We start from the raw sequence: 266,879 nt of genomic DNA, 5'->3' as shown, positions 1-266,879 counted from the left end.
CCCAGTCCTGATTCCCTCTCCTCCAGCTGATGGAGAGGGCAAAGAAACCCCCAGAGAGGACAAGGCACCCCACTGCACCCAGCAGCACATATTACCGAATTTGGGAAGGTCTCTGGAGACACCCCACCAACCCCCCCCCAGAAGGGAAGCTTTGCTGCCTGATTTGTCGGGATAAGGAGTGGAAAGTTGATGTCCTCATGAAGCTACTCGGGCATAAACTTGCTCCCTGAAGCAGCGCTGTAGTGCCGGAGCCCAAGCAAACGCCAACCTTCACCCATGGCCCCAGTCCTGTTTGCCGGCCCGGGGTGGTGCCTGACTCCCATATGGTACCCAAATCTAGGAAGGAGCTCACTCACAAGAAAAGAGGGACCCTGTTTCCCTAGTAGCCTTCATCCATAGCGAGTCACCTCCAGGAAGGACTGGAGCTCAGTGCCAGCATCCAGACCAGCCGGGATACAATATTTGTCCTGGACTCAGCCCCGGGAGCACTTAGACACGACACTACCTCAGTGAAGTGTCTGAATCAGGTGAAGAACTACCCTGGTTCCTCACCTCCCCCAAACACGCCGATTGTCCCCATTCCTGCTCTCTGCTAAACAAGTTTTCGTGACAACCCTCATCTCCATCCTGGAAGAAGATGTAATATTTGAAGGACTTGAATGTAAAAGAAAAAGGGAAGGGAAAGGAAAGGAAAAAAGGAAAGGAAAGGAAAGAAAAGGAAAGGAAAGGAAAGGAAAGGAAAGGAAAGGAAAGGAAAGGAAAGGAAAGGAAAGGAAAGGAAAGGAAAGGAAAGGAAAGGAAAGGAAAGGAAAGGAAAGGAAAGGAAAGGAAAGGAAAGGAAAGGAAAGGAAAGGAAAGGAAAGGAAAAGGAAAGGAAAGGAAAGGTTTATTTAAATACTTTGGGAATTTGTTTATTGCTTTTGTCGAAATTGTCAGTGAAAATCCATATAGAAACTGACAGAAACAAATTGAAGATTTTATGTGAAAACGTCAGTGTAAAAGGAGATTTGGTGCCAGGTGTATTTACCTGCAGGTAAAAGCAGCGGCCAAACAAATCCTGATGGATTTTAGATTTTAAAACCAGGTTCATGGCTACACCCTAAAGGGAACTAAAGATAAATTTTGGGTGGTAGATCCTTTCCGTTTGCAGCCATGGTCTTGACCAGAGCCCTGTACAAGGAAAGTCTTTCCTTACCCATCTCAAAATAATTCAAAGTTTTTGAGTTTTCACTGCATCTTTATTCTAACATCAGATATACCAGCCGTGGCCTGATACTTCATAGTAAAAGTACCCTAAGTGATACGCCGAAGGACAAAGATTTAATGAATATGCGGTGTGAGAGTGGAAAGTGGGTGAGCATCTCTCTGTGTCCGACAGCATTTTAGGGTCTCTTTGGTGCTTTCAACAGGTATCAGTAACTTAAGCGAGGATACAATCTCACTAATGTCAAGCAGATTACATCTTTAAATGTAACTATTCGTAGGAAGAAAATGAGTGATTGATGGCTGTTATTTTGACAATCATGGCACTCTTAAAAAGAATAAGGTAAGCGTGCGAAACACATCGAAACACGGGTCGTTCTCCTACCGAGCACCCCCCAGCACAGCATCCTGAGCTTGAGGTCCTCCCTCCACCAAAGCTTCTGGATAACTCGGTGGGAAACGCTCCCGAAAACCCCGTCCCCGCTCCCCGGAGGGTTTGACATTTCCAGGAACCTTTTCTATAGGCGACAGCGGGCACTGTCCTCGGGCTGACAATCCCTCCCGCCTGCTCCGGGCGAGCGGGGTAAGAGCCAGCCCCGGGGAGAGCAGGGATCGGCGCCGCTACCCGGTGCCCGCTCCAGCCCTGCCCGTCCCGCAGCGCTCCACGGCACCAGGCCGGGTCCTGCCCAGACACATCCAAGGCCATAAAATCCCAGATTTTCCAGGTACTCCTCCGAGGGACTGCGTGCGCTCCGGCTCTCCCAGCCAGCATCCCTTAATGAACTCCCAAATCTCCGACAATCCTACCGAGACTTTAAAGTGGGGTTTCTCCTTCCCGAGGCTAATTTTTAATGCAATACTTAACGCCAGTCAAATGTTTTAAAAATGCATTCGCACCTCTGCTGCGTTTGGAAGCTCCGTCTAGATAAATATTCCCCGGGGACCTAGATTCTTGGGCCCAAGACAGCTGATAACTGCTGATATGAAGGTGTATAGGTATGTTGGTCAGCATATTTTTGCTTTAGGGAGGGGAGAATATGCCCTGTCCTGAGGCCAGAGAGCACACTGCGTCCATGCAGGCCAGGGGGAGGCTATGGATAACTGGCCGTATTTTTGAGATATATTTTTTTTCGTGCGCAGCTCTCTTCCTTGTTCTCCAGTAGGTTCATCTACGCAGGGTAAACTCTACCTGTAGCAAGGGTCAGAGCCGTGACCTAAATTAAAGTAGTTGTCATTGCCGGCTGTTAATGTCACGAGTAGTGTCTCCATTATATGGGGCAGGGGGGGAAGAATAAACTGGGGGAAAGGGCCGAAACTAAGCAGACACGCCTGAGTGCACCCCCAGGCTCACAGGCAGCTCTAATAAGACACGGGGACTGAGCCAGGAGCTTGGGCGCCACAGGAGACTCGGCTTTCCCGGACACGGCACCGCGTCCCACGGGAATGGGGTCGCTCCTGGGGGTCGCTGCGGGTCGCGCTCCGGAGGGAAATCTCGAGCCGGCCCGGTGGTAGAGCTCCTGAGGAGCAGCGGAGCGGCGGGGAACCTGCCGGGGTCCCGGCCATGGATAAAATTCCCAGAGGGGTGGAAAAGGAATGGAAAGGCCCCGTTGGAGCTGATCACTCTCTCTCTCTGCGCTGATGGCACAGAACAAGGACACCGAGGACCTTCCCCAGACAGGGACAAGCCAGTCCCATCAGACTGTGCCATTTCCCAAATACAAACCCCAGCGTTCCCAGCTGGAGAGGGTGCAAAACCACTGGAGCTGGGATGGCTTCCCCTTTCCCTTTTCGGGTCACCCTTTAAGTGGTTAACACAAGGTTCCTGGTTCCATATCGGTGTCGCCTTTTCTTTCTCTCCCTCTCCCCTCCCGGCATCGCCCCATCCGGGCCGGTTTCTGGGGAACAAAGGCTGGGGAGCTGGGGGGCAGCCCCTCGCCCCTGCGAGCTGCTCTTAATGAGGATTCATTTCTTTAGCCTACAGTCCTGGCTTTCATTGTGGAGCCTGTCTCCCTCTGTTCATGGTCATTAGGCTGCAGCCCAGTAACTCCCTCGCCAGATCATGTGCATTCTTTAAAAAAAGGAGGAAAAAAAAAAAAAGGAAAAAAAAAAAAAAGAAAGACCCCTTCAGTAATATTAGTAACCATCATCATCATCTGGCCGTTCTAAATTAGCTAGGCATTAACACAGGCTTTTCCCTCTCCCACCTCTCCCACAGCAGAGGTTTTCCTGCACCATTCCGGTCCCGGGACGCTGCCGGGGGCTCGGCGGGGCGGGCTGGGGGGCAGCGGGGCAGCTCCTGCCCGCGGGGACGCGCCCGGCGCCGCCGGGGTCGCCGCCTTCTCACCCGCTCGATGGGGAAGCCCGATGCTCATACCGAGGAGATCTGGGGTGCTTTTAAAATTCCTGTCCTAAAAGGTTGTTTGGGATCTTTTCGTTGAACTGATAAAATTCCTGGTTTTCCCTGATGGACTGGACAGTGATGGGACGGAAAGGTGGAAGGGGACTCTACCCAGCAATATTTATAGACGATATTATCCTCTTCTCTACTAAAAAAAAATATTTATTATATTTTTATTTATTTATTTTTCCCTAAGCAGATGGGCAAATCAAACCTGGGTGAAGGTGAAGCCGAAAAGTCTCCCCTTTTATTATTTTTTTTTAAGTTTCTGTGGAGTGTCTCTGAACTCGTGAGTTTTGTGTGTGCTTTTATGTCTCCCCAGCTCTGTCGGGTTTTATGAAAATGAGCAGTATTGAAAGCTTTTCCATCCCGCTAGCTGTGAGCCTCACATAAATGATGTAAATGGCTCGAAGGGTTTTTTTCAAGTGAACTGTGTAGATCTGTGAAAATAATATCAGGGTTTTCCGTCAGAATGAGCTTAGCACTGTACTGAGGCGTACCATAATCTGACCCGACACCTCCGACCATCTGCGCTATCTATCTGCCTTCTGATTTACCAAATCTTCACAAGCAAAAGACAAATTGTACTTGATACTAAAGAAAAGACGGCAAGCCTCAGTCCAGCTCCATTTCTGCGGAGAAATGATTGGAGAAAATGTAAATCTGTTTAATTTCGGTCTACGGGCAACTAGCAAAGGAGCTTTCTTAAAGAAGGGAAGAAAGGAAAACAAAAACAATAAGGAAAAAGAAGAAGGGGGAAAGAGACAATAACAAGATATCAAATTAAGAAGGGATTTTTTTTACAAGCATTCTAGAGAAAAATGCATTGCAAAGAGCAGAGGGGAGAACATATCGAGCTTAATTTAAAATATATGCTGCCTTTCCGAGCATGGTCCCTAATGTTCCCGGGGAGAAATTGCCACTGAGTGGCTATATCTAGAATAAAGTGTGGCTTCTTGATTATTCCCCGATTTTCTATTAAGATGAAACGTATCCTCGCAGGTCAGAAAATGATTTCATCCCACCCCGAGACGACTGGAGCTGGCCCGGCTCCTCCGAAGAGGCGTCCGGGTCTCACCTCGCACCCAGCCCCGCAGTCCCTTTCTCGGGGCTCGGGGAGAAAGAAGCCCGCGAGGAATGATTACTACGAGGTGATCAATATTTCAAAAGATTCCCGAAATCTGCTTTAAGTCGCTTTCCTGACCTACAAATGACTTCTCACTCCTCGCGACTATTCTCGGCATCTATTCAGGACCACTGAGCCGAAAACAATAAGGTTTTAAACGTTAAAAAAATAAATAAATAAAGCTTTAGTTGAACGGGGAAGGGCACTGGGCTCTTTGCAGATAATTCCTCGCCATTACAGAGATGGGAAGTCACTTATAGGGGGAAAGGGGAGAGTTTTTCCCTAAATATTGGCTCTCCCTGGGATCCTCCCGCGGCATCCATTGTCACTGACACTCCCAGAATCACTATCACTGTTGTGCAGCCAATTTTTTTGTCTGATTTCCCAGCTCTGCCTTTATCCCCCTCTCCGCCCGCAGGTGCGCCGAGCTCTGCGCGAGCATCACCGGGCCGGACCCCTCAGCTTTACCGGGGCGGGTGGTGGGGTCCCGGCCGTCCTATCCCTGGACCTGCCGACAGCACCCCGCGGCGGGAGCCCCCTCTCCCGGCCCGCATCCCGCCGCTCCCGGGGCGGCCGTGCCCTGCCCGGGTCGGCGGGGCAGGACGGCGAGGTCGCGGTGTCCGGGGGGAGCGGGGCGGGGAGCGGGGCGGGGAGCGGGGCAGTGCGGGGCGGTGCGGGGCCTCCCGCCGTGATTGGCAGCGGCTGGCAGTGAGTGGCAGCCCCGCCATGGAAACCCGGGAGCCAATCTGCCGAGCCCGCAGCGAATCAGCCGCTCCCGCAGCAGCGCGGCGGCGGCGCGGAGCTGCGCTTGTGCCTTTTCTGGCTTCCTTTTTTTCCCCCTTGCTTCTTCTTCTTTTTTTCCGCCTTTTTTCCCCCCCCATTCCCTCCCTCCCCCCCCCGTGCGCCCTCCCTCCCCCTTCCCACTCCATCCTCCTCCGCCTCGCCCCTGCCCACCGCCCCCAGTCTCCGGAGCCGCCGAGCGCTGCCCATCGCCTCTCCGCCCTCCGCCGTCCCTCCCGCGGCAGCTCCGCCGGCGCCGGCGGAGGCAGCAGCGGAGCGAGGGGCGGCCCCGGGGCCGCTGCCCCCTTCCCCGCCGCGGGGGTGTGCGGGCATCGCCGGGGGTGCGCGGAGCGCGGAGCGGAGCCCGGCGCCGCCTCCATGTTCCAGCTGCCCATCCTCAATTTCAGCCCGCAGCAGGTGGCCGGGGTATGCGAGACCCTGGAGGAAAGCGGGGACATCGAGCGCCTGGGGCGCTTCCTCTGGTCCCTGCCCGTGGCCCCCGCGGCCTGCGAGGCGCTCAACAAGAACGAGTCGGTGCTGAGAGCCCGGGCCATCGTGGCCTTCCACACGGGGAACTACCGGGAACTCTACCACATCCTGGAGAACCACAAGTTCACCAAGGAGTCCCACGCCAAACTGCAAGCCCTCTGGCTGGAAGCGCACTACCAGGAGGCGGAGAAGCTGCGGGGTCGACCCCTGGGGCCGGTGGACAAGTACCGGGTGAGGAAGAAGTTCCCGCTGCCCCGCACCATCTGGGACGGCGAGCAGAAGACACATTGCTTCAAGGAGCGGACGAGGCATTTGCTGCGGGAGTGGTACCTGCAGGACCCTTACCCCAACCCCAGCAAAAAGCGGGAACTGGCTCAGGCCACGGGACTTACTCCCACGCAAGTGGGCAACTGGTTCAAAAACCGCAGGCAAAGGGACAGGGCAGCAGCCGCTAAGAACAGGTAAGGTGCTGCCCGTCCCGTCGGGGCACAGGAACCCCCCTTAGCGAGCCTTCGTGGGGGGGGCGGTGCGAGACTGTCGGCAAAGGATGGATGAAACTAGCCCTGGAGGTTTCTCCCCGGGGAAATGCAGAGAGATAAAGCAGGAGCAGCAGGAAAACCCTAGGGCTTTTAATGACCTGGTTTTAATAGGGGAGGGTCCCCGCCCCGGCTCCCCCTTGGCCACCCTGGAGAGAGCGGGGCGAGGGAGCGTGAGAGGGGCCGTCCGGAACCGCCGTGACCCCGGCAGGAGCTGGAATGTTCAGGGGCTTAGCAGAGAGAAACCCCCTTCAAAGTTTTACCCGGACATATAGACACCTCTTTGAGGTACGTCCATCCTGAGCAGAGCCGGCCATGCCCTCTGCGGGCCCTGCCAGAGCCTCCATGCCCTGTTCCTCTGCTGGAGCCAGCCGCGATCATTCCTCGGGATATTGCTCTTTAAAAATATATTAAAGAACAAAATCGCAGCTCTAAATGGGCAGTGTTATCCCAATACTAGTGACACAAACAGACGCTCCGGGAAGCGTGGAAGGGAGCAGAGTCTCCCCGCTATCTCCTCTCCACGATCCCTGGGAAATTCCCCTTGTCACCCCTCAGCCGGGCTGCCGCAAGTCAGGGACGTGGCTGCCGTCACCTGCAGCCCCTTTTTGTAGGCTGAGGGAAGATGTAAGGCCTGCTGGAGGGGAGCCGCCGCCCGGGAGATGCTGCAAGGAATTGCCGACCGCTCGGATGAGGCCCGGTCTGGGGACAGGCTGCGGAGGAGGGGGTCAGCCTTCCCCCGGGTGTGCAGCCGACGAGCGGGGTTGACCCTGAGGTGGGCACCCAGTTTCTCATCTCAGCTCTGCCTGAGAAACCGGGTGTCCACGCAGCTCCTCCTCTCTCCTGTCGCTGGTGTAACTGGTGTGAGCTGGAGGCTGCGGGCAGCGGCGCGGGGGTGCAAGTCGGGGGAGTCCCCCGTGGGGTCGCAGGGGGCTGCCGGCGGGTCCGGGGGTGCGGAGGGCGGGCGGTGATGCTGTGTGTGCCGGTTCCTTGCAGGCTACAGCAGCAGGTCCTAACGCAGGGCTCGGTGCGCTCGCTGCAAGCGGAGGAGGAGAGCGGCGGGGAGGCGGTGGGGGCCGCCTCCAGCCCCGCAGCCAGCCTCTCCAGCAAAGCGGCCACCTCCGCCATCTCCATCACATCCAGCGACAGTGAATGTGACATCTGACACCACCGCCATGGCAATGCGGGGGCAGCGGCAGGCCCGGCTCACCGGTGCCTGCCCGCACGGCCGGAGCAGCGGGGCTGGCAGAGCCCGGCCGCGGGAGCCAAACCCGCGGTGCGGGGCGCTCCCCCGCCGCCCGCCCGCACCTCCCTCCTAGTCCCAGCAGCAGACTGCATTAAACACGTCATTGAAATCGTTGTCGCCTTTACTTCGAAGGATTTGCAGAATTTATGCCTAAAAAAAAAAAAAAAGTAACTAAATAAAGCCCAGCAAACGAAAAATAATAATCGACAAGAAACCGATGCCAAGTTGGAAAATGTCTGAGCGCCTGCCCCTTATCCCGCGGGGGTGTTTCATGTCGAAAAGACGCTGTTTCTTTTGGTTGGGTTTTGCTTTACTTTAAAGGGGTTTTTTTATATATATATAGTAATGGTTTATTTACTTATTTAAGGATTGCTATGGTAGATTTTTCTATTATTATTATTATTAATTATTATTATTTTTGGCTTGTTCTCTATGTGCACAGGTGACTTGTAGAGCATGTGCAGGACGAAACTGTATGAAGCAGCCTAAAACCATAATAAAATATTTGGTGAACGACCCTCGCATCTGCTTTGAAATGACGGTGTCGGTCTCAAGCCCGCCAGTTTACGCAGAGCAGATCTCCGAGGCCACGGGTATTTCAGCATCAGCTCGGCAGGAACCGAACTAGCGGGTCCCCAGGACCGAGGGTGATGTCTTTGCCAGGCAGGGAGCGGGGGGCAGCCGGGATGAGGGGAAGAGTGAGGGGAAGGGTCTGGCGGGGGATACGGGTGCCCAGGGAAGGGAAGGAGGCGGCATCGCCGCGGCCTCTCCTCTCCCAAGAGCTGAAAGCTTTGCGGATTATCGCGGCGAATGTTCGGACGGGGACGAGGAAAAAAAGGGGGGAAAAAAACCCCAACAAACATTAAAATGGAGAGATATGGTTGGGGCACAGCCCAGCCGGGGAAACTAAACCTCCTCCCTCACCTGGCAAAGGCAAGGAGAAGATGGGGAAATAACCATGACAAGGAAGGGCCGGATTAGGGGTGAAAAAGCCCCAAATCGCGGCCTCTGAGATGTACCAGGGTTTGTCCCCACCACCCGCCTCCGTCGCTTTGTTTTGCGGCGGTTTTGCTGGAGGAAACCAAACGCCAGGTTCAAGGAGCGTGCTAAGCTTTTTCCCCCCAGCAGAAGGATTTTATATTATACAATTTGACATTGATCTTTAAATCGCCTGAGCTGTGCTTTTTTTGTCTTCTCGGTCTCATCGCGTTACTTCCCTGTCCTCAGAGAGATGCCTCCCCGGTAAGCTGATTGCTCAGCTCGTTTTATTTAGCAGCCGAAGCCTGGTACCGGGCAGCGCAGGGAGCGGGAGATGCCCCGGCTCCCTGCAAGGGCAGCTGCCGGGGAGGCACAGGGGCATTTATTTCAGCTCCTTGATAGTTTAATTCAGTCCTGCTGCCTTTTATCGGGAGGTATATCTCCGTCTCGGCGGTGGTTTTTCCCCCTCTGCCTTAAATTGAATTTAAAGGCCGGATTCAAGGCGTTTACGCCGCCGATGCCTGAATCTGCTTTCCATCCCCAAATGCATGTGCCTTGGTTTTCCTTATAGACGGTTTCAGGGAAAGGGCAGGTAATGGGAATTTATTAGCTGTTTTTCAAGCCGATTTACAAGCAGCTATTTCCTTGATGGAGTGTAATTGAAGTGTCGGAGGGGGCAAACGAGCTGTATTTTGGGAGTGCGGGAGGAGCGGATGGCAGGGCGGGGAGCGGGGCAGTGCGGGGGTTTCCACCTGCCTTTAGGGTACCTACCTGCGGGAGCGTCCGGGCCAGCACACCTTGCAACCCCAAACCCTGAGGGGTTTTTGCCTCTTAAACCCCACCGGATTAAAGCCGTTCAAGAGGAGCCCGGCTTTGCTGTTTTAACCTCAGACAAGGTGTGAGTTTACCTTGGGTTTGGGGTTCGCTGGCGAGCAGCGCTTCTCACCCCCGAGGTAGTTTTGAGAGCAAACTCGGTATTCGCTCTCAAACGGAATCTGCTTAAACACGTCGTATTCTTCCTTTCTTTTCTTCCCCGGGAGTCGGTGAAGCGGATTGCAATTTCTCCATCGGCTTCTGCGGGCAGAGTAGTAGCGCTTATTGTGGGGAATTAAAGCTCCCAAAGACATATAAAGAGAGTGGAGAATTATATAGCACATGGGCTCAGCGTCTGGTAACGTGGAATTTCTCTCCAACTAAAAAAAAAAAAGCTGGGGATTTGGACAATAGGCAGCGGGGATAATATTGTCTCTTTCGACAAAGGGTTTAAGTGTCATGAAGGATGCGGGATCTCCCGAGTGGGCTGTGGAGGGGCTTTCCTCGGATGCTCTTGGCGAGACCATGAACCAGCCCCCTTCCGAAACAGCGTCCGGGGCAGGAGCGGAGCACGGAGCCCACCGGGAAGAGCAGCCCCGCTTCCCGGCCTTGCTTACTGTGGGTGAATCGGGAGAACCGAGGGTCCTCCCAGCGCTTATTCCTTCTGTGCTCCGCAGTGGCCGGAATCTTGGCACCGGCGCCTTAGTTCTACCGATAAGACTCAAAAAGAAAAACATTTCCCCCCGCCCCCCTTTTTTTTTTCTATGCCATTTCCCTTCCCTTAGTGAAAGTGCATGCCCTTCTCGTGGCATTTCAACATTTTTTCCCTAAAGATCAGCCCAAGCTGTCGCCCTCCTGAGCCTTTGGTTGTTTTAAAAAATAATATAATTATAAACGGGGGAAGAGTGGAGGAGCTTGTATTTACATTAAACAAAACGCTCCGAAAAGGTCACTAAAAAAGTCTGCTTTGACCCCTCTCTCTCCGGTTTAACAAAGAAGGAAAATATTGTATCAAAAGTGAACTGAATGGATAAGGCTGAGAAGAGAAACCGCTTTTCCTCTCTTCAGCTGGGAAGGGGGGGAGAATGTTTGAATATTTCCGTTTCTTTTGAGAAGCGGGGGCAGCCCCGGCAGGGCTGAATGGGAAAGTCTTGTAAGCGGGCTGGGAGGCTGTCAAACTGCTCAGAGTAATCACTATAATGAAGGGGCTCTCCAGCCTCCCTGGGACAAAGGATGCTTACGAGTGCTCGCCGGGGCTGAATACCTAATAGTTTGCAAGGGGGAAAAACGAGTGAGCTGTCCGTAAATTGATTTTGCAAGAGCAACAAAAAAAAAAAAAAAACACAAACCAACAAACCAAAAACAAGACAAACAAAAAAAACCCCCAACAACACAAAAAAGGAGACCGAAAGGCTCGTAGGTTTGGGAGACCCTGGCCCCGGTGCAGCTGGGGACAGAAGGCCCACTTAATCCGGGGTGCATTGTCCCAGCCCCACAGAGGAAGGCTGCTGCTGTTTGCGGTGGAGACTGGGTTGGAGAGAGGGCTGGGGGTTGCAGGAGCCTTGGAAAAGCCTCTCCCGGCCGGGAGCACTGCCCCAGCTGCTGCCTGCACACGCGGGTGCTCCCCGCACGCCCATCTTCGCGCTCCAGTTTTGCACAAGCCTTGCGGAGTGTTCATCCCGTCCCCATCCCGCAGCCCAGTCCCACAGAAGGGACTGTTCCTATTTGTTCTGCCACTGCCTTTTGTCCCTCCTCTAACTATGGTGTTTTTCCTTGCCGAACAGAAAAAGGGGGGATGTCTGGAAAGCCTGCCAAATATCACAACACCACCAGCACCCTGCTCGCCTGGGAGGGCTCCTGTACGAAGGAGCTCTGGCTCTGGCCTGCTGGCCTGGAGCTGGGTGCTGTCAGAGGTTTGAAAGGGGGCTGGGTTCGTGGGTGAGTGTCCTTGTGTGACAAGAGAGCATGTGTGTGTCGTGGCCTGTGGGAAGCAGGAGAGTGAGCCGCATTTGGACCTTTCACGCATCCAATTAAAGGCTTGGGAGGATCAGACTATCACAGATCAGTTACCCCTGGCCGGTGCAGGGGTAATACCATGAGAGAGAGCGTAATACTCCCCAGGGATGTCTGCACCCACATCTCAGCAATGCCAGGCATTGACTTTTCCTTGCTTGTGTTATTTCTTTTCCAGGAGAAGATCCAAATGTGTTTGCTGGAGGGGAGGATGGAAGTGTGGGAGGGCCAAGGGAAGGGCAATGTGGAATGAAAAAGATGCCAAACTTTGAACTATCCTCTCCTTGTTACTTCCCCAAGGCCATCCCTGCAGCCCCAGCACCCATAAAGGATCCTGAACCCTGGGCTGACCTTGGTGTGCCCCTCCCAAGGGTGGCCCCAGAGGGTGAGACCTAGCTGGGAATACAGGAATGAAAAATTTCATCTTAGTTCCTCTGAGAGTTACAGCACTTTGCACTCCATCAGCTTTTATTCTTGGCATCGGGTGACAGATAAAACCTTTGGATTTTCTGCTCCCTTCTGTTTCAGGACAGGCTGCAAGACCCCCAGTAAAAGGCCAAGAAAGGGCTTCCCTTCTTCCACCAGTTCCTACACCCATTCTAGGTCCCCCATCTCCACCCAAAATGGCAGAAATGCCCTAGAAAGCTCATTTTAACCCTGCTACCTTCCGATCTGTGACTGAGCCTCTCTGCCACACATATTCCCCTTCAAGAAATACAGGTTGGAGGGAAATTCCCAGCTTCAAACTTATAAAAGCAAAGTTTGTTCACCTCTGCCTCTTTGCAGAGGTGGGGGAGAGGCACCGTTGGCCCATAATCCTGTTAATTGCCTCCCTACGCTTAACAGAGCTGGTGTCACTCCATCCCGCTGGAGACAGCCCTGGAGCATCAGCCCTCATCACTGTTTCCACTATTTTTGTCCCAGAAGTCCTAAAAATGGTGGCCAATCACCCAGTGCCCTCCTGTCACAGCTCCTCTCCCACTGTATGGAGTAAAACCCAAGGGACTTGTCCTGTATCTTGGGATTGCCCTGTAATGCTGAACTAAACCCACCCCCGTGGGTGACCCTCACACGCGGCATGGGTGGGATGGGATCCTCACCCTCCCCACTCACTACCAGGGGAAAAGTATCTCCTCTCCAGCAATGCCCAAGGAGGGCCTGGTGGGACCTCCGGGACTCAGTCCCAAGCCAAATAATGGTGTCAGACAAAGCGGGAGCTTGCTATCCTCAAAGTCTGGATTTGCAGCTCATCTTCAGACAACCTGAACAGCCTCGTCGGGAGGGTGGTCCCCGTGGAGACAACATGCATGGGGTGGTCTCCTTGCTCCCCCAGCATGACTTCTCCAGCACCACTCCTGACTGGAAAACACCTGGCAGGGGTTTAGCGTCTTTTTTGTCACAGTAGAGGACCTGCCATGGAGAAGGAAGCTGCTCTGCCATGTCTGGGCTATTAAATGACATGTCCTGCCACTGCTGCCCCCCTGATGGGGGGGCCCTACTCCAGGCTTCTCAGCCCTCTCACCCTCCAAATAAGGTGTCTGTGTCCATGGGAAAGACTCTGCATGCCATGCTAGCTACTGAGCTGTTCCCCAGGGATCATGTGAGACAGCTCTGCCTGGTCTGAGGCAACCCTGAGCCAGGGACTCTTCTAACGTTTAATAGGATAAGTGATGAACCTCAGTGCCCTCATATGCTTTAATGTACAGATACAGCCAGACTAAATCACTTGAGACATCCCAAACAGCCTAAAGGATTTAGACACATCTCTTTATTTCCATTTAAGCTGTTCCTCCTGATACCCTTTTTTTTTTAGTGGTCTAATTTAAAGCAAAGATGTGAGAAGAGAGGTTATTGCAATCTAGAGATAGAAGCAGAACGGAAGCATCCATTCACCCTGAGCACTCACATAGATTCACAAGTTCAATCCCTTAGAAAACTCCATACAAGCTAGATGCATGTTTTGGAGTGGAGCTTCCAAGGGATAAACAGCCACTGTGAGATCTGCATCCATAGACACGGGCATTGATCAGCAGCACAAGCTTCTCAGCCTTTGTTCAACAACTCCATAGTAACCCACAATGACACACTGTTTAGGTCTTCTCTTGGACTAGTAGGAAGTTTTATCCTAGCACTACCTTCTCTTTTTAAGACCAGTTGAGTTCAACAGAGAGCTCTACAACGGGAGAGCAGGACGTGATTTTTTTTCATCTGAAAGTCTCTTGCTGGGTTGAATCTTCTTTTGATGACCATTAGTGGTGCCTTTCAGGGTAAAACCATCCCGTTCCTCCCAATTTTACCTATTGAAATGCATGTGCTTCTTCAGAAAAGATTGTCGGAATGCTTTCGTAACCAGCAGTTGTAATACCAAGATAGCTGAGGACAGAATGACAGCTCTTCTGGAACTTCATATGATAGGCTAATTCCCCTTTAGTGAAGTACAGTGAAGCCATGCATACACAGGGACACACAAGCCCAGAGTTTTTCAGGCACTTCAAAGAAGTACAAGTACACACAATCATTCCTCAGGGAGCAAATTGCTGTGTCTGTAAACCGGGAAAAAAAAGCCTTCTCGTAAACATCCCTATCAGGACATTTGTGTTGGAAACTGCTCTTCAGGCCAGGTTGTTTCTTGTGTCAGTTTGAAGGCTTTGTGGGTTGTTCTTCCGAATCACCTGGGCTTCAAATCCTTTTGTCGTGTGCCTGCTCCCGTGCAGGTCCACAGCCGGTCCCTGGAGCCTCCGGGGGGACAGATGTCCCCAAAGCTGGCATGGGGGAGGTTGATCTGCACAGGCTGCCAGCACGGTCAGTGGGAGAGAGCAGCTCTCAGGTAGGTGACTCAGGGCACCTAATCCCACTCTGGTTACGCTAGTGCAGTAATCCAGCCCTGTCAATCTGGATCTGTTGCCCAGGGAGACGGTCCCACCCTCCTCCCCCTTCATCCTGAGCAGCAAGGAGATCCAGGCAGTTTTAACCAAGATCAGCTCTCTAATCAAGTTCACCGCCCGCGAGAGCTTGTCTCTGCCCATTGACCGCAGAGGGACAGCAGACTCCTGAGGCCAAAGTTGATTTCTGTGAGTATTGTTCCCACTCAGCCGGTGATCCTTTTTATCCCTTGACAGCCCCAAGGGCTGAAGGAGTGGTGATAACCAATTTGGTTGCTAAGCTTAAACTGCTGGAGTGTTTCCTGGCAGACTTTTGTGGCAGGTCACTCGTGGGTCAGGAGGACTTTGGGGCTCTGGTGGTGGGATGTCTTCTGCAGGGAATTGCTCTTGGAGCAGTCCTAGAGCCTCATTGGTGCTTAAGAGCACAAAGTTCATGGCTTCCTGGTGGATCTGCTCATCCTTTTCCGACTTTTTAAAGCTATTTTTTCCCAGTAATATTTCAATTTATCGCTATTCAATGCTAATAAACATTCCTATTACAGTATTTTAGCTGGTCTCTGCCATTTTTTTGGGCTTTGCTTTTGATGGAAAAACACTGTCTCCAGGAGCTGAAAGATCAACAGATTCATTTTTCTATTCCAAAAGCGCTTCGCTTAAGAGATGAACCACAGGAACTCTGCTAAAAAATCTTGCTTGTGGTGGCATCCTTGGTGTGCTTTGGACTTGATGGTATGGTTCTTCACCTGGGCCCCTGTGCCTTTCACCCATCCTTCGTCACCCCTTGGCTTTCAAGTGTCTCACCTCAAAACTAAGTGCTTGTAGGACTGGGGCTTTAAACAGTTAAAATATAAAAAAATTAAGGTTTGTAATGCAGCCTCAGAGTAAAATGAATGATCTGGTCTGCCTGCAGCTTGTTTTTTTAGAGACAAGTATTTGTTCTATTACTTATTGATGTTGCTAATTGCCATCTGAGGGTTTGGAGGAGCAGGCTGCATTACTGGATGTGGAGTCCTTCTGAGATAAATGAGCTCTGAGAAGAAAAGAATTTGCTGTAGCAGTCCCAGAATATGTGTTGTATTTTGCAAAGGCACCCAGTGCTCTGCGTGTCCTTGCAGAGAGAAAGAGCTGCTGGTGCTCAGCTCTTTTGTTTAGGAAGCCACAAAATGCAGTTGCCCCATTTTAAAATCCTGAATTTCAAAATGCTGAGCCAAGAACTTCGGTTTGGGTCATGTTTGAATGCTTGGAGGTTTGCTTTCCTGAATCAAAGACAAACTCTTCTCCCTCTCTCATGCCCACACACGTCACACGCATCTACACACACAGAGGGAGGAGAGAGAGGAGGATGTGACAGAGGGAGCTCTTACTGTTCTGTTGAAACTAAATGTCCATTAGGGAAATGAACACACTCAAGGGAAAAAAAAACAAATCATTGCATCCACATTAGACATTGAAGAGGTTGTTTCTTTACATGCACACTATACATCTTTTCATATAGCAGATCTCTCTTGTATTGAAGCATGAACATTAACCTCCTACAATTCACCTTGGTTTGCAAACTGTAAGAATCAATTCTCCTAAAATGGATGTTCACATCTAGTTAGCCTTCTGCATTATCTCAGCTGGAGAGGTCACTAAAAATAGTTGTATAGCACTTTAAATTTTCAACAGGGAGACTTTATTATCGTTTAGATCCATCATCGTTGCTTTACCTACCACGGTTCTTCCAGCTGAAGTAATGCACAGAGCTGGTAGCAGCTAAGTGTTTTCAGAGTTCATGCACTGATGAGCAGGACGGCTTGGACAATATCTGAATTGCTAGCAACAGCAAACTGAGCAAGCTGCATGGGCAGCGTAACACTGGTTCAGTAAATCCCCACTGCTTCAACTATTTCAACAAAAATGCCTTTTTTTTTTCTGCTCTCCTGCACTGCAGAAGCAGGACTGAGTTGTCACCGTGTGCTGCCCTGATCCTGTGCACAGTTACCTTCATGAACTGCAGTCCTCAGCCTCTCCCCAGTCCCGCTGAAGTCAATGAGATATTTGTACCAGGAAGCATTGAGGGGCTGAGGGGTCCCATCCACATTGTGTGGGACAGGGTCACAGAAGAAAGGCCATTCTCAACGGTGCCGCAGCACAGTTTTCACTTGTTGTCTTTATTACTGCTAACAGTTTCCTGTGCTTTGTCAGGAATAAGTCACCTTGCCAAGGCTCTCACAGCCTTCCAGGCATTACAACTTGCTGCTCACGTGTCACCTCTGTATGTCACTGCATACATGTGGATGTGGGTGTACATTCTGCCTGTTCAGGTTTGTTTGTGTTACAAGACTGACTCAGCCATTATGAGGTTTCTAAGTTTCACCTTCCAAGTGTACACACGTGAGGCCACAGTGCCTTGGCCCAGCCACTCACACTGGCATTGCTGATCTTGTTTGCACTTAGAGAATATTTATTTAGGCAATGAGAGCAAGGCTCAGAGAGGACACGAAATGGCTGGTGGCATTAACAAAGTGTCAGAAGGCACAAAGAGCAATGGAGCATACTGACTCCTTTGTTACATTGTGAAGTAAGTGTAATTAAGGAATTGCTTCTTTGATATTATTTCTTTGATAGAATGGTATTAATTATTTGTTATGTAAATAAATAAACAATCTTTCCTTCAGTCTTAGTTGCTGAGCTCTACATTGCATCTCTCTGTCAATTCGAGCCAGAACCAAACACATCCGAAGATCAGCAGAGAGATTCCCGTTGACTTCAGTGACCATTAGATCAGGTCCTGCTACAGCATCATGAAACTACAATTCTCAGGGCTTTCACTACCTGGGCATGAAAAATTTTGTAATAAACCACACAACAGAACCTGAAAGAAATCTCTTTCCACCCTTGCAATCCTGCATCATAACTCCAGAGGAGGCTGTGCTAACAGGCATTCAGAAAATCCAGAGAGGACCTCACTGTCTTGGAGCTTGGTGAAATGTGTTACAGCTTTCCTATTGGAGCTGCAAGGAAAATCTCTCATGGTGAGTATCAACATGGGTACAAACATAGAATCATAGCACGGCTTGGGTTGGGAGGGACCTTAAAGATCACCTCGTTCCAACCCCCTGCCAAGAGTAGGGACCCCTTCCACTCTCCCAGGTTGCTCCAAGCCCCATCCAACCTGGCATTGAACACTTCCAGGGATGAGGCAGCCACAGCTTGTCTGGGCAACCTGTGCCAGGGCTAAACCACCCTCACAGGGAAGAATTTTTCATAACATCTAATATCCAGTCTAACCCTGCCCTCTGTCAGTTTGAAGTCATTCCCCCTCGTCCTGTCACTCCATGCCCTTTTCAAAGTCCCTCTCCAGCTCTCTTGTAGCCTCCTTTGGACTTCAGCAGTGCCAAACAGTGAAGATATTGATTCAGATTTCTCAGTCCAAGTACAATGTAAATTAAATGAAAATTACCACCATGCAGAGGTCTGGGAATATTTCCAACTGCCAACATCTCTGTGAGAGATGGAAAAAGTACACAGCTTTGGGTGTTGTGTGATCTTACTCCTGTCTCTTATTTCTGCCTCAGAGAAGGTTCAGGAAGTGGCCTTAGAAAAATGAGCTACCTGTATTTTTTATCTTGCAAATGCTTGCTCACAAGGAGAGTCCTTCATTGAACTGTTCATACAAGTCAGACCTGATCATATCCAGCTGGCATCTGCTAACAACACAGGATGAAAGCTCTGGGTTCCAAGGAAGCTGGTGGACCTTTAAGTCAGGGATACACTAGATTAACAAAGCTTTTAGTAAAAGTCAGCAGAGGCAGAAATCTGTGAACTGGGCTATGCTGGCACAGTGGGCTAATAATGGCTCTTATGTCCCACAAGGACAAACCACACAGACATCCTGAGAGTACCCACGCTCACATAACAGCTGTGGCCCTGCCACAGCACCAACTCACACCCTGCCACCCTCAAACTTCCACCCAGTCCAGGGTACTGGGATCCCTGTGGTACCGGGACATTAGAGGTACCAGACCTCACAGCCCACAGGATTTGGGGCAAGGCTGAGACACTTGAAGGAAGCACCTGGGTGTTCTCATGATGGATCCCCTGCCCTGCAGTGTCTGTTTGCTCATATCATACTCTCCCTTGTCCATGTGCTCTTTGCTTTAGAGTAGTTTCAACCCTCATGGTCCCCTTTTTCTTATCCTCCTCTTTCCCAGCCCTCTACCGTTGCCCACGGACAGTGCCTCTCCCCATATCTCTCTGGAGTTTATCTAAACCCCACCTAGGCTCACTAAAAGACCTGACACCAATGTGGGGCTGCCAGATGGACCCTTTTGCTAATGATATGCACCTTCTTCACATCCCCTGCTTGTCCTCACCATAACGAGCCCGAGGTCAGAATGACCTGACCTAAGAAGGAGATGCCAGGGAAGAGCAGAACACTGTGATCCTGCAAGGCTCCACCCCAGAGAGGGACTTTCTGAGCCAGAAGAGGATTTCTCTCCCACAAACCTCCCTTTGAATGGTGAAAACTTTTATCACCCACAACATCTTGTGTCCCAGCACACCTAAATATGGTGCTAATTGTCACAGCATCTCCTGTCTGGAAGCACTGCTGTGATCACCTTTTTTTTTGCATCATGTGTAAGAGGGAAAAGAAGAAAACAAAGCACTGTTTATCTCCTGCTGTAACCATCACCCACTTCTTATAACCATATAAACCCCATGAATTCTTGAGTATTAATTCAAGGTTTTTCCCATTTGATTATTAACCATGAAAGAATTGATTTTTTCAATATGGGTGTCTTCTGGATGCAAAATATACAAGCAATACAGAGGCCACCACACATGGGAGGGATTGAATCTTGGTTAAAATGTGTTATCCACAGAGTTTATGGGCACACTGGGACACTCCATGGATAAGGTATCTTAATTTTATGGGTTATGAGCTGCAGGTGAATGTTTTAGCTAGCTGGAGAAGAGCCCAAGAGCCCTGAAAGAAACAGGGAGGCTTTCAAAGGAAAGGAGACATTCTCCTAATGGATTTTCAGTCTCTCCAGCCTCGCTCTACAGAAAAACTCCAATTTGTGTGTCTTATCTCAGAAGAGTATTTCCACACTGAATTGCCAGCAAAGTGATGGGCAAGTGACCGTGGGACTGCAGGTGTATTTGCACCCCACTTTTCATCTATGGTCACCTGGAAGCCCCTCTGAGTGTGTGCAGTAGGAGAGGCTGGCTCTGACCCCCACGTCTGTGCACCTGATTTCAGAGCCCAAAGCCAGGTGTACCACTTTTCCACTGGCATGGGCAGGCCCTCTCTGGGGTAAAAACGGGTAAATTCAGGCTGAGGAGAGGAGGTGGTGCCAGAGCACACAAAAAACCAGGCACAGGGGACTGTTCCTTTGCCTTTTGGGAAGGGGCAGCAGCCTGGATTAGGGTTAAACGGATTTGTGCATGCAGGACCCTGGGTCTCTAATTGGGTTTTTTTTTTTAATTCCTGTAATCCTGGATGATTTGGAGCAGATGCTTTGAGATTACTGCCAGGGCCCAAAGGTGACTGCAGGAAGAAAACAGTCAGTGCCTGGCTGGTAGCAGTGCGGTGTGCTGGGGGTGTTGCTGTCCCTGGGGAACTTCTCCCCTGCTTAGAGAGGCTGCAGCACCAGCAGGGGTTGGCCTGAGCTGGGTTTTGGCCCTGCATCAGGATTTGGGGTGACTTGAAGTCACCTTTGTCCTCCTAGCAGCCTGCAGGTGGCAAGGGACAAAGCCCATTTCCCAGGAGACGGCTGTTGGGAAAGACAAAACCATACGGAGTTGCCAGAGAGAGTTTATTTTTCCTGCCTGCTCCTGAGCATGTGTGAAAATCCCCTGGGTGTTGGCAGAAACCCTCACACCTGAAACCCCAACGTGAAGCTGTGAAGGTGCCCCACCAGCCAGCCATGGCCTCAGTGGATCCCCTGAGTGAGATCTCTCTGTAAAACCCATCAAAGGATGAGGCTTCAACTGCTGCTGAATATCAGACATCGAATATTGACGGGGACAGACTTTTTTAAAAGGCACTAGGACAAAGGCTGATGGTTTTAAACCATTTTTCATTATGAGGTTGGTGAGGCATGACACAGGTTGCCCTCAGAGGTGGTGGATGCCCCATCCCTGGAAACATTCAAGGGTGGATTGGACAGGACTCTGAGCAACCTGATCCAGTTGAAGGTGTCCCTTGCTCACTGCAGAGGGGTTGGACTTTAAAGGTCACTTCCAACCCAAACCACTCTATGATTCTGTGATTCCATGAAAATCTTTTAAACAAAGGCTTGATCTTGGCTTAGCACCATCTTCCAGCACTTTTCCCAGGCCCTGCTGGAGCTGAGTGGCTCTTGTTCGGCTTTTGCAGGAAAGACCAAGGGACAACATTGACCAGAGAGACAGCAAGAAGCACAGGAGAGGAGGACAATGAGCCTGGCCCAGGGGACAAGTGAAGGGGTTGTTCAGCCTGGAGAAAAGAAGGCTCAAGGGGGACCTTATTGCTCTCTACAACTACCTGAAAGGAGGGTGTAGCCAGGTGGGGGTTTGTCTCTTTCCCAGATTACAAGGGACAGGAAAAGAGGAAATGGCCTCAAGTTGCACCAGAGTAGGTTTAGATTGGATATTTAGAAAAATTTCTTCACTGAAAGGGTGGTCAGATATTGGAACAGGCTGCCCAGGGCGGTGGTGGAGTCACCACCCCTGGAAGCATTCAAAAGGCATGTGGATGTGGCACTTTGGGACGTGGTGCTGGATTATTGGTTGGACTTGATGTTCTTAGGGGTCTTTTCCAACATTAACTGTTCTATGATTCTATGAAGTTTCCCGTATACCAACTCAGGGAATTCTGAGGATATTTAAAAAAAAAACAAACAAACCTGCCTATAACCAGCTTCTACACAATGTAAAAATCCATTTAAGATGATGCATAAGAATATTTGGGTTTTCTTGGCCCAACAGGACTCTTTACTGTCCACTCACCAGTTCTTCCTTCCTCTACCTGTTCACAGTTCCAGGTAGGATGAGCTGTAACCTGTATTCAATCCATGGGAAACTGCCTAACATGATACAAAATACTGGGAGGTTGGATCCAAAAGCAAACCTGTGTTTGTCTGTGGGTTCCAGCAGCAGCTTTGCAAATCTCTAATGCTGCAATTTCAAGCAGCCATTTAGGCTAAAATCTCTTCCCTGATCTTAAATATTTAACAAATACCATACAAAGGCGTGTAATATCTGCAATATTCATAGCCTTGGCGGCAGGCTGAAAACACTTGGATTTGTGTGGGGTTATCTGAGGTTTTCCTTTGAAGACCAGTAGATTTCCGTTGCTCCTTTGTCACTGAACATTGCCATACAACATTAATAGCACATAACTGATTATTCACAGGCCATTTGTGACAATATGATGGCTCAGAGGTGGTGGCAGTAAACAAAAGCATATCTTAAAAAGCTTAAACAAGATGTGTGTACAGGCTGACTTGTACGAGGCACAGATTAACTACGATTATTAGTAAATACAAGCCCCAAGCCAGGAAAGCACTTAAGCACAGTCTTATGCCCCATTGGCTTCCCAGTGCAGCCTCTCCATCAATGCCTGGGAGACTTCAGTGTGTACCAATGCTTGGTGTTGGCCCATGGTGTGCAGGAGCTGGGATATAGAGCCAGGGCTGCAAAGACCCTCTCACATGAAAGCTGTCGTGTAGGTGGTTACCAGCGGTGTCTTCCTCATGGAATAGTCATTGTCTTCCTCCTTCACTGAGAAAGGAAGAGTTTATCTGACAGCACTAACATTAAATGGTTGGATAGAAAAGGTTACAGCCAGTAATTGCTGCTTGGCAGAGCCAGTTGCTTAGAGAGGCACTGGGTTGGGCTATTTAAAGGTGCCGTTGATCCCCAGCCCGCTCGCGGCATCCACGGATCTCCATGCCTGGAAAGGAGTGAGACCTCAGACCTGCTGAGGGTGGCAAGGAGAAAGGGGGTCCAGGACAACCCAATTTGGGAAAGCATGAACATGCGAGTGAGGACTGCAGAAGTGGGTGGTGGTGGTGGCCACAAGAAGGAGACACAGATGAGCAGAGCTGTGTCTGTGTCCCCACGTGCAGTGTAAGGGTCCAGAGCTGTCTCAAGGTGAAGACAAAGCTCACCAATCTTCACTGCATGGATCAGTCATGGAAACACCCTCCTCACCCATCCTGAGCCACATCAGGGTTGGGCCAGGAGAGGTGGCAGCAGGGACGGGCAGCAGGAGCAGTGGGTCACTGTGCTCAGGCAGGGGGGGACCATGGTCAGGGCAACCACCAGTGGAGGAGCTGGAATTGTTTGGGTTTTTCAAATTTAATTTCTCCTGGACAGGTAGAGAAGTATCATAGAATGGTAGAAGGGTTTGGGCTGGAAGGCACCTTAATGACCATCTCGTTTCAACTCCCTGCCATGGGTAGGGACACCTTCCACTAGACCAGGTTGCTCCAAGCCCCATCCAACCTGGCCTTGAACACTTCCAGGGATGGGGCAGCCACAAGTTCTCTGGGCAACCCCTTCCAGGGCCTCACCACCCTCACAGTGAAGAATTCCTTCTTAATAACTAATCTAAACCTGTCCTCTGACAGTTTAAAGCCATTCCTCCTTGTTCTGTCACTCCAGGTCCTTGTCAAAAGCCCCTCTCTAGCTCTCCTGTAGCCCCTTTAGGTGCTAGAAGATCCTCTAAAATCGCCCCAGAATCTTGTGTTCTGCAGGTTGAACAATTCCAGCTCTCTCAGCCTGTCTTCATAGGAGAGGTGTTCCAGCCCTCTGAGTATCTTCGTGACTTCCCCTGGACTCACTCCAACAGCTCCATGTATACCTGTAGTAAAGTTCTGGGTAAGGACCTGGCCTCCAGTTCCCACTTCAGCCTTCCTCTTCCTTATTGAATCTTCTCCCCTTCACTCAGCCCCTGGCTCCTGGCCCAAATCGGGAGCAAAGAAGCCCTGAAATTTGGGTGGGGGGCTGGATGCACCCGTGCTTGGCGCCATGTCCCGCTCAGTCACCACTCAGCCAAACCCCAAGGCTTCGGGAGAAAAGTAAATTCCCATCTGTCCGGGGCCGGTCCCGGCGCTGCTGCGGAGCAACAGCTCCCCCGTGTGAGAGCCGGGAGCCACCGGCCGTCGGGCACCGGCAGGCTCAGCTCCCGACGGCCACAGCTATGGCTATTTTTACTATTTAATTATTATTTATTTATTTATTTAGGTTTAAAAACATTTATACAAAACAAACCAAGACCCCCTTGCTGACCCACGGGGCGGCTTCTTCCCGGATCTCACGGAAGAACACGGTCATTGTGGCAGGACTGGACAACCTGCTGTTCAATACTGCTCTGTATTGCATCTCATCCGAACCTGCAGTAATTCCGCGTGGGCTCCGCAAATTGCTTTACCCCACATCTGACCGCTGGCTGTGGGACACAAATTCCTGCTGATTTCCCTTTCCTGCTTCTTCCAAAAGCACAGGGTCACCAATTCGTCATTCTTTTGGTTTGACTTGTAATTTCTCCAAGGGCTGCAGTCGTTTATCAGTCCCACTGGAATTTGCCTCTTGCCAAAGCAGCCCAAACACAACAAACCACAAAGCCGCGTTTTGTTTTGTGCGCACTCAAATTTGCTTACTCAGGGTCCCATCCCGTCCTTCTGATGGACTTCTCAACCCAGTACCAAGCACAGCCAGGTCAGGGCTCTCCCAGGGCAGCCTCAGAGGAGGCTGGGTGTCTGTGACTGGGTGCCACATCCACAAATCTTGGCAGGAACTTGGACAGATGGTCCAACCAAAGCATGTTCGTATGATACCAGGGTATTGCTCTTGTGAAGGGGCAGCGCTTGATGCCACAGCTCCTGCTTGGGTGGGACTTACTCCAGGCATACCCCAGGGATGATATCCATGAAACAAGGGCTGGCAAACCTCGTCTTCCAGCCTTGTGAATAAAACCATGGGGCTGTGCTGGAGCTTTATAAGAAGAAGGACCTTTGGAGCCACATAGGTCGTGTTCAGTTTTCCCCACTCCCTGAGGTTTTCTCTCTGTCTCTCCGTGAAAGAAAAACTTGCCTCATCTGGATACATCAGTCCTGCTTCAAGCTAGGAGGTTATGCCTTCCTAGTGTTTTTGGTACCTACTGCCATTCCCGCTGCCCACACTCCCTCCCTGCCCTTTGCTGCTGTTGCTTGCATGAAGAGGAGCACATTTATTCCCTTAGTGATCCCCACAAGTGTTTGCTGTCTGTGTCTGCCCTTCTCTGATGAGATTTGGTGCTCAAACACCCCTGCAGCCCCCAGGAAGACAGTGGTGGGTGCCAGGGTTGTCTAACCCTTCCAGGACAAATCCCTGACAAAAATCTCACCTCAGAGTCTTCCATCCTCCCTCTCCCCAGAGATACCTCTGGCCGCAGCTAATGCCAAACCATTTTGCAGAAGCTCTAAACCCCATGGGATCTGAGCTCTGGGAGAGGAAGTCCAGGTCTTTTGATGCCACCTTGTGGAAACTTGCTATCCTGCCATCAGCACTGCCAGTGTCACCTCAGGGACAGGGTTGTGGGAGGCCAGGTTGGAGTGTTGATGGCTGGGGAATTTTGTGGGATGAAAAACAGATCAGCTGTTGGCCACGTAAGTGTGTGCTCTGGAACTGGAAAACTCACAGCACCATCACTGCTTTGTGAGGGGAGTCCCGGGGATGCTGGTCTTCCACTTTACAGGGTTGAAAAAAGGGGATTTATTGAGAGAATGAGGAAATATTTGCTAAATTCTGTACCATGAAACTGCCATTGGATACGAACAAGTGTGAGATTCCAGGGCAGAAGTCATAACCAATGCCAAGCCAAAACCTGTGAAAATGTGACCCTCTGAAAAGTCAGGTTAGGAATTCTTTCTTAGCAGCAGTTTTCAGCTTGATATAAATGTTATCATTTGAACATTCCTTGTTTTGTACCACTGGGATTGCCTTTGAAAAGACACAACACGTTCTCATGTTTTCTTTTCCTTTAAAAACCTTTAGGATTGAACCACAAATGGTATTTTCATGTGAAATCCAGCTCCTCTGCCCGAGAGACCACAGAGATGGGCAGCAGTGTAACATTCCTTCCCAGATCAGATGGAAATGTGTCTGCATCCACAAATTTAAACATCTGGCTCCGCTGCAAAGTAGGTCAGAGCTCATCTGTCAACGAAGGATTTGTCAGAGATACGGGGAATTGCGTTTCCTCCCTCCTGTGTCATTTATACGGCTGCAAAATCAGAGCAGCCATTCCCTCCATAGGTGCTGAGAGGTGGTGGCTGTGCCCTCAGGGTGTAAATATTCCCCTGCAGCGGAATTAAAGTGTGCCTGATTCCCCTCCTGTATCTCCTGTACAGCTCTCTTTCAGGTGAAGCTCCTCAGACTGGTTTGTGATGCCACACCAGTCTGCACCAGTCTGACCCAGCACACAGACCTGCTGCCCTAAGCCTTGGCAGGACAACAGGAAGGAGAGAATGTGGGATGAAGTTTGTGTCTTGGCTGGTGCTGTGGCTGCTGCTGGGTGTTTGCAAACGTGCTGCAGGCAAAGCTGTCACCCCATGGTGTAGGTGCCATCAGGTGTGACTGTGGCCAACTCTGTGCTGATTGTCTCTGGGACTCCTCTCTCTTTAACCTGAGCATCATGCCAGTGTGGAAAAAACCAGGCTTCCCAAAACAGTGTATACCTACTGAAAATCACAAAAGAACAGTTTCTTGAAGCAAAAGAAAGCCTCTCTGCCAGCCTGCTCTGAGGGCAAAACCCCCAGCTGTGGGTGTCACCTCCTCAGTGTGGGCCCTGGCACCTGGTCAGTGCTGTGACATCAGCCTGGCCACATCCAGCCCCGACAGCTCATGCCCTTCCTCCTGCAGTCAGAGGGCAGGAAAGTCCCCTCTCCAGGGCGGTGCCCTTGGGCTCTCCTGCCCAGAAAGCTGCAGAGGGACCACTTTATGCCTGTCATGGGGTGTCTCATCCCAGCTGCACTGCCCTCCCCAGGCAGCCTCCAGCCGCTGGTCCTGCCCTGCACATTTCCACCCATGCCCTGTGCTGGGAACAGGTCCCAGAAACCCTCCAGGCTCGTCCCAGCCTAAGGAAATGCCCGAAGCACATGCTCCAGCCCGGAGGTAGCACAGTGGGGCCGCTGTTGTCCCCTAGGCTTGCCAAAACCCCCGGTAATTAAAATCATTTCCCTGCAGTCAGCAAAGGACGCCGCGGTTCCCGGCACCAGCAGCGGGAGCTGACTCAGGCAGGGGTAGGTGAGTGCATCGGGCTGAGCCCCTCGGGACGGGGGGGCTGCTGACGGAACACGGCAGGGAAAAAGTTCCACTCCCCCAGGGGTGACCGGGCCGGCTGGCAGCTGATCGCTCTGGAAACAGCCGGTCAGGGAAGGGATAATCCCCCTCCCCTTCTGGGAAAGCCGGGGCAGTCCCCACAAGGCCCTCCCAGGATAAGGGTCAATCCAGCTTTGCATCCCTGGGTTGGAGCTGGTGCTGAGTTCGAGCAGGGTGGGCAGTGGAGTTAACGTTGATTTGGACCCAAAGCAAAGCCTGAGCCAGCAGTTTGGCCTTAATTTGCTGCAGAGTTACAGAAAATTGGTGGGAATCAGTTCCAGAGCCAGCTTTCCAGGTAGGGTTATTCAGGTAAAACTTGGAGTAACGGGGTGTGAACGACCCTGGGGAATCTCAGCAAAAAGTTACTGATGGAAGAAGAGATGGGAGAATGTTGAATGGGACAGGGAAAGCATCAACCATGAGGTGGAAGGGGCCGACAAGGAGTAATTTTTCTTTCTCTCTGTCATTAATAGGGATCAAAATGAAAGTGTGGAGCTGAGCCTGGGTGTAACACCATTCATCTCACCTGTGCCAAGAACAAGATGGGCTGCCAGGTCCCCTTCCAGCACCATCACTCCTCCTAGAAACTCATTTGTGTTTTTTCCAGGGAGTCTGGCACTGCCTCCATGCTCCTTGTCAGAGCAGAGCCTCACTGTACCTGCAGGAAGAGAGAGTCCCTGCCCCATTGCTTCCCCAGCCTCCTCAAACATGGCTGGCATAGGGCTCCAGGAATTGCTTCCTTTGGTTTATTTCCATTCAGTGAAACAGCCTGGGAGGAGAACAGCTGGCTCTGCCCTCAGCCCCACACTGGCTCGCTCTCTCCTGAAAGCAGGCTCCAAGAAAAGTCCATGGAGCATCTGTAGGCATGTGTGGGATGGGATACTTATGGATGGGAAATGGCCATGGAAGGGGCTGTGCTGGAGGATGGAGCGGCGTGGAGAGAGGAAAGGCTGCTTCCTCCCCCCACCAGTGCCAGCCTGTTCTGGAAAACTGTCTTTGAAATATTTTAACATAAGCAGTAAAAAAACCCCTGTCTTTGAAATATTTTAACATAAGCAATAAAAAGTGACAGAGGGACCAGGTGTCCTTGCTGTGTCCAGGAGCAGAGATGCTACCAGGTCTGTGGGTGCACAGAGGCACCGGGGCACAGGTGGACACCAGCTCCAGGAGAACAGTGATCCCTGGGAATGGACCTCACCTAAGCTTGCAGAGTAGCTCATGGACCACTCAGGACACCATCAGTTTTCTACAGAAAAGCCAAATTTGTTTGAGCTTGAGTTTCAGCCTGTTTGGAGCAAAGAGAGCTGTGTCCATGGAGCTGCCACACAGGGATGCCCTTTTAGGGACTGAACCCCACAGTGATGGGTTGGAAATCAGATGAGGAACAGGTGAGGCCCAAAACCATAAGAAGGCTTTTGAGAGATGCTCCTGTGTGGCCGTGTCTTTGTAGCCCTCAGCTACCGTGAATTATGGCAATCAATGCCATAATTCCAGGGATAAGGGCAAAGTCACCCCCCCGGTATGTAAATCTGCATATGCACATGTGCCCGTAGGCCACAGAGTCAAAAGGGATGGCAGAGAAACCAGGGAATCAGACAAATGAGCCTTTTTTGTCCTGAGAAAGGTCAGGGAAGGATGTCTGCGAGCCCACTGGAGATGTCCTGCACTGCATGTGATTTTCTGGAGTAGGCTGAGCTCTATTTCTGAATGTAAAAGATCCAAATTTTCCCACATTAAAATATGAATGAAATTTTCCCCATGGTTTTCCAATACTTGCTTTCATCCCAAGCACCCATCAAACTACAAAATATCAGCTCTGCCTGTAGAATGAAAAAATTCAGAAAAAAAATATGCACATAGAAAGCTCAGATTTATTGCCAAGTTCTGATGCAGGAAGGAAGTGACTTAGTGCCTGTGAAGTGAAACATTTACATTTCTTCTGCTGAATCAAATTCAGACTGGAGTGTGACCCTCGGGTGCCCCAGCCCCTGGGGACAGACCCACTGTGGCACACCCTGGCCTTGCCAGTCCTTGGATGGGGCTCCCATCCCTGTGCTTGTTCCAAGAGTAGCTGCTGTGTGAAGAGCTGGGGCCTGGTGTTGGGCCCAACTCATGTGAGGACCTGATGTCCCCAGAACCTGGAACCCAGATCTCACGAAGCCCTGCAGGCAGCTGAACTTTGGCCTCAAGCTGACCAAAAATTGACGTATTTTGGTTCCTTTCAGCAAAGTTTTCATTTTGATTTCTCCCCCTGCAAAGCTAAGGGATCCCGATGGCTCAGGCTATTGTGTCAACTGACTTTTCCATCCAAAAATAACACTGTTTTTGATGCAAAATCCTCAGCCTGCTCTGTTTTAACTCTCCCTAGAGCCTTGTAACTCTGTGTGTGCAGGGATGCCTGTGTGTCCTCTGGCACACTTTTGCACATGGAAAGAAAAAACTTTTCCCTACCTGAATGCTCGTTCCTGTTATTGAGCCTCTTTGAAGTTGAGCAATAAAAAGTCCCTGTACCCATGTGCAGAGCTCCAGACCAGCCTTTTAAATGCAAATTTCACTGTAACCATACCAAAAAATGTGGGGGTTTTGGCTGCTGCAGACTATTGCATTGGTCTCATGACTGAGTGGTTCTTCAAATAAATACCTACAGATCAGAGAATGTCCTCATTCCATCCACAAGGTGTGAGCATTTCCTTGCTGGGATATCCTTGCCCCCTCCCTCCATGAGGCTAGAGGGCTGGGCACTCACTACAAAAAGCTGTGGAATGGGAAGAGGAACAGGATGATCATCAAAAGAATAAAAAAAATTAAAATCTGTGCCCTTACAGTCGAATAAATAATTTAACAAGAGAAGACAGGATGTTTCTGACAGCAAATGTAGCATGTGCTTGTGTTTATCTATCTGCAATTCACCAGCCACGGTGGGGCTGTGAGGTGTGTAAGGGTACAATAAAACACCCAGAGCAACCACAGCTCTCTGGTGTGAGATATGCAATGCCTTTTCACACTGCCTCGTTTTTCCTCACAATTAGACTAAAAATGGAGCAGTAGCCAGGACTGGGGATGGGTTAAAATCCCTGCTGTCAGCACGTGAAAGCAAAGCCTCGTTCCGCAAGGAGTGAACAGTTAGCACCCACCTCTCTGCCCAAATGCACCCTCCAGTCCAACCCTCCAAAATGGGGGGCAGTGATAAACCTCAGTCATGGATGTGTTCTGAGCCTGTAGACACCGAAACAACAGCTCTTCCCACCTGATCTGTGGGGATGTGTCTTAGCTGGAGCTCCAAAAAAAGCTTGAGAATAATTTCTGGATGAGTGGTGAGAAGATGCACAGAGACATCCAGGCACAAGGTGTATAGGAGAATGATGAGTATGGAAAGAAGAGAGACAGATTTGGTTGTATTTATCCTAAAATAAGGCAGAAAGAAAACTTTTTAATTTTTAGTGGGCAGAAGCACTGACTGGTCAAGCCTGATTTTCAAGATACCCTAAAGGCACAACCACACTGGTAACCAGGTCACATGGAGACATGAATAAAGCTGCTCCCAGGGCTGCTGGAGATCCTCTGTGTGACCTTGGGTATGTTATCGTGTTTGTTCCTTTGAGTTCTTCAGAGATGGGCTAAATCCTTTTTCCTCCACCTTCTTCACCCTGTTCCAGCTCTTCTGCTGGAGGAGCTGCCACATTCACATACCGACCACATGGAACAAGCACAGTGCCCAAGTCTTCTCCTCTCCTGGACCAGCCTGGTTTCTCCAGGTGATGGTCTGGTCCCAGCCCAGCTACGTGAGAGAGCCTACCCAGTCCAAACACAGACTCTGCCCAGCTACAACCAGCACCTTGGCTTGGGAAAGTATAAAAACAAGCAATGAGAATAAACATCCGGATGAGGGCTGAGGAGGGAAACCAAAACACTGAGGGAAGCCAGGAATAATAAGAACCAAAAACAAATAGAAAAGAGCTAACGGGAGCAACAGATCTAAAAATAAAATGAAAGAACAGCAGCAGGGTGGAGGGGCTGAGATATTTCGGGGTCTGGCAAAGCATGTAGGACTTGTGGGGCTCAGTTTCACAGTTGTGGGGCTCAGCCCTGGGGCAGAACCAGCTTCTCCTCTCACTACCTTCTCTCCCAGATGTGGGGGAGGATGGAGAGTGTAGCCTGGGACTCCCAGGAGCTGTTTGGGTGGCAGTGATGACAGCAGCCTGCTGCCCACCCTGCCACACCTCCCTTGGGGGCAAATGCGTTTACTACCCAGGACCAGGCTGCAGACACTGTCCCAGGAGCAGGTGCCCCATCTAAAACCCTTCTCAGATCCCAGCAAAAGTTGCTCATTCCTCCAACCTGCCTGTCTGCTGGTCCATGGGTCTCCATGAGGGACCACATCTGCTCAATCCAGGACTGGGGGGAAAAGATGTGTGTTTTGTATATCCCAAATCAGTGATGTCCTTCCTGGCAGGAATTGAACCCTGGTTATCCTGGGAACCACTCCAATATGGCTCTGCAAATCCTGCCAATCCAGAGCCAGCCACTTGCACCAAGTCACCATTTATATGCAGAAATTACACCACTGAAAATCAAACCGCTGAAAGACCACTTGTTGGTTTACATTCCCTGAAGCCCTTTAGCCCCTCAGGCCCAGGTCATATGGAATCAGTAGGGGAAAAGAAATAATTTCTTTCTTCTTTTTTTCCCCAGAGAACTGGCTAGCAGAGGGAAAGCTGTACAGGAGAGACTCTGTACCTGGCTGGCCCACATGAACAGGGAGCATGGGGTGCACAAACCCTCAGTGATTTGGAGGTAGATATGAGGCCATTCAGAGGTGGGGTTAAACCTCCCCCTGGGAAGCCACAGCCAGGCAGGGAATGGCCTCCATTTTCTCCAAGCTGACCATGGGGCTTCTCTGCATAAGCCCCTTCTTTTCGAGGAGGGTTCAAACCCCTCCAGGACAGAGGCCCTACATGGGACATTCAGACATTGGCTTTTTCTTTAGGGTCCTACACATTTTTCCTGTTGCTCAGGGTGGGAAACTTGCCCCCATCACCTTTCTCTAGCAACGTTCCCCTCTCTCTGGTACCAGCACTGGTTCCTCAAGGTGGCATTTCCATGGTGAGACCCAAGAGCTGCAGGGAGTCTGGGAGCATGTTGGAATAAGAGAAAACACTTTGGCCACCTCTTAGCCCCTGACTCAGAGCAGTTCCCCTCTCTCAAGAGCAAGATGAGCAGGGTCACCCCACAGTGGGTTGAGGTACTGCTGCCACCACACCAGAACTCCCCTTTCCTGCTCTTGGAAGCCCAAGGGCTGCAAGTCCACGGCCACCTAATCAAAAACAATGGTGAATTTTAAAGACGGGGAAAAATAAAACCATAAAAATAAAAGAAATCAGTCTGGATGGAAAGCCAAGGAGGCCACGTGCCAGGAAATTGAACCACCTGCCAGCTTGGCATGGAGTGAATGCTTGGCCTGTTGAGATGAAACGCTGGAGCTGGGCATGCTGAAGAGGCACTTACCATCTTCAGGGGAAAGGAGAGGCAGAGAAGAGGACAGGGACAAGGACCAGACAGAGCCTGAATGACAGATGAGCCCCAAGCACACCCCTGAGCATGAAGGTGGGTGTGGGGAAGCATCAAGGCATGTCCCCACCAGGGACTTGGCTGGTGTTTTTCAGCACAGCCTCATAAATTACAATAGTGTAGCTGCTGTGGACAGGCTCCCACTGAAACCAGAGCTGGAGATGCACAGAGCAAGGGACAGTCTTCACCAAGCACATCGAGGGCTCTGGGCTGCAGAGCATCTGGAAAGGGCTTCCAGTGAGACAGGGAGCACATGGCAATGGGGCAAGGAGGAGAGGGATGCGACCAAGAGCAGCACATGATGCACCAGCCTATGAGTCAGAGGTTCAAAGGATGGCAAAGGCCCCAAGCTGCTTTTCTTAAGCAGGAACAGGACATCCAGATCAGCACTGAGTGCCCAAATAGAGGTGCAAGGCACACCCCGGCAAGGCAGCAGCCCACAGGCTCCTCCCAGGCTGCCCCACACCAGCGGCGGAGGAGGTGGAGAGGACAGGCACGACTTTCCCTGCTTCCCACCTCTGGCAGCAAGCGCTGGCAGAGGGCACGGGCTGCTTTCCAGGATCCAGTCTCTCCTTGGCTCCTTTCCCCGGCTCCCCAGGACACGGCACAGCAGACAGTAAACCAGTCCCTCTCCGTGGGCTGGTTTCTTATGACCCAACGGAAGGAGACCGTGAAAGGAGCAGCCGTGGCCAAGTTTCCCCTTGTTTTTACTTTCCCCGTTTCGTTTTGTCTGGGTCCAAGTGGTGGGTTTCGAATCCAGCCTCTCCCTTTTGCGGCTCTCCCCCGCCGGTCCCAGCGGCGCTGTTAAGAAAACGTGGAGTCGGGAGGCAGTCGGCACCTCCCTGGCTCCGAAAGCTGCACCCGGCAGTGTCCCGGCTGGATCCTGGAATGGGCTGGCAGAGGGCTGGTGGAAATGCGCTGCTACTTTGCGTCTTTGCTGGGGAAAAAAAATAATAACAGAAAACGGATCATTCGAATGTGAGTCAAAGCTTTCAAAGATGGTTTTTTTTCCTCCCAAAAGTCCCATGGTTCTGTCCACGCACTTCTGGACATGTGGCCACACCAAGGCTGGTGAGCTTTTCCAACACGTTTCTCCCAAGAACCCCAGCAGGCTCCTCCACTGGCCCCTGTGCATCCCAATCCTCAGTCACACCCTGCTGCAGCTGCACCCTTCACCCCACGGCCTACTCAGGATCAGGCCCTTGCACCCCCCCCTTCCCAAAAGCAAGTTGCCCGGAAGAAATTAATGCGTTTCATACCCTAACCCAGACAGGTAGGAGATAAAAAGGCAAACATGATCCCTATGTTCTCTCCCAGATTTGCTGTGGCTGCGTCCCCTCACCTCCTCTCCTCTGTGCCCAGCTGCACAGCATCCCGGCTCAGGAGCTGGGAGGAAAACTGACGGGTAAACAAAGCTTTTCCATGGAAGCGCTTGTTCAACAAAGAATTGCAAATTTTCACTGCGAGTATCTGGTTTCCTCCAAACTTATTTGTTGTTGTTTCTGAAAGCTGCCCAGCCGGTCTGGATCTGGCTTTCATGAGCAATTTTTTTCCCCCTAATGCTTAATTTTCAGCAGCTAGGATCTCCCTGCTCTTTTTTTTTTTTTTCCGTTAGGTTTCATTTTTCAACACAAATGGAGGCAATGGCAGCTCTTTTGGGTTTTCCTACAGACCACACCTCTGCTCTCTGAAAGGTTAATGATAATGATCATAAAATCACAGAAGGGTTTGGACTGGAAGACCTAAAAGATCATCCAGTTCCAATGCCCCTGACGTGGGCAGGGACACCTTCCACTAGATCAGGTTGCTCAGAGCACCATCCAACCTGGCCTTGAACACTTCCAGGGATGGGACACCCACAGCTTCTGTGGGTAACCTTTCCGGTGCCTCACCACCATCAGAGTCAATAATTCCCTTGTGAGATCTAATCTAAATCTCCTCCCTTTTGAGATGGGTGACCCAGGAATGGACATTCAGATTTTTAGGCTGAGAAGAGCTTGAATTGGAGAGATGGGACTGGTCATCTGCTCTGGGCCACATCAGCACATGGACATAGGGGAAATCCAGGCTTTGTGCAGAGCCAGTGAGGAGTGGTGACAATTTGGGGTAACGCTGACTAGAGCTCCTAAAGGACACCCTTAGGCACAGAAGGAAGCAAGAGACCACGTCCGACCGTTCAGAAGGAGACAGGAGATGTTTCCTGCAGAGTGCTTTAGTCCACCTGGGGTGCTGTGACAGCGTGAAGATGTCCCTGTGTCCAAGGAGCCCCGTGGGCGCATCTCACTCCATGCCTGTGACCCAGCTCTGTCTTTCTCCCCCTGGCTTTTTTTTTTGCTTTATTTTTTCAAGCAATGGGGAGGCAGAGACACGGCGTGTCCCTGGTGTGTCCCTCCCTGCCCGGGATGTGCCCAGGGAGCCGGCGGGGTCCCCGGCACACGGTGGCGGTGACAGCAGGTGGCACTGCAGCTCCAGAAACGAGCTGCGGCCACTCCGGGAGCGGCTGCCCTTCACAGACACACTCCCGCTGCCACTCCCACTCCCTATTCTACACTCACACTCCTACACTCCAACTTCTACACTCCCGCTTTACACTCCCACTCATAGTCCCACTCCCACACTCCCAATCCCACTCCAAATTCCACATTACCACTCTCGCTCCCACTCTCACTCCCACTCTCACTCCCACACTCCCAGCTCAGGGCTCAGGCACAGCAGCCCACCTACACCCCAGAACACATCTCCTACCTGAGACCCCACCAACCCTCGTTATTTCACGCACCCACAAGCAGTAGAGTTTGGGATATTTATTCCTAACCCGTGCCAGAGCAGGGTGTCCAAGGGAAATCCTGTGCACAGTGAGTGTTTGATGCAGGGATAAGACCTGGACCAGGAAAGCCTTGTCCTCGTTCCGGCAGCAATGGGACCTGCCACTGACTTTTTTGGGTGCAGGACACTGAACATGCTTGTTGCTTGAGAACAGGGAAAGCAGGAGGAAGGAAGCAGTCCAAAAAATCAAGGTAGCCTCGATGCGCAATCACAAGCCACTGCAAACATGGGAGATTCAGTGAAGAAACCCAAGTTGCTGTAAAATTGTGAATGTGAACATAGAATTTAAAGAAAACACAGCATCCTTCCATGAACTGTACTGATTTATGCCTGTAAATTTATACCATCTCTCCAGTTGTGCCTGCTAAGAATAAAACCAGGGATGCACCATAGACTCTGCTCCCATCCTATAACCCCTCTGTGAGCTCAGGCTTTATTTTTAGCCTGGCTTCCTCTGTCTGATCTGATTTCTCTGGAGAGATTTTTTTCTGCTAAATGCCACTCTTCTGCTACAAACTCCCATTTTCCCTGGCACTGCAGGAGGGGTTGACATTTTCAAGCAAATTTGAAAGATAATTGAGTCAAATTTGGAAAAAAACTGGCAGTCCAACAGAGAAGAGTGGGATTAAAAGAGGATCCTGGAGTGACAGAGAAGTGGGTTGCAGACATCAGAGTAGCTGGTCAGTGGCTCCAGGAAAGGCAGGATTACTGCAGGGGGAAGGAAAATAGGATATTTTCCTTCTTTCTTTCTTTGATTTGGCTGGTGTATCACTGTCAAGCTCTTGGTGACTCGCTCTCAGGCAGTTTGCTGCGAGTGCTCAGTGTTGGTTTGGTGGTATTTGGTCCTGTGATGTTGTTTCTGGCTGGCAGTGGGTTGAGCTCATGTCTTGTAATTAGTGGGAGGGCTTGAGGAGACCACTGCGGCTTCTGATCTCTCAGGGAAAGAGAGAAAATAAGCAGGATTAAGGAATTTTGGAAAATTATAGGCATTTTCATTTCGCATGAGCCTTGCCAGGAGCACCAAGCCCTGGAGAAGGACGGCCACTGCAGGACGCATTGTCCATGGGCAGGACTAAAGGACTTTGTTTGTCATCATAGTCACCCAAAAAACCCTCTCTGTGTGTGTGTTGTATGTGTGTGTGTGTGTGGTGTGTGCACATACAGCCCTGCCTGGGCTGGCAGTGGCCCTGGGAACATGGCACCTCTGCAAAATCAGAGGGATATATTCCATCTGCAAGCACAATTTTATGCAGATTCCACTTTTAGAGCAGGATTACTGTGACTGGAGAGTTGCAGAGGGATGTCAGAGCAGGAAGAGCACTGGCTCCTGTTCTTTTTAAGCCAAGCCTATCTGCTGAGGTGATAATGCTGCAGGTCCAGACCAGCCCACTCCCACCATTGGACATCACCTGAGCTAATCCCCTTCTCACTCACATGGTCTTCCCTGCAGCAGGGAGAGACAGAAAACCAGCCACAAATTCCCCAGGAAAATACCAATTGTGAAGCTGCAGCAACTGAGGAAGAGCTTTAGGAGTGCACATAGCACTTGAAACTGCTTTTCACTGGGATCTCTCTTTGTCCTTGGTGTAGGGGCCTGGCAGGGAGTTGGGAGCCTGATCCCCAGCTGATCTCATCTACCACCCCAATGGACATTTCCTCCATACATATTAACTCAGAAGCATTTAAAACTCATGAACAGCTGGAACTTGGTGCTAAATGCACAAAAAACCCCACAAATTCTGTTTCAGGTGGACATTTATTGTCCTGCTTCTTCTTCAAGGTGGAGGATACAGGCATCCCATTCCCATCTGAGTGAGAGGAGGTTCCACCTCCAGCATTACCAAGCAATCCCTTGCTGCTATTTTTCCCAGATAACATTTTTTTTCCTGTCAAGATCTGATAGCAACTTTTGTCTTGAGAGAAGGACTGATCCGGTGTTCAAAACAGAGGGGATCTGACCAGCCAGGTAATGAGGCAGATGCCTCAAAACACAACTTTTTGAACTACAGTAGACACAAAAAACCCCCAGTATCTACTTTATAACTGCAAACACAGATCTAATCCTGCACATCTTGCTCCTGGGAATGGCTTATCAGGAGGGTTGTTCTACACAGTGGCTCTGTCAGGTGCATTTATCTCTCTATGTACATGTATATGGAAAGGATATGTTTATGTATTCTGTCTCCCCCTCAGTGTAGGCATTAATCACATGCTGCTCCACCCAAAACCCCTTAAAAGTGGCCTATATCTCGTTGGCAATGTCTGCTTCCACCATCACTCACGTGATCCTTGTTTGAGGGTTTATCGCACCACAGCTGCCACCCTTAAAAAAAAAAGCAGTTCTTACAAAAAAACAGTGAGGTTTGGACAAGAGCCCACTGCTTTTTCTGTTATTGCTTTGGGCAACCATTGTCATCCCATGGGGACATCTCGCCCTTGGGATGGTGCCCTTTGCTGGCACCCCTGCCATTCTGCACAGATCCGGTGCTGGGGCTGCACCCGCCTCCAAAGCAGCCAACAGCCTCTCTCTCCCCCTCTCCTTATTTCAGCAAAATAACCCCGCGATTTTTTTCCACATGAAAGTGCCCCGGTGTTCAGGTGGACAATCTGACTCCAGCTGAGCCGCCTGGAATCCCTGTGGTTTTGATTTTCAGCAGGGAACAATCTTATCAGCCCAGATTGTACACAGAGATAGGGAGCCCTCGGGTAGGGTTGCATAAGCACAGATTGCCTCAGCTGGGATGGGGAGGGCTCCACTCCTGTATTTATTTGTTTTCCCCACCGAGGGTTTCAGGTTCTCCTGGTGATCATCATTTCAGCTTTCTTTGCCCGCTCATTGTTTGAGCAGCCGAGCCTTCCTCATGGATCACTGGGTAGGAGGTTCAATTTAAATCTGGCCTCAGCCCCCGGCCACTTCCATGTTGCCTTGAGAGGTTTCTTGCAAATAGGGCTTTTTTTTCCCCCCCATCTCACTATGGTTCTTCTCTGTGCAAGGATGGGATGGGGCTCAATTTGGGATGGATGTGATTCCCCCCTCCCTTGGCACACCCGTTTTGGCCTCTTCCCCTCCTGCCGGCTCCTCTTTCAAATCTGGCAACCGCGTGGGCACCTGGTCTCCGATTGCAAAGGCAGGATATACGGTTTCCGTGGAGGCCATCAGCAAATAGCTGTGGCTATGTAACCCTGGCAGAAGAGAGGGATGAGGACAGAGAGGCATCCTGAGCAAAGCAAAGCCCCCAAAACGTCATCCAGAGGAGCACGGGAGGGGGGGAGGTGCAGACTGGGGCATCCGAGGACAGCACATGCTGCAGCTGGCACAGATGTGGGGGGCCCATCCCATGCCATACAATGCTCTGCTGCCAGGACAGTCCCCTCGTGTGCTGCCCAAGGGCACAGGGTGGCAGGGGCTGAATACACCCATGAGACATCCGTGCTGGTGATCTGGGGTGTCACTGGGACATGGCATGAGACATCACCATGCAAGTCAGAGTTTGTCTCTTAGAAAACTGTTTAGGTTTGAAGTTAACCCTGCAGCTGCAAGGGAGCCATTGTGTGCACAGTGAGCTCCCCTTTGCTGTGGGAAAACCTTATGTCTTGGTCCTGTTCGCAGCTTTTTCCTCTTGGTTTAGAGGATTTTAAGAAATCCCCCTTGTACTAGTGCCTTTAGATCATATAACACCACTGTTTTTCCTTCTCTTGGGTAGATTATCAAATTTGACATATCCATAAACCAGGAGGGACCACTGTGACAATCGGTCTGCCATGAGCCCAGATCAAGCCTGCTAAACATCTCCCAGAAAGTCATCACCGTGTAGGGTGTTGATTCTCTTCCATACTAAAATCTCCCTTTTAGGCTTGAATTTGCCATGACTGGGTGCAGACCAGAGTGGGGGGAGGGGGGTGACCAGCTGCTGATCATCTTGCTGTCACAGGCTTTGGCCACACCACTGACCCCTACCACCCCAGAACCAAGTTCCCATGGGGTGATGAGAGTCCCACAGGCCACAAGCAGAGCCCCAAAGGCCCTTTTGCTGAAGGTCTCCTCCAGCTCAAACCTTGCCTGATGGGGAGATCAGAAGCAGAGCAGACAGGGATCCTGCAGCTCCCCATCCTCATGCCCTGCTTTTCCTTTGCCCTCCTCAGGGCTTTTTTAATCCAGTCCAAGTCACCCTTGGGACCTGGAGGGCTCAGAAGCAGATCCTGCACACAGAAGTAATAGGTGGGTGTGGTACAGCTCCATGTGGCATCAGCCTCTTGGCCAGCTTGTTGCACTCAGTATGTCTGTCCACTTCATTAGGTACCATGTCTCCTGGGGACAGCACAGCTCCAGCATCCCCACTGCATCCTTTGCCTGCACTCTTCCATCCAAAAAATAATCCCACCTCCCTGACAAGCACCATCCTGGACCTCTGGGAATGTTTTCACAAGGTGCACTTCTGCCAACAGATATTCATAGAATCATAGAATCATAAAATCATAGACTTGTAGAATCACAAAATGGTTTGAGTTGGGAGGGACCTTAAAGACCACCTAGTTCCAAGCCCCTGCCATGGGCTGGGACACCTTCTGCTAAACCAAGTTGCTCCAAACCTCATCCAGCCTGGCCTTGAACACTTCCAGGGATGGGGGATTTCTCCTGGCTCAAGCTCTGGCACCTCCCCCTCCCACAGGGTGGCAGTGATGTGTATCCCAACCTCAACTGTCCCAGCAGTATAAAACCAGCCTGTGCTTCCCTCATCACGCACCCAAAAGATGCCAAACACCCAGGAGAGGATGAAATATGCCAGGGCATCCCCTCCTCAGCTCCACTGCAAAGGGCACATGGCATAAACCACCAGTTGTCTCATGTGCCCACAGGGTTGGAAGCCACCGTGACAGGGGACAGAAGTGTCCCCTGCAGCTGCTCATTGCTGAGCCTGAACAGCACTCCCAGCTCCTTCTCACTGGGGTCCTGTTCCTGCAGAGAAGGGATGCAGCGGGTGGGCAGAAGGCAGCCACTGCCTGTGGAGACAAGCAGCCCCTGGCTGGGTGCTTGGGCAAGTTCTCTGGTTCCTTTGTGCCAGTGCCTCTGCCCAGCCCTGGAGAGCTCCCAGAAAGGGAACAGCAGTTTATAAACTGGTGCTCCTTCCCTCTTGCGCTCTTCTTTCTGTGGTTCCCTGCCAGCTCCGGGAGATTAGGCATACAAGATCTTAATTCCCTAAATACATCTCTGATTTGCTCCAGCATGACACTGCCCTTCTGTTGAGCAAAGCGTGCATCGAGGCTATGCCCATCCCCAGCCACAAAATCCCTTCTGTGCCTGCATGGACAGGGCTACAGATCCCTGTGACACCCACCACCCTGCACAGGGCAGTGGGAGCAGTGGAGGGAGGGACAGGCGCCCTTCGGGGCTCAGGAGATGCGCCCTGATGGTTTGCAGATGTGATTTCATTTTTCAATTGTTTCTAATTTGTTTGGCTTTGGTTTATTTATTTTCTTTTTTTTCAGTTCTAGAAAAGAGACAATTTCTTCAGGGAGTGTTAGCCATGAGTCTCATTTGGCATTGTTTTCTAGTCAATTGGTTTTGTCTTGCATTATTAGGAATATTATATTACATAATGATAAGCCACTTATTTTGGGGACTATAAAGGGAGACAGCGTAGGCAGCACCAGCCACCCTCCCCACTTCGTCATCTGCCCTTGATCTGACCTTCAGCAGGTCTGTCATCTCCCTGGGTCTCAGTTTCCCCTCCTGTAAAACAGGGCTGATCCCTGCTCCAGCTATTAGCTTAGAAGTTTTTCCATCCTTAAGTCACAAAAAGAGGAGTTTTTCCCCTTTTTTCCAGCCTGAGGATCTTCCATACCTTTTCTATCATGGCTGAAAGCCATTGGAGTCTGAGCAGGTACAACACTGTACCAAAGCATCCCTGGTCTCTACAGATGTAAGCTGGGGATGAGAAGCTTAGATGGAGATGGGAAGGAGTTGCTCTGCCCACAGAAGCATTTTCCAAAACCATTTTCCAAAAGCACTGGACATGTGAAAACAGGAAACCGTAATTGAACTAAATCTGCCTCTTTAACCTCATTATTAGGAATTATATGCTTTGGAGAAAGTTCAGCCTCTGTTTAAAATTTGGGGAGCTGGAGCTGAATGCTAGCAACCACAGGGGGAGAGGGAATGTTCCTGTGCTTGGTGAAAAGTCCAGCTGGAAGGAAAGACAGGGTGGCTCAGGATGGGGGTTCAGCCTGGTGCCCTTTCCAGACAGCATCAGGCTGCTGCTGGGGGTAGCGCTGATAATCTCTGGGGAGCCTGGTAATTTGCTCTCTCTGCCTGAAGATTAAAGCAAATTTTCCTTCATTTCCATATTTAAAACTGTGTCCGCATCCAGCTGGGAAAGATGACAGTGTCTCAGGTTACTTTGCACACTTGAGCTGCACTAAAGCTCCCGTAGATCCGGCCTCTGCCACCTCTGCTCTCCCCACACAGCACCTGGTGCCCTCAGAAAACCTGACGGCTTTGGCCACAACAGGAATAGCAAAGTCCATCCTTGGAGATGAACTACCACAGCCAGGATGTCCAAGCACTGTGTTCTGCTCCTGCTAATGACATCCACACACCTCGGGCAGGTTACAACACCTGACCCTGAAGGCAGTTTACACAGACAGCAGCTTCGAGTAGTGTCGCTCCCACACTGAGCTCTTCCTCAGGTGCAAAATTACTGACAGCAAAGCACATTGGGCAGGCAGACAGAGAGATATTCCACCTGTGCAGTGTCCATGAGCTGCTCTCCAGAGAGTAGTAGGAGTAAGGGAGAAGCTCAGAGGTGAAGTGCTATCTCGGGGCATGTGCTGTTTCCTTTACAGAGTCTGCAGAGTCTGAAGCACTTCAAGAACAGTTAAACAATTGTTAAATAGTACTTTATCTTCAGGCTGGATAACAGTGCAAGCAGCTGATGGCTGCCTAGTAACAGGCAGCTCCATAAACCATCTACCCGGGAGAGAGGGAGTTGGGATGCCTTGGCCCAATCCTGCCTATCCTGCACACCCAACCTCATTCCAGCTGCTGACATTCCCAAACCTGTGTGATCAAAATGAAACTCTGGTGTCTGGCTGTTCAGGCCTCATTTGCAAAGACACAGAGTACAAATGTGCCACATCTCAGCTCTGGGCTTCTGGAGTTGCAGCTGGGGATGTGAGAGCTTTAGGGAGCCAGTCCTGGAAATGTTGCACTTACATCCATGGGCTGAGCAAGCATCCACTCCTCATGGCTAGCCTCTGTGGAGGACTTGTCAGCACATCACCCAGGGCTGTGGGGCCAAGAGTGGGACCCTACCTGCCCCTCTGGGAGGCTGGGGGGCCAGCAGGGAAGGGGAGTGGGCAGTGGCTGGCAGTGGGGCAGGGGCAGGGCAGGCGTGTTGTTTGTGCGCGGGACAGCGCTGGCTCAACGTGACATAGGAAATTAACTGAGGAGAGAGAGAGGAGGGGGTTGGCTTTCTTCTTGGGCGTTTGTTTTTATACACTGAATTTCCTGCTTGGGGAATCCAAGCACACCCCCACAACCCCCCAGGCTGCCTCCAAGGTGTAAGAAGGCTGGGGAGCAACGGGCTGCCCGTCTGACACCAATGGAGGAAGAAGCGCTTACGGTAGAGGTGACCTTTCTAAATCCCTGCTTTGGACAGACATTTCCAATAAGTGCTGAAGAAAAGCCTGCCAGTTCCAGCTTTCTCAGCCTGCTCTCCATTTTCCTTCCATCCTCTCCAGGCTGAATTTAATCCGAGAAGGTTCCTTTGAGCTTTTGTGTGCTGCTGGGGGAGATGTGGGCGCACAAGGGATCGCGTTACAACTTTCATTTCCTGAAATGTTTGAGGGAACATCCAGGGTTTTATCCACACATCAGGCAAAGTTGAGGGCTCGGATTTCAGGTCTTGTCACTCAGCTGTCACCAAACAAATGAGCTTCTCAGAGCTGGAGACGGAGAGAGCTACCTGCTATTCATGACCCCGAAAGCAGGTGATCACTCATGGGAAAAGCAGGTAGAATTAATCATTCCGCTGTTCTCCATTTCCTCCTCTTTTTTGGCTGACCTGGACACAGTGTGAAATCTGTCCTGGGGGTGAGCGGGGTGGAGAGGGGCGCGAATTAACTCCTCCTGCCGGTGGAAACACAAAGCAGTGCTAGGTGAGAAAGAGCCCTAGGCTGCCTCCCCAGGCTGGCTCTGCTGTGAGAAGCTTGCTGCGAGGTCAAGCCTAATCGAGAAGAGCTCAGCAACCTGCGCCTGGCTCGGCTCCAGTGCCTTCCTGCTCCTACCTTCCTGTCGGCCGGGGAGTTGTTTCCAGGGAGGTGCCCTCAGCACCCTCCATCCCTCATTGCCGCCGTCCGCCTGTTGGCAACCTCGTCCCTCTCCTTTTTGGGGAAATGGAGGGTCGGGGAGTGGGTAGGGCTCTCCGGCCGGGGGCGGCGGGGCACGGCGTGTGCGGTCCCGCTCCGCTGCCGTCGGGCCTGAGAGCACCCCCGGCCCGGAGATGTGCGCTGGAAAGGGGAACTCAGTCAAGGGGGGCATCCCCTGGCAGATCCCACTCACCCTCCGACAGTCAGCCCTGCCGCTGCCTGTGCTCAGGAAGCGCCTCTGCGTTGTTTGCTTTGAAAATAACCCCTGGATTTTGAGTCCCTGCTTGGCTTTCCCGCCGCGCAGGGCTGGAGCCTCGGGCAATATTTATTCTTCCTCTTCAATGAGCCCGTGGTTTGGGAAGAAAAAACGGAGCTGGGGCACAGAGCCCACAGTTGCTCACCCGGAAAACCTCGTTCGTGTCCAGGGGGTTTCTCCCCTTTCTGCCCTAGGGGTTGGGAGCGGCTGCACTGCTCTGTGACGGATCATGGCGGGGCTGGACGAGTCCCCCGGGAAGAGCGATGAGGGTCCTCGGGAAGGGCGAAGAGGACGATCCTGGACCAGGGGGCAAGGACCCACCCCTCCCGTCCTCTAAGGTCCGGGCGGGGCGCGGAGCGAGATTCGCTCCCGGTCACCCTCCCGACCCGGGTACCCGGAGTCGGGGGCGCTGCACACGAAGAAGGGGGTTCCATGCTCCCTCCACAACGTCTGTTCTTGCCCCTCTCCGCCCGCGGCCGCAGATGCGCGCAGACAAGCAGCTGCGCGTCCACCCGCGCGGTTTGCGCGTCCCTACGCGGGATTTGAGCCCTCCGAGCTGTTCCCACGGAGCCACGCTGTGCCCCGCCCGGGCGAGTGATCCCCCACTGCCCCGGCTATGGCCCCGCAAAGGGTCGTGGGCGCAGGAAGGCAGACGGGATCTGGGCCAGGTTTCCCGAGGGGGCGGCCGGTGCCCATCCAGAGGGAGAAGGGAAACCATCCCAGCAGCCCGGGCACCGCGCCCCGGCTCCCCCGCAGGGCGAGGGGTGGGCACGGATCCGCCACCCCGTCTGGGCGCGGGTGGGAGCCCCACGGGGGGCTCTAAATCGTGTCCTTGTGCCAAGGCCGGCGGATCCACCGGGGATTGAGCGGGAGACACGCGGAGCGCTCCGGCCGGGCAAGACCCTCCTGCAGAGGGTGACATTTCTCCATGGCCCAAGACCCCGAGCACAAACACGGCAGCGACTTAAATAAACACGCACTTAATGATGCAAAACGCTAACGGGGGGACCGGCATCAGCGAGGCCCCGACGGGGCGGGCGGTGGGGGAGAGCCGCTCCCTCCCGGCCGGGAGCCCGACTCCCACGGGATTATTCCAGGCAAGGCGGGCCCCCTCTCCCCGTCCTTCCTCGGTTAGGAAAGAACCGGCTTCCCCGCAGCCCCGAAGCACCTCCGCTGCAGCCCGTGGGGAGGAGCGTAAGGGTGGGCAGAGGGGCACGAGCAAAGAAATCCTGCAAAGAAAAGCGCAGCCTGGATGTTCTGCCATCAGCGTTGTTTAATTTAGACTGTTTAGGTACAATAGAAAATAAACCTGAAAGCACATGCGATTTTTGGTAACAAATACTCGAGACAGGCAGCGTCATCCGCGGGCTCTCTGCAAGCCGGAGGAGGGAAGCGGCGAGCGGGGACAGACGGGAGAAGGCAACGGGGAGCTGGCGGAGCAGCCCGGGGGATACTCGTTTAGGAGGAAACGGCCGTCGACTTTTATTATTACTATCATTCTCCTAATTTTTAGCCACATTGTTGCATTTCACCACCAAGGAGGAAGCTGGGGACGTGGGCCCACAAGAGCCCACTCAGTAACTGCATCGCACGGCCGCACTCAGACACAGGCACTTGGTAAAACTCTAATACTGAAGCTTTTGATTTTTTTCACTCTTTTTTTTTTTTTTTTTTTTTAAACTTAAACTACATCGAAATCTTTCTGGTAAAGCTAAATAAAAAATGTAAACGTAACTTCCCCTTCCTCCTCCCACTCCGACACAGGGCTCAGTACAGCGGTTCGCTCCCTCTGTCCCCCTGTCTCAGCTCCTCGGGGATCCGGCCGGGTAGCAGCAGGGATGTGCTGGCCGCCCCTGCCCCACCGCGCGCTGGGATTTGTTTGGGTGGAATCGGATCCAGCTGGGGTTACGTTTTCTATTTCCTTTTTTTTTCTCTCTCTCTTTTTTCTTTTTTTTTTTTTTTTTTTTTTTTGTAATTACCGTTGGGATCAACTTGTTTGTACTCGAAGGGCTGACGAGGGTTATTTCCGCTCTTTTCGTTTGGCTACGTGGAAAAAAATAATAATAATAAAAAAATCGTGTGGTGATTGTGGGAGATGCTGGGGGAGGGGGGAACTGGAGCAGGAGCCGATGTGGGGTTGTGTGAAAAGAGCCGAGAGTCCCGTTAAGAATCAGCGGGTGAGCTGTAAAACCGGGTGCTGTCCTCTATGTACAACCCAGAGCCTCTGTCCCCGAGCAGAACCTCCTCTCCTGATCCTCCGGCCGTTCACCGAGGGCCTTTAGGATCCCAGATCCACCAGGCTGGACGTGAGGGGTCCCAGCAGCGAGTCCTGGAGCTGGTGGCCTTGGAGGCTGTGAGGGGTCTGGGATGTGGCTAAACCGCTCAGGGAATAGCCGGAGCTCCTGGCGTGGCTGAGGTTCCCCTGCAAGAGCAGGACCGAGTTCTGATCCGGACTTTGGGGAGGAGAAAACTCTTCCTCGGAGCTGGACATGAGGGGTTTGCTCCCATCCAGAGGTGAGAGTTGGTTTGGTTTGTTGGTGGCCGCGTTGTTGTTTTCCGTGTTCTCCCTGCAGAAAGGTAAGAAAAAAAAAAATCCCACAACGGGGATGTCAGGGTGGGCGGGAGACGGCGGGGATGGGCATTGTGCTAATGTCCCCCTTAAATCCTTCGTATTTAATTCCAGCGTGGGAGCACATGCTTCTCCAGCGGGGGGAAAAAAAATCCTAATATTTTCATAACGGATCATCCCCATTTCTTTTACCCCTTCTTTACATAAGCGTACCCCGCACAGCCCGGTAATTTAGGTGAGGAAGAAAAAAACTGGAGGGAGGGGATTTTTTTTGAGAGGAGATTTTTCTTTCTTTTAATTAAAAATGAAAGTGCGGCCGGGAGACGAGCAGGGTGCGAGATTTTCTCCTGGAGGCTCGAGGGGAGGTGCTGAAGGCGATGCCCTCCGTGGCACTCGTTTCTCCGGGCCAAGCTGCCGCCTCACTACGAGGCCACCCCGGCGCCTCCCGAGGTGGCCTCGGTACGGAGCGGCGGCGCGGCCGGGCCAGCGTGTCCCCATCCCGGTCATCCCTCCGATCCACCCCCACCTCTCCATCCCGGAGCTGCATCTCTCTCCTCCTCCGGGCTTCGGAGCTACCCTGACCGATCCCCGGCAATGCCCGACCCGGCATCCCGACCGCTTCCCCGGAGGCTCCGGGACGGCATCGCTCCCGGTTTGCTCGGGGCAGCAGGCGGCAAACAAAGGCGGTGGAGCGGCCTGGAGAGGACGGTGAAAGCCTCGTTTGTTCCCCCCGGGCAGGTGGGGTCGGGTTGATCTCGAGTGGAAAGCCCACTTGGGTTTCCACAGAAGGAGAGACGCAACACGGTTTATGATTTTAAAAAATGGGATTTGGAGGGAACCGTGTGTTTTCGTCGCTCCCATCCCATCCACCGCCGGGTACTCGCCGCGCTCCCGGGGTTCCCAACCGACCCCCGCAGGGTGGAGCAGGGAGAAGAGGGGGAGATGGAGTGGATGGGGGGTGGCACGTACCTTTCCTTCGCCTCCGCCGCTCGGTCCCGTTGCCTCCTGTTCTTGAACCAGTTGCTGACCTGGGTGGTGGTGAGACCGGTGGCTTCCGCCAACTCCCGCTTCTCCCGGGGGGACGGGTAGGGGTTGTGGGCGTACCATTCCCGCAGCACGCCCCGGGATTTCTCCTTGAAGCAGTAACTGGTTTCCTCGCCGTCCCAGATGGTGCGGGGCAGAGGGAATTTTCGGCGGACGCGGTATTTGCCGACGGCGCCCAAGGGTCTGCCCCGCAGCTTCTCGGCTTCCACGTAGTGCGCCTTCAGCCAGAGCTGCTGCAGCTTGGGGTGATTGTGGGGGGAGAACTGGTGGCTCTCCAGGATCTTGTAGAGCTCGCGGAAGTTGCCGCGGTGGAAGGCCACCACCGCCTTGGCCTTGAGGACGCTCTCGTTCTTGTGCAGGTGGTCGCAGGCCGGCAGCGACCAGAGGAACCGGCCCAGCCTCTCCAGGTTCCCCCCTTGCTGCAGCACCTCGCAGACGCAGGCGACCTGCTCCTGCGTGAAGCCAAACGACGGCAGCATCGACATGGCCGAGCGCGGCGGCGGCCGCAGGAGGACGAGGAGGAGGAGGAAGAGGAGGAAGAGGAGGAGGGCACTCCGCGGGAGCGCGACGGCGGAGGGGCGCGGGGGAGGCGCCCGCCGGGCCCGGGCCCGGTGCTGATCCCGATCCCGGTGCCGGTCCCGGTGGCGGTCCCAGAGTGGGGAGGCGCTGCGGCAGCCGGGGGCGGTGTGTTCAGGCTGAGCGGGGATGCTCGTCGCGCCGCCGGGGGGACTTTGTCCCCGCTCCGCCGCCGCCGCGCTTAAAGCGCCCGAGCCCCCGCGCCGCGCTGATTGGGCACCCCCGGCCCGGCCCGGCCCAGCCCGGACAGCCCAGCCCAGCCCAGCCCAGCCCGGCCCGGCGGGCAGAGCCTCGGCACGGGCGGGCGGGGCCTGGCGGCGGGGACACGGCCCCGGACACGGCCCCGGCCGCGGCTGCGCGTCCCGCCGCCGCCTCTGCGCGGGTGCGGCCCCGCCGCCCGCGCCCCCGGGCGCATCCCCGGGGAAACCGCTCCCGCGGGCTCTGCTTCTCTTTCTTTTTTGCTTGCTTTCTTTCTTTCTTGCATCTTTTTTTTTTTCCACCCCAAAACTCCTGTGTGTGTCCCCCCCCGCTCCGCCCCCCCGGTCGCTGGCCGTCCCCTGCCAAGCCAGCCCGTATTTAATTACCTTAGTGCTGAGGATGAATAAATAATGGTTTGGCGAATGGCTAAATAACACGCGGGGACCCGTACGCCCCTTCCTACCCCAGCTTTGCCCAGTTCCCCTCGGGGGGGTCCCGACGGGTCGGGGCAGCCCCGTGCGGGCGGCGGGCAGCGGCGCTGTACCCACCGGCGGCGCTTTAATTAGCCTAATCCTCATTTGCACACCTCACTCAAAAGCAATTATTTGAAAAATTAGAAAACAATTAGGCTCCCTAAGCAAAGATAATCTATTGTCAGCAGGGAGGTGAGGACAATGCGGTGAGATAAGGGCAGGGCGCGGGGGGGCAGGGGGTGCCTTTATGGATGTATTTATCTTTGATTAGATAAGACGAAACCCGTATTTTCAGCACACTCCAGAACGCTTTGGATTCAAGAATGAGTTCGCTCCGCGGGTGCCAAGAGCCATCGCGGGGCTCTTTAAAACTTGTTTGTCCTCACTAAAGACAGTCGGATTTATTTGACCTTCCAAGTCGGATTTATTTGAGTTTAATGCTCCAAGTGAAGAGGAGCCCGTTCACAGCCGGGGAACCGCAGGGCTCGGAGCCGGGGCCGGCGGCTCTCCCGCTGCCCGCTCCCAGTCCGCAGCCTCTGCCCGCGATACGACATGGGAAAGGCCGGTCCCGACATTTTCCTAAATCCAGATTGTTGTTTTTCCCACGTATTTCTCGTCTCGGGGCTGTTTAAATTAAGCCCTTGCCACCCAGTCTGTACAGCGACTGTACTATGTCCGCTGGAGTCAGGGCTCTTCCATATCCCATGACCATGTGTCTGGTAATTTTCCCTTGCCATTTTATTTTAGTACTTATGATGTTGCAGATGAAGTCTTAAAGAGCTGCAATGTCCTCCCAGAAGGAATGTCTGCTTGGAACAGATCCTTATTGACAAGGCAGCTGTGTGGGGACCGGAACGAAGCCTTAAACCCGGCTCTAAAATCAACTAATACCCTAAAGTCTGGAGCAAGTGCGCAGAATTATAAGGCATGGGCTCGCCCGCGGCCGCGTCCTGGAGGAGCAGCGCCCTGCCCAGCCTGGGGGTGGGCACCTCCATCGCTCCTGTCTATTGTTATTAATTTTTTACTTTATTTTCTTCTTTCTAATAAGGTGCTCACTTCGGGAAGAGCACAGATCTGAGGGTTTGTAACGTCTGGATGAGGAGAGAAATGCAACTCGGGGCTGAGAAAGCCCCTGGCCATTTTAACGAGAGCGGCTTTTTCTTGCCCTCACGTTTCTTCTCTTATTTTTTTCTTTCTTTTTTTTTTCTTTTTTTCCCCCCTCCTTTAAAAGGCCGACCAAAACAAACACCGCTCTTACTGGGAATAAGCAAATTATCCTAATGTGGCCGGCGGAACTGCTGATAGGGAAGGGCGAGGGCTGAGCCGAGGCATCCTCGCGATTCCCGAGCGGGACTTTATTCTTCCGTCTCATCAAAATTCACACAAGGAGGGGACTGACCCGCCGGGGTCTACCTGGGAGTTACTGCAGGCGAGAACCGCTCAGCATCAATGTTCGTTGTGGCCCGGGGTTGGTTTTTCGAAAAATTGGGAACCTTTCATTTTAAATCGCGGAAAGAGGTACATGTATTCCCAGAACACCCCATCCCATTTAACCCTTGAAAACCACCCAGAGAAAAAATAGTTTCGAGCCGCTCAAAAAAACAAAAATAAAAATATAAACAAGGCGGATGCAAATGAGGATAAAGCTACCGAACAACACAACGGCACGGAGCTGCCGCCGGCCGCTCTCGGTCCTTCCTTTCCCGGTGGAGCAGGAGCAGCCCGGCAGCATCACCCCGGCAGCATCACCCCGCTCCCCGCTCGGGCAGAGCCCCCCAGAGCTGTCCCCCGCCGTCGGGGCCTGCCCGCTCCGCGCCCGCGGAGAGGCGGCGGTCGGACGAGGGGCCCTCCGCTCCTCGCCCCCCTTGCCCGGGCAACCATCGGCTCTGTTTGTGCGGGAAATTCATCTCTTCCCTTGTTTATTCGATGTGGCGTTATACAGCGCGAAGCGGGGATGAAGATGCAGCCCATGCAACGCTCTGCGGCTTTTCCTCGATTTCGACAGAAAGCCAAAACAAATCAGGAAAAAACAACCCGAATACATCCCCCCTGTAGCCACGAACTTAGAAATAAAGCTCTTCCCCAAGCAAAAATAAATTTTATTTTTTTTTTCTTTAAGTGTGAGGGTCTGAAGGAAACAAATAGAGCAACAAAATAAAACCAGCAATGGTTTTGTTTTTTTTTTTTGTTTTTTTTTTGAAGCCACGTCTCGTCGGGATGAGGAACCGGGGCTGAAGGCTGGAAGCCGGCGGGGCAGAAACACAACGCTGCCGCTTGCCGCTTGCCGAACCTTTCGAAGGCGAAATCCAAAACCGACCCATTAAGTCAATGAGGTTTGTGTTGTAGAGGCTCCTTTCCCATCCACTTGCTGTTCTGAAAAATAGATCGCATTTCGTTATCTCGAGTGAGGATCTGCAACGTGATACCGGATCCGCGCCGCCTTCCCTGCCGAATGCGAGGCACAGGGAGACAGCCAGCTTCCCGGCTTATTCCCCAACAATAAAGGATTTGTATTTTCTTTCTCTCCCTCTCTTCCCCCCCCCCCCCCTTTATTATTCTATTTTTTAATGAGGAAGGACAAACCCCTCTCCATATGCACCGCTCTTCTCTCGCAGGAGCCTCTGGCCCGGCGCGCCTGCAAACCGGTGCGACCTTTAATTACTTGTTAGTAAATTGCCCTCCCGACACCTGTAAAAACAAAGCCGGTGTCCGCGGGGCGGGGGCCGCGTCCCTGCCCGGGCCCCCCGGGCCCCGGGCCCTGCGCCCCGGGGGTGCCCGACGCGGGGGTCCCCCCGCACCCGGCGGGGTCAGGCCCGGCCGGGGCTGCCGGAGGAGGGCAGGGCCGGGCCGGGATGGTGGGGCAGGATGAGGATAAGGATAAGGCCTTCCCGGCGTGGCCGATCCCCAGGGCACAAAGGGCTCTTTCTTCGCGCACTTACCGGGACATTTTTCAAAGGATTAGAGGTGATCACGCGTTGTTGTTTTTTTTTTTTTTTTTCTCTCCGAGGGCCGATACGTCTTTCTGTCCCTGTCCCCCCTCCACCCTTATTTTCTCCTGCTTTTCCCATAGGACCCCCAGTCCCTGTCCCCCTCTATTCTCTTTGCTAATGTACCTCCTGGATGCTGATTCTTTTAAGCTACGAAAAATTTCCTTTTGGGAGGTGAAACCCTCCAGCTCCTCCTGTTCAGAGGAAAGTGCTAGTGATGGTAATACGGGGTGACACTAAATAAACAGTTAAAGCAGGGCTGGAAAGATGGAGTTAATTATCCAGTGAGCTACATTTAAACCGAGACCAGGAGGGGCTGATTTGTTTTGGCGCAGGGAACTGAGAAGGAGACGAGCCATCGAGGTCTCCTTGCCCCTCTCTGGTGGCTCCTTAACTTGTCCTTGCTGTCGCCAGCCCGGGGACCGGCGTCCTTTGGCCTCGGTGGGGGAGCCCCCGGCTGGGACCCCCGAACCGCGGCCCGTCCGGCCCCGAGGCCGCGGAGTTGGGAGTCTCTGTGCGAGCCGTACACGGAGGAGGGCGATTTCAGGGTGCCCAGAGGTGCGGTTTTCCCCCATATTTGTTTGCTTTTTCTTTCCTAGAAGTTAGATAAATTCTCGTCCTTGAGGCTAGCCGGTGCCTGTGCTCTCAGGTAAGTCTGCATCCGAGCAGGAGCCCGGAGATGCGCTTTTGTTTTTTAAATTTTCCCTCATTTTCCCTCCTCCTCCTTCCCTCTTTTCCTCCTTTTTTTTTTCCCTCCCTCCTTTTTTTTTTTTTTTTTTTTTTTTGAGAAGTCTGATATTAATAATCCCCGTATGCCCCGCTTTCCGGGTCATTACGGTACTGCTGGTCTCTAATCAATCCTAATGCGATGGCAATTGGAGTCTCTGATGAATGCATCTCAGGTTTCTTGTAATGGCTCTACCACATTTTCCTGGACCTCCTTCTTTAACCTGAGATGCCAGGGGGACGTCTCCGTTCTCAGCTGCTGATTACTTCAAGATGTTTGGGCTGGTGTGGGGAGAGAGGGAGCGAGCGAGGCAGCCTGCCCCTGAATAATCTGGAACTGAATTGGATGAGCCATTTCCTAAATCAAAGGACAACGGCGGGATTTAACTCCTTTTCAGCACAGAAGCCTGCCGGCTCGTCTTCCAGCCGGCACTGGCTGGGCTGCATCTCCCCCGCGTGTCCGTGTCCGCGACACGACCCCCGAGTGCCCACACGCCCCAGAGTGCGCAGCTCCCCCCGTCAGTGGCAGTCCCCCCACGCAGAGGGGGGGACCCCCACCCGCTGCATCCTCAGCTGCTCACACCTCCTCGAAGCCCCTCAGCGCTGCCGGGCGGGTCTGCACCCCCTCCCCCACGGGGGGTGGCAGTCCCACGGCGGGAGGTGGGATTCCCACTCCAGGAGGGGCTGGGAGCCTCCCGCGGGCGCGCAGGGACCCGCGCGGTATCAGCGCGGCGGTTCGCGTTTGTCGCGACGGTGTTTTCCTCTCGTTTCTCGGCGTAATGGCATCTGCCGGTACCCGAGACAATGGTAGTTGCAACTTCTGCAGCTTTATTTTTTTTATTATTTTATTTATTTTTATTTTTTTTTTTTTTTAAAGTAAGATAGTGCAGCTGGAATTCGGCTGCGGCCAAACCAGGCGCGGGGCTGCCGCGGGTTCGAGCGCTGCTTCCCCGCAACCGGCAGGATGTTCCCCCGAGATGTGCCTCCTCCGTGAAAGAAAAACACGTCCCTGTTGCCCCTCCGCAACCACTCCGCGGCCGGCAGTAGGATATGTCCCAGCGCAAACCGACACGTGTGGGTACCTTCGTCTGCCCCCCTGTGAGAGGAGGGTGTGCTGGAAGGGGGGGGTTGGAATAAGTATTTGAAACGAATAATTTAATTTCTCAGCGCCGGATGCGATGTAAAAATGAATCCCCGGCAGAAAATCAGCGAGGGGTAAAGCCAGCCCCTTCCCCGCGGGGTTTGGCCCTCTGTGGGGAGGCAGGAGCACGGTCGCGGGGGGGATTGGAATATAAGCACTGGGTGCGTGGGTGGGTCCTCACTGCACCTCAGCGGTGCCACATCTGCCAGGAATGAGTCACTTGCGAAAGCGAAAAAAACTACGGGCGCCTTCTCAGCTCCAGGAGGGGCTGCTCCAGCCCCGTCCCGCCGGGGTCCCGGGGCTGGAATGGGGGTGCAGGGCCACCCATGCCAAGCCCGCGCTGTAACACCCACCCTTGTGCACCCAGACACCCCACGGGTAGCACCCCAGCGCCCACAAATACCCATGTGTGCTCACCACCGATGTGCACACACACACCTGTGACCCTCCCCGGGGTGCCGACACCCCAAAATCCACCTGTGTGCACTCCCCTACCCACGTGTGCGGACATTCCCCCCCTCGCCCCCGAATGCACACCCTCCTGCGTGTACAGCTCCTCATGTGGCACAGACATCCCTGCCTGCCCTCACCTGTGGGCAGGCACCCGTGTGAGCACACACCGAGCCATGTGAACGCTCCCACAGCCCTGTGTCCAGGTGTCCACCCGCGTGTCCACCCCCCCCCAACACGCGTGAACCCCACACCCGTGACACCCACCCAGGAGCACATGGATCATCCCCACGTGTGTCCGGGGCAGGAAGAAGGGTGCTCAGGAGTGGAGAGTGGGCGGGTCCCATCTCTCCCTTTTTTAGGTGATGGCTGGGGCAGGGGGGCGCTGGACACCGGGAAAACTGCAAAAAGAACCTAAACCCCCTTACTAAAAAAAGGAAGGAAAAAAAAGGTTGTGGGGGGAAATGAGGTGGTTTTGGATTTTTTTTTTGTGCAAGACACTGCAACAGGTTTAGTGCAAAATGCTGGAAAAGAAAATAAGTTAAATTTCAGGCTCTTCCTGGCTTGAGGAGGGCAGCCCAAGGACCCCCTCCTTTCACATCATCCTCAAGCCCGAATCCTTCTCCCCACCCAGTCAATGCCCAGTCATGATTCATGCTCAGAGCAAGGTGCTGCCCGGTGGCTGGAAGGGTGGCAGCTGGACCAGGGACAGGATTTACATCCAGGGCTCTCTTTGCCTACCTGCTTTGCATTTGGGTACTGAACAAATATTTCCATTGCTGGAGGACTGTGCCAGTTTCGGCTGGGCCAAGGGAAGAGGCACCGTCAACCCCTTGTATGAGTGTGTTTGCCTGTGATGGATGAGTGGGCACCTGCCCAGGGGGATATGGAGCTGGGGGGCAGCAGGCCCCTGCCTGCAGGGATGTGGGGTCAGGGGGACAGTGACTGTCTGCCTGCAGGGCTACAGGGTTGGGGGGCCCGTCCTGCACCCGCCGCCTCGGTGGGTTTCCGAGTGAGCTGCAAGGAGGGGACCTTTCACCTCTCATTAGTGATGCCATCAGTGGCTTGGCAGAGCAGAGCTGAGGTCATGTTACATATGGCACACAGTCTGTTCAGCGCCGGCAACGCCAGCTTTGAAATTTTAGAGAGGGGAAAGGTCACCTTGCGTAAGCCGAGGTCTGGGGGTCCTCCGCTCTGTCTGCGCTCTGGGTGGGTCTCCATATGCCTCTGTCGTCGCCAGCCTTGCTCTGTCTGGCCCTGAGAGATGCTCAGCTCATCATCTCTTCCACCTCCTGAATTTGCAGGGAATCACTTAACTGATGGGAATACTTTCACACTGCCTTTCCTTTTCCCTTCCGGAAAGTCTCTCCCAGCACTGCTTTTTTTTTTTTTTTTTTTGTCCTTTCCCTTCCCAGCATAAACCTGTCTTGAACAGCTGATTATTTTTTCAAACAACGTAGAATGCAGCTTTCCAGAAGAAAATGAGTTGTCTCTGTTTATCGGCAGATCTGCCCAGACAGATAAGTTTACCCTTTCTTCAGACCTGGGTGTATAATTTCATAGACCTTCAAAAGTGTTGTGCTTCCATGGTGATCAAAACTTCTCGCTCCTGAAACTTGCTGGGGCATTTCAGGTTTCATGCCACTGGAACTCAGAAAAGCACATCTGTACAGCCATATTTCTTTCATCTGAAGAGCCAAAAAAAAAAAAAAAAAAAGCTAGCCCAGTATATTTTGTGTTTGGAAAAATATGACATATTGCAATAAATTAATTCCCAGTTTAATTCACTACATTGAATTTTAGTGGGCTCCTGTCCGAGCTTCCTCCGGAATGATTCCAGAGGTGATGACTGTGGGGAAGAAGTTACCAATTTCTCATGTACGATGGGTGACAGGTAAGTTCATGCCCCTTCTCAGCCCTGCTGCAGAACCTTATTTTGCACTTTATTTTTTAAAGACTTGGGGCCTGATCCTTAAGCTCTTCAAGTAACTTGGCCGGGACTCTCTGGCATGCAGCTGTTGCAGGGAGATCTTCAAAAGGACATTTGCTTCTTCACAGGTCATAACTAAAAAGGCTCTAAATGAAATAGATGCTTATCTTGAGAATCCGGGAGAAGCTGGAGCTGAACCAACATGCGGTGTGGATTCGGGATACACCTTTCTGCCTGCTCCAGTGAGGCATCCAAACAGCCACATTAAAGGGAGCTCAGTCTGATTTCCTAATAGGGCTACCCGTATGGATTTTAATTTTTAAACAGTACTCTTCTGCTGCCTATCAAAGAGAGACCTTGGGAGCAGAGGTATGAGATGGCTTATTTTCAGAAATGGAAACAGATCTGTTTATGGTTTTTGTCACAAATGATGCTCTCCCAGCATGGGGTTAAACTCTGCCCTTGGTTATTGAATGCAAATCTGTCGATTTAAATGGAGTTCACTGCAAGTGGGAACAGGATTTAGCGGTCATTTTCTGCTGCTGCCTAATCACTGTAGGCTGAAGAAAAGCAACATATGTATAATGGTAGCTGAGATGCGGGAGGGGTGGAAGCTTTCTACCAACAAGAACCACATTAAATAATTAATTCCCAATTGCCTTTCTACATTAGTGCTTTCAGCTAAAAAAGCCGGTCAGCTTTGTAAGGCCCCAGGCAATGAAACATTTGGTGCATTGTCAGTCCAAAAGTGGAGGTAATAGATATCCAGCGTGGCTGGGAAAGTGCTACTCTCCGTCCTGCCATTTACATATTCCAGCTGCGCAGCCTCATTCCTCATCCCCTCCTTTGCCTTACTTAAGTTTGACAGGACAGCATCTCCTCTGAGGTGGCTGCTGAGGAAGCCAAAAATGTATTTATTTTATCAAAAAAACAGAGGAGCTTATTGTTTGAGCCTAAAAATGGAGTATACAAAGTTGGTCTCTCTTTTATCAGCAGACAAATCTGATGGGTTAATAAGGAAAGGACTGAATTTCCCCCTCCTTTCCCATTTGCCCCTCCTTAACCCATCTGCTGGTCCCCCAAGCTCAGCCTGTCACCTCAGGTCACGATGGGATCTTCTGGGCTCGTACGTCATTCACAAGAAAGATCTTGCCATGAGAAATGAGTTAACAAGCCTTTTGATGTGCAAGTCATCAGAGGCTGCTCCGCTCACCTTCTGAGATAAATATATGTGTGTGTGTGTGTGGAGAAAGCTGAAGAAGAAAAGGAAGCATTGGAATAAATTGCCCCGGGAGGTGGGAGATTCTCTGTTAAAAACATGTCTAGACAAACATCTGTCAGAAAATACCGACGTCTATTTGATCTTGTCTTGGATCTGGGGAAAAGACTGAATGGTGTTGTCAAGTCCTTTTCAGCCCCGAGAGAACACAGTTACATGCTCACATGTAGGTGTATATATACATATATATATATATACACTTTTATATGTATGTGTGTATAAATGTATACATATATATATAAATGTGTATATATATATATATATATATATATATAAATGTATATATATTTCCACACTTTTGGTGACAGGCTCTTGGCCTCTATGATACTCTGTGGCACTGAATCTTGCAAGCTAATTACACACGAGTTTGTGTCTCTCAGCTTCATTAAATTTGAGTTTCAGTTCTGTTTAATGTCCTTTGTACCTTGAGTGGATCAGATGACAGCGTCTAATCTACTGACCGTATTTCTCTCCGCTCCCTTTTTTCTCATCTCTTTAAATATCAAGTGAAGTAATTTCAATTCTGGGAGATTTCCAGCAATTCCACTTATGGAAGAGCTCCCAAAGCACATCTGTGAACGCACGTGGGGTTACACTTAGTGAGGTAAGGTCATGATAGTAGAAACTTACCTTTATTATTAGTTCCAGTAGATGGGTACTTGGAGAGGCTGTTTGGCTGAACATGAGGACAGAATGAAATATTTGGGGGATTTTTATGAAAGGCATTCACTTTCCAAAGCATTCCCCTGCTTTAAAGTCATCATGGTCATGGCCACTGCTGGCACACCTGTATCTTCTTCCCAAGCACATGGACCTCAGCGGGACCAAGGAGCTGCAGGATGCAGCTTTGAGGAGTGTTAGCAGCTTACTTGTGTTTGTTCATGGAGGATGGAGAGATACCAAGGGCCAGGACTTTGATCCTTTACACAGGAGCCAATATTAAATACAAATACTTCTATTAAAATTCATTTGAAAGGGAGTTTTACCACAGTGACACGTGGAGGCTTCCCTAAAGGTGGGGTCCTGTGCAACTCAGCATTGGAGATAGAGGAGAGGCTGCTCTGTGACAGAAAACTTACACTCCAAGTAGGTGTAAAAGAAGTTTGCAGGGCTGTTGTGGACAAAATTGTATAGTAATTCCTCTCTCACTGCTGCCAGAGCACATTTACAACAGGCGATGCAGATATTCCCTTGACACTGTGGCGAGTGCTGGGTGGAAGCAGGAGATGCTGCAGGTGAGTTCGAGGAATCAACACCAAACTTTGCAGCAGAAATTGAACCCTGAATTTCTGAAGCCAAATCTAAGATGAGCCAGGCTGAAAAGTTCTCTGTGATCCAGGCTTTTAGCCCCACTCCTAGCCTTCATGAGATCCCGTCCATCTTATCTTTCCCAAAGATCTGTTCTCCCACAGCTAAAGCATGAGCAACCACTTGATGTTCCAGCTGAAGCCACCTGCTGCTCCAGAGGACATTAGGGCAGTAGGTCGCACTCTGAGATGACTGTGGAAGGGACACACCATTACTTCTGCCAAGACCACAGCAAGGCAGCAACCCTCTCCTGGGGACAGGCAGGGGCAGAAAGTCCTGATACTGCCTGAGAATGAGCAGCTGGAGTTCCTGAGTCCATCCTTGGGCAGGGTTTGAAAAGCAGCTGTGAGTTAAGTTCACCTTTTGGACGAACCCTCCTGGCAGATGGTGAACTGAACTCTCCTGTGTGTTCATTCAAGGACTGTTTGCAACAGGGAGGAGAAGGTGACTTGTGAGCTCCTTGGGTGTACGAAACCAGCAGGGCTCTTCCAGAGTGTGCTGTGCCTCAGCTGATCATGGCACGTGACACAGGTTTTGACATCGGGACAAGGAGCTCAAAGGAGCTCTTTGCAAGCCAACTTCCAGCACAGCTTGGTTAGGCTGTGCAGTAAAGGCAGAGGTGAGAGAAGGGAGTGTGACTGTCCCCTATAATTGTGTCCAAGGGGAAAGAGCTATTTAAGGGGAAGGACAAAACGGGCATGGGACAGATGGGCACAGGCTGGCTGTGAGTACACACGAGCTGGACGTTGGAACAAGGTCTCCAGCCATCGGTACCTGACACTCTGCAGCAAAGGTGATAGAAATCATGGTAATTTTACAAAGGAGCTCAGTGAATGTACAAAGGGTTGAGAAGGGCTGTTCCCCTGCTCTCTTCTCACCCTTAGTATTTTAAGCATCACTTTTCCTGAGGTCTGCCTGCACAGGGTTGGGCAGGCATGACACTGTAGTCAAAATTCCCAGTCAGTGAGCAAGTCCCTGTTTGCCTTTCCCAAGTGGCACATTTGCATGCACTGGAAGTATCAGCCAAGTCAGATAGTCTTTTGGGGGTAAGGCAGAGGAGGAAGGGGGGGGGATCTTCCCCCCATTTTGTTTTCTACATTCCTTTTTCTGGTGAACCATTACCATTGTGGCTGAGGCGGTTCATCTGATGCCTCTCGGGTTTGTACTGCAGCCAGTGCTCCTGATTCTGTCTGGCCACATATTGTATTTGGCCAGTAGGCTCTCTCCAAAAATTCCTCTATTTTTTCATGTTTGGGTTTTTTCTTTCTCTGTGGCATTTTAATATCTCACAGCAGGCACCTTTACCAAGAGATTAAAGGTCTACAAACAAATGGCTGCTTCACAGGCAAGCTTTAACAAAGGTAACAAGTAAGAACCTTTCGTAAAAGAGAATTTGGGGAGAATTTCTTGAGTGTGGGTAATGCTTTTAAAACATTTCTTCCATGATACTGAAGAATTACAAACAATTCCTGAGTTAGTATTCATGTAAACCACCAGGAATTATTCAGATAATAAAAAAATATTAAAACCATTTTAGGGAAAACTAGGTGAGAGGGAAGCTGTATTGACCTTGAAAAGTTTCTACAGTGAGGAGAGAAAATCCACATGCTTTTGGATGGGGAGTAGATGCAGTTCAGCTATGGGGAAGAAAAGAGAAGAGCCACAAATCCTTTGTGCTAATAATTCTTTTAACCCTCTGGTTGAAAAACCATTGGAAATGTATCCAGGGCTGTTCTGTAGCTGACTTGCCACTGCAGGTCCAGCCTTTTTATTGAGGTTAGTGAAAGCACTTCAGAGCCTTGCTTGGCCCTGGGAATTTTGAAGAGCTGGATGATGAGGATCACACAGACAACAGACTTGTGCAAGGAGCAGGGATCCGATGGCAGGGAGATCAGGAGTGGGTTTGTCCTACTGTGGAGTTGTGTAAATGGAGTTTTAACTCAAACCCTTCCCTTTCCACGATCTAGAGAAGATCTTTTCCCTTTGTCACCTGAGAGTTCTCATGTTCTCCTGTTCTCTGTTAAAACTTCCCAGCTGGTAAGTCTGGGGAGCTTTTTGCCTGGCAGGGTTTCTTCTCCCACATCCATCCACTCCTGCCTGGCACGTGGTATGGGATGCACCAGCAGGTGCTGGAAGGCTGCAAGGGCACAGGTCAGGAGTGACAACAGCTCAGAGTCCTTCCCAAGGGCTGGTTTTGGCAAATTCCAGCCAGGTCCAAGGTCATGGAGGACTCTTTACACCAAGGAAACAGCATGGTCCTGGCTCAGCGTGGAGCTGGTGTCCTGTGGGATGGGCTGAGGCTGTGGCCATGATGGAAGGAGCTCAGTTACAAGGACTCTGGGATGGTGGTGAAATGAAGTGCAGGGGACAGCAGTGTGGAGACGGATTAGCTTATTAATGCACAGCTTGATCAGGAAGCTGGAGCCAGGCATGCAAGCCCCACACTCCTCCTCTGCCACTCCTGGTGCTGACCCCTCTCACCACGACTGCAATGTAGGGAGCCACTGGAGTCCGCTATAGGTAAAGTAAATATTGTTGTTTCAAATAGAGAATGGTTCATTCTGTAGCAGAACAGAGGGTGCCTTCTTTGAGAGGCATCACTGAGCTCAGGGGAAATTATTGCAGCCCACCCAGCTGCCAGCAAGGATGCTCTTTCTGACAGTCACAAGCCCTGGTGCTGGGTGTGCCACCTGAAACCCACAGGTGAGAAGGGGATGTGCTTGGGGCTGGTGTGAACACATCCAGTGTCTCCAGAGACTGTCCATTGCCTCCTTCTTTCAAGCAGGTCCTTTGCTGGTGTTTGGGCCTAGTTTTGGGCAAGGTGCCCAGGGCAGGATGGAGTCACTGTGGTGCCAGTGGGAGCTCTGTGGGGCATGGAGCAGTGGGAGCAGGGACAGAAGCCAGTGATGCTTGGGCAAAGGAGGGGCTGTGCCCTTCCCCACTGAAGCTGTGTAATCCTTTGTACAATCCCTTTAGCTTCGATGGCACCATGTTGATTTACAGCACTAATGCTTTGATCCAGAACATGATGGACCATGGGACACGAATTAAAATACAAGAGATGAGTGTAAAGCTCAAGTTTCCATTAGTGGCCAGCTATTTTGTGAAGACGTGACCACAACCAGGTGTGAAGGTCTTGCAGGAGATGAGGGAAAACCAAGCCAGTCCAAACAGATTTGTTAGAATGTGAATGGGAGCGCAGCAGCACAAGTGCTATTAATAGGATTTACACAGATTAGTAAACTAATCTGTGCATTTCAGATTGGATTTCACATTATGGAAAAGAAAATTAAGCCACATACCATGCAGACTTTCCAGGCAGTGATCTGAGAGTGTGATCTATTCACTGGCCACTCAGGAAAGATGTGGCAGCTCCATTTGGTGGGTCAGTGATACCCACTGTGAAACCAGGAGTTGACAAGGAGTGCCGAGCTGTGCTGGTGGATTTGGGAGACAGACAATGAAAGGAGCAGCAGTGCAGTCTCTTTAAGGAATGGCTCTTAAAATGCACTACCAGGAGGTAAAGCAGTGTCCAGCCTTGGCTCCATCACTGCTGGTGCAGAGCTGTCTTCCTGACTTGACTGAAATGAAAAGGGAGGAGAGGTGTGAAGCAGAAAGGCTCATAAACCAATCGTATTCTGGGCTGCATCAAAGGCAGAGTGGGTAGCAGGTCCAGGGAGGGGATTCTCCCCCTCTGGAGAAACTCCACCTGGAGTTCTGAGTCCAGATTTGGAGTGCCCAAACATAAGAAGGATGTGAAGCTGCTGGAGCAAGTCCAAAGGAAGCCACAAAGATCTCAGAAAGCTGGAGCACCTCTTCTGTGGGGAAAAGCTGAGAGTTGGGGCTGTTAAGCCTGGAGAAGAGAAAGCTCCATGGAAATCTTAGAGCTCCTTCCAGTACCTAAAGGGGCCACAAGAGAGCTGGAGAGGGACCTTTCCTAAGGCCTGGAGTGATAGGACAAGGAAAAATGGCTTCAAACTGAAAGAGAGTAGGTTTAGATTAGATATAAGGAAAGAATTCTTTACTGTGAAGATGGTGAGGTGGAACAGGTTGCCCACAGAAGCTGTGCATGTCCCATCCCTGGAAATGTTCAAGGCCAGGTTGGATGGGGTTCTGAGCAACCTGGTCTAGTGGAAGGTGTCCCTGCTCATGGCAGGGGGATTGGAATGAGATGAGCTTTAAAGACCCCTTCCAACTCAAACCAATTTATGATTCTGTGATGAATGACTTTCCCTTCTCTGTATGTGGACTGAAGAGGAGAAGAATTGGCCAAATGTTACTGAAATGGGAGGGAAAAGGCCTCCTCAAAGGTGAAGGGCAGAGTGCTCTTGCTGTGCCCTGCTCACACTCCTCCTGGTGCACAGGAGGTGGATGGTGGGCAGGAACAGGGAGGTGGGAGGCATTAGCACAGCTTAGGGAGAGACCAAGCACTCAGGCCAGTTCTGAACACTTGTCTGTGCAAGGGGTAAGTTTAATAGTATCCTAACAATGCATTTTATATATATTATATATATATATACATTATATATTATATATTATATATTATATATTATATATTATATATTATATATTATATATTATATATTATATGCAATACATAATTTATGTTATATATGAAAATATACTATATATTCAAATATACTTTTTAATATATATTTTCTGTTTCATCAGTGTGGTCTAGCGTCAGTATTTTGACTGTGCCATCCCAGATGGGTGAATCTCAGCCTGGCTATGCCTCTTGCCATGAAGGAGGGAAGTGCTGTACTGTTGTTGTACTGAGGGGGAGATGGAAATCCAGATGTTTAGGAACTGGACTTTTGGTTCCCAAAGTTTAACATCAGCTAGTATTGGACTGATGTTCAAGCTAATATTCAAGCTGTCTCTGAGTAGGGCTTGAAAAATAAAGTATAACTCATCTTTCTCTTTGTGCTCTCAGTTATTTTGCAAAAATGCAAATATTTGGAACATTTCAATGCCCATTATAGTCAGGACTGAAGGAAGAACACCATTACCCTTTTAAATTTCTGTTTTAGGCCAAAGCTTTAGAACTCAGAGTGAGCTGAGCAGTCCACTGATTTCTCTTCTTGCAGCATCTTGTTATGTTGCAGCAAATAAAAAGTCTCAAAGTTGATTTGGTTGACCCGGGAGAACAAACACTTCAGAGTTTTCCTGGACCAGGGCTGAGGATGGTAGTTAATATAAGGCACATCAGGAAGGTTTCTCTCCCTTTTCTGGCTCCTTTTCCACAGCCCTTGAGGTTTGTCTGGTCTTTGCAATGGGTGATAACTCAGCTGAAAACCATTTGTTACACCCGGGAGCCATTTGCGTGTGATAATTATGGACACACGGATATGCAGTTTGTATGCAGACAAGTATTTAGGTTTGGTGTTGAGCTGTGGCCTTGAGTAACCTGGCATGGGATGGCTCATGCTGCCAGTCTCAATGGGGGCTGCCAGGCAGAGGATGATCTGAAAATCCTGCTTGTGTCATATAGGGATGTGGAATGAATTTGCTTGAATTCCTGGAAAACAGAACTGCTTGTACAGGTGCTGATTTTAAGAAATGTATTTGTATGCTATTTTCTGGGGCTTGTGTTTAGGTCAGTGAAATGTCTCTTCATCTTGAGTTATACTGAGGTTTTTAAAAAATCAGCTATTGGCTTTACTGATTAGACCACAATAGTCTAGTAAATTAACTCAGAAATCTAATTTTAAGTTTAGAGAAATTAGGATCCAAAGGCATCTTTGACAAACATTCTCCTGAATTCATAGGCCATTTATTAATTTTATTTCTAAAATGGCACCTTTTTGATACCCTGGTTTATCCTGCTGAAGTGCCTTGCTGTACACAGTGCTATCAGACCCAAAGGCTTGGAGAGTAAGATGCAACACCAGCTTTGAGATAAAATTCTTATATACAGTTAGATAGATAAACGTGATATACCTAGATTTGTATGCATTCTGGTTTGGAGACCTTCAACACCTCCACAATTATTTGTATTTTTTAAAACAAGGAACTTAAGAATGAAGTTGATCAGGAAGCTGTGGCCGTAACCCCCCTGCCTAATTCCGCTCTCTCACCAGCTACTGAACATTGCAAAGCTCATAAATTGTGAAAGTTGGCAAATCAGAGCATTGCTTAAGTATAAGACTGAGACTTGGGGCCAGGAGATTTCAGTCCTGTGTTACCTGGAATATATCATCACTGGCAGACTTGTTGGGATTCGGTTTCTACCAGCTATAAAGTGAGATTCTCAAATTATGTCGTGCCAGCCTAGTTGCCTTTGATGACATGATACGCTGTTTGGAAAGGGAAGAGCCATTAGAAGTGACACAACTTGGCATCCATCAGCCTTTTGATGCTGTTCCATGCCCCGATGAACCGAGGAAATGCGATCTGGGAAAAGTCCCCGTAGGATGGGTGGGAAATTGTTCTGAAACAGTGATTATCTTGTGGTTCCAGGTCAAAATACCATGATCTCTTGATCAAGGGTTTCTGCTCAGCATGGTGTTAGTCAGTGCTTTCAGGAACATCTCGGATGCTGGAAGAGGGTGTGCTTATCAAACACAGATAAGCTGGCGATCCTGCACAAGTTTCACAGGGTGGAGACCTGGATCCTGAAACACTGGCTGTGGTGCCTATAATGGAAGTAGAGCTTGCAGGGCAGGAGGCCCTGCTTCCACTGGACTTGGCTCTGGTAAAACCCAAGTGGGAGTGTTGTCTAGTTTTGGGCTTAGACATGGCTCTGCAATTGCCTTCCAGTGTTGTATGTTAATAGTAGATGATTATTTTCACAGGGATATTTAATTTATTATAGCCTCTAAAAAGATCCTCAGATTTGAGAATAGCTAAGAAATGAACAGGAATAGGCTCTACCCTGTACTTTAATCTGAGGGGCTGGTCCTCAGTCCATCAGCAAATGACTAATCCTTGATTGCTGTGAATGTCATTCGCCTGAACAAGTCTTGCTTTTGTAACCCAAACTGTAAAAATTCAGACCTTTGCAGGGAAATCTGGAAGGAACAGGAGCACTTCTCACCATGTATACGTGAGTAATACTTGCTGCCATTACTGGTTAACAAAGATAAACCAAGAGCAACTGGTCAAGTAGCCTCATTTGCTGGGACTGACTTTTCTGAAGGAATGGGATGAAGCTTTCCTGCCTTGAGGCTCAGGTTAACTCTGCCTTTGGTTTGCACAAAAACCCTCCCACAGCAGCTATAGGAAGCTATTCCTAGAAGCTGAGGCCAGAAGGGATTCACTGAGACCTGCCATGTGTAGCAGGAGGTGCCAAATGTCCCCCTGGCACCGCTCTCCTGGGCCAGTAAATTGTTGTGGAGCCATGGGGGACTGGCTGGCGCGGTCTGATCTGGGATCAGGCATCCTGCAGCGCTGCTGGCCAGTACAAGGCGGCCCTGCCTGGTATGTGCAGCATTCCTCATGCTCTGGGAGCACTTCCAGGCTCTTCCTGATAAAACAATACCTCGAAATAGGCTGCTGTCAGCAGCCTGCTTCTAGGTACTGGTGTTTTTGGAAGTCCTGGGTTCCACCACCCTCATATGACAGAGGTCTGGGGGCTGAGAGGAAGATGGCAAATGAGAGCAGCCCCTAAACATTCCCTTCAGAATTTATCTGTGGGGTCCTGAGAGGTCCTAAACAAAAGGTGCTGTAGGGAAGACACTGTGGGGACTCAGCTGAAGCACCTCAGTGCTTGCTGACTGGGACGATGGACCTGCTGTGGTCTTGCATCCAGCCCTTGTCCTCGTGGGCAGACATGTAAAAGTGGCCTGGTGGCAAATCTCGGGGACACCAAGCCCTGCAGGTGATGTAAGAAGTAAAACCACCTCAATATTTTGAAGCTCTGGGGAGAACAACACTACATTTATAGGGAAGAGGAAGAGAAGGGCTATAGCAGCCTTCAGGAGTTAATTTGACTCCTCACTAAGGGGTGTTATGTGCCTAAATCCCTCCACATGCAGATGATATTACAATCTTAGAGGTTTCAGCTTTTTCTCTTACTGATACTGTTCGAGCCTTCTTCTCCTTCAAGGCCAGCACTAATGGGGCAGTCAGCCCCTGCTGCCTCTGCTGCTCTTCTGCCACAGGCTCCGAGCGAGGGGCCAACACATTTAGCAGCAGCAGGTCAGGAATCTGCACCTGTCTGGGGGTGTTGACCCTCAGCCCAGTTCCCTCATGGAGTTTTGGGACCTGGCTGTATGTTGTCTGCAAGAGGGAGCAGAGGTTGCTCCTCTTACACAAATTCATAGTGAACCTCAAAATAAAGAATTTTCTTTTAGACTTAGTCTGGTCAGTGCTCACTTCTATCTGCATGCATACAGCACAACAGATAATGTTTTTTAACACAGACAACCTTTATATTTTTATGTGCATTGTTAATGTACTTGGGTTGGTACAGAGTGTTGTGTTCCAGATCTGCCTTCTGATCCTGCCTGCCTTCATTTGCTTAAGCAGTAGTAAGCAGCAAAATCCCCAGCATTTGCCTAGGACATGGGTAAGCTGTAAATTCTCACTTGTTGATTTATTATTTTAGGAAACCACTGGTTTAGGACATGCACAGCTCAAGCTCTGAACTAACCCTTCCCCACTCTCCTGAGCATCCCTCCCCCCTCAGCTCCTTGGACTTGGTGGGAGATGACTCGAACGTTTCTCAGATTGCCTTGATGTGGAAGTGGGTGGCTGGGAGTCAGTCCTTCAGGGCCTGTGTGTGTAGGAGCAGTTTCTCTGGAGCCTGAGTGCTTGCAGGCTCAGGGGTGCTGGTCCAGGGCCAGTCTAGTTATCGACAGGGCTATCGGTCAGCACCAGGAGGTGGCTGTAAACACAGCAAATAAATAAAAGAAGTAAACTCAGCTTTGGTGTCAGCAGCAAGTCCTTTTGCTGCTTTCAGGGGACATCACATCCAAGTGGGATTGGGCTCCCATGGAGGCAGCGTGAGCCAGTGGGCAAAGCAACAGGGGGAGTCAGAGACCTGGCTTTGCAACCTGGCTCTGCCACCCACTGCCTGCATCGCCCTGAGCTCATCACATCACCTCCCCTCACTGCCCTCCTCCCCTCTCCCATTCCAGCCTGGGTTGCTTTGATTTCTGTGTACTGTAAGTGCCTCAGGGGAGGGGCTGTGTTTTACAGCTGCAGGCAGTGTAAGGGATACCACCAACACCGAAATCATGGGCTGTCAGCTTGCAGACTGGGAAAGAAAATGATGTGTAACGTTCTGGGAATCCTTTTGGGTAATGTAGGATCTATCACAGAGCACTTTGGCTCCAACAGTGAAGCTTATTGATCAGCCCCAAGTACTACAGACTGTGTCTTTCTGCCCGAGAAGTAGCAGGATGAAGAATTGAAGTACTTACACAGGAGAATATCGTACATGAGTTATTGAGTAACCATCAGCTCTGCTCCAGGGCTGCTCTGTTCCTCTGGACTGTATGCAACTTCTGAGCATTTTATCTCTTTCCTTCAGCTTCTGGAGGCATGTGCCAGCTTCTGTAGCACATAAACTAGGTGCTATTTTTATTGAATCTGGCTTTAATGCAGTAGATTTTTCACACGTGTGTTGGTTTTTTATTGTTGGTCTCATTCCTGAACTTTCTGGCACCTCTTAGCATAAAGTCGGTTATGTGCACATTGTTTGGCAGATGAATTCCCATTTCTGGGAATCATTTTCCTTCTAAAATGTATTTTTATATTAAAAATGTGATCTGTATCCATATACTGGACTAAGACTTCAGCCCAGAGATTTCTGCAGCCAGAGATCACCACAAGAGGGGATGCAGCCCTGTGAGGAGACCTCTGCTTTCCAAGCCTTGAGTATTTATATTAAAATCCTGTTTTACTGACCCAACCTCTGCCTCTTGGAGCAGCGAAATTTCCTTCTGATCAAGCCAGAAATAGGGGATAATAAGTGCTGTCTTCCAACATTGTCTCCCTTCCCAGCTTGTCTCCCTGCTAGATCAAGAGCAACCGCTCATCTCCTTGAGACTTCCCACTATCAGCTCTATCCCAGCTACCGCCTTGGCAGCCCCCCATCCTCCCTCCAGCATCCCCAGGCCCCGTGTGAAAGGCGGGGGCTCCGGGATCCAGCTGCCCACCCTCCCAAAGGTGCTGTCCCCCCTGCACAGACTGCCAGGGAAGAAGGAGCTGTGGCTGTGTGTGGTTTTCTCGCCCAGGGTGACCTGGAACACATCTGCAAAGCCCTCCAAAGTAGCAGGAATGCGCTCAGTTAGGACATGATTCATCCTGCATACCGCATGGGTGGCTGCTCAGGGAGAATTCTGACATTTGCATACGCTGAGACTTTCCGCTTCTCTTGCTCTGCAACCCCTGCACTTCGTCTGCTCGAGAGCATGAAGGTTGCACAGCCAGAAAAGCCTTCCCAGAGGGGATTCCCCCCAGCTGGAGCAAAGCCAGCAGTGGTGGTCCTGGCGGTCTTCCCCCCCCCGGGCTGCATCAGGAGGCAGAAACAAGAGAAGCTGCTCCCAGCCAGGTTGAAGGATGGCTTTAGCTCCTCAGCTCCTGCTCCAAGCAAAGCTGGGACAGCTGCTGCCCAGGGACCAGTTAGGAACTTGGTATCTGCAGGGCAGGAAAATATTACCACAGACCTACTGCTCAGGCAAAAACCAAAGCATGGCACAGGGGAGTGCTACCAACAGGACCGAGCCAAGCGCGCTGCTCCTGGGGAGGAAACAGGAATTGGGCAACGAGGCAATTGGCTCTCTCTACCTTAGGGCTGCTCCCCCTGGATGACTGGATTTACTTTGGCAGCTGCAGAGTGCGAGTTGGATCAGCCTCAAGCAGAGAGGGGACATTTTCCCGGGATTGGGAGGTGACTCCCTGTGCCTTGCCACCATCACTGGAGCTGCGTGGAGTGAGTGGGACATGTGGGAAAGGTGGAGGAATGGTGAATAACAGTAGGGAAAGGTAATGTCTTAGTGACTAATAACATAATGGGTATTACATTTTCACTGGAGCTAATAAAAAAAAATAAATCTCTGACCTCACCTTGCTTCCTGTGGCCTAAACAGAACTTAAGAGGCATGTGCGGGCTGTTAATTACCTCTAATGAATATATAGCTTCAGCAAGTGAAACTGTTTCACCTGTACAGATTAGTCTATTTGAACTTACTGTCGTTCATTTTGGCATCAAAATCTTGACTAGGCAATCCTGGTACTTGGAACACAGATCTAAAGTAATATGGTAATGTGTTTAAATCCTTTAATATCAAGGGAACATAACATTTCAAGCTGTTCTCAAAAGGCTGCCAAAACCAAGTCTGACACTATGGGAAACATTTTTTTTTAAAGAAAAATTTCAACCATCACAAATTTAGCAAATAGGAATTTACCTACCCAAAAAAGAGGCCCTGACATAGAACGCGTGCCAATGTCACAATGGCAGCCACAAGTAAATACTGACTAGTCCTAACTAGCAGGTGGAAATATATTTTAATAGTATCTAATTAATTATGGTATAAATTTGGTTTGAGACACAGATTTAATAGCTAGGTTCAATATGAGATGTAAGATTTATGGGTTTTAATTTAGTATTTTAGAAGCAAAGTTAGGGTCTGACAAAACCCCCTCAAGTCAACAGAAAGTCTCATTCTAGCTTAAGTAGGGTTTAGATCAAATCTGTGGCAAGCACAGGCGCTCCTAGTTGCCATCACCTTCATGGTGAGTCCTTAAAAGCCAACTTACTACTTTAGATTGCTTTTCTAACTCAAAATTCAAAGCCCTCACATGCTATCCACACAGAGATATTTACACAAGATGTGTATAAATATAAAGTTTATTCAGTATAGTGTTTAGAAAAATAAGTTCACATCATCTCAGAATACAAATAAAACACTTAATTGTCCAGGCACAAACCCCTATTACAGTACAACAAACATACATACTTTAGATCTCTTTGGTTGGGTAATTAAGCACAGATATGTCTGATGATACACTCTGGGGCAGCATCACCTAACAGTGCAGTAAAGTCTCCTTGATTATTCCCTCCTCTAACGTGTACATTCCGCTTAAGTTTCGTATTTGTCGTAAGGCACAATAAACCCACATCGGAGAAGTAACTGGTTAGTGTTCTGGACAAACAGTACATGCAGCAAAAAGAACAAACATCCTCTGAATGTGAATCCTGAAAGTCAGAAAATTCACTCCCCCCCTCCCTCCTTGAGTTCAGAAATTTAAGAAGCAAGTTTTAAATTATATGAAACGTACAACTAAGGTATAAAATATCCTTCAAGGTAATAACTGCTAGGAGATACAGGAAGACTTCAGGTATCCTTGCTTGTAAAGTAACACAATTTTTGTTTCCAGAATTATAAAATTACTATTCTTTTGACGATTTGACATACTTCTTGACCACAAGCACAAGGCAATTCATGCCCCCCAGAGTCCTGCACACACATTTCATATGAAACTGGAGAGATGCACCCTCTTGTTCATCTGCCTTTGCTAAGGAAAGTGCACAGGCACTGGAAATCTCTGTGTGTGAAAAGCTCCTGTGCACACAGGGCCAAATTTTGCCCTGCTTAATTTAACTGAAAATAGTTATTGAGGTTATTTTTCAGGATTTGAAGTCAGAACCTGTCCATTATTATCATTGACATCAGATTGATGGTAATAACAATAGAGACAGTCCCAGCCTTACTTCTGGGTAAAGTTGCTTTCTGAATGCGTCTTCCTGAATCCACAGACAGGGAAAAGCAGTAAATGGGAAGAGGTATATGCTTTGATAGACTGTGACTGTTTGGTTTTACCAAAGTGTCAGCCTTGTGCTCTGGTTCATGCTGCCACCATCTACGGGGCCAAATTTGTCCCTGACCTAATACCAGTGAAATGAATGGACCATATTCCCAGCTGGCATGAGAGGACATTAATGGAAATGCGCTAGTTTAGCCCAGCTGAGGGACCTGGCCATTAGATGTCCGTGATATTTACATTGCTGAAATGTCCTTGTAGGTAAGACTACAGGAATAATGCTGCAAATAGTCCAGACAAAGCATTCAATTTAACAAGTTTTCTGCAAAACTCTGGGTGGAAAAGAGGCAGCTTTAATCAAAAGCAGTAAAGAACAGAGGGGTTTTTAACATCGTGCTTTGTAAGAATTTGCTTAAACTTTAAGTGTAGTTTTCAAAGCTGAGTCTGGGACCAAAAAAGTAGTAGAATTTGGCAATGTTTCCTGTAAGATTACCAGTGGACTTACGAGTTACAAACATATGTAAAGTTGAAATGATCCTTTATTCTCATCCATAACAGAGAAAGAGGGAGGGAGGAGAAGGAATGTGTATGCCAGATAGACATACCTTCCATTTAAACAACAGAATGTGATAATAAGGGCTGTCTGTGGGGCTTGGACACTCACTGCCTTCACATGTGTGGGAGACCAGCATCCATACCCCCTAAACACCACGTTAAATCCTGGGTTTGGGAATCAGTGGAGCAATGCCTTATTTACAGCAGCCAAGGATCCGTCCCTGGACACTTTTGGGGGCTTTGATTATTGTCTATTTAGAGCAGTTACCCTGCTTGCTTGAGGGCCACATAATAAAAACTTAACCTTGATAAGGAGTAAAACCACTTATTTAAATTTCTATTTTAAAAACATTGTACCGTGCAATGAGTCTTTATATTGTGCATATGTACCTGCAGAAAACATGAGGTTATAACTACGTTATCTGGAGGGAATGACACTTATTTTCAATGTGAAAAAGAAAGAGTAAAAGATAATAATAAGTTACTTGATATCTGGAAGACTAGAATAGATTAATCTTACTTTGTCCCAAACCACTGCTTTTATGTACATCCTCCACTCCCACTGAAGAGTGGGAAGTCTCCTATTAGAAGTACCAGACACTCCAAGATACATGCCACTGTAACAACATACACAGTTTTCATGTCAACTGTGCTGCAAAGCCATGGAATTCAGAGCCTCAGTAACACAACGAATGCGAAGGAGGAAAAAAAAAAGAGTAACAGGTACTAAGTGTAACACCACAGTCTTTTCAGTTATAAGACCTGATCTCACCAACAGGTGCTCTGAAATATTCCCTAGCTTGCCTCCAAATATAGTCTGAGCTTCACAAACCAAACATTAAGCCTCAGTGAACTCCATCAGAACCAAGCACACATTCTTCATTAAAATGACAATGATATAGGGTATTTCTAATTTTCCAAATGGCCGAACAATTTCATGCAAAGCATTTACAGCTACTATTACTGTTACTGTCATCACCATCTTGGTTTTATGGGTGAAGAAGAGGTGGGAAGCAGATTGCTCATGCTGGGGCCCAGCAAGCAGATAAACAAGCAGAGCAGACAGGAGAACTCCGGCCTATCCGATTCCCTGCTCACGTGGAGCTCCCCTGAACGTCAGGGAAAGTTGTGCCAGGGGAACATACAGCTCCATGTTCTGCTTGTGATAATCTCTGCTCTAAAGCGCTTGCCTCAAGCACCCTGTTTGTTTGGGAGCACGTGGGGACAGCCAACTGCTAATGGGCTGCTTCTGTCTGCAGAGAACCAGCGAGTCTGTACAGCTGCAAAGTGCACCCCTTGCACACTAGCTCTTCCCTTTCCCTGCCCTTTTCCCTGCAGCCCTAGGGACTCCAGCTTGCAGCACGGACTCCAGCCATCACCAACAGGGCTCAGCTTCAAGGTTCCACAGAAAACCTTGGAAAACACACTGTATTCAATATAGGGCAAAACTGCAGCGAGAGCACCGATGCCACGCGCACGGTGCACAGAAGAACCTTCATTCCTCAAAGGCTTTCCACAGAACCAGTTACAGCCAAGACAAACAGACTGGGATGTGCTGCCTCAATCATCCTTCCTTTCCATTTTTTTGTCCTTTACAAGTGACCTTGTTTTGTCCTGAGCCTGATTCGGAGCCCACAGAAGCTTATGAAAAGATTTCCCCTTGCCTTCCAAAGGCTTCAGACCAGGCCCCTGATGAGGATAAACACATGCTTTAGTTACTGTATATATTCACATTAGAGTAAAAAAATAACAAAACAAGACCGCAAGGATTAACAGCATGTCATTTTTGTACATCTGCATTCTTCTTATTATTTTAAAGCTTAAGGACGTGCTTTCCCATGCTACAAAAAAAAACTCCTCTGGAGGAAAGGTAAGATCTGTTCCACCTGCCCAGAGCCCACCTGCTTCTGCTGTCCTTGGGGAGAAAGGTGTGGAGACCCATCCCCAGCCAGGCAGGGACCACGGCTGCTGCCAGGAGCCCTTCAGAGCTGCAGTTCCCACCATCAGCCCTCAGGCTGCTCATCCTGGAAAGATCTATAAATACACACACAAGAACACTCCTGGATGGAGACCTGCTTGCTCAACCAGCAGCTGAATTCCTCCCACACGGGCTATTTGGCCAATGGGCCCATGTAAACATTGGGTTCCCCTCCCTGGCCTGCCCATCCAACCCTTCCTGCTCATCTGCCTGAGGCTGCAGCCAAGACCTTTCCCTCGGTACAACAGCTGTGCCCATGATCCCTCTCCAGACTCCTCCTGCCCTGGTGAGGAAGGACCCACCTTTGGCTCTCTGCACCGCCAGTAAATGTCAGCCACGATGCCCAGAAGACTTAAAATTTCTCTTCTTACTTGTGCAAGTACCCAAGTCAGAGGGTCTACTTGCAGAAGTAAGGCATCAGGATTTGGCCCTGAGGACGGATATTTGCAAATCAGTGTTTTTATGCCTCCTGCCACTGTGCTTTAGTAACAAAGATAAGGCCACTAGGAAGAAAGGCACGTGGAATTCTGTAAAAAATACACAAAAAGGTTCAACTAATTCGCAAATTACTAACAAAACAAACAAAAAACCCCTGAACACAAAGACAGAGGGGGTAGAGACAGTGACCTCCTGGGTTTGTGAGACTGGGAATTCATTTTCTAGTTTCAGTGTGATTAACATTTTACTTTTACAGTCTATTGCTTGAAAAAAACTACAAAAAAGTAAAACCTTGTCAGAAATAACTATGCTTACTTCCTGCTCAAACAATAAAAATAAATTAAACAGCCAGAAAACGTCTTCCTTTTCAATGCATTGTGTCTAAAGTGAAAGGGAACATAAACCATAAATAAAATCCATTGTACTAATTAAAAAAAAAAAAAATCTCCTTTATAAGAACTGAAACAATATTTACATTCATACTGGAGAGAAAGCTTCTGAGTTGCATAATTAGAGTTTCAAATGATGCTTTTTCTGGTGCACTGACAAAATGCTCGCTGTAGCATTTAGAAACCTGTACATGATTGATGTGAGATTTTTGGTTTGAACGCAAGTCTGCTGGATAAAAAGCAAACACACCAGTAACAATATTATTCGTGACTTTGTTTCGTTTCTTAACCTCAAACAACATAGAAGTAGCCGGAGAGGTTTCGTCTAGAGTTCCTTGAAAATTTCTCAATGCCCATGGACTGGAAGTAAACAGCAAAAGTGACTGCATTGTTCCTACAGTTTTGGAGCGAGATTTTTCTATCTGAAGTCAGGAGTGTATACTTACTGTTCAGATTATGTTGTACTATGGAGAGTCTAGTTAAATTTTCAGGGTAGCATCTGGTAGCCAAACCTGTACCCATTCACTCAGTACTTGCCTTGGCATTTCCCTTCTCCTTTAATCTGCTTAAAAGAGAATACTGCATGCAAACCAAGTGTGGCAACCTAATTCCATTGCTGGAAATTCCTCTGTACATCAATTCAGACCATTCAAATGTTCTTCTGGTTTCTTTAAATGAAAAAAAAAAACACCAAACGAACAAAAAAAAAACAACACCAAACACCCCACTCGGTGCTTGTTAGGGCCTCAACAGGAGACTTATCTATTAAAACAGAAAGCAAGGGGAAAAAAAAAAGTTACAAGTCTTGCATATCTTCATCTATCTGAACTGTCTGCAGTTTGGCAAGTTCTTTTTTGTCCGTTTCCAGTTCTTCACAAACTGTGTCAACTATGTTACTCATAACATACTTGGATTTGGAATCCAGCATCATTAAATTGCCAGTTGACTTGCTCTCAGAATTAGGTAAGAAATTCTCTTTGACGTCAGGTACGGCTTGCAGGACTAACCTGTGCTCCCTGCCAAAATCCTGGTGTACTTGTGCAGAGGGGTGGCTGACACGGTCTCCGCTCGTAGAAACTACTTCTCCAAGCACGGGCTGTGCAGTGGAAATGGACAACAGATCTTGACTGGTAATGAGGGAACAGTTCTGAAGGGTTGCATAGTTAGTGTTGCTGATAGATATCACTGTAGAGGTACTGGTCACGGGTGATGACATGGACTGGCTCTCCGAGATACCAGAGTTCAGTTCTGCAGCATTTAAAAGAGTTGGTGGCGTGAGGGAAAAATTATGGGAGGGCGTTACATTCACTAACGAGGAGGCCAGGGACTGGAGTCCTCCGCTGGATATATTTTCAGAAGACATGTTTACGTTTAATTGTGTGTTCTGACTGACTGGCATCAACTGAGAAAACACCAGGCTTCTTTCCAGTCCTTCTTGCTTGACAGAGCCTACTGCCTGGCCCGAATTGGGAACTGTATAAACCACTGCACTCGGAGCGAGGGGGCTGAAGAAAACCTTTCCTTGCTGCACTGTTGAAGAGTCAGTTGTGAAAGTTCCTCCATCAGATGTGCTGGGATTTACTGAAACATTACCTAGGGAAAGGGAAGCAAAAGAAAGGAAAACAGAGATTACAGGTGGCAGAGAGTCATGCAGGCATTTTTGTAAGAAGTTCTGGTCTTTTTTGTGTTTGCAGTAAACACGTATGCTAATATCTCACACAACACTGAACAGTAATTTTTTTGACAGGTGAAAAAGAGGTTGGTATAAAGAAATAAAAGCTGTTAACAAAAACAGCTTCTAGAAAGAAAAACAAACAAAAAAAAGGGTTCTGGTATATGAGGTGTCTTTCAGACTCTCGTTAGGGGCAAACAGTCCCCAGCCATGTGACTAAAATGAACGTGCTTTGGCCTTCACTAGTTGCCACCAGTCCATTTCTAAGAATAGAAGCATGAAAAGCTATTAAAGATAGTTCAGTGACAGACTACAGCTTGTGTGTGGGAACTGGAGACACGTCACATGAAATCCACTCCTGCTGGGCAGAACCTGCCCGAGTTAACCTGCACAGAAAACACGAAAAACCGGTAATTTCTATCAGTTTAATGAGGTAGTCTGTCAAGCAGTCGGATCTATTGCCTTTCACCTTGCTTTATCACATATTTCTAAAATCCTAACCCTGCCACATCCACCACACTGTGTAAAGTCACCTCCCCTTGCTGAAAGCCACAGCACTGCTCGCGTGATGTTGCAGTGAGCCAAAGCAAGGAGAGGTGGCCAGAGATGACCTGAAGTTGTTTTTACTGGACACAGCATGTAAGTTGTCATTATGATACCTCCTAAAATAAGAAATACTGGCTCTTGGCACTGGGTCCCACTCCAAACACCTCTCTTTCTCAAAAGCAGTTTAATTATAGAAAGCTACAGTTGGATGCACCTGAAGTTTTCAGAAGTGCAGCAAAGATGAATTTCTCACACGGGGAATATTTTATCTCCCTCTCAATTTCGGTTTATCAATGATAATTTTTTGGAAGGTGTTACGCATATGTGTAAACCAGAGAATAAAGTGAGGCAATCTGAAGTTACCTGTCAGTATTATTTACTGTGGCTTACTTAAAATAGCCTGCAGCATGCTTCACTTGGAATAGGCAGCCAGCTATCCATCCATCTCATGTTAAAAAAAACCAAAACCTTTCTCTGCACCAGACATATGGTGGACCACTCTCCAGTGAGAATCAGCATTTTTAACAATGGGGAAAATGGTCAGAGAGGAGCTTATTATGAATCTGAGGACTTTCAAGCACAATACTCCCACATTACTTAGGGGACAGAACTTTCTCACCATTGCTGGCTGCCAGTTTATGCCTTGGAGCATGTGGATTAAGTGGCTTTTGTAATTACAGGTGGCATTCAGACTAAATGTCTTCTCTCTTTAATCTTGGTTAAACTATGTACCAGTAACTTCCAGTGCCTGTGAGTGCCACATTTTAGGAGCTTATAATTGTGCACCCATTTAAAATGGGTTCGTACAGCTCCAGTGTTCCTCTCCATGCTCCAGCAAGAATAATTCACTCCCTATACACATTTAATTCAAAGAAGCACATGAGCACAATTTGATTTTCCTTACAGGATTCACAGCTCCCGAAACTAAAGAGATTCATTCCAATTTAATAATTTTCATAACCAAACATACAGTGTCTAGTAAGTAACAAAGCTGCTCAGTTCCGCATTTTAACTGACCTGCTTCAAAACAAGGATACAGAACTAGGTTTGTGCTCCCTGGGATTCTTCCTGGCTGGCTGCAATGTTCAGTCTATGGTATGTTAAGACAAACTCTAAAGCAAACTCGGGGAGGAGCCTGCACACTTGGCACGTGAACCTGTGATGACATATTTCCCTTGGACTGAGGGTAGCTTTATCCAAATACCCTCACATTTTACATCTACGAGCTATTGCTTACTTCGACTGCTTCCCTCAAGTTTAATCTTTCCTAATTATGGAACAGAAAATGTACAAGTGTAACCGCTTGGTCTTGTTGTGTCTACAATAATTTAATATGTATTTTGGTTAAAAAACCAAAAAAACAAAACAACCGCCACAAGGTAACAATTTCCAGCTGCTGCAATTTTCATTTTTATGAACCTTCTCATTGGAAGAATTCAGTGGCAAATGGGGAATATTTTGATTACTGAAACGTGTAAAATTTACAGATATTTGTGAAGATTGGTATCACAGACTTCTGTGAACAGCATGAGATGAAAGCAGTGTAAATTACCAGACCTCCTTCCCTGGTCTTAGCAGAGCTCAGCCTCATCTAACAGTCTGCCCACGAGCATAACCCACTATAAAAGGAAGCAAAAGGTATTATTTGATGTTATTTGATGTTCTGTGTGTGGCCATGGCAGAGATACAACCCTGGTACCTTGGAGAAAAAGGATCACAGCTTCTAAAATGCCAAGTGTGCCTGATTCCAACTTTTTCCTCATACCTCTTACTGCAAGCAACAAAACTTTTACCTTGTGAAGCTGCCACAGAAACAGGAGGCAGCTGCAGAGAAGAAAAACCAATGCTTCCGTTCAGCAGCTGGCCATTTGTTCCTGAATTGGGGATCTGGACAATGCCATACTGGTTTATTTGGACAGGAGCAGTAAAAGTAACTACAGAGCCTCCATCTTGGGAAGCAGCAGTTTCTACGCCTTCCCTTTTCACCTCTGAGCTCGGTATCAATCCTGGGAAAGAGACTGGGATGTTGCTAGGGCTGAATGTGGCTGCTGTGGCGTTGGGGACAGAAGCCTGAAGGAGTTTGAAGTCTTTAACATCTTCTGATGACGATGATATTATGTCAGTAATGGACACCCCGTTGCTCACAATGCTCGACGCAGTTTTGGGCGAATTTAAGGTAACTGTCTGCGAAGTGCCCACGCTGAGTCCATTGAGTATGACACCGTTGGGTCCCTGAAGAAAAGAGCTACCATTGAGGAAGACAGGAGAGGTACTGGCAGGCACAAGGTTTCCATTCAGCAAGACACCAGACGAGCTCAAGGCTATTTTAGTGTTTCCAAGCTGCTGCATGTAGACGGGTTCCATGTGGCCGGGAAGGCTGAGGCTGGTAACGCCATCGGATGAGCTGGAGAGTGGATGGGGAGATAAATCCTCCTGTCCCTTACTGGATTCATCTTCTGTGCTAGGGTTGCCATCTGACTCGCTATGGGAAAAGATGGAGACATGACATTGCATTACCACGGCGTGCCAGGATCTCTGCACCAAGGCTTTAACACAGTTTGCGAGAGTTTCCACGAACGTTTTTTTTCTGTGTTTTGCCTTTACAAGGCACTTTAAATGAATATTGAAGCCAAACTGGGGAGGGGGGGGGGGAGAGGTTTCTTGGAAAAGAACACATCAAGCCAAACACTCGCCGAGGAGAAACTTTACAGACTTGGGTTATGGAGTTGTAAATAAATTCCTCCATCCCGGCGGCCAGAGGGGGCTGCCCGGCGCGGGGTGTCCACACGTGTGAGAGTCGGCCGCGGCCATTTGGCAAAGCGCTGGGAGGTGAGGGAAGGCCGGGAAGGCTCTGCCCGCCGCCCCCGGCCCGGGGGAAGGGGGGGACCCCGGCCCGCGCTGCCCCCGGAGGCACCTCCGGCCGTGCCCGGCGGCCGGGGGAGGGACGGAAGGCTGGGGGGCGGCCTTTGTGCCTCCGCCCGGGGCTGCGTCGGGGTTTTTTCGCTGACTGGTCCGCCCTCGGCTGCATTTTTCGGTCGCTCCCCCTCCTGCCCGCTCCCTCCCCCCTCGCCCTTTGATGTGTCCCGCGGAGAGGGGCCGCGGCGGCACAATCGCGCCCTTGGTTGAGAAATGCCTTGGGGCCCCCTCCGCCGGCCGCTTTCCCTCCTTTCCCTCCCCGCTCCCTTCCTCCCTCCTTCTCCCCGCGCTTTCTCCCCCTTTTCCCGTCCCTTCCCGGGGGGGAAGGCGGGGGGGAGAAGGGGGAAGGTCACCTCCACCTGCCCGCGCCCCCGCGGCGGGGCGGGGGGAGCCGAGCCCGAGCCGCGGGCGGAGCGGGGCCGGGCCGGGGCCGCTCTCCCGCCCGGGAGCCCCGGGAACCGGCCCCGCTCCCCCGCTGAAACCCGAGCCCGGCCCGCTCCCGAGTCAGGTTTCAAAACAGAAGGAGCGCCGGGACCCCGCGCGTCCTCCGGCCGTCAATGATTAACTCTGTCAGGCGCGACAATTGAATAAAAACAAGGAGCCGGGGGGGGGGACACACACACGCAAACACCCCCCGTCCCGTGTCCTCCCGGGAGCCCGCCCGGCGGCTCCCCCGGGCCGGGAGCTGCCCCGGGAGCGCGGGGCAGCGGGTCCGGGAAGTTTCCCCCGCGCCGCCTCGCACGGCCGGGCCGGGTGGGTGTGTTGGGAGCGAGGGAGCGGGGAGGAGGAAGGAGGGGAGGACGAGGCGCACCGAAGGTAAGCGCCATGTTTGCAAGGGAAGAAAGAGCCGGGAGAGGGAAAGGCAGGCGGGAGAGGGGGGCGGGGAGGAAAAAGTTTTCCCTCACCTTTTGGACTGGGTCTCGGAAGGGTTGCGGTCCCGCTGCCTGCGATTCTTGAACCAGTTGCTGACCTGGGTGAGGGACAGCCCGGTGATCTTGGCCAGGTTGCGCTTCTCGGCGGGCGAGGGGTATCGGTTCTGCTTGTAGAGCTCCTTCAGCGCGTTGCGGGACTTCTCCTTGAAGCAGTAGACCGTCTCCTCGCCGTCCCAGATGGTCCTGGGCAGGGGGTATTTCCTCCGGAGCCTGTACTTGTCCACCGCCCCCAAAGGTCTGCCCCGGGCTCGCTCCGCCTCGGTGTAGCGAGCCTTGTACCAGAGCTCCTGCAGCAGCGGGTGGTTGGAGGAGTCGAAGTTGTGGCTCTCCAGGATGCTGTAGAGCTCGGCGTAGATGCCCTGGTGGAAAGCCACCAGCGCCCGGGCTTTCATCAGGCTCTCGTTGCCACGTAGCAGATCGCTCGGGGGCAAAGACCACAGGAACCTGGCCAGGCGGTCCAGGTTCCCACCTTGCTGCAGCGCCTCGCACACGCAGGCGACGTGGTCCGGGGAGAAAGCCAGAGGGGTCTGCGAGGAGGAGGAGGAGGAGGAGGAGGAAGATGAAGAGGAGGGAGAGGAGGCAGCGTGGTGGTTCCTGGCCAGGAGTTCAGTGTGGAGCAGTACCTGTTCCGCGGCTCCCTCCTCACCAGCGGCGGCGGAGCCTGCGTGCTCCATGGGGAACGGGGCAGCGGCGGGAGGGGGCGGCGGCGCGGGCGCCTCGGGGGCTTCCGAGAGCATTTCCATCACATTTTCCTCCTTGATCTCCACCGCGATCACGATGTCGTCCGTGGCAGGGGAGGCAGAAGACATGTTTCGGTTTAGTTTTCCTTTTATTTTTTTTTTTTCCTCCTTTTTCGTTTCTTTTTTTTTTTTCCCCGTCTTCCTTCTCTCTCCCTCCCCCCCCCCCCCGCGGCGTCCCCTTCTCTCCTCCTCTCCCCCCTTTCCCTATCTGTCTCTCCTCCTCCCGCTGCAGCCGATCAGGTTTCCCCGCGGCCCCGCAGTGACCATCCGGGACCGGCGCTGTGTCCCGGCCGCGCTCCCGCCGCTCCCCCCGCCGCGGCTCCCGCACCCGCCGCAAGACTATGTGGCCCCGCCCACCGCTGGCCGGGCCGCGCCCGCCTATTGGGCCGCGCTGCGCCGGGAGGGGCGGGGCCACGCCCGTCTCCATGGCAACCGTCAATCAAACGGGCGCGCGCCCCGTGCCGCTCCCCCCTCACGGCTCCACCTGGAGCCCCCGCGGGCGGGCGGCGGCGGCGGGTCCCGGCACCTGCGGCTCGCCCTGGACGGGGCAGGCGGTGAACTTTCTCCGGTGCTGTGGTTGCCCCAGGGTGGGGCACCTCGGTTGGGATGGGTTGTGGGGTGAAGGGACCCCGCTGTGTCCGGTTCTGGGCTCCCTCGCTTCAATAAAGTCATTGAGGTGCTGGAGCGTGTTCAGAGAAGGAGCAATGGAGTTGGGGAAGGGGCTGGAGCGGCGCTTAGCCCGGAGAAGAGTAGGCTCAGGGTTGACCTTATCGCTCTCTACAACTACCTGAAAGGAGATTGTAGATATCTAGGAGTAGGTCTCTTCTCCCAGGTAACAAGTGACAGGACGAGAAGATGATACACATCGTTAGGCTGTGCCAGGGGAGACTTAGGGTGGACATCTGGGGGAATTTCTTCACAAAAAGGGCGATTAGACATCGAAATGGGCTGCCCAGGGAGGTGGTGGAGCCACAGCCCCTGGAGGTGTTTAAGGAGAGACTGGACGTGGCACTCGGTGCCATGGTCTGGTTGACACGGTGGTGTTGGGGCACAGGTTGGACTCGAGGATCTCGGGGGTCTTTTCCAACCCAATTGACTCTCAGCGATTCCTGTTGGTTACTCGTAGGCGAGTGCCGCCTTCTCCCCCATTACAGCCGGCTCTCTGGGGCCGGCGCAGCCCCAGCTCCAGCCCCGCGGCCGGGCGGGCGCTGCCGGCCCGCTCGCACCCGCTCAGCCCGGCGGGGCCGCGGAACGCGCGGGGCGGCGGCGGGCGGCGCCGGGGCCGTTTGTCGGCGGCACCGGAAGGCGGAAGGCGCGGCGGGCGGAGGGAGCGGGGCTGGGGCGGCCATGGACGACCTGGGCTGCCCGCGCTGCAAGACCACCAAGTACCGCAACCCCTCGCTCAAGCTCATGGTGAACGTCTGCGGGCACACGCTGTGAGTGCGGCCGGGCCGCGGGGGCATCGGGCGGCGGGCCCCGGGGGAGGGGTCGCTGTCCCGGCCGGGCCGGGGGTGGGGGCGGCTCCGGCCCCGAGCGGTGTCTGCGGGGCGGCCCCGGGCCCCTCGTGCCGCCGGTTCCTCCCCCGGCCTCCGTGGTCAGGCCGAGCTGGGTCCGGTGCGGGTCTTCCCTCTGTGCAGCGAAATTCCTGGAGGGAAGCGGGCGGGAGCCCACGGGACCCGGCGTGTGGCTGGGACAGGCTCCTGTCCCGCAGGGCTGCGGGGCTTCGGGGTGCGAGGCCGGTAACGCAGGGGAAAATAAAGTTCTCATCGACTTAAACATTTCTTATTTGTATTTAGCGCTGTGCTCGAATAGTTGAGAAACATAAGAAACATAAAAAAGAGGTGTTTTGTTGTATCCTTTTAACGTGTTCATTCTCCTGAATGAAGAATGCTTTGCTGAAGTTTTGAAAACCCTCCAGTGAACCAGTGCAGATGGTTATGTTCACTCATTTTTTTTTTCCCAAGAAGAATTATGCCTTTTTTTTTTTTCTCTTTCCCCCCAAAGCTCAACCCTTAGATAGTTCCCAGCACTGGCTCTACCTGATTTAAGTTGCAGATAGTCTGGATTCATTTACTTTCAGACCTGGAGATCATCCTTAATGTGGAAGTTTAAAAGGCTGTACTCTACATTCTTTCTGGATGTCCATGATAGAAGCCTCATACTGCAATAGCAGCCCTTTCTGTTTTTTTTTTTTTTTTTTTTTTTATTTTGTTTGTTTGTTTGTTTGTTTGTTTTTTTCCTGATTATTTTTGTTTGGAGTTTTTGTGTCTTTTCATCTTTCCTGTGAGGTAGTTTTATACTTTTTAAGCTACATGTGAATTACATTCAAAAGACCCAGCCTGAAAGCTTTTACTTGATACTGTGTTGGAAGTGAACTTGATACTGTGAATGAAGGAACTGAATTGCAAGAAAGGATTTATCTTACTGTCTTAGGAAAAAGTAGAAAAAGTGTTACCTTCCATTCTGTTCCCTGATCCTGTTCTCTGTGGCCACACAAGCACTTGTGTTGCCATGAAGGTGTGGATCTCCTGGTGGTGGTGGTGGTGCAGGAGAGGTGGCATCAGGAGTGTCCCTTTGGTGACAGGGGTGCTCTCTGTGTCCAAGTGCAGCATTAGCTGAATCTCAACAGGCAACAGCCAAATTTAGGCAAAACAGAGCAGATTTAAAATGATCCCTCGATCTGGTATTCAGTGAAGATCAAAGGACTTGTAGTCTTCATGATCTTCTGCTTTCAGGCTCATCCAGAGCCTCTTCCAGCAGAGGACAGCACGTTTCAGTTTCCTTTCCTGCTTTGGTTCCCTGTGGGTTTTTTTTTTGGTTTGGTTTGGTTTTTTTTGTAGCTGAACTTTACTTGAGAAAATGGTGTTTTGTGCTTTGATGGGTGCAGCTGCTGACACCGTGTTTGGTGTTGATGTCCTTGCCTTGCTTCTTGTTTCTGCACGAGTTCTGCCTCTGCTTCCCCCAGCTCTTGTTGTTTGCACCTCTGTTGTTGCAGAGTAGAATCTCTGCATTTCTTTGGTTTTGTTGTAATTAAGGACTCTCCATCTTGATCTGGTTCAAGTGTGTCACTTTTCCTCTGCATTTTCCTTCCAACAGCTCCTTTAAGGTTGTGGTTTTATTACTATTTCCATACAACATTACAATGATTAATAAATTCTCGCAATAACTAATCCAGAACCTGGATGATCCACCTGTGAATGGAGGGGAAAAAAGGGAGGTAATTGACATTTTTTCTCCCATAAATTCACTGTGTTTCAGGCACAAGGAAGGAATGTTTAACTAGTTCTCAAAACAAATGAGCTGAAGTAAGTTTCTGGTGGAGATTTATCCTTAGGCAATCTATTCTGATAGTTTGCTATTCTTACCATTGAAAATACTTCTTCTAATTTCCAGTCTACATCTACTTGCTATAACTTAAACATTTAAGAATTCTAACATGAAGTATACCTCGTGAACTCTTGATTACACCTCTTCTGTAGGAATGCATTGCATGTTTTGGGGGCTTTCTCTTTGGTGTTTTCCACTCTGAAGAAATCCCATTCCTTCAGTCTCCTCTCTAGAGTGATTTTTTTAGAAATTATTTTTCAATACGTCTGTGGGCTGTTCTCACTGTTTTTCTTGAGGCCTTCTCCACTTGGTTTGCATTTTGCTGGAAGTGGACCTGCTGTTCCCTCTGAGTCCTTAGTACATCAGCCAGAGTCAAAATTATTTCACGTGCTTTTCACACGATTCACATGATTTCACATGCATTTCGTACAGGCAGGATGACGAGTCTTTATTTTTTGCAGTGACATGTTTGATTTATTGTCAGGATAAGCCCAGATTCTTTAGCCCTTTGCCACCCAGCATATCCATGGGCAGAACAGAATTTAACTTTGCCTTCCATGTTGTGTTCTGCAACTTATTATGTTTTTGCTCTGTTAAACAACATGTTACTTCAGGTGACTTTTGCACTTGGTTCAAGTGACTTTAGATTCTGAGTTCCTCCATCCAAGCTTTTGAAACTGTCCCAGATTATCCTCTGTTACTGCCCCGATATTTTCCAGTGTGTAGTTTGTGGACAAAATGTTGTCAGGGAGATCTTTCTTGTTAAAGAAAGAAATCAAACCAAGGCAGAGCAAAATATGGAGTTGCCTGCAGTGAGTTCCTTGCTGAATAACCCTCTTCCACTGGTTACTTTCTGTAGCAGTGGAGAATGAGAAAAGATTAGAGTCATGTGAATGGGCTTGCTATCAATTTTCTCTCTTGACTGAAATAATGGCAGCTTATCTCTGGGTGTGGGGTTCTAATCATCTCCCAGTACTTCAGTGTGTTCTGCATTTGTTTCAGTTATATGACTGTCAGTTTAAGAGTGTCAAAAATCCTGTTAAACCAAAACTATTTTGCCTGTAATTGCTGTTTTGCTACCTACTTTGTTACTGTGTCATTGGATAGAATTATATTCCTTTGATGTGATTTTTTCCTAAGAAACTGTGTGTTGAATCTTATCTGTTTCATTATCTGAAAGAGGTAATTTGTCTGATTATTTCAACATCTTCCCAGGGACTGATGGTGAGCCTGACTCTGGTTTGTGTTTCCCTGTGTGTTTGGTTTCCTGCTCTTTAGAGGCAGGTGCTTTTGTCCTTCTCTAGGTTGTTGGCACTTAATGCAGAGAGCAGAGATGATCTGCCTTTGTCCCTTTTCAAAGGGTAAATATCGCACCTACCAGAACTGAAAACCTTGAAGTACTCTTCATATAACCCCTGGAAATAGTCCACAGGTTTATGGACTACACATCCATGGGTTTATGGAGGCTCATTAAGTTGCCTGCAATTGCATATTGCCTTTACTGTGCTTTCTGTTTGAAGTTTCCCGATAAATCTGCATGGAAAATTCAGAGTCTCGGCTTTGCTGGCTCGGGAGGTTTGGAGCAGTTGCTGTAATGCATTTCCCAGTTCTGGCTCGTGCTTTTGCTCCTTCTGCTGTGATATGAGTTACATTAGCCAGCTAATCCGTCTTACTGAGTGGAGATTGATGCAGAAAATGCCCCAAGTGCTTTGGCATCATCTGTTAAAGATTTTCCTTCCCACTGAATAGCGGGTTAATGTGCTCCTGCTTCAACTGCTCTTTCTTTCGCTGCAGGCATTCTGAAGGAATATTTTCGTGTTGCCTCCTGGTAGTTTCTTTCCTAAAGCTTTAACCTTTCCTGTTCTGTTAACTGTGCTGTTCACTTAATGAGGTGACCTTCAGTGATTTGCTTTGCCCTTGTGCAAAATACCTTGAATTTCGAATTATTGAAGAGCCTGTATTTAGCTGAGATGATTTGTCAGTAAGCTTCATATTTTTTCTCCTGGTTTACTGATAGCTTGTGGTTTTAGCATTTTACCATGAGTTTATTTTCTTTATTTTGTGGCTCCCCGTTTTCCCTTTTCAAGAATTGTGAGAGTTGCCTTCTTATGCCTTCTGTTAGCCAGGTTGTTTCCACTTTCACGTTCTTAGTCAGTTCCTCCCCTTTGTTAGAATGAAACTAGAAGAGCCCTTGTTTTTATCATGGCTTATTTTTTTCCTCCTCTTTTTTTCTTTTCTTCTTACCTCCTATATAAAAAAAAAATCTCAAAGTATCTGAGAACTCATTGGGCAACGTGTGTCCTGTTTTTTTCCTTCTTTTTCTGACAGATGCCTGCAGTGAAGGTTCCTCTTGATATGAAGTCCTGTGCTTTGGAGGTTTGGCTGTTCATTCTTCTCCTCTTCCCCACTTCATTAATTTAAGTCTCTCTCATCTGCGGTAGATACTCTGTGTGAGAGTGCCCCTGTTGGCCTCCCACCTCTCTCTTACTCCGACCTTGGTTCTGCCAGTGTGTTCATTCTGGATTTCAGCAGTAACATATGCAGGGAGCATTTCTCCTCCCCCGTCCTTCCCGTGTCAGTGGGCTTGACCCTACCTTAGAAGAACTCACAGTGGCTTTCTCCTAATGCCACATGTTTGCCATGTTCAGTTCCCCTGTGGTCAGAGGGGCTCTGGAATGTGTCTGCTTGTGGCAGAGCAGGATCATTGTGCTGATAAGCACAGCAGAGCTGTGGTGCAGATAAGGGATAGGCAGGTGGCTGCAAGAGGATGAAATGGGACATTTGGCCTCCGGCTGTAAACAACCTTCAAGTTGGAATTCCACTGGAGTTTATTCCAATGGAACCATGCCAAGGCTTACAATTATGGGAATGGGGTTTTTTGGGGGGTTATTTCTTAGCAGTTTGTTTTCCTTGGTTGTTGCTTCTTGACCAGTATCGCCAAAAGTGTAATACCATGTGTTTTTGGCATCAGAGTAATGTTAAATAAGCCTTTTCCACTATAAATCTTCCCTGTCACTGGGAGGGAGGATGATAAATTAGCAGTTAAAAGTTGTTTTAGGATGGGACTTAGTAGGGAAATGCTTAGTTCAAGAATAATGAATGTCTTTTTAAGTTTATTTTCTTAAGTATAACAGAGGTTCAGGGCATGAGACGCTTGGCTTTAAAAATGCTTTTGTGTGAGGGACAGTGTGTCAAATCATGGAGCAATACTTGATTCAAGTTCTGCAATGCATTGGTTTCTAAGGTGCACTGATGGCTTTACCTTTTAGAAGTTCACTCAAGAATTATATTCAAAATCCTTTGTGCATGCATGACAATTTTTGATTATTCAGACGATTTCTAACGTCTTTTCTGAGCGTGCAGATGCTGGGTGCGTGCTTGCCAATGGAGCTGTGATCCACCTGGCTTCACTTGAGACCATGAATTATCTTTTGCTCTGCCCGCTTGGATTTCATGGCCTGTGTTGGGTTTTAGGAGGGAGGTTAAGTGTATCCCACTGATTTACTTTCATGGAGAGGAAAGGAAATGCATCCATCAAAACCTGCATTACAAGAATGTTAAGGTTGCTGCTGCAAACAGGAGAGGGTAAAGAGATTTATTCTTGGCTGTAAACTTGGACCATATGGTCTCCAACAGTGACACACAAAAATCTTAGGTAAAAAAGGTGGTTAATTTGGGGTGCTGGATCACCATTGTTATCCCACTGCCTGCTACAGGGAGGAGGGAAACTGGTGTGTGAAGTACTTTCTTAAGAGTCAGTCCTGTTGCTCCAGCTACCTGTGACCCACCCTGGCTTGCAGAGGGAGGAGATGTGGGTGTCTGCAGAGCAGCAAAAATGAAGGAACACTTTTCCTTCCCCAGTGTCATGCCAGCTGTTGTGCTGTCTCAGCAAAGTGTCTTTTCCATGCTTGACATCTCTGGGAGACGGGCACAGGGACCAGAGCAGCCTCTGCAGAAAACTGAGAGGCTTGATTTCAGCTGCTGCCTGTGGCGTTTTGGGATTTGTTCATGTGCTGCCACAGTCTTACATGGTAGGTAATGAACAGTTTCTCTGCTCTCTTTCTTGTTCACAAGAACCGTGTGGAAAGGTGTCTGGGCTCCTTATTAAAATGTCATTTTTTTCCTCCTGTTCCCAGAGGGAGATGTATTTATTTCTCATTTAATTTGTTAATAAAGCTTCAAAACTGAGACAGCGTAAAAACGCTCGCTGTCTCTAGGCCCAGCTTTGTGTTGCTCAGGGGAGACATCAATTCACCAAGTTGTGTTGTGGGGATTTCATAATCTGCCCTGCACCCTGTTATGACTGTTCCAGGGATTCATTAGGGGGTAAGTGCATCCTTGGAGAACTCTAATTGCAGTGCCAACGGCTGCTGAAACCAAGAAACAGAGTTTTCATTATTTGTGTATTTATTTTAATGTTAGGAGCTTTTTGGAGTTCTGTGGCTGTCAAATTCCCCGGGAGTTGGAAGTAGGAACATCCCCGGTGAATTCAGGGGAGTGGGGTCTCATGCCAGTGCGTGGGGCTGGAGTCATCTGAAAAGAAGTTTGGAATCTTCTCGTTTAAACTCCTTCCAAGTGAAAGGATGGCTTGGCTTCCTGCTGCATTCTTCTCTGCAGTGTGGTTCAAGAAAATGCCTTTCTTCTAGGATGGGGGGGAAGCCCTGGAGATTTTGGAAAAATAACATAAAACTGTATTTCAGCCAAGTGAGTTTGAGTGAAGAAGTCCAACTGGAGGTAGGCACTGAGGATCTGTCAGAGCTGTAACTTTTAACTTGAGCACGTGGGAATTAGGGGGGCTTAAATACCTATTCAAGTTTTATTTGGCAAGCTTTTTTTCCTTACAAAAATACCTTGAATGCAAGATATACAAGGACAATGATTCAGGGCTGTCATTTGTAATGTAAAGGTTGGCTGTTATGTATATGATTTTTAGGCCAAAAAAAGTGGTGTGTGGGCTTTGGAGTGCAAACAGTAAGGTATGCTGGTTCAACCATGGAAATGTGGATTCAGGACTTGTGAATGGGCAGCAGGCACAAGGAAAAGAGTCACCAGACTCTGGTGCTTAGTGGACCCTTGCAGGAGCTGATCTGGTTTGCTGACCTGGCAGAAGATGAGAAGCTTTTTGGTCAGTTGATGTGGTGGGGTTTATACAGGACTAGTGAGTTGGTTAGTCAGACATCAGAGGTGGTGCAAGGTCATTTGTAGGAATGTGCATCCACAGGAAAGGTGGAATAGGGTAGAATGAAGGACCTTCCTATGGCACAGTGTTAATTTAGCCTTTGTGCATCTTAAAAAGATGGCTTATCTGGGAGAGCAAGTGCTCTGTTTTGTCTCTTAGGCTTGTTTTCTTGCTGCTATTACCATATCACACCTCAAATTAGATTCCTGGATCCCTGCTGGTGTGAAAAGCATAAAGTGGTCTTGGTGGTCTAAAGCAGACTGGGACTACATACAGCTAAAAATCTCAACCAGAGCAGAAAAGTGGTGTGGTCCAAAAAATGCCTACTTTGCTTTTGGGAGATAAGTAATGACAACTATGTAATGCATTTCAATCCCAGTGATTTCCATCTCTGAGAGAATTCTCTTCATTTCTTCTGGGTGGCTTGAGAGTTGCACTGGGGAGGTTTTTATTTGCATTTGTCAGGTCTACTACAGGAATTTAACTAGTTGGTGGTTGAAATAGTTGCACAATCGTAGCCTATCTGCTTCCTCAAAGGAAGAAGCAAAATGACTTTTTTTGTAAAGTGGAATGTATTCCCTCAGAAAGAAATCTTTTTCCTGACTTCTTAGGGAGCAAAAATCTAGGTCATCTTTCTTCTTAGTCTTTTTGGAGTTATTCCTGTTTTTATTAATTGTGATTCAATGCTCTTTGGATCCTGTTCCATCCCGTTAGTCTTCCAAAGTCTCTCCAAGTCAGTCATGGGAGGTGATTAAATCATTGCTGAAATACCAAAGAGGTTATTTCCTTCTGCTATCCAGTTTTGACAGTGAATATTTGCTTTTACATTTGACTCTGAATCATGGTCTTAATACTTCTGATGAAGTGGTGTTAATGCTTCAGTTTATTCTTTTGTTTTAAAGCTGACATACTTAGAAAATCTTCTCTTTTCTCTGCTGAGCTATCAATTGCCATGTCTGCTTGCTAATACTTCTTGTCTGCTCAGCAAAGCTCACAGAGCTCTGCTCTTCATTCCCCGTAAGTACTTTTTGGAAATTTTAAGTTGTGGTTCCACTCTGTGATGTGATCTCAGCAAGAGGAAAGCTGTTGTTTATATCCTGGCTCTCCAGTCAGTAAATGGAAAAATAAATTCTTTTTTCCTTGGTTCTGAAAATTCACTCTGGTTAAATCTGCAGCCTGGGATTGAAGACTGTTTATAAGGATGTGTAGTGACAGGATGGGGGCAATGGCTTCAAACTGAAAGAGAGTATGTATATATTGGATATTAGAAAAAAATTCTTCCTGTGAGAGTGTTGAGGTCCTGGCACAGGTTGCCCAGAGAAGTGGCTGTCTCATCCCTGGAACTGTTCAAGGCCAGGTTGGACAGGGCTTGGAGCAGCAGAAGATGATCTTTAAGGTCCTTTCCAACCCAAACCATTCTATGATTCTATGATCATGAAAATGTGTTTGGGTCCCCAGCTTGAAGAGTCTTGAACATACTGGGCTCTTTTTGGGTTGGGTAAATGTTTACCCTGCTAAGGTTGAGTATTGTAAATGCCCAGCATGGTAATGGCCCAACACAGGTGTGTGTAAATCTCTGTGGTGAAAACAAAGGCTTCTCCAAAAGAAGCCAAACACAACAACCTCTTAAACAATTTCATATTAGGCAGGTTTTTCTTTTCTCTTTCTTTTAATTGCATCTACTGCATTTTAATTGATACCAATAATTCTGCGGGTTTGTGAGGAAGAAGGACATCTGACTTGCTCCTGTTTGGCTGCATTAGCTGCCAAATGTTAGTAAGCCATATGCATAGGTTTACTATTTGTGAAATTAAGTAAATATATTCCTGAGTCATTTTAGGAAAGGTGTCTTGGTAACTGTAAATTCACAGCAGGGCAGATCTGAAAGTGCCCCTTTGGGGTACTCAGAAGTTGCATTTGTGTGCATGTTCTTTGTTTGGGGCTTTGGCTGGTTGTTCTTCCCCCTGGAAACCGAAGGTGAAATTTGAAGAAGAGCTGGGTCAACATTTTGGAAATTGAATTGAGTGTTTCACTGTTCACATATGATTAGGAAATACAAAAAAAAAAATCCCTGATAGTAACAGACTGTAGGACAGGCAACAGGCTGAGCTTGTGTCGGGGACACCTAAGTTTCATATTGCTGGTTCTCTCTGTGGTTTAATAATGTGCAGGAAACAGTGGATATTTCCTCACAGAAATGCCACTCTCACTGTAAAAAAAGTTACAGGTAGTAGTCCTAACTGTGAACTGAATTTTGTAATGGCATTGGCTTGGTTTTCCTTTTTATAAAAAATATTTTGCAGGAATTAATTTGGAAAGGACCAGATCTGAGAACTTACCAGAAACTGCTGCTATATGTGACAAAATTCACCTAAGAACATTTTTTGATGGTCTGAAAATGATATTCTAAGTTGTTTTTTTTTTTGTTTTGAATATAACACATGAAGGGGGAGAGAATGTATTAGGAAACTCTTGCAGGGTTTTTTGTGTGGAATGTGGGTAACTTGGCAAGTGAGGTAAGTGAGAACAAGATGGCTCTGCCACAAAGGAACAATGAGGAAATCATCTGGTCTGATAAATATTTTGGCTTTGAACTGAGAAACAGGTAGGTAATTATTTTTGCTGTGTCCACACAGTTCTGCCTCAATGACTGGCACTAAGGTTGGTTTCTGTGTCTAAGAATTTGCAGAATCCTGGGCTTGATGTGAACACGACAACTTCTTTAATATTATAGAGAAGTGGTTCTGCTGAGTGGGATGGGCAAAGTGAGAAACAGGTTTTTTGTTGGTTTTTTTTTAAGAAGCAGTCTTGAGGTGAAAGTTCCCAAGAAGGTTGCACTCTCCAGTTTTTATTAGTGCCAAACAGTGTGGCCAGGCTGTCACAGTCTCTCTGCCAGGGTGGCAAAGGAGGACTGATGTTCCTAGACAGCAAAAGGCGAGGGAGTGGTTTGGCTGATGCTGACACCTTCAGACTGCTGAGCCAGAATGGGAAGTGTTGGGTCTAACTGGGCAGGAAAGTTTGGCACTGGGGTTAAATGTATCACAAGAGCCGGGGCGAAGGAGGAGGATCTCTGGTCCCAGACAAGTGGAGGCAGACTAATGTTTAATGTCTTTGTCATCCTTACTTGCAGGGTGTCATGTGTTTTCCTGTAAAAAAAAAACCAAAACAAAACAGTGATGTCTTTGTGGGGATTAGGGGCTGAACAATCCCGGTAGGTACAGCTAGTGACTAGATAATCTTTGGTATGAGCATATGAATAGCCTTGAGTAAACAGAGGAGTTCAGATCCTTCTGGGAGTAGCTGTCTGTGGGTTTTAAAAGACTGAAAAAATTGTCCTTACACACCCTGAACGGCGTCAGGAAGGACCATTGGTGGCAGTGGTGGGGTTTGATAAGCCTGTGACTGATGTGCTGTGAACTGGAGATGAGAGGCTGCCCTTAAATCCCCAAGATCCCTTGTTCTAGGAAAAAAAATGAACTTATCTATAGCTTTGGGATGTGGTTGTATTGTATAAAGGGGGACAGGGAGGTTAACAAGACTGAGGGCAATGCCAGGGTGATGGGATGTTTTTGTGAACATCATCAGCTGAGCAGGCTTGGAGGAATTCAGGAGCTGGAGAGATACTTGTCTTTTGAGCTCAGTCTAGAATAGCTGTATTTGTTTGAGCCTTTTTGTTTCTACTCTTGCAGCAAAGGCTGGCCTACAATTTTGCTAAACAAACCCTAGATTTCTATTCTATCTACCTGGTTTTGGGGAAAGATAACACAGGAGATGTGTCCAGAATTAGCTGTCTCTACGTGGGCAATATCTCCATGATGTGTGAATGAAACAGCCCCTTGGAGGTTTGTTTCTTAGGATGAGGCTAAAGAACTCTTAATTGCATGGGATCTGTGTGGGAACCTTTGCTGCCAGCTGACAGATTTTGGAAAGGAGCCTTGTCTTTTGCAAGGAACATGTGACTGGGAAACATCTTATGGCTCTAGGGAGACTTTGAAATGCTGTAGGGGAGTTGGAAGGGGAGGCTGACTCCCAGTCCTGCAACAAAGATCATGAGGGAGACTTGTTCGGAGGAAGAAATATGACTGCATGAGAAGTTGAGAGAAGGAGTGATGGCTGGGCTAGAGAAGGGTTTAGAACTATCTGGGAAGACTGAGGAAAAACTGGAGCTAAAGAACTCTGAGGTTCTAGGAGGATGAAGGCATGGTGGCCACGGGAAGATCAGAGGTGAGGATAATGAGAGTGTGTGTGCTCAGACATTGTGGTGAAGAGATGTAGGTGCCTAAATGGAAATTAGCCCAGCAAGGAGTCTGTGCCTGGATCCAAAGCTCTTGGCCAGGGGAAGAAGGAAGGGTGCAGAAGGAGGTTGGCACTTGGATCTTGTGTTCTGTCCCTGGGCTGGAGCAGCACCTGGGTGTTTGAGCTGCTTTACAGAGCCCTGGGGTGGGTTGGCCGAGTTCCTGGAGCCCAGCATTTCGCAGGGGCTCTGCTGTGCCGGTGGGACGCCCCTGTGGAAGTGCAGGCTGGGCTTTGAGCAGAGGAAATCCTATGGAGCACTAATGCTAATCACTCTTAAATCAGGAATGTGAAATTTGGGCATGCTTCAGGCATTAATTGTAGTGGCTTAATTTCCTTATCTGGTAATGTGGGGATAATGCTGCCTCATGGTGGTTTTGAGAAGGTCAGTTATTTAATGCTGACTCTGCATGCCAAAGAAAACTAGAGGGGGGGGGAACAGTGAACGTGTCGAAGCAGGATTTGAGCAGGGCAGAATAAACAAGGTCTGAGGATAAACCAGCATTGCCTGCATGTGTGTTAGCTGATCCTTGCCTATCCAGAGGGCTGAAAGAGGTGGGAGTCCTAACAAGCTGGGAAGAGCAACCCCACATCCCAGTTCCTGGCAGTTCATGCACATTAACTCTAAGGAAAACATGTAATGCTCGCCCTGTATATGGTGCAGGTTGTTAGAGGAATAACATGACACTGAGGCCTCTACCCTGCTGCCTGACTTAGTTGACATAAGGTAATGGATATAGAGGGGAGGAGCTGAGTAGCAGCCTGGTTGCATAAGCCTTTTTTTTTTTCCAAAGGAAACCGGCTGATGTGATGTGGAGATATAATAAATTTATGTTGTAGTGCACGACCACAAGAGGGATCAGACCACTTGAATTTTCACTTTTGTGTTTTTGATTCTGCGTTCTTTCATGTAGCCTGGGGATGGGTGTTCCACATATGGGGGTTTTAATTGTCTGACTTAAAGATAATATTGGAAATGTAGTTGAATAGTGGGCTTGTGTCTAGTTTTTCTGTCACAGGTCTATTTCCTGGCTTCAGTCTCTGCAGTAAAATTAAGGCTGCATTACTGCATGACTTTGATAGATAGTTTTACATTCCTGCTCGCAAAAAACGTTATCTCTTACTGTTTGCTTGGTAAGGCTTCATTACCAATGCTCGTGATGTCTTTTTAAGTGAATATTTTAAACAGATGACTGTGCCATTGAGTTCAAACCCGTCCAGAGTCTGTGTTTTATACGAGCTTGATCATTCAAACCTCATTTTTCTCTCCGGATTCCTCTCTTTTGGAACATCAGTTGTATAATTGACAAACATATACAAGACAAATGCTGATCTGAAAGTAATCATTCCTTGAATATAATGGACCACAATCCCTTTCTCTTACACCTAATTAGTCCAACATTTTGTTTTAAAATTCATTTGTTTTTTAGGGAGAGTAGAAAGATGCAAAGTTGCTTGAAGGAGAATTGCCCCAACTTACTTGCTCTGTGTCCTTCTCTCACAAATATAGAAGCAGCTCTATCATTGAAAATTTAATGAAGCTTTCATCAATATAATGTGGTGCCTCTGCATTCTCTGAAACGTATTCATATTTAATGAGCTTCTAATTCTAATTTCAGGTAACAGGAACAACTGTATATAATCATAAATCTGATTTGTTTGTGGACGGCGTGTCCCACATCATTTACAATTCCTAAAGTCGTCACTGGTGACTTTTGACTGCTTTTAGTAGTTTGGTAAAAATGTTTTGTTTCAGAACTTTATTATTTTTGTAATAAAATCAGCCTCAGGAGACAGAAGCAATGACCTTAAAGCAATGAGGTGGTTGTCCTAGTATCATATTTGAGTATTTATGTGGAGGTTGTGTTTTTTTTTTTGTTTGTTTGTGTGGGTTTGTTTGTTTGGTTGGTTGGTTGGTTTTTTTTTTAACAAGCCTAAGGTTAGTTGCTTAGTTAAAAAATACAATAGTGGGAAAATATTTTGGATGTGTGGGGGAGCTGGTAATACTGAAAAAATATACAATTGTAGATAATTAATTACAGAAGATGGAAATAGTCTAGGAATAACTGTGAAAATGTCCTACTGCACTCTGGACAGCCTCAAACTGAAGATTTCTATGAAGCATCCAATAATGTTGCTCTGCTGGGTTAGGCTGGAAGAAACAACCAGGCTTGTTTGGCTTTTCCTTACTGGGAGTGAATCATAATGCTGAAAAGATGGTATTGTTTACCAAATTTTATGTGATAACAGCACCTATGAGTACATTTACATTTTCAATTAGAAAAAGAAAACATTAACACTGAAACATTGTTTTGATCATGTGAAAAAACTTTATTGTTCTCTCTGCTTTATTTAATTTACGGTCCTTTTATTGTTTCTCATAATCATAATTGACACTTATCCATAAATATTTAATTTGTGTTTTGGAGGTTAATTGCAGAAAAAGGCCGCATATAATGTGATGCCATTGAATATAGCAACATAAAATTTAATAAGCAGAAACATTCTCTACTACACATAGTATTGCCTTTGTTATTATACAAAGGGTAATGTGCAGAATGGTATTCACTCCGCCCCCTTTCATGGCAGTATGCAATTTTCTGTTTCATCTATTAAGGTTTTTGAAAAGAAATTTTAATTTAGTACCAGGAGAAAGCTGCATTTGCATGGCACATGTATCCTGATTGCTTCTGACAGTTCTTATTTTCTTGCTTTAATTTAGTTGGAGCGTTACACTGGCAGAGCTGGTCAGGATGTTTTCCCACATGTTTTTTTAATCCAACTTCTTATGCACATTTTACCAGCTTTGCCAAGGAAAACAATATGCTGAACATATTATATGGATATTTTTAACTGTTTCAGGTGTGTGAAGCAGCCCCACAATTTTATTCAGTCTTTAACAGGACTTAACACTTGACCTCGGTGGTCTCCTCTTGGAGCAGACCAGGAGAAGGTGTCGGACTGGCACCTCCTGGGAGGGGCAGCTCTGGAGCAGGTTCCTTGGCACTGCCGGCATGGAGCACTCCACATGGCACAGGCTTGGGTGGAGGCCCTGAGAGCACAGCTGCCTTTTGTCCCCTCAGTCAGCTCTGCCCTGCTGCTGTGTGAGCCCTTGCCCAGGGGAAGGAAGCTGTGGGAACAGCAGTGCATCCTGCGGTCCCTGCGGCACCCCCGTTGTAATCCCTGCTCCGGATGGTTCCCGCTCCCTACTGCATGTCCCTGCAAGAACACTGCTTTTTTACCTTCTCAGTTCTTCTCTGCCTGATTTTTAATTCTTGCAGAGTCCCTTGGCTTACTGGAGGAGGTCTGGTGTGGGCGAGTGAATCTGACACCTCCTAAAGTAGGAAAGTGAACGTTTGCTGTGCAGCTCTGTTGTAGGGATCTCATCCTGGGCAACGTCAGCTCTGGATCAGTGACAGACACTTCCACTGTGGACTGATTTCTGTATTTACTGAATTTATGTTGGCTAATTAAAAAAATTCAATTTTCTAATTATAATTCTTGTTTCCTGGCCATTTGGGATGCAGAGCAGTACAACAGAGGAATGGATTAAAAGAGCTCTGCTAACAAGACTGTTGTTTCAAAAGGCTGGCTCAGTTCATCAGGGGCTTGAGTGCCAGTGTAGCCCCACTCATGCCAGTAACCCATCGAAATAGAAAGACTCTCCCTGTGATGATTATTTTTGGGATCAAACCCATATGATTTATTTTCACTGCTAAAAAAATGTACATCAGTTTTTCTGACAGTCAATTTTCTGTTAAATAGTTTACTTAACAGAGACAAACAGTTTATTTAAGATAAGTTGATAGCAGTAGACTTGGAGTTTGTCCTTATGCAGTCACTTTTCATATTTGGTTTGGACTATTTACAGTAGAAGCTGAAGGTGAATGAGACGAGGGAGAGGTGTAGGTTTGTGTTGGAAACCCCCCCCTTTAAATATTGCCAGTTCAAAGGTCTGAAATTTCTGTTCCTCATCTTTCCCTAAATGATATCAGATCTTTTACTTGCCAGTCTTTAGCACTGACCTCTTTTGACTAAGGATTGCAATAAATATACTGGTCAAATTTCATTTCATGGTGAGAGCATTTTTTTTGGTGGAAGTTTGGAGTGACTACATTAATAAAACTCTGTTTATTTTCCTTTCCTAATATCTGCAGATTTATTTTTTTTTCAGATTCACTAAGGATAATTTGAGTACTTTTACCTGGAATCTGTTGAGGAATGTATGAATTGCATATAAAAGCTACATTCCAAGCTTTGCTTTGGAGTTTAGCACCTAGAAATTAGAAAATACTAAAATAAGGACTCTTTGTTCAGTCTTAGTGTGATTCCTCTGTATATAGAGTAGGGTACTATTATTGATGTAGAATGGTATTTTTTATCTTGCAGGACCTGTTTTAGGCCATAATCAGAGAATATTTTAATAAGTTATTATTTGGATGTATCAAGTGTATGTAATGAATAAGAGGATCACTGATTTCTTCCTTTTCTGTAGCACTCTGGATATAAAACTTTTTATGCCTATGTATTTCTCCTGTGATATATGTCACTTACTGATGAGAAAAATTATCATGTTTTTGCAGGGATCTCTATATTTTTAAATGCACTATAAGGGGAATGTAGAGCTTCTTTTCCATCCACCTTTCACCCTCAAACACAGAACATGCTTCCACAGCAAACAAAACCAGCCTTTTGAGAGCTTCATAAAGAAAAATGTTGAACTTAGATTGTGCCAATCCTATAAATAGATGTTGGGCATTCCAGGAAAGGGTATTTGCATTAGTTAAGGTAATTATGCTCTAGCTTTGCTCTGCAGTATAGTTTTGGAGTTTTTAGGAGTTTTATTTTATCATGGATTCATGGAATGTTAAGGGGTTGGAATGGGTTATAAAGATCATCTAGTCTCACCCGCCCCTGCCATGTACAGGTACATCTCCCACTAGACCAGGTTGCTCAAGGCCTTAAATTTTGTGTTACAACATTTAGGTCGTAGACAACTGGTGATTTGTACAACCTGGTGTCTGGGCAGATGATCACTGGATCATCCCAATGCTACTGAGCAAGACTGAAAAGTGAAGTTCTGGTCCTGGGGAAAGGAAGCTGGGTATAGAGAGAGTTTCAAAAGGAGTGGGGTTATAAGTGACGTGCTTTTTTCTCCCCCACTTTGATTAGTTATTCTGTTTGCTTTGTTATCCGTCCTCACACACGGTTGTGTTGTGTGGGCACACCTGAGGGGCAGGAGGCTGCAATGCCAGTGCAGGGGCAGGGAGGAGATGGGGATACACAGCAGCAACAAAGTCTTTTTGCCACCAGACAAAACCTGTTGTCCAGCTGCCCCTCTGTGTGATTTCTGGGACACTTTGGCAGCCCTGTGCCTTCACGTGCAGGTTTTGTCTGTGCATTTTTAAGCTGAATTAGAGCAGAAGGGCTGTGCTTTGCCAAGCATCTGTGGTCGTGCCCTTTCAGTGGTATTGTTGCTTGTGCTCAAAACGTTATGACTCTTCCCACACTCTGCTTCTAGCACAAATGAGCTTTGTGACTGGCCATGCTGGTGTAAAATATTTTTATGCTTTGTACACGATCAGACGTCACTGGTCGTGCCTTTTATGTATAAAGGCAGCAGAAGAGAAGTGGTGTGCTTAAGAGAAAGAATAAAAATTAGTGCCTGCAGGTGTGTGTTGACTTTCACCTGAGTCCCCACGGTTACTCCAGCTAATTGAAATCCAGGTGTTCCCTGTGTCACATGCCTGTCCTCTCCTGTTTCAACACTACTTCTTGGCACTGAATGGTGAACTGGTTCAGGAAGATGATCAATTTTAGCGTTTTAGTTATCGGCTAATTAGCTCCTCGTGCTGCTCTAGAGGTGGCAGGGCTTGAATATGGGGTGGGAAACTATGGCAGCCCAGATCTAAAAGTAGGATAAGCTACTGTAGGACTAGACATGCATTCCTTTGCATTTGTAGTAGCCATATTTGATGCCAGTAAAAATGAATACATAAATCTATTTTAGGTACCTGTATGTGTCTTTGTTGATAACTTCAGTGCTGTGCCAGGACAGTGCTGTCCTGGTAACATTTCTACATAAAGGAGTAGGAGTGTGTCACCCATGCAGAAAAAACTTTGATCTCAGGTGATCCCACACAGTCTCCCCAGTACATGCTGTGGGAGTCAAGATGTTTGTTTTAGTTTACAACCTGAGCTTGCAGAGGCTCTATTTGTCTTTTGCTCAAACACTGTATAGCTTGGATTTGGATTTAGCTTAAACAAATCCCAAGGAACTGCCTCTTCATGTTATGTAAAGTTTGCTCCTGAAAATAAAAGGATCATTTGTGGATTACTGAAAGTGTTGCAATTTGGAAAGAGCTGTGCTGGGGAGGAGACAACTTTCTTCTTGGAGTGGGGAGAGTTTTCAGATCTCATTCAGGTCTTCTCATGGTCCTTTCAAAGCTTGGGCAGGGGGATTTGGTTTACAGTGGATTTCTAAAATTGCCACCAGTGTGAATGAAAAGCTGGTACAAGAGATTACTCAGGAGGGTGCTCAGTATGGTCCTTGATAAGAGTGATGGTTTTTGTTTGGCTTACTTTTCTTCTCTACATAAATGAAAGTGAAGATAATACAAAGCAAAAGTTGTTTGCAAGGTAACAGGAATGACAGTGAAGCACGTTTGATCTTTGCATCGCAACTGTTACCACCAATCTGCTTTTTCTATTTTTTTTTGATTTATTTTTTAACACTGTTTACATTGGTAGCAGCTAGAAGACCTTTCATGAGTCCCAACTTAAGAGTTCTCTGCAGGGAGAGGAAAAATCCTTGAATGAGCTGTAGTCTAAAAAGTAAGTGGATTTGAGCAGGGAAGGTGAAGATACAGTGGCAGTAAGAAAAGCACAGTTTCTTCCTGAGTTAGTTGATACAGAGTGTATCCTGCTGAAGTGCTTGCTCAGTCTCATGGATTAGTTTTCAGTGGAGCTGCAGGATGGGATGGGGAATAACACTGGAGTTAGAGCTTCATGGAGCGTAGGTTTAAGTATTTGTGGCTTTTAACCTCTGTGCTGTTTTTCTCCCTCTCCCCACCGTGAGGCAGAACAGGTGAGCTGGTGTCAGGGGATGTTTGTGCACTGTCAGAGGGATCATGATGCAAGTCATCTTTGTCCCCTGGCTTGGGAAGCCATCCCACAACTTTATGGTGCAGGTGGAGAGAAGGACAGGAAAAGTCATGCTCCCATCAGCCTCCTGAAAGTACTTTGTGTCCCTGCAAGCAAGCACTAAACTTGGGGTCTTTTCAAAGTGTACTAGATGCTGTACAGGTGAGTCAGCCTTTTGTGCTAAGGGCCAGGTGCTTGACTTATTTTCAAGCTGGCATGCTAGGACACACTGGCATTCATCACATTTGTAAACACTCCTCAAAGCTGAGGAAGGCTTTTGTCTTGTAACCGGTTTTCAGTAATGCTCTGGGAGTGACTGGCTTGACGCATTTTCCCCAGGTGGCATCAGCAGCCTGTGAAACACAGAGGAAGCATTTCTGCTCTGTGACCTTTACAGCAAGGTGATCTTCAGGGAGGACAACCAGCAGTGAGTGTGTCTGTATTTTTGGTACTTTGCCCAAATATGTGCGCTTTTGCCTCCAGAACAGGAAGTGAAAGACTCCATGTCTTGGACCAGTCCTTTGGGCAATGCAGTTTTGTCCTTGCTTTTCTGCCTCATGTGAATTTGATGCTTGACAAGTCATTGCTGAAGAGCATGAAGAAATACCTTTTGTTTTTAGTGGTGGAAAGATTGTTGCTGATATTGGGAGTGAAACAGAGCAGAGTTGTGGTCTGTTGTGCTGAGTTTTATGTCAAGTTTAGGCTCTCACTTTTCCGAAAGAGTATTCAGGTTTCCCTTTAATAATCTATTAGTCTTTAAAGCCTTTGTTTCTGAACAAAGACTGGAGAGTATTTGTTTGTAGAAAAGAACAAGTAAAAAGGAGTTCCTGATGAGTTTTCCACAATATTTGGTGTGTAGCCTCACTGCTAGGGCTGCTTGGAGAGGGGAATGTTGGGCAGTCCTGGATCCACACTGTGTTGCTAGGGAAAGCAAAAACTCCAGTTACATGGGAATTATCCAGCGCATGTAGTAAGTGTTTTCTCAAGTCTGTATCTGTCTTTTTTCTTTTCTCCTTTCTGTGTTCTGAGGTTTTTCTGTTTGCTTTCAGTAGGCCGTTGTCTTGAGAGGCCTGGTCTTGCAAACAGTAATGAACAGAGTTTTTATTTACTGTTGATGCCTGTGGGACTGTTCAAATAAGTATATGGAGCTGAATCCAAGACCCCCTTGAAGCCCACCAAATATTGTGGTTTTGTTTCCACTCCTTCCTTGAGACCTCAGTTTCTACAGGACTGTGAAACCACTTCAGCTCTCCCTGTAGTAACTGGCTGAAGGATTAGGTCACCTTTTTTTTTTGTTTTGTTTTTTTTTTTTAAATAGTAAAAAAGACCTGAATATATTCACATTTTGACATGTTATGTCTGAGAATGTACAAGCTAGGAGCTGTTGTTTAACCACACATTTTTAGCTTACTTGTGATGAAGTATCGAGTGTTAACATGCCTGTTAAACTGGTATGTTGGGGATGGGAAAAGTGACTTAATTGTATATTGTCAAAACCAAAGAACCTCTTTTGGCCTGGCCATTTAATGGACCATTGAGCTTCACTTGAATCTGGTTTTGCTAAAAGCTGCTGAGCAGCAATCACTTGGGTTTGTCTTTCACTGTTCACTGCTGTGTAGGTGGGGGTACGAGGCAGGTGCTGGTGACAGTTTGAACTGTCTGACACTGTGCCCAGAGTGACAATTGCTGCAGAACCAAAACATACCATTATCTTATTAGTGCATTCACATCTTCATGCAATTACACCATATTATGTTTAAGCTGCCTCCACTGTCCACGTTCCCACAGTTTTAGCAGTTTATAATTTAAAGCCTGTGAGAATTTGACTGAGATTTACTTCCACCTGTACAGCCTGGGTAGGAGTTGGGTGTCATTGTATCTGTGTGGTTAAGGGCAGCTGCCCTGAGAAGCGAGAGAGTATTGTCAAGGTCTTCAGCAACCAGATAAGAGGGAATGACCAGCAGAAAATATCCCTTTGTGGGGGAGAGCGTCTTTCTTTGTTCCATGAAAGCACTTTCAGATAAAAGGTGAAAATTGATCATCTTGGTATTCTGCTGCGTTTAATTTACATAACAGCAACGAAATTCCCTTCCAGTGTTTAATAATGCTGATTTCTGCAGAAAACCCAGTATTTCACAGGTGCCTCAGTTCTATCACTGGAAAGTTTTGCAAACAAGTACTTGTCAGTTCTGGAAACTATAATATATATTGCTGTTAAGGTGATATTTTGGGGTGGAATACTGAGTAAGCATATATGTCTTAAAACCTTCTGAGTCATGTATTCTATTTTTTAATACAGAATGGTTTTGAAGACTCAGCATGCTGTGGTGGAGATACAGCACTAAGCATAAAGAGACATGGAAAGGTGTCTTAAAAGGAGGAGAAAGGAGGGAGAATCTTATGTACATCCCTAGGATCACCAACCATAGCATGTTTTTTACCGGAGAATTTTGTTAAACTGGTTAACTTTGTACATTGGATTCAGGTCCTGCTGCAGTGGGTGTCACCAAACTCGTTTTACAGGGTTTTCCAAGGAAAACACCCATTATGGTGTTTTGTGCCCTGGGTAGGCTGGTGGGCTGTAAATGGCTTTTTCAGATGAGGCTGCAGTTGCTTTTCAGATACTTGTGTTGCACAATGGTACCGTGAGTCATGAACCACAGCCTGTGTCTGTAACAGCATTCTTTTCAGGGTTTAATTGTTGAGTGCAATAGCCAGGGTACAGACTTCAGGATCTGCAAAAGACCCATCTTTTCTTTATCTTTGGCTACCTTTGTTTTATTTTTGATCAGTAAACTTGGCTTATGTCCTTTTTGTAAGTAGGCAAGGCGATCAACTTCTCTATAGCATCCTAATATTTCTTGGAGAAAATGCTGGTAAACACCTTACATATCTGTCCAAAATGTTGCATGTGGTTTTAGGGGGTAGAAGCAGCTTGGATTGCACTTCAGGTAAGAGCTGGAAAGTTAAGGAAGTACTTGAAGTTCATGGGAGTCTGAGAGCTTTAGAGAACTTTAAAAAAATGATATTATAAATAGCAGGAGCAGATTTATATGAAGTAGACTGCTTGCTAATCGTAGGTGTTGGTGGTGAGTTGAAATTGTCTGTGTGACGGTGTTACAGTCGTGGTCCTCAGCATGAAAGTAATCACCTCCCCAGATGTGTGCCACAGCACTGAGCTTTCAAGCCAGAAAAATTCGGATTTCATATCAACATGGAATCATTGGGTTGGAATGGTTTGGGTTGGAAGGGACCTTAAAGATCATCTCACTCCAACGCCCATGCTGTGGGAAGGGATACCTTCCCATAGACCAGGTTGTTCCAAGCCCCACCCGACCTGGCCTTGAAATTTCACAGAACTGTTCTGAAAAGCCTGGATGGAAGGAGCCTTTTTTGCCCAGGTTATCCCCTGTTGGCCATCAAGGACAGTTTGTGCATTAGGCTTGCAGGATTGAGCCCCCAATAATTCATTGGAGTACATAATTCCATAAAATGATGAGAATATTTTAGTCTGGGATCTCCTTAGACATTCATTTTTGTGTAGAGAGAATTATGTATTTTGCAGACATACAGCTTACTTTGGCCAAGAAGGTTAAAGGTGGTCAGTGGTAGCAGGCATCTCCAAAATGTCAGGAATTGGAGGGGTCATTGCTTCCTGAAAGGCTTATCCTTTGCTTTTTTGGGTTTTTTTCACTGGGTCTCCTGATCTGTTGGTCATTATGGAATTTGTTAGTGCCCATTGCTTTATGAGAGGGTCTGCAGAATCAAAAAGTCATGTGGAAAATAGATGTGTTGGTTTTTATATTTTGAGGGAGCGGTTGTGAAAAAATCCTTTTCATTACAGTGTATAAGCTTATCATTTGGATTAGACTAGGAGCATGTAAAAAGCATGAAATTCTGTGTTCAAAGGCTTTTGATCTTCCCAGATTTGTGTGCTGGAGGGTGTACTCTCCTGATTTGTTTTAATTTGACTGCTTTAGTGGCACTAGATAATATCAAGCATTTACTGTGTGTGATTTATATGGGGAAGGAAAATGCTGTTCACTGTTTCTCAGGCCAGGAACAATGTTCTTTACACATGGCCTTAATACAGTTGTGAGCCTAAACAAATGCTGCTTTTCAGTACCTGCACAGATTCCCTGTAATTATGGAGCAGCGTGGTGTTTATGGGAGAACCTGGAGCATTGTTGAGCGTTCCTCAGCTGATGTTTGGGTGAAACAGATCAGCTCAAATATTGTCTGGGGCCGGATTTCCATTTCCTTACTTGTTTTCAGTGGCTTTTTACTTGATCAGTGGGACTAGTGGGCTATGATGCCTCTAGCCATGGATAATGGTGGATTTTGGTTGTCTGCTGAAGTAGTGAATGGAAACGGAGAACTTTTTGTAGTTAACATTATGCAGATACAGGAAGGAACAAAAATGTTCTGCATAATGAGTAAATTAGACCAGTCCCACAGACGGTGGCAGGTGGGGTTTGTGCTAAAACAGGCATCCAAAAAATACTTCTTCCCAGCTATTTCCACACACAAATAACAAGCAAGCAGCAAATCTGTGCTCCGAGTTTGGCGTTTATACACGGGAGGAGCTTCACATAATGATGGACAGATTTCTGGATATTTATCCGACTTCAAATCATTTGACAACAGTTCGATCCTGATCAGCTCACCAGTGTGGGGAGGCAGCTGTGTGTCATCCTGCCTCTTGTCCCAGAATGTGCATCCACTGCTGAGTAACTACACTGGTGTGTTCTGCTTTGTGTGGTTTGTGGCAGAACGTGTACTGATATAAATACTAACAAGAATATAATGTATTTCGTTAAAATGTATTTTTTTTTTTGCTTTTGTCTCTTTGATCCTCCCTTAATACAAGTCTTCTTGCTCCCTCTGTGCGACTGATTCTCCTCACTGACTCTCCTACTAACAAATACTAAAAGAATGAATACACGTCACAAATTTCATCATGATAAAGTTCTTCAAAATGTGCTGGAACTTTGAGAGAATGGTTTGTGTTACGCCTTGAGTATGGTGAGTAATGTGTTTGCTCACTTACTCCTTTGTGTTTGATAACCTGTGAAGCTGCTTCCAGCTTCCCTGGAATAGGGCTGGGTTTTTATTCCCTAATGTCTATAGGAGATGATTGAGGTGCCAGTGTAGCTAATGAAGGTCTGATACATCCTCCTTATTTTTTGTTTAATGCCTAAAAGTACTTGCATTGAATATGACCTTATAATTTAGCTTCCAAAAGTTTGTGTGACTTTCACCAACGAGTTTAAGGTACTGAAATAGCAACTGCCGTTTATTTTTAAGCTTGAGGAAAAAAGCATTTTTTGAAATGATTAAATTTACAATGTAAAAAAAAATGTTCTCTACAAGGCTTTTAGTAGGTCAGGATCTCTGCCACCCTTGAAAAGGAAATTGCAATCTGACCTGCTCAGTGGCCAGCGTGGAATGGGGGAAGAGAGGTTTTGGTGTGGTTTTACTTCTATTTTTTTTTTAATAAGTCAAAACATACTTATTTTTTGAGATTTGTTTCACTGGCCACGTGTTGTAGATTGTAGGATATTTCAAGACATCCCTGAAACATTGATCGTGCTGTGTCCCACCAAGAATGTAATCTTAAGGTCTCCACTGTTTATGAAGCACAGTCTATATTTTATCTCCTGCTGAGAAAAGATGTGATAATGGTTGTTTAGGGATTATGTGAAAATGAAGTGAGGAATGACCCTTAAAAATTGGTAGGAAGTAGGAGATTCCCAAATGAGCCTAGGGAGGTGGGAGAGCTGTTTCAATTGCTACTGTTGGGCTTTTGTAATGAATATCTTCTTTGCAGTTGTACCGGTGAAAATTAAGATTGGTGAGATAAAGAAGCGTTTAAAGAAAATGAGGTAAAAATCTGTTGGGTACAGAAACTGAAACTACAACTGTAACTCGAGGAATTTTAACTCCTGGATTCGTTGGTGCTACAGTTTCAGAGAATGCAGGCACAGAGCCTGAGAAGGTGCCTGTGCTGCTAAAAGAACATTAATGGATCAAAAGTGCTGGCTCTGGGAAGTGACAGGACACACATGAGCTTCAGGCACAAGTTAGCACAGCCACTCCTAAACGAGTGATCCATTTCAACAGGGGATGCTTTACTTGGTTTTGGGTTTGTTCTTTACACGTCCTTTAACTTTTTTAGGTTAAAATAACAAGAAGATTCATCAGAGCATTTCTTTTTAACATATACTTGCCTAGGCTTATTTCTTGGAGGATTAAGTCTGTGTTTGGGTGAAAGATGGCAATAAAATGTTATTAAGTTGCATCTTTTCTTTGTTTTTCTTTCTTCTGATGAGATTTTCTGCAACTTAACGTTCAGAATAATTTAGGCTCTGCTCTGTAAGGTATTTAAGGACTCCATAGAGATCATTTTTCCTTCTCTGACATCCAGCTATTCAAATTTTAATAGTAAAGGCAACAGAGATTTAGCAAGTCACTTTAAATGGTGCTTTAGGGCAGGAAATAAATAATGCCCCAATCAATTGAAATTCCAGTCGGGAATTGGGATATGATGTAAAATTACCTACATTAGTCTGGGAAACCAGCATGCTCTCAACACCAAAAATGCTACTGAGTCCTTAGTATTCAAAGGCTACTGGTGCTTTTGGTCTGTCTCATTGAAAAGGCAGCAGTTTGTTCCCTGAGGCTGTATTGGGCTGATGAAGAGACGGGAATGATGATTTGTTGAGTCATGACCACAGCCCTTTGCTGCAGAAAGGACTTTTTACGTGCTGGTAGAATATATCTCCATATTAAATTGCGTGTTTTATCTGAAACGAGACAAGCTGAGGATGTTTTTTCTGTAGTTTTCTTCTGTGCTGTTGTATCAGCTATGAGAGACAACCAGAATGGTGTGATCTTACTTTCTTTTTCCACAACGTGAAGGAAATTCATCCAAGTGAATCAAGTTTGGATCTCAGACCTATATGTTTTATGGTGTGTGCCAGATAAGATAAATTAATTGGGGTTTGATAAAAGAATATGAATCTGTGTAGTTTGTGAAGACTGCTTTAGACTGATGGCAGGGTGGTTTCTATTATGAGCAGAAGGAACAGATGCTAGAACATCTGTGCCGTGCTTGTCATCCTTTAAAATTTTTTTTTCAGTATTCAAAGATGCATGTAATAGTAGCTTTTTTTTCTCCTTTTTTATTTTTCTTCCTAAGCTCTCGCTGTCTCGAGGCTTCAGTCATTAGAGCACCTAACCAGGACCAACCATGGCTAAGGCTGCAGGCACCTTCTTTGTTATCAAATCTAGTTACCTGTTGAAGACAATCAGGTCATCAGATCCTACCTGGGAGCTTATAGAACTTTTAAAAACTAATTATTGTAAATTTTTTTTTAAACTAATTTCTGTCCTGTTACTTCTGTTGGTTCTGATTCCAGACTCCCACTATGGTGACTGATGAGAAATACAGTTTCCAGTATGAATTTTTTACTCTATTGGTTGGACTCGTGTTAGTTTAAATAGCTTTTTCTGCTGTTTCTCTTGAAAAGCCAGTCTTCCAAATCTTGTGATCATCTAGTTGCCCTTTTGTTCATTTATAGGATGAGCTCATCTGTTTTGAGAGTGAGTGACCAGAACTGCAAACATCACTTCAGGTGAAATCTCACATCCTGCTGGTGACTCTTTCTGACAACAGCAGCTTTTCTGATGTGTCCTTGGGTTCCCTTTTCGTGACTGCACCTCATGGCAGAGGGACCATGAGGTGCTATTTAATTGGTATAGAGGTGTCTCTGCCTCTGTATTGTGCTCTTTAAATGATGAGCTCCCACAGTGACTTTGTGACTTGTTTCAAATGCTTGAATTTTCATTCAGTTGTGTTGCCTTCTGTTTCTATTGTGGAAGGACTTGGCTGTAAAATAATCTTGTGTGCTTTGTTTAAAGTATTCTAAAATAATTTGTCCTGTTCTTTTGATTCTCTTATTTTTAGCAATCCTGAAAAATACTACTAATCCTCTGTCTACTACCCCAGCTATTGTTGCATTCTTTATGTTCTAACTGCGCTTCCACTCACCTTTTTAGAGGTGTGTTGATCAAGCAACTTGTAGGTTACTCTGGAATAATAATCAACACTTCATGGGTTGTGTTCTCTCTCCTTATACTTTTGGATCAAGCTAAACTAGCTCAGTGTGTCACAAAAGCTTTGTAAGAGGGAAGGGAAGGAGAAACGTTAATAAACAGCATAGGGTGCTGTTGACTCAGATTGGGAAGAGGAACAAGCAGATTTTTATGCCCTCCCAGCCAGTGGCTATCCCTTGGATCTTAGTTCAAGGATCTTGTTCAGACTGTGACCTGCCTGTGTGGTGAACCCAATGGGAAAGTTTGTCTGGCTGAAAAATAACCCAAAAAGTAACCCAAAGAATAACCATGTGGCTGCACAAAAGTTGTTCTGGCCTGCTGGAGAGGACAACAGGGCAAGGACAGTGCACAGCAGTGCAAAGACAGGTTACAGCAGCTTCTCTGGCATTGGTGCTGACTTAATATGTAGGGATAGAGTTTTAGTGTTCCTAGGCTGCATATATAAACTCAGGGTTGTTGGGACTTTTGCTGCTCATCAGAATGGGAGCTGGTGTCTTAACCTTTGAGTTCGATCACCCATTTCTGACAAATTAGGTAAAACCAGTTGATTTTATTGTATCATAAGCCAAGATTTATGCAGGAGCTCCCACTTTGTCATGGCAACTTGTTCTTTCAGTCTTTCCAAGCCGAGCAAGTTCGGTGCTAGAGAGGACATCACTTCATTACACTTGGCTTTTTTAGCGCTGACGGGGGGGTTCAGAGCTGTCCAGGACACGGACGATGCACTTACTGCCCCAAGAGGCTGTTTCTTTCAGTCGTTTTTAGTTGTGTGTACAATACACCCACGCTGTGTCTGTGTTTGAATAGCTTAAGGAAACTGGACTGTGTACTTTTTATGCTTTCAGTGAAACACAAGCCTCTGCTCTTGGCAGGAATTTGGCTTGGTTCCTCCCAAAAGCCACGAGAGATGAGCCAACATATGCAGATCATTCAACAGATATGTTTGCAAGAGACAGGTCAAGATCTTGATTTTTGAGGGAGTTTTAAACCTTTGCACGTGTCCCATAGGGACCCCAAACCACTGTTGTTTTTATGGAAAACCTTGGTCATATGCCTGGTTCTCTTACAGATGTGTCTTATCAGCTTTATCTTCTTACTTTCTGAGATTAGGAATGAAATATGGGAGTGTCTTGTGACAAGCCCTCAGTAATGTGGTCATGATATCCCATCATGCCACAAATACCTTTTAGTGTTTTTCCCCTTTTACCATATAGCTACATTTCCTTGTCTTGTTCTCACATGCTGTTCCCACTCTAAATACATTGAGAGTACAGGACAGAAGGTGAAAGCCTTGTTTTGGATCAAGTAAAAGTTTTTTCGTGACTATTTTGGGTCCTCAGAGCGTTTATTTTCTGTTGTCCATGTTTTATTTTTTTCCCAGTGTGATTTTCTTGTGTGTGCAGGTGTTTGGTACAACTGAGTCAGTGAATGCTTAGAGCACTTCAGCAGTCAGACCTGTCAGCCCTGGTGTAGGGCTTTCTCACGAGGTAACACATGGAGACAGAAGGAGAAGGGAGCAACGTGTCTTTGATGGAGTTCTGTGTGGGATCTCAAACTTGTTAACCATAAGTATGTTTGTCTTGAGACAATGGGCAACGTTGAGCTGGATCATGTCTCAAAAAGTGCAGTTTCTGCAATTTAGACAGACGGGAAATTTCGTAATTGTGTCTTAAGTTCAGGTGTGCTGTGGGCAGCTGCTGATCCTCATAGCTACCCAATTTGGTGTTTGCTGAGAACTTGCAGAGTTCTCATTCAAGGAGAATAAAGCATAATAGAAGGGTTATTGACACAGTTGAATTATTATTTTAGTGCATGTGTTTGCCCAGTAGAACATAATGGATTTGGAGTAGTTGTTCTGGTACATTGGGTAAATTCTAGGTCGTTTTTGGTGTGCCTAATCATTGTGAAAGCACTTATTTCTCAATGCCACACAGCTGCTCTTGAAGTGTCAAGTACTGGCCTGTTGTTTGACCAAATTGACATAATGGTGCTGTAAGACATGTTTTTATGATTCTGTCCTTAATTGACTAGGCAGTAGTATCTCATAAATAATCACTTTTATTTAAATACCTATAGAAATGTTTTCTCTATACTGTCCAGAGTTAATACCATGAGAGGTTTAATTTTTTTATTTTTTCAGGTTAAAACAAAAGGCTCATCAGTACTGGATAAATGTGAGTTAAGTTTCAGCTTGCTGCAAACTCTCTTGTCAGGTCCAAGCCACTTGAAATGGTTTTGTAGTGAGATGTTGAAACACAATGGGTGGTGGAAATGTTTCTGTTTATTATTAATTGAATCAGTATGTATTTTTTTTTCCTTAAAATGCCAGTCAGTTAAGGCTGTAGTTCAACCACTACCTGGTCTGCTTGCTTTCTGGTGAGTGCAGCTGAGATGAATGGGTCTGTATAGCAGTGTATGTACATGAGTGTTTGGAAAATAGGGTTAACTGTGGCTGTCTCCTAAATTTTTGAGATGTGTGGGCTCGTTTAACCTCCTCCTTTCTGCAATACGGAGCAGAACTCGTCTGACAGAACAAAAATGAAACAGAAGTGTGTGTATGTATCCTTTTCCCAAAAGATATAAATAGTCTAAAAGGAGGATTGTGTGTTTAGCAGCTTGGCAGATGATGCTGGGAATTGACATAACACAGATATAGGGAAAGTACTGGAGTCTCTTTTTGGTTTTGCTTTGTTGCTTAAAGGAGGAGGTTCAGATCAGCTCTCTGGAGTCTTGATATTTGTGAAAAAAATGAAATGTTAGCTAAGTAATCTCTGAGGTTTTGTGTTGCAGTGTGACTGTGGGCTGAAGAGAAGGGAGCTGCAGACAACTGCAAGTAGCTTATCAACAGTGTTTAAAACCCAAAAATTCATATCTACTGATTGATAGTTTTGATTTCTGCCGGAAAGCTGAGATGTGTCCTGTTGCCATAATGAGCTGTAGTCTCCGTGTGGCTCATGGGCTGCTTGTGAGACCTGTTGGTTTACTAATTGAAGACAAGACTGATTTTGGGTTTTTGGCCGGTTAAGGTTTTGAGAGCATTCTGGAGGTGTCTCCTTACAAGGTGAGAACAGCAAATCTGAACAGAGACCAGGGAAAGAGTAATTGGTATCACCTCCCAGCTCCCTCTTGTATTTGGCACTCAGAGAAGAGATGGCCCAAAACACGTAGCCAGCAGCTTCTGCAAGTGCTTGAATAAGGATTTATGAATTGCTGAAGCTGAGGTGTGAAAAGGAAGACTTTTGTCCCTAACTCCCTATTCATATGGGAGCTCATGATCTCATAAGCTCCTTTATTCTGATGCTCTTGGAAGTGCTTGATGTCATTGCAGTCACTCTTCTTTCTCTTCCCTCTGCTTTTGGGATCCCTAAGCTGTAACATGGGAGATAATTGCTTTTGCTCAGTTCTTCTGGATTTTTTGAATCACAGAGATCATCACTGCCGCAGACTCTGGGAAGAACCTGCCTTCTAGGCTGTGCCTTTTAGTCCATCAGCCCAGAAAATAAACCTGCACTGGCCAACTGCAGATAGTTGATGAGCTCTTGGCTATGTAGCAGGAACCACTGTGGGTTATGAGGATTTGTTAAATGTACTGAAGGTTGAGAAATAAACAGGTTTGGTAGCTGCTCCCTCCAAAGGGGACCGTTCTTGTCTCAGTTCAAGTATCTTTGTAGGAGAACCTAAGCTAAGCAAAAAGCCTGGGGATGTTTCTAGAAGCATCTTTGATTTTAAAAAATCTAGATGTCATTCTGTAAGCTTTCTCATGTGTGTGTTTTCTGTTGGTTTTTAATGTTCCCTTGCCATAAATCAAGTCATTCCATTTCTGTAAGTAAATTTCCCTCTGACATCAGAATTGAGGAACAAGTGAAAACACATCGTTTTTGCTGATTCTTTCTACTCCACTTGTTTGTGGTTCAGGTCTTGGCTATGTATTGAGGACTATTATTATTTTTTAATCTAAACTGGTTTTTCCATAGTGGAGAGGATTATTTGTTTTGTGAGTTACTTAATGGAAACATCTTGGTTATAAAAGCAGAAGAAAGAGGGACTTAGAGATTTTAAATATTTGATACTGTTTAATGAGTGTATCTACTAAAAACAGGCTTTGTAAAGAAGGGTAGTAACTCATTCTGTAATATTCCTAGTCAACAGCAAAAACCATAAAGATTTTTTTTTCCCTGAAATGATTAATGGCTGCATATCTAAAGCCCTGCAAATTTTTGTAATGCTCAGCAGAATCTGCAGTTTTATAAGAGAATATATTGTACTCTGCTACTTGTGAAAATAGCTCTTCCTCTGTTCTGTTTTGTTTGCTCCCTTGCCAGCCAAGCTAGAAAAGTGAGTAGCACTATCGAGCTATGCTAATTTTGTGAGCCATTTTAATCTTTTCACCATCCCAGAGGCTTGATTCCTTATCTGCCATCATCCCTTCACAAAGGGAATGTGTGGGGAATGCAGGATTGGGCACAAATCTTGTAACCTTTGAAGACATTCTATCCAAAACAAACACTTAGTTCCAGTAAGTGTAATTTAGTTGATAAATATCTTAACAGTTTTCTGGAGAGGAACCTCTGCTTGTTTACCAAAAGCATTTTTAGTACAATCCTGGTCCTGAAGTCCATGAACATTGACATGAGGGCATGTAGTGCTGTTTGTGCACAGATGGTGCCAAACCATCTAGATACTGTACTGTTTGCTTTCCTCAAAAATGTGGTGTTGTTCTAGACTGCTTAGAGACCGAGCCTTTTGTTTAATATTTCATGGAAGGAAAGAGAAGAACAAGACAGATCAAACCAGTGTCCATGGAAATGAGAACGAGCATACTGATATTTATTATCCTCATGTCGAAGACCAGGAGACTTTATTGTTCCTGGAGGTGCTGTGATGGCTTTTGTTGATGGCATTACAAATTGTAAAAGTAGCTTCCCTGTCTCTGTGCATGTGTAACTCCTTGGACATTTTCTATTGGTATCTTCATCCCAATTAGCAATTCTTCAGGATACAAACTCAAATCCAAAAAGGTAATGAAATGTCTTGGTGTGTGAAATAGAATACAGATTGCAGGGGCTGTGAAACCTTGGTGTGAAGAGGAGAATCAGCAATATCACACACTGAGTGTTTTAGATCTCGTGTGAAGCTCTTGTCTTCAGGCATACTCAGTATTGAACCAATATATAGACCTGATTTTTAAGCATGAACATTTGTCATGCATATGAAAAATTGCCAATTTAAGGCTTCTAATTTAAAAAAAACTTATGGCCATCTGTTTTGGCCCAAATTTGAAGGTTTTGGTGCTTTGCTCATTTGGGGAAAGCATGTGTTGGGCAGTGAAAGATGCACTGGATGATGTCCTGCTTCCATAGTCAACTGTCTTTCACTAAGACCTATCAGGAAGAGTTGGACTTGCAAAGAAATGGAAGGACCTCCCAAATTGCTGTGGTCTGTGTGCCATGAGGAGCTCTGTAATACCAGTTGTGGTGTTGGGCTGTCCCTCTGCTGCCCAGGATGTCTGGCTGTTGTTTGAGTTGGGTACCTTTGGTGAAGTCACAGAAATTGCTGCATATCTTGAATAAATAAATAAACCACAGGCAAAAAAAAAAAATCATGCTATATTTTTAAATTTTACAGTGCAAGGTAAATTTTTTTCAAGTCACATTTTGAAATCTTTATTTCAAGACATGAAATAATTCATTCAACCTGTCTTTATAGAAGTCTGCCTTCCTGATGTTGGCCTATGCTCTGGCTTTTGCCTCCTGCAGTGAAACCAAAAGGAACTCTGAGTGGGATTTGGGAAATGGCTTTTTTTCCTTCCTCGAGGATCAGATGGGAATGTGTGACCACACGTCGCCGTCGCTGGCAGAGTGGCTGCGGTTTGTGGGGGCAAGAATGAACAAGCCTGGAAGGAAGCTTGGGATCTAACTGTGTGTATTAAACCTATCCGGAGATGGAGAGGAGGCAGGATATGGACAGAGTCCAGGTCTGCCCTTGACTTGTCCCACATAGCCCCCTTTGAGTTCAGAAGGAATTATCTACAAATAAATATAAGGGTGGATGTGCGTGAGTGAGCGAGAATGTGATCACCTGATGTGGGATTCCCATAGTGAGGTGTTGACTCATCTTTTCATGTATGGAAAGCTATTTTCCAGTCCTAGAAACAGTGGTTTCAGTTTGGGAAGGCATCGAAGCACTTATATGAAGTGCTTTTCCATGAAGGGATTTTTCTCCGTAGTCGAGTCCTGTGTAAACTTGAAATATTGATTTAGGGAAGGGGGGAGTGAAGTAATTTCAGGTGCTACTGTCAGTGTATAATATCCTGCACATGGAGCCCCTGTTCTGTTGGTCCTTAGGCAATACCATGACAAAAAACCAATGCAGACACCTGCACTTGGATGCACCTGCCGAGTTCTGTAGCTTTACACTCCTTTTTCTGTAACTTAGGAAAGAAGAGGCAGGGGTTTTCTGTGCGGTGGCTGCTGCACGGAGAGAGACACATAAACAGCACGAGCTGCCAAAATGAAGGAGGCAGTGAAACTGTCCTTATGTTGAGCCCTTGCATCCATGGACAGGTTGGGGGAGGAAGGAGAAAACCGTTTCCCTGCCTTTCCTGCTTTAGTAGTGCTTCTTCTGTAGCAGGAACCTAAATTGTTTTCTTTATATTCATTATACTAATTTTTCATTATTTTCTTGAGCCTGTGTCCCAGAAACTTGTGAATTTCAGGCCTAGTGTCCTAAAAAAGTTTGATCTTTCCTTTCCCAGATAACTTGTGTTTATAAATACACTTCGTTTTCTAACCAAAGGAATTCTGGAGCAGGAAAATGCCCAACTAAATTCAAGGTCTGCTCTTTAACATTGGCAGCTGCTGTGCAAGATGCATTTCAAAGCTGAAAATGAAAGTTCTCCTTGTGTTAACAACAACAAAAAAATTCCTCTTTTTTTTTTTTTTTTAATTCTGAGATACAATTGTGTTTGTTTTGCACTTTCTAATCTTGAAAACAGAAACTGGGTAAAACTGGTTGGCTCTCCTCAGCTCTGCCTTTGCAAGGACTGGAACCAGTTTAGCTGGGGGTAGGTCAGCAGAGTGAAAGTTTTGTTTAAGATCCTTCGCAACTGTGTCAGTGTTGTTTTTCTTGACTTGTTTAGCTTTTGTGCTGGGTTTATGAAGGTGCAACACAACTTAGCCCTTAATGTACAACTGTTTTGGCTTCAATATAGCAAAGCTATAAATAGGCACTCCTTTGCCTCCCCAGCAGTAGGAAATGACTGCAGCAGGTGTTGTCCTCTGCTAGAAATTTGCACACTATTACTACCCAAGTAATTTTTTTAAAATTGGCTTTCTTGTTGTTTGTTCTTCCTTTATTAAATGCCAACTGATTGGTCAGCAAGCATCACATTAAAATAGTAAATCTTCGTTAAGACAAAAAATAAAAACAGAAAGGTATTTTTGCTTTACTTCTGTGCAACCTCTGTGTAAAGTTTATTTTATGTGCAATTTTAAAGGTATTACCAGAAGGCACAGGAAAGCTGCATAATGCTGGGTTGCTGCCTGAAATGGTTTTTCAGCCCTTTTGGCTTTACCTGGCTGGAGTTTAGCTGAGGTTTGTTATAGCAGTTCCTCTGTGGTAGGACTGGTAGATGCTTGGAAGGCTGTGGGCAGGGTTTGTATCTGTGCTTGTACTGAATTGTCCCTTGCACTGTGGCACCAGGAAATAAACGGGGCTTTTTGTGCAGCAAGGTGGTGCTTAGAGCTGAGTGAGGATGTAGCAGCACGGCCCATTCAAAATGGGTTTGATGGCGTCAATAAACAAACTTCCCCTCAACACAGACCCCGTCGTTGTTTGGATTAACTTTGGGTCCCAGCAAAGGGACGGAGTTGTTTGGGCAGGGAGAATAAATGTGTTTGTGCTGCCGAGATTGTTTCCGTTCAGCCGCGGTGCAGAGTCCTGGCCTCCTGCCGCACTTGGGTGCTGCAGGAACGGTGAAATCCGGGGGAGATGTAGGGTGCAAACAGCAAACAAGGGGGGCAATGCTGTGTGTCAGTTCCTGTTTAACACCTGTCTACCCGTACACCCCTTCCTTTCCCCTGCAGATGCGAGAGCTGCGTGGAGCTGCTGTTTGTGAGAGGGGCTGGGAACTGCCACGAGTGCGACACCCCCCTGAGGAAGAGTAACTTCAGGGTGCAGCTCTTCGAGGACCCTGCTGTCGACAAGGAAGTGGAAATTCGGAAGAAAGTGCTGAAAATGTGAGTGTCACCAGTTTAAAGAACAGAAGGTGGAAGTATTTAATGGATCGCAATTTTAAGAAATTGACTTTTCCAGTAGTACAGAGGAGATTTTTTTTTTTTTGAAGTGACAAATGATAAAACTTGACTCCATTTATCATGGAGGGATTTCAAAGAATATGATTTTATGCAACAACTGAGGACTTAATTCTCAGTTAAGCCTTAAGGGATTCCTGCTTAGCATTAGAAAATGAGTGTTTCTATGTGGCCTCCTTTGGCAAAGTCTTGCCTCCTAAATGGAGATGATTAGATGTTGAGGAGTACAGCTGCTTTCCCTTTGAGGGGGTGAACATGGGAGTAGGGCAAGAAACAGGACCTTGATTGTTTTGTTCCCTGGGGACCTGTTCTCAGAGTTGAAGGCTGGTTCCCTTAAAAATCAAAATGGACAAAATAGAGTTCACATTGTTTTTTGACTTCACACAGCAATTGTTAGTGGAAATGGTTCCCTACAAGCCTGGTGTTACTAGCCTGTCATGCAGATTTGAAAGCTCTTGGAATTGAGATAAATGAGGTCTGAAATTGCATCTCCCTCCTTGTGGCCAAGAAACAGCATTTTATAAGGAAATAAGGGAGCCAACTGGTGTTTGATAGAAGAGGGTCTGGTGAAATGTAACAAACCCAGAGAGAGTTGTGTGTGCAAAAACGAAAGTACAGGTAAATTGTAAGCTTGGCAACCTTTTATTTGAGACTTAGTACAATACTAAATAAATCATGATGATGATGTGGAGAAACTGTGTTGCTGAATACCAAGATGCTGATGTGGAAAGCAATAATAATTTTGATGTTGGATTTTAAAGTCTGCTAAAGTTAACAGAAGTCAAACTGGAATGAAGTCAACTGAGTTGACTAAAGATGGAATGAAGTTTAGTTAGAAGAGAAAACATTGGAAAATGCTTGGCCCGCTTTGTTTTGCCAGATTAGTTTTTGGGAGGCAGGAAAAATGCCTCCAAATTGGAATTTTGCCTGAGTGCTTGGGATTAGATTTTTATACTCCTGGGTGTTGTGGTCCATGGAGCAGGCAGAATCTCAGCTTTGTATTTTCTTGGGAAGAAAGTCTGCACATCTTGACTTTCAGAGGCTGTCCATGTTCTAGCCAGCTGTCTCTTCGTCTTTTTACTTTTTCCAGCTATGAAGAGGTGAATATGAGTCCTGGAATGGTCTATTGATATGAAATGAGATAATTGCATAGCATTTTCGGTTTGCTGCTGACATGTGCTTTCTGTTGTTGGCACAAAGCCAAACTCCCTGTTCCGATACTTCTAGAAAAGAGTTTTTTTTCTCTTTTTTCCTGTGGGTGTTACTGTTGTCTCTGCCTTTGTTAAGAGGTTGACTGGGAATGACTCTGTCTTGGCCTCTGTGCTCGTGTTTACCTGTAACCCTGGAAAAGGAGTCGGCAAACAGTAGGCAAAGATAGCACTGATTTATTCCAGGCTGGCTCCTTTCCTTTGGAACAAGCACTTCTGTCTCCCATGAAAGACTCTGTATATTGGCCAGTTTGGGAGCTGCAAAGTACATAGTTGATAAAACTAGATCAATACTTAATCAGCTTGCAGCAAGAGCCTTGTTGAATGGAAATTGCATCTTTGTGTGTTGTATAAATACTTGTTTCTCTTCTCTCTCAGATACAATAAAAGAGAGGAAGACTTTCCCAGTTTAGATGAATATAATGATTTCCTGGAAGAAATAGAAGAAATTGGTAAGTCTTAATGCTTGCATTTTTGATGTGCCGTGCTCATGAGACCATAGGCTTTTGCATTCTGACTCAGCTGCTTATGAGAATGTCTAAGTCAAGTTTCTGTAATAAGATTTATCATAGTATCACATTTTTATCTAATTACTTTATTCTGCACACTTTTAATCGTATTTGCTGAACTATAGGACATCGTTGAGTAAAACTTTTTATCTACCAGAGAAAGAACACAATCCAAAGAGGAAGCAGTGCTTTATAGCTGGAAAAGAAAGGCTTGCAGGGTACTGTCAGTGCTACACTGGCAAAGATTAAACAAAGAGAGGAGAAATTGAAATTTTCATTATATGCTTCCATTAGCTTTATCTACCATGACAGAAGCCATATGGTGTCTTTCATCATTTCTGCTTCTGCAAGTACAGTAGTTGAAGCTGCTTTGAAGCTGATGACCTTACATACCACTGTGGTAGCATTTTATGTTGCTGTGCAGGAGGAGGAGGTTTAGGAACAGACGTTGACTTCTTTCTCTTTGGATTAGCTGAAGCAGAACTTTGCCCTTTGGGGAAGGGACAATGTTATCAACAGAGTTTATTTTCTTCTTAGTTAGGGTGACTTGTGATTTATGGTGGATTGATGGATTTTGCTTAGAAAAACAAGGATGTGTTCAAAGGAGTGACTCCTAAATGGTTTGTTTCTTGATTTTTATGAGCTTCTGAGGCTGTTCTTTTTTTTTGACCTGGAGGAAGAAGAGGTGACTTAGAGCATGCAGGAAGGGCAGTGAATGTGATTTGAAGGAAAACATGGAGATGCCACTCCCCTTCAGTTTCTCAAAGGAGCCCTTGCTCCTCTTTGCGCTGTGGTGTTTTGTCGAAATGTATCCAATACACTTACTGCTGTGAGTAATGTATCGTGTTTTTGTTGGCATCAGAAGGCTGAGGCTGGAGAGCCAAATCGTGTGGCTGGGAAACACCAGTCACACTCATACGGGTCCAAATATCTGGAGGAGATGATGTGGGTGTAGTTCTGTTTGTATATTTTTTTGAATGGTATGGGGGAAGGAGGGAATGAGCAGAAAGAATGGTTGCACCTTGGCCAGAGGATCCTGGAAGAATCTGTGTGCTTATGGAAGGGAAAAGAGCTTCTTATTTATGTAGCATTAAATGCAGTTGCCCCACTTACTGCTGTTGCAGTTTTCAGCATCTGCAACAAGGGATTTGAAGTCTTGCCTGAAATTGCCTGAATCTCATGAATTTGTGCAGGACGTTATGATTCTTCAGCTCTTGGGATTAGGTGGTTACATTTCAAATGGTTCCAAAGTCTGCACTGGGAACTTGGTTTAGAAGCAGCAGGAATCCAGCTGGTCTTGGTAACCTTGTGAAAAAGAGTGAGTTTGCCAATAAGTGTGTTGACCCCGCAAATGCATAATGAAGAAGCTTGATAGAGTCATTAGGAATTGGAGTTAGTTGCCTGAGAGGGACACCTAAAATACTAAAGGATGCCTGATTACCTCTTAGTTCCTTCATGTAGCAGCCAGGGTGATGAGAGGAAAAAAGGGGTGCAGTCAGAAGGCTCTTAGTTTTCACTGTCAAAGGGTTCATTTGTGATCTACTAACTCCAGACAGATCCCAGAGGACAGGTTTGGCTCAACAACACTACTTTAGGCAAGAGTTCAAGCCCTATTCTCTCTCCCTGGTGACAAAGCCCACTGCACACGTATTGCTCTCCCCAAGCCCTTCCCTACTGTGCTCCTGGGCAGATTTCTCCACCTAGAAGTTGTCTGGTGTGACACTGTGGCTTCTTCCAATGCATGTGGAGAATGGCATGACTGAATAATGTGTTAAGGGTGTATCTTTGACTCTGTATGGTCACTTCACATTATACTGCAGAGAGTAGTTATTTCATTTTTGTGCGCATGTGAATTCCCTGCTGGTTTGTGCACATGAAAAACTGGGCTGCAGGAAGGGAAGGAAAGGATTTGGTTGTGCAGGGCAGTTTTGCCTCGTGGAGCCAACGTGCAGCAGGTTGAGAGTAGCTGGTGGTGGTTGTTCAAGCTGCCAGGTTGGGAATATAGGGAGGCAGAGAACTGGATTTCCCCTTTTTCCCCCTGCCCCAAATTTTCAGTTTTTCTGCAGGAGGGTCAAAGTGTGGCTTTACCTTGTTTTCTCTTTGCTGGGAAGTTTCGTTTCTCGAGTTGTTGTGGGAGTTCAAATAAAGTAATTGCTTAGCAGAGGCAAGGTGTAAGCATCAATTGTAACCTTCATATGACCCTGGCACAATTCAGATAGTTTTTCCAAATACTTGCAGCAATTGCACTGTCTTATTCCATTGATGTGATACATGACCTCACTGGAAACACATTTTCCCCCCTTCATATCAACCGTGTTATACTTACAGACTTTTCCTATTTAAATAGAAAAGTTGGGTGGTACAGCAGAAGCGTGTGTGTGGGAAGGTCAAGCAAACATTGGGGTAGTCACCTTTTAAGATTTCTGTTATAAAAAACACATTTTTGAAGTGGTTTAGAATGTAGCCACTAAATAATGCTTTGGGCTAAAATGTGTTGTTACAAGGCTTTAAATAAAAACCACATTTTAAAGCAAGTTTTCGCCAGAAGAAAAATCAGTTGGACAATTTGAGAACACTGTAAACACAGTTTGTTGTCATTAACACTAGGAATAAAAATAAAGTGAAAGGGTTAAAACCTGCCTTTGGGAAAGGTGTGGACAACATCCATCTGAATGAGTCAGGTCTGTGCCCATATGATGAGAGCGACAAGGTTAAACCTTAGAGTGTTGCTACAAGTTGCAGTTTCTGGACATAATACAAACTTTGCTTGTTATTTCTATAAGGTTTTCTTCTTTCCCCAAAGGTTTTCTTCTTCCCCAGAGTATATCTGTGCCCAGTTTTTTTTAAACCCTGTGTGTAAGCTCTCCGAGCAGGACCCGCCTCCCAGCAAGTGCCTGGCACCTTTCTCCTGGTACCTGAGTGAGGCCCGCAGGCATTACCACAACACAATTGTTAGCAGTAATTATTGCTTTTTAAAAACATTCAGTAAGTTCAGCTTGGAAGGAGGCTGCTGTATTTGTGCCCTTCGGATTCCTGCATCTCCTTGCTCCTCCAAGACTTTGTGCAATACCACCTGCCTCGAGACTTGTCTTACTCAGAACATTTATCTCACAAGTGATCCTCGGATAGGAAGGGTTTTGGTATCTGTGATCACTTGTGGGTTGTGTTGTTGATTGTTTTGTGGTTTGTTTTGTTTCCTTCTGTGTGTGTGTGTTCTCGAGGATGGTGTTGCTGGTCCTGACAGAGGCAATTTCCCAACTGGAAACTGGGAGGCTTTATCAAAGAACCATTTCAGTCACTTCATCTGAACAAAGATTTCACACTGCTTCAGACAAAATGGTCTCTCTTAGACTGATGGGGCTGAGTGAATTCAATCATTTATGACTATGCTAAGGTAATTTTCTGGAAAATTATTGACCCAGTAAAAGACAGCTGAGGATGAACAGAAGTAATTATTAATACCTAACTAGACTTTTCTGGCATATCTGTGGGTTTTCTTTTGTTTCTGATAATTATTTTGTTATAATCACAGAAATGTTGGTTTGGAAGGGACCTGTTACAGTCCCACCTCACCCCTCTCCTACCCCTCTTAAAAGTACAGGGACCAGGCATCAAAAACACCAAGAGAAGGTGCCAAAGTAGCCTGGGACTCCTTGGGCAGACTGAGGGTGTAGCTGTGTGGTTTGGGCTCCCTCTGCCCAAAGCAGTTGCTCTTCTACCATTCCCAACCTCTCTCTGGGGTTTTATGAAGCTGATTATTAAGGAGTTTTTTGTAGTGGGATGGGAGGAATATTCTTTGTATCAAACTAATGCTAATAATGTTTAGTCTGAGACTAAAATGGAGATTTTGATGGGCTTAGAGTCCTGCAGTGGAGTCATATTCATTCATACTGCTATGTCTCTGGACAAATGATTGTGCCATATAATTAAAATTTTTCTCATTTTCTTTTTTTATAGCTAGGAAAATATTTTTCCATTTATTGTAGAATTCCATAATGAATGTTGTTGTTTTGAAAAGCAGTGAAAGTCTCTCTGTAGAGGCTGAATTTCAGAAGTTGGGAGTTTTACCTAAATAGAATGAAATGTTTCAGAAAAACACAATAGTCTTCCTGTTACACTTCAACAGATGTCTCAAGGCAAGTCATTTTATAAACCAACCAATGTGAGATGGATAAGTAGATAAATAATTGTTGCATACAAAACAGCTTCTGTTTCTTTTCCCTGAAGGGTTTCAGGCCTCTTATATCGGCTTATGCTATATTTCAACATGGACAAAAATAAGTCTGTCTTCTCTTTGAAACCTTTTCAAACCAGCCATCTGCTTTGCCACTCATATTCAGATCTACACCAATATTTTTTCAGGGTAGGTGTGGCTTACAAGTTAGGGATTTTTAACCCTTTCTGGTTCTTCTAGTTTTATAGTTGTTTGTTTTTGGTGTTTGTTTTTGTTGTTGTTGTTGTTGTTGTTGTCCTTTTGAAAAAGGGAAGAATTGTATTTAAAATAAATTTCTGGCAAAACAAAACAGACCAAATAAAAAAGTGCTGCTTAGTCCTAGCTATGTAAAAGATAAGATGTCAAGTATTAGCAACTGTGTTCTTTGGTTTGATATTTGTTGGGTTTTAAATGCCAAGGAACTTGTGGAGGGAAGAAGTTTCAAGAGAGAGAAAGAAAGAAAGAAAGAAATAATCTCTTAATTATTTTTTTGTAGCCTAGTGCCCCTTGCAAAATAGACTTGTCAGCTGTAATTGCAAGGGTACAATGGCAAGAACTTGTATTCTGTTAATATTGATGAAAAGACATTTGAAGCTCATGAAAAATTTATTAGAAAATATGTTGAAAGATGTTTTGGTGGCTGGTTGGCCTCTGGTAACCATGCAGTGTCAAAGGGCAGAGTTTGCTTTGCTGCTGAGTACTTATTGTAGGAGGGAAGATGCTTTTGTCATGTATTAAGGGCAGCTGTTGACACTGATGTTGATGCAGAGACATCCAGGTTACACTGCCACCCTTTCCACTGTTCCACTTTTTTTTTTTTACACTTTTTTACACTTTTTGAAAAACTGGTTTTTTACACTCTTTTTTACAACTGTTTCAACAAAATGTACCTCTTCAGTATTTTCACTCTTGAAATGTGGGCAAGCTAGTGTTGAGCAGCAGATGCTTAGGACCAAGATAATGTTCTTCATCAACCACTGTACATCAATGTTCACTGGGACAGATCTTCTCTGGCCTTTGAGGATGCTGGAAGTTTGAATCTTTCTGATTGCTGATGTCCTACAATATCCTTGAGTGACAGAGCAGAATCAGATGGACAGAGCAGGTCGGGTATGAGCAGATCTGACTGTTGGGAGGGTTGTATCTCTGGTTTGGTTCCAGCCACAGCAGAAAAACAGAAGGGGAAATAAAGTCTTTCATCTTGCTGTGAGCAGAGCAATGGGCTTTTAAGGTGGCTGTGCAGGTGGCTGCTGAAGATTTCTCAAACACTGATGAAGAAATAGATTCCTTACATGGAAATGTTGCTTCCTATCAGGTACCAAAATACTCAATAAATACTGGAAAATGCACTCACTTTTGTAAGTAGTTCCTAATAAAGGCAGGCATTTGCACATGTTTAAAACTTGCCTGCTCTCCTTGTATGAGTTTTAAGTCTTAAGCTTTTGGTTTTACAGACCAAATTGTGACTGGTTGAACCTATTTAAGATAACTGAGAAAGGGGGAAAAAACCAAAGCCTGAATGTTTCAAGCAGCAATAGTTGCAAAACAGGGATCATCAACTTATTGCTGGATTTATTTTTAGAGAAATACTCAAGATGTTCAGGAGCCTAAAGGCAGTTTGGCATCTCATCTTGCTCCTCCTCTTGCACCTGAAGGTGGCATCTGGGCATCCTGCTAGCACAGCATGTCTCATATGCTATTTCTTTCTTGTGTCGTCATTGAAGAGTTTAGAGAGCTGGTGTGTGGATTTAAGTTGTAGGAAGTGCTGACATTCCCGTGCAGCTGCTGCCATTGCTGAGCCCTGGGCTGATTGTATGCCAGCCTTTTCACATGACAATTCTTCTCTGCCCTAATACTCAAATATTAAAAGTGCTTGTCAGTTGAGAACTGTAGGCTGGAAATTTGGAGGCCAAATCTCCATTAAAATACAAAAAATCTAGACTGAAGTAATGTGTTTTACTAAGGAGAGGTTGCTACAACCCGAAAGTGTATGTTTGTCATGATATGAAATGGGAAAATGTTATGCCTTTTGGAGATAAAAAAAACCCCTCAAACATTTGGAATGGGTAAGTTGCTTCCAAAAGCCAAGGAGCTGGACTTTAAATGGCTTGTTTGGGTTATGGCAGTGCCCAGAGGTTCCACTTGAGATGAGATCAAGACCACAGGGATAAGTGCTGCATTTAGCTATAGTATGGAGATACAGCAGGTGATATATAGGAGAAAGGAAGCTTTATTCTCCTTTTCCTGGTTCTTGCCAGTGGGAGACCTTTAGCATAGAGGCTCAGTGATCTGGAACAGTAGCAAAGTTCAAAAATTGAACTCAGGTGTTGATTCCGAAATTCTTGAACCACCAACTCAGCCTCCATCTCAGATCTTCCTTCTGAAGTGAAGATGCTGGGGTGGGGTTGAGGGAGTTTAGCTGATTTATGAACCAGGCTGAATTGAAATGTCAGTCCTCTTGATACTGCTTATTATTTGGAAAAGAGGGGGGAAATAGATACAGCATTTTAGGGATTTTTTTTGTTTAAGGTTAGGAATTCCTTCAGCTGTATCTTGCTGAGCCCTTTTTGTTGCTGTTAGGGCAAACGAAATACTTTTGATAACTGTAAAATGATGTGGTGCTCCAGTACTTCTGGAAAGGAAGTATTCCTATTCCCATCTGTACACTTTTATTACTTCCCCTTTGTTTCTGTTAACACTGCAAAGCATCCAGGGGTGTTGTGGAGTCAGAGCAGGGGAAAGAATGAAGGCTGTGCCTGGGAGGAGGCACCTAGGAGCAGGAGTACCCCTTTTGGCTGTACAACTGGGTTTGTAGAACTGAGCTGTATCCTACAACTGTAGCATTTCCTTGCTTTTTCCCCTGTCCCCATTTATTCCCTGACTTTGAATTCTTGACGTTTCCTTTGCTGCTCTCAACTGGTTTGCCAGTCAAGGCTGTTCATGGTTTGGTTTGCCTAGAACCCTCCTAATGCACATTTCTACCGTGTTAGCTGTGGAGAGGATGAAAGAAGGGATATAATCTTTCCCAAACTGAGATGTGAGCTATCCTGATGAGTAACAAGAGACTTCATGCTGCTTCCTTCTGTTCCTCTCTAGCAACCTTACTGGTACAAATGACTTGGCAGTGGTGCAAGTGCCCAGGGATCTTTTGGCCCTGGTTACCTGAAAGCCTAGGAAGAGAGACCTGGACTCAAATCTTCCAAGTCCTGTGCTGGTGTGTTCACAAGAACCTCCTTCCCTTCCTCAGGATCTGACTGAGCGCAGTCACTACGTGGTTGTTTGCTTGTGAAGGATTTATCAACAGCAGTGCAAATTTCTTCACTGCTCTTGACAAAACTCTTGGAGGCTTTGAGTGCTGTGTGTTGTGAGTGTTCAGTAGCTCTAAGGCCATGGGCATGAGCCCAGCATCCACTCTGGATGGTGATCACCGAGCAACTTCCCAGTGATAGCAGCTCTCAGTTGGAATTCACTTGACCCTCAACTGAACCAGTGACCTAGAGGTGAAAGGCTCAGGAATTGTATCAAATTACTAATTATCCAAACCATCTGCATCTTTCAAGCTGTTGATTATAGACACTGTTCAATTTCTTGAGATATCTTCTGTGCCATGTGTAGATAATTGGGAATGTTGTGCTAAACTGTGGAACTTGCTGGCCAACCCCCCTTGCTCATGATGACATGAGGTATACTCTGTCACCATTGGGAGACATCAAAAGAATGTCAGTTAACCTATTAATCTGGAAGCATCTGTAGATTCCTCCCAATAAAGATAATTGCACATTGGTGCCTTTTAAGTTATCAAGCAATGTGAATTTTTTGTGTATACCTGAAAATTCAAACAATCTGTGACTAGTCTTTGTGCATTAGATAATTTTATGAAATAGAATGACTTATTTCTAACTTTGTCTTAATATGTATGTGTTTGGTGTAATTTAATTTTACAGGAATCACTGTGTTCTTAGCTGTAACTGCTACTTGGAAAGGTCAATGTTTTATGAATAACATGATCAGTATCACAAAAGAGGATGCAAGACTCAGATTTTATTCTCCTACAAATGTGTAAACCTAAAGGAACTCTGCTGGCTTCTCTTGAAGTTTGCAATGACTTAGCAGATTGTGTCTGTCTTTACTGAGCACGTTTAAGTAGATTCTGTTACTGCAATGTTTATATCTGGTGCTAGAAGGGATAGAGAACATAAGAGTAGTATTTCTTTGCCATAGTCATGCACGCTGACCTAAATACTTTTACTTTCTGTCTTTATGTAGTGTTTAACTTGACCAACAATGTGGACTTGGAGAACACCAAAAAGAAAATGGAACTGTACCAAAAGGATAACAAAGAAGTCATTCAGAAGAATAAGTTAAAACTGGTTAGTTAACTTTTCTCCTCTGCAATTTTTATTCATTAGTTGAAGAATTAAAGGATTTGTGAAGTACTTTCTGTGGTGCCTTAAAAACAAAGCTAAAGGCACTATGCAGATTTCTCTTTCTGTTTCAGTATTTAGTTTGATAGCTGAAATGTAGTTATGGGAAGAGCTTGAAAGGAGGGACAGGCAGTAAAGCCTGTGTCTAATACATCACCACTGCATGTGTGCTGGCAGTGTCGTTGGACAATATCCAGGAGAGATGAAGTTCATTCCTATACCAGGACAATCGTTCCTTTCTCATCCGAAGGAAAAAAGGAATCCAGATGCAGACATTAGGAAGCTCCCAGGAGAGAGTTGTAAAATTGAGGGAAAGCGCAGGTCTGGTTTATGCAAAATTCAGAATGAAAGATGTTGAAACAAACATTAGAACTCTTGTTCAAGAGCTGATAACAGTAACGTCAGGAATATTGTATATATGATCTGTATGCAAAACACATGGTTTGTTGAAGATTCATTCATTAAAATACGGCTCAGATATCTTTTGGCTCTTTAAAATAAACTTGCAAGCATTTATTCCTGTAAGACAAGTTTAATCTGCTAAATATTTTTTCAGTATAAAAATACACACTGTTATCGGTTCTTGAAGCAAAATGTCTGCCCAGAGTGTGACATAACAAGGTTTTGTGTTTGTATTGCAGTTGCACTAAGGACTTGCTTTCAAATCAGTAGGGGTGAAATCCTCGCTCCCCTGAAGTCTGTGGCAAAACTCTGAGTGATTTCTTTAGCTCTAGGATTTCACAGGAGGAGATTGGAATCTGAAAAATGTTTGTTTGAACCTCTTCCTTTTAAAGGCAGGGAAATTTCCCTAGGGGTCCATCTCTGATCTGTTATCCTGTCTCTGACACTGTGCAATATCCTATGCTTCAGAGCCTGAAGAGACCTGCCAAAGCTTTGGCTTCACATCTTCTTTTACAATGTAGCTGCAACCTCGAGGGTCACTCTGTTAGCAGTGTGCTTTGCCTGCAGCCCACCTTCCCCTCGTGGAGGTGACTCTCAGACAGCCCGTGCAGGAGCTGTGTGACCCTGTCAGGCAACACCATAACACCCTGTGCCCACCAAGGCCCCCAGGGCCTCCTGTGTTCTGTACTGTACAGTCCTGCTGTGCTGGAGGCTGGCTGGTGGCAGCTGGGCAAGCCTGTGTGAATCCAGACTCACTGGAGATCTGGAGACGTTTCTCTTTTATTTCTTTTTCATCATTTGAAACATTCAACATTTCTTTTTCGACAATCAAAACATAATAATAGACTTGACACAGCGGCTATTACAAAAACTGCACGATATTGCCCATAAATTTAACCCTCTCCTAAAAACTGAAGGGTTGCTTTCCCTCTCTAACTCTTCTTGGCAGGTTTTGGAATGTCTTAGCTCCATACGTGGTAAAAAGTGTCCAAACATTTTTTTTCCTAAACCTCTTCCAGCCAGTCATTGTCCCTTCATTCTTGGACTGATGTAAATTTTTCTGTCCATTGTAACAGCTTGCTTCTGAGGAATATAGATATTTTCTGTCCCTCGTGGTGTTTTTGTTAGCCTTTGCCTGTTCCAGTTTGAATTTGTGTTTGGGAAGCAGAAGGGACCAGAGTTGAATGCAGTATTGCAGCTGAGATCTTAATGCCTCTTGTAAAGAAACGCCTGTTTTCCACCTCTGTTGGAAATACATTGACATGATCCTAAAACTATGCTCTTGTAGCACTGTCATGTGGAAGGTTCACAGTCAGTAGTTGTCAGTGCATCTTCTTTGGTTTCTAACTCGCAAATTAATGTCCCCAAATCCGTGGCCTTCTAAGTTATTTTGATCTCACTTTTGCTACTTTTGTCTTTGTGAGCTTGTCATTCTTGCAAACCAAAATATTAAGTTACTGAATAAGTCACCTCAGGATTTGAATAACTGTTTGTTCTCCTGTCAGTACAAGCCATATTTGTCATCTTTGTAGCCAGTTCCTAATGACTTTGCTACTTTTGTACTAACCCATCTATTATATGTGTAAGTTTGATGCAGGACCATGCAAGGAAAAACTTTAGGTAGCCAGGTTAGGAAAAGAAAAATGTGAAAAACTATATAAGTTCTTGTCATTATAAATTGATTTTTATATATAGATATTTATGTGCACTAGTTATTTTTAAAAAGCCTTACACTTGGAATGAACTACAGCTTTCCCAAACATGCCTTCTTCCTTAAATACCTGCAGTTCTCCAGTCATGGGGTAACCTTTTCCTTCCTACTTTGTCACTAGATATTTAATTTCATTTACTGCTTTGTGCAGTCTTGAAATAGTTTTGTCTAAGTTCTGTGATGTGAATGTGCATGTTTTCTTGATTGTCCTTTCCTGAATGTGATGAAACATTATTACACTTTTTATTTACTTCTTCCACTTGTCTTCTTGAGTTTACTCCAGGCTTCACTGTCATCTTTTTCTTCAGATATCAGGACTGTGTTTAGATTATCTTTAGGCTGGATACAACCCTTGCTGCCTATTGAACTCCTCTCTCTTCTGTTTTACTGTTCTGCTTGGTCTTCCTTTCAGAAAGAATTTGATCTGACATGTGATAATTCTTCCATTTTCCTGTAGTGTGGTCTGGTTTAGATTTGTATATCAGTTTACTTATTTCTGACTATAATTTTTCTGGGCTGATTCTTCGGTCTGGGTCTGTCACCACTTCCCTACAAGTTTTCTTCTGTTCCAGTGCAAATTCCAGGCAGTCTTCAGACATAAACGTGGAATAGCCTTGGAATGTCTTAAAGACATCCCTGAGCTCTTCAGTTCTGTCGACTGAATAAACTAAATCCCTTAATTCTCAGAAACAACCTCAGTTTGCAACGTGGGGATTTTCTTGCTTTGGTTTTTTCCTTTCATTCAATGCAAAGAGAAGCCAGTTCCAGATGGTCACTGGTTGGTGACCAGCGTTTTACCAGTGTCACTGCTCACAATGGAATGGAAGCAACTCCTGTTGGCTCGGTGACAGGTGACGAGATCTGTCAGCTCTTGCATCCAGGAGATACTGGGCCTTGCTGGGACCCATTGGCTTGATCTGTCGTGGCCAGTATCAGATTGCTGTGCTTTATGAGAGAACTTTATGATTGGAACAAACTTTACTGAGCTCTTGGCTGCAATGATCTTTTCCTGAAACTGCGTCCATCGATAAATCGTCCATTTAAGTTTTATAAAATTTTAATTATCTCGGTGTTTTTACTGCATCTCCCTTCGCTTTAGTCTTTTTGGTGGGGAAGTTTTGGAAAGTGTTTCCTGTATGTTTTTACCTTCTTGCAACAAAACTGATGTTCTTTTGATTCCCTCTTCCTTATAAAATCCTTTTTGTTTTCCCCTGTCACTGAGCCCTCTTCTGGTTTTTAATTTCACTGTGATTTTCAAATGCAGATAACTTAATAGTTTACAGGTTAAAAGAAGACTTGTCAAGAAACAGACTGTAACAAAAACTAGTAATTTTTTACTAATAATCTTTCGTTTCGTCTCATGTCACATGGCTGCAATCCAGGTTATAGGAAAAATTCCTAATTTTCTGTGACTTTTTTTACAGTTCATGCTTAAATGTTTTAACTTACAGGCTTCTCTATTAATATTCACCTATTTGTAATTTCTTATTTTTCTTCTGCACCACTGATAAGCACAGAATGTGCTTTGCACAGAAGATGCAGCTGATGGAGGGGACGATCAGGAACAGTATTTTGGGATTATGTTTTTGGTCACCCTACTTATATCACTTGGGTTGTCAGATGTGTGGGAATAAAGAAGGGTTCCTTTTAGGGTGAAGATATAAGGAAATGCCGTTGTCATTTTCTAACTTTTAAAAGAGTTGGATCCAAACTGCAGAGAGCAGCAAGTTAAAAATCTAACTCCACACTGGACAATAAGAGGAGGTAGAATAATCAACCATAATCATCTTAAAATTCTACCTAAAAATTTTACTTTAAAAGATAAAATTTGGCTGCCTTCCTCTTGCGTGGCCTGCCCTGGGTCCTTTGGCAGACAGTGGAGCTCTGGGCTTGCTGTGAGCCCATTTCTGATTTCCCTTTCAGACACGGGAGCAGGAAGAGCTGGAGGAGGCTCTGGAGGTAGAGCGACAGGAAAGCGAACAAAGGAGACTGTTCATACAGAAGGAAGAACAGCTACAGCAGATGATAAAAAGGAAGAATAAACAGGCACTCCTGGATGATCTGGTGAGTAACAAAACCAGGGTAGCAGTACACTGACATTTATCTCTATCACGTGTTAATTCCCCACCATTGACCAACTACCCCTATTTCCCTGTCTTGCACATTTTGTGTTATTCATTTCAATGTTGCAAACAACTCTGGTTTTGTTAAGCTAAGGGCTGGATGAACAGTGCATCTGGGATTTGTAAGCTCAGTTGGACTCTCCCACTGTTGACTTGTTAAGCAGTTCTGAATACTGGTTGATAGTCTGGTGTGTTGAAGCAAAATGGTCATTAGGAGCTACTTTATGAGCTCAGCCACCTCTGCAATGGAGATGGAGAGCAGGGGGCAGTAACCTCAGGAGTTATTTGAGCATTGGTCAGCCCTTTATGGGTCAGGGCACCTAAATGATAAGTGGTCTCTTCTTATTCAAAAACTACTAAAAGGAAAAGATTCTTGCCTTGAGTGTGTCCTGTTCTCTTACTCCAGCTTCTCATGTATGAGTTGCTCCTTTTGAAGTGAACGAAGCTTGAGTTCATTTGAGGGGTGTACAGACAAATGGAGAAGAACTCAAGCTACTCCTGGAAACTCTGTTAATACTCTGTAATACTAAACTCTGTTAATACTACTGATTCTGCATCTGAAATGCAATGAAGTGTGGCCATAGAGAAGCTCAATAAATGTGTTATTTAAGCAGTATTTTCAATATAAGTATGTGTGCACAGACGTGCACACACAGAGAATCATGTCCTCTAACACCTGTGAGGACAGTCTCTGTGCAGTAACACATTTCCTTGAAGGAATGCAGAAAAAAGAAGTATGTATCCATACACACAGGTGTTCATCTATTCAGTGTTGTTTAAAGCTGTTTGGTATGTTTAAATCAGATAAATCAGAATTTCTGTCTTGTTTCAGTGCATCTCACACTAATAAAGTGTTAATTCCTGCTTTGTAATCTCAGTTTATACTGAAGATACAGATGCTTTTCTACTTTTCCTGAAAAAGCAGAGTTCCTCTCTGAGCCAGTGCAGAAGGCACTGACATGAGGAGAGAGGATAGAAGTGTAATTTAGAAGTTTTAGGGCCTCTTGAAGAGTTGCCTTTTTCCAAGCCAGGGGTTCTGGCAACCTGTCATTGGTTTTCCTGAAAGGAGCTGGTGTTTCATTTTTGGTAGACAAAACCAGAGATGAGCAGAAAGGTTCTTTGAAAATTCCCAAAGTCTGTAACTTTGCATCCAGCAATCTATTTTCACTTCAAAGGTAAATGGACTTACAGTTCACACAATTAGGAATAGTGGATCAATTAATAAAAACTCCACTATGAATTTGAATTTAATTTCTCAGAATATGGTTCTGAACTGGTTTCTGACTTACTTAAATCCTGTTCTAAAACACACTCTTAACTGACAGTGATGTGTGTTTGGTTGTTTTATTATTATTTTTTTTAACACAGTAGTAGGTTTTACTGGAAACCTTCACCAGATGGCTTTCAGAAAGAATGGTTATAAATAATCCTTAAAACATGACTAAAATAGGTAGTTTTAACTGTGATTGCATATGTATTGCTATTAAAACATATCTTAATATTCTAAAAACAACATAAAGGTGATTTTTAAAGGCTGAGAAAGGAAACTGAGCAGTTTCAAGTTGTATGTCTGTTTCTGAAGGGGCACTGTCAACTTAAATTTGAGCCAAAACTTGTTTTGTAATACTAAAGCTTTATAAAACCAACACTGAAGTGTTTGTGTAATGACTTATAAAGTCTCTGGAAAACCAGCAGTTGTTAAACAAATAAACATTTCCTATGGTCTCTGAAGTCCCTCTAATGCTGTGCTGCAAATCTGAAAATGAAGCTGATCGTAAGTAAAACTTAATTAAGAAATGCAGCAAAAGCCAAACATAAACATTAATAGTGTAAAGAATCAGGTGTAAAAAAATGATCTTGTATCTAAGGTCGGTGGTTCTTTGCTAAACCAACAAAGATTAATTTCTGGCTACAGAGATACCAGTGGCAAAAGCACTGACTCAACAGGATTGTGAGTGCAGAGGAAGGTGAGAAGTTGACATTTCACCCATTGGTTTTGAATCTTCTCTTTTGGATGGATCACCTGGTGTGGGCAACCTACAGCCCAGATCTCCTAGGTCTTGGTAATTTTTTTCCAGGATTGTCCTTGCCACTGGACAGCAAGAGAAAATTTAAGACAAATTTTTTGTGTGTGGTGCAGGTTGAGATACTGGGTCTTTCCTCTTCCTCCTTTGGTGCTGAAATCCTAAGAAGCTGTGAATCTCATAGAATCATAGAAATGCTTGTATTGGAAGGGTTCTTAAAGACCACCTTGTTCCAACCCTCCTTGCCATGGGCAGGGAACATTCCACTATCCCAGATTGCTCAGAGCTCCATCCACCCTGGCCTTGAACAATTCCAGGGATGGGGCATCCACAGCTTCTGTGGGCAACCTGTGCCAGTGTTTTACCACCCTCACAGTAAAGAATTTCTTTCTAATATCTAATCTAAACCTACTTTCTCTCAGTTTAAAGCCATTTCCCCTGTCTTGTCACTCCAGGCCCTTGTAAATAGTCTTCATCTTTCTTGTAGGCTCCCTTCAGGTACTGTAAGGCTGCAATTAGGTCACCACAAAGCCTTCTCTTTTCCAGGCTGAACTATCCCCATTCTCTCAGCCTTTTCTCGTAGGAGAGGTGCTCCTTCCCTCTAATCATCTTGGTGGTCCAAGTCATTATATGTGTTATTTGTGGTGGTTTTGTAGGGAGTAAAGGTCTCAGTTGTTTGCAAAAGTGCTTGAGAATGCTGTGCCATTTTCAAAGAGCCTGTAATTTAGGTAGTCCAGAGGCAGGGAAAAAGGCACAGAAATGTTTGGTATTTAAAGTGTTGTGCAGCAGGCTCTGGTTTTTGACCAGCCTGGGGAGTGCAGCAGCTCTTACAGAAAGGACTGGACCTGGGGCCAAGGCTCCATGAACCCATCCTTGGCTGGGAACAGGGAGGGGAAAGCTGGTGTCACTTGGTGGAGAGGTGACCAAGGCATTGTGGAGGCTCAAGTTTTGCAGGCCACTGGAAGAGCAGTTTGGTCCTGTACTTGTTTTGCACTCCAGTACTAAATTAGATGCTATAGTATCTTCACTTTAAGTGACGTCTTTTACAATAAGACCTCTCACTTTAAAAGCACAGCACCTTGTCGTAATTTAGACTTGTAGTCTCAAATGCATTTTATATGTTATTGGAAGATTGAAGGCATTTTCTTTATTTGCTGCATAAACTCTCTCACATATATACAGAGGATTCTCGATCTGCTCTTAGATGTCTTGTGTGTTGTGGGACTTGCACTCTCGTCTTCAAGTGGACACTTCCCAGCCACGAGCAAAATGAGATTGCAGCACGTGGCAGAGAGGCAGGTTTTCCCTGAGCTGTGGCATAGCTTGGAGCCAAGCAAACAGCAAGGTGCCTTAAAGACACCATATCCACACTTTTACCAGAACCTTGTGGGCTTTGAGACCGATCTTTCAGCCATTGTTGCCTACAAACAGCTTTGTTCATACTGTTGCACAGTTTGTTTTCCCATACAGAAAATTGCGGCTGTGGGTAAACGCTCACAGCATTGGAACTTTCACGTGTGTTAATAGTTAACAGAAGGGCTCTGTGTGCACTCAGAAGGACAAACAATCAGGATGTGGTGCCTTGCTGGCACGGTGTGGGTTTCCCACAGTTGTGTAATCTGGTTACTGGGCATTGTGAGAACTCTTGAGAAGTTGGTGCGAAATTGGCTTCCTTGAGTTATTTTGTTAGAAATGCAGTGAGTGTTTGAGGAATATGAGAGGACAAAATGAACCAGAGATCTCTTCCCACTTTTCCCTTCTCCCCCAACATGTTAGATCTGATGATTACAGGAATTCTGCATCCTTAACCTCTGGCAGCTGGCAGCATATGCTGCTGTGTGGTGTTTAGAGATGTACAACTCTTGGAAGAAGCAGACTGTAAACTGTTGCATTTGTGGTCCAAGTTTTCTTCAAGTTCTGTAGAAATTAGATGTCTCTTACTGTCACTTACTACAGTTTAGGTTTTTAGCATCTTCCCTCTCCTCCTCCCAGTTAATCACAGAAATGTGAGTAGGATTATGTGTGTTAGTTGTTCTGTTTGTAATTCTGGAGCAGATTTTGCCATGTGAGGTTTTTCTACTTTTAACTTGCAATCTGCTTGTTAGATAAAGGGAGTGTAACAAAAAATAGAGAGGAAAAAGGACTGGTAAGTGATGTGAAAAGTCAGTGTATAATGTGACTGTTCTTCGTGATCACTTCAGAAGATTTTTCTTGGATACCATGAAAACAGCAAAACATGTCATGGCATTAAAAACATCCAACTTCTTGCCTTGAACTAAGTAAAAAAATCACAGTCCAGTTAATGAAGTTTTGTGAGTAACAAATATGGTTTCATAGTTCGGTGTTTACTTCGTTTTTGAAACAAGTGTATGTGATGTTTGAGGGCCTTAGGAATAAAATACTGCACTAGAGCAGTTCAGGAAGAATCCATCTGAACTTCTTCCCTGCTCTCAACTTTATGGCAGTTCTAGCCAGGAATTCTCAAGGATTTCTCTGTGGATAGTTGCATTAGCCTCTTAGAAAATTACTTAGCCAATAATTTCCTGACCCTCTCAGGAATGCAGTTACATATATGTATGTTAATAATCATTTCGTCCTGAGAGTTTAAGTAGTTCATTTGCTTAATTATTCATTTTACTACTTTATATATATATTTTTTAAAAAAAAAATTGGCTGACTTCCCTAAAAATAAGTTGCTGAAGGAGAAAATAAATATGCTGTTGGTTGCACTTACAATAGTGCCATTGTGCAGAGCAGAGCAAGGATCATTTCCAAACGGCCTCAGGTGAAATCTAATGGGAAACAATTTCAAACTGGTCTGAGTTCATTGGTAGAAAGAATGTGTCTTAGATAAACATCTGATCCAAGTTATACTACTTGGTATTATTCCTTCTCTGATTAAGTTCTAATTTTTTTTTTTTATTTTAATAAATATAGTTGCATTGACCACTTGGAATAAGGAGCCTGTTATATTGTCTTTAATGTGGATTCTATAAAAATGGTTGTTTGCAGGTTGCTCTGATTTATGGGGTTGCTGCAGCTTTTTCTTATTACTGAAAATGATCTTTTTCTGCGAACTGTTTCTTAAAGGATTCTTGGCATTACACTGCTCTCCTAGTGATGGCCTTGCAGACACAGCTTGCAGTTTTGAAGAATATGTAGTGTTAATTAATATTTGTTTTGGTTTAGCATTCAAATTTGTTCCTCGTGTGTTTACAGGAGAGCTCTGATCTTCCTGCTTCACTGCTTTTAGCTCAGCATAAGGACAGATCTACTCAGCTAGAAATGCAACTGGAAAAACCCAAACCTGTCAAACCAGTCACGTTTTCCACTGGCATCAAAATGGTAAGACTTGCTTGTTTCTTCTTTTAACGCCTTTCAAAAGGCCAAGGGTTTCCTCGTAAGAAATTCAGAGGTTATTTAAACCTGAGTTGCATATTATGTTAAATACCCTGTTCTCTTCCAATTAAGTAAGTAATTAGGAATTAATCGAAGAATTTCATCGTTCCACTAGTTGGAATACTGAGACTCATCACAAATATATGAAACATTTTCATTGCACAGTTGTCAAAAAACAAGCTATACCTCTCTCTTTGCAAAATCTTGGTGTCTTTGAATTATTTTTCTTGTTTCTGTACCAATTCTGGAAGTTGAAATTTTGGAAGTTCAAGAATAGGCTTCACTTTTTTCAGATTTTCTTAAGCACTGGAGCAATCTGTGAGTATGAAACTCCCAATCTAGATAATTATGCCAAGGTTAAGGACATTATTTTCGTTGTTATTTGGCTCTGGGAAGCAACAAGTACTTTTGCAAATGTGTCACTGCTACGGTGGCAGCTGAAGCCTCTGTGTGTAAATGTAAAGCTGGAGGTGGGAGCATGAGTTACTGATCTTTTCTGCACCTTACTGGTCTTCTGTTTTGTATTCTTTTAAATCCCTGCATATTTTAGACTTTGTATTTTAGAACTGATAGTGGTAAACGATGTCTTAAAAATAACCAACCCTCTCCACCCTTCTCAATACCCAAGGCAGCAAAGCAAAAACCTTTGCATTAAATTAGTTTCCTATCAGCAGTCAATTTATTTTTGCCAGGAATATTTATACTGTGTTCATTATCTGCCAAAGTGTTCGCAGTGTAGAAGCATTTGCAGCTCATTTTTCCAAAAGTGGTGCCAGCTTTTGCAAAGCTGTGTGGATTGTTTTGTTTTCCTGTTCTATAAATTGATCTTCTTCCAATTTCTTTTAAAATCTAAGAATCTGGGGGAGATTGATATGGTTTGTGGGATATTTTCTGTTTGTGTAGGAAAACCAGTGGATAGAAAATATTTGTTGTTCTGTTTAAAAATACTCCAATTGAGTGCCTGTACTTCTTCTTGCTGTGGCCTTTCTCCTTGGAAAAAGAAGATAACCTTACGTTACATGATAAGGGCAGTGGAAGTATTTTCTAATGCATTTATGAATTAATATTAAATGCTGTATATGGTAGTGGACATCTTGAGATCTGCAGCCTTAAGTACACTTCATCTGGGAACAGTTAAAGTCTTGGATGAAGAGATCTCTAGCAGCACGACATTGAAATCTTAGCATTTGGAATAATAGAGGATACATCAGATAACTAATTGTTACTATACCAGTGTTCAGAAAATGTGAATAAATAACTAATTTAATTTGTTCAGTCCCAGAAAACAAAAAAATGCCTCACCCTGATTGAGCTTAGTCCTAAATTAAAAACAAACAATTTAACTGTATTTATTTCTACTAATGTTTTTAACAATAAAGTTAAGGATAGGAGTATTTCAAGTTGGTGACTACTATTTATGGAAAATGGATTGCATCAAACAAAAGTTTTACACTGATAAAATTAGAGGTTTTGTTGAGAAAGGTGAATGTGTGCATATTTTCTGTACAGGGGGCTTGATTTAGGTATTACATCACACCAATTTTTAGAAGTATATAGAGATTATATTACACAATAATAACAATATTGAGATTCTGGACAATAAATGTATTAAGTGGCTTAATTGTAATTTTTAAAGTAGTTGGTTCCCTAGCATGAGAATATTCTGTGGGTGTTCTGCTAGGACACAGCTCAGTGCTTGGAAGCAGATGTTGAATTGCTGTGGATGGTATGCAAATTGGCAGTTTATGGGGCTGCTTTGACAAGCTGGCCTCATTTGAATGAATGTGTTCTAATATGGCTAAATACAAAATTATAAATAGGAGGGTAAATAACAGGCATTGTGAAGAGGATTTGGAAGTTTAGCTAAGCAAGTAAAGCAGTTTGACCCTTCGTCACAGCATGTGCTGGGTGGACCTTGGGTATGTGAATAACCCAGCAATAAAAAGGAAAGGACTTGTCCTTCTGAATGCAGTGTTGGGAAGAGCCACAGATTGGAGAGTTCTGCTGACTGCATTTTGAGTGCAAAAATCAGAACACAAAATGAACAAAAGTCCATTCAAAGGCAGAAAGATCTACTTTCTACTGTCATCTGCCTCTGGTTTGGGAGAAGGTATGACTCAATTTACAGTACCTCCTTCACACAGAACATGCCAAATCTGAGCAGTGCAGCCATAAATGCAGTGAGATCCAGTCACCTTAGTTAAACAAATGGGATCTAAATAGGAACTGAAGGAATGAGTGAGACCTAAAGTTCACAATGCTCTGCCGGTTAATTGGCTTCACTGTTAAAACTGAGTCTGGAATGCAACAAAATATCTGATTCTTGATGTTTCCAGATTAGGGTTGGGGTGTGTCTTGGAAAGTTATTGTAGTCAAACGCAAATTGCTGGGTGCAGAGCAGTTAGTTTTGTAACAAGCAATACTGCACATGATTTGGTGGGGTTGGTGATCCCTGATGGTGTATTCTGGTGACAGTGTAAGGTGAATCCACACCTGGATACTCACCTTATTGATAAGTGTATTTTCCAAACTGAGTGTTTTTCTAAGAACCTGAGATGCCCAGTCCATTAGTTTTGTGTAGGTGTACACGTGGAGTAGGTGGAGCTTTCGTTGTGCTCTTTATAGTTGCTCTGGCTTTGCTCCTGTCTAAACCGTTGGGGTTCTCACCACCTGTATTGGTAGGGGCAGCTCTAGGGGAGTACTGAGAATTTCTTAAGAAATATAGTTCTAATTAATCATAGAATCATAAAATCTACTGGGTTGGAAAAGACCTCTGAGATCATCAAGTCCAACCCTTGATCCGACATCGCTGTGGTTCCCAGACCATGGCACTGATGCCACATCCAGTCTCGTCTTAAAAACCTCCAGGGAGGGTGAATCCACCACCTCCCTGGGCAGCCCATTCCAATGTCTGATTACTCTCTCTGTAAAAAAATTTCTTCCTAATATCCAACCTAAACCTCTCCTGGCAGAGCTTAGTGCTCTGTTTGGCTCAACAGTTCCGCTCATTCGGTATATTTCTGGGAAAAGCCTCCTCTCGCTGTCAGAGTTTCGGCAGCGCACATTTAATGAATCACTGTGTACATTCTTCTCCCGTGCTTTTAGATTTTCCTTGTAGTTTGGTCACTGACCTTTTCTGGTGGGTGTTTTCCTTAATTTTGTTTCAAAAGAAAGGAATCCAGATAGAGCTAGCTGAGATGCTGGCTAATCCAAAGCTGGTGTTTACACAAAGGCTATAAAAGTGTGCCAGTTGTGGCAATCCACGGGTTTGGGTTTTTTTCCGGCTTGAACATGAGTGTTTTTCCTAGGAAGGCCTTGATCAGAGATGCTGTTCTGCCTGGCTGCTAATTGGACATGTTTCTGGGTGTCTGAATTAGGAGGCATGTCCATTCTAGTCTCCTGGGCAATGCTCAAGGAAGTTGGCTCATTTAAGGTGTCATATTAGTGCTGTGAGTTCCTCTGCATGCAGGGGGAGGAGGGAATGTCTTTCACTTGTAAGCTAAGCAAGAGCATCCCCTATAGCACAAGACAGACAATTAGTTCATGGGGACAGGGCCTCCTTCACTTTTCCTTTTGTTAAATTCCTTCTTTTTTTTCTCCTTTGAAGTGGAAGCAGGGTTTGTCTCTCTAGTCTGCTATTTAACTCTTTCAGTAAATTATATCTTCTGTGCACCAAGTTTACCTTCCAAGTCGATCAGTTTGATTTACCTCTGTGAGTGGGGGGAAGGAAGTGCTTTGGAGCTTTCTCCTTATCATGGTCATCATATTAAGAAATACACTTTAAGCATATCTGAATATTTGAAACAGTCTTATTTGATCTCAAGTCTGTGTAAAGCCACAAAAGTAGCAATCACTGCAGTAGTGCTAAAAATGCTATTTCCTGTCAATTCTGGTACTTCAGATTTTAGTAGCTGTCAAAAAGAGCAAAGGTTGTTAGGAATGAATGATGTTTCCAGTGTTTCTAGGGTTTATCAGGGGGTGCCAAACAAATCTAAGTCTGGTAAGAGAATCGTTCCTCTGTTTCTTGGTGAATGGAGTGACCATTTCTGGTTGGAGGTAGCTTTAATGTGAAGCTCATTTTGAGGTGTAAAAGAGGTGCTCATATGTATTGCACACAAAATGGCAGTTTGCAAGTGCAACAGGAATTAATTTTGTTACAGGAATTCAGTTTTCTTTTTATGTCTCTGGCATTTACAGGACTGTGGGAACCTTTTGGTGCTTGTAGATCTGTGCTTTACGTTGCCGTTGTGGTTAAAAATGCATAGAAGTGTGGACGTATTTAACTCCTCTTTAATTCACTGGTGTGGGAACATGGAACCTTTTGAGTCTATGGCCCAGCCAGTTCCATATTTGTAAGAAATGAGTGCCTTAGGCTTATGCTCTCTCCAGCATGTTTCAGGCTGTCCCTTTTCTGTTTCTTCCAGTTGTATAATGTTCCTGTTCTCCCTTCCCCCAGCCTCCCAGGACACTTTGCCTCTAGTGATGGTATTTTTGAAGTAATCTCATGTAGTTAAAAACCCAATTACCTCTAATTGGATTGCCAAAACACTCAGGAAAACAACATAGGTGTCCTCTTGCCTGCTACCACATGGGAGAGTTTGCCTTTTTGCATTTTGTCCCTGAATGCCTCAGAATTAATGTAACACGTCATTGACCTTTCATTTTCTGCCGTCATTTTTGTTTTATTACTTAATAGCAGTGGGAATATTTATTAATAGAAATATTAGTGAAGAGTGCTGTACATGCTTTGTCATTACCAAGATGGTCTCTGCCCCTCTGAATCTGCAGTGTAAATAGATGTGTCAGGGAGGGAGGGGAACCAGATGCCCGGAGGGGATGTTCTCGCCCAGGATTAAACGGCAGAGCAGCGGAGGAAGAAGGAATAGGATCCAGCCCTACTGAATTCCTAACCTCGTGGCTCTTCCGCTGAGCCGGGCTCCATCTCCTGTCAACAGCACCCCTGAATGGCAGCAAATTAAGAGTGAAATATCTGCTCCAGCTACTGCTTCCCTTGCCCAAATCACAGCAGCGATGTTAAATATAACTTTGTGGGTCTGAACGTTACCCGGATTTATTCCAGTTCTTGTAGTTTTGGCTTATTAGCAGCTGAATGCTGGGGAGAGCAGTGTGCAGTCTAGGGCAGCCAGAGCTTGCAGGAGGGAGCAGTCACAGAATCAGTATTTCAGAGGAATGGATTTGTGTCAGACACAGGATGTCTAGGACACCTCAGGAATGCGTGTTAGCACTAAGCTGCACATAACAAGTGTCAGGGAATAGATTTCATGCAGCGTTACACTTGCAGTACTATTCTGATGGGAAATAATATTCTTATTTTATGTTATGTGGAGCTATTTCTTTTAAAACATTGACCTCATCAGCTCAGGTCAAATTAACTGTTCTTTATTATTGCCTTTTCCTGCAATATTGCTTCCTGTGCAAACAACTCCTGAGCGGCTGCTCCTGTTTTTCAGTCTGTTTCTTTTATAGCTTGTGGAGCAATTATCCAAAATCCTGTTCCAAACGCAAAAAAAGTCTGTCAAAATATCTTTTTAATCAATTGTGCTCCTTCAGAGTTGCTTAGACATACGCCAGGTACTCTGAGGTAAGTGAGGTGCATGTCACACTGTGGTTTAGACTACAACTTTTCTGCAGCTCCCACGGGGGCTTTGCCACCCTGTCTGTGTGTCTAGGGACTGTTTCAGCCTTTCAGCCTTGCTTTGCTGACTCTTGCTGCTCTGGTTTGGTTGGTTGGTTTGTCAGTTTTCGTGTAGTGTGTTTTGGTGTGTGGGTTGCGGTGGTTTGTTTCCTTTTTTTTTTTTTTTTAAGTGCTTTTAGCTTTTGCCTCAAGTTAAAAAAATAAATCAGTCAATCAAGCCCTCCTTCACTGTTAGCTCAGCTGGTCTGTCTTCAGGCTGGAACTCTTCAGATGGAATTGATTTCTTTGAGATCTATGCCATTTTGAGTTTAATTGGTGTTTTGTTTTTAATCTTCGTTTGGCTCGTACTGCGCACATTTCTCTTTTACAGCTGGGTGGAATATTTTCCTTTTCACAGCTCTTGGTAGTTTAGAATCACAGCAAAATCACAGCACTTACTTTCAAGAGGAGCTGGTGTGTTTGGGTGTATTGATCCTTTCGGAATAGATGTATTTGTTTAGAGAGCATGCATGTAAAGGTAAAATTTCCAGTGGCACTGAGCATTAGGTGGGTCTGTACCACGAGGCTGCTGCGTTGCCCTCGCAGTCTTGGTGCCTGTGTGTGGTGGCTGTGTCCCAGCTCAGTGCTCAGACACTCTGGGCTGGCTGTCAGTGCCATGAAGCTGAGTCCCTTTGCAGAGGTAAGCCAGATGTCCCAGGCAGAGGGCAGCTACAGTGTGTTCCAGCAGGTCTCTGAATGAGGGTGCTCGGGGAACGAGCATTCCTGCCAGGCAGCTTCCCTGGAGTGGAGATTCTTGAGGTTGTGCATTCTTGCCCTGTGACAAGTGGGATTCTGCAGTTGCTAAGCACCATTTCCTGATTCCTGGTAATGGTATATATTGTGTATTGCTTTAGCTTTGGATTTTTGTCATCAATAACAGTGCCTTATTTTTAGCAATGAGCGCTGCATTGATCTGCTGAGAAGGATACTATTTCTGAAAAGAAAAAAGGAGAAAGAAACTGTGGCTCCTGGATCTCCACTGTCTTTGACAATACGTGGGTATAGAATTCAAACATATGAACTGAGGGACACCAAAAATGCTGGATGATATAACTCAGGTTAGGACTAACATGCTGGTTTTAAAAAATTATCCAGAGCTCTGTGATCCACATACTGCTCACTTAAATCTCATAGGTTTATATATACAATATGATTGCAACTTCCGAGTGGCACGTTGGAGAATGATTAGCAATAGTAAATACGTTTGTCATACTAAGTCCCTAGCCCTCTGTTTATATAAAGATGTTTTGTTAAGAGTCAAGCACATACATGCAGAACTGTGCCTTAAGTTTTTGAACTCTGGTTTTGAAGTGTATGCCAGATAAACTTTATTTAAGTGATCTGTCATCAGAACGCTTCCTTTGCACTCCAGCCCACGGACTGAAATCCAAAACATTAACTGGGTTCTGGCCTTACTAAATAATTACTGTTATATCAAAGTACGTAAACATTCAGCACATTATGTTGACTTAATGAATTTTTTTTTCCTAATGTGGGTAAGAAGTATTTCTGGAGAAAAAGGGACAAAAGTAAATGATGGTATTTGTTATTCCCCTCACCTCATTTACACAGTGATGGCCTTGGAAAAGGAGGCTGGATTTTGAAAATGCAGTTCTATGTCTCCCCATATCTCTCTGCAGGATTTCTGTTTGAAATGCCTTAGGAAAGATGCCATAGCAGAAATTAAGCTGTTTGGTGGACAGACATAATCAGAACTTCTTGACCTGATTCTGTTTTATGGTTGGTCTCTCTTATACTGCTCTGTTAAAATAAATATTTGTTCATTTGCTTTAAGGCTCCTTTACGTGGCTAAAGCAGCACATGTTTATATACACATATTAGTATAAATACAAATCAGGCCCATAAGTTTGCACAGCTGTAATGATTGGAATTTAGTAAATGAAATAGTGCCAACAGTGTTAATTGTACAGGAGTGAACAGCACAAGTGATGTACTTGTTAGAGTGGCTGTAGCCAGCAGTGAAGCAGGTCTGAGCTTTAGCTGTCACTTTTATGAATTAAACTGTTCTTAGGGTTTGGGGTTTTTTGAGGGTTTTTTTTTTTTTGGTTGTTTGTTTGGGTTTTAAAGTGTCCTGTTTGGTTTATGGAGTTGCCCAAGAGCTTACTTGCTTGCCCAGCTCTTTACCATCTGTTTGCAGAGGTACATCTCTGTTCACACAGAGTGTTTTGGTCCCATGAGAAGGCTTGTAGGGAGAAGACTGCTGGAGGGGTCCAGCCAGGTTGTCAGCTGCTTCCTTGCTTGTGTGGGAGCAGGCACTGGGATAGAGCATCAGGAACTGGGCTTCAGGCCCTAGTGTAGGATGTTCAAATTCCATCCCAAGCAACAGCCAGACCTGCCACTAGCTACAATAGCACAAAGACACTTTGTAGAGTGTTCTAAGGAAAATGCCATTTAAATCAGCCTGAGATCCTCCTATTTCTGAGTCTTATAGCTCTGAATATGCCATTGCTTGAGTAGGTGTTACTATGAGCAGTAAGGAGAGATCTGACTGAAAGAAAGAAGGTGGCTGAGAGGAGAGTCCAACAAAACAGCTGGCAGGGAAATAAAGAATAATAAAAAATTTCTCAATCATTGTTTGTTTTGGAAAGATCATGCTTTAAGCACATGGAAATACTTTACACATTTGAGAAGTGCTGACTTCCTACATGCCTTGTGAAGGAACAGCAAATCATTCATATAATGTAAACACATTTATAGATTGTTCCAATATAACTTTTTTCAGTGCTGCTGTTCTTTTTAACAAGATACAATTCAGTGCACACATGCTCTTTTGATGCTATACTTTGGCCAAGAGTTGCAAACATCATAAATGTTAAATCTTAAGAGTTCGTGCTAAATGAGCGGTGCAAAGTTATTGAACCACACTTTTGATGCAAAAAGTTGTTAAATGGCGCTGCTCGATGCACTGTTTAAAAGTAAACATACCAGAAAGGAGTGCTGGGCTGAAACAGAAAGAAATAACTTGTCCAAAAGTGTGAGTATGAGGAGACTCCTTGTGTCTTGGTAGAGATGGTATTAAAAAAATGGGAGCGGAAAGTTCCTCTGTGAGCGTGGAATTTTAAGTCACGGAAGCAAAATGAATAAAGTGAGAAGCATTGGTGCCAAAATTGCAGTGGATCCTTGTGGAATTGTCTAATCGTAGTTCTGGGAGGGCGTCTTGAGAGGTCGTGGGGTCCTTCCCCCCACTGTGAGGCAGAGCCAGGGGTACTTCGTGCCAGGTACTGGTCTAACCTGTTCTTAAAGACCTCCAGAGATGGAGGCTTTGCAGCCTCCCAGGCAGCCTCTGGTAGCACTTACTGCCCTTGCTTTTACATTTTGGGGGAAATTCAGTAACTGTGTGTTTCCTTGACCTGATACAAGTTCATTTTCTGCCTAGGTAGGTGCCAAGAGCAGGTTGTTCTTTGCTTTTTTGTAGGAGGTTATTATGTACTTGAAGATGACTATCTGAAGATGGCTCTTTAAAGAGGACTTCACATAACTAAATATTTTAGAATTTAGATATAAAAAAAAAATAGTTCAGATGCCTTAATTTTCATTTAACAATAAAAACATTAATTTCTTCTGCAAATGGTTGGTAGACTGTCTCCACTCTACAGACTAGATGTGAAATGACATTCATCAGCTGATGACTTTTTAGAGAGGAAAATTCTTTTAAAGAGAGCATTAAGAACATTTGAAGAATTGTTGTAAGTTCGATGAAGGATTTGAATCCATTTAGGGAAGCTAAAGTAGTAAATTTGTATATATACCTAGAAAAATATGTGACCTTTTTGCCATGATCCTTTTATTCGTAGCATTTGCCTGCATTTGTGAGAACATTACATGTTTTCTTCTAATCCTTTCTTCTGTTGCTGCTGATCAAAGCAGTTCTGTGTCATTCCTTCATCTTCTCCGTTGTTTACCTGGAGGAGCGCTGGTGACCTGGAATGGCAGAGCTGGGATAACATCTTTACAGATTCCTCTGAGTCAGTGGCCGGTTGGGCTGTGTCTGTTTGTCTTGCTTTGAGAGCAAGACAGGCATGTGTGTGCAGACTTATCTCACAGGCTGGTTTTATTCCTGGTTATTCCATTTCTCAATGAATGGAGTCTGTTTTCCGGCGTGGAGGACGTTGTTCTCGCAGCACAGATGAAAGATCTCCCAGATGCCTGTGTTGTGTTCCATGCTTATTCTCAGGGCCACCTTCAGACAAATTTTGGGTAAGCACAGCCTACACCTGGCTTTTCTGAAATTCTTGCCAGACTTCAAGGGTCATGCAGGGAGAGCCAAGAGAAGGACAAAGGGATGGTCATAGCGGGAGGTAGTCGCTGGAAGAACGTGGCAGGGAAATCAGTACCAAGTGCTGGCAGCAGCAGCAGTGGTGCCATGGTAGAGCATGGGATCAGGGCTGGGGGGATGGGGAAGCACAGGGCAGCTGATCAGATGGATGGAGGGAACATGGGGAGACATGGTGCCATTGCTTTGAGTGGGGAGACTTAGGACAGGTGGGAGTGCATGGGATGAGAGTCTAGGGAGAAGGGCTGAGGGGGTTCTGCATGAGATTGGGAATTATGGGGGAGCTCTAGGACAGAAGGATTTGGTTCTGGTACTCATCTGTCTGGCTCAGTTCCTCTGTAAGAAGTCTGGTCTTTGAGGACTGCAGGGGTTTCAAATGTACCATCTCCACACCTGGTTAACCAAGTGTTCTGGCTGTAGGCAGGGTTGTAGGATTCAGGGCTTGTGTTTTCCCACAGCATCTTCTGTTTTGTGTTAATCTCTGTTCCAAGGTACATCAGCCTTACTAATATATTAATTTCCTACAAAGAAAAAAATCATCAGTGTGTTGGTTGAGGCCATGCTGCGTGTGCATGTACCACATTTCTGCACCTCAACTCCTGCCTAAGTGAACACAGCAAATAAATGAATGTTTGCTACAGGGTCTCAGTGTAGTTGACTTTTGAGCTTTAAAACAGCACATTTGTGAATTAAAAATACATTTAAAAATGAAGCTGTATTTCAAATGAACTGTTGTGGGCCCTGGTTTTAAATAGTCATTATTACCATCCAAGGTGCATCCATATTGTGCTAGGGTACTTGCAGCAAAAGATATTTGGATCAAAGAGACAACGTTCTGTACCAAGAAGGAGACTTCAGAAGTGGTTTTCCTTAAAAATGTTTGTTCAGGTGCAGAGGGTGGGAGAAAGGAATCTTGTTTTAGGCAGTCGGCATTGTACATCAAAAAGTAAATGTCCCCATATATACCTAGTGTGAACTCAGAGTGTCAGTCAAGGTGCCTCTGGAAAGGAATATTGACAACATTGGCTAATAATGAAAGAGAAATTATCCTTGTGAAGAAGCACCTTGGTCTTTGAAAATTTGGCTTATCTTTATTCCTCTTAAATGTTTTGGGTTTGTTGAGGCTTTTATTTTAAAGGAGAAAAACCCCAATAAGAGCATGTATTAAAGTGGACAATTGACTAGTTTAGTTTGTTGTTTTGCTGCATCTGAAAATAGTTGCTACCCAGGTAACTCTTGTGTTTTGGGGAAGTGTGAGGCTCAGGCGTAGTTTGTGAGATGTGTTATAGTTCAGTGGAACGTGTGGCAGAGCAGTAAAAATCCTCTGCCTCTTGCCAAGTCGATAATAGCATGGTAATAGGTTGTGTTTTATGCAGACTTCTTTTCTAGAATATAAAGTACTAAAGAATATTGTAACTACAGAGAAACCTGCTTTGACTCACTTAGACAAATGTGTGCAGCGGTATGGGCAGGAAATGGAAGGACAGAGAGCACATGTGGAACCATCTATCTAAATTAGCTGGATGGGGGCCAGGAGACTGGAACTTGCAACATTTGCTGTGATTCACAGAAAACAAAACACTGATTTTGTGTAAGAATAATGGTTCTTGTATTATTCTGGGCCAGTGAGGTAGATCCTGCAGGACACAGATGTACCTCTCAAGGTGATGCGTGTGGAACGGGAAGATGGTGGAAAGGTAGGTTTGGAGGGAGAAACAAGTTAAAAGTGAGGGCTGTGCACAGGAGGAAAGCAGCATGTATTTTTAAGTCTGAGGTCCATTCTCCTGTTTCATCTCTTGAAAGAGAGGCAGAAATAAATAGAGCATTACTCTCTTCTCCAAAGCACAGAGAGAGAATCACAGAAACATGATTGTCTGCAAGACAGTTGGAGGCAGTGCTCCAGGAACCAGGAGCTGCTGGGCTGGGCTGGGTAGGTGTGCTGACAGATCCAAAGGGGATCTGTGTAGGCACCTGATCCTCACCATCCTTAAGCTCTCCTTGGCACCAGGACTTGGGGCTGCCTGTGCTTGGGTACCTGTGGACACGTGTACATGACTAGCATAAAAAAAAAAAGCCACATACATCACATATATCCCAGACTATATGTAAAGATGGCCAGCTTGTAATGCTTCCCTGTGACAGGCCTTTTGGGTTCAGACAAGCAACGTTTGAATAATCAGTTAGTAAATATTTGAAGAATTTTCTACCTTTCCAGAAGGGTGGCACTATCCTGGCTGTGCCTGCACGCTGAGGATGCCCCACTGTCATTGTTGTTTACAAGAAAACATGATAAGGGTTTCCTTTTCTTGGGGGGGGGGAGAGGAAGAGGGCTTGGCTGGAGAGCTGATGGGAGGATGTAGAGGGGATTGCAATGGGAGCCTCAACCTTTCTTTGTCTTCACCTATTCAGTGTCACTTAGGCACCTTAATCTGCCCTTTCATGGGATGATGCCACATTGAATTCCCATGATAATTTAGGTAGAATTCTGATAGGCCAAGAATTTATCATATCAGGCACTTCTAAAATCTGTTTGGAACATGGGGTAAAAAGCCCAAAACAACACAATCCCCTTAAGGTGCAGTTTACACTAAAGCTTAATGTTGCATCAGTTCAGTTGCATTGATAGTGTTATGTACAGCATTTGCTTTGTGCTACTTTTTAACCTATTTTGTGTCTGTCAGTTAAGTGAATTTGAAATACAAAAATTAAACAGATGTGTCACTTTTAAAGTAATAGAAATACTCTTGAAGAGTGTTGTACCCATTTAGCCATTAGTTGCTTTTAGGTTTTGTGTTACCAACTTAAGCTGTAACTGAGTTGCCAGGTATAACTTCAGCATTAAGTCTCTCTATCACCTGACTGAAAAACCTTTGGATTTTTTTTTTTAAAAAGGACCCTGAATAAAATATTGGTGGTATCAGGGTTATTCTGTTTGTCATGAAGACCGAAGTATAAATGTAGCTGCTCTTTAATTCTTATTTAGTGTATTTATGAAGAGGCAAACTATGTAGCAACTGCATCTTTTCAAAGTGTTGAATTTCTTCTGGAGGAAGAAGCCTCCCTTTAGAACTGGAGATACTTTATCTTTGTTGTTAAGTACAGCACTGTATGACCATGCTGGTTCACCTTTTATTATCTTTAGTCCATCTCTGCTCTGTCTCACTGGTAGCCTCAGGCTAAGAAATGAAGGAGTGGGCTGTGCTGGAGGTGGCAGAGTTGGACCTGCAGGTGGGAACTGAATTTAGAGGTTAAAAACCACTGCTGCATATTCTGTTTGGGAAAACCTCTGCCTGCAGCTCTGGAGCTGTGAAAGTGCAGTCTGGAGCTGGAAAAGGTGGGAAGAGAGTGTATTTTCTTATGCTTTTGCATGGGGAGGTTTTTGCTGTTGTGCATTCTGTTGTCTTTGGTTTTGCTGGCACAAAAGGAGGAGCAGGAAAGTTGAGGAATGGCCATCTGAGGCTTTTAGGAAGGGGAGAGAGAACCCCTACCTGACATCGCCTGTGGGTGACAGGGAGAGACACACACAGCAGGTCCTTATTTTGGCAGTGGGAGGTATGTGTGTGTGTGCATTGTCAATTGTCTGTGACAGCTGATGTTGGGGGAAGGGAGCTTTTGAGGGGAATTCAGAGATTTAGATCAGGGAATATGTGCTTCAGTCAAAATGCTTCTGTTGTAGTTAATACCAAGTGACTAAAGCTAGTTTGAACATGATTTTGGGGTTGAAGTATCAATGCAACTTTGGTTGGGTGGTTTTTTTATGTTGGTTTCCCCACCTTCCCTAAGAGAGCATGTTTTGCTGAAGGATCATTTGGAAAACCTGAAAGAATGTTGATGATGTGAGTGACAGGGTTACTACTCTGACCACTTAGATTCATTGAATTTATAAAATCTTCTCTTTTCACAGTTTTTTTATGCCTTTATTTTATTTGATTAATGGAATCTTGAATTTTGTTTTAATTATTTGCATAAGGTCACACGAAGTATTAAGTTAAAACCATGGAAAATAACTCTGTGAATTCTTACTGCTCTGAAATTTAATTAAAAACCTGCAAACTTCGCCATTCATCATTTTACCGTAGGAGTGTATTTCTTATGGAGACAATCTAATATCCTGCAGCAGCTTCATGGCATTACAAAAATAATTAATGGACCCTTTTAGGGCAATGTGTGTTGCTACAATGTGGAATAATACTTCAGTGTAGTCAGTGAATGGTGTGCTTAGGAAACACTAATCCCTTGTGTATAGTAGCAGGAAGTATGAATATTACTTATTAATAATAATGTAAAACACCTTTGCACACATGCCTTTTTCTGGGCATGTCTACCTTTTTGTAAACGACAGCAAATTTTAATTGCAGAAAATTGGTGAGAAACAAGAAGGATTTGTGTAATTAAGATGATCTGTTTATTTAAAAGTCTTCAGAAGTTGTAAGAGATGGAACTTAGCTGTATGTGAGGGATGACTGTTGTGCAATAATGCCCCTTCATTCCCCTTTCATAATAAATCTCCGCAGAGTATTCATCTAAAGGGCTGGATGCCAAAAAGAACAGGTTCGACTTGTCTGTGAGGATTTACACCACAGTAAAATGCACAACTGCTTTTGTAGAGGTCATTGTGAAGGTCAGGGAGCCAGTACTCAGGGCTGAATGGGAGCAGCCTGGAACAATGGTGTGAGAGGTTGGGCTGCCTGAAATCTGTGTTTAAAACCTCATCTGAAATGTAGCAATGAGCTGGAATCGTTAAAACACACGACTTCAAAGCATCCAGGCTGTTTTGCAAGAAATAAATGGTCTCTTTTCCAGTAGTTTGCATCTCATACTCTCTGCTGAATGTAGCTCCAAGCTCAAAAAGCAAGAGTGCACCCGATTCCTGACAATTAACATTGAAATAACTGAGTATGTCTGATATAAATGCCCTCAAACTGTTAAAAATTACCTCTGTCCAGTTTTTGAAAACCCCTGGTTGATACTGGATTTAATTATCTGAAATTTGGCACACTTTTTTTTTTTTTTTTACAAATAAGGTCTGAATTTGACCATAGGGTCTCTGTGTCTTTAAATAAAAGATGATGATCATTTCAAGTGGCAACCGGCCATCGGTGAGGTTTAGTGCAGAGATTAATTAGTAAACTTTGGAATGCGCTACAGCAAATGCAGCTGATTGGCAATAACATGTGGAGCAGCAACTGGTGGAAAGCTGGTGCTGCTCAGCAGCAGAGGTATTTCCAAAAAGACTTAAAGGGTGCTGTGATGTGCTGTGCTTTAAATGGCACTGTGCTGATTGCATCAAACCACCGGTTCTGTGTTTATGCAGTTTGGTAAATGCACAGATTGGGGGAATCTGATGTGCACTGGAAAAGGAAGCAAGTTTTCTTGGGTTGTTTTGGTAAGCTGAGGTGCACCCCATCGATAAAGTGATGTCCCTGAACATCAGTTTACAGGGGATTGAGGTCTGTTTGCAGTGCATTTTGCAATTTTTTTTTACTAGGAAGACAAATGTCAAATGCTTAGATAGGTATTATTCAAAAAAGACGCTGAAGGGAATGTGATCAATTCAGTGGCTATTGCAGTGAGCTATTCCTTAGAATTCTGGTCCGCTTTTTAAAATGATACAAATTTCTGAGTATGGCTGCATGATTTATAATTGCTTGCTGTCTTTGTTTTAAGTTTTTAAATACATGATTAGAGAAATTTGGAAACTTTCTCTGTTAATTGGCTTTCTAAGATGCTTAATCAATTTGGTATGAGTAATGGACCCCATTATGTATAGTCCCTAGTGGGACTGTTTTTTCAATTTGTTTAGACCATGGGATTGGGGCCCAGATAATAAAATTAAGATGATTTATACAATAAATAACTATTCTTGAGACATTACTTGCAAGCCCAATATACTTCTTAAAATCTATTTAATAATGTTGTGTTAGTCTCCTAATGTCCACCTTCAGGTAGAGAGGGATGGCCTTCTTACCATTTAAATTGGTAAGAAAACGCTCCAAAACCAGTGGGTTTTTGCTTTGGAAATGGCTTGTGCATCTTGACTAGACTGGTAAAATCCATCAGACTACCCGTATCCTGAGCTAAAATCTGTCCTTTTAGGCTGATGGTATCACTGACACGGCCATATAAATTTCTGATCTAAGACTGGTGGAGGTGGTTGATCTCATAAGATATGGATCATCCTGGCTTTAACCCAAGAAACCCTTAAGCATCTGCTTTAAAATGAAGGAAGCATGTATTCCTGTTGGCTTAACCCTCAGCTCTGTGACTTTGCCCTCACTGCAGTTCACTCCCCAGGGCCCATCCAGGTATCCTGGTGGATCTGTGGGCCAGGCAATGGCACCGTTGGTGTCCAATACCTGGTTGTGAGCTGCTCGACTTCCGGGCTGTTGGAACAGTCCACGGAAGGACAAGGAGCGGAGACTGGAGTCCTCAGGGTGCTGGTTGTTTCTCTGGAGGCCTGTTTCTGCAAGCCTCTGCTTCCTAGACCGTGGTGTTTATTGCCACAGGTAATTGCAGCGAAGCGGATGGGCTCAGTTTACGCCATCAGGTTTAGGCTTGCTTGGCTTTGTTGGACTGGACTTGTAGGCCACGATCCAGACAAAGTAATCGGAATGCGACGGCTCCTTTGACTTTGTGAGGCTCTTTGTTTGCTCAAAGCTGTGTAGTTTTCTAAGCTGAATCATTGTTGCTGAATCTGGGTCTAAGCCCCAGGTAAGTGTAGGATAAAATTTTCTGATAGCAAATAAATTTGTTAGCTTGACATGCCTCTAAATAAATCCTGTGTGTAGATGTGCACATGACTGGGGAATTACAGGGCTGTGCAAACATTCTATGACAGTATTGGTTTAAAACTGTTTAGCTCATGCCCTTGTTTATTTGTGTCTGGGTGTATCTGTGTGTACACACAGAATAGAAACCTCCATGCACATAAAAAGCATCTCATTAAAAACTGCAGCATTTGGGCACTGCAATCAGCTAATTACTGAGATGTGGTTATTTTCTCAAATAAATCTACTATGTGTATGTACAGTATACACATCCAAGTACGTTGCAGAGCATTATGAATAATTAAAAGGAAACTGTAGCCCTTTGCAGAAGCAAATATAGGTACATTCAGCAGTGCATTATCCTGGCCAGGCTGCTGGTTTGCTGTGACTCAACTATTGTATGAATTATAGAATGCTCTTGGTAGCACTTGAGGGCTGCCTCTTATATTGGTCTAAATCTGAGACAGGAAAGGTTAAACAAAGTCTGAATTTCGTTGACTTGGTAGCAAACAATCACTGCTTTTGCTAATGCCCTGGAATGGTTGGTAGAGCTGCTGGAGTAGCTGAGCTGGGGATTAGATGATTTTGTAAGGTGAGCTGCTTTTGGGCTCTTGGCAGGCTTTTGTTCCTTGTAGGTCTCTTGGTCAATGCTCCATCCTAGCCATAAATGTTTCAGCCAACACAGCAGTGGCTATGAATAGGGAATGGGGGGAGAAAAAAGTTGATGCGGGGTTGTGTTTTAACTGTGACCCAAGATTAATGTGAAACTGAAGGAGAAAACGTGGCTTTCTCAGTATACTACCAATTGATAAAACTTTACATACAGAGCCAGGGCAAAGCTATTTAGGCTGCTGGTGATTTAAAGGGTATTTGATTTTTTTGTTAAAGCTTTTAGATGTGGCCTTGCCATCTTTTGCTGAAAATATAATTTTCCTAAGAGTTATACATCTGAACCTTCATTTTCATTTTCTTGTCGAATCTTGGACAATTCAAAACAAAACCGCAAAACCCCACCCTGGATTATTAAGCCAAATGTGCCGTGAAAGCTTCTCAAACAGCTTGCCTTGGCACGCTGAAATTAATGTGGTTCTAGTCCAGCAGTGGTGGTGGTGGGAAAAATACCCCTCCAAACTGTCAGCACTTGGGAAAGGAAACACAAAAACCTATTATTATTCATATGTACTCTATAGAGTTTCTGATTTGCTCCCATTGACTTGAGCGGTGCGGTATCAGTTACTGCGATGCCTGTAGCGATGGGTTTGTGTTTCATGTGATGAAGTGAAACAGCGATGCAGATGCACAGTAGCCCAGTGTTGCTGGATGGATGGCTTCCAGGTAGATGGACTCTTGGGCTGACCGGCTCAGGAGGCAGTTTGCTGTGGTCAGCCAAAAAATCAGCCCTCGCTGGTGAGTCTGGAAGTGTGCGCGCGCGCTGAGTCAGTCTCTTTATAAAGCTGGTGATTGTAGTTCTGATTAGACTCAAAAGGCTTGGCAAATCCTAGTTGTGTGGGAAGCTCGAGTGCAAAAACTTGCCTAATTTTCTTTATTTAAATCAGTATCGTCCTGCCTGAGGCCTTTTGGAAAGCACATCTAAGGGGACGCTGTTTTAAGTTAACACAGTGTCTCTCGTGTTCACAATAAAGGGTAGTTTCATTGGAAAGGGATGTGCTTACAGTTACCTTCCACAGGCTTTTGCCATATTAAACGTGGAAGGACTCAACTCTCCTGTATGCACCCGGTGTCTTTTGTGAAATTTGTACTTAGAAGATTTGATATCTTCAAGTTTGCTTTATGATCAGCAATTCTTTGAACTCGCAAACAAGACAGTGTGCATAACTTCAAATATCCATTTGAAGTCTGATTCTGAGGAATGCTTATGGGGATTTTGACCTTAAAATGTGAAGTTTGATCTCTGTCTCAAAACTGCAGTTTTGTAGCGGAAATGTGAATACAGTCTGAACTATTTCTAAATACCTTTAAAGTGTGCCGTGTCTCTTAAAGACAGGGACTTTATTCCAGAGATTCTGGATATTCAAACCATGGAAACCTCTTTCTGTTCATAAGGCCCAAGATTCAGGAGCTGATCTCTCATCAGCAGAGCTCACTCTCACGTTCTTTTGTTCAGGAGACACTGATCTGTGGTGGTTTAGCTCTGAATAAAACATTTTTGGTAATTGTGAAGCCTCATATACCAGTGAAGGGCTAAGGGTGGAAGCTGACTGAGATGATTTAGAGTTTTATATAAGCACATAAAGCTGTAAGTTGTCTTGTTGTGTTTGGGTTTGGAAAGCACTTTTTAACTACTTTGACATCTCGCTTTTATTCTCAAACATCTGCTTTAGATTGTTTGCCATAAAAGTGTAAGAATTAATCTTGCCCTCGTTTTTGTTATTGCTACCAGAAACTGAACTATTTTTATTACTTCTTGTATAGGGATTTGGACGCTGAACTATTTTCAGAGTTGAGGAGAAAAGGAGTTTGTATTTTATTTTCTTCCCCCCCCCCCTCACTCCCCCCTCCCCCCTAAGCTTACAGGTAAAATTAATTAAATTAGAGTTTTTAAGTGCACAGAGATGTTAGACACGGCTTGTTAAACTGTATAATAAGTTCTACTGTGCTTTATTTGGTCCAGTATTAAGAGTTTTAAGGGAATTCAAATGATCAGCTCATTTTGGTTTTTTTCTCAGAGCAGCAGCTTCCGTGAGCCAGGGTAAGACATTTGCATCATCTGTGGAGAGCCTGGTACATATTTTACTGAACGGATATAATATATGAAAGAGAAATGAAAAACTTCCTATATGTTTAGTCCTTTGGTTAACAAATGTTCTTAATACTTGTTCTCAGGGCTTCCTTTCTCTGGGATTCCAGCTTGTTTGTGTTGTTTCCCAAGCAGCAGCCAGTAGCCATGGCATGGGATGTCACTGCAAGCCCCGATCTCCAGCACTCTGCGTTTGAGCAATTCCCTTCCTTGTGTTGGGTATTATTAAATGTCAGAGCATTCTGCTGATATGGGTCCATCCAGTACTTATGCCAGAGCATACAGGAATCTTCCTTTCCACAATGGAAGTGTTGTTTTTAAGGCAAAACTGTCTTGTTGTAAGCCCATAGCAGGAAATACTCAGGCAGCCTCTCTAACTTGCTCGAAATGCGGTGTTTGTGCTGCAGTTGCTTTCACAGCAGTCTCCTCTTTCAGAGTCTGTGGCAACACTTGCCATTTTTTTTATTTGAATACAAGTGTTTTAGCAAAAGGGTTCACAAAGGAACCAGTTAACAAGATAAAACAGATGAGGCATCTTTTTATTTTACGAACAGACAAATAGGATTTTTCTGGGACTAAGTGAAATTACCATATGATTTTATCGGTGCTTTTGCTGCCAGCTTCTGTTTTGTCTGAGACTAGATTTTTCATGGCAGGAACCATTCCTTTTTCTTTGTGTTAAGGGTGCCTTAGATATTTCTGGTTATTGTGCTTCAAGGAGTAACGAGGCTGTAGCCACTGAAACCAGAGCAATGCAGTAGGCTGTGGTAGCTCGTGGAGGGACTTTCTGCATCACTCTCAGGATCAGACAAGGTTTACAAATAGGCTCCTGTGGAGTTTGGTGAACCCTGTCCGAGGGACTGGTAAAATTCAGGTGCCATTGAAAGTAAGTACAGACAACATGAAAAGCTGTCCTGTGTCTGTGGTTCAGACTGAAGCATCATTTTGATACATCCACTTAAAACATAGAGGGAAACTTGCATGGAAAGAAACTAATCCTCTCTGGAAGGACAAAGGAGTGCGTTTTGTGCATATTAAAATGCAGTTGCTTCTGCCCCAGGGAAGTTTTTTGTTTAGTTTGGGAAAATTACTACGTGTTTTCAAAGCAGTGCTGTGAAGTGTGTGTTACGTTTGCAGTATGTCCTTTCCTGTCACAGAATAATTGGTTCATGTTTACTTGGGCACTCTGCATGCAAATGAGGAAAAATGCTAGGAATAGTACTTCCGCTTTAAGTAGCAATTTTCAAATATGTTGCTAACAGGTTTCAGTTTTCATTTAAAATTTTTTAGTAAATACAGTCCACGAATATGAAAATGTATCTTGTGCTGCTAACATCTGACACTTTCTTAGTTTTTTAACTTTAGACTTCAGTTTTTCTAAATTCCTCCTCTTTATCTTTTTGCCTGTTTCTAATAATTCACTCTTCCTGTTTTTCTATTTTATTCGTGCTTTTCCTTTCATCTGCCTTTATTGTCCTTTTCTTCATATTTTATTCCTTTTTTTGTTCCTGTTGCTATAAAAACTTCCTTGCTTTCTTTTGCAGACAATTATCAACCCTTAGCAGTCCCTCCTTAAAATCTAGCTATTCAAGGAATCTCACTTTCTTTCTTTCCTTTATCAGGCAGACATAAGCCATGCTGAATATGATGTTCTACATGTTTATCTGGGTCTAGGCTGGATGCTCAGTAAAACAGGGAATATGTATCTTACTTTCACACACAGAGTTTCTCATCTTCTGCAGGCCGAGGTCAGCTTTCTGTTTGGTTTTGTTATTTTAAGCAGTCTTTCGTTTTAAATCATCCATCAGACTTTGCATTCCTCAAAAACAATATTGTAGAGCTGTGGCTGTTTGGATGGGGAGAAGCTGCTTTAGAGAATCCCAAGAAAGAGCAGATAGTGCAATGATGTATGGCTCTTCATGAGCTGCTGTTCTAATACAGCAGCTGATTTTTGCAGGTTCCACTGTTCTCCAGGAAATCCTAAATAATTATCTTGCACAATAGAGGGATTATATCAGCATAACACACAGCTTTACTGCAACAAAATAGGAACACCAGGAGATTCACCTGTGGGGAGGCTCAAACAGTTGTCACTGGTCAGCGAGTGATGGGCTGTGCTCTGACCTCCCCTGCCCTGTCTGTCCCTCTCTCAATGTTATTCCTCGTGATGTACAAAGTGGCATTTGCCAAATTGATTTCTGCTTCATGTCCCTTGAAAAATTAGGCCCTTAATGTGTGTATTTAAAACAGTGTTGTGTTAAAGCCCTAAATCCTGTAATTAGCCTGGCTACTGTTGATAGTTGATACTGTGCTCTGTTGATAGCCAAATCAAAATGAGCAGGGCTCCAGAAGTCTGATGGCAGAGATGCAACAAAAGTTTGCTTAATTCTGTTTAATGTTGTATTACCAACATGGCACACTGAGGATTGGCATAACAAAGTGAACAGAGCAGGGACTTGGAGTCACCTGTAGTGAAACATTTATCTGAAAAATGGGAAGAGCCTATAGTTGTACCCTGAGAAGGGCTGTGTTGGTGAAAACCATGGTAGGAAAAAGAATGCGTGAGCTGATAGTGAGGTTTGTAAATGCAACTGGCGTTCCCAGGGCATCAGAATACCACATGCCAGTGGCATGGCTCTGCAGTGTAGCTGAAAGTGGCCAAACAGGTCTTGTGTCCAGGGTAAAGGTCCTGGGACCAGAGCAAAAGGAGCAGAAGCAGTTGAGCTGCATACATTGGGTTGCACAGAAGTGAGTGCTTAGGAGCTGAGACAGAGTTGGGAGCAAGATTGAGAAACCGGTGCTGAAAACCCAGAGGGTGACCTGTGGGCTTACTAGTGACGTGAAAATACTGTTGTGTTTTAATTCTTTATTTCCAAAAATGATGCTGTCTTGTGTAGTGGGCTATCCTTCGAACAGTGCTAGAGGTTTTGAGGAAAGCTTGGCAGTTTCCTGCAGGAGCTCTGGAGTCTCCGCTGAAAACAAGCGAGTGACTTGTTGCAGCAAACATCCAGACTATCCCCTGAATCCTGCCTGGGCTTCAGCAGGCAGTGCTGGAGAGGACAGTCCCAAGCAGGGGCTGCAATCCATGGACATGAGGAAAGGGCACCAGGCTTTTCTGTGAAGGGAGCAGGCACTAAATCTGCTGCTGGCACAGACCCAGCAGAATTGTATTTCGGCATGTTAGATGGACACGGGCTTTATTCTGAGAGATTACAGAAATGGGGCTTTTTGGCAGGAACTTGAAGATAAGTCTGGTCAGGTAATTACTTATGTCAGAAAGTTGTAAAGGAAAATTTTGGAGGCAAGTAGAACTGATGGTGTGATTTAACCCATGTCACTCTGTGGTTAATTGCCCAGGTACCTGTTTGTCTATAACGAATCACGTATATCTGACTGTCTTTGTTAATAGCTTCTTCAGTGCTGTTGATCTCCTGGTTTAGTTCTGCCATTCCTAAAGAAAGCACATCTTTTAAATCTGTTTTGGCATTTGAAAATCAAATTAAGTTACTGTGGAGGGGGAAAAAAAAAAGTCTAAATTTAGTAGTTTAGTCAGATTGTTATTAGGCATCTGAAATCACCTACCTCAGGGAGAAGGGAGGGTGACGATCCTGTATCTCTGGTCCTACCGCATGTGATCAGATTTTGTTTTTGTCATCAACAGGAAATCTAATGTTGATTCTGTTGCTTTCTGTCAGATCATTTGTTCTCTTTCAGTTTTGCTGCTGGGATATCTCAATACCACTTCTCATAATCGAGTAAAGAAATTAGATTTATTGTTGATTTTTCAAGAGCAGAAGAAAGAGAAGTTGATTTCAGAAATTCACATCTTTGGAAAAGCCTCACTGGCTTAGGAATTTTAGGCTAAGGAATGGAATTATACATTTTAGTTTGACATTCCTTGTGTTTATTTAAAAAGGCTGTGGAAGACAGAGAGGGTAAAGGTTAAAATAATATTAACTGAGCCCTCCAAATCTATCAGTTTCATTCTCCTTTTCCTGAGTATTACTGTAGTCAAAGTGGTTAATCAGAATCAGAAAGCCACATTAGCATTGCTGACATGTATTTGTCAATAGTGAATTGGGAGGCTGGAAACTGGAGGGGGGAAAAAAAAAACCCACAACAACCCAAATTTTGGCTCAGACCACATTGCCAAAGATATTTGCATTAATATCTGTAAGAAATAGTGCTAACATGAAACCTTTCCAAAACCTGAATTCTGTTATGAGCTTAACAGTAAAATAGTTTCCTAAGACTCCTTATACTGAAAAATTCAAGGAATTTATATTTTTGTTTTAACGTTCTCTTGAAAGCATTTGGATAATTATACACTCAGATGATGGTGTGTCAAAAAGGGCCTTTGTTAACCTCTCTGTTGTGCCACGTACAATCAAGGCAAGGCTGGGGATGTTTTAAGCAGTGTCATGCCCTGGCATCCCACAGGCCTTGGTTCCTTTCATGCTCCTTACACCAGGCTGGGGAAGGTGACCTGACAGTGAAAAGGGTTAAATAAAAATAACATTGCTGCAAACTGACTTAATGAGACATAGCATGAATACTGCTATTTCTGTTATCTGACGTGTGCTGTGCTCTGGAAATGTGGTGATAGCAGAGCTGAGTAAGGTCCTAAGCAGAGAGAAATTAAAAAAGCAAAAAGATTGGCTGCAACAACTCATCCAGCTGCTGCTAGTACAGAAACATGCCTTGTCTGGACAAGTTTTACTGACCCCAGTCTCTGGCTTCTGTCTCTTGCCTGGGGATGTTTTTGTGGCATAGCTGTTCCTCCTCTTTCCCCTACTAGTGCATTTTTGGTGTCAGTCTCCTTTCTCCTCCTCAGCACTTGAAAGATTTCTGAGGAGACTGTCAGTTGTTTCGTTTTGCTGCAGAGGGAAGGAGGTGAAGGAAGGCAGGGAAAGGGAGAGAGGACAGGATGGGAAGAATTGTGAACGCTGCACCTTGAGCAGATATTTCTGGACTCTGTTAGCTAAAATAACCTCTTCTGCCAGCAGGCAAATACTGATATACCTGACATTTGCCAAGAGTCCCCCAAACCCGTGTGAAAGGTACAATGATACTCTATAATTTTGATGTTCTAGTAGCCATGATTCTTCCTAAAAGAGCATTGTTTTTGTTTAAAATAAGCTCCTTGTCACTACCAGGGCAGCTCTTCTCCGTGTATAATCCATGGCTTTTCTTTTATTAATGCCATGTTGTATCACAGTCTGAAACCAAAATTGGCCACGGCTGTTGTTTCTTATTATTTCAACTGAGAGATGTCTCAAACAGTATGTTTGGATAGTGAAAAGTAAATCAGCGGGTCAGTTTTATTTCTAATGCAAAGACATTATTTAACCCCCCTTCTCCCAATTTAGTCCTGTATTTCTCTCCTCTGAAACCACACAGTGCATGAATGGGAAGTCAGTTGCTCACAAATCCATTGCTGTGCAGGCTTTTACATAAACAAAGTCCTAAGGATAAGCAAATGCCTTCCTTCTAATTAGCAGCATGTTTTGTGGTTCCATACATTCCAATATGTAATAGGCAGCTCCAGTGCCTAAAATAATCCCAGAGAAAACACTCGTATGCCGTGAAGATAGGGGTGGGAGGGAGAGGAGGCAGGAGAATGTGTTGTCTCTGTTCTTGGAAGCCTTTTCTATCTCCGTTTGGATACTGTCAGCTTCTTTTACACAAACATTACAGCATCCAAGGGGAATTAGAAATACTTACCCATGACCGCAACATCAGATTTTAGGTTTGTCAGGAGAAAGCAATGCAGAAGTAGGATCTTGGCCCCAGTGCTTTCATTTTGGTTTTAGCATACTGATAAATGCCTCCTAATGCTGGAAAGAGGTAAGGCCGACTGTCTAGGTGGAATACAAGAAATTTAAAAGTCTTACCTCATAGATTTGAAATGGGTTTTGGATCTGTAAAAGTGCTGTGTAAGTCCTAAGTAACAGTTATTGTCTTTAAAGATACACAGCAGCATCCCTATTATACCAGTGTGTTATCAAGCTGTTGGGGACCACTTGGGACAGAGAGACAAAACTGGGATGCTTCTGGTCAAACAGCTTTTAACTGAGGTAACAGTGGTCAAATTGAGCCTTTTAACCTCAACAAGGGGTTTTTTTGTGAATTGCCTTGTCCCAGCATCAGTGGAAATAGGGAAGGCAATGCTTTTGGTTTGCATCCCAGCCTTTTGCACTGCTCTGTGCCATACCCACTGCTTGGGACCACACTAACCTGTGCAGGGCTAAACAAGCTGGAAGCCCATGAGCTCAGGAGCCTAAAGGCCAGACAGCTATAGGGCAGGAACAACAGCTGGTCATGGGGTTTTTTTACCCATTGCTAAGTGGAATGTAATCCATGTTGCCAAAGCCCATCAGCTAAAGTTGTGATTTTGGGAAATGAAAACAAATGAGCTGCCTCATACAGCTGCATAATCTCCTTGAGGTGCAGATCTGCTGGCTGGACACAATTGTTTTGCCATGCAAAAGTACATCCTGGTTCCTAACACTTGCACCTTGGCCCAGGATGTGGGTGAGAAAGACGTAGGAGAGAGTCACTGCTTGGAAACTGATGAACAAAAAATCACTTGCCAATATTTAATGGTGAAGATAATTAACTATTGCAACAACTTACCTAGGGGATATGCCTGAACCTTTATGATCTGACATCTCTCAGCCTAGATTGGACACCTTTCAGGAGGAGGTGTTTTGGCTGAACTGCCAGTCCTTGAGCTTTGTACAGGAACACAAAATGTCCTGGCCTGTGCTGGGCATGAGGTCAGACCAGCTTGAGGGTGGACAGTTCCTCTTCTGATGTTCTGCTGCTCTCGAGGCCACCACAGTGTGTTGGTGATGCAATTCCCCACCTCACAGAGAGGTTCTGGCATGGCTCGGTGGCTTCCCCACTACTCATACACTGGTGCCCCCCATACCACTGGTGTGCTGACCAGTCACCCTCCCCACTGGTCAGAGGAGCTCCCTCACAGTTACTGGTCGGTCATCTGGGAGTTCGTGACCATCGTGATCCCTTCTGACCTTGGGAACCCCACAAAGAGAGGAAGACAAATGGAACACATTCATCCTGTCCTCCTAGGAGTTCCCAGGGGTGGGCATCTGTAGCAGCATAAATGGTGGTGGAAAGAGAGGCCAGTGATGAGCCCAGTCCACATGTCAGGAGCCTTCCCCTGTCTCTTGGCCAATGTCAGCTGAAGTTGCTCTTGTTAAAAGTGTTGGGAATGCACCAGTGGCAACTCCACTAACAGTGAGCAGCTGTTCTGGTGGTGCCCTCCAGAGATGTGGCTCCTGCAATCTGAGCTGCTCCCTTTTCCCACACGAAAGGAGTTTCCCAAAATATTTACCAGGGTTTTGATCTTTACCCGAAACTGAATTTTCTTTTCTATGGCTTGAACAAAATCTGGGTTTGGAAAGAGTGAGACTTTTCACTGGCCAGATGAGGCTGTACACATGTAAAATGTCTTTACCTCTGGTTTGGTTAGAGTCAAAGATATTGCTAAAAATGGAAATCTAAAAGTCTTATTTAAGCGTTAATCTCTTACAGTGGGTGTAACAGGCCCACATATATGTAGTTACAAAGTACAGTATTTTCATGAACTTGAATAGTCGTAAATTGACAACTTCTAGCAATATAGAAGACCCCACATTTGTGTCTTAAGATGTCATAAAGTGGAATAGAGCTGAATTTTTAACCTTTCTTTTCCTCCCTTCTTTTAATATGCGGCAGCCTGCTTTTAATGTTGCAGCAATAGTTTGTGGCACAGAAATAAGTGTGCTGACCATGAGAGTTGGAGTGATCTGTGGCTCAGTGGAGTACTTCCTTCACCACGTTTCACCTCCAGGACAGTCACCACAATGGTGCTGGCAGAGGCCTCTCCAGGCCTCCAGGCAGTGCAGAAAAAGGCTAAAACTGTCTGTTCTCATCACACACGTAGAGCCATTTCAGTGGAAAACCTGAGCTACTATTTCCACAGAGATCAGCTTAGACCCATGGCAGCATTTCTCAAGGACTTGCGTCTTCAATTTTCTTAGCTATTTTCTGCAACTCTCTAAGCAAAAATATCTCTGCTCCAAATTCAGAAAGGTCACTGTCCTCAACCACAAATTTAATTAACAGCATTCCCCTTCTACCGACCTTTTTTTCCCCCTGTCTTTAGTTAATTTTAACCCAATGTCCCACATCGGGAGCCTGTAGTTTCCACTTGAGGGAGTAGATGCTCACATGAGTGGCCCCAGGGAAGCTCAGCTCAGTAAGTGATCACCAGTGGGAGCCAGGGTTATACACAGCATTACACCATGGAAAGCTTCCCATCTCCTGTTGCAGACAAAATGTCTACAAAAACAATACTACTACTTTGCTAAATTCTTGCATTTTGCAGATGGGAAGCTCAGTTTCTACAGGGAAAGCCAGGCTGTTTTGGGAGACCTCATAGTGCTCTCTCTTTTTGCTGCTGCTGCTAATTTTTGTGAGCACCATAGAATACAGTAGAAAATTGAAACTGTGTGAAAGATCAACAAATCAGTGTAGAATGTCACGCAGCAACATCTGTTAACTTTGGCTCTATCTCATATCCTCCTGCCCTCTCCTTTCCAGCCACAAGTCTCCTGTTTTGTGAAAGCTTGGAGTGATAGGGACTTGGAGAGGGGGAGTTGGGAGGTGGAAATCTCACTATTTCTCAGTGGTCTGAAGGGCTTGCAAAAGTACCATCTGGAATGAAAGTTTAGTGTTTGTGTGTTTCTGTATTTTTAGCTATGAAACAAATGGGAATTTGCTGAATGAATTAATTGTATTGCTCTGTAAAAGTCTGTCTTGAGAGCCATTATATATGGGAGCTTGCAAAGCCTGCAGAGAGAAAGGAAAGCGGCTTCCCTTTCTAATGAGGGCTTTCAGGAAATCATTGATTACAGAATTAAGTGGTTTTCTCAGAGACATTTGTTTGATAGTACTTCTGATAAACAAAATTTTAACCTAATAATAATTTTACTAGTGACACTGGAAGCAGCTGTGCTCTCTAATGGTAAACTCACCTTCAATAAAACTTACCCCTTTCCTCCTACCTTGTCCAAACAGCTATAGCTAGTGAAACATCACTTCCAATCTGTAGCTCCCAGTAAAAAATTTAAATCATGAAGAAATAAGTGATGTAGTGGACAAAATGTTCTTAATGGGATGGTCTTTATTTGGACCAGGTTAATGGTATCAACTTGTTCTAGCATTGCATTTAAATAAAGTCAAAACAAAACCTTGACTTCGTATACAGCAATCTCTTTTTTTTTTCTCTTTTAACAGGGTCAGCATATTTCACTAGCTCCGATTCAAAAGCTAGAGGAAACTTTGTATGAGTATCAGCCCCTGCAAGTGGAGACATATGGACCACAAGTTCCAGAGCTTGAAATGCTGGGAAGGCTGGGGTAAGTAACACATTTTAATTCCCATTTCATGGCATTATAACTGGGACTGTTACCATCTTCAGATTGCCAGGGATTTTTTTCTTTCCTTTCTTTTTTTTTTTTTTTTTTAAAAGCATCTTAATGAAATATTAGACTTCCTGCCCAACCAACATTTTGTTTGGGTGGATAAGCTGAAATTTTTGGTCCTCTAGCCTTTATAGATCTATTGAGAGCTGGACTGGATTGCATTAGTGTTTTTAAGGTTGTCCTTGGCAGCCGTGGTGAAGTAGCTGTTCATTTTCAGTTGCACGGTATTAAAAAATAAATAAATAAAAATCTGGGGCTTAATTTACCCAGCTGTAAGCCAGTAAAAATATTAAAGTTGGGCTGTTTGCCATGGAAAAGGGTAGATTTACTTGTCGGCTGCTGTCTACAGTCAAACTGCATTTGTGAGAAATGAAGCACAGAGCTTAACTTATGTCAAAAAATATAATGCAGGGCTGGTCCAGCAGCAGCCTGGCGGCATCATGGTGTGCAGCCATGTTTGGAAGGGAGTTTGGAAGCCTGCTGTGCCTGGGTAATGGAGGATAGGAAGTCCAGAAGTGTGCTCTCTAGAGATGTGTTTGTAGCTGAAATGCCAGCTGAAAATGTGTAGCTACTGGGACACGGTCACCCAACTCATCATGGCCTAACTTTCAAGGTCAACAGCACTTTCAGTGCCTGAAAAACTACATGGCAGAACAAATGTGCAGACTGGCAAGGCAATAAAGAGTTTAAAAGATAACAGTTTACATTTGACTGTGCAATATGGGAAAACTGAAGCCACAAAGTACTAAGCAAAGTTGAGACAATTTAGTGTGCAGTTTTGGAGACCACTGAAATCCAAACAGGAATCCCATCTAGTTCACTGGCATGGGAGAGAAATTGTATCTCATCCAGAAAATGACAGAGGTAGATAGACTTTTCTAAGTAAATAAGCAACCTAATGGTGCTTTAGAGAACTCAAGGCTGTCTGGAATTGAGGTTGTCTCCATTTTTACTGGTTTTATGTCCTCCCGATGGCTGTAATTTTTTATTATCTGATACCAGGCTTCTGAGACCAAATATTAATTAGCAGTTTAAACTTGGGCAGAGCCTGGTTCGGCCTTCACCACCTGTTTGGATGGAGCACAGCTGTGAGGGACCTCCAGTGCAAGGGGAGCTTTGAGGCCCTCCCAGCCCTCAGCCCCATCACAAATGAAAAAAGATGACTTGTGCAGGGGGGATTCCCACTCCCTGTCCTTTTGCCTGTGTAAGGTGAGTGCTAGTGTCCAAATCCACCAGGAACCCTGTGTGATCTGTGTGCATCCCATTTAATTGCCTGTGACAGTGGTTCAGAGGCAGCACAACAGGTTGCAAAAGAGAATCCTTTAAATCCTGCGGTTGCGTCGCAGCGTTCGTGTGCGAGTGTATGCAGAGTACAGTTTGCAAACAACACCACAGTCTTTTCTTAGGAACACTTTGGAATGTGTCATTCTACTCGTGTGAGCATGAACAGCCAGAGTTGCTGGGCTTAGCTCTGGAGGAGATGAAGGAGTTAAGAGCACAGGGGTGCCGGGTGGCTGCGGCAGCAAGGGGCGGCTCGTGGGTGGGTTGGTTGGTTGGTGGTGCCCACCAGAAGAGCTCTGCTGAGTCCTGAGGCTGTTTGCCATTCCAAAACAAATACATCAAAGCTGTGGGTTCCCAGCCAGTACAGCTCCAACCCTATTCCATGGGGTGTCTGAAATGCCTTAAACTGTGCAAGGCTGTTGGTTTATGTATTTGTGTTTCTGTGTTTATATGAACTCATGCGCATTTCCTGTTGATGATGAATGCTTAACTAATGTGCCTCTGTCCCTGCTTTGGAGGTTTTCAGGCAGCTGCATGCAGCTGCCTGGGTGAGGCAGAAGAGCTGGGCACAATGATATCCACTCCTGCTAAAGATTTTTAGTTTCCTGTTCATTTACACTCATAAAAGGCCAGACAGGGCTTTGAGGCACCTGGCCTAGTGGGTGGCATCCCTACCCGTGGCAGGGGGGTGGAACAAGATGGTCTTTAAGGTCCCTTCCATCCCAAACCATTCTATGATTCTAAATGTATTTAATTTTAGGAGTTTTTTTAGTTTCTCCCTCTTCTCATTTTCCTATTAATAATTTTGCAGTCTGGCTATTTATTGCTGCTAAATAGTTCCCTCAAATGTGCAGGCTGTTATCTGAGTTTCTGGAGCCAGAATTGTTGCAAAGACACTGCCAACCTGGAGACTTTGAATTCTCTTCTGGTAGCATAATTTATTGACTTCTTTCTTTGTTAAGGTACAATTTATTCTCTTCAAAACACTCATTAGAATGGGCTTTTTGAATATTCACGTCTTAACCTCTTACCTTTTGCAAGACTTGCTTTAAGTTTTCAGTATCAGTGTTGAGTTTATTTCTTAGTAAACTGCTGTAATGTAGGACAGCTGGCAAGGAGGTCTAGCAAAGAGCAAGAAAAAGGGTTAATCCTTAAGGGGTAACTTAGAACATTTGTTAGGGATCTTTCATTATTTTAAAAAAATTGCTTTTTAAGACAACTTGTATTATTTGCTTATTAGACTTTGCAAAGAACTTTGTGAGCAGACCAATAAACTTGATTCTGCATCTTCCCACTACTCTTCTGTGTGGACTTTGCATATTTTGCAAAAAAGGAAATTTATGTTCAAATTGTTTTCAGAAATTTGTTTTCAGTTTCCCCTGGACATGTAAATTTTCTTTTATTTTGCTAATTACTGCAGAATAGCGTTAACATACTCGTGATGCATTTTTTGTTAGTGTGTTGGAAGTCTGAGAATAATGAAGAAATAGATTTTTTTTTTTTCCCCCAACACAAATGATTGGTTTAATGTGTAGGGGTTTGTGTCCTTCAGCCCCCTGGTAAAGGTCACTTTGGTTGTTCAGGCTGTGAGGACCAGCTCATGCCTGTCTCAGCTGTCAAAGGGAAACGTGACCTGGAGAAGGGGAGAAGACACGTGTGAGAGCATCTCCCAAACCTGTGGTGCTGCCCTTGGAGAAAAGTCTGGTCTTGGATCACTATAACATTCCCATCCTGGGTGCAGGCTCTGCAGCTGCCTGTCCTTCCAGGGCTCTAATAGCCCTGGGTCTGTGTGACTTGGTCACTGCTCTGAGTTACTGAAGTGTTTAGAGACACGTGTTGGGAAATTGTTGGTTTCTGTGTGGAGTTGAAGGCAACTTGCTGATGGGAGTCATGTTTTGAGAGCCTTGTCTCTTGAATTGGTCCAAATCTGTTCAATTGCCAAAGTCATTGCAAGGTTGTGTGACCTACCATGGCTTTCAGGGTGTAGAGGAAGGTGGCTGGGAGAGAGAACATGAGGAGCACCTGGATGCTCAGGCACTCACTGCCCTTACTTTACTTGGAGGTTTTCTTAGAGGGGCAAAAAAGGCCTGTCTCTTTTTCTTTCTTTCTAATGTTTTAGCTGAGTAAGCTGAATATGTGTGGTTGGAGGTCTGCATTTTTCTTACTGCAAAACAAAAGAAATGAAAAATATAACAAGCTGACATGCCAAGTAGCGAAAGAATAACCCGGGATGGAAATTATTGTGTTATTTTAAAACTGGATGTTTGATATGTAGTTTTGATTTTAAAGAAAAAAAAACACAAAACAAAAAAGAAACCCCGAGGATCAAAATGATGTTTGTTTGAGGTCTTGAAAAATGTAAAGACATTCCTGGCAGTAATTGTAAGTATGTATGTCAAGCAGGAGTGGCCACACAGCGTTCTCGCCCCCAACTATTTACAGCTGTGAAGAGCTGTACACAAGCTACTTAAAAACTGACTGTAAATCAAAAATCTGCTTATGTGATTAACATTTTGGGTAAAGATACATGAACTTCATGTCTCAAAGTTTAGAAACTGTCTCTTGTAATCCAAAGTGGATTATACTCATAACACAGTGCCAGTCCTATCCTCAATGTTCTCATAAAATAGAGGTAATTTACAAGGAAGATTAAAAATTTCTATTTGCATTGTACTTGAATTCTTTATGTTAAGGCAGAACTTCTGTGCAGACCTTGTAATCAAGTCTTAAAATAAAATTGTGTTTGCCTACTTAGCTTTGGAGAGATATAACCCAAATATATACGTGTGTATATAAAAATCAGGTTTGCTCCAAAAATATCGTCTTTTCTCTCGGGAAAAATGTGAATTTCCATTGATCTATTGACTGGTTTTCACGTATAACCACATTGTTAGGAGCACTGCAGCTTGTTTAAATAAGATGAAGAAAATGAAGTTCAAGAGTGACCACTAATGTAATGAGGATAGGTAATAAACTTTGATAAATTAAAAGTTAAATCTAAGGAAAATGTCATTTTAAGAGATGAGGGTAAGTACTGAAGCAGAGTAGGAGTGCTGTGAAAATCTGTACATATAATGAACATGTTTTAACCCACTGTTCTTTTTAGTTTGAACAACTGGATTGATTCATTCCTCTTTTCCTTGTGTAGGACAGCTCAGTCATTTTAAATTTTGCATTAAGGTGAGGTTGGATTTCATATCTGCTAGAGCTTTGTTAGTGTTTAATTTTTAACCTTCACTTCAAGTGGAAAATTTCTGCATATTTCTTTGTTGTACAGTGTTGTAGTGTAATTTAAAACACATGTAGAGTTCTGGCACTTAATGTAGAAATGACTCGTGTAACTTCTTTGCTGTCAATCATTGTGGGTTTTTTTTTTTTTTTTTTGAAGTGAGGCAATAGTAAGGATGCTCTCCAAAGTATTCTTAAACCATAGCTGAGCTGGTCTTTGGCTGGATTAGTTTTTGCTAAAATCCTGTCAGTGTCTGTGTCAGGTTCAAGGCAGTGAAATAACTGAGAATTGATTTGGAATGGGTGACAGGAGCGCTGGGCTTTAAAAAGTCATAGCAGGTGATTTTTCACATCTGCTCTGTCACTGAGGTATGCAGATATTTCTTGAATCTTGGAAAAGGAGAAAAGCCGCAAATGAAGGGCTGATTTGATCTGCTTTGGCCCATTGATTTTGAACACTGAATTCATTCTGCTCCTTTTAATGGAATCTAGTTTCTCAATAAGCTCAGCAGTCAGAGTCAAAAGATTGAGTGAGAGCAAGGAAAGCTTGTCTTGCTTTGGAGGGCAAGTAGAGGACTGCACTCCTTGCAAGAATTCTCTTGGCTACCAAGGCATATGGTCTGAATTTCCCAGAGTCTCCTGTTGCAGGGCCTGATCCTCAGTAGAGAGATCTCTGTCAGCTGCAGTGAATTTTGAATCAGGCACCTAACGAATGAGAATTGGCCAGTAAGGAGTGATTATTGCCTTAAAAACACAGATACATTTGCATACAGCCTCTTTTTGCTGTTTTTTTGTTCATTTTATTATGAATAATTGAATAAAAGCCTGTGAATGACAATACCAGTACTGTGTGGATGCACTTTCTTGGAATAGTGGGCCAAGGCAACAACAGTGTGTAAACCATCCTGATTTGGTTTGATGTAGAAACTGTCTGGTATTGCTTTAGAGTACCACAGAAATCCTACAAGTTTCATCGTAGAAATCCTAAGATTTCTAAGGATGCAAATTCAATATGGGGGAGGTAGATTAGCACCAGTTTTTCCAGCCGAATGGAAATCGAGGAGCGGAGCCTTTAGTAAGCCTGAAATCTTGCTGTTTAAAAAATCAGCTTTCTGGCAGAAACGTCCGTGAACATTTCAAACGACACCCTGTAGAATATGGTGTTTTGCATGGAGCTCTTCTGTCAAGGTCATTAGCAGTTGAATATATTAAAAGTGGCCTGCTTATGAAACGGAGAGTTTTGCTTCCTGCCCGCCCACCTGTGGGTATAGTGTGGGTTCTGTAACTGTAAAAGGTCTCGGGGGGGTTATAAAAGCAGAGAATATGGAAAATATATAAAGAAACAAAGAAGGAAGCCTGAATACACCGTGTAGTTTCTTATATGTAAAGTTGGCTGTAGTTGTATATGTACCACTAAATTAACCTCAAAAGCTGGCCATGACAGCAGAATGTCCATAGTGATTGTTTTTGTTGGCGTTTGGCTTCGAAATTAACTCATCGATCTAACACGAGCCTCTGTGCTCGGAATACTGCTCTGGTAATGTTTTTTTACTTTTTCATGCAATCATGGAAAAAATATGTTTCTGCTCGAAGCAGTTGTCAAACAAGCTTCTTTCATCGGCAATCAGACACAGGGCAGCTGAGTAAGGCTGTTTAGTCTAGAATAAATACTCGAGAGATTACAAGGTCGCTGTAGGAAATGTAATTATACCATTTATTCTAGAATAGTCTCTCTGTAGTGTGGGCTTGCTGAATACTAAATCATGCATTTATTAAAATACTAATAATGTGAAGAGGAAAAAATCTTTCAGAGCCTTAAAATAAGGAGTGGGAATTTGTCTGCAAACTGTACTACGGGATGAATCAGTAAATGTTTAAAATTGTTTCAGAAGATCAGGATGGTAATATTGGCTTTATTATTGTGAATTGGTAGGAGGCAAGCCCTGAGTTGTCTCTGCAGGTGTAGGGGCAGTGCTGTTGAGTGGGCACATGAATGGTGCCCACTCATGCAAAGGTGCCTGCCGAGGGGTTATAACGTGGCAGCATTTGTGTGGGCCAAGTGCCCTATTTTCTGCACTCTTTGTGTCTCACCAAATCAAACCCTTGTTACTACCAGCCATTTAAAAATATCTGATTGTCTGTGACAGTTCTTATCTGTTATTGAAAGCCCTTCTTTGATTTCATCCTTCCCTTCATCTCCTGCTCTGATATTGCTATTGATGTCTGGTTCTCCTGTGACTTTTTATGTCCACAGACTGTCCTCCATCTGCTTAGAAAAAGTGTGTTTTTATAGAAGGTAAGTTTTAGATCTTCTGTTGCTTCTCTGAAAGTTTGTGGTAAATTTGAGGTCAGTAGTTTTTGTGCTCAGTATTTTCTTTTTCTTTACTTTTTTCCTTCCTTGCTTTTCCTGTGCTCCATCATGTTGCTCTTTTTGAATCTTTCTCTAACTCCTCAGCCAGATGGATAATTGCGTTGGGAATTGTGTAGTTGCCACAAGAAAAATCAATACGTTTTGCACGTGCAGGAGTGATCTTTCCTGCTTATCTCTCACTTCAGCAACAGCAGGGCCTCAGTGTCCTCCAACTTTTGTAGTTCTTCCTGGGACAGAGACCCAAATGCTTTCTTTAAACTCAGTGTTGGACTACAGAGGCAGGAACATCTTAGTCGTGAGGAGTCAAGTCTTGACTCTGACACTGGTAAATGTAGTTGTAAAGCAGCCTCCTGAATGAAAATTGTTTGTTCAGGTATCAGTGGCTGCAAAGGTGAATTACAAGTTCTGATATGTCAGAGGGAAGTGCAGGAGTTTCTTTCTTGAAGTTTTCTGCAACTTTTCAAGCAGTTGCTTGTAATTCTTTAACCCCCTTCAGCTAACTGTTGCAGGAGTCAATTATGTTTAAAGCTTTTCTGAAGAAGTGGTAGGAGTGAGGGATCTCTTCCTGGAGGAACATGCCACTTGCCAAAGTCAGTAATTCCACTGATAAATTTGATCCTGTGTATGTTACTGATCTGGGTGGATGATGAGATTTTAAAGAGCTGGTAGTCTCTCTTTTCTTACTTTGATAATGACCCTGTGGTCCCTCAGATTATTTCACACTGGAGGAACTTTTTGAAAAAGTGGAACTGGAGAACCTTTCTTAAGATTTGATGTTATCCCATCACATGTGTGATCTCTTCTTTATTTTTCCTAGTTTCCTATTAAAACAAAAAAAATCTGAGTATTGCACACCAATAAGAATTGGAGATTTTAGCTCTTTCCAGTCCAGCAGTTTGTGCATCTGTTCCCTGATTGCAGTTGGACTTGGTGGAATCGCAAAAAAACATAATATGTGTTTCCTATCATGCTCTATAGCGGTTTTTAAAATTTTTTTTTAGTGGTGCTGCCTACCAGGGGGTTGAGGAAAGTACCTGCAATTAAAATGGTTGGCTGGAAATTATATATGCGCACATCTAGGAACTGATTTTCATGGCTTTGGCTTGCTGATAGTTAGTTGAAAACTGTTCTTGGTTAACAAGCCACGTAGTGCCAGGCTTCCAGAAAGAATTGAGTTGTTCACTTCTCCCTCTTCCAAATTGAAGCATTTGAGTTAGGCCACATTTCTAATAACAAAACAGGGGTTTGAGCATAATTGAACTGCACAACTGAACTATTGCTCAGGCTTGAAGGTAACGCCACCATGGTTTTGTTTCTTTAACTGGTATTAAATGTAAAAACATAAATCCTTTTCAGTGGGAGAGGAGAAGGGGAGATGGTTTTCATTTGGCATAATTTCCTGTGAGACGTGGTTCTAAACAAGGCCCATATTTACACAAGACAATACAGTTTTACATGTACTGGTATATCCAGCACATTTTAAAATTGTTTAGCCAGTCCCAGGTATTAAATGCCTTCACAATAAATGTGTTTAATAAAAGTAGATGAAGTTTGAAATAATTTTTTAATAATTTTACAGTAGAAACACCAGTTAAATCAACCCCATTGCAGTAATAAATGTCACAAAAACAATTAATTATAGTTGCTTGCCACTGCAAAATCAATTGTGTAACTGTTCTTCTAAAACTGACTTTTACATTACTAAATCCTAAACACTACACTTCTGTAACTTGTCAGAATCAGGTTTTGGTTAATAGATATTTTCAGTGATGTAATGGGAACTTCTGGCTTGGAGTCAGAATATAATGGACTGTGATTAATGTTTTAATAAGCACTTTTCTTCTACTTATGATGCAGCAGCGAAATGGTTTCCTGCTTAGATTGATAGAGCAGCAGGTGTGCATACATACTTTTTTCTTTCAGTAGGAATAAGTTTTTCAGTGCTTCTGCTTGAAAACATTTAATGTTTTTCCTCGAGTCAAACGCTGCTGATTTGGGGTTTTCAGTTTGTTTGTTTTATATCCAGCTATTGCTGATATTTGTCAGTTGGAAGTGGAGGGTGCCACGGAAACCTTTTCAGTACTTAGAGTAATTGCTTTGCAAAAAGGGAAACTCATTAGTTTAAAAAACAGTTTTGATATATTGATGTTTTCTTCAGTGAAAGGATTTGTTTAAAATAGTGTTGGAGTAATTCAAAAGTGTGCGAGAACAAATATAGTGTTGAAAATATTAGCAGGTTAGATTTATTATTGAAGTTGATGTAATAGACTTGCTACATGCTTGGTTACTTTTGTACTGAAAGTGGTTGTGTTATTCTGTATTTTAAATATTTCTACACAAAAATTAATTTAGTCACTGTTTTTAATGACCCATCAATCCTGATTTGTTGCAGGGATAGGGTTTTTTTTGCTTAGGGATCCAGTCAGCTACTGACCTGGTGGTGTTTCACCTAAAGTGAGCACATTTTCTGTGCTCTTGACTTCCTGCTGATATCAGGTGGTGGTTGTGCTCTTGGTCTCCACTGTTCCTCTGCAAAGGAATATATGCACATATAAAAATAACAGACAAATAAATATATAACCACAGAACATGAGGATTACCTTCTGTGGAAAATGAAATACTCTCTTTTCTTTCCTTCTCCTCTGTCCGTGTAGACTCAATAGGAACAACAAATATGCTTGTGATGAGAAAAGAATGAAACCTGTAGAAAGAAGAGGTCCCATGTTTTGCTGGCATTATTCCACTAGACAAGATTCCAGGCACCTCTGCTCTCTCATGTCTAGAAGTTGGGTGAGCCTTTCTGGAAGGATGGAAAAGGTGCTGTGGTCCTGGTTCCAGGGCAGGTTTTCTTCTCTCCAGAGTCTATTGACACTAATTGAGATTCAAGATAACAGTTTCTCCATCTCTTTGTTCTTTCCTTTAAACATGGGAATCTTACTGACTCCTCTGTTCTCAGCAGCATCAACCCATGCTTTAATTTTCCCACCAACTTTGGGAAAAAAAATGCAGAGATCAGCATACTTGAGTTTTTAATATGTATTGAGAATTTTACCAAGCAGCCTTTATACCTTGGGTTTGTGCCAACTCTGTGTACTAGAGTAGTGTCTGCCTTGCACAGAGAAAGTTACTTATGGTTTCCTTTATTTGCTACTGCTGCATTTGTCTAGTTCTCCCTTAAAAGGATGCAGGAGGTGAGTGCTGGCTGCTATCTTTATTTCCTGACTCTCTTCCAGAATTCATGAGGAAATGCTCCTGAATACAGCCAAAGAAAATCTACACCTCTTCTCCCCTTCCTGTCATTAGAAGGTTCTCTCTCTCGTCCCCCTCTTTCCACATTTGGGCCCTGATGGATTGGGCAGACTTCTTGCTCTGTGGTCATTGATTCTGCTAATTGTCAAAAAGTATTCCAGAAACAAGAGAGAAGAGCAGATCTGCACTCTGAGGCCACCTCAAAACTTGGAAGCATAAAGGCTCTGCTGTTCCAGACTCTCTTCAGCACACAGTTAACTTTGGAATGAAAAGTCCCACAGATACAGAGTCTCCATATAATCTGAAATATGGAAACCTTATCTTCCTTTTTTATTTTTTTTCCTCATTCCATGATGTAGGTACATCCTGCTCTTTTTCTCACCAGAAGAGAGGCAAATATTGTTGTGAAGGTGTGAGTACAATGAGGAGTTCACCTTCAGGACTCTGCTATGACTGAGTAGTCCCTTGCCTTGAGCAGACCATGCTGTAGGATCCTTCTTGATCTTTTGGCTTCTATCTAAGAGCAGTCACTGAAGTTACTAGTTTTGTATTTTGTATTTATTACTTCTCTCTCTTTTTTGCTCATCCAGAAGTGGTTGATTCTGTGATCTACAGATTTTTTAGATGTGCTGTATTTGATCAATTTATCCAGGTCTTAAATGGGCTTGGAAAAGCATGGACTAGCAGAAGAACATACGAAACTGGTGTTATCCAGTTCTACAAACATCTGAGCCATCAATAGTGTGGTATCAGACCATGGAGATGACAGCAGTGATAAGTTAGTGCAACTGCCCTCCTCAGCATTTTCACAGTTCTCACAGTTAACACCTCCAGACTCCTTCTCTGGCTTCTCCAAAGAGCTGTAGGAAGTTCATATGTTCCCTGACTTGTTTTTGGCTCTTGTGTCAAACCACTGTTCTGAAAAATTCCCGTTGAACTTGCTTGGATGCTGAGGGCTGTAGGTTTAAAAATAAGGGCTGAACATAGGTCCAGTTCTGCTCTCAGCCCTGGCAGAGGGATTTGTAGTGGCTTCAGTGGGAACAGGATCAGGCCTTACAGAAGTGCCTTTAATGTTCCTACCCTTGGGCAGCCTGGGTGGATACTACTTTCTTTTGCAACACAGTGGATGAACTGTGTGTGCTCCCAGGCACTTCCATATATTTGAGCAGTGTGCTCACATGGCTCAGGGATGTTTGCAGATGGAGCACAGGACAGAGTGGGCAGTGAGGCCATGTGCTGGCACTGCAGGCTGTTCATGCTCAAATTTGTAGGTGTTTGGCTTTTCTGGGAGCTGTTGCCTGCTAGTTGATTTTCCTGTATTTGGAGGCAAATGCTGAGAACCTACCTGGAGCTCTCTGCTCAGATCAGCTGCCTGTATGTACTGCAGCAGCAGGTTTTACAGGCTCTCTGCCCTGGGAATTCGAGATCAGAAAGGAACAGAAAATCAATGTATTTTCTTTTAATGCTATTTTTATCCCCTTAGAAAAATACTTTGTGAGTGGGGCTAGCAAATACAGGATATTTCAGTGCTCATGTGTGGGTCCATTTCATACCTTCCTCACTCACGTGTGCACGTCATGTTTCCACAGTAAGGTCAAATTGCTGAAATCTATGGTAGTTTTACATCTAAGCTCCTTTTGAACCTCTCCTTTTTTTCTTTTTTTTTTCTCCTTTTCCCCACTGGTGCTTTGTTTCATTACCTGAAAATGGGAATATCTGGTTTGAAATATCAGCACTAGGTTCTGGGAAATACTTGTTACTGCCAGCAGAGAGAACCACACGAGTTGGACTGGCTGGGTGGAGGTGATAATACTGTTGTTTGCAAAGAGTAGTGCATCCTCTATTTTGGGCTGCTTTGAAGGATGTTATTTGCAACAAATCCCAGAGTTTTTGTTGACTCATGACTTATATTTTGGTTTTATTCAGCATTTTTTTTTTTTTTTTGTCCTTTGAGGGCTCCAGCAGCTGAAACAGCATCATCTTACCACATGGCAGTTTCAGCTGAGCCTGGTGTTTGAAATGGCAACACTGCTAAATGTTTGTGACTTGTTTTTAGAACACCATTTCAGCTGCCACTTTCCTTAAGAAAGCAAATACAATATGAAAAGCAAGAAATGCAAATAAAGGAGAGGCTTTAAAATACTTCTGACGTAAAAAAATATAAATTAAAAATCAACAAAAAATATTCAGAAAACGTGCTAAATTTAGCAGAATTTCTTGAAGTAATAGGAAAGTGACATCTAAATAAGCATTGTGTGTTCCTGGATTCCCTTCACCTTCTTTTTCTCCCCCTTTTCTCCAGCCCACACATAAACTCATTGCTTACATTCTCTCTTGATGAGCTGTTTCCAAAAATTTTGCTTTTACTCATGTAAAAAGCTTGGATGCTCCCAGAAGAATGTCTGCCACGTGGTGAGGGTAAATGTAGGGGAGGACAAGAGCTCCCCAAAACTCTCTGCTTCCTGGCAAAGATGAAGAAGAAACTTCCTGATGAAGATACTACAGTGGTACTATTAATTCTTCCAAGTAGAGAGAAGGAGTTAGGGCATCAAGAACAGCTGCTTTGAGGGCATGATCTGTGCTGATCATGCAGGAAACCCAGGAAAGCTGTTGTTTCTACTGGAATTATTTTATTGGTTTATATGTTTGTGTGTGCATATGTGTGCATGCAGAGATTGTTATGGAACATTTCCCATTTCCAGTGTGATAACACCTTGTTGTTATTGCTGTTGTGTTATTAGGTGTTTTGTAGGCATGTCAAGGCAGGGATTGTTTCAGCAAGTGCAGCTGAAGTTTTTTTGCCCCAGAAGAGAGAAGGTAACACTCAAGAGAGCTTACTGCAGAAAACCAGGGTGAACTCTGAATAGACAAAGGGAACATTTTGTAGAGCAACTAATAGAAAGAAGAGTCTGTTTGGCAAGTTTCCATGAACTGAATTGATTGAAAACACAAACTAGCTTAGGATAATCAGAGTAGAGAAGGAAAGGTGTTGGTGTAAGGGGACATATCGGTGAGTGGGGCAGCATGTGCTGCTTGGAAAGATGCAGAGCTGCAGAGGAAGAGACTGACTGTGCAGGGATGAATCAGATCTCATCCTGTCAGAGATTCCTCTGTAGCCTTTGTTACATCAGAAAGACTGAAATCCCTAAAGGCAGTTAAACACCAGAACACCTTTGGAGTTTGGCTTCAGTCCACATGTCCTCCCCATTGCCCTGCTTGATATTACTTTGTGTCTGTACTCACCTCCTTACCTCCAGAAGTAACCAGAACTCAGGTTTTGTAAGTTGGCCACCATTAACTTTGTTGTTTTCAGTATTAATTTGTGGTGCTGTGTCTGTGTGTCCCATCCTTTGCTCCTCACTGCATGTCCTTTGCAACTGAGCTGTCTTTGGTTGGAAAATGTCCACGTGAGTAAGTGCTGCAGATTAGCTTGAATCATTTATCTGTTTTCCCAGCCCCCTCAGATTTTTTGACAGATGTATATTTTATAAAGAGTGACTTTTATATTTTCTTTCATATCGTAGATGAAAGTTGTTGAATATGATAAAATGAGATCCCTGCAGGGAAAATACCTCTTTGGATGATGAATCCCCATTTACACTTATTTCTTGAGATCTATCAGTGTAAATCATGGTTAAATATTTTTTGGTGCATCACCTATGAAACTAATTTGCATGTGGTACTTTAAGGAAAAAAAAAATACTTCCTGCTTCTGTTGTAAACCTCAAGATGAGCTTAAGCTTTTTATTGGGATGTCTCACTGGGAGGTGTGTTAGTTCTTGGGGTGAAGAAGTTTTAGTTCTTGGAGTAAAGACACTTAAGATCAGTATTGGTTAAACTAATCCATAGATCAGCGTAGAATATATTCAGCAGCAGTGCATTAAATGGACAGAGCATATAGTGAGAGCTTTTGTACTGCAGTGAGATTAAGGGATAATAATTCTGATGCAGAAGGATAGCTAACTCAGAAAGAATCATAGAATCATAGAATCAGCTGGGTTGGAAGGGACCTCCAAGATCATCGAGTTCAACCCTTGATCCACTACCACTGCAGTTGCTAGACCATGGCACTCAGTGCCACATCCAATCTCTTTTTAAAAATCTCCAGGGACAGAGAATCCACTACTTCCCTGGGCAGCCCATTCCAATGTCTGACCACCCTCTCTATAAAGAAATTCTTTCTAATATCTAACCTAAACCTCCCCTGGCACAACTTGAGACCATGCCCTCTTGTCTTGCTGATAGTTGCCTGGGAAAAGAGACCAACCCCCACCTGGCTACAACCTCCTTTCAGGGAGTTGTAGAGAGTGATGAGGTCTCCCCTGAGCCTCCTCTTCTTCAGGCTGAACAGCCCCAGCTCCCTCAGCCTCTCCTCATAAAGAAGACTCATAAGATTCCCCTGGAAATAGTACCAAATTTTTTTCCTTGAAGAAATTGAATGTTTTTCGCACAAAAAGTGAGGAATTTACAGCTTTAACCTCCACAAAGAGTTACAGGCAAATTGTGTAAAACTCATGGTAAAGTGTGGGGGCTACCTTTGAGTTGGCTTTTAGGGCAGCTGGGACTCTGATGTGCTCCAGCCTGTGCTGGAACAGTGCAGGTGGTCTGGGAAGAGCTGGCTCTGCTCCTCCTGTGATTTTTGCTCTTCTGTGGCTCCAGCTGATAAAGCCTTTGTAGTACAAGAAGTTCCCAGTCACAGAGGGCATCACATTAGCCCTCAGCAGATTTATGTGCCATAATATAAGCCTTTGATATAATTTAAGCCTTTGAAAACCTCCATAGCACTCGTGTGGCAGATAATGCAATACTTGTGTGGGGCTGCTTTAAAGTGAACTTAGAGGAGTGCTCACCCTGCTGATGAGGGATCGATACAGGGCTGTGCTCTCTTCCCTTCAATCCCATCAGCAGCCTGTCAGACGTGATGCACCGTGCTCGACCAACTCAATAGGAACTATTGGCTTTATTCTCTTAGTAAAGAGGTTTTATTGGGCCAAACCCCCTTTCTTGTCAGAATGTCTGAGTGCCTTTGGTGAGTAGAACGCAGCTTTTTACTACAGAATAGGTCCATGCCCAAATAAAAGTGACTTTTCCTTCTGTGATTTGCCCTTCAGTGCTGCTCAGGGACTTGAAATCTGCAAAGGGTACGCAGAGTCCCTGATGTTGTTTCCCAGTTATGCATCCAGTGAGTGCTCCCAGTTCCTGGCTGCCATCTGGGAGAGCTGCAGTACTGGTCTAGTTGCTTTAAACAGTGGATTACAAGGAGATGCATTTTGACAGCGAAGTTTTTTCAACAACTGCATTACCCACCATGCTGCTATAGGTTCATTTATGTTTTAACTGGAGAGCTGCATTAAGCACATTGGGTGCGTTATCTTTCTCTGCTGCCTTTAATCATGAGGTTTATACACCGGTGTACAGCAAATGTTAAACTGGAGGTAATGGGAAATGGGTTTGGGCCTCAGTTGTAGTGACCACAAAATGGGATGAGATCTGGCACTTGGTTTATGATGCCAAAGAGTGGTGTGACATGTAATCTGGTGACATCACTGTGTACGGTGTTGCATAAACCACTGATATGTTATGTAGTCTTAAAATAAGATAAAACACTTGGTTATAACATTCAGTGCATAAACATGCATATACCTGTTTATGGCTGTATGTTAAAGCAGTGGCCCACACTGTTTCTTAAATTATCTTGTTCTAGCAAGGAGCTCTTATATCTTAATAATTTGAGAAATTAAGCAGTTCAAGAACACAGAGCAAGAAAAAGACCTACTTTAATTTTCTACAGATGTTTATGATGATTGAAGACTAAAGGAGTTTCATAATGAAACAGCAAATTGCATAAAAGAGGTTAAACTTCAGGACAAAGTTACACTGCATTTTAATATTCAAGGAGAGTGTATCAGGTACTAATAGAATAATCACTCACCTTTTGTCTTGCAGCTTCTGACTTGATGTAACCACGGAACTTCCCTTTAAAGCACAGTAATTTCTTTAAAGCCTGTTTGATCTGTCAAGTAGGTGTAGAAGCTTGTGTCAGACATGAAGAAGAGAGCAGAGTCAACTCTGACAGATGATACAAATATGGTGAAGTTAATTGACTTTGCCAGGGGAGAAAATTCTTCCTCCCAATTATTTCAAATGCCAGACAACTTTCCAGAGGTGGGGAGGGAAACATGCCTGAAGGACAATACTGACACTGTGCTTTTCTAGTAGGTGCTTGCTGTGCTTTATTTTTATTTTTACTTTTTTTATTATTTAAGCTTTCAAGGATAAAATAATAAAATCAACTCGCTCAACTGCCTCTTTGTTTTAGGATTCTCAGACCTCATAAATCCACTGCCCTTCTGTGGTCCTCTAGGATTTTCTACCTGTTTTTGTGAAGATGAAAACTTTCAGGAGACTGTGAAGCAATGAAGCCTCAGACTTATTTTTCTGCCAGTGTTAGATGTTCTGCTTCTTTGGCTTCAGATTGGTATAATTTAAACTCTGTCAAAGTCAACAGGTTTCTGTCACATTCTAAGTTTTTAGTATTTGGAAGGCAGAGGAGAGGACTGGGCTTTTGACTCTGTTCGTCAATCCCTGGTCAAGCCTATAGCCTGTCTCATATATAAACCTCTGCAGTTTTGTGTTCCAGCACCACATGATTCTTTTACAGAAATTTCCTGTCAGTGGAGAAGGAGCCAGCGAGGCTGTCGTGGTAGGGGTTATTGTTTTGAGGAGTAAAACTCCATTTTCTCCACTCTGACACCTTCTCCTCCCTCAGCCCCGTTTTTGTTTTTAGTTCGTGGGTTTTTCCACTGCAGGTGTTATTGCCAAGAGATGATAAGTAAAATAAATAATAAAAAGTGATCGATGTAGGCAGCTTTTTATTCCCTATCACCTTCTCCTGAGGTTGGGATGGGTGTCAGAGCAGTGGTGGGCAGGTTGTGCACACGTGTTTGTGCGTGCACGTTGCACAAACACATAAAGCTGGGTGTCTGTGCTGCAATTAAAGGGGTCTGTGTCTCTGGGATACATGGAACTTCATCCCCAGTGAGACTGGGTAACCAGACAGCATTGCCTCTCTCCAGTGAGTGTTACAGTTAGTCACATGCTGAACCAGAATAAAGATAAAACTGCTGCAGGAGGTGGTTTTTACAGGCTGGGAAGTCCTGCCTGGCTGACAAACATGAGGTTCCTGTCCACTGGATGGGTTTGCTTCTCACTGGCTGAGCCCTTTAGGTAACCAGGGCTGAGGATGGTCACCCCTAATTAAGGCTGCAAGGTGATCAGCATTTTTGGGGGGGTGAAAAAGAACAAACCCTGTATTCAGGTTTTTTTCACAGTGAGGGTAGAATCTGTTTCCAATGTTCTTTTCTTCTGTGGCCCAGCTCTACTATGTATAACCAACCTTTTTGTGTCTCACTGTTCAGTAACTCTTACAACCTTTTCAAGAGCTTGTGTTGGTAAATCTGACAGTGTTTATATTTCATGTGGTTGGTTTCTCTGGTTGTTTATTGCTGGTTTTTGCCTTACGAAAATGCCTAGGAACATAATTGCAAGTCCATCATGCTAGAGACTGTACACCAATTTAGAGGTGTGGAGAACAGTCTGTGCCTTGAGCTGAGTGGAGGATGCCATTTATAAAAGAGAAAAAAATAAGTAAAATGCAACAGAAACAAACTATCATGTTCATTTCTTCTGCACTTGACTCTTTTCCTGCTCAGCATGGCAGTACTATCAAAATTTTTCATTCTTATGGCTTCTCCCTGTCAGTATAACTGTTCCAGACCTTCAGTAGCCAAGAACTCCATTCTGTTTGTGGGTTCCAACTTTTTACTCATCCTTGCATCTGGTTTTGTTGCCTTAAACCCCAGATAGTTTCAGATTGACAAAATATTGATCACAGTTGCATTTGGTTAAATCTGAGGTTGGTTTACATGAGTCAGTGATGAAATTGCATGTGACACTTTTTTGGACATTGGGAATCAATTATCTTTTAAATTATTTTTTGAGAAACTTTATTCAGCTACTAAATATACTTTTATTAAAACAAGCCCTTAGTATGCATAATTGAGATTTGGAGTCATGGTAAGTTTGTTTTTTCACATTTCTTGGAGTGTGCTTTCAGTTTAGCTAAACTAAACACCATTCTATTTAGGGCATAATTTTAAGAATATTTTTTTCTAATTCTGGCAGCAAATGCTGTGACATTATAATTATGCCATAAGCATTCAATGTTTATCCATCATAAACTGGCTGTAATCCCAGTTCTGGAATACAGCTTTCTTGTTGCTCTTGATTCTTCAAGTGAAGGGGTAATTTTGTCCGCAGAAACGATTTCTTAAGAAAATCCACCATTTGGGTTAGTTACATACTAAAGCAGCTCAAAAAGAAAAGTCTCTCTTTTCCTCTCAAGTCATAAATTATTTTTGAAGTTTTCTTAAAGGAAATTCACTTTTAAGGATGAGTTGAGCCAGCAAGTACTGTTCAAAACCACTTGATTCTTGCATATACTAAAATATTGTGCTCTCTCAATTTACGAATGGGAACTGGTTAAATCAATACAATCCAGTGTTGTTAACACACCTGTTAATTTTTGGGTTTCAAAGCAGAGCAGGACACAGTGATACACCCCAGGGGTCAATACTGGGACCAGTGCTCCCTGTTCTCTTCTTTCCCAGCTGACTGTGGGAAGGAGTGCACCCTCAGCACGTTTGCAGGAGATACAAAGTCCAGAGGAGCAGCTCGTGCACCAGATGGTTGTGCTGCCCTTCAGGGGGACTCCTGTGAGTTCAGCAAAGAGAAATGTAGGGTCCTGCACCTGGGGAGGAACAACCCCATGTACCAGTACAGGCTGGGAGCTGACCTGATGGAAAACAGCTCCGTGGAGAATGACCCACACCATGGTGGCCATGAGCCAGCAGTGTGTCCTAGTGGGAAAGAAAGGCCACCAGTCTCCAGAGCTGCATTAGGCAGAGTGTTACCAGCAGGCTGAGGGAGGTGGTGATCCTTCCCCTCTGCTCAGCACCAGTGAGGGACACATCAGGAATGCTGGGTCCTGTCCTAGGCTCCCTGGTGCAAGAGACATGGACACACTGGAGTGAGTAAGGATAGGAGGGATAGGAGTATCTGTCATGTAAGGTGAGACTGAGGGAGCTGGAACTGTTTAATCTAGAGAAGGGAAGGTCTGGAAGGATCTTGCCAGTGTGAGTAAATACCTGATGGCAGGCATGGAGTTGAAAGGGACAGAGCCAGACTCTTCTCAGTGATTCCCAGTGAGAGGGCAAGATGCTGCAGACACTAATTGAAACACAGGGAATTCCATTAGAATGCATTTACTGCAAGGGAGGTCAAACGCTGGAGCAGGTTGACTAGAGAGTTTGTGAAGTGTTCCTTCTTGGAAATGCCAAAACTTGACTGGACACAGCCCTGAATGACCTGTTTGAGCTGACCCTGCTGCACAGGGAGGCTGGACACAATGGGCCATTCCCTTAAGAGTTGGACTTGATGATCCTTGTGGGTCCCCTCCAACTCAGAATATTCTGTGTGTGATGATAATAATAATACCTTGTCTCCCTATGTGCCTTCCAGCCTCAAAATTTTCTTGGTGTTGACCATCTTTGTGTCTGTCTGCTCAGACTCTGCATGGCAAGGTGAGAAAATGTCATCAAATAATCAGCAACAAGATGTGTAAAATAACTCTAGATATTAAAAAAGATATTATTTCTTTCAAGTTGAGGACTTCTAAACTAGAATCCACTAGAAAGTGTTCAGGCTGCCTTTGTCATCTTAGTTTCTTTTTGCAAAGGTCTCAGAGGTTGCCCATGAGGGTGGTCCTCCAGTTTCTGAAGTGGTGTGTGGGATGCTGAGGCATGAATTGCCATCAGGTGTGGGGTTGGTAACATGAAATCAGTGGAGCTGTGTTGGTGTGAGACATGATGAGTGCTACAGCTGTGAGTCACCCCCAGACTTGAGGTGACCTAGTGTTAAACTGGCTTTCTGTTCGTGTATCTTGCTGTTAGATCTGTACTTTCACCACTGAGTTTAAAATTTTCTGAAAGAAACAAGTACTGAAAGAAAAAGCCACATCTGCTCATAAAAGAGGAGCAAATTGTCACAGTGTCCTTCTGGTCCCAGTGGAATGGTTGGGCTTCCAAGCACTCCTTTTCTGCTCCTGGAGAGGGATGGCTGTGATGGGGGAAGCCTGAGTCTGACCCAGTGCAGCTTTCCTTAGCTTAAAACATCTTTCTCCAGCTCTTATTCAGGGTATGATACTGAACTTGGATAATGCCAACCAGATAATAATCTAATTATCTGTAGCAGAGCAAATGGCACTGATTCTTTGTAGCAAAAAGCAATAGTGTGTTTGTTGTGCCTTTGATCTCTAAAGTGCTCTGATGTGGTGAGATCATCTTGAGGAAGCACTAACCAGCCTTTCCTTGAGTTTTGTTTTTAACTCTGTGTAAAGGCAAGAAGGAAAAATGAAATTGAATGTGTACTTATTGTGATGATTAATTTTAGCTTACAATTAGCTTGCTTTTCAAAGTCCCTGCACAGGACTTGATATTGGAATGGGATATTGGCAAATGACTTTATTAGTTTTCACTGAAAAGTAATATATCTGTCAGCTTTTCACTATGGGGCTTGTTTTGCTCTCCAGATCAGTAAGACTGCTGGTTTCCCTTTCAAAACTGATTTTCTTTATTAGTGTGTTTGCTTATGTGTCTTGATAACCCTTCCAGTTACTGCTTTAGAGGATGTGGGAAGGGGAAGGATACTTGGTCCCTGAAGGTTGCTGTAAAACAGTCACTGCTCGTATGAATGAAATATTTCCATACACCATAAAACTTTATCTCAAAGATAGTCTTGAGAAGTTAAAATAATGGTAAATATTCTGTAGACTAACTCTTGCAAGGGCTAAATAGCCTGGCCTTGTTCCAGGGAGGCACTTAACAATGTGCTTAACTTTAAGCGCATTGAATATTCTTACTGGCCTGAGTGAAAAATCAATGAGGCTGCTCACATGCTTAAAATAAGACATGTGCTTAAGTGTCTTTCTGGACCTCAGCCAGAGCGTTCAGCCTGTGAGATGGGCTGAATTCTGACTGTGGGCAAAAGCCAGTAGTGTTTCATTTTGCTTGTCGTGTGCCTTTCTGAAGAATTCATTGATATTGTCTGTGTTTATTTTAATTGGCCTCCATTTCCCATCTAAGCCCTACCAACTCCAAAGCTCTGGGGGTAAAATAGATGTGCAGCTTAGGGCTGTCAAACAGCTTGTCAGGGGTAGTACTTAGACTGTATATATTGCTCTAGAGCAGGAACTGAACCTCAGAAAAGCTGGGAAAAGATGAGGTGAAACGTGATTGTTTTCTTTGGTAGCCAAGGTTTTAATATAGAGAGAAAATGAAGAGGAGAGAAGAGAAGGGCTGGTGACACGTCACACCTTTTCAGTTAACATAGTTGCTTCTTAGGAAACATTAAAGAATGCAGACAGATGCATTAATAATCCACTGGCAGTGGCTGTGGCCTTGGCAAGTCGGCTTTCCTACCTACTATTGATTTTTCTGCCTCTCAGGCAGCAATTTGCAATGGGTGGCATGATCCCTTACCCTCAAAACGGGCAGTGAGATGAGCTGTCATGGCCAAAATAATTTTTACTTTCTAGCCAACCCCTCCTGTTTCTTCAACAGCATCTTTTCCTGCTTAGATGACAATTTCCACTGCTGACAAGTGGGAATGATAAACTATATGTACTGTATTTAAACACAAAGAGCCTCTGTGTCTAGAGGTGCAAAAGAGCCCACCTCAATGCACTGAGCAGCAGCTTCACTCAGGGAACCCGCCCCTCAAGTGCTGTAAATTTGGGATGTTACTGGTTAGCAAGTGCAAAAGCAGTGCAGCCATGGGCTCCTAGAACAAATCTTTGCTGTCAACTCAGACTTACATGACTAAGAAAATAAAGTGTCATTCTCCCCCCACCGCCTTTTGTTTTGCAACATCCAGACATTGCTTGTCTTCCACTTCCCCTCCATGTTTACAGCTTCCTCCTTGCGTTGCTTTTGCTTTCTTTTCTGTTTCTTTTTCTGTTACAGCCCATGCAGCAGATTGTTCTTCTTATACTGCCTTTGAGTGTGACTGCTGATAGTTCTTCACCTGTCTTTTGCTGGAAATCATAGGATGTTCAGGGTTTGGAATGAACCTTGAAAGTCATCTAGTCCCGTCCCCCACCCCCACCACAGGCAGGGACACCTCTTTATTTCCTTATACATTTGATTTATACTGGATGAGAGAGAAACTTAGAGTAGTTGAAAAGAAAGTGGCCAGAACAAAGGAAAATGGAGCATAAATGTTTTTTAAAGGGTTAAATATGTAAAACTAGAAGCAACCAGCTGATACTGAAGAATTTTACGTGTAATTTCAAAAGTACCTCCTGAAAATGCATCTCCATGAAGGAGCAGATGCCATTTTTAGCAGACCTTCTCCGCAGTAAATCTTGAGCGGTTTTGAATGAGTTTGCTTGTAGGTTGTTGTTTTTCTTTCAGCTGCAGGAGTGTGTTTGCTGTAGCTGGATTTCAAGAATGTTTCAGGGTAACTTGCAGCTTATGTTTTTATTGTGTGCTCTCCCCAACGGTCATTTATTTCTTTCAACTGCAAATTCCTCTTTTACTTGAATAAAAGCTCAATAGAATCACCTGTCACGTACAGAATTTCACCTGAGTTGAATAAGAGGCAATTCAAGGTTCAGATTTAGAAGGTACATTCACATTCAGGGATAGCCAGTGATCTTTTAAACGGTCAAACAATGTGCACTAAGGATACTAGGGCAGAATTAAAACTGGAAGAGTGGATGGAAAATGGGATTTTGGAGCTGTTTTAACTGTTTTCCCCTTAGCTTTTCTAAAATCAAGCTCAAGTCTAGGTCTCAGTATATCTGTCTGCAGGTGTCTTCAATGTGACAGAGCCTTCTGCCACCTAGTGTTACTGGGAGCTCTTCTCATCAGGGAATCACCAGATAATTTATTAAATGTCATTATTTATTAGCAATCCCCTCAGTTGCTGGGCACGCTCTGTGAATCCTTAAAAGACATTTTCTGACCAGAGGGTTGCAGAATCAGTTCAATCAGTAGGCACAACTTCTTTAGAGACAGTGTTTGAGTCGAGTTGTTAACAAATAATCCGTGGAGAATTTCAGCAATTGTGAAAGTCGCTGCTCCATAACAACTCTGTTAGCACTTTTCTCCCTCAGGTGAAACTAAAGGACTCTGCCTATCTCAGCACACTCCTGCTTTGGTATCTGTGCTGCTGCTGGTTCAGGATATTGGGTTAGATTGAAAGCAGCAGAGAATAAAAATTAATTCAACAGAAATTATATAAATTAAAGAACAAGTCCATTTAGACACTTAACTCATTGTCTTTTTAGGACAGTAAAATGAAGTTCTCCTATCATCACTGCCATTTCCCCCCTAGAAATTCCACCAGGGCACAATGGAGAAGGACAATAAAATCCAGAGAATTACACCCAGATTTCACAATAGAATTGTCAAACTGTTAAAATAGAAAAATAGGCTTAATGATGCTTTAGATTTAAGCCAAATAATAATAGCTCCTACAGATAGGAGGAAACTGCCTAGGATTGAAGGGGTGGGTTTTTTCCTTCATTCCCCTGCAAAAAAAAAAGTATTTTCAGGAGAACAGAGCAACTCTTTCCCCTCCTCATCCCCCCACCTTTGTGAGCTGTCTGAGTACCCTGTGACACAGAGTAGGGCTGAGTGGCTCCTTTGCAGGTCGGTGTGTGAGAGTTCAGCCCAAAGGCTGCACAGGACTGGGGCAGATGCTTCTAATCCTTTGCCCAGCCGTAGTTTTGAGGAGAAGCCTCACTCCGAGCTCCTGCCCTCCTCTCCTTTCTCCCTCCCACCTCTTCCAAGCCTTCCCGAGGAGCAGATGCCAGCATGGCTGAGAGCTGTAAACTTGATCCTCAGCATCAGACTTAAATGCTGACCTGATCAGCAGCAACCAGAACCTGCGGCAGCGGAGGGTCTGATGCATTAGAGCACTAAGCAGCTGCAAGAGCAGGCGACCTGTTTTCACCTTCTTTTGACCCGAACAATCTCATCCTTAAATACCACCATCCAAACTGCAGTCTCTTTGCTTTCAGCAATTGTACTTTTCACATACTGCCTAAAGAAAATAGCTTTGGGTTCTTCTTGTCTAAAATGAACAACTGTGAGCACAGAGCAGATTTGCTCTGTGCTTGTGGATATTCATTTGAGATAATTATTGGGTTTGGCAGCTTTACTTATCTGATCAGTATCAATGCTCTAAAATTTCTTGTGCATCTTGTGCTATTTTGTTTGAGTCATATTAAGCTGGAATTACCATATGACATGAATTCATTGCTGCCCGGTCAGCACAGAGGGTGCTGTGTCACAGTGAAAACAGAACAGACCATCTGACCTACGGAGACCATATTTTCAAGCTGAGGTTATAACCAGATTTTTCTGTGTTAAGATGATGTTTTATCCATCAGCAGTGATTTGGGGGCAAAGCCTGTGGCTGTGCCTGATACATGAGTCACTCTGGGGCTGTGTCCTCCCCTGCTGGGACTAAAGCATAGTCCTCTAGTGCAAGAAAACCTCTAAAACTGTCCATTTTCCAGACTTGGGCCCAAAGTTAAGGTCCTTACCAGAGCTCCTGGGGCAGAAATATCTCCTCTCAGCTGGCAGCCGTCCTGGACTCTGCAGTTGTGGTCCTGAGCTAGTGGGTGGCATCTCTGCCCATGGTAAGGTGGTTGGAACAAGATGGTCTTTAATGTCCCTTTCAACCCAAACCATTCTATGATTCTATAACACAACCATGACCATGCTTGTGGTCTGTTGCCACAGAACTGTGCATCAAGCAAAATGTACTGAAAAGGTGGTGGTGGTGGGGGGGAAATGTCTCTGCATCTCCATCCTCTGTCTGTAGGTGTTCCTGACTGAGCGCTCTGTTCAGAAAGTGCTCTGTTTGCTTCGCAGCTGCATAATTTACATGGAAGCTGGTCCTGGAGGAATCTCTTTCATGTAGCTCTCTCAAAGCCCCAGTTCATCAATATGGAGTGGTTGCCCTGCGCTGGGGGATTTATGGCACGCGGTGGGCTGTGCGGAAGATGAAGAAAACGGCAGTGTGAGGAACAGTAGGGAATTTTTATCCTGAAATAAAAATTCGTGTGTCCAAAAGAACTGTCTTTCAGAATAAAAGTTGTGTTCTCTCTTTTTGCCTGCAGAAGTGATGCTGTATTCCCAGAGTCAAGCCCAGGGAAGTGTTCCCTGAGCCCCAGGGAAAGACACAGTGCTGTCTTTAAGACTGAACTTGCCCTATCCTTAAAAAAAAGAGATAAGCCTAAAAGAAAATAATCCTGACTCAGGTAGTAAGATAGGAAACAATGGTTAATTTCCTCAGAGTAATAATAATTCTTTAAACATATCCATGTTCTTCTGGTGACCTTTGTCCTAAACGTGAAGAATTGGAAGGCAGGGGGAAAGATAAGGAATTTGGGGATCAATCCCTGCCAAAACTTTTCCACAACATGTTACGAAGAGAGCTGCTTTGCAGTTACAGAGTGGTGGCTTAATGGTCTTTTTAGCCATTGAAAAGAAAAAAAGTACAAAATCATAGCTGAGAAAAGGCCCTTGTGTTCAATGACATTCTTCTCGGGGTCAAGTACAAGCGGAGGCTGATTTAGTCATAGACTAAATGTAGCTGCAGTTCTGCAGTGCTCCCGAGTGTAATCCATACTAGTCCTGCAGGGCGAGTTCCCTGCCGGATTCCAGCGGGGACTGCAGTGTCCTTGTTGCGCAGTGAGGCTGCTCAAGGGTGTTAAAATGCTTAACTTGCAGTTGTTTGAGCACTTTCTGTGATGGCTGATTGATTTACTGTATCTGGAAGTTCAGACCTGGAAACCCGAGCGCGGGAGAATGCCTTCGCCGCCGTGGTGAGCCCGGGTGTTGAGAGGACAGACAGCTGGCGGGTGACCTCAGGAAGATGACAAATGGGGCACCAGGTGCCCCCGCTCATCCAAGGGCGCTCCCAACCCCTCTGGAGTTACGGAAATCACTTGCGCTGGAGGAAGGCTTCCTGTGAGCAAGGCTTCTAGAAATAAACATTAACCTCTTGTTGCCGGCTACGGGCGTGGGGGTAATGAGTTCAAGCAGCTCTTTGGGAAAGAGCTGAAGCAGAAATCCTTTCAGTTTAAAGGAAGAGGAAAAAAAAGTTCGTCCGAATCGTAGTGGTTTGTGCATATTTTGGAGCTGGGAACGTCGGGAGGAATGTGTGGGGCAGAGATATGTGATGAGCAACAAGAAACAAACTCTTCACACAGCATAGTCAGTGATGGCTCTTTTCTGAGGTGTGGAGCCATTAAATCAACTAAGCATTTTACTGGGACACAGGGAAGCACCCCGTCAATTGAAGAAAGAAAAGTCTGTGCAGAACTTGTATAAAATATTCTTTACAGGGTTGAAGCACGTGAATAAAAAGAAATTGTGTAGCCTCCAGTTTTCCTTTGCTTGCAAAGGATTCATGTATCTGCAGGTTCTGCTTTCCATTTCCTGTTTTTATTTTAAAGCAGGCAGTCGCGTGCTAAAGTGAGGAGAACTTTCAGATAATCGTTGCTTTGAATCTGCCCTGCAACAGCACAGAAAACTATAACCCATCTTGCCTTAGACAGCTGAGGATGTGCCTCCTCTCTCTGAAGCTTGCCTAGTGGGGTTATGGTGTATTCTAGCACCTTCAGGGCTGTTTTTCTTTTTAACTAAAAAAAAAAAACCCAACAAAACAAGATGATCATTGCTTTAACTTTTGAAGCTGCATTCAAGATTTCCCGCATCAGCTCAGATCGTCAAGTGCTGCAAAGACTTGACAGTGGCTGCTCTCTTGCACTGGTATTTACATTTCCTGAGGCTGGAACTGTAACACCTCATCTGAAGTGGTGCTGCCTGATCAAATGCTAAGAGAACCTGAGTAAATGTAGCGTTTTATTATTATCAAAACGAATATGCAGACACCTGCTGTGAATGCTGGGCTCATGTGAGGGGCCAAATGTGTTTCTCAAACATGCACTGGATTCACACACAGGAATTCTTGTCTAATGTAAATCTCTAGCTTGCATAACTCCTCAGTGAAAAGAGGTGGTTTATATAACTTGTTAACATTTCTAACATCTCCATGTACAATTGGATTTGCAGTTCCTTTTGAGGATGGGAATAGGTGAACTTGCACCATTTATGAGGTTTATGTCTTATTTCAAAATCTGTAGTCTGTATAGTCTACAATGCTTTAAGTTGATAGTCTCAAGTTCTGTAGTCCATAGTACTTGGAGTTTATAGTCTTATCCACAAGAAATAGTTGTATCAAGGTGGTGCCTGCTTGGGCAAGACCCTGCAGTGGGACTGGAGTTGTCCAAAACCCGTTGTTATGGCAGTGCCTGCAGAACCTGTCCCAGGGCTGCATCCAGCCTGCAGCAGAGAAAATGTGCAAAATGCAGATCAGGTCAGAGGAGTACAAAGCTTCCTTTATTCTATAAAACCTTTTTCATCGTTAGTTTCCTGTCTTTACACTTTAAAACATCCACTTCTTTTAAAATTGTATCAGACAGTTTCTGTGGGGCAGAAGGCATTTCTCCTTGTCCTTTGATCTCAGTTCCTCCGTGCTTTTTCATCTTACCTCTAGGCAATAGCACTGGCTTTTCAGTTACTCCAAAAGCCCATGTTTGTGTGTTAAATACATGTGAATACCTGAGTTTGGTCTCATGTCTATTTAAAAACTGGAGCAGCAGTGGAATTGCAGTGCTAGGAAAATGCTGGAGAACCAGGTGTTCTCTAAAACTTTTCTTCCTTTAAAGTTCTTTTTTTACCAGTAGAGGAGTTGGTTTTTTTATGACACATTCACTTAGAAGTACTGAAGATGTATTTTGAGGTAGCTGTCACAAGGAAATTTCCCTCTGTTCCATCCCCCAGTGTATTAGCTTTTCAGTGGAAATGTTTGGGCTCTGGAGTCTGGATTTCATCACAAAAAGAGGAAGTTTTCAAGGAAAATAGTATGGGAAAATCTGATTCTGTTCTGTTCCCCCACTGAGGACTTTGTGTCTTTGCATTTAAAGGTTTTTCTACTCCAGGGTTCACAGTCTCACTCACCAGTGCCACAGGTAATTTGTAATAAACTCTGAGATGGGTCGTTAGAAACATCTTACAGGTTACGTATGATTTTCACCATTAAAAAAGAAAACAGTTAATGTAAAACATCACGTAAAAGTGCCTTGGTTTTTATGTTAAACAGTCTGAAAATTCTTTTACTGGTCACTGCAGTAGCTGTGGAAGGGCTGGGAAGGAGTGAAGCTGCTCCTTTTGGAGCAGGAGCACTGAGCCCAGAGCTGCTTCTGGGTCACTGTTGCAGCAGGACACGTGTGGCTTTGGGCTCCCAGGATCAGAAATGTTTGCCCTTTCTTATGAGCAAAAAGAGGGAGGAATAACTCATCACTGATTTTTACCCTTGGAGTCAGAACTGGCTTTATCAGTGACAGCTGTTTCATGGCTAATATTACTTTTCTAGGCTTTTTTTTTTTCCTGTTTCATTGTCCAGTAGCAGAGCTCTGTGCTGTTCCATCTTAACTGAGGTGTGTTTTAATTTTGAAGTACTTTGTTTCACCACACACGGTTGACACACACTCCTGCCCTGACATACTCTGACAGCATTTGAAACAAATTGCTATTTAGAAAAAGCAGATGGAGGAGGCTAAAAAGAATCACTAGAGGTCCTGCATTTCTTGTATTGATTTGGTGGGTTGAGGGGTTTCCTGGCTTTTCTACTGGGAAATTTTATTTCTGGTAGAAAAGAGTTCTTCCCTTAGAAGACCTAAACCAGAGAAATAAAAGTTCTAGGAGCCATGAATTCAAACTCTCAATTAGGAGGTTTTTTTGTAATCCATAACTAGAGCAAATAGAGATCCATTAGAGTCAGAAGGAATCTGCTGTTTAAGAGTTTATTGCAAGATGAAGGCACTAACTTTTCCTTGTTGGAAACTGAAATTTAGATGGTTCTGCAGGAGGTTCTTGGGGCATGGGTAAGTGAAATAGGCTGAGCAGGTTTGTGGCAAATGGAAAAGGGTCTGGCACTCATCTGACACCTTGGTGAGCAGTTTCTGCTCTTTGAGCCCTCAGAAACTAGCACAGCTAAGCAGTGTTAGTAATAATAACAAAACAGACTGGTTTACTAAGCTGTCTGCACACCACTGCTGTCTGCAGGTGGGATTGCTGAGGCTGCAGGGGTGTCTGTGGTGACTTGCTTGTCTTTGGTAGGATTTTTCAGCAGCCAAAACTGTATTGTGGTATTTAGAGTGACTTTTCCTTACCCCCTGCTCTATGGGCTGTGTTGGGTCCATAAAGAGCCATAATCTGGGTAAAAATATATTCTTTTTCTCTCTGCCTTGGGGTCTGTTGTATTTGGACCTCATCATGCTTAGCATTGTTTAGACATTCACACTGGTTGCTGCAATTGAATACTCAGAGGCACTGGGGAAAAAACCCCAAACAAATAAGAGAACCGCCCCCGGTGATTGCAGCTATTAAATAGATTTTTTTTTCCCCATTTTATCCTTGCTGTCTGGGGGGTGGAGGAGAGGAGTGGCTGAGGGCAGGTGCCTCAGTGCCATCAGGGCTGGCACTGTGACCTCGGGCACGGTGCAAAGAGGGATTGAGCTGGACTCAGGAGGAGCCCTTGCCGAGTTTATGGCTGTGTTAAAGTTGCATTCCAGGTTGGAACAGGCTGTGTTGGCTGGTGTTCAGCAGAAATTTCTGACACCAGTAATAGTTAGTGGGTTTGTTAAGATCTAAATTCAATAATAGTGCCCAAATAGTGTCTGCTAAAATACATTAAAGACTGGGGTTTTTTTCATTTTTGAGGACCTGGGATCAAGCTTGTAACTCCATGGAAGGACGAATTGCTGCTCTGGATTTCTTTGAGTACCAGCTTTGTGTCTTGTGTTTTTGCCCTGCCTTAGACATTGCAGTGTCCAAGACAGGGAGAACCACACCATATTTGAATAACACCCAGCAAAGGCCTGTTCCCAAATGAATTTCCCGGGGCTATTTAATGGAGAACAGCAACGAACTCGGCTCATTTTATAAACAAATCCTGTTTGGCTGCATGGACTGACTGTGGTAGAGCTGACTGGTTCAAACAAAAACAGAGCTGAGCAGAGGAGCTCAGTTTGTACCTGCTCAGGGACTATAGAGTAACCCAGACTGCACATTCCTGAACAAAAAACAGGCCAGACACAATCCAGTTTCTTTGTGCCTCTGTTGTCTGATGAGACCCAGTCTCTCCAAGCTTGCTCTGAGTAATGCAGCGATAGCTCATCTCAGGGCCTTGGTAAATCTAATGAAAAGAGTGTCTCCAGAAAGGTTCAGGAATGCAGCAGCCTATGCTACTGCCTTGCTAATGCTTCACACAGTTCTCCAGACTGGAGTATTTTGCTCGCTTTCATGCAACCACTATTTATTATTTAAATGACAAATCTGGAAAATTTCCCAGATCTAATGTCTGCCCCATTACTTTCTGTCTTGGATACTGCAGATAATCAGATGAGCAGTAAATCTATTCTGTGGAGTAGAATTACATTATCTTTTTTTTTTTTTTTTCCTGTCAAACAACTTGTGAATGATTTTTCTTTTCTTCACCCCCATAAAATACCTAATAGATGAAAAAAAAAAATCTGTGTGCCAAATCCAAGTTATTCCACATGTACCTCCAGCGGCGCATCTGCAGAAATGCCAGTGGGAGTGTATTTATCTTCTGTAGACGGGGAAGACTGTGTGAAATAATTCCTAGCACTGATACTTTCAGTTGGGTGGGTGAAGGGAAGTGCTATGGGCAGTTTTTGGCATCTCGGTTCTTTTCGTTTGTTTGTTTAGGTGGGGGGTTTTTAGGTTTGTTTGTGTTTTGGTTGGTTGTTTTTTTAGCCGGGTTTGATTGTGTCCTTTCTCCATCCTCTCTGATGGTTTCTGAAGTCCTTCCTGAGTTTCTCTGAAACAAGACCACCCTGTTGAGCAGCGAGGGGACATTTGCCAGTGGTCTCAGGTGTTACTGAGCTGCTGTTGGGTTCTCTGGCTCTCGAAAGCAGCAGCACCAAGGGATGCTGAGGCTGCCTGGGCCAGGCTGGAAAGGCACAGGGAATTACATCCCCTGCCATACTGAGCACCACTGCATAGTTCTCCAGCTGTCCCAGTCCTTCCCAATGAAGTGATGGTAACACAGCTTTTGGAAAAGAGAAAACACAGAGAAAACCTGCTCCCAGGAATGACCAGCTTGATTCTGAGCCTTCACACTGAGTGTGAATTGCACCTCTTTCCTTAAAAACAGGAGGCTTATTTTTCTGCCCCCCCTCCCTCCCCTCCACAGTGATGAGAAACTGAAGGTCAGGAATGAGCCCCCCGAAGGCTCATGAAGAACAAAACACGACCTGTTTTAACTGATGTGAAAGGTTAATGGGGAAGATCAACATCCAAAGGCTGCAGTAAGGAAAGGGGGCTTGTTTGGGCAGAGCCTGAAGCGAAGATTCAGCATTACAGGGAATGGGAAGTGTGAAACTGTGGGGCAGGGAACACACAGCCCTTTAGCCCTGCTCAAAAATAATAGTGCAGGCCTTTTTTTAACTTCAGAGTTTAGTCTGCCCTCCGTAAAAACAAGTTACATTAAAAAACCGTGCACCAGAAAAAGCAAACCTCATTTTCCTGGTTTCTGCTTATAAGATTTACAGGTACTTAAAATAAACCTATGAAAAACAGACCCAGTGTGCTGGAATTTGCTAACTAGTGAGAGCAATTACCTCCAGGTCCCAAGACCTAACGGAGCTTGGCTTTTTGGAAATAAAACTTGGCAAGCGCTTCTTCCTGCTGCTGTTGTAAAGGTGCACATGAAAAGATGTGCTGACCTCTGCCAGAAACCCCAGGAATCCAGTTCAGAGAGATTCTCCTGTGGAGGGGATGGCTGGATTCGGGCAGCACAGATGGGGATCGGTGTGGAAAAGCCGGCGAAACATTCGCTTCTCATTGTGTGGCTTCAGCGTGGCAGATTCTTTGCAATTGCCTGGTGTACCACAGTAATTAAATGGGTCAAGAGCAGTAAGTTCAGATACTTAACAAGAAAATAAAGACCTCACTTGACAGCCAGCAGCGGGTCGTGCTTGTTTCACAGGAGTAAGGAGAATTAATGCAGGTTGTGCAGTGAAAGTCAATCTGAGCCTTTTTGGCAATGATTTTGTATTGCTTCAGAGATCACCTACCAATTAACTACAAATGCTGTAATGGCTGTAAATCAGGTTGTCTTATGAAACTAACGCTCCAGTTTCAGATGTCCTAGAAAAAGGGAAACAATAGACTCTGCTTTTCTCCTTTCAGTGATATGTAAGTAAGAGAAGATGAGAAAGACACAACCAACCTTTGTTAATATTGAAATGTAAAATAATCCCGTTTTCACTGGACTGTTTCATGCATGAGGGGAAAATGAAGTTTGTGTAATGAAGTAAATAGGATAGAAGTGGAATCCGAGATGGAAATTGATTTTTGTAAGACTCTCCAGTTTGGAGGGTGGAGGTAGTTTCACACCAGCGTTTCGAAGGAAATTATTTGTTGTTGTCAGTATCCATTGTTCCCGGCTGGGGGAAGGAGCTCCCATTTCCCACAGCAGTTGTAAAAGTCCTTTGGGAAGGATGAGATCTTCCTCCTGAAATATTAAGGAACAAGTAACAAGAATGTTAAAAAAAAAATTAAAACCATAAAATGTGTTCTGCCACAAACCAGGAGCTTTCTGCAGACCACCTCCCCTTGAAAGTTAAGAGATGGGACCAGGGTTACTGCTGTGTTTGTAGATTCCCTTTGAACTGAGCACTATTAAAAGGGTTTGTGCCCTCCTGCCTATGTCCATGCTGATGGGAACCAATATCCAGCAGTGAGAGTTGGTCTCCATCACAAGCTGATCCAAAGCAGCAGAGCTCAGCTCGGCCACAGGAGACAAATTAGGTGTCTCAGCTTCAGCATCTCATCAAGAATCGCTCAGAAACTTTGCTCATGTCTGTGCCTTGCAGTTATTAGGTGCAAGAAATACAGTTTTTAAAACTGTATTTAATCATTTCTCAGTAACCTCTTTTTCTGCAAATTTATGGCATCAATGGGTATGACTGTTTATTATGTCTTACCTATAAAATCTGACCTGTTTTATATACTCTTTATGGAAACAATGTACAGTCATAAATTAAAAGATGCAACTGTTTTGGATATTTTACTGGTGGTCCTGTATTTTCCTGCCAAAAGTGCAGCTGTTTTAGGTTTCTCGGGATAACATTATAAAAGGCTGTGTGCGTTTTGCAAGTTTATGCTTGAATTGCCAAGCCAGAGGTGGAATGACTCAACCTTCCCAGGAGCAACATGTACCAAGTGAGGAATCAAAACAGCCAGCTCAAGTGGGGCAGCTCAGATGGCCACTGGGAGAGAGGCACTTCTTGTTCATGGTCGTGTATCTGGTGATCAGGGTTTGAAATGATTGTCGTGCTGGGCTGTGGATCCCTCTGTGTATATGATGGGGTTTTGGTGCAAAACTAGTGGAGAATCTGGTCTTGTACCTGTCTCACGTAGGGTTACACCGTGGAAAGAAGCCATCCTGGCCCCCCTGAGCTGACACCTTTAATGGGAGCTCTTGGCGTGTGTGGCTGGGTTGGAGCCCTTGGAAGGAGCCAAGGGGAGCCAAGAGTGTGTTGGTGTGCCAGCACAGGCAGCGTGTTTCCATGTCAACTCATCAGGCTGGCAGGTTTGGGGGAGCATTAGATGACTCTGCAAATGGGTGGTGATGCTTAATTCATGGGGAAGTTTAGAGGCTCCTTTAGCCATAATGTTGACGATCTGATTCCCAGGTGTCAGTGGGCTCCAGACACAGATAGGCCTGAGAGCACAAAGCTCAGCCCTGAGGTTGTCAGAGGAACCAACATTAACTGACAGAGCTGAAGCCCTCCTGTTCCTGTGGGAGCACCGAGAGCTTGTGAGTTGTCCTTGTCTTAGAAAGAACTACAGAAGGGTGGAAATGAACCCTCCCCAGAGCAAGCAGAGAATACAAACCTGTGAATGTCCTTAGCCCTGTGGCAACTGAGCTGTCTGAGTGTGATGGTTGGGGCAGCCTGGCTGAAGGTTCGTCCTGGTTTTAACTCATGGAAGCTTTATCCTGCTGTGTTCATGGGTGGCTGGCAGTGGGCAGCCCCACCTCTTTGCTTTCTCCCAGAAGCAGCCTCCACCTCACCGTACCATGCACTGCACAGGTGTTTGATGTGTTCATTCCTGCTCTAAAACGACGCTGCTCTTTGCTGCAGGTACCTCACCCACGTACGAGCCGCCTCTCCGCAGGATCTCGCCGGGGGATACACGTCTTCCCTGGCTTGTCACCGAGCCCTGCAGGACGCTTTCAGCGGGCTCTTCTGGCACCCCAGTTAGCCAGGGACCGCTGGCCTGACACCAAGGGACAGCCAGCAGGGCAAGAAGCCGATCAAGCCGGCAAAGGTTGGGGCAGAATCGCTGCCATCTGCGATGGCCGTGCTGCCGTCGCTTTCTCGTGCACTTTTCTGTGCAAAACCAGCTGTGTTCGAGTGTTAAAGGGAAGAAAACAAACCCCGTCTGCACGAGAGCTTTGTAAAATGGTGAGATACATTTTTGTGGAGGGGGAAACTCGTTAGTCATGTGGCACTTTGCTGAGGGAGGCTGAAGCAATAAGCCACATCTAATGGGAGATGTGAATAACTCAGCTGTGTATGTTTGAGGCTTAAAGAAATACACTTGTAATTTTTTTTTTTTAAATAAAGCCAGACTTTTTTATTAAAGTTTGTGGTTTTACTCTTATTGCAGGGTTTTATTTGCACAAGCATTTAAATGCCATTTTGATTATAACATTTAGTGTCAATATTCAAGCCTACATTTTCTTCCCATAAAACTAGTTTCCCCAAGTTTAGACAAGTGGGTTTTTCCTCCTGCCAGCTGGATGAGACGAGAAACCCTGGAACTATGCTGACACAACTCCTTCTGGGTGACACTTGGTTCTTACCTTTGCCTGGAAAACCAATCTTTAGCTGAAAGTTTTTCTGCTGAGTTCCTCTAGAAGCAGTCTAAGAAACAAGACAGTCATTGAAGCAGTTAAAATTGTGGGGTTATTTTTTGGGGGGGTTTATTTGTTTTGGTTTTGTTTGTTTGTTTTCTCCTGTTTAGCTCCATTTGCAACTTTTCTGTCGTGCACTCAGGAGCTTCTTTTGGCGGGAACATCCCTTTGCCTGGCTTTTGGGATGACCCTTGCCACTTGATTTGCTGCTTTCATGTATTCCTTCCCCTCTCCTTGTAGTGGAATGTTGACTAATGGCAGCAGAGCTGGGCTTCCCATGGGAGGACTGGACCTTGCCATGAGTGGGTATAAACTGCAGGAGATGGGAAACTGCTCAGGACAGGGAGCTTGGACCACGTTTCATGGGCCATCCATTAATAGCTGTTGAATCCTGCTCTGAGGGGTGCACTAAATGGATGTATATTTTCTATGCTGTAATAAAGAGAAGAACAAGCTCTATTACAGACTCGGTGCTTTCTTTATTAAGGAAAGTAGAGGGAGGTGGCAAAATTTCCCTTTCCCTGAAATCCTGCCGGTTGTGCCCGGAACAGCTGCTGACAGGGAATGTTACATGCAAGGCAGAGGTGAAAAGATCACAGCCTGTGGAGCACCTCCCTGCAAGGGGCAGGGGGCCTGGCCTTGGACACAGAGCCTGTCTGGGTGCTGTAGGACTGGGGGTGCAGCGCCAAGAGGCCACTTCTGTTGGAATCCATCCCTGAGACGAGCGCTGCTTCCCACCTGGGATTCTCCTCTCTTCTCCTCTCTCCCTGATGAGAGGGCTGACATGCCCACCATTTTTCCAGTCCCTGGGAGTTTTTTCCGTCTGTCACAGGTGCCTGACATCCTGTTGCCAGGTACAAGATGGCACCAGTCTTCTTGGGATTCAGCTCTGGGACCCTGGGAGGGGGTAGCAGCAACTAGGGAGAGTCCAGGCTCACCCAGACTGGTAAGGCTGCACCTCACCAATGGTCTGTTTGTATTCAGTTTGTAAAGGCTCAGGTCATGCCCTAGCAAAAGCAGAACTGCATATACATATTAATTATGTATCATTTAAATACACTCATTAACTTGCCTCATTTGCTGTTTCGTGTGGAAGGGTTGTACACACAAGTGGCAACTGCACAGGAATCTGGAAAACCTCCTGGTTATGAGTATAGCCACCCATCATCTGCTGACTTGCATCTAAACCAAAGTTATGCTGCTGGAATAGCACTGGCATTCAGTCCTTAAGGGAACAAAACCTTTACCGACTCAAATCCTTCCCTGCCCTGGGATCAAATCCTTCCCTGGGACGCTTTAGTCACGTGCTGGAAATCAGTTACGCACTTGACTTGCTCCACCCAGGAGTGGTGATCAAGGCCGGGTCTCTGCTGGTGCAGTAGTGCCGAGAAGCCCTGAATTTGGGCTGTGAAGCAACGCAGAGTCACAGGGACCTGCAGTCTGTGTCAGGCGTGTCAGCAGAGCTCACAGGCTCACTGCATCGTTCCAGAATGGTCGAGGGCCTTGTCACTCCAGCAGCGGTTGTGGAGGGCTCCAGGGAACAGGAGCCACTGTCAGATGTTTATGGGAAAGGCAGAGGGCAGCAGCTGGAAAGCAGCAGAGCAGCAGCACAGGCTGGGGGTGAGAGCCCAGCGCGCTCCTGGCGCAGCAGTGCCTGGGAGGACACACAGGCTGGAGCTGCTGAGACCACAAAGGCCAGAGGGGGAACGCTCAGGCTGCAGTGCGGTCCAGGGAGGAATGTGTATGGCAGCGCTCAGGACAGCCCGGGTGAGTCATGACGGCCTTCTCCCTCCGGACTGATAAATGTGCTCCCAGCGCGGGCTGTGGAGCCAAGGGAGAGAAAGGCTGTCACACTGAGCCACGAGCAAAACAAACCCACGGCCCTTAGCGGTGCTTGGGTGAGAACCAAACATCCTGCAGGCTGCAGGCTCGGGGATGGAGCCACAGCAGCAGAGCCAGGAGTGGGATGGACATCTGGTAAGGGAGTTGCTGGGCGTGAGCTGGGAGCGGGGACTGAGGGGAAATATCTGACACCGAGAGGGCGAGCTGAGTTCCCCGGCCAAATAAACTGTTTGTGGTTCATGTTGCCCAACAATAGTTTGGATGGGTAAGAAAAGGAAATCAAAGGCAGAGGCTTTTCAAATCCCTGCAGAATACAAGCAGCCAGTCAGAGAGATCATCCCGGGACTGCAGCAGGGAAGCAGTCGGAGGTGGGGGAGAGCTGGGAGAGGGCAGAGGCACAAAAGCCACGGGAGGACACAGTTTCAGGAAGAGAGGACTGTTTTCCAGGTGCTGGTTTCAGTCTGGCACTTCAATACAAACATGTACTTACTCTGCAAATGTGCAAAAGGCATTAGAGTCTTTCCTGCTCTAACAGTGGGCAAACTCAAAGTCAGGAGTCAACTAATCCCTAACTAAATCTCAGCGTTCAAAAGCATTTTTTACTCAAACCCATAGGATATGTGGCTATTTGGCCCTGTCTGTATCTCAGGTTAAGTTTCTGAAAGGTTATCTTCCTTACACAAGGGCTGCTTGTGCATCTGCTCACCGTAATCCAATATTCTGAAACAGCAGAATGTTTGTCAGAGAGAATCCAAGGCAGGGGTTATATAAGTCACTTTCCTAGAACCGGCAAAATATAAAAATCTGTTCTCCCCACAAACTGCACATTATCAAAATGCCACAGCAGAAAACCACCCCAGGCTGTGTCACTGAATCAGCACAGGGCGTGAAACAATAGAGAGCAGAGAAGTACTAAAGCACACTTATTACAAAAGAGCAAAGTTTTAATTTTTTGTAGTAACAACAGTTTCAATCTGCTTATCGATCCCACAATTGAAAAAAAAAAAAAAGGTAAATGCAGAAGCAGGGCTCCCAAAGGAAAGCTGCAACATGCACTGTGCATCTCGATGGGTAACACAGGTATGCTGTGAATAACTCAACAGGTAGACCAGAGGCACCCTAAATACCCTTTACACAAACTAAGGTAGTCACCATAACTCCGGTCTTCAGCTCAGTAACTTCTCTTCAGAAAAACCTTGGCTGGTACACAGACGTTTTGAGGCTGGTTGTGCTGGAAAAAGGTTAGAAAAAGTAAGTTATTTAATGTGCAGTAAACAGACTGAGCTAAACCACAAGCCCTGGAACGCTTGAGGGATTTAACAGGAAGAGATGAGAGTTAAAATCAGGATTAACAGTCACAAACGAAAACTGTTACAGCAGTAATGGGGGATCTTTACTAAATGCCAAAAAGGACTTTCAAAAAACCTGTATGGAAATAGATTTTGACCTACATCTCAGTGCTACCCAACAACAGCATAAAAATAAGTTTCACTGCATTAAAGCTTTAAAAAACCCTCCTTTCCTTAAGTTCATGTAACTGCAGCCTTGTCACGTGCTGCAAAGCCCAAGATCATGAAAACCAACCAGTTTCTACAAGTACTGTAAGAAACAAATGACCAACTATAAAAAAAACCCCAAACACAAAGTAACCAAATTCAGCACTGAAGCTCTCTAAGGGTGTCCCTGTCTCAGTTAAATTGCACAGAACCTGACTCTGCTGATGTGGTGGCTCCAGCCCTACACTGAGTCCATGTGAGCATAAGGGAGAAGGTCAGAGCTGGGACCAGTCCCTTGGAAGTGCACCGTTCTGGGTGAAAATTCAGCTCCAGCTCTTAAGTACTGAGCTAACAGAAAACTGTTTGGCATTAGATCACAGACTCACTGAATATCCTGCGTTGGAAGGGCCCACAAGGATCGCTGAGTCCCCATCCTCCCCCAGTACACAACCCAAGGCATAAAGGTCTGCTTTACGGCCTGTGGGGTGATCCTATCCAGTCCCCCATGTTTCTGGGGAGGCTCATGCTGGGATCAGAGGGGCAGGCTGCTGTTTCCAGGAGCATAGGAAGCCCTGCAGCTGCTGCACACATGCAGGCACTCGGTCCTGCCGGCCACCTCCGCACTCATCCCAAATCCAGTGTCGCTGTCGCACGGGCCAGAGTGGCCCACAGGGTGGGACCAGCCCGAGGCAGCAAAAGGTGGAGCCTGAAATCCCAGTGCCACGTGGGAGGGTTGTTCCTTACCTTCATCAGGGCAGGGCCTCTTGTACAGCACATCTGCTGGGACCTGGAAGCTGATGCACAGCATCTCCTTGTTGGGCGCCACGTTCCTGACCAGGTACGTAGAACAGCGTCCGTCCAGGGAGGTTCCCAGCGACGCCTCCGCTCGTTCCTGAATGTCTTTGGCTGGGTCCTCATGCTTGGAGAACCCGTAGCAGTGCACAGTGGGAAGGGCAGCAGCACTGCACGGCTCCCCGACCAAGAGATGCCTGAAAACATCCAGGAATTCAACAGCCAGCGCTGGCAAGTTCATGACTATGTGGAAAGCGTTTTTCTGCTCCTCCTTCATGAGTGGGAGCTCTTTGCTCAGCTCCTCCCGTACCGGCCCCCGGAGGAATTCCCTGCCATCCATGTTGAACGCTTTCACTTTGGTCTCTACTTTGTTTAGCCTGCAGTTGTGCAGGAGCCAGTTGTAGGACTCGGGATTGAGGTCGTTGGCGAACACGCGGCACTTTTTCTTTGCTGCTGGAATGGCAAAAGGTCCGATCCCAGCAAAGACATCGAAAAGGACATCGCCAGGCTTCAACAGCTCCACGATACGGCCGTGTTCCGTGGAAAGGCGTGGGTTCCAGTACACTTTGGAAAAGTCCAATTCATACGCAATGTTATTTTCTTTGACCTGAAAGTCCAAAACATTTTCTGTGTTTAATTGCCTGGCAGGTTTAAGCATTATCAGTAATTCAGAGAGCTAAAAAAACCAAGGTGCCTTGTCGAAAGGTAACGGGTACATCAACATTTGTCCCACTGGTAGGACACAGGAACCTTGTAAAACCAGATCCAGCTCATCAGAAACTGCCATGAGGAGTGTCCCCCACTGTCAATCCAAAGACTGGCTCGCGCCTCTCTCAATCACCAGGTGGAAACAAAGCAGCAACTTAAAATGACCATAAGAAAAAATGAGGCTTTTCAACAGCTTTGTGGCTGACTGACAACTCCTTTATTGAAAGCAGACCTTGGGAAGATGCCTCAAACCCTCCTTAGAGGAGCCCACACAGTAAATAAGCGTCTGAGAATGATGCGGCACAAGAACAGGAACCCTCAGCCAAAGTCAAAGCCACTGGGAGCCAGTTCTGCAGCTTGAAAAATACTGTATTTCATCTCTCAAGGTGACAGAGTCTGGAAACTGATCCAAACCCAAACTTTGGAATGACCACTATCTTAAGAACAGACCTGAAAAGAAACAGTATTTATTCAGATGCGAATGGGATGCAAGACAATACTCTCTTTGCACCACCACACTGGAATTGTGTGACTCCAAAGCACAGTAACTTCAGATCCAAATCACCCCATCGTTTGCTTTGCCAGCAAGAAACATCCTGAAGTGTATCTGCAGTGCTGGGTGCAGCCCCACGGTGTGCCAGGTGTACGGTAACACCATCTGCACAGTGTTTGATCCTCGCTGCTGCCTTGACAATTCAACTGCCTTCTCTGTGCGTGTACAGGATGTTCTACCAAGATATTCAACCTTTTTATTTGGTAATCTAATGTCTTCTCTTCTGAAAGTGTAAAACTGCTCACAGATAGGGAAAATATTTTTGTGGGAGCCGTGGCCAAGTTTCCAGCTACAGACAAGAAACCCTACGCGAAGGATGCCTGGCAGTCCCACAGTGATTGCACCTGATAAATGTCAGGACAGAGGAGAGAGGAGGTTTGTCTTGCTGCTGTCAGAAAAGGAAAAAGGCAAAGGCAAAATGCTGCCTGAGTTGCAAAGCCAATCAGATTGAAAACAAACTCTTAGGTTCTATACCAGCCACTGTACAAGGCTTGGTGACACTAAAAACCTGCATTTTCTTAGATCAATTCCGCTGAATATTTTGGCTTTGAGAAACATCCCCCAGTACAAGTTTGTCGTTAGTATTTCTGTAAGAAACCTTTACTGCAGCTGCTTTTACACAGCATTAAATCTACGCTGTGTACTTGAAAGAATAAGTGTCTTCATGATCCCTATGGCTGAGTTTGCCCTTGGCAGACCAGGACAAAGGAATGCAGAAGTAACAGCCAACCATGATGCTCAGACAGGTGTCAGGAAGGGCACTGTGCAAAGGAGTGGTCTCAATAGCATCCCTGCATCACCTCTTTCCAGAAGATGCCCTTGGGTTTTAGCATATTAAAATTAAAATACCAGGGGGAAAAGGCCTGTACCTTGGTTACCAGGTTCTTCTCTCCAGCGAGCACTTCCATTTCAAAATTCCTGTACGTGCTGTCAATAATATTGGTTTTATTCACTGCACAGGTGATTCCTGGATTCTTGTCAATTATAACCTGGCCTGAAAGAAAGGGCAAAAGATATTCTGGTTACGGGACCACAACCTTTTAATGTTCTGCAACAGCCACAACAAACCTGCTGTTAACAGTTAAAAATAAGAAAATTAAGTGTGTGTTGGAACAACCTCCCTCTCCTGACTCAGGGTTGCAGCTGTGACACCTTTTTAAGGCACACACTTCCCCCTGAGCCAGTGCTCAGTGCAGGGAGAGGAGAGAACTGTGCCCTCTGGGCACGGCTACAGCATCAGCACAAGGCTACTTGAAGCCAAAATAAAAAGCAATCAGAAGTTTTCTTTGTGCAAGTGACACTTCATAAAATATCTTTTGGGAAATATACAAAATACACAAATTGCTTTTTTGAGAGGAGCAGTTTTACCTACCAATCAAATGTCTGTAGGGCAGCTGGTGATCCCTGAGATTCAGATGTGCTATGTGGCCAACACGGCTGAACCCAGAGGTGACCTCCTGACCCTCAGGAAGCACCGCTCGCAGGATCTCCTCCGACTTGAAGTTCTCGTAGGTCAGCTCCAGGTTATACCTGGACACCTCAGGATCAACACTGAGCTCTTTCAGCACCTGCTGCTCTGATTCTCCCAATGAGAAGCCTGGTATTTTATGAGGATCCAGGATAACAAGTCTGCTGTCCTCATCTTCTGGATCCTCAACCACTCGCTTCAGACCGGGACGCTGCAGGACCGATTGTTTTAGGGACTTCAGCAAACTATTTACCATTTCTTTCTTGACTTTAAGAGCTGGAACAACAACTGTCCTTTTAAAAGCCTCTCTGTTGAGCAGTGTCATCCCACGCACTCCGGGATGTGGTGAATACAGTTCTGGATTAGCTTTATCCTCCACGGTTTCAGGCATCGTGGAGAAAGTGTTTTTTCTAACTACTACAAAGGCCCCAGGTATTCTGCCAGAATATTGTGCCAACAGCATCCAAACTGCTGGAAATGATGTATTTGATGCAGCTGTCCTAAAATGATTAGTTTTCAGTAGTCTGGCAGAGCATCCAAATCTCCACAAAGTCCTAGAAGAGAAATTATTCATTTTATAGACATTATGTAATCATTCCATTAAAAAGGCTGCAAATCACATGGATTTGCTGTTCTCTTAAACCAGAATTTCCATCTGTACCAAACAATCCACAACAGTTTAGTAAAGCTCTTTATTATAAAATATATACTGCAAATGTCTGTTATTTTGCAAATGTGTTTTTAGACTTAAACACCAACTAACTTCAAGCAGCAAGATAATCCCCTCCTGCCAAAAAACAATGACCTCTCCTTGTTTTAATAAATGTGATATTAATCCCAGTAAGCCACATGGAAAGATTTCTACTGTCTCGATCCTACTGTTGGATCCATTCTGTGTCTGATAAAATTCATTACCAAGCGGTGGTTGCTAGAAAACAGTTTTTAGCAATAGTGGTCATGATCACTCTTTGGTGATTTCTGCCTCCCAGACCCCAGTGTAAGGTGTTACACACTCCACAGTGTCTTTGCTCCATGGGCTGCATGCCAGGAAGATCATTAATTAAATCCAGTATTCCCTACAAGGTCCAGGGGAGCACTAGTAATGGCTCTTCCAGTGACCGAGCCCCATTCTACAGTTCATCCATGGGATAGGGAACTTTTAAAGTGGCTTTACCCTCCTCTAAATGGTTTCCTCCACTAGAGATAGTCCAAAAGGGCCAATTTTCTGACTCTGCGTCTGCTGCTCCAAGGCAGGAACCAATGGTTTAGGCGGTGCTCAAGGCTGGCATCTCTCCTGACCTCTTGGGAAGCTTGTTTTGAGATCAGGGTTGATAGGAAAGATGCAAACCAGCTCTGAAAGGAAACTGGTTCTCCTGCCTCCCTCAGCCACTGCCCTCCTCCAGGGTTCCAGGCTGTGCAGTCTCTCCTTCCCAAACCTGCTGTGCCCAAACCCTGGCAAAGCTGGTCCTGCTCCCATCCTCCCTGCATCTCCCAACCAGCCCATTTCCCTAAGCCAGGCTTTTGGCGAAGCAACTCCTTCGCCTGTTGACTCAGAAATTAAACACTGCATTCCTCACATCAGCTGCACAGGAGAAATCCCCTCATCCAGAGGCCTGAGCATCCCTGTGTTTCTTCTCCTGGGGCATTTGCCTTCTCCCTAGACGGAAACTATTGAATCAGTACTTCAGGATCACAGAATCGACTGTGGTTGGAGGAGACCTCTGGGATCACCGAGTCCAACCTGTGCCCCAACACCGCCGTGTCAACCAGACCACGGCACCGACTGCCACGTACAGTCTCTCCTTAAACACCTCCAGGGACCGAGACTCACTGCCTCCCCGGACAGCCCATTCCGATGCCTCATCAGCCCTTCTGTGAAGTAATGCGTGCCGATGTCCAATCTGAACCTCCCCTGGCGCAGCTTAAGGCCAAGTCCTCTCATCCTGTCGCTTCTGGATAAGCCCACAAAATAAACTCCCCCCTCCCACCCCCGCGCTGTATTCTGGCTGGAGGCCACTGCGCCACCTTCCCAGGTGGGCAGAGCAGCCTCTCCCTCACCGCCGCGATCCCGGTTTATCCCGTTCTTCCCTCAGGGAAATCTCTCCCCCCTCCCTTTCTCCTCCCCCCCCCGCCCTCACCTCATGCCGGGCCCCGCGCGCCGCGCGCGCGCGTCATCACCGCCGCGCCGGGGGAGGGCGGGGCCAGAGCATTGGCCACGCCCCTCCAGGGTGACCACGCCCCCCGTGCCCCAAATAGGGCGGACGTGGCCCCCACTGCGACCACGCCCCCTTAAATGGCCCCGCCCCCCAAAACCTGGCCCCGCCCCCGGCGCGCCCCTCAGAGCGCTGGGTACGCGGGGGGCGATGGCGCCGCCGCCCTGGGGGTCCCGCAGCGCCCGGCCCCTGCCCGCCCGCGGGTGGTACCTGTCCACCCGCCTGCAGGACGAGGAGGACGAGGAGGATGAGGAGGAGGAGGACGGGGAGTCCGCCCCGCTGCTGCTGCCGGCGGCGCGCAGCGTGCGTGTGAGGGGCGGCGGGGAGGGAGCGCCCCGAGGGGGCTGCGCGGCCGCGCTGGGTGCGGTGTGAGGGGGAGCTGGGGGAGCTCGGGGAGCGCGGGCTCAAAGGTCGGGCGGGCGGGACGGGGCTGTGCGGGGCGGCTCCGGGCTGACACCTGGGGAAGGGGGGGCTGAGCCGCTGCTCTTGGTGCTTTTGGTTCTACTCCGGATCCCTTTGGTTCTGTGAGTGCCGAGCGCTCGGAAGCGCTGCCATGTGCCCACGCAGGGAGAGCCTGCTCCGAGCCATAAATCTTCTTTTGCGCTCTACTGTCACTGTGCTCAAGGGTTGTGGGCATTTGGGATGCCTGCGGGGCAACATCGTGTCGCTGTGTGCGCAGCAAGGGTTTGCATGGTCTTAGGAGTGAGAAATGAGGTTTTCTTGATTTAGATTAAGGAAGGAAAAGTTGACTGTGGCCCCCTCCCTTAAATTGCCTCCTGTGAGAGACCAAAACACCTCTAGCGCTAATTGTGCTTCTTTTTCTGGGCCTTTTCACAGAGTTCTTCAAGTCGTGGTTCCTCCTTTGCTTTCTCGGTGTTCAACCTAATGAATGCAATCATGGGCAGTGGGATACTTGGCTTATCCTATGCTATGGCCAACACAGGGATCATGGGCTTTAGGTAAGTTTTCAGTTTTCACATATCCTCATTTTTAAACTCAGCTTGTAGTTTTAAGTGGAACAAAACTTGATTACTAAGGCTCCTGTGCAAATCTGAGGAAGAAATAAATAGCATGTGCTTTTCAGAATTGTTGAATAAGATCTTCCCTCTTTGGTTTAGTCATTCAGATCAGGCCTGACATAAGCCCTGCCCAGACATTGCATTAAATTGCCACATGGTGGCAATTTCTTGGCCATTACTCCTGATAGATTGGCAGTTTCCTTTCAGAGCTGTTATCTCCTGTAGTTCCAGCAATGGGCCTTCTGGAGTAAGGATGGATATGTGTCTGAAAATTGTGAATCAGCTTGTGCTTTTGTTTGCACTTGGTTGTTGTACCTGCTGACCTGTGGATAATGTTGCCAAAGTCACCACAATTGTCACTTTCACCATTTTCTGAGGGTTGGTTCCACTTCACTGGAAGCTGTGTGTTTGTCTGTGTGTATGTAGACACACACTCCTGTGTTTATGTCCTTTTTGTAATCCATAGGTCAGGCCTTTGCCTTGTACAGCGTGTGATATTCTTAGTGAACAATATAAGGAGCAGGGAACTTCACAAGTATTGGGAATGTCAGGGACCACATGAACCATAGTCAGCAGATACAAGCCACAAAATGAGGAAATCTTGTCTTGTGGTAGCTTAATTCTTGCAAAAGCAGCATTCTTAAAGCTAGAAAGTGCACTGTGCTGTAAAAGTGCTTTAATTGTGACTATTTTGTGGTTTTTAGTGTCTTGCTGCTGATTGTTGCCAGCCTTGCTTCTTACTCTGTGTTTCTTCTGCTCAGTATGTGCACTCAGACTGGTAAGTGAAAAGGATTTAACTAACAGTGAGCTCTGAAGTATTTCCTCAGCTCTGTCACAGAATATGTGATATTGATGAGTGATGATTGCAATTAACAGCATGTTAACAGGTAGCTGTGCCTGGCTCACCGCTCTTGAAATATTTAACGTTTTTAATGATTACTATTTGCCATTTAAAAATCTGAGTTCGAGATTTCTTGTGAGCTGTCGCTGCCAAACCGACTGGTTTCTAGATTTTCAGTTTTAATTGTTCTTTCAAAAAGCCTCTCTCATCTTTCCTAATGTACGGATCCTGTATTTCTGCAGCGAAATTATTTTGGTGCTGGCTGGACCACGCTACATCAGCGTGTGCTGCTGTTTTCAGTGTAGGCTTAGGAGCAATGAAATAGCAGCCTTTAATTCTTCTGCTTGTAATGTGTGTATGTTGTTCCTGGTTTGAAATGGGTACCTTTTTTGTGATCAGGTTGGAGCATCAGAATTGTCGTGGTGCGTTACAGATGCAGGTTTTTACGGCATTTTTTTGTGCTGAATGGGAAGTCACGTCCCAGTCCTTGGGAACTGCCCTACTTTGGGAATGCTCAAGTAGAAACAAATCTGCTGGTGTTTTAATTCTTGCTTCCTTTAGCTGTAACTGAAATGCCTGCTTCCCTGAGTTCTCATACACAAAGATCACATTACAGCAGGAAGTCTCTGTCTTTTCCAGTCACCTGGTTATTGTTTCCCTCTCATCTGTTTTCCTCTCTTTTCAAAGGTGGTGGGAGAAAGCTTCCGCTTCTTTCCTCCTTGGCTTTGTTTTCTTTAGCTGCCTTTGGTCTCTCAGATGATTGCTTCCTGATTCTTCTTAGATCTGCTGCTCCTGTCCTCACCTGTCCAGTGATCTTCTTCACACATTCTTAAAAAACACTCCTCAGAGGTAGGGTTACTTTTATGGTTGATACTTTTGGCTGCTTAATTATTTGGGATTAAGTCTCTGGTAATACTTTTCTCCTCCTGGAGCTCTGCTTATTAGAAAGGAATCAGAACCTGAAACAAGTAGGTAGAAATGTACATGAGAAGCAAAAAAAAGGGTGGATTTGAGGTAATTCTGTATGGCCCTTTTTTGCCTCTTCTTTCAGGCTGAAAAATTCTGTATTACATAGGCACTAAGTGATATTAGGTTGCAAATGGTAAAATACTAATTAAATAATAATAATAATAATAATATAATAATAATTACAGAGTTCCTTGCACCTAAATTACGGTGAGAGGGGAAAACTAAGGATTTAAGCTGTTTGAAGTAAGAAGAGTTTGGATATGAACCTAGACACCTAATATGTGAGAATGTTGTCCAAAGCAACAGTCCACCTCAAGAAAGCATTTTTAAGATGCAGACAGCTGAAAGCAAGGAGCACCACTGAAGAGACAGGATGAAGTATTTCTTGTCTGAAACAAGCACTTTACAGTTATAAATTAATTATCACCCAGTGCTGACAGGTAGGACTAGCACCAGAACTATGTCTGGATAAGTTTGCTGGATTTATGACCTTTTGTATTTTATTTTATTTTTTTTTAAATAAGATCTGAGATTATATTCCCTATAATTACTGTCAGTTATTGAAGTAATTAAATGTTAGATAGAATTCTGAGTTTTTCCTTTGAACATTGTCTTTAAAAAGTGGGAAATATGACCCGTTGTACCTTGACAAAGTACATGTTTGATTCCAAAGTAGGTAATTAAATGTTTTTCTTTAAAAAAATCACATTCATTTGTGAACAGTGTTACAGTATCAAGCTTAATCCGTGGCAACAAGTCAGAAAGAAATTTTAGTATTTTTGTATTAAAAAACAAGCTGGAAAAATTTAAAGGGGGCTGAAGAAAAACCTTTGAAAGTGTTTGTAAACCGTTCGTTAGGAAAGAGCTGACTTATAAAATACCTTCTGAAAAGGAAGCTCTAAAAATGAATTCCATTTTAAACAGAGACCAGGATTTACTGAGCACTAGCATTTTGGTTGCAGTTTAAAAATAACTGAAGGTGCTTCTTTATGTTGGTCTGGACTTTGACAAAATCCCCTGATTTGTGTAGACCAAAAGGCTTAGCAAAAAAAAAAAATATTCCCCAGTGTCAAGTGTTGTGTTGGGATTAGTTTAGTCAGTGTTTTCTCCTTCTGTTAATTCAGTACGACCTGTGTTGTTTTGGGCTGATAAAGGCTAAGCTTGCTCTGTAAAGCAGAGGAATTGGGAGTTTAAATGGGATGTACTTTGAAGTTTTGTGGCTTTTTTTTTTTCTTTCTTTGTTTTCTGAGTGAATCACAACTATTGCTGCTGCTATACTTGCCAATTTCACTTCACGTTTAAAGGGATAATTTCCATGGAGTGTTAATGACATGATAAAAATTAAACCAGTCAGGCAGAGCTCATTTATATAAATTGTGCTTAATATTTTGATCCATATATTCTTGAAATCTCAAAAATAATGCAGTTAAGTGTTAGGGGTTCCCAGTGTTCACAGAACTAAACTGAGTGCAGAAACAGAAATTATTCTAAGGTTTCATATTGCTGTTTTGGAATTGTGTGGAAAACTGCCAGTTCTTTTTGCTGATAACTCCTCACACATGTATGGTGTGTATTTGTTGCCATGTGGTGCAAACAACTCACTCTTCAATGTGTTTTAACATTTTGCTGATTTTTATTTTTTGATGCCATCAAAGTTGGCTGCCTAAAATGCCCTTTTTTTTTTTCTCTTGTGATCAACAACTTTATTAATAAAAATAAGAAAAATCAGGATAAAATTTAGTAAGACCTATTTCTTGTTTAATTGTATTTGTGTATAACTCATATTCGTGTAACTGGAGGTTTAAGAGATAATCCAGGTTTATGCTGAGAGCTGACTCTTGCTCATTTAATTTTATTTAAAATAATTTGTTATTTCATTTATTTTTTTTGCGGTGTGTTGGTGTCAGTAGTAGAGCAGCATGTGAAACTGAGAAAATCATGTGAGAAAATTAAGTTTTGTTAGGTTTGGGGTTCGTTTTGATTTTATTTTTTTTTGTGTGTTTTGTTTTCCACCTCTGCTGCATGTGTGCAGAACTTCAGTGAAATAAAACCACCTCATCTTGGGCAGTCGGAGGAGTCTGAGGCTCCAGTCCTGTCATCTGATCTCTGTGTCTCCCGTGTCATTTACTGCAGTGGGGCTTCACTCAGGTGTGAAGGGCTGCCCCAGCAGCTCAGGTTGCAGGGTTGGGCCCTAAATTAAGATGTGACAGGAGCAGGAGCAGTATTTTACCAAACAGAACCAAGGAAGAGAAACCAAGTGTTGTGACAGTAAAATTACATGGGTTTGAGATGAATTTTTACCCTCTGAAGGGTTAAAACTTGTGGGGCCATTTCATTATATCCCGAGAAAGTGAGTGGTTTTTCTCAGGGAACTTTCATCTTTTTGATATCACTTGAGTTTCTAATAACAAAATACAGAGTAACAATGAAAGGCTTTAATATGATTTCCTTCTCTCTGAGAAGGGATTGCTTTGAGTTACCAGCAATATTAGAAGTGAGCTTCAGCTAAAACCCAACAAAATTATACAAGAAACCATGGGCTGGTTTAATGTCATTATGTAAGTTGGATGCAGGTAAGGGCAGGATTTTTGTTTTGTTCTGGGTTTTGCTTTGCTGTTGTTTTGGTTTAGTTTTGGGGTTTTTTTTAATAATAGATTTTAGCTAAGGAAGGTGTTTGCCTTCAGCTCTCTTAAAAGCAACTAGTGCCTGACTTTTAAAAGCTGGTGAGATGGTGTTTATATTTGTAGAAAGATGAAAATTTATCCTCTGTTATCATCTTTATTTAGAAGAAAAGTGTGGTCTTTTAAGAAATATAGAAATATCTTATATCTAATTCTTGAGGCTAATTTCATAATTCTTCACCTATGGAAAAAGTCTTTGGGAGAAGGCAATTTGTCATTAATGTATGACTATTATTTTTTAAATATTAGTACTTTAAATATTAAATTGAGTTTCTGTTGAGTCTCTGAATGTTTGAGCACAGAGCTGTATTTTATAGCAGGAGTACAGGCCTATATAAAAGCTATTTCATAAATAAAAAATGCTACAGAATGCTCTTTTGACCTGAATTATGTTCATTTAAAAAGGGGGGAAAAGGCAGAGATAGAGCTTCCAAGCGATTTTGAAGTTAGAAATATTTTAGCTTTTTTTTTTTTTTCCCCTTACTAACAGCTGCCACTTCTTATGAAGACCTTGGCCTGTTTGCCTTTGGATCAGCTGGAAAGGTGAGTATTTATTTTTACCTCTCTTTTCCTTCTTGGTCTCATGCTTCTGATGTGCAACTGTCCCTGGCGTCGTAAAAAGGCTTAGATGAAATAAGTTGTATAATTACTGATGCCTCAGTGTGCTGGAAATTCTGTCACAGCCTGAAGCTTTTTCACTTGGTTTCAGTTCATGTGTCTGGACTGTGGGAGCCCAGACTTCAGTTCAATGTAAAACAGACCCTCCTTAAAATGCAAGGTTTTTAGCTGTGAGTACAAATGTGCTCCCTGGCGCTGTCATCGGTGGGCTCAGCACTCAGGCTCAGGTTTGTTACTGTCCCCTCGTGCCTCGGCTGGAGACTGCTGAGGGACAGGTAAGTGATCCACTGTTGGTGTTGCAGCATTTCACAGGGATCTAAAGTAAGGGATTGTCTTTCATGCAATTTCCACAATGGGAACAACTAAGAGCAGGTTTCCTGCGTGGTATTTTTTTTTGTTTTATTTAATAAGCTCTTCACGTGAATGTTTCTTACTTGGTGCTTTATGATTAAAAAACACTAACAAAACCCAACAAAGGAACAATCAAAAAACCCAACAAAACCACCAGTAAACTAACCATTTCTGGTATAAGAGTAATCAAAATGTTAGCTGTCCCTTTTTAGGTGTGTACTGGATCCGTTTTTCCTAACAGACAATGTTTTCCAGTAATACTGGGTGCACAGGAAATACTGCCTCTGAGTACTGAACACTTACTATTATGAATTCTATGCTCTGTGTTTCAGTAACTAAGAGCAGGTTTTACCACACAGAAGTATGATTTTAATATTTTACTGAAACAATGTAAATTTTTTTTTAATTAGTTCCGCTCATCAGGCTGGAGTCTGATTTTTTTATGTCTTAATGTAACTGAGAAATAAAACTGAGATATCAGGTGTTTGTGAGACTTCCATTAGCATGAATAAGCAGATATGAGTGTAGTCTGAGGATCAATATTTATTGATCAAAGTTCTGAAGTGATCAACCTCAAGAGATAATAAACCTTGATATTAGCAAGGTATGAAATGCAGCTATTTTTTACTGGAGCTGTTCTGCACACATTAACCATAAGCCATTGCTTGTGAAGCTCACAGAAATTTAGATCTTAAGGACAAACTAAAATGTGACTTAGTTTGCCTTTGCCCTGAACCCAGGGTGAACATACATAAACCAATCTTGGCAGATGTTTGTCTGATCTGTTATTTAAAAGCTTAAATGAAGAAATTTCACAGCTTCACTATGTAGCCAAAGTCAGTAATTTTTTTTTAATTCTCCCCAATATACTTCTTCATAATTCTCAGTTTAAATAATTTGTGCTAAAAATTATCTTTTATTTTCAGTGTGCATAGAGAGCACTGGAATATTTTTAGGTTGGGAAGCTGTTGTTTACCTAAAATAATTAACCAAAGTTCACCCAGTTTTCCTGATGAACACTTTTCCTGAACACTTATCTTTCCATCTTGAAGGATCTTTGATATTTATACAAATTCCTTAAAACTTGCCTGCAAAACAGCCTTTGCTATTTCTGATTGTGTTAGACTATTTTCTCTATTTGCAATCTAATAACTCTGAATCATATTTTTGAGATCTTCCTGAATGCCTTCCTTTTAACTGATCTGGTTGATTTTTAGGCTTTTCTGGTTTCACCACAACCATTCTGAATTCTAATCTGTCCCTGAGCAATTCTCACTTCAGTCAGGCACAGACTTTTTTCTTTTGCTTTTTTCTCACTCATGAGGGAATGATGCAGTCAGACCACTGTAGGATCTTGCTTGAACTGATAGCTTAGGCTGACTAATTACTCTGACTAATTACTGGCTGATTAATTACTCTTGAAGTAGAGCAGTTACTCAACCTTATGGGGATTTTCTTTCAAACATATTTTTTCTGAGATTTGTGAGGATGGAAATTTTCTGCCATTGGAAGATTGCTGATTCTCCCTTTCCAAAGGGGTGAAGTATTTGTTTCCATGTATGGCAAACTCCAAGATACCATACTTTAGGGTTTTTTTTCCTTCCCTTGGTGACTTTTGAACTGACTTTGAATTCATTTAAAGTCTGAAATGATTTTCTAGTTGATCAGTTGAAAAAAATGGCAACTCTTGTTTTCAGATTTTATTCAAAAGTACAAATTTGTTTTTTCTTCTCACTCTCACATCTGTGGCTTAATTTTTTACCAAGTTGACTTAATGGTAGCACTCATTTAGGAGTGTCCTGCTACATCAAGAAGAGCAGTGTGTAAAAAGAAAAACTGCACTAGACGATCGTGATATTTTAGAACTGAACTGAGAAGAAAACTTTATAGCCACCTTTAGGGTTTTTTTTTCAGTTAGAAGTTAATTTTCTTTTGGATTCAGACAAGTATTTTAGTAGCCTGTGATCATTTTTTGCTCCCATATCAGCCCAGTATGAATAATCACAAACACTGAAGAAAAGTCTGTCTGGTTTACAAGTTGAAAGGAACAATGACATCCCTGACGGTTAAAAACACTCAAGTTTTTGGAGTGAGGAAAGTGCACTTGAGCTTGTACAAATCTCTGCTCTCTGTCTTTTCAGAGCTAAATGATCATTTTCATTTGTATTCACCTGATATCAGTTAGGATGCACTTATATGTTTTCAGTGATTTGAACCCCTGATCTTCTGCAAATCAAACTTCGCCGAGTTGCTACTCTTGCTTTGTCGTCTCAGAACGAAAACACACGATTTTCAGGAAGAACTTTTTTGCTTTTGTGTTTGTTTTAGATTGTGTTGGTTTCCATGTGTTAAACCCTTCACTAAGGAGAAGATGCCCTTCCTCTCAGGACTAGTTATCGCTGCCACATCTGGTCTGGTTAAGATGATGCACATGTGTTTTATGACTGCCGGGGACATACGATTTTAGTTACCCTTACCCTTTCTAAAGAAATCAATTCTTTTTTTATAGGTCCTGGTTGCAACTACAATAATTATCCAGAATATTGGAGGTAAGAAACTTCAGATGCTCCACATTAACTGTGTGGAGTATAACCTCTACAGGCTACACAGCTCCACAGACACCAAAGGCAATAATTAAATGAAAGTGCTCATAAGAGGACAGAAAACTTAAAGGAAAGGCTTATGTGATCATGCTAAGCAGAGGGGCTGTAGTCATGGGGTAGATGGGGGCAATTATGGGGGTTGGGTTGTGTGCCTGTTGCTGCATCCCAGGATGTGGAGCACATCCATTATAGCTGGCACTGCTGGTTGGAAGGGGCTGAGGAAGCAGCATCTCTGCTCCACTTTTCTGTACATTTGTTTCTGGTAGCTGCACTTTATCAGATCATGTGTTTTGGGTTTTGCTGTTGGAACCTGCCTATGCATTTTAGTGATTTGTGTAACAACTGAATGTTTACTTAGCTCTGATGTTTCATATGTTCTGCATTGATGGGAGCCTTTTTTTCCCCTGTTAGTTCAATACCTTGTTATTTGGGGGAGTTGTTTATTTTCCCAACTTAGTTCATGTGGGCTGATATGCTGACATATGCTGGGCTGTCCTCTTACACTTATTTTGTCTTCCTTGGTGCGTGGCTTAATAAAATTACACTACCTGGTTTTGTATTTAAACTCTTACTCAGGGATGCTTGCATATCTGATGGTCACTAGGTAGTATTGCCCTTAGAAATTATTTATCTGAAAGTAGACAGTGTTTAACAGAACAATTTTAGATTTTTTTGGCTCTAAATGTTTTGGATATTTTCTTTTAAATGAGGGAATCATGAGAAAGCTCCCTCCTCTGTCCCCTACCACCAAGAAGATACACATGTTCACCTACATCAAAAGAAGGAAACAGCATTCCAGTGCTGTTCTTTCCTGTAGGGATTACCTGTCAGGTCCAGACAATGCAGTTATTGCTGGGTTTTGTCACTATGTAGACATCTAGAACTAGACCAAGTAACTGCTTTCATGATAAACTTGGAATATTTCTGTATGCTGAAAGTTCCAGTAATAAAAACTGCCCATTTGAAATGGCTGTAAAAATCCAAGCACTAATTTTAGGCAGGAGTGACCATATTAATTCCAAGATTAAGGACTATTTATTCATACAGGTTTTAGAGGATGTTCTGTAGCAATGAACAAATCTTTTAATTTCCTTTCCCATTCGAGTGGATCTCTAAATACAGCACTAGAGGAGGGATACACAGTGCAGGTTCTGGAGATTCTGGGATCATGTACAAGACTCTGTGGTCAAAGGAAATATGACTCTCATTTCTTTCTCATTGCAGTTCATAACCTTCTCTGTGTCATTTTTAATAAAATTCAGCTCAGTACCTCTAGAGCCCCAAACTAGTGCATGCTGGATATTACCAAACTCCTTATTCCAGCTTCTGCAGTGGCTTTCTCTGCCTGCAAGTTGGGCCTGGTTTGCCAACCAACGGGTTTCTGTCAAACTAATTAAAAAGTAGGGGTTTGCAAGTTGAAATGCTTCTATCAAATATTTTGAGTGACCTCATTTCGATGGAAGATTTCAAAAATTTTGGTTTGGTGGTTCTGGTTCTAAGGGCAACAGGTTTCATTGAGATGGCTTTTGTATCCAGTACATTCACTTGCAAGGGTGGCTTGTTTTCAAATGCACTTAAGAGAGAAAGCTGACGCTCCTGCCTTGAATCTCTTGGTGTTGGTAGGGCTAAACGTGCCCCAGGCTGTGAGGGTGGGTGATCTGTGGAAGCCTGGGTGGCAAGTTGGGCCTCTGGCACCTTCTCCTACCCAGCAGATGTGTTGCTCTGTCGCTGCAAGGAGCTGTCACAGCTTCTCTTTAGCATTTAGAGCTCTCTCTGGGAGCAGAGCTCCAGCTGCCTTATTTCTCTCCTTAACAACCACCTTTGGCAGTGCCCTGTGATGCTGCAGCCCAGGCCAGCACTGTGTCAGGAACCAGCTTTGAGGGGGACTGTACTGCAGGCTGACAGGCTGCTGAAAAAGAATAAGGAAGGTCAAATAATTCTCTTCACTTCTCAGGGCCTTGACTCTTGAAGGACTGCATGGAAAGACAGGAATTTTTCTTGTCTTTCTGGTCCTCCTGCAGATTTTAAATGGGAGTGGTGCAACTGTGGAGTATAGTTTGTCCTTGAATGGGATCCATGCTGGGATTAAGTGTAAAACTTGGGCTCTGCCCACAGTGCCTTTTGGTAGGTGTTCCCCTCTCTTGGTTTTTCTGTCTGAAGGGACCAGCAGCACGGTGCCTGTTGGGCAGACATCCAGATTCTGTCAGCATCTTTGATGTCAGAGTAAGGCTAAAAATAGAATTGTTTTCTCTTACCTCTTCCATCATCAGACCTGGGCACGTTGCATCATACAGTGTCTTATTTCACAAATGATGGGAGAGCATAAGATAATGAAAGATGCCTTGTGGCTAAAATAAGCAACTCTGCCAGAGTTATTGTCACTATCTGCATCTGCTCTGGGCTTTTTTTACAGTTTTGTCTGATCCCTTCTAAAATAATCTAAGTGCAGAAGTGATTTACATTAATTTGTGGTGGAGAGAGCGTTTTAGTATTCATTTTAATAGTTATGCTTTCCAATTTGACATCTTTGCTTTTTTTTAAAAAGGAAGCTTAATGTGCAAATTTGAATGTGACGTTCTAATTGCATGCACTTAGGGATTTGTGTAGATAGGGGAATTGATTTTTTTCTACTGGCAGTATATCTGACTTAAAAAAAAAATAAAAAATTTTGTATAGCTGCAGGAAAGCACTGGTTGGTCAAATTTGGAATTTAAAAGGTTAAAAAAATTACTTCAAGTGCACTGCTTGGAATTTTAACATGTGTCTCTAACAAGAGTGCTCGACTTTTCCTGCGGATTTTTAATCATCCCTTGGAACACTTTGTAATGTTGATTCAAGTAACACAAATCAAATACCAAAATCCATTTAAGTACCAAGGATTAACTAAGGATGCATCAGGATAATGCAATATCCAAATGTAAATTAAGGTAATTTTAGTACTGTGTCTTAAAGACTTTATAGAATATGTACAGCTTAGAGTGATTAAACTTGGAGAAGATTTGCCTTGCTTTCCTTATAATCAGTATGTTCTTGTTCTTGCAATGTAGGTATTGTTAATAAAGGGAAGCCAAAAGGTTGAATGGGAGGGCCAGTGCTGCTAATTTTTATGTTGCTCTATTTGTCAGCATTTTGGCCCAATCCAGCAGCCCTTTAATGTAACTAACTAGTGGTTGGTTACATGTGAACCAGAAAGGGCTGGTTAGTTGTGTGTGTGGGTGCAAAGTGGACATGAGGGGGGGACCATCACGTTGCACTTACCGGGCTGTCAGTTTGTCCATCCGCTCCTCCCGACCCCTTCCTGCCACCCACATCTTTCCGTGGCGTGATCTTCCCGATGTCCGTTTCTTGCCTGCTGTGCAGAAGAGGATCTTGAAGGGTTCCAGATCCTGTCAGGTGCCCTCAAAGAGAGGAGAGGGCAAGCTGTAGCCCTGGAGGCACACGGGGAGGGAGGGAGGCTGCTATCGAAAACACTGAGTTCCACGGCTCTGCTGGCTCTTCGTGTCATCCTTCCCAGCAGCAACTGGAGTTGGACGGAGTCCCTGCTATTGTTTTCATAGCTTTGTGTTTCTAGGAAGTGAGGGATGAGGCACAGGGGGCCAAAGCCCTTCCCCCTCTCCTGCCAGGAAAGCTCTGTGAGCTTCCTAGGTGCTTTCCGAAGGGGAGGAAGGCAGACAGTAATTTCTCCTTCTAGAATTATCCTCTCTGGATGTGACTGAAAAGGAGGCCGAGTGCCCCGGAGAAAATCTTCAGGAATCTTGCAGCGTAAGTAGTAAGGACAGAGAAGGGCTGATTTTAGCAAGGCTGGTGGAAAAATGGAGGCAAACACAATGAAGTATTGCACAAGAGCAGCCCCTTGCCAACACTAACAAATCCCCAGCACCGAGGTCTAGCAGGAAGCATGCGGAGTTTTCCAGCGTGCTTCCCAGGGCTGCGGGCTGCCATCAGCTCAAGGTCACCGCTGCTGGAGATGGGGCCTGGTGGCTGGGATACACACAAACATCAGAGCAGCAGTCTAATTATTTAAAATTTATTAGCAGCGGGATTAAGTGCTCCAGTAGAACCTGCAGTGCAGACGTGTAGCTTGGGTGGGTCCATGTGAGGAGTTTCTGCCACGGGTTTTATTTCTTTTCCATTGATTCAGATAGGCTGAGATACACAGGATGCTGTGGGTCAGTGTGAGTAACTCACCTGCCTTGGCTTGTGCCCAGGTAGTCATTCTTTGGAACTAAGCTTTCCGGAGAGCTGTCCTAATCTTACAAAAAATTACTTGCTTTCTAGTATAAATACAGTTTAATTCACTGTAATTTCTGTAACTGGTGCTTGCCGATTTTCTTTCCATATTCTGCACTTCACATGTCCTCAATAGGTACACGTTTCTCTTCTTTCTAAGAAAAAGTAATGAGGGGAAAAAAAGTTGTTCATGTCCCTGGAGTGCTGTTTTATCCTCGGTGCTGCCTGAGCGCTGTAGGCAGTAACTGGAAGCTGCAGGATTAGTTCCAATGGGCGATGCTGTTCTGTAGCTGCATTTTATGGCCTGTTAATACAATCAAGGTGACAGACAATACACAGAGACCCCGCTGTGAGTGCAATACACCCTAAATATGTATTTACATTCGGGTGGTTCGTATTTTTCAAGCGTCCCGAAGTGAATCGAGAGGCATCACCACCGGGAAAGGCAGATACTTAAAAACAGCAGCACCACCATCTGCTGGCCTGGCCCGGCCCCACACGCCCTGGGCCGCCTTCCCGGGAGAGCTGCCGGCAGCCCGGCGCCTCGGGAACCTCCAGCCTTCTCCTGCTGTATTCCACATCCCCTTCCCTTTGTTTTTCTGCGGGGTAAACAATGAAATATTTAACTTACCTCCTCCCCATGCAAATTTATATATGTGTGCTTTCTGTGAGTCACTGCTTGCAGAGACTAAAGACCTTGTTTTATCAACTTAATTGGGCGTTTTCCTATTGCAAATTATTTTCTTTTGTGTTTTTTTCTTTTTTTTTTTCCCCCAGAGTTCATTCATTCTGCAATTCAGTTCTAAAAGTATTTACAAAATTTGTTTCAAATTTAAACAGAGCAAATTTTTTTTCAGAATGAGGGGGTGGGTGAGAATAACCTTCTTTTTGTAAGCAGAGAGAACAATACTCAACCAACTTTGGAAATAAATGAATGGTGCAAATTATGGAAGAATAAAATACAGCCTGTTACATGCTGAGACCTGCATCCTTAATACCTTAAGAAATTACTGAGCTTCCTTAAAGTATGGGAAATCTAATTCTGTTTTCAAACAAACTCAAATGTTTGTTTTCACAGCCCGGTTTGCTTTTGACCTGAAAGTCTAATTATCCTGACTGATTCAAAGTGAGGATTTCCAGTGCAGAGCTGCCTTAATTAAGGGCAGGTTTGTCAGCTCCTGTACTAATTTAACAATTGATAACCCATGCTCCCATGTTTTCCTGTTGCAGTGAATAGTTCTTGGAAGTTTTGACACTGTAAAGAATATTAAGCCTGCTTTAAGTAATAAAAAAGAAAAAAAAACTTAAAAAAATTGCAAAAAAACAAACACACAAACAAACAAAAAAACAACAACAAAAAACCCCCAACAAAACCCACAACAAAATCACAACAGCTGTACTTCAAAATGGAATATGTGATGAACTATGTAGGAAACTTTTCTTTTTTTTTTTAACATAAATGTACACATGTAATTAAACTAATGAAGTTTTACCAAAATAAATCTACTGCCCAAGTGTTCCCTATAGAATAAGAAGGACTTCTTGTTTTTTAAGCTTGCCATAGGTAAGTTCCAGAAAAATTGGGGTAAAAGATAAAGGTAGAAGGAAAAGGAAACAGGGGAGCAGAAATTCATTGGGATGAGTGTCCATAATATGAAGACTGTCAAGGAAGGAAGTTGACAATGTTTTTCACTTCTTGGAATATCTCCATGTTAACAAACATCTTTCACACACTCTATTCTACATATGTATTTTAAAACAGACAGTTTATCCCAAGATTTTTTTTTTTTTTTAAGTTTCCACTAAGAGGAAATATTACAAACAATCCATCCAGGTATTGGGAGGCTTCTTAAAATTGAATATGTGAGGGATTCAGTGCAAAATGAACACAAAGAGCAGACTTCTAAGGCCATAAGGTGTGAGGGCAGTGGCATCCATACGTCAGTCCTGATGTTTCCACAATTTGATTTACATGTAAGAAGCTCAGTGCAACACTGAAGTGCTTCCTATTCCATTCTTATTCTTTAACAGGAAGAATGGAAGCTTGCCCAAAATACTCCCTAGTTTCACTTTCTTTCCTGAGCTCCTTCCCTGCTTTCCTTTTTAACTTTGCCACGTTGTTTGGATTAGGACAGATTCCATTTTAAACAACCCCTGTATCAGCAGAGGGAGACAGGAGCCCAAAGGGGTTTGTCATGTGCAGTTGATATGAAGGATGCAGCTTGGATGGGCTGGAGTGTGCAGGGACTGGGAGTGTTTATTCTGCTATTTCTGCTGTTCAGCCTCTAATCTTTTTCAGTATTTTGGGAAAACTTGGTATCTTCCTGTCTGAACTCTTTAGAGCATGAGAGTTAAAAGCATTTTCATTTATCTCCTTTATTTATAGATATTTATGAGGAATCCCTGTTTTACCTGGTATTCCCCCAGCTGAAAATCAAGATTGCTCTGTCTACTTTTGACTCCCAAATATTTTTGGAAGTAGGAGCTGTGGAGCCTGTGTGCTTTTATTGATCCAGTCTGGTTTTTTCCCAGCCTTCTGTCTTCTCTTGTGGGAAGGCTGGAAGGGAGCTTGCTTCCATTTTTCCACAGTGCTTATCATCTTTATAGAGCTCTAATATTATCAGTGGTAGATGAGGGAAAACTGATCAGAAAAGTTGGTCAGCCTGTTTAGTTAAATGATTTGAAGGGATTTATCACAAATAAATTTAATATATATATTCTCTGGTGTAATTGCTGTGGACTTCAGCATTTGGTCTCGTTTTGGGTCGGACAATAAGAAAAAGTTACACTTTTTTTTTTTCCTGGTAGCCAAAAAGCCATCCACATGTTTGATTTTAAGACTGGGCTACCTCAGAAGAGATATTTTGGGGACAGTTTTAAAAACATAACCTTGGCTTCCCTTTTCTCCAGCACCTAATGTTTTTTTCAGGTAGGGGCACATATCTTCAGTGTTGAACAATGTTGTAGCACAGCAAGGGCATTCTGAGTAATATATGCATGGTATGTATATTTCTAGAGAGTCACAGCTCATGGTGGCACTGCAGGCTATAATAATGGAAGTGTAAAGCAAATATATTTTGTATTTATCAAACATCTTTTTTTCTGTCAGAGAGCTAATACCAGGCTTTCAGAACAGGATGAAGTGATACGTATTTTAGGAGTGTAGTTTCTTGCTGCTTTCAAGGAGCCTGTTGAATAATAAACTATGAATATGATTTTGATTTCTGCTGAATACTGGTTTATGGCCTGTTGAGATGTTCAGAACTGCTTAGTTCTCCATCGAGTAGCTCCTGCTGCCTACTGAAAATTATCTAAAAATAGCATAATACATGCAAATTTGGGACCTGAAAATTAGGAAGTGACTGTACGAAGGTTGGTCATGTAGTCGTAATTCAGGACTTCCTGCATCTGCATATTGCTGAAGCCTCAGATTATGCCCTTGCACACAGTTTGTTCTGCAGGAAACCTGTCTCGTTCAGTCCCAAAATAGATGTCTCATGTCAGTATTTCCCAAGTGGAATAAATCAGAGCACACGGTGGGGTTTTGTTGTGCTCACTTGTGTCACAGTTCAGTCTCGTGGCTGTGTAATCTCTTCCTTCCGTTCCACATCAGGGCTGCCAAGGAGAGCTGACATTTAATTTGCACAATGTAACTTGACGTGGCTTCGCTCGTGGTGGGTGTCAGGGAAGTGAAGTACAATTTGTTATTTGGAGCAAAGGATACAGGACTTTTTGTCTGTCATGTTCTATGCACTTTATTCCCCTAGTAGGAATTCCTAGTCGAGGAATAAAGTGCATAGAACACGACAGACAAAATTGTGTTGTATTGTTTTAGTTTTTTCTTGGTTTAGTTTCAGCTTTAAAACACCAAACAAACCATGTTCTTTGCTCACTTTTTGTAGTGTGTCTCAGAGTTACACAGTGGTTAGTGTCTCACTTGACACTGAGTAAAGCTACAAGGAGCTGCTTCTCTGAGGAGAATTAAAATTGTGTTTGTAAGTGAACTAAAAGCAGGATTTGGCTTTTGAAACTGTATTTACTGTGGGCATCCTGCTCAGGTTTATGTATGAGATTCAGGTCTTATTTAAGCATCAGGATAGAAATAAAATTATTTATTATTAATTATTCACCTTGTAGAACAAATAAGAAAATATAAAGAGGGGGGGAGAAAAATCCTACTACGTGAGATTGTTTCCCATATGCCCAGAGAAAGGAAGAAAGATGCAAGTTTCTTGGTGCAGGATTGGCTCCCTCCTTAGGAGTGGAATTCAGTGAAATAGGACTCCTCCGAAAAACAAAGAGTAAGTGCACAACAAAGGATAAGTGATCAAATGATTAGCCAGAGGCTAATAGGAATGCAAGGGCAGAGTGACAGATTGCATATTAGGAGGAAATCTGATCTGGAAATTAATTCAAAGCTTTCTGCAGCGGGGACTGCAAAAGAACCAGTTTTGAAATCTTCCTGAAGGACATAAATACGTGCAAATTCTGACTTGCTTGTGTATAAAGTATTGTGTCATACAAGAAAGAGGGCTAATGGATAAATAAAGTTGAATTACAATTTAGCAAAGTTTTCCTCTCCCTCTTATTTTTTTTTTTTTAAATTTAGGGTGAAATCTGCATCTGCCTGCAGCTTAGTGTGAGAAACTGTGTTAATTTACTTACAAATTCTGGTGATTTAGAAATATGCATGCTGCAGCCTTCTCTTTGGTTGGATCTACATTCTGTTGTATGCAAACAGGAGAGTAAATCAGGACAGCAGATAAATAGCTCACCAGGCACAATCAACAGCTATGTGTCAACAGGGAAATGCACTTGAATATTGGAAGAAAAAGTGCTTTTAATTATGAAGAAGTGAATATTTCCTTATTTAGTGATGTGGCAAATTGGTTTTAATTTAACCTTGTGGTAGGTAGATGTCACTTTGTATTAATAGAATTTGCTTTCTTTATAGAGACTACATTACCTTTCTTCAAAATGTAACAGTAACTGCTGTAGGACACCAGTGTCTGAGTCCACACTTCTTTTCTTTTAAGGTTCGAAACATTCCTTAAAAAAACCCCCAAACCAAATATCAGCTTATGGAAGTTTGCTGATTTACCTTTCCAAGATGTATGTTTTAATTTTAAAGCATTAATAAATATGGCACGGTAAAATTCTACAGAATTACTGAGTACAGAACAGTAAAATTGGAACACAACAGATAAATTTTTGTCAAGGATTAAATGTAACTAAATTTTTATTGGCAAGTCACTAAAATTACTGGATGCTGAAGGATGGAAATTAGTTTCATGTAGACTTTGATATTTGTTGAAGCTCTTTGTAAAGCTGATTTTTCTGAGTAATTTTCTGCTAGTTTTTGATTTGTTTAAACACTTGCTGCTTACATGAAAAAGTGACATGAACAGTGTGTGAAGGTGTCAGATTAGTGTAAGTTGTAATTTAATAACCCTCTCATTTATGCCTTTGATCATTTTATGTAGTAAAGGAGAAAACTGACACAGTGAAGGAGTTTTTGGATTTATGTGTTTGTATCATTGCTTTCTGCTGAATAGAATTATAAGCACTTAATTTCAAGTCAACACTTTTGTAGGAGTAGCTAATAATTTCTCTTCTGATTGGCAGTTCCTGTATATTTTGCACTTGGTGTTGTTGCTGGGATCTTCTGGCTGGTGGGTTTGGCATGAGAATCAGGGGTCTGTCACTGATAATCCTCTTAGCTCTGAGGGCCAAACTTTGCAGTAAATAAAAATCCCTTTGAAGTCCTATTCTTGTATATAAATTTCTGTCATATTATTATTTAGTACAAGAACAGTTGAACAACACTAAAAACAGAGTCACTAAAAAAGCCTATTGTGTTGATAGAAATCAATATTTTTTACTCTCATCATTGATAATGTCTTGTGAAGAAGGAGTCCTGCAGCCTCGTCGTCTGTCTCTCGCCCATGGGTCTGTATTCCCAGGTAAAAGGTCAGACCTGTGTGTTATATCATCTTGCCTTTTAGTCCTTTGGATTCCAAGACTCACATTGTAGCAGTCTCTTTGGAGGCATTAGCTGACACTTGGGGACTTGCAGCTATTTTTAAAGGAAGTGTGTGAGAGAATAAATTCTGGTTCTGGTGCCGCGGTGTCTAACGCAGAGCCGGGATGTTCCAGCCGGAACCACGCCGGATCAGCCGTGCTGGCTGTCACAGCCAGAGATGTTGGTATTCCTCTGCTAAATCTGTCCTGCTTCTCTTTGCAGCCATGTCATCTTATCTGTTAATTGTGAAGTCTGAGCTTCCTGGGGCTGTTGCAGGGTTCTTGAGTGGAGCCGAGAGCGGGTAAGGAAAAATGCTTCATGTCGTGCACTCTGTATTTGTCCTGAAGGAAAAAGCAGATCAGGTGGAGGTGGGTGCTGACATTTCCTCTGATCTGCAAAAAAAAAAATAAAAAAAATAGTTATTTACAGCAGTTGTTGGAATATAAAATGTATCTGGCAAGTGCAAGTGTTCTACTGCACACAGAACGGGATTCTTTCCTCGTAGCCATTTCCCATCAGACGACCTTAAAGTCAGTGGCAAAACTCCATCTACAAGAATCTCCCTTCTGTAAAAATTTAAAAGGGGAAGCAGGATGGAGAGGAGGAGAAACATTTAAACTGCTGTCGTGTTATCACTTCACATATTTCAAAACCACAGGACAAAAAACGGCAGGCATTTATATTTAAGTATTTTGTTGTCTTGCTCTAGTAATTGGACTTGTCATGGGAAAAATGCCAGGTTTCCAGACTTGGTTTATAATTCCTTGACTTGGCTCCCAGTAAAGAAATGATTCTTTGCAGTTGAGCTGTAAAGCTGTGTGTGAGGAGTGTGTCCCTCACGTTTCCATCAGAACTGTCACAAGGAATCTGTGCCTGTGCTAAGGCAAACACTGCAGCTTCAGCACTGAAATACCTTGTTTGAGTTCTTCCAGTGCTGCTGTTCCAGTCCACTGTCATTCATAACAGTGTATCTTGGATGGGGTTACAGCTGTTTTTCCAAATTGCTATTTTCAGATGTTTTGAGCTCAAAACTTTCTCTGGATTGAAATGTGCTGAAATTGTCTCAAGGCTGTGCAATGCTTGTATTATTCCTGAATGCTGTGGGTGAATTTTAAGTGAAATCAGTTTGTTAAAAGGTACCTTAGTTAATTTTATAATTTTTCACTTACATCTTAGAAATTTTATAATGAATTTGAGAAATGAACTGTGGTTGTAATCTTGCTTTCTGTCTTTCTGCCCTCTTGACCCTTACAGTTTTAGTAAGGTTTCTGTTGGTTTTGTTTTTTCTTTATTTTTCAAGCTATTATATTTTATGTGTGTATGTAATTTTTAGACTGCTAATGTATCTCTTCCAGCTGTGGTAGTCATCAACTTTTCAATTGGGTGCTATAACCTTCTTCAAGATCATACATTAACCCCACTCTTCATACACACTGGCCTTGAGCTGCTGCTGTATGTGCTGAGTGTGTGTTCCAGTCTGTCTGCCCCCAAATTTAGTATCTTTACATCTCTTACTACTGGTTTTAATTTTATGTCAGCTCTGTTCGTGCAAAGTGACTTTTCCCAGCAAAGACACACTTTAAAACAAATGGCTTAAGAAAACTCGTAGTAGGTAGAACCTGGAGGTCCCACATGTTGCTCAAGGGATTTTCTTTTTGTCTGGAAAAGGCAGCATGAAAAACTGCTTTATTAAGGTGGCTGTGTGATAATGCACCTCAGATCTTCTGGATGGGAGCACTGGTGAAGGCACAGACAGGTTACAGTGCTGAAGTGGTTATTACAGATCACCTGGGCTGTGTAATCCTCAGTGCACTGTCAGCACTGCCGACACCCACGCTTCTTCCTTCGCTGAAATTACAGTTTGAGGTGGGAATGAAGTTCAACTTTGCATTTGGAAAGAGCTGAGATTGACCATAGGAATCCTAACCACGGCTCCAGTGGTGATTGGCAGCCCAGCTCTCATCCACTTTCTGCCTCTGTTAACGGGAGTTCTTCCATTGATCAGTATTTATTTGACACGATTTCCCTCCCCTAATACTTGTCCAAGCAAAGTTTTCAAGTGCAGTGGTCAAGCAGTGTTCCAGCTACATGCACACAGCTGACCTTCTCTGTATGCTCACATCTATATTTTATTTCTTTTGCCATATGGTGGATCACAATCTTTTGTTTCTGTGGGTTTCCCCACAGATGTTAAGTGTACGTTTTTTCCAGCAGACATTTTAAATTGTAGGCAATTTTTCAACAAAAATAGGTAATCAAATATCAAGCCTAAGCAACAACTTATTTATGCAAAGGGCATAAGTATTGACTAGTTTAAATCAACTTCTTTACCTGGATAACTTGTTTCCAGATGTGGTTGCACGACTGTTCTGTTTTTAAGCCATTATAGCATCTGATACACTTCCATTTGGTGCAGCATTTATCTTTAACTGTAGTTAGAATGTATCAAAAGTGTCAGCTAAACTATCTGTGAAAGTATTCTATATGCATAAACCCTCCCGAGCTGTACATTTGGGAAAACCATTTAAAGAATGTTTTGTGCATTAAATTGTTTTCATAGATAAAGGTTGGCAGGTGTGCGTGTGTTTGAAAGGCTCCGAGCCAGTCCAACACATCCTCGTGCCTTTTTAAAAACAAACTCATACAACGTGAACAATTGCAGGTGGAGATGTTTCTGTGTGCATAACAAGAATTCCACGTAGTTTTGATGACATGAACATAGTTTTAAATGAGGATTGTGTTAAAAAGTTGTAATCTGTGAGCCCTCTGCTAACATTTAATGACCCTGTCAGAGGATGTGATTGATGCAATTAAGTTGTCTTGCTTGTGTGTTATATAACTGATATGGACTGAGAGTACGATCCTAATTTAGAACATATGAATATCTTGTTCTGCTGAATTCAGGAATGAAATTAAAGCGATTTATAAATGTCTGCTTTCAGTTAAAATATGGAGGAGGGAGGAGAAACATCTGCATGCCAAAGCATTTTCAGTAGAGTCGAGGATTTATATTCTGTATTTCATATTTGGAACGCTTTTATCATATGGGATTAAATTTGCAGATCAAATTGATTTTAGAGGCAATATCAAAACATTTATTCTGCCTTTGGAAAATAAGTGTATTTTTACAACAGTACTTTGAGGATAAAATGGGTGTATTTTTTGATAACCAGGAAATTGTCCCCTATTCAGGTTTTTTTGAGGTATTTTTCGGTATAAGAATTGGTATTCCAAAATTAAGGAGTTTACAAAATTGTGTTTCTTCCCTCCCATCACCTTATTGCCATTTTCCTCTCTCTTCCCCCCTTCACTCACAGTAAAGGAACCAAAATAATTTCCTCTCTGTCCTGCTGAGCTTGTGAACCTTGACAGCAGCTGTGGGGTTGCTGCATGTTTAGAATCAGGAGACTGAAACAGAGGTCCCACATGCACACATAGTGCATTATACTTATGTCTACTGCCATGATGCTGTTCATCCTGATCTGAACATCCACCATACTGAAAAGAAAGAAAAAAAGGAAAGAAAAAAATGTAAAAATATGTGAATGCTAAATGACAACAACGTGAAGAATAAATACTACAGCAGGGAGCTAATCTTGGCAAAGTTGCTTCTTCACTGTAGCAGTAGGAGACTTAGGCTAATGATACACTTTTTGGAGAATGATGTATTTTAACTAATTTTTAATACAGACATTGTCACCTAATGGTCATTTTGGTTTCGATTTGGTGGAGATGCCCTCAGCCTTGAAATCTCTCTGCTCACTTTTATAACACAAGTGGCTGCCCACGATGTACAACAGCAGTTAATATACCTGTTGGATAATTCTTCTTGAACACAGGTGTTATGGTACTTTCCCTATGATAACTTGAGGTGCTGCCTGTTTATTAGGTGCTAACCATATCCTGGACTAAATAAACTGGAAGGTCAAAGGTCAGGGTGTTTATAGGTAGTAAAGTTGGAGGCTGATGTGCAAGATGTTTATCAGTACAGGATATGGTTATTGCCAAGTCAGGGGAGCCACTCTCAAGATGTTTCTGTTTCTTAACAACTTATCCATCTGTGCTCTCCTCAGTTTGGAGGTGGGATTTTTTGACACTTCGAACAGATTTTGAATGCACGAGGACTTCACGTGCCTCTACAAGGCTTTTTTATTATGTATAGTTTTATGGTTAAATATTATAGCAGATTTCATTATCATAATTTCAGTCTCTTTTGTCCTTCAATTCTTGTGTGGTTGTATACAAAGAATGAGTGATCACTTTGTGCAAAATTGAAGAACATCCTCTGGACAGGAAACATAATTTCCAAGCAACTGAAAGTTTATTACCTTGTTGTTTTCTTCTGTTGCTCGAATGCTACAGTGATAGCTGTGATGAAACTTGGGTAGAAGAGAAAGTTGATACGTTCAGAAAACGTAACTGTGTTTCCAAACAAATCGGTTGGATAGCTGAGCTTTCTGTCTCACACCTCTTGGAAATGGTAAGGAACTAAGGTCATGGAGAAGTGATAAACTGGAAGGGAAGCTCAGCAGTGAGTGGGAATTGATGTTGCTGTTTCTGCCAGCAGTGTAAATAGGCACCTCACTGTAATCCAATTTAAAATACATGTAGTGTGCTCTGTAAGTACTGCTGTTGGAAATCTGTAGAGTATGAAATCCCCTTCCCTCTGATCACTGCTGTGAATCAGGGCAGGGATTTGCATATTGTGCTGCTGAGAAATAACTTGACACACATCAGACCCCTGATCCATGCAGACCCTTGCCTGTGGAACATTGCAGTGCTGGTTAGTTTGGGATGATGCTCTGCCCCCTCATTATCTGGGAGCTCTGTTTTATATCACAGTATAGAAACTAGGAATACAAATTCATGTAAATTGTGTGTGAGACCGGAAATGATTTCTTTTTCTTGTCCTAGTGGTTATTTTGTCTAAGATCACAGTTCTAAATGAGAACATATTTTATAGGACTCTTGAGCTTTGTATCAGTCCTGAATAGATTTTCCAACAGGTCTTGGTACCTCGATGGGAGGCTGCTGCTGCTCATTACTTCAGTCTGCATTGTTTTTCCTCTTGCCCTTCTCCCTAAAATTGGTGAGTAATTAAAGGAGAGAAGCGAATACTGTTCTACTTTAGTAGCAATTACGACTGAAGACTTTAAAACCTTAATGGGTTATTTATTTATTTAAGCTTGCACGGGGCTGGTGGTGCTGGTGACTGCTTAAGTGGTAGTAGTGTGTTCTGCCTTCCAGCCCTGCCTAGTTAACCTATTACTTGGGTTGCAGTAGTATTTTGTCTGCAATACTAAAATAAAATCTTTACAGCAGAACATTAAAGAGCTGCATTTACTTACAGCATGCCATTAGTGGTAAGCCAGTTCTAATTCTGCCCTACAAAACTACATAAATGATCTGTGACAGGCAGTTGGAATGTTGTTATTCTGAGTCCTAAGCCCCAGATACCAAGCACTGTAATAGAAAACATGCCTAAAATGTAAAGCTTTAGCTGTACATTAGGATCACTTTCCTTATAAATTCTCTTTTATTTTTACTGTTATTTTACAGGCTTTCTTGGCTACACAAGTAGTTTATCATTTTTCTTTACGGTGTACTTTACTCTTGTGGTAAGTTAAAAATCTCTGCACAGCTTATCTTTTTTTTTTTTTCCTTATTGTTTGAATGTTTTCATAACACTGTTCTGAAATTAATTGTCTTCCCCTCCCCCTTTAACTTCTTGTGTGAAATTCAGAGTTTTCCTTAAGTTCAGTATGTGCTGGCTTAGACAGATTACATTTGTTTTGCTGAGGCTTAGAAATGTCTATGAACTTCCAAACATGTGAAAAGATTTAAAATAATTATATTTTGGGCTGGTAAATGTAACAATATTTTTGTTTTGCTGACAGTGCAGCAAAGGGAGCTGGCACATATATTTTTGTTTCCCTACTAGCAGAGGAATGGAATTCTGTTTTCTTAGCTTCTAACTATTACTTACTGCAACTAGTGCAGAAGAAAATTTAATATACTCCAAATAAATTAAATTTACATGTATAATGGAGTGACAGAGTTCAAAAAAAGGCAAAGAAAACTAGAACTTCATTAAGGCAGTTTACAAGATTCATTAATACGTCAATGACCTTATTCTTCTTTCCAGCTGAAAGGAAAAGTTCTTTTCTCTGAGCCATATGGGGGCTTTTGACCCTGATGTTCACCCTCTCAAGGCCCCTGTGAGGTAGATGTTTCCAAATATCAAAAGTGAGACCTGCTAGGCAGATCTAAGAGGGAAAATGTGCCTTTAAGTTGCACTATTTTTCTTTTTACAGGGAAAATGTGTGCTAATGCACATGTGTAATATGTCGTAGAACCGAGCAGCTCTCACTCTGTCATCTCTTGGAATCTTTTTTGGGAGCCTGGCAAAATGTTCCCCCTCTCCCCTGTCATTCTGGCTTGCATTGACTTGCATTTAATACCTGTTTTACAAAGGGATAAACAGAGTTGAAGGCAAGTTGAACAAACATGCCATCCAGGAGACCAAGGCAATCCATTAGGAACTAAACCATGTGATAAAACCAAACTTCAAAGCTGTCAAAACATCTCCCTGGGGTATCCCTGGAGAGCTGCAGTGTTTGTAGGACCTTGGGAAGTATTCTTCTTAAGATGAACATTGAGGAGCAGCCACAGCCCCTCCAGAGCTAATGGAAATTAATTTGTAATATTTATAAATTACCTTAACTTTTGACCTCTCTCCTAAAATTTATCTTTAAGAGAAAAAAAAAAAAAGGAAAAAAAAGGGTAGAAAAAGCACTAACTGTAGTGCTGACATAGGCCTTTGACTGAAGCTAATTGCAAGGGTTTTAAAACCAGTTCAGTTCCTGGATTTCGATGGGAATGTGAGGAAAGCTGTTGTAATGGGTGGATGCGTTTGAAAGCAATTTTGGCCCCTGAAAAAGCAAATGTGTAAGGAAGACTTGTGTGCAGCCATGTCAAGCTGGGATGATTTAAACTAGATTTTACTTTTGATTCTCTATCAAAAAGATGGGTGGAAAGTACTAATGAAGGAGCACAGACTACTGGATTTCTTAGGAAATGGTTCAGTTTGTGTGCTTACTCTCTGTTGTTAAATGACAAAGGAGCAGCCATGGTAAATCTAATTGAGGTCAAAATTTTTAAAAGCCGTCACAGATATTTAAAGAAAACCAATACTCTTCACAGAATAATCTCTCCTACTTCTTTAGGCACTGAAAGTCAAAGGCATTAAATGTGGTTTAGTTTTCATATCTAATTGCTTTGAAGTGGGTGATATGTGCTGTTGAAATGGTGTTTTAGTTTGCACACTGTTAATTTCTGTGTGGCAGATATGTTTTAATTTGTTCCAGAAGAAAACTGTGTTAGTCATATGGAAGTGATATAATTATATTTTGCATATACAGTAATTCTGTGCCTTTTCAAGTGCACACCATCTGTTCAGCTTTTTGCCAGGAAGCCACATTTTTACTGCAGCCTGCAGAAAAGAGAGGTCTTGGTCAGTCTGGTCAGTGAGTGCACTGAGCAAAGGGCTGGAGACTTCTTTGTTCTGTGCTCTGCTCTGGAGCTTAGGCAGCTCACAAATTTTCCCTCTGTGCTTTAGAAGTTTCAGTATCTTCAGTGTCTTTTCCTTTAAAGCCAACATGCTGGTCCTAGTCCTCACTAGGAAAAATTTGCAAACACTGAGATGAGCTGATCTGGGAGATAAACAAATACATATTAAATTCAAAGCCAGATTCTGTGAGGTCCTGAGCACTTTCATTTCTGATTGTTGAATAGTTCCCTGACTTGAATCCTTAACGAAAAGAAATTATGATTGGTAAACTTCGTTTTTACTGCCTCCCCTCTTGCTGTGTTGAATACTGGTGAAGAGTAAAGACACATTTTGTGTGTGTATGTGTGTGTAGACAGCATTATTGGTAGCTTGTTCAAAAAGGTGTTAATGATTACTGATGGTATTTTTCTAAATCTCTTGTTTATGTTCCCAGAAGAAAATGTGATGCAGATTGGGAACCTGCCATATGTAATGAATGATGTTATGCACTCTTTGCTGAGTGCTGTCAGTACTGCTGGAGTAAAGAGGTTCCTGTTTTCCCTCTGCAGGATATGAAAAGGCAACATCACTGAGAATATTAGAACACTTTGAGCCTCTAACTTGATTTTTTTAGCAGTGTTTTTGGTGTGGATTTAAAATACCTTATTTCCACTAGACTTTCTCTTTATTTTTTATTTTTTTTACATAAAACCAAATGTTTGTTATACTCAAAAGAACATTTATATGAAATAGGCCTAAAGTTCCAGAGGAAGGTTGTGCTGCCTGTGTGACTACTCAGCTAATTGGGCTGTGCTGCCAGCTTAAAAATTTCTTCCTGTTGGGGGGACCTCATTAGACTACAGTTGGAAACCCAAACAGATTTGAATAATTAAGCAGGTGGGCAAATATAAATATAAATTTTAAACGCACCTAATGCATTTTATTTTGTCCTTTTTTTTTAGTTTCCATTTCTTAATCTGTATTACATTTATTTTAGAAAAACTTTGTTCAGCTCTTTAGGTTCGGCTTGGCTTGTCCTCGCTCTGCAATGTTTATATATAACTTTGCTCTTTAGCTGGCAGGAAACCTTGCCCTCACCACTGCCAGGCACATTTTACTTTCCCCAAACCTTGCCCTTCAGCTCTATGGCCCTTTTCAGTGCTCAGGAAGCCTATCCCAGCTTTAGATGACACTCCCACAAAGCCAACTACTTTGGAACCTTCTGCATTTCCCCTATTTGGATGCCTTCAAATACCAGAGAGGCCCAAGTTATATTTTAGTGTTTGGCCTGTTCCTCCTTCTCCCCTGTTTGCTCTTCAGTTGAATTTCTTGGTGTACCCCCAGCATGTCCTTGTCCCCTCTCACATCCTCCCTCAGGTGAGGGTGCGGTTCCCATGGCACAGAGGGAGACAGTTCAGACAGTCAGTAAATGGCATAAAGCAGTGCCAGTTCACTGTCAGAAACATGACTGGAGGATTTGCCTCGAAAATCCATTTTCACAACGTTTTCAGGCTGCTGTTGAGCTCCATACCTTGAGTTAGTTGTTCTCCTTGTGCAGTCCAAGACGTGTGTTATTGCCACAACGCGCTCACCCTGCTGTGCACTCACAGTTCCCTTTCCCCACGTTTTGTCCAGAGGTAACATTTGTTTGCTTCTCCTGGCACTGGTGACAAGAGGGAGCATCTAATCCTCTGGGAAACACCACTTGGCAGCGAGCAAAATGTGGTTCTCTGAGCCAGGAGAGGCGCTCCCTTCCATGTTATTCTTCTCGTGAATCCGAGTCCTTAATTAAGTTTTTAATTATTTGCTCTAGGCTTCAAAAGAATTATAACCTCTAAAGCCAGGCAACTACAATAGGAAATTAATTAGGGTTGAGGAGAGCAATGCAACTATCATTTTAAACTGGGCTCCTGAAAAAGGAGGTAGCATTTCTTATTTTAATTTCCCTTTGATTTTCAGCCCTGTTGCTTGTCAGTCCCTAAACCAGCAGGGTGTAGCTAAAGGCCCAATGACATTCTGGGACAATAATTGCATTTATTGTTTTTCCTTTGCTTTCTAGTCCAAACCATATGTTTCTGCCTTTTAAGATTAGCCCTGGGCTCTGCTCTATCTCTGTTCAGGGCTTGTCTACTTCGGGCGCGAGCCTGGGATCGCTAACACAGCAGCCATTCCGTACGGGAGGCCCTCGGTGTGGAGCCCGGGGAGAGTGGATGGGGAGTGCTGGTTGTATTTCAGCTCATGTCAGAGCCCATTGCAGTGCCCCACCTCCAGATCCCCACACCATAAGGCTGCCAGCTGTGCAGAGTGAGCAGCTGGATGGAGTGGCACTGACAGGCTTTTCTGTCAGAATTTCCTTCTGGTGGCCTGTCTGCCAGGCAGGCCTGGTAATTTACTGTGGGTGTGGCTCCCTGCTGTGTGTTCCAACAGGCTGATATTTTAGCTACGTGTATCTAAATTGAAAACTGATTTTTAGGTTATCATTCACACGTCAAATGTCTGCTGTCTTTGCAGGTTATGATTAAAAAATGGTCGATACCTTGTCCTCTACCTCTGAGCAGTGCCATAGAGGCTTTACAGGTGAAGTGCACTCTGTTTTGAAGTTCTAATTTTACTAGTAAACTGTAGTGCTTTTTTTGCATTAACACTTTCAGAATGGCTTGCAATTTAAATTCCTTCTTTTATTAATCATCACAGAAAGTGAAAAGTTTCATGTCTGTGGCTTGGGCTTATTCTTTCATTATGCCTTTTTTTGTGTGTTTGTGTTTTACAGGTTTCAAATTCTACTGGGGATTGTAAAGCAAAGCTCTTTCATCTTTCAAAAGAGGTAATCTCTATTAACAATACACAAACTTAAAGGGGGGTGGTGGTTTTTTTAAAAAATTGGGGTTTAAGCCTTATCCAGGGTAAGCTGTCCTTCTGTAAAACCAGTTATAGGCTGCTGAAATATTTCCTATACCTGCTGCCAAGTGTTATCCAGTCTTGCTTTTTTTATATACGAAGGCTGACTGTCCAAGTTAACATTTATGAAAATATTTTTCAAGTATGACCAAAGAATAAAGTCTAACAGATGCAGCAGTGGTCATGATGCAATCAGATCAAGCCAGCTTAATGTGCCCTCAGCTGCAAGTCAGTGATACTTGGCTGTAGGTACTCTCTTAGTTCCTGGCAAGGCAGAACAGGTTTCTTGACACTGCCTGGACCTAACCTTAGTTTTTCCATACCTGAAGCTAATTCTTCAGGACTCATGCAATTTTGTGCATCTCGTTGGGCGCCAGCCCTGGTATTTGTTAATTAATGTGGCTTTTAAATCATGTCACCACCCATCAAGGCTTGCAGGAGAGGAAGTGTCACGTAGAACCCTAGTTGCTGTGGGGTGAAGAGGAAGGGGAAAAGGTAAGATTAAACCTGGGGTAGCCCTGTAGTGGAATTTAGGAAGGACGTGGTTGCATTTATCTGAAAAAAACAAAATCCACCCTCCCAAGAAAAAGGGAAGAGGAAATTAAAAAAAAAAAAAAAAAAAAAAAAAGCTTGGGCAATGCACCCATGAGACAAATGTTATCTGTAGATCAAAGCAGACCAGAAACATCTACTGTGAGATTCTGGCCTTTTGTCTGGCCTTTTGTGCTTTGAAGAATCTTGGGACTCACCTCTAGTTCTTTTTTAAAATTGGCTTTATCAGTAGAAAGTGGCATATCTTTACTAGTATGGGCCTGATTATGTCAGCACAAGAGTGTTTGTTGTAGTTCAGTTTGTTCCACTTGGCAATTGCAGCAAGCCATACTGGATGATTCATCTCTTCTATTACAAGTTTTTGGAGTAATAAACCACTAATTGCGTGGTTGCAGCTTTAATTACATAACTCTCTTAAACCTTCAGATGCCAGAGCATGTTATATTTCCTGTTAATATTTATATTTCACGCTGCATCCAAATTTTTGTCAGGGAGCAATAAAATAATGAAGTCAGGATGAAGGAATCAGCAGTTTGACAGGTAGCTATGGATATTAGAATTTAGAAAACTTCTTGCAGAATTTATTGAATGATGTGCTGATTCTGGAACAGATCCTACTCTTTCTACATAAGCAGTTGGCTTCAGTGTAGCCAAAAAAGAATCTTGCAGGTTTTGGCCTATAGACAACATGACTTCTCCTGGTGATAAAATAGTGAGCTATGACCACTTGAAGTGATATGACTTGAAAAGGTCCAATTTTGTGGGATTTCTGTGTTGTGGAGATTTATCTCAAACCATTAATGTGGAAATATTTCCTCTGACTTCCAACACTTGAACTGAATTCTGAGTTCATCCAGATATTTTTCCAACCAACAGTCATAACAAACAACTTACAAGATGTTTTTCTTCTATTTTAGAGTGCTTATGCAATACCAACCATGGCCTTCTCTTTTCTCTGCCATACCTCAGTCTTACCCATCTACTGTGAGCTCCAAAGGTAATGTATGAAAACACTTGAAATACTAAAATATAATTATAGCATTTCTGTAATATTTTCTCCAAATTAATCTTCAATAATTTTTATTTTCAAGTCAGTGCCATCAAACAATGCTAACTAACTAGCTCTCATGTTTTTGGGAAATGTAGAGTTTTAGTCTGTACTGACTTTTACAGGAGAGAAAAGTAGCAAATATGGTTCATCAGTGTCAGTATATTGTCCTGGTCTGGACAATCTCAAGGACTAGAAAGGTCATTTGTTAAGGTATCTTAATAGTAAATTTTTATTGCTGTAACTGAATCTGCATTTAGCCATATCTGATGCAGTGGGGTTTTTTGACTCAGATTCTGTTCCTTGCTCTGAATAGATATCATCCTGTATAAATCAAATTTTGATTTAAAATATACACTGGGATGTCTAAATTCCCTGCAAGATGGGTACAGTGTTAGTTGTCTGCTTGAAAAGTGCCCTTTAATTACCAGTCTAAAAATACTTTTAAACCCCCTAAATATTAGTGACAGCACAGAACTCAGCAAATACTCAGTGGCCTTAAATTAAGACAATACTTCTTGTGAAAGTCAAGGTGCTCTGTAGATGGTGCTGTGTTTAATTGTCCTCAATACAGATCAAGAGCAACACTGATTTCCTTTTTTTTTTTTTTTTCCATTTTAGTCCATCCAAAAGTAGAATGCAGAATGTAACTGTCACAGGAATTGGTCTGAGTTTCCTAATTTACTTTATGTCTGCTCTGTTTGGGTACCTGACATTTTATGGTAAGTGTGTTCTTCAGGTATTCTTTAGAATGAAAGTTAATGATAAATGTCTTCTGCCTGGAATGCTGCAGGCATTGATACACTTGAATCCTCAGAAATCTCGTTCCTGTCAAGAGTTAATAATATGCCCAACACTGACAGTCTCACTGACTTCTCAAAGTGTAATATAGCTGAACTTCCCAGGGTTTATGCCCTAAAATGATACACAGACAAGATATTGGTCCCTAAAGTGGAGCTCCTGGTCTGTTGATGCTCTCTAACACTGTGCAGTTAAACTGATTGCCACTATATCTTGGATTGTATAATTGCATAATACCCAGTTAAAAGCTGGGAACAGATTTATCATGGTCTGTAAGAAATGTTGGGATCCGATAACAATCTGCTTGTCCAACAGGTTCAAAAGGTCTGTTCCAAGGCTTTACCTTCTACCAGGAGTTATCACTTACTGACCCTGTGATAGCCCTGTGATTTGTAGTCTCTAAGTAGCACCGAGGCTGTTGCCTTTTCTGAGAGGAATTTGACCCACAGCAAGCCAACCCTAATGCTGGGAAGGCATGGAGGTCTGCAGCATGTTTTTCCCATGGAAATCCTTATTTGAAAGGATTGCAAAAAGTGCTTTCTTCATGGTAACTTAGTTTAAGTATAATGTAAAGACAAACCAGAGAACTCCAGAAAAAAAAAAATGACAGAGAAGGCCTGAATCACAGAATTTCCCATCTACTTCTGTGACTTGGATGCAGTGAAGAGCAATGACAAAAGACTGGGGAAGGATTTTAAAAATTTAAAAGGACAAACTATGACCTGGGTTTTTCAGCACATGCTTCTGGTTGTCAGTAATTCGTGTTACATGTTCCTGAGCCAGAAATGTGTCTGTTTGATACATGAACTGCACCAAGAAGTGCCCATTTCTTAGAGATGTTGTCGACATAGTGCTTGATGAAGTAAATGTACCTTTTTATTACCAATCAGAAGAGTGGGTGGGGTATGACACTTGCCCTACCAAACTCTACAGACACCTTTCATTTGCTGTAGAGTTTAGGTGACAGTGTGCTTCAGTACCAGTGTAATAACTGCATCTGGACTTACAAATGCTTCTGTTACAGTTTCTCAGTTGAGTTTAAACCTAGATGACTTTGTCTGTGTGACACTCTTGGCCAAATTTCCCAAGTGCACAGAGAGATTTCAGGCCCCTTACCTACATAGTGGCCTTTTTTTAAAGGTCCAGCCCAACCTTGGCACAAATATAGGTGAGTGTCTGTTTTATATAGCAATGTTTGTGTCCTGTTCACATAACATCACTGTGGGATGCCTTTTCCCAAGAAATTTGGCTCTGTGTGTCCTGGTGTAAATTTGAGTTGTGTGCTTTGCTCCAACCTGCTGATTCTGGAGTAGTTTCATGCAAATTCTGTCACATAAGTGCATCACAGTCATCTATGAGGATTCTTTTGATGTCTTCTGAAAGCTTACCCTTTTTATAGGATGATCACATTCAAATCTTTATTGATTGGAATGAATAAAAATTCCTATAAGAGACAGTAAAACAGTAAGACAAAAGTGTTCTGATTAGGATTTCCTCTCCTTTCAGAGTGTTTTATATTTCTTGATCATAGGGATGGGATTGTGTCTGAAAAAGCACCAAGAATATTGGCTTTCAGCAGCTAATAATTCCAGATTTTGAGGGAATTTTGTACCTTTGTCCCACAAGTGTAGGTGTATGTCTGAAAATATTCCCTTGATACTCGGAAACCTTTGAATAATTATATGGGGAGTCTTAAAGCCCCTAATAGTGTATCAGCCACTATTACTGTTTCCTGAGTGATTCCATGTGGTTTGTTGGAAAATTTTGAGTGCAACTCTGGGGGGTTCAGCAGCAGTGCAGGATAACCATCTGTCTCCAGGTGAAATCTCAATAAGAAGGGGAGGAAAAATATGGGAAAAAAGAACAGTCCTGGAAACCATCCCAGTTCTTGTTACCTTCGTTGTCATGAATGGGACAAGACTCTGTCTTGACTGTAGCCTTTTATTCTGTTGCACTGGGAACATTTTTAGTTTCCTGAAGCCTGAATTCTTTTGGTAATTCTTAGACTCAAGAGCCTGAAGTGCTGGAATCAACACTGGATGTCTGTGACAGGGTTGTTTTGTTTGTTTGTTTCCCCTTGCATACTTCTTCTCCTTTTCACTTTTTAGTTGCCTTTTTTAACTAACTTCTTTAAATAGAGAGAATCTGTTCCCTGGTCCTAAAACACCAGCCTGAGAAAATGTAAAACATTTTATTTTAAATTGAAAACAAAAGAAGAGTTCCCTCTTTGAAATGAGACATGTTTCCTCTTTCTGTGGTTCGCATGGCTTCTTCTGTTTTCTGTGAATTTGAAACTTCACAGGGTGACTGGACTTTGGAAATTTTGGTCCATTCTGAAGTCCAAAGAAATCAGGAATGCCAAAACCAAAAAAAAAAGTCAGGGTAGCAGACTGCTTTCATGGCTCTCTGACTTTTGCTGTTAAGTTAGGGAAAATTTTCACCTTAAAAGGGCAGTGGTTAAAGGTGAATAATTCATCACTGATTCATCCCTTTTTGGCCCACTGAGGCTGTTTATCCTTCTCTGTGCCATCCAGCAATATATTGCTACCCACAGCCAGTAAAGGCACACACACCAGCAGAGTTTCTTCCTTCCTTTAAATTAGAATTGCAGCTTGAAATTTTACCTTGCATTTCTGGTGGAAAAAAGGAAATGCAATTCAGTCAATTTAGCAAAATTTAATTTGTTTCTGGCTTCTAATTCAGCCGGAAGACTCTGGTGTTGACTGTTTCAGATACACAACAAGTTTGACTGTACACTTGGGTTCGTGTTGCATCATCTTTCTTTTTTATGCTGTCTCCTTTATATTTTTATGCTCTTTTTAGGCAGCTTTGGCTTCAGCAGAGGCTCTGCCCGGACTTGCCTCCTGAAGATTTTTCATTTTTCTGAAGATTATGTACTTTACTTTATCACTAATGCCAGAGTGTATCTGAATCCCCCTTCTCACTGTGTTAGTCACAGACAGATGGAGCCAGCTTAATATGCCATGTAAATTATCTTAGTCCTAAAATGATTAATAAAGCAATTAATTTTTCTTGTTTCCAGACAAAGTGGACTCTGAATTGCTACGAGGTTACTCCAGGTACCTGCCCCATGATATGGTCATCATGACTGTTAAAGTAGCCATCCTGTTTGCTGTGCTCTTGACAGTCCCTCTAATCCATTTCCCAGTAAGTACTCTTGAGTGTTCTGAAGCTGGCAGTGAGCACTGGGAATGCTAATGCTTTGCAGAGTGCAATATTTGAGTCACATCTAGTCTTGTGTATCTTATTCACTTGTCAAGTGATTGATCAAAGACCACATATTTGCATATGTTCCATGAAAGCTCCAAAATAACAACTAACCACTAAGCTAATTTGTGCTCTTGAGACAGATTTCAGATTAAAACTAGCCCACAGCATTGTTTTTAATTTAGAGAATTCAGAACTTCTAAAGTTTATTTAGTTTGATTTTTTTTTCCCCCCTTAAATTGAGTTTTGCTGACTTGGTTTTTCCTTTCTACCCACGCACACCCCCCCACACAAACACACTTATACTTGAAACTCAATTTAATTGTAAATTAAAAACACACATTGACCTATTTCACCAAAAAACCCCCTACTTTAGTTTATTAATATCATGGTAGAACTGTGCATGCAAAACTATGTATATAGAAATATTGTATAGATTATGTATCAGTTGGCAACATACTGACATTTGCTACCAAGGATGCTCAGAGAGACAAAGCACTATCACCCAGGCCTTCTTTTGTCCCTCCAAAAAAGGAGTAATTCCTTAAGACTAATATCCATGTCATAGATCTTGCTTTAACAAAGTAATAAATTAAACTCCATGCTGCAGAAAGACAAAAGCATTAAACTACTTCTAAATTTTTGGCATTTTGACTTCTAAAATATTCTTTCACATCTGGAATGGTATAATTCCTAATGTAATGAAAGTGAAGTAAGATTAAAAGTATGTATATGTATGTATTTACCCACACAATGTTTCTCTTTGTATTGTGTAGGCAAGGAAAGCTCTGTTGATGGTATTTTTCTCTCATCTTCCCGTGTCGTGGATTTGCCATATCCTTGTCACTTTAACACTGAATACAATTGTTGTTTTGTTTGCAATGTACGTGCCAGACATTAAGAATGTATTTGGAGTAGTTGGTAAGTTCTTGTGGTGGTTGGTTTCCTTGGGTTTTATTTCAACTTGAAAAAAATTCAGTATATGATTCCGTAATGCACTTCAGTCTTCTCTAAGGAAAATCTTACTTTCTGTTTTTTAAAGGTTCAACCACATCAACGTGTTTGCTTTTTGTATATCCTGGACTATTTTATCTTAAACTTAGCAGAGAGGACTTCGTATCACCACAGAAACTTGGGGTATGCTTTTTTTTATCTCATGTGCACTAATAACATTTAAATAGGCTCATTTTAAATGCATCTTAATACACTCTGGAGCACACGATCCGAGGGACAAAGTTCTTGTTGCAGCTCGCAAAATCTGTGAGCATTTTGTTTTATCCTTTGTAGTAGCTCTGGTTTTTCTGAAACTCCTTGTTCACCAGGGATTTCTGACAAGCAGTGTGTCCATGTGCTGGGCCATTGATCTGAGCATGTGCCTTTCCCTACAGTTTTCAGATGTTGACTTCTAATCCAATTTCTCCTCAGTTTTTACACGTTACTCTGATGTTGTCTGGGCAGCTGGGACAAAGCCAAACTGCATTTACGTGAAACAGTTTTTATGCTTCTTTTCTATGCAAGCATCTTTTTTTTTTTTTTTTTTTTGTCTTCCTTTTTTTTTTTGCTGCTCTTTGTGGTTTCTCTTTTGGTAATAGTAGGTTAAGTTCTGGTTGGGATTTGTGCAGTAGGCCTGCTTTTTGCACTGTAACTGCTTGTCTTCATTTTAACCACTGCTCAGCAGAGCAACTTCATGCCAGTTACCAAAATGCTGACAAACTGTTTATGTATAGTCTTTCTGCCATTCTTACAAATCACAGGGCTGCTCTTGTATTGACAAAACAGGGAATCTGAAAGAAATTCTAATCATGATGCCCTCTGACCATTTAAAGTCAGGAGTATTCCAGCAGGCTTGGGGCCTTATCTCTTGAATGGTAATTTTGTTATCATCTGGCTATTAAAAAAATGTGGAGAATCTATTGTAATTTTAATTGCATTTTGAGTAAAATACAAATTCAGTTTCTTAAGTCCTTCAGAGTTGCAAAGGGCAAAATAATTTTTGTTTTGTGCAGATGGATAAATGTGAGCAGGCAAACCAGACTGCTCCGGAGTTCCCACTGAAACTGTTCCAGGCTTAGTTTAGTGTCCCCCTAAGCAGATACCTTGTGTTTGAAGACTGAGGAATTTGAAATAATAAAGATTATTTTAAAAGATGCCATTTATACCTGTTCTTACAGGGGTTTGTCATCATTGATCGTAAACCTTGGACATGTAAAATGCTTCCTCCAGCAAAACATTAATTTTTGCTTCCCTTCCTTCACAGGCATGTGCCTTGGTTATTTTTGGCATTTGTGTTGGCCTTCTGAGTTTAGTTCTGATAATTTACAATTGGATTGATCAGTAGGAGCCTGTTGACACTGTCTGAACTGAGCTTCAGGAGGACAGCAAGAACCAGAGACATGGCAACACTACTGCAGTGAAGGCTGGACATCCTAAAGAAACACTGACCAAAGCTGCCTGTGGAAGAAATAATGCTCTTTTCAACTACGTTTGTGATGGTCCTGCTTTAATCTGCAATCACTCTCTTCAGTTGCTAGATAATTAATTAGTTTTTGCCGTTCTGACAGACTGTTTTTTAATGATGTAACAATGACAGGTAAAAAGGTCTCTTGAGAGTTTCTGCGGTGCAAAAATGGTTATGGGGCAGATAGTGAACAAAAGTAGAACTTTTGAAATAACTCCCCCTTTAAAGACAACGAGGTGAACAGATGTTATATCAGTCATTATGTGCATATCATGATACTTCCAGTTAGGATAGTGCACATTATCCTAAACTGTGCAAGACTTCCATTGCTTGAATAATTTCCAGTATTTCAGCCAGTTCATAGTAAGAACTTTCTGATTCCAAGTGTTTACCCTAATTTATCCTAAGATGGATCCAGAAACGAGCTACCTTAGCCCAGTTTAATGGGCACATCATGATAATATTTGTTAATTGCTTTTTGAAATACAGTTTTTGTGTGTCAGCACACTTGAATCATACTGATGCAATTGTTAAATTAGCAGGCTTTGCCCATCGAGCATAATAGCTTTTAGTAGCATTAGGAAGTACTTTCATTTTGCAGCTAGTAATAGACATTTTTCAATTAGTATCTGCTTTTGAATACTGCTCAGTGTACCTCAGTATTTCTCCCAGTAAAAGACTTTCTTCTTTTTCTCTCTTATTCCCATTTTTACAAGTGTTACAGGTTTGAACTAGAGTGTTTCCATGTTTTATGTTCTGTTGTGTGTCAGAGAAGTTTTGGGCTTGAAAGGTGAAAATCTGTCTCTGTTGAAGACAAAGGGAAATTATACATTTGTGGAACTTTACCTCAGACCTCTATAAACTTCCATGTAGTCCTTTATAATTCCTTTTTTCCCCCTAAATGCAACGTGAAGGCAATTTTCAACACCAGCTGGGCTTTGCTGAATACAGTATTGAGTGCCCCCAAAAAAGGTCCTCCTGTGGGTAGAGTGGGAGCAGTGGCTGGTATCCTGGTAAGGTTTTTAACATTTGTTTCTGTCAGGTGGCATCTCATGGCTTTAAAGTGGCCTAATTTCTTCAGAGCCTTCCTGCCCTAAGGAAGCAAAGCCTGATTAAATGTGCTTGATCCTCACCTGTCTAATAGGAAGGAACAACAAAGAGTAGAGTTGGAATCACCTTCTCTATTCCTGAGCCTGAAAACCAGGATTTCTCATGCCAACAGATCACTTGGCTTTCTTGGGATCCATAAGATACTTTTCATTTTTGATGGATGGCCTGAAAGCACCCGGGTGGTGCAGCTTGGTACTGCCTCAGGAATCCTTTTTGCTTGGAAATATCCTTCTACTTAGGGGTTTAATATAGAAACAGACATGTGTGGTGAGGCCTGGGAACTAACTCAGAAGTTTTGGTAGGTTACCAAAGAAAAGAATCCCTGGAAAATACTGCAGTTATTTTTATAATAAAGTTTCTAATAGAGGTTTTATGATTCCAGGTGAGCCATCTAGTTTGGCAGTACCAGAAACAGCATGTCCATTCTTGGCCAGGGTTTCCAACTCGTTCTATAGCACTGGCAGTGGCTTCTGTCAGCTTGTTTAACCAGCAGAAAACCAACATGACTGAGAGGTGTGACATGTTATCTGCCAAAAAAAAATTAATTTCACTTTATTGTTGCAGTTCTCCCAACTTGTTTAACTCTTGATAACCAGGTGTAGCTGCCCTCTGATAGCTGTGTCTCGTGGGCTTCATTGCACTACAGGGATTCAGACACTCAGAGAATCTCTGGCAGTACTGTAAAAAGCTAAATATGTACCTTACAAAAGTGTGCCTTCAGCAAGCAATGACAGCTGTACATCAGCGAGTGATTTGCTGTGTGACTGAACCAAAACTTCGTAGGAAAACAGAAGACCTTAAATTGATGAGAATGAACTCAGGGATTTTTGTCAGACACTAGAATTTAGGTAGTGTATTTATTAGAATTTTTATGGAAATTCTTTCTCATTTATTATCTGCTCTCATAAATACTATGGAGTGTACCTGTAGGACATCACTGCAGTCACTTTATTTTAAACTAACCAACAAGGCTTAACTCTGAATACTTAGATGATCTGTGAGGGGACAGAAGTTGATAAAGCTTTGCTAAGCTTTTGCTCTTTCCTCCTCCCCCTGAAAAAGCTGAGTTTTGCCATGCTCTGTTGCCCCCAGGCAGCTGGGTTTGTGTGCATCATCTTAAAAATGTGACTGAGAAAATACCTGAAATGCAGTGTTAATTTTACAGTGGATTCCTGTCACGCTGCAGAAATCACTACAGTATTGTTTTTAATCCCTGGGTATTATCCTAACTAGCCTGGCTATCCACTGACTGCCCTGATAGGTAGACTTTGGAATGATGAATGCCAGTGTATGAAGTTAATACTTGGTGAGGATGAATGGAAGCAATTCACAGCTCTGCTGAGCTCTATTATTACATTTTGGCTGTGGTGCAGAAGGGATAGCACAGGGGGTTACAGGATGTCTGTTACCCTTCATCTGAAAAGGAGTTAGAAATGCTGCTACTTCTAAATTTCTATAATACTTAAAATATGGAGGGAGGGAGAGGGGCAGAAGGAGAAGGAACTTCTGTTGCCAGATTTAGAAGGAGGTATGAGGGTTGTCCACAACAAAAAAGCAGAGTAAGAACACTGTTTTTATCCTTCACATCTCCCATGGCCATTCTGTGCCTTGTGTGTGTGTTTTGCTACAACTGAGTATTTGCATGAATTTTTTGAGGAAAACAGGCCTCCAGTCTGGAACTCTCTGCTCACTCAAATGCTGAGAAATATTTTCTTCTTTATTCTTGTGTCTGGATTTTTTTTCCTTCCAAATTTCCAGATTTATAAATTTCAGTGATTCTGCTTTGTTACATGTCATTGGCATTTTCTAACCTTTTCCGAAGACTGGACAGGAATGGATGAAGGGACCCGCAGCATTTCTGAGCTCCCTTGGCAAGGTTCCCTTTCCCCAGCTGAGCAGGAAGAACAATGTAAGAGATGAAAATTCATTGGTTGCCTTTGATTTATTTTCCCTGTTTCTCCTGTTTCCATCCCTTCTCCATTTGAAGGCTGCTCAGATTTCAACTGGGCTGTGGCAAGCTGGGTGTGGAGAGTGTCTTTTGTAACCAACATGGCAGGAAGGAGACTGACAAACAACAGCCCTCGAAACTGGGCTTTGCATTGTGGCAAATGCTCATCTTTTATTCCCATGTTTCTAAGCAGTTTGGATCTTAATATATTGATTTTCGTGGCAGGAGTTTGTTTGAAATTGTATAGTGAAAATTGAGACACAGTCAAACTGTCCTGTCCTCTTCTCTTTAGAGCAGGGTTAGTGACCTCTGTGGATATTTTGCCAATATGGCCCAGCTCATTTAAAATGAATTCCTGAAATTAATTTTGAGGATTATTTGTGAAGAATATAAAGCTCTTTCATTAGCATCAGCTTAAACTGATATTACTATAAAAAATAGAGATAGACATATTTATCAATGGATCACTTAAAATACTTCGAGATTAAATCAACTTGTTTCCAAATGTCCCTACTTAAGGAGATGGAAATTAATATTTCTGTAGTGGGCATCCTAATGTGCTCTTCTGATTAAAGACTGAAGTTCACATCAGTCCAGGAGCTCGAGTAACACTGGTTGTTGTAGAACTCCTTTCCCAGTTAGATTTATTTTAACACTTTACCTGAGATTGTTGGTTTACAATTGACTTTCATGTTGAAAGCAATCACTGTATTTTCTCTGCCTACAGAGAAACCTTTGGATATGTTTACTGTTACTGCCAGTGGGAGAGAATTTTCAGTATTATAAAAGTGCTGCCTAATTTCTGCAGTTTGTGGTGGTGTTTTTGGTATTTGCATTTCAGTTGTGATCATCCAGCCGCGCTTCATGTGGAAATGGAATTCTCAAAAGAAATTCACGTAATGATCTGTGTGTAAAAATTGCCCAGCTCGTGTCAAACCTCTGTGTGGTACAATAGATTTTCCTTTTTGAGTTCTCCTTGCCTCAGGTTCGCCGTGGGACAGCCAAGGCGTGTCCCCAGAAAAGCCAAACAGAAAATAAAGAACAGTACTTGTGTAACTAATGATTGGCATCTGTGCTTTGTGTGTAACGTGCCCGTTTGGTGACACAGCCAAGTGTTGTCTCCGCAGTAGTGCTGCTGCCACCCCAGCTCGGGATGTAGCATCGCTTTCACCGGGGAAGGGCATCCTTCTTAAAAATCGTTCCTGGGTGAAATGGATGCAAAAAAATAACTTGTCCAGCGAGAACCGCAGGTTTTGTCCTCCCAGGTGTTGGTTCATGGACAGCAAACCTGCCTCTTCTGATCTGCTCCCTGCTATAAACACAAGGCAGCAAAAGTGATCCCGGAGGCTGTGGCTGTGCTGTACCGGCACTGCCTCTGGGATGTGGAAGGAGGGTGACCAGCTGGTCTGGCAATGCAGAATAGGGTGAAAAATGGCTCGTGGAGACCCCTTGAGGAAGGGCATTTTTGTTCAGCAAGGTGAGAATCAAGCAGGGAGGACAGACCATTCCATTAGGGAATAGCAGCAAGAGGAATGATGGCTGGCCAGGAAGGGCTCTGAAGGATGGATGTGCTTTTTGACTGTAAACCACAGTGCTCTCCAATAGCTGTGTCCCATGAGTACAGCTCCAAGCACTTTGCAAGGTCTGAGGGAGTCCTGAATATAAGGAAACATGGAAAAAACTCCTCATTATTGTGCTGCTGGCTCAATTCCAGAGCTGTAGGACCGCTCACACACATGGAAATGAATATCAGCAGCTCTGTGTTTTACCTAATGGTGTTTGCCCCAGCTGGAACTGGCACCAAAGAGCACCAGCTAATTCTGTCCTGTGCTGCACCAGCTGCCCAGACCTAGGTTGTTGTCAAGTGTGTCCTGTCTGTGCTCAGCCTTTCTCCTGCCTGCAGCAGCACCGCTCACACGGCAGTGACGCCGACGCCAGGCAGCCCTCAGCACCTGGTTTGAATTTAAAGCTCGTTTACACATGATGTCACACTTTTATTGTCAGCCCAGAGAAGGTCAGGACAGTTCATCTTGGGAAGGTTTGCATTGTTGAGTCTTTACATTGCTGCCATTAATGCCTTCACCATCTGAGCTGCATTCCAGGTTTCAGGCATGATGTAATCGAAGGCACTGGGTATCTGCGATGGACGGGGAGGCCGGTGCGGTGTCTGATCAGCCCCGGGATGGTGAACTGCTTTTCTCGAGCCTTGAGGGTGGAAATTCTTGCTCCATGCATCATGTAGCAAATCAGGGATCTGGCCAAAGAGAGTTAATGAGCCTTGGAAGCTCAGGGCAGTTGTTCCAGTCTGTTGCCTTTCAGGAGCCCGTCTCACCGCTCCACAGACCGAAGTGAGACAGTGTTCCTGGGAGCCCCTTCTCCCCGGCCTCCCAGGTAGCTCCACTTGATAGTGGGATTTACGCTTAGGGATGGAGAGAAGATTTGGGATGTGGGCAGAACCTGTAAGGCTGGAGTCAAAGGCCATGAAAATCTCAGGCTTTATTCTCACCTCTGGTCACACTCTGCTGTTCCACCACGTTGGGCCAGAGGTGGGGCCTTAGCACAGCATTTCCCCAGCTCATGGCTGTGAATCTCCTGTAGGAAGGGTTTAAGGAGCCTGCGTGTTTTATGGCATCCTACAGATCTGGCACTGGGATGGCTCCTGGCACGTGTTCTGCTTCAGGATTTCGATGAACAACTTCCACCCTTGTTAAAGGGATAGATGAATGAACGGATGGGTTTTATTCACTTCTCAGTTCACACTCATACAATCCGCTTGTCTTTCTCCAAATATAAAAATCAGTATTTGATCCTTTGCGGTGAAGCTTTGGAAGAGCCTGAGCAGTGAGGCAGAACCAGCTGCATGTTGGTGGGTACCAGACGTGGGCACAGAGACAGCCTGGACAGAAGCTGTGCCGAGGAGGCTCCCTGCTGACTGGTGTGTTTGGCACTGGGGCAAAGTTCTGGAATAACACCGACCTGCTCCTCCTCTTGGTCTGTTTTGATTGGTGGTCTAGGAGGCTCCTCACTCCTGAGCTTTGGGTAGGGGTGCAGGGGCATTGACACTGTTGCTCACTGACCAGGTGCTGACCAAGTCCTTTAGTGCTTGAAGTTCAGAGGTGCAGGGAGCTATAGGTGAAATCACATGTGGGTGAGGGGTGCAGATGGAAGGTCTGGGCCCTCTTGATGTTGTTGACATGTTTGAGTACCGGGTCACCATGCACATTGATCTCGATGACAATACATGGTGTTTATGCCCCAAAATTGCTGCATCTGCAGAGCACTGGTCCTTTTGCCCCTCTGGAGTGTGTGCTCTTCTCAGAAGCAGTGCAGCACAGTGAGGTCCTGCTCACAGGCAATGGTTTGCCAGGCACTAGTGGTAAGGAGAGGCAGAGTGAAGAGCTGAAAGCCCTTTCCTTGCATCAGTTGATATTTATTCATTAACCCTGTCACAGGAAAGTGGGCTGCTTCAGATTTGGTGGGCACAGAGACCAGTGAAGTGCAAACACAGCCATTCCTCTGGCACTTTGGGGTTGCCAGCTGTTACCACGACACATCCCTTCCCAAGGATCAAAAAGGGCTCCAGGTGGGGATGAGCAAGAGCAGCCTCAGCTGTTACAGAACAAGGGCAACCAGATCTCATGCACAAGTGATCCCAGATGGGATTAGGGAGGAAGGGCCATGGCTTGAGGGACAGCATCCCACAACAAGGTGCGCCCTGTGAGGTCTGTGATGCTCCTTGGCAGCTGTGGGGAGACAGGAGCTGCATGGACATGGTAATTTTTAATGCTCCACATTAAAGTGTTGCAACTGGAGCCAGATCAAAATTGTAGTTGAAATGGTATGGTTTTCCTTTTGGTATTTGCTGGCACAGTTTCTGTTGCTGTTTACAAGACGTTTCTTCTGGAATCATCTGAGCAACAGGAACATTCGTCTGGTCCTTTTCCAAGGAGAGATTACTCAAATGATGGTGGAGAGACATTGTCTTGGCCTGGCTGCCAAGTGTTAGCCAAAGATATCTGCCTTTCCGTTCCTTAATCCGACAGTTCAATTTGGTGAGTCAGAAGCCAAGGAATGACATTTCCCCAGGGGGATGCAAAGCCTCAGGCTGGAACTACATGGAAACCATGGACAGATTTCCTCCCCCCCCCAGATTCTGAAAGTCAATATTCAACACTCTTCCAGCCCCTGAAGCTGTTCCACCAGGGCCAGCACTTTGTGTTTGCCACGGCTTGTCTAAACAAGGCCGTTCCCTTTGAGCGGAGGTGTCGCGGCACATTCTCCAGCATCCTGCAAAGGGGGAAACATTTGGCTTTAGCACTTCCCTGCCACCCCTCGCTCCTGCTGCAGGGGTGGAATACAAACACCGGGGCTTTAGGGGTCCCGGGAGAGGCCGAGTGAAATTCCTTGCTTTGAAATGAACATTAATGCTGAGAAATGGACTCCTTTAAAGAATGTAATGCTGGGAATAAAGAAACTCCACGTACGTTCATGTTTTGATAGCTCAGCATTATCCATTAGGCTCCAGCATCTGGGATTCAGGAGACTGTGGAAGCAATGGTGATTTTGAGGGGTTTGAGGTTTTTGAGCACGTTTTAGCCCCAGCTTTAACTCGCATGATTTGCCTCTCCTGGCTTCAAGGAGAGTTGGAACGGTCCTTTGAAGGTGTTTTCTTAAGGGACCTTTCCACTGTGAAAGGGTAGCAGAGCAGCCTTGGCAGCATAAATCTATTTGGAATTGACTTATAAAGTGCTTAATTTGCCTTCTATTAAAATTCCTTGTTGTCCCTCCAGTCCCTCCAGCTCGCTGTTAAGTGACCTCTCGGGAAGCTGAGGATTGAAGTCCCTTTCTGTGCCACAGAGGGAATGTGCTTGACTGAAAAGGTTGAAAAAAGAGAGTCCAACGGGCATTGCCTGGGAAAACACATGAGGTTTTGTCTGTGATTCGGTGAATTTAAAAGCTCTCTGTTGTCCTGTGCCAGCCCAGGGGCTTTGAGTGATGATAAGGGGCACAAGCAGGTGACATGGGCACCTGAGGGTCAGTCTCCTTTTCTGGTGGTGTCCTGTGGCCCAGAAAGTGTTTAGGAGCCCAAATGCCAGAGCTTTTCAATGATGCCAGAGTCTTCAGGATCCAGCCCCTAAAGAGGACCTCCTTCTGCCCGGGCTGGGCTCTGACACAACCAGGCTGGTTCTGGAGCAGCCACAGAACTGTTGTAGGTTGCTCCAGCAGCAGAGGAACCACGGCACAGAAATTCCCCAGCCCTTCTGCCCCCCAGGGAAGGAGGAAGGTGGAGAGGAGGAAGGAGCAAGGTGAGGAAGGATTTGTTGGGTTGTCTCTTGAAATTGTGGTGTTTTGCTGACATGACAGTCCATTTAAAAGCATGTGGCACCATCCCTGCTGTGCAGGGGGGTCTGTGGGGTTGGAAGGGGGACACAGCCCCTCTGCTCTGTCACCCTCTGTGTCTCACTGCCTGTGCCTCCCTGTGACGGTTGCCTGGCTTGCCCTCACCCTCCACGATGGTCCCATTGTGGTGACCCATCTTGGAGCCTTATCCTCCTCCCTCAAGGAAACCAGAGGAGAGCCTGAGGTCAAAGCCTGTCACCCAGCCCCTTCTGAGCTGGACATAAACACGCTTGCTTGCCTCCAAGGGTCCAAAAAAGCCACAGAGGGTGGCTCAGTGGGTGGGGGATGTTCCCAGTGCCAGCCTGGGACCTCCCAGGCCGCACCACTGAAATGACCCCACCAGCATTAATGCTGGGATTATTTAACCACTGTCACTTCTCAGCCCTCTGTGATGGGCAGGTTGTATGGGCAGAGCAGCCACAGGGCTTTGTGATGCATCCCAGCAGCTCCAGCTGGTTTGGTCTCTTCTGAGCTTCACCAAGACAAAAAAACTTCAGTGGGAGCTGCCTCCCATCCAGCCTTGGTGCAGGGACATGTGTGGAGCTCAGAGATGGCTTTCCAGGCAGGAGATCCTGGAACAAAGCAAACCTTACTTCCAACTTTCTTTACCATGTGGTTAAGCTTTGCTCCTGCCAGTAGTGATAAGCAAAACTGAGCTTCACCTGAGGCCATTGCAGCAAGTTTTTTGACCTGTCCCACCCAGGCTGGTCTGGTTAAAGGCTCATCTTTTCTGGTTTAATTGACACCACACAAGCAACCAGTTTGCCAGAAGGATTTTTAAAACATGCTTGGAAAGCAGCAAGTGTCATTGTCTGGAGCTGCTGAGCAAGCAGAGTTTAACAGGGTGGCACAACTGTTTTTCTTTCTATTCTCAGCAAAAAAAAAGGTGGAATCACAAGGAGCGGAGAGAGCCATTTGCTGAACCTGCATGTCTATTTTTACTCCCCTGCTCCATAATGTTCCTAGAATAATTTCTTTTTAGTGCACAGCAGGGTAGGAAAAAACTCGTGCTGATGGCATCTCTGGTATCCCCATTGTGCTGGGAGGAAAGAGGCAGCTGCTTTGCTGACCTGTCACTTCCATGAACCCGCATTCCAGGTACAGAGGCCATTTGCTCATCGGGGTTTGTTTGACGAAATGGCCACTGGGTTTTATATATAGGTCCTGCCCGGCCTGCCAAGTTCTCTCAAATTCTTGTAGGTTGAATGAAGTTGGAGGGGGTGGGAGAGCATTAGCTTGAAAAAATAGAGCTGCTAATCTGCCGGTGCCTCTGGGAGAGCCTGCGGGATGCCCTGTCACCCCCGGGACTTGGAGCATCCGTGGGCATCCCGCTGGGAGAGGGAAGCAGGTGGTGCTCCCACACGGCCTGGCACTGTGGGCTGCTCCACAAGGGCTGTGGCCACTGCCGGGGTGCCACAGGATTGAGTGATGGGGGAAGCTTGGGAGGAATATTTATAGCTTGTCTCAGTGCTGGTGATCGCCATCCCAGGGGTGTGAAGGGCACAAGTGTTCAGGGCAGCTCCCCAAGGACAGAATGATGTAGGGTTTGGGAACACAGATGTCCTGACAGTGAGGGCAAGGGTTCTGCAGTGTGGTCTCTTACCAGGAAGAGCCCCCCCCAAGCCCTTCTGTCAATGGGTTTAGAGGAGAGCAGGAGAGAATACCTGGGGTTGGGGGGCAGCTCATCCCAACAGGGTCTGGATTTGATGTTAGTTCCTGTGCCTGCCTTGTCTCAATAATTATTTTTTTCTTTCTGAAAACATTTAGGGTATTTGTCACCTTTCCTTGAACAGAACAGACTGTCTCCTTCAGAATTCAAGTATCTGCTTGACACTGATGTGGTTTTGGTTGTTATTTTTTTATTGGTCTGTGCCAAAATCTGACTCTGGAGTCCCAGGGTAAGCAGCAAAACTGTGCCATGTTGCCAGTTTTGACCACTGCAGTATGAACTAAAGAATTAGCAATGCCTGATCATCATATAAAGGCTGTAGGGCTCTGAGGCCATGCTAGCTGCCACAATTTAGTCTTTTAAAAGAAAAAATCCTTTTACTTCTTGTGATTGTAAAACATGTCTGGGACACACAAGAGCACAGCCAAGGCATGCTCAATACATTGCTGTGAAAAATCTCATGGTGCTCAACGCCAGCTCAGGAGCAGAGCTTGGGGCTGGATCAAGGTCTTGGATACTTGGATTTGGTGAGGTCTTTCAACTCCTTTTACAAATGAGCTTTTGAACAATGAGCCAGTGAGAAGAGAAGCAGGTGGCCTCAGCCGACTGTGCAGAGCGGGGAATTACAGCAGGTCCTTCCATAAGGAAGGGAATGAGCTCCTGGGCAGGGCTAAACACAACGTCCTGCTGCTTGTAGGGAGCTCTGTGTGTGTGTGTGTGTGTGTGTGTGTGTGTGTGTGTGTGTGTGTCTCCTCCAACAAAGGAAAGATACCAAGGCTGCTTCCCCATGGTGATGCCAAGGGATTTGGGAGGGTTGGTTTTGGGTTTAGGGTAGATGAACAGCAGATGACTTTCCAGAGGCTGGTCCCACAGCACATGTGCCCTCAGCAGCCACCACCTGCCAGCCGGGAGCTTTCATTCCTCGAGCTTGACTTTGTTTGCTGCACAGGGATTATTTGACTCTCCAGTGATACATGCCTCATTTGCTTTGTTTTTTGGCCAGCTCTGCTGGCAACTCTTGTTTCCTCCCAAGGGTATTGGTACAGGAGACGTTTCGCTGACAAAACCCCTGTCAGTCCCTGTGCACGGACATGGGCCAGGCACCTGTCTCCCCCAAGATTTCCCATGGGCACACATGCCCAGGAGCTGTGGCTTTGTTCCTCAGGGAAGCCTGGCTTTGATTTCAGCTCAGATTCCTCCCTTCCTTTTCCTCAGGCTGCCAGGCCCAGCACCAAGGCCGGCCAGGTTTGGAAGGCCTGGACAAATACGTCTGAGCTGTCAAAATCCACACCAAGCGATGAGTCCTGTTGCCTTTGCTGCTTTCTGCAGTGAAATTTGTTGATATTTGTATGCACCAAAGGGACATTTCAGTGTTCTCCTGTGATGGAGACGTAGCACCTGATGAAGTGGGCACACAGTTCTCCTGAGTTTGGCCGTGGTCAGTCTCTATCCCCAAAGAGGTGGGTTGCCACACTGTGGACGTACCTTGCTCTTCTCCAAGCTGCTGGTAGCCCAGCCTTTCCATAAACTCTGATATTGTTGAAAATGTGGGTAAAATATTATTTTTTTCTCTCTCTCTTTTTTTCTTTTTTTTTTTTAAGCCTCATTAATTAGTCACCTTCCTGCAGTGTTTATTTCACTGTGCAGTTTTCCTGTTGATCCAAGCTCATCAATAAGAGACTTTGGTGATATCAGTTTGGTGGTGGGGAGAGTCCTCTGCCATTTTGCTTGCACCCAAGAATTCAGGGAAATGTTACCCAGAGCTTTCTGAAAGGTTTGGCTTCTTGCCAAGGCTTGCATCAAAACTTTTCACACCCAGAAGCAAAAATTTCTCAAATATCCCAGGGAACTGAAATCCATGGGAGATGATTGGAAGTTTATCTTGGACCAGTACATTATCAGTCAGATATTGCTGCTCCTGCAATGCCAAGGGTAGCTGGTACTGTTGCTGGGACAGTAAGATCAGGGTGTCCTTGATATGCTTTGCTCAAAATTCCTTAGATGTCTGCACTGGTGTCTGTGTCATAAATTATTTTGAGGGATTCCCAGTAAATTTCATGAAAGTTGCCACTTCATTAGTTAAAATACAGCTAAGTAATAAGCTTTCATAAGGTTACCTCAGGTAAAACCACTGCTGCAGTTTGCCTTTCTAAGCCAATGTATCTGCAAGAAACACCCGGGGTTGCATTTCACTTTTAATGGATTTTTTTCTATCAGCCAGTATTGTGAGGCCAAAAGCACCAACTGTGTCTGCTCACAGCACTAGTGAGTCTTGCTGGGAAATGGGATTTCAAGGATGACTTTGAGGCACATTTCAGCCTTTAGTAGCTGTAACTAAGGTTGTTCTCTGACCATTCTATCCTGATGTGGCTCATGCAGAGCACAGCTCATATCTTGGAATTGTTTGGGTTGGAAGGGGCATTAAAGATCACCTTGTTCCAACCCCCTGCCATGGGCAGGGACACCTTCCACTAGACCAGTTTGCTCAGAGCCCCATCCAACCTGGCCTGGAACTCTCACAGACATGGGGCATCCACAGCTTCTCTGAGCAACCTGTGCCAGTGTCTCACAGGGAAGAGTTCCTTCCCAATATTCTAAATCTCACCTCTTTTATTTTAAAACCATTCCCCCTTGTCCTATCACTATCTGCCCATGTAAAAAGTTGCTCTCCTGTATCATCTCAGCTCGACCAATTCTGCCTCTTGGCCTCCCGTGGGAGGTTGGGCACCAAAACCCTTGGGAACCCCCACACCTACATCCCTTTGTACATCCAAGATGGAGTATGGCTGTGCCTGTGCAATTCCAATGATAGCACAGGAGCGAGAGTAGGTCTCCCTCTCACAAGGTCCCTTTGCTGGAAGGAGAGTATGCTCTTGAGTAGTAGCAAGCTTCAGAGCACTGGGAAGAGATCACCCCCTTTCAAGGTCCTCCTGCATGGAGGATGGGGAACATTTGCCACTCAGAAGTACTGCAAATGCTGCTGAATGCTGCCAGCACTTTGGTGGGGTGGTTCTGTCGCAGCTTCAACAGAGCCATCAGCTTTGGCTGAAAAGTGCAAGTCTGTGTCTCCTGGTTCAAACATCACTCCCTGAACTGTCCACCCAGAAAAAATCTGGTTTGTTCCTCAGTGCTCTTGCTTTGCCCAGCTGTGAGCAGCAGCACATCCCACATACGCTGCTGGGGCAAGAAGGCTGAGGTTTGCATTTATTCCAGATCAGGCATATTTACCCTGTAACCTCTACGGGGAAATAGTTCCTCTGGAATCACCGAATCTGCTAATACATGAGGCCTTTGTACATAGGTGGTGTGGTGAGGTTAGTGCCCTGTGACTGGCTTGTTCAGCGCAATAAAAATATATTGGGTTCTTAAGATGTTGACCAATGGGTTTGGGAAAGAGATGATTGATTCCCACAGCTGAGAAACAGGGATTGTAATATGTTTTGCCAGAGGAGACCGGTTTGACGGATGAGTTCATTTAAGGATTATGCTATAGATAGAGCTGTTGACAGAATGAATTTGTTTTTATTTTTCATCAGTAGGTATAACACAAAGCAGAACTAATCGAAAGTACTTTCCTTGTGGCATCTGGTTGTGTTTCTTGCTTTAAGTCTTTCACACGCTGTAAAATTACACCAAGGGCTTTTCTTCGCTTCCATTTGGTCTCCAAGTTTTCCATCACCGCGTTGCGCGTGGGTTCCCGGTGTGTCAGACGCGTTAGGAAGTTGCAGACTACACAAGAAATGGAGCTGGGCCATTGTTCCTTCTTGTTGCACCAATGTTCTGGTATGCATCACAGATCCATGCTGGGGTGTCCTCACCTCGGGGCTGGTGGCAAAGCTGAAACATGAATGACCTTACAGAGATCTTTGATGGCGTTTAAAACCGTGACCTGCGCTAAATATCATCCCTGTGTGGAGTGATCTCGTTCTGTGTAAGGCCCAGGCCTGGAAGGTGATTATGTTTACCCAAGGAGGTGTTCTGAGGTTGAAGGAAGGTGTTGAGTAAAGTTCTGGAAACAGCTTTTCCAAGCAGCCAAAGTGAATAAATCCCAGAGTTTCTTCAGGGATTTGGCTTGCTGTGTTCATTGCTCTCCTGGTCGGACTGCTATCGCCTGCTGGCTCGGGCTGGGTGATGGAAGCAGGAGCTCAGCTCCCCAAGCACTTCCCTCTGCTGTTTGTGGGATCTCTGTGCTGAGATCATGCAGACTGTCAGGGTGAAAGACTGAGCTCTGTGGTTCAAACTCGTCCTACAGATTTGATCTGTGGGTTTTGGCTTGGGGTGTTTTTTTCTCTCTTTCTTTTCCAGTTGTGGTCAAATAAGAGTTTTCCAGAACTGTCTCACACAGGGCCAAAGAACAGGAATGCAGCGAGCACAGCCAAATCGTCGGACTCACAATCTCAAGGGAGAAAATACCCCCAGGTCGCTGCCACCAAGTCCAATACCTGAGCAGAAGAGCCCATGTGATTTCAGGATTACATTGCAGGCTGAATTCTAGCCTCCACTTGGCCTCAGACCTGAACTTTAAGCACCAGCCAAAACATAATCCGAATTTGAGGACTGGCTATTGGTCTGTCTCCTCTCCTGCTCCTCACATGTGCAGTCATTCAACAGAAGCTGAAATGTGTTTTCCCTGCCAGGGGCCGTTGGTTTCCAAACAACTACATCAGCGTGGTGAGTGATGGAGTTTCCATCAACTGCTGTAGGCCAAATGCAGTCATCTGAATTCAGGTCTTGGCAGGTATAGAACTTGGAGTTGTCAATGATTTTCATATGAAATGGTACCTAATTACGATTTCTCATCCTGTGCTTTAGTTCCGTGAAAGCTCTTGGAACTGCAGATGAATGGGAGCTTTTTGTCTCTTAGTGAGTGATATTTTCTGTTCTTTAATTGACCTTTGAAATAATTTAGTCTGGGCTTGGATCTGGGTTAAATATAGCTGGTTATTTTCACTCTGAGTATGTAATACATGAAAGAACCTAGGTATCCTTTGAATGTGTTTTGACAAGTGCCCTGTCTGTGTTCAGGTATGTATTTATAAATATTTGTGCTGTGTGTATTAAAATGACACTTCCAAAAGCAAGTACTTTCTCTCCTGTAGCAAAATATTTGTCCAAAGTGTAGTGTTAGGTTTCCAAAAAATGGGCAGTTCAAAGAGAGTAAGACACTTGGAAAGAAGGGAGCAAGGAGGGGATGTGGGCTGAGCCATCAGTACTTATGAAGTGAACGAGGAGCCATTATCCACTTTATCCCATAAAACCAGGACTAGATGGTGCCTAAAGCACTTGCCAGACAGCAAGGTTAAAGGAAGCAAAAGGAACTATCATAAAATCAGAGAATATCCTGAGTTGGAAGGGACCCACAAGGATAATCAAGTCCAACTCCTGGCTCTGCACAGCACCATTCCCAAGAATCCCATCATGTGCCTGAGAGCGTTGTCCAAACACTTCTTCAACTCTGGCAGCCTTGGTGCTGTGACCACTTCCCTGAGGAGTCTGTTCCAGTGCCCAACCACCCTCTGGGTGAAGAACCTTTTCCTAAAATCCAACCTAAACAGCCCCTCACACGATTTCAGGCCATTCCCTCAGGTCCTGACACTGGTTACCAAGGAGAAGAGATCAGTGTCTGCCCCTCCACTCTCTCTTCTACCAGACTTCATGGCACTGCAGAACACCTTGCTAGTGGTGTTGTGGGGGCTAAAGCTTTCCAAGGATAGGATTAACCAAACTGATGGAAAACAGCACAAACAGTGCCTGTTCACTGCAGAAGCCATATGAATACAGCATCTGTCTTCTGAAGACTCTAAACTACTGTGGGCTGGAAGCTGGCTGGGTGTGGGACAACTGCTTTTCCCTTTCTGACACTTGTTTCCAAAGCATTTATTACTGACTACTGTAAGAGGTGAGATGTTGAGCTCCTGTTCTTATTAAAGATGATAATTCTTATCTTCCTAATTTATATGACAAACCCATGAAATCTAAGGAGCTACTGCCTGCAAAACAGAAGCAAGATCCCAATAGCTTTTTGCCTCCAATCACTTGCCTAAGGTGGATTTCAGAAGAGGAACAACTAAAAAAAAAAAAAAAAAAGAATAAATTCAAAGTATTTGTCAGCATTTCCTCTGTGTTTTCTACATACAAAATCCCTCTCCCTTGATTTTCTCTTCTCTTTTCATCTTCATAGCAGAGACACCCTATCTGAGCTGTGATCCCCCCTTCTCTCCATACTCCAAAGATAGGAAATATTTAACTGATTTCTTTTTCCCCACTTTTTTCATCACTTCTCATCTCATGTTTGATGCAGGAACAAGGTCCCACCTTTGCTTGTTTGAGGGTAATGTCCAAAGCCGCAGCCTCCCTGAGGAACTGGCTCTGGTTCATCATTACCCTGCTGTTTATGTAGCCATTTACACCCAGGTTCCTCTCATTTGCAATGTGTAGGTGTCTAAGAAAGGTGTAAATGAGTGTCTGCAGTAGACCAGCATCATGTCTGCTCTGCTTCCTACTGCCAGTTCTTCTTCAGAATGAAAGACCTGTCAGGCACTGCTCCAGGGGACATCAACTGCTCTTACCTTTTCCCTTTCCATCGGGGTGGGACAGTGCAAAAAGATCAACCCAAGTCCACAAAGTGTGGCTGCAGCAGTGGGAGTGAAGATGGGAGCATCACATGCATTTTTGGGATGGAAAAGGTAAAAATGGCCCATTCTCAGAGAGTATCACAGAACCACAGAGTATGCTGAGTTGGAAGGGACCCATAAGGATCACTGAGTCCAACCAAAACAACCTCTGGCCCTCTCTCCTGACAGCCTGTGATCTGAGTCATCAAATTCCCTTCTCCTGTAACTGCTGCTGCCACTTTTCAGGGAGTGGAAAGCCCCGTTAGCTCAGATCTACCAGTGCCACTTGGCAGCTGTGGTGATTTACAGCAGAAAAGATTCATCGTCTGCAACCTGTCAGGGCAGGATCTCCAACTTCATTTGAAACACTCCTGCTCTTTCAGATGATTTACTGCCCAAGCACAACGTGGTCATTTTATCTCTCTTCTCCTCCCCCTGTGCCCACGACAGACTGGATCCCACTCACAATCCCCTTCCAGAGCTTTGGTGCCGAGTGAGTGGGATAAAAACCGCTCCATTTTCCGTGGGCCCTCCTGGGCAGTTCTGCTGGAAGACGACTGCGTAGCCAATTGCCGTGTTCATTTTGCTGGCACCTCCAGCATTTTATGCGGTGTCTGAATCCCAACAGGCACCTCACGCCCGCTAATGGCTTCACAGGCCAGCCAATCAACTGGTTATTTACGGCAGGCACGTCTCAAAACCGTCGGGTCAAGTTTTCCTACCCTGACGTATTTTTTTTCAGGGGAACACATAAATCCTCTCCTGCCATTTGCAGCTTAAACCCTCCTGAGTGTGAAGCCAGTGGGTTAAAGTTTCCAGCAATAGTATCAAACTGTATTTTAAAGGGTTGTTCTCCTGACTCTTTAGGGGCTTGGGCACCTCGTCTGAGTCATGAATCAGTTCACACTGCATGATTTATAGGCATTAAGCTCTCTCTTTGGTGTCCTTTAGCTCCGGAGTTGGAAGTCATAACCAAGGAAATTGAGACCTTTGCATTGTTCCAGTGTTTTTGTGTTTAAGGTGCTCCCCTGAAAAGACTCGGTGACATCTTCATTAGGTGCTCTGAAGTGAGATACTAGAAGGAGTACAGAATTCCTGCATTTGCAGAGTCTGATCCTGCTGCTCCAAAATTCGTAAGCTCAC

The 266,879-nt window shown here is 44.6% G+C and overlaps 6 protein-coding genes and 2 long non-coding RNA genes across 13 annotated transcripts; 4 read left to right on the top strand and 4 right to left on the bottom strand.

The window, feature by feature from the left end:
* The first annotated feature begins 5,685 nt into the window (after positions 1 to 5,685).
* Positions 5,686 to 8,291, top strand: SIX6 (SIX homeobox 6). The gene is made up of 2 exons (XM_032691089.1): positions 5,686 to 6,457; positions 7,529 to 8,291. Exons 1-2 carry the CDS (start codon positions 5,886 to 5,888, stop codon positions 7,695 to 7,697), a joined length of 741 nt encoding a protein of 246 aa, XP_032546980.1. The 5' UTR covers positions 5,686 to 5,885; the 3' UTR covers positions 7,698 to 8,291.
* A 37,204-nt stretch (positions 8,292 to 45,495) lies between these two features.
* On the bottom strand, positions 45,496 to 47,915 carry SIX1 (SIX homeobox 1). Its single transcript, XM_032690815.1, has 2 exons — positions 47,356 to 47,915; positions 45,496 to 46,384 (listed from the first exon to the last, which is right to left on the bottom strand). Exons 1-2 carry the CDS (start codon positions 47,913 to 47,915, stop codon positions 46,096 to 46,098), a joined length of 849 nt encoding a protein of 282 aa, XP_032546706.1. The 3' UTR covers positions 45,496 to 46,095.
* A 4,283-nt stretch (positions 47,916 to 52,198) lies between these two features.
* LOC116788473 lies at positions 52,199 to 57,717 on the top strand. Its single transcript, XR_004357644.1, has 3 exons — positions 52,199 to 52,313; positions 55,785 to 55,875; positions 57,698 to 57,717. It is a non-coding gene; the product is annotated as an uncharacterized LOC116788473 (long non-coding RNA).
* Positions 57,718 to 70,283: 12,566 nt separating this feature from the next.
* SIX4 (SIX homeobox 4) lies at positions 70,284 to 81,517 on the bottom strand. Its single transcript, XM_032692506.1, has 3 exons — positions 80,615 to 81,517; positions 78,587 to 79,275; positions 70,284 to 76,168 (listed from the first exon to the last, which is right to left on the bottom strand). The coding sequence occupies exons 1-3, from the start codon at positions 81,448 to 81,450 to the stop codon at positions 75,372 to 75,374; spliced, it is 2,322 nt and encodes a 773-aa protein (XP_032548397.1). The 5' UTR covers positions 81,451 to 81,517; the 3' UTR covers positions 70,284 to 75,371.
* Positions 81,518 to 82,679: 1,162 nt separating this feature from the next.
* Positions 82,680 to 202,514, top strand: MNAT1 (MNAT1 component of CDK activating kinase). Of its 3 annotated transcripts, XM_032692513.1 has the most exons (9): positions 82,687 to 82,817; positions 117,526 to 117,678; positions 119,340 to 119,413; positions 127,950 to 128,053; positions 132,144 to 132,284; positions 137,587 to 137,712; positions 166,587 to 166,708; positions 173,538 to 173,579; positions 201,280 to 202,514. In XM_032692513.1, exons 1-9 carry the CDS (start codon positions 82,729 to 82,731, stop codon positions 201,398 to 201,400), a joined length of 972 nt encoding a protein of 323 aa, XP_032548404.1. In that variant the 5' UTR covers positions 82,687 to 82,728; the 3' UTR covers positions 201,401 to 202,514. The 3 variants fall into 3 exon arrangements, with proteins under 3 accessions (XP_032548405.1, XP_032548404.1, XP_032548406.1); XM_032692514.1 differs by lacking the exon at positions 173,538 to 173,579 and having other exon boundaries at positions 82,680 to 82,817; XM_032692515.1 differs by lacking the exons at positions 173,538 to 173,579; positions 201,280 to 202,514 and adding an exon at positions 191,906 to 192,068.
* Positions 202,515 to 204,804: 2,290 nt separating this feature from the next.
* Positions 204,805 to 211,092, bottom strand: TRMT5 (tRNA methyltransferase 5). Of its 3 annotated transcripts, none has more exons than XM_032692508.1 (5): positions 211,053 to 211,092; positions 208,819 to 209,468; positions 208,316 to 208,440; positions 206,138 to 206,792; positions 204,805 to 205,128 (listed from the first exon to the last, which is right to left on the bottom strand). In XM_032692508.1, the coding sequence occupies exons 1-5, from the start codon at positions 211,055 to 211,057 to the stop codon at positions 205,064 to 205,066; spliced, it is 1,500 nt and encodes a 499-aa protein (XP_032548399.1). In that variant the 5' UTR covers positions 211,058 to 211,092; the 3' UTR covers positions 204,805 to 205,063. The 3 variants fall into 3 exon arrangements, with proteins under 3 accessions (XP_032548399.1, XP_032548398.1, XP_032548400.1); XM_032692507.1 differs by lacking the exon at positions 211,053 to 211,092 and adding an exon at positions 210,492 to 210,891; XM_032692509.1 differs by lacking the exon at positions 211,053 to 211,092 and adding an exon at positions 210,089 to 210,195.
* A 175-nt stretch (positions 211,093 to 211,267) lies between these two features.
* Positions 211,268 to 253,113, top strand: SLC38A6 (solute carrier family 38 member 6). 2 transcript variants are annotated; one of them, XM_032692510.1, is made up of 16 exons: positions 211,268 to 211,430; positions 211,965 to 212,086; positions 212,851 to 212,924; positions 217,128 to 217,180; positions 220,116 to 220,155; positions 230,684 to 230,762; positions 235,468 to 235,550; positions 236,021 to 236,079; positions 240,522 to 240,587; positions 240,781 to 240,834; positions 242,378 to 242,457; positions 243,130 to 243,230; positions 246,353 to 246,477; positions 247,314 to 247,458; positions 247,580 to 247,674; positions 248,795 to 253,113. In XM_032692510.1, the coding sequence occupies exons 1-16, from the start codon at positions 211,278 to 211,280 to the stop codon at positions 248,873 to 248,875; spliced, it is 1,410 nt and encodes a 469-aa protein (XP_032548401.1). In that variant the 5' UTR covers positions 211,268 to 211,277; the 3' UTR covers positions 248,876 to 253,113. The 2 variants fall into 2 exon arrangements, with proteins under 2 accessions (XP_032548401.1, XP_032548403.1); XM_032692512.1 differs by lacking the exon at positions 211,268 to 211,430 and adding an exon at positions 211,627 to 211,753.
* A 9,550-nt stretch (positions 253,114 to 262,663) lies between these two features.
* On the bottom strand, positions 262,664 to 266,301 carry LOC116788368. Its single transcript, XR_004357613.1, has 3 exons — positions 266,203 to 266,301; positions 265,692 to 265,753; positions 262,664 to 262,959 (listed from the first exon to the last, which is right to left on the bottom strand). It is a non-coding gene; the product is annotated as an uncharacterized LOC116788368 (long non-coding RNA).
* Positions 266,302 to 266,879: the final 578 nt, after the last annotated feature.

The sequence above is a fragment of the Chiroxiphia lanceolata genome, chromosome 6 (assembly GCF_009829145.1).
Source record: "Chiroxiphia lanceolata isolate bChiLan1 chromosome 6, bChiLan1.pri, whole genome shotgun sequence".
Classification (NCBI taxonomy): Eukaryota; Metazoa; Chordata; class Aves; order Passeriformes; family Pipridae; genus Chiroxiphia; species Chiroxiphia lanceolata.
Note: the sequence above shows the minus strand (reverse complement) of the source record. Positions and strands in the feature narration are given on the sequence as shown.

Coding starts and splice junctions, on each gene's coding strand:
- MNAT1 (XM_032692513.1), top strand. CDS start 82,729: ATGGACGACCTGGGCTGCCCGCGCTGCAAGACCACCAAGTACCGCAAC. Junction 82,818..117,525: donor AACGTCTGCGGGCACACGCT/GTGAGTGCGGCC, acceptor TTTCCCCTGCAG/ATGCGAGAGCTGCGTGGAGC. Junction 117,679..119,339: donor CGGAAGAAAGTGCTGAAAAT/GTGAGTGTCACC, acceptor CTTCTCTCTCAG/ATACAATAAAAGAGAGGAAG.
- SIX6 (XM_032691089.1), top strand. CDS start 5,886: ATGTTCCAGCTGCCCATCCTCAATTTCAGCCCGCAGCAGGTGGCCGGG. Junction 6,458..7,528: donor GCAGCAGCCGCTAAGAACAG/GTAAGGTGCTGC, acceptor GGTTCCTTGCAG/GCTACAGCAGCAGGTCCTAA.
- TRMT5 (XM_032692507.1), bottom strand. CDS start 210,535: ATGCTCAGGCCTCTGGATGAGGGGATTTCTCCTGTGCAGCTGAT. Junction 208,441..208,818: donor GCCCTACAGACATTTGATTG/GTAGGTAAAACT, acceptor CCTTTCTTTCAG/GCCAGGTTATAATTGACAAG. Junction 206,793..208,315: donor AGAAGAACCTGGTAACCAAG/GTACAGGCCTTT, acceptor TTGGACTTTCAG/GTCAAAGAAAATAACATTGC.
- SIX1 (XM_032690815.1), bottom strand. CDS start 47,915: ATGTCGATGCTGCCGTCGTTTGGCTTCACGCAGGAGCAGGTCGCCTGC. Junction 46,385..47,355: donor GCGGCGGAGGCGAAGGAAAG/GTACGTGCCACC, acceptor ACCTTTCTGCAG/GGAGAACACGGAAAACAACA.
- SLC38A6 (XM_032692510.1), top strand. CDS start 211,278: ATGGCGCCGCCGCCCTGGGGGTCCCGCAGCGCCCGGCCCCTGCCCGCC. Junction 211,431..211,964: donor TGCTGCCGGCGGCGCGCAGC/GTGCGTGTGAGG, acceptor GCCTTTTCACAG/AGTTCTTCAAGTCGTGGTTC. Junction 246,478..247,313: donor TCCCTCTAATCCATTTCCCA/GTAAGTACTCTT, acceptor TGTATTGTGTAG/GCAAGGAAAGCTCTGTTGAT.
- SIX4 (XM_032692506.1), bottom strand. CDS start 81,450: ATGTCTTCTGCCTCCCCTGCCACGGACGACATCGTGATCGCGGTGGAG. Junction 79,276..80,614: donor TCCGAGACCCAGTCCAAAAG/GTGAGGGAAAAC, acceptor CTTTTCCCATAG/CGAGTCAGATGGCAACCCTA. Junction 76,169..78,586: donor TTCTGTGGCAGCTTCACAAG/GTAAAAGTTTTG, acceptor CCCTTTCCCTAG/GTAATGTTTCAGTAAATCCC.